This window comes from Excalfactoria chinensis, chromosome 19 (assembly GCF_039878825.1).
Source record: "Excalfactoria chinensis isolate bCotChi1 chromosome 19, bCotChi1.hap2, whole genome shotgun sequence".
NCBI lineage: Eukaryota > Metazoa > Chordata > Aves > Galliformes > Phasianidae > Excalfactoria > Excalfactoria chinensis.
In genome coordinates, this window is record NC_092843.1 from 1860394 (window position 1) to 2108572 (window position 248179).

The following is a 248179-nucleotide window of genomic DNA, read 5'->3' on the forward strand; positions in this document are numbered from 1 at the left end:
TTCTTCTATTTGTAAATAATCATTCTCCCTCTAACGCTTTAAATGTTTCCTGTAAAGCCGTAGATGTCACTTATCAACGCCTCCGTGTAGGTGAAGGATTCATAGCAGTGGCTGTAGCCATTGAACATTCAAGGATGTGGGCAAGCTTTGTCAGACTCTGGCTAAGTGAATGGTACAGATGGGATCTAGGAGGGGAGGTATTCTCCTCCCTGAGCCAGGTATGCAGATACAGTCTCTATTCCAGCTCTCCTATGGGGCTTTTGGGCTCTGAGGTGTTGGTGCATCACCAGAGGCTCATCCACACCTCTGCTGCCCCAGGAGCGTGCAATGCCTGACCTGCTCAGCCCACTTCACGCTGCAACAGTAAATTAAACATCTTCATTAGCTTATTTGATAGTTGAATAAAATGCTTTGAAACACTGGCACATTAACTGCAATCAAGTTTTGAAAGGTCTCTGGTTGCTGGAAGGAAATTAGCCTGATAAATCGCTCTTTTCAATTAAACAAATGGGTAATTTTTCACAAGCAAGCCCAGAAGCTATCATTTGGGAAGGGTGGTTTTGCGTTGTTTTTCTTCTTCTGTTTTTTCTTTTCTCTTTTCATATTTTACAAACCATTTTCTTTCTATAAGAACGGGTTTATTTAGGAACTAGTTGGCACCAGAGGTGTAAGGCAAGCAGCCTGTAAAGCCATCCTGCCCCTCTGCCCCACACAGCCCCGCGGGGGTCTCAGGGCAGAGCCTTCTGAATTGCTCTCCCAAAGTGATAACAGCTAATGGTGTGACCTTGGTTCTCTGCCTGCCTTTATGCTCCTCTGTTTATATGTTTGTGTAAGGAAGCATTACCCTCCCTGGGTCAAAAAGGCCTGTTTAACTGAAGCAAAAAGTCCCAGGATAATTATAGTTACTAAGTAACTTTCATCTCAGACTGAGCTGCTTAAGGCTGTTGAGGTGTGTGTTGGCTTCTCCTTTGGTCCAAACCAGTGTCGGACCTCAGTGTACCTCCAGTCCTTGACTATATGAAGACAGCCTGCATTCAAAAAGCACCCCTGGAGCTTAGAAGTCAGAACAGATTGTGTCCATTTTGTACTAAATCTAGAGGGGACCCCAGAAATGCACACACTGAGCCCAGTTTCAAACCAGAGCTATAGGATGTGCTAAGAACTTCATATGCTCCGTGGCAGAAAAGCAAATGTTAGTGTAAACAACAGTGGTTCTGGATTTATCTCGCCTTGGGCATATTTATCCAGGGCATTGCCATTACATCATTCACATTAAGACTTGTACTGTCGGCTGTTTCAGATCCTAGAAGCTGACACAAGCTCTAGTCCATAGGTCAAGATGCTGTCAGACTTCAGGTGATCCTGAAAGAATAACAGGACTCTGCCAACAGCGGGGTAATAGTGACTGCAGCAGTGCAATGCCAGACATATCGTGTGAGATTAGACACTGCGTGTTAAAACCCATCTGTAAAAGGCTACCACAGCTTCATCTCTGAGGACTGAATACGATAATTTGGGGCTTTTTATGGTGTCGGAAGAGACCACAAATGATACAAGAACTTCCTTCCACCAACGACATTAAAAAATAAAAGCAAAGATATCCTGCCGTACTTTGGAGTAGCTGCATAAAACATGATGATTCATGTGATTAGAAATTCTCCTTTATTTTCCCTCTGTGTACAGCGCTGCTCTTGGTGAACCGTTCATCACAGTGCGGAATTACATCCCTTTCACCTCAACTGTTTTTCCATTTCTTTTTCCTGAAACGCTGGTTGTTCTGGAGTGGCTCGGCGTGGCTGGAAGCAATCTGCACACAGAGGCTTTGCTGTTGGCTGCAGCGTGGCTTATGAGAGATTCAACACTTGGACAAAAGGCTGCCAAGATGTGGAGTCCCCCAGCGGTGTGATGGTACCCAGCTCTATGTGGTTGCTGCTAAGATAAAGGTTCGAGGCAAAAGTACAGTGTGTTCTTGAACTTGGGGTTATTGTACAGTATTGCTTTCCTTCTGAGGACCATTGTAGGCAAACCTTGTAGGTCAGCAGGAGGTGGCACTTGTCCTGCTCACAAGCGTGAAGCTCCGTGTCATCATAAGCAGAAGTGGAGGTGTCTGAGAACTGTTGGAGTGCAGCTTGAACTTCTATGGGGAAACCCACCCACCTCAGCCTCAGGGTTTCTGCAGTTAGGTTTCATTAGTGCTATCAGTGGAGCACTCATCTATTGGGATGGTCTGTCAAGGCTCTGCTCTTCCCTGAGCAGCAAGTGATCGCAGTGCCTAGTCGTCCTTGAATCATAGAATCATTAAGGTTGGAAAAGACCACTGAGGTCATCTAGTCCAAGCACCACCCCATCCCCACCACACCACTGACCATGTCCCTCAGTGCCACATCCCCATGGTTCTCAGACACCTTCAGGCACAGTGACTCCATCACCACCCTAGAACTGCTGTACCGATGCATCATCACCCCTTCTAAGGTGAAGTTCTCCCTAACACACGACCTGAACATCTCCTGGTGCAACTTCAGCTCCCCGAGCCCTGAATGAGGCCGTGCCTTTTATCTGAAACACAAAAATGGCATCTATCCAAACCCAGATCACAGGCTCACACTGAGGTTTGTTTTGCTGCTATCTCATCTTGCTGTTTGCTTGTCCGCTCTCCCCATCTCTTTGTTCTGTCTGCCCAGACTGTGCTGTGGTAACTGACATTGGGAGCCGTGTGGGCATGGAATGGGTTTTGTTTTTAATAGAAAGGAAGAAAAAAAACCCCAAAAGAAGCGTGCTTACATCATCTTGCACAACAGGTCCCCCGCTTTGTGGCTGGGCCAAGGGAGCCCATAAGAGCTGCAAAAATAGGAAAAAACTCAGAATGGCAATAATTAAATGATGTATGTAACAGCAATACGTCCTAGTCTGCTCCTCGCATGGAAACTCCCAGGTATACCTGGCAACAAGGGAGAGAGAGAGCAGAATGCTAATGACAAGCGGAGGAGGGGGCACCTAATTGCGCTATGGCTAATTGCCAGTTTGCTTGCTCTTGAACAGCCCACCCGTGCTGAGCTAGGCATATTTTTGGCGTGTAGAAAACAGGGCTGGGTGTTGATAGGGCTGCATGTTTTTCCTAAGGCTTCCTACAGTCGGTGGTGTGAAGGTCTGCGGAGCCACCAGGTCTGCAAGCAGTGGCCTTTAGGGTTTGGTAAACCTACAGCAGCAGGTCAGACCCAAGGAAAGGAACTGCAATTGTGGAGAGCAGCAGATGTCAGCTTACAGAATGGAGACGTATTTTTGTGTTTTGTGGGGTTTGAAGGGGATTTTTTTTGTTTTTTTTTTTTTGGTTGCTTGTTTGCTTGATTCTCCTTTTTTTTTAGCCAATCCAGATGACTGACTCAGGGCCTCTTTTCTCCTTCCCTGCAGGCAGAAGTCTCTGCTGATTTGCTTGTTGCAAAAAGGTCCCCGTTGACTTTACCTTTGGGTCTGTTCTACCATCTCTCATTGTTTCACGTAAGCATTTCTCTGGTAATTAGGCTGGTAATGACATAATCCCTGGTGGCCCTCCTGGAGCATCAGCCCTCTCTGGTTGAGAAAGCTCTGCTTGGGGGCAGCATATTTTGTCTCTAAGTGGGGAGGCTGAGAGTCAATAACTACAAACATTGCCCCGATTAGGATGGAAAACCTTTTAGAAGAGGGAAGTTTTGCTGCATTTCCTAGAAGTGATTCAGAATGCGTTTGGTTTCCTCTGGAAGCTCATAGCAACCTTGGAGGTGAATGTTTTGTCCCTGGCTGCTTCCTTCTGGACTCTGCAGTCTTCACTGTCCTGGAGGAGCACAGATAGCTGTGATTTGCAGCTGCAGGTGCAGGCACTTTTTGTGGCTGGGCACAGATACGTTCAGAGTTTTAAAGACCAAGACCTTGAACTAGCAGTGGAAGCAGATTAAAAACCCTCTTCAGCTTCCTAAGCTGCAACTGAACTTCTGCGATGAGGCGATGAAGGAAAACAACCCCCTGGTTTCCAAGGGCTTTTTAAAACGCAGCAGAGATTTGATGTTTTCTCTTTGTTGCCTTTTCCTCTAAATGATTTCAAACTACCCGTGGATACGAATGCCTCTAATTTCAAGGTTTTCCTTTTGGGATACAACAAAGTGGAGGCGGCCTCTCAGATGTTTGGCTGCAGGCAGGAGAAGAACAGACGTGTCCATGAGGGGATGCAGCCATCCACGGGAGCTGAAAGAATAGAGAGGAATGGGAAGTTCTGGTTTTTGAAGCCTCTAAAGCCCATCCGATCTCACTCCCAGCAATGCACAGGGGCACCCACAGCTCCATCAGATGCTCAGAGCCCCTCCAGCCTGATCTTGGGTGTCTCTAAGGATGGGGCATCCACTACACCATTGGGAAGCCCATGCCAATGCCTTACCATCCTTATTATAAAGAACTTTTTTCTTCTATCCAATCTAAATCTCCCCTCTTTTAGTTTGAAACCATTTCCCCTTGTCCTATTACAGCAGACCCTGCTAAGGAACCTGTCTTGTTCTTTGGAGAGAAACTGTGTATCAGAAGCACAGGAGAATGAACCGGATGAGAGGAGAATGTTTATTTGTTATGGGACTGTCTGAAGTTTTCCTTTCTGCTGGCTTTCGGGTGGAGAAGGAGCACCCTGCCCGCCACCCAGAGTCAAAGGGTAAGTGCAATGAAAATAGCAATCAAAGGAAAAGAAAAAGCAGCGAGGAAAAGGAAAGAAAGAGCGAAAGAAAAGAAAAGCAAAGAGTCAGCGTTAAAAGTAAAGACGGAAGATTAACAGTAAGAAGAAGAAGAAAAAGAAAGGTGAGGCTGGTTACAATAGGGCCGGCTGGTACGTTGAGTCCCGCCCGCTCCCGTCCCGCGGCGGCGCGGACTCCAAGGCCCGGCATGCGGCGGGGCGCTGCGCATGCGCTTTGCGGCGGGCTTGAGTGGCAAGTTGTTTGTTCAGCGAGCCCAGCTGCTCGCCCCGCGCCGCTGCTCTGCAACTTCGGCACCGCATCCCCACCCCAGGAACCGGGTAGGGGGGAGAAAGAGCCGGGGAGAGGGGAGGAAAAAAGGGGGGAAAAAAAGAAAGAGGGGAGGGGGAGAAAAAAACAACCCTACCAAAAACAACAACCAGCACCACCAACAAGGCAGCGACAATAACAGCCCCCCCCCCCCCCCCCTCCCCCTCCTCCCCATTCAAAAACACAACATAAACCCCGGGGATAGATGAACTACAAATGAGAAAGAGGAAAAGATGGAACTGCACATCTTAGAGCACAGGCTCAGAGTGGCCAGCATAGCCAAGGAGAGCATCCAGTTGTTTACCTATGGATTAATCAAACTTGCTTTCCTGTCCTCCAAGACGAGGTAGGTGCTGGGGATGGGGCACCGGGGGCTGCCTTGGTCGGGGGTCCTATTTGCTGTATGGGGCAGCGTGCTGGGCTGGGGGCAGCTCCGTCCTGCGGGGTGCGAGGGGGCAGGGGAGACCCTGCTGTATAAGGGTGGGGGGTGCTCGGCTTCCTGCAAGGGGTTGAGGGGTCACCCTCATTGAGATGGGGCGGGGGGCTGCGCTGGGGGTACCCCGCCTGTAAAAGGGGTGGGGGTGGGGAGTGAGGCAGCCGGCCGTGCGAGGAGGCAGGGGGGGCTTAAGGCAGGGGGCACCTTCTTTATACAGGGTCGGGTTTGGGGGGGGGGGGGGGGTGTCAGCAGCCCGCTGGGTGCTCCCCGCAGCGCTCCGTCCCCATCCCAACATCCCAACCCGGGGCTCAGAGCTGGAGTTGGGGTCCCGCAATCACGTCGGTTCGACTCCGCTGGGTCCCATTTGCTCGGCCCGGGCTGGGAACAGGTGGGGGCCGAACAACAAAGGACAACACGGCGGCAGCAGCGGGAGGAGCGGTGCTGCTTTTCTTTTTTTATCCCTTTTTTTTTTCCCTTTCCTTTCTCCCCCCCCCCCCCCCTCCCCTTTCGGGTTGTTGTTGCTTACAGCGCTTATTCCTAAAGCCTCGTTTGCCTTTACGAGGCGCTTCTTCGACGCTGCCAAATGGGTGGACGGGGGTGGTGGGATGGGAGGTGGGGGGTACGTGTGTGTGTATGTATGGGGGGGTTGGGAATGCCCACCTTGCACTTGGCCCTCTGTAAAAGCCGTGCTGTTGGGATAGCTTGCTGGAGAGAGGGAAGGGAAAGAAAAGCAAATGTAGTGGAAGGCACCGGGAGGAATTTTCCTTTCTTAGAGGGAAGGAAAAACCCATCGCTCTGCCCCTGTTCCTTGTGTGTATCTGAACGCCTGGGCCTTCCCCAGCAAAACAACTGGAATTGCAAACGCTTCTTCTCGTGGCTTCCCCTCGGCTGGTTGACTTTGTGGCTCTATTCAGTAAAGAGGAACGGCAATGTAAATAATACGGCCCGAACTCTTCTTGTTTTTCCTGCCTGGTAATTAGGATTTCAGCTTTCTCCTCAGATTGCATTCTTGTGACGAAGGTGGGAAATTTTCTTTGGCAGCGGGACAATAATAAATAGCTAATAAATTTCCTTTTTTATTCCTTGAAATTGTTTTATCCCGGGCTTGTAATTCAATCCTCTCCCTGCAATAAAGCTCACGGATGAATGGACCTATTTGTGGTGTAATTTGATTACGGTCCCTTATCTCCCAGCTAAACTTCATGCATTGAAATCTCACTCTGATTTGGGGCTCATCCCATTCGGGCTCGGTGCTGTGCAGTGTGTGCACATCAGCTCCTTGTTTACTGCCATCCCCGAGTGCTCCACGGGGTACCCAAGCCTCTTTCAGGCTGATATTGCTCTTTTTTCATGTGTTGTTTCATTACTAATTGAAAAGCAGTTGCTGACTGGGGTGTGTGTATGTGTGTGTGGGGGGGTGTGCTAATGCATAAAGTATCACTATTCAAGGAGACCTTTAAACCTGTCTCTATTGCACGGGCTGAGGCATCGGTGGGGTATTGACTTATTTGTGTATTTCGAGTTCCTGGCCATTCATCTTTTTTTGCTTGGTGTTAAATTCATCTCCGCTGTTGGGCAGGGCAGCAGGCAGTGTTGCTCCAGGTGTGCCAACCCCTCTTGCATGCAGCACTCAGATCAGAGCCGTGCCCGGCTGCTGCTCCTATGGGCTCTGACCCTTTCTGTGCATGCAGAGCACCACCAGCAAGCAGTTCCATGGGATCTGACTGGTCAAGAAAAGCAAACGGTCTGTGGAAAGGTTTTGCTTGGCTTGGGAAGCTTGTGTTTATTTTCCCTTCGGCTTGGTTGGTTATTTGGAGGTTTAGGAGAGAGGAAGGAAAGCTGGTGCTGCTGTTGGGACAGCGGGTTGTACCACAATGGCAGACAGGATGCCCACCCCATAGCCTGGTGGTGTGAGAAGGGTGCAGGTCTCCAGGAGGTGTATGTGCATCAGATCCCACTATTTCCCCCCACTGCTTTAAGAAGTACCCTGGGGATGGCGGCTTATTCATAGCAAGGCAAATATCCCCTCCTGAGCACCCTGCCTGAAAAGGGAGGGTGGGAAGGAAAAGAGGAGGATGCCCCATGTCCCTGCTGCTCTTTTCTGGTGAGCTTTCAAAGTTACCACCGATTCTTTTCCCGTTGAGACCTTAAACAGTGTTTTATCTGTGCTGCAAGGCTGCCCATAGGAAATAATGATCGGTGGGATGGATGCAGTCCAGAGAGGCGGCAATGACATCGCTGGTATCCTTGTGTTAGGAAACGCTTTGGTTTTACAGAGGCTCTTATCTGGGAGGAGTATTGGAATCTCTTTCACTTCCTTATACAAGAAGGAGAAGGGCTGGAAGAAATGGTGAAATCTTGAATGTTTTCCTTAATCCTCTCGGGAAGAAGCGGTAACAAATACCCCTCTCTTTAGTTGGCCTTTCACCACTTTGCCTGCCCCCGCTCATGTCACGAGCCTTTTAATTTAGCTTCTGTTACAACGGCGCTATTTTATTTTATTTTGGTGCGAAAAACAACCAATTTTGGAACAGTTCCGATGGCCAGAAGCAAGAAAGCAGTTAACGAGGTGAAGAGGTGAGAGCAGCAGTGAAAAAAGCAGCGGAGCTGCAGGAAAAACACATTGAATCATAACAACTTTGCATTTTATGCAAAGGTGCCTTAAGACAGATAGTCCAGTGGTAACCGATGGTGAAACTCCAGCTTAGTTGTGCTGCTAGTGCTCTGCTTGTGCAAATGAACACAGACCTATTGATTGTAGCTCTGCCGGGCACCCTAGTGGAGGATCAGCTCCATGTCGTTCGTTGTTGCATGCTGAAATTTGCATCTATCTCATCTTCTTTGCTCTTCCTTCTCTTTTGGGTTCATAAAAATATACATGGAGAGAGTCCTGGAGAATAAAGTGGGGTCGGGGTTCTTCCAGGCACTGTGTCTATATAATATAATTAGCCTTAGTAGGTAACACTGTGATGGACTGTTGAACATCAGGGGTCAATGAGTTACCAAACAGCCTGCCCTCTCTTGGTTCCAGTAACATAATGCTTCAGTGGTAACCAAGGAATTACAGTACCTGAGAGAGAAAGGTGTTACTTAAGTTCTAACAGTGATAAGTTACAGTTAGGATGAAGTTGAGTGCAGTGAGAAGTAAAGAGTGATAAATGTGCAGAGCAAACTGGATTTTCTTCTGTCTTTGAACAAGCAGTGGAGCCAGGTTTGTTATTCTTGCTGAGTTTGTGATAGTATTTTTTGGTGATCTGTCCCTTTTGCTTGGTAGTGTGTAAGAAACTGACACTGCTATTGAGAAACAACGTGGTGTTGCTGTTAATATGAGTGTTTGTCATTCCCTGATCGCTTTCTTGCTGCCCAGGTGCTTTGAAATCAGAAGTGCTGTAATAAAGGTCCACTTAGGGTTTCACTTTGGGGTGCAGAGCTTGCTGGTGGGCAGTCAGTGCTGTAAGAATCCAATGGATGAGAAGGACAGAATAGATGGTTTGTGTTGGAGCCTCACGAAGGGCATAAGATCTTGAATTTTATCTTTAGTTTGTGTTCTGGGCTGCTGGGTGTCCTCGCTGGGCTGTGAGGACATTCTGCACTATTTTAATACACGGAGCCTTGTAAAGAACAGGTTTCCTTCCTGGTGGTCTCTTATTGTTCGTCTTCAAATGCTGTTATTATTTCCCTTTCTTTCCCTCCCCTGGTGGTCAGGCTACCTGGTGGGGCCCTGCTTTGTTTTCCTCCTGCCCTGCCATCCATCCCAGGGAACCAGATGGGATTCCAAAGGCAGAACAGCAACTCTGGATCCAGCCACACTTGGCTGCTGTTGTAGTGGGGTGGTGGTTGTTCCTCATTTCCAATGCTAAGCTGTTTCCATCTTTTGCTAGAGATACTGCACAGACACAATGCATCATCTGAGGGTACAACTCATTAAAACCCCCTTCAGCTTTAGGATGGAAGTCGGTATTTAAATGCAAGATGTGGCTTTCCTGCATGGCTCCCTATGCCATCTTAGTGCTTCAGGTCTGTTAGGGCAAGTGTGACAGCTGGGCATTTGTCATCAGGAAGGAGCAGTCGAGTTGTTCATTAACACAATAGTTTGAATCCACAGGCAGTTCCTACCACTGAGTTCTAAGTTAAATTAGGCCCCGTTTGATGGCTGAATCTATTTGACAATGCCTTGCTTGTGCTCTATAAATATGTAAATCTTTCCACTTAATTCGACTTTTTGTTTTTAATCTGTTGAGCACACTACCTCATTTATCTAATACACAGCTCCTTAATCGTCCTGCGTGTTCTAATGCGTGTGGGCAAGGGCTACAATCCCTTTTTTCAGGGGGGAAAACAGTGCAGATTTGTTCTTTTGTTTACTGCCAACTCCAGAGTAAACTCCAGCTCTGATCTGCTGATAGCTGAGGACTGGTGAAGGAAGGATTATACAACAGGAATCTGAGGAAATAACTCCATTCATTGCAGCATCAACAGAGCAAAGCCTGTAAGTTGCAGTTACCGTCAGTGCTTGGACTGGATGGTCTCAGCCATCTTTCCAACCTCAATGATTCCATTAATGATACGTATAATGGTACATCAATGATACATCTCAATGATGTATAATAAACTTTTCGTATGGGTTGATAAGTTCTTGGGGGGGGGGGGGGGTTTATTTCACATCCAAAACAAGCAGTGAACACCTAAACTTCCTCACCAACCAACTCCTTGTGCTCTGGTTGGAGATTAAAATGGAGTATTTCTGCTTTGGAGGCCTCGCTGCAGTAGTGCTACTGAGTGCAAGGTTGGTGCAAGGAAAAGATGAGTGGTGAGGCTGTTTGGTGACAGCAAACCATTTGTTAAGGGGCTTCTGAGATACGCTTGCATGGGCATGGCTGCATGGCTTGGAGGCCAAGTGCTTGTTCTTCAGACCTTTCTGTTCCGGTTTAGTTTCATTAATGAGAAGGAACTGATGTTTTTAAGATGCACGTGCCATTCTTGTCTGGTTCTTGTGGGGAGGTGTGTGCTGTAGGAAAGTCCTCGACCCAAATACTTCCAGTACAAACAGTTGATTAAGTGGGAACCCAACCCTTTAAGAAGGGTGGATGCGTGGTTGATTGAGATATATCTATGAAAGTTCTCTTTCTTCATTGACATGTTAGCATCTCGGTCAGAGAGGATGCTGGAGATGTTGTAAGGAGTTGCAGGCTGCACAACATAAGGATAGAGCAAAATGCAACCTTAAGATGTTATATGAAGTATTAAAATATGTGAATTTAAAAAGGAAAGATGTTGGGGGCGTGGGGTTCTAAAGCTTAGAGGGGGAGATTTACAGGTTTTGGTATGGATTGAACAGTTAAAGTGAAGGTGTGACTTTCTTCCCATCCTTTTCTGTTTGGGCTTTATAGAAGCACTGTGTCAGAGAATCTGGGTAATGATACGCTTTGGTTTCGGTGATGCCTGAATACTTACCCTACTTCTGTGCTTAGCAGTTGTGCATTCAATGCTGTATTATGTCACAGAACGTATCCTGTCGTACAGAGGGACTTGGTTGCAGTTGGCTTAGAGACCTTGATGGCGATGGCTCATGTTAATCATCCTTAACACAAGTAGTTTCTATCCCTTCTCCTAAACAGAGATCGACTCTCCTGATAACCTCTGTGGCACTCCATTGCAAACAAATATAGTCTCAGCAAAAAGGAAATAGATTGTTCTTAACGATGAGAGATACTGCGTGCACCTAAGCAGCTGTATGCATTTACATAGACTTACTCAGTCTTTATGTTTTGAAAATGATGGATGACTTATTTATTACCTGATTAATCTTTCAGTTGTGATCTTTTCCGAGCAGCTTTTGGGTGGAAATTGAAACTCGAGTTTAATGGGGTAACAAACAAGCTTTTTCATTTGCTGTTTTAAGTAATAAACAAAGGCAAATGTGCTGAGCGCTTAGAAGACCTATTTAGTGTTTATGGCTAAGCAACTTAGTGTGATCTGGACTGAACAAACTGAACTGACAGTGACTTGAGACCACCTGTGTCAAGACGTGGGGCAGTTGGGTCTGCAGAGTGGGAGAGGGGGAGAAGCAAACAAACAAACACCGACCTGCATGCATTTTCAGTTCCTAATTTGTTTCTCAACCCGGAATGAACCTGTGATCGTTCTGAGCTAAACGGAGTAATTAAGCAATGAGAAAACATTCCCTTTGCAGAAGATGCTCTTGCTGTCAAAATCTGGCTTATTGCGTAAATGGACCGGTTCCAGTTGCCATGTCACCCATTCCTCCTCAATTGCCTTGTTTCGTGTGCTGTGTGGTTTAGGCAATGAATACACTTCCTTTGATAATTCTTAGTCTTACCCCTCAGAGTTTTCTGCACCTCTGTAGAGTTTTCTCTACGGTCTTTGTGCTCCTATTGGGTTTCTCTGTGTGTTTCTGCATGGCTCTCATCATTCCTGTTCTGCAGTCACTTGCCTAGCGTTGTGCCTCATCCCATTGCCCATCACCGAGCTGCAGCTCTGTGCATGATCCAAAGGGAGAGGCTTGTGCTGGGTTGCTGAGCTGTCCCGTGATAACTCTTGTGCTGTCATAGGCCAGAAATCCTTCCCTTTTGCACAGGAGTGTGAAATCAGCCTGGAATGATTAATATAAAAAGACTTTGTGCATCCTGGACCCATCTGAATGGCTTTGTTCGTTCAGATGGTGGCTGAATTGTAATCTCCGGCAATGATTTAAATATGAAATAGTCTCAGAACAATATGGTTATCTATTAGCTTCTGATGGGCTTGCAAAGCAGTGTATTTTCAGTGGGTGTCTCGTTGTAGAAGTGATAATGACCTACTTACTGAGGGAGGGGGAAAAAGTCAGCAGATAGCATGTATGTGTGAAATGTTTCGTGTCAGGTTGGTGTCCTTCTGCGATATACAAAGTGCAAGCTTTGTGTTCGTTTTCTTCTGTGTTCATAGTGTATCACGTTACGCACATCTGTGGCTGTTAATCCATGTCTGAGAGGCTTCCATGGCATGTTATTGCTGCTTGTCTCCTTTGGGGCTCTCACAGGCTACAGCAATCACTGTTGGACTTTTTAACCTTTATTACCTTTCTGATGGTTGGGTCGTCTTGTAGGGATTAAAATGAATACGTAAAGGTGTGAGTAATGTATTAATGGCTTTTCCAAACTCATAGGATATCCAGGCACAGCTTACACGTATTACTGGTATGCTTTGAATATTACATTTGCTCCTTTTGTGTTCTTAATTCCAACAGTAATGCTTTTTTTTTCCCCCTTTCACTTGTGTTTGAAAGAGCTCAGTGACAGGAATAGAACAGCTCCTGGTTTCAGAATAGAGCGGTGCTTTTCCCTTGGCTTGTTTAAACATACGACAGATGATGTATTCCTTCCAGGATCAGCACAGAGAAAAAGGATGAGCCTTCCATAAAGCAGTGTTTAAAACAGGTTGGAATCTTTTAAGCACTTGTGGGATGTACCCGGTGTCAAGTTTGCTTCCCTCTTAATGCTCACTTGATATCAAATCTAATGTGAGTGTTGCTGAGAGTTGGTTGGGGTAATCAGAATGGGAGTCCTTGCTTTTTGGTGGGAGAGGGGAAAGCTGTGCTTCCTCGTCTTGCTGCTCCTGCCTTCGTTTTTGCTTGCCTTTTCAAGCCCTGGTTTGTACAGGTCCATTAGTGAAAGCATGCGCTGTTGTCTTCACCTATATGTTGAGTTGAAAGGTGTCCATCTGAGCTGTTAATAACAGCGGGCTTCCTGAACGTCATAAAGGAAACAGGAATGTACTTGTATGCTTGTGTATGTGTGTGTTAAAGAAATGCACGTATACAAGTGTACATACATGATACATATGTACATATGTTATTCCAGAGGCAGAGCACCCTTTAAATGGGAATAGCCTCAACTAGAAATGAGAGGTTGCCTGTGCTGCCAAACAAAACCTCATGCTTTAGGGGGCTCTAATAGCTGTGCTTCGGGATGGAGGACGTCTCTCTTCCCGATCCCCTTCAGATGACAGCTGCCACCGTGGAGGCTGAATGTGAAGAATCCATTTTCAGGCGCTGGGCAGGCTGCAGAGCTCAGAACAATGGCAGAACGCGGAGCTGCCAGCAGGGAGTCTGAGTGGACAAGTATAATCATGCACCGCTCAGCTTTCAAGGAAATTACAGTTAGTGCACTGACTTGCTCATAATAGCGACGCATTGTTTAGCTTAATAACTTATCAGCTCTCCAGGAACCAGCCAGCCATCACTGTCATCACACCCTGCTAATCATTCTGTTCTCCGTCTGCCCCGCCGTGAACTGAGGACCTGTCACATCACCTATAAAACTGGCACATGGAGCACGCTGCAATTTTGTTTTCCCTTTGCTCAGGAGGAACGACGTCGCCCACCTTTTTTTGTTCTTCTTTTCTGTCTTGGGTGTGATCTCACGTTTAGGAGGAGGGGGGGGTTGTTTTAAGTGTGGGGTTAAAAGCCTGAGCTTGAAAGGACGTCGTCAGATCTTGTTGTGGATTCTTTGTTAAATTGCTCTTCTTTGTAGTAACTACTGGAGGAACCGAATCTGAAATCTGCTTTTCTTGATGAACATTGCTTTTCTGTAAAGCATTTGGGGGTGGAGGGGCAGTTTTCTGTCTGCAGTGCCTGGACCTCCTGTAATAGCAAAGAGTGATCATCCCTGCTACAAAAACACGGAGTTTAGGCACAGGAAGGTGAAGTGATTTACCCCCAGGCAGGCAGGGAGCTGTGGGAGAAGCAGGCTGGTGTGAGTCCTGCTCCCAGTAGGCTGTATATCCTCCCTGAGTGCATTGGCTCCTTGGCAGGGGGCTGTTTGTCAGCAGCCAGCACGGAAGGAGCTATTTCTGAGCATTTGTTCTAAAGGAACAGTGGCCACTGATACTCAAATACACTGGATAATACATCCACGTCTTTTCTTGAAGAGGTAATGCTTTAAATTCTTCTGGCTCTGCCTTTTATTGCTGCCACCGCTTGTTTTCTTACAGCCTGGCTGTGCTGTGCAGCTGAAGGACAGGGAAGGGGGGTCAGGGCAATGGAGTTTGGGGTTGTGCTTTGGTGTTGCCTGGATATGTGGCTGGGGATGGAAAGCAAAACTTCCTATCTGAAGATGTATCCACCCAGCAGTAACGTATCTATAGCTTTAGACTGCAGCTTGGGTAAATCTGGTGCTGTAACCAGCTCAGCACAGCCTGGGATGGGCTGGATGGCCAAATGTCAGCCCTGCTTTTAGGTTGGTTTTTGTAGTCCATGCAAACCTGTGCTGCTGTGGACACGAGAGCCTTTTGACAGCTGCAATGGCCAGAGACCAAATGAAAACCACTCTCGTGGAGCGCTGCAGAAGAGGCTCTATTTGCTCACCTTTAGGTGAACAGAACTTCCCATGTCAGAGCTATGGGGACCCCCACCCTCAGTCAGCAGTGTCACAGTGGGGGGTGGTCTCAATCCGGGTCCATCCTTGGGGCTGAAATGATGCATCTGAGAAAAGGGAAGGGGAAAACAGATGGATGTGCCCGAATGAAACAAGCCTCCTTGCTGCTCTGAGTAGCGCAGGCAGCTGTAGGGATAATATCCACTGAGCTCAGGGATTGTGCAAACAGTGGGGTGGGCTATTTTTATTAGGCCTAAATGAGTACGCTGGGATTTACATGAAATCCCGAGTATTTCAGTGCGTTGGGTTGTTTGGGCTGTTTGCTTTGGCTTCCCTTCTCTTCTGTCTGTTGTAGCTTGAGAAAGACAATTGTATCTCTCCGCTGGTGACGACCAGAATTAAAATAGGAAGGAGCCTTCTGCTGCAAGATTTATTGCCTGGCACATCTCCGTTGTCTGATGAAGTGTCATCTCTCGTTGTGTTTGGAGAAGATGCTGCCTGACTGCAATATCTCCGAACCATATGAGAAAGCAGTTGGCCGCATCTATTCTTGTCAATTATTGGAGATTTAGTTGGTGTGATAGAGGTCTTTGGGTGTAGTATTGAGGGATTGAAATCCAGCCTCTGCTAGTAGAAAAGATCAGGTTGTTGTGAAATGATGGTCCCTTTAGAGGCTTAGTTTTCTGCATGCTTCAAATGAATTCATGATTTCTGGCATCAAGAGGTGGGAAAAGTGCTGAGTAAATCTCTCTCATACCCAAGATCTGGTTTCATAGTAAGGAAATACCTGAACCTTACAGGTGTGTCTGTCTCTCCTATATGAAAGTTTCCCACTCAACCAGCAGTTTGCTGTCATCATCTGAAAACAAATGGCAGTTGTTCAGGTCGTTCCTACTGCAAACATGTCCTGTTTTGTTGCCTTTGGTTGCTGTAGGGCTAACAAATGGCACTTACCTCGCTACTTGCACTGAAAAACAGCTGTTTTTCAGGTTATGCTTGACCAGAGTTTTCTCACGCAGAAGCTGTTCTTTATTCCCTTCCTCATGCCTACAGGTACAAGAGTATAAATGTCAATATCCGAGCCAATTACTTTGTTATGGATCTGCCCTGTTAACCTAATTCTGCACCTGGCAAAGACAGCCAGTTTCTTTGCATTGATTGCAGCGAGCTGGAGCCCAGGCTGAAAAGCTGGTGTAAGAGGCTCCGTTCCTGTAGAACTTCTGTTGTCACAAATTGAACATCATCAGAATGGTTGAGGTTTCTGGGAAAACAAACCATTTTGCTCGATTAAGCATGCATTTATGGCTCTTGGATTAATTCATGCTATGTTAAAGCCAGCTCTTTGATGATCTCTGGGTGAATTATGTAAATGGAGAAGTTCCCATACCAGGATGGCAGAAACGCATCCAGGTTGGATCTGGGTGGGCAGGCTGAAAGCTGTGTGCTGTCTTCCTGGCATGGCATGGTCCGTTTCCCAGCTCAGGAAGCTTTGCATGCTGCAGGGTTGGTGACAGTTCTTCCCCACCAGCCCATTCCAGGCTCATTTGTATCATTTCTGCTGCTTAGTTTTATCTTGCCAAGGCTTTCCCAACCTGTTGTTCTGCACAACTGATGCTTACAGTGCTCCCATCCTATTGCTTAGCAGCTCTGCTGCAGTTTGAAGCCATTGCACCCTGTGCTGGGCTTGAAGATGCTGATAGAAACGCCTGCAACTTCAGTATCTTTCCCATAGATGTTTTCTTTCCAGCTCTCATCGCTGCTCAGGAGCAGTCTTGCACTGAGAATGGTCCACAATACTTCAGAGCATCTCAGACTGCTCAGCAGTGGCTGGATGCCACGCTGGGAGAAGTGAAATGAGTGAATTGTGGTTCAGTTCTTAGGATTGCCAGGATCCTTCGTCTCAGCCTGCCTTCATGGCATGCAAACAAAGTCAACGTCAGTACAGGTTGGAAGGAACAGCCTCTGTTAAGTACTATATTTTATTACCCATGGACCTGTTTAGCTAAGTGGCATCTCTTCCTGAAAGGTTTGTGTGTATGTATATGTACACAAATGTATATATGGTCTGGATTGCTGACACTTGAATAATGCCATCCTTTGCACCTTTCCTAAGCAGAGCGCTGCTCTTTGTGGGCACTTATCAGGGTTAGTTCTTTTTGGAGCCCGCTTTTGGCTTATAATAATAAACAAAAAGAAGGATTTTGGTCCCTCTGCTGACAGTTTGTCTTCAGCTTTGCTGCCTTTTGAATTCGTCTGCAAATCCTGCACTGGCAATCCGTCAATCTGTCGTCTGAGGCAAGGGATGAGTGACACTGCTTGTTTCAACATATCATAACTGTTGTGCTTGCTCCCGCTAGCCCTGTAAAGTCTTGTTATGTCAAGGCGTGTGGGAGGGGTTGTATTTATTTTCGTAGTTGGAGGGATCTCCTTTTGAATCCTTCATGTTAATACATCTCAGGCCTCAGAGGGGTTTGGTTCTGCCCAAACTGTGTTGTTATGAACAAGTGCCACTTGTGCTCGGCTGGCTGAAGCCTTTATTCTTTAGTTTCTAGCATGGGCCCATTGCACTGTAGCTGCTGGAAGACCGCTGAGCAAAGTGTCCTCGTGTTCCATGAGGGCCCAGTTCAGTGCCCCAGTGCTCAGTGCAGGTGGAGGCAGTGTTCTCAAACTGAGCATGGCAGAACAGAGCCCCACGGTCCTGTTTGTGTCACAGGTACAGAATTGCAATCTAGGATCCCAATGTTTATTCTTAGCTCGGTCACCAATTCATTGCAAAGCTTCTTGCACATCATTCAGATCTAATCCTGACTACACAGCAGCCCCTAACAAAGCCCTTTTGGTTATTCACTGGGGATATGAGACCAGCTTCTTACCTGCTGCTTTCCTCTCGTTTAGTAGGACCGGAGGAATGAAAATCATCCTCGTGCAGAAAGTGTGATAATCTGTTAATGTTTGTGGAGTGATAATGTGGGCATCACCGTGTGAGGCCTGGCATCCACGAACGGGACTGATTGATGGCAGTTATCAGCCGGGCCTTTGGAGCATGGGATTTTTGGCCTCTTTCATCAGAATACAGTTTTACATGATTATAGAGGATAATGCTGGAAATGCCTCTGCTCTGGGCTTGCCACATGTCCAGATGGCAAGGTCAGCACAGCGTGGACCTGGCTCGGTTGCTTTGTGTGCTGGGATAAGTGCTGCTGCTTTCCCTCTGTGAGCTTCTGGCTCAGCTAGAAAGCAGGCAGTTCTATGGCTATCAATACATCCAGAGAGCTGGAAATCATTATCTGCAGTGAACTCTGCTTTTATTGGCCTCCAATTAATTTCCCACCCCTTCTTCTAAATGTAGTTCTGAGCCCCCAGAGCTCGGCAGTGGATTTTTTCCTCTGCTGTTTAGGAAGCATTTGACAGTCTAGCAATGCTTCATGCTCTCGCCTGTGATGGGTCTGTTCTGTCTCTGTAAGCACCATCCCATTGCTTACACATATTTGGTTCACAGGGCCTTAACGTGGGCAGGTTATGTGGGTAACGTCAGGGGCAGAACTTTTTCATTTCACATTCATTTCCTTTTGCTGACATTGGAGTATCATATGATTTAGGGCTTTGTTTTCCAGCTTGATACGAGGGCTAATTACTTCCTTCTTGCATCCTCTCAGTATGAAAACACGGGACTTAATCTTTTACAAAAGAGAATGAGGAAGGGTGTTGGGTTTTTCTTTATTGAGGTCCGTGGAATTCTTTGGTAGACTTCAATTCATTTGTCATAGCACACACGACAACAAAACATCAGGAGCTGAGCTCCCGATGCAGAGCTCTGCATGGACGCAGATTTCTGTTCATTTTTGTATTCACTGGAGCTAATTATGCAGTTAAATCCAGCCTGCAATGAGTACTTTTAGTAATTAGGGCTAAACTGTGGATATTTGATGTTTATATAGAAGTCAGATTGTATTTGTCTTGTTTTCAACCCTGACTTGCTTTGATTACCCATCGCCTTGTAGGTAATTAAGCTGTACGCTTACTCCATGTCCTATTTTCTCATGCTTTCTCTTATTTGAGAAGAGAGGGGGGAAAAACTACAGCAGGAAACTTGGGAGTGTTAGGAAATAGTTTCAATGGGGATGTGTGGCAGTGTTGTACAGAGATGCAGATGTAAGGGAGGGCAGCCTGCTGGCTGGGCAGTTAGGCAAGAAAGAGGTCATTGCTTTAATGGTCCTCATCAGCTGTTACCTTAATAGAGCCATGGGAGCATCAGCTCTTGGGATCGCTTGTGTAGTGCAAGACTGGCAGGAATCGTTTCACCTCTGATCAAAGTAGCTGTTGTTCAGCTTTTATCTAAGACTTCTGCTAACAGTCCAGCCAGTTATCTGCATGGGCTGACTGAAGGCACGGCTTAGAAAATAGCTTTTTGGTAGGTGAGTTTCTTTTAGGGAATGATGGGATTCCACGATATGACAATAAATATCAGATATTTGGGTCGATACTTCTGTGAAAGCAACAGCATCAACAGCAGGGTGTGCTTGTTTTTTAACAGTAGCAATTAAAAGAAAGAAAGAAAGAAAGAAACGAGGCTGCCTTGCTTTGTATAAGGTGGGTTGTTTTTCTGCAAGGTCAATGTGCATAGCTCCCAGTATCCCGGGTTCATCAGGAGGCCTGCAGGCATGCCTCACTTCAAGCACATGAGTCACTCTGTTAAAATTTATTGCCTAGGTATGTGATTAAGTAACTTGATAAATGGGGAATGCAAGTTGGGAGCGGGGAGCTGTTCCCCAGTTCACTCTTCTGGGCCGGCCATAACCCTGTGTGTGGTGGTGTAATTGCAAGCTTCGTTTGCTTCCAAGCTTTACTCATTAACTTTTTCTTTTTCAAAGCTCGTAGCCTCCTTTTGGCAGGAGAAAAAGCTGGGTGGTACTTCTGGAGACAGTCCTGTGGGATTCCAAAGTGATAAAAGCAGAGGGCTGCTTTTGAAAGCAGCCGAGTTCTGTGGAGTGTCATTGAGGATAATGTTTTGTCCATGGCGGTCTGAGCCATCTAAAGCCATTGGTACAGAGGGATTGCAGTTCCTTGAATGCCTGTCAGAAATAGAAGCTTCCTGTAAGTGTTTGATATTCCTCAAGACTTCTTCAGCAAGATGCATGAAAGGTGTGTTAGGAAATTAAGGGATTCAGTGCACGAGCTTTGTAGCAAAGGGAGTTTGCACAACCTGCTCGTGCCTGTGGCCATTTTCATTGGAATCTGGAGTAAAAATGCAGGGTAGATGGCTTCAAATGTTCTCACACAGATCTGCTATACGTACACAGTCAAAACAATGACATTCATTTTAACATCATGATTTATTTTTAATAGGAATTGCATTATTCTTACTGATGTGCCAGTCTGAGCCTCTTTAGTTACACATGTATCAGGTTTACCTTTTTTTTTCCCCTCTTGTTCAGATGCCTAAAATACATAACTATGAGCTTCATGACATCTATTTTTATAATCTGGAGTTAAAAACAACCCAAACAACTCACATGATGGGGTCAATGACAGCAGAACAAGAAGACCGGCAACAGTGGATTTCTTTCTGAGTCAAATCCCAAACCTTTTGAGAATTAAAAGATAAGGTTGTGGTTGCACTTGATGATCTTCAAGGTCCCATCCCTGGAGGTGTTCAAGGCCAGGTTGGATGGGACCCTGGGCAACCCAGTGTAGTAAATGGGGAGGTTGGTGGCCCTGACTGGCAGGGGTTTGGACATTCATGATCCTTGAGGTCCATTCCAACCCGGGCCATTCTGTGATTAAGGTCCCTTCCAACCTGAGCTATTCTATGATTCTATAAGGAAATTGGAGTGGGTTTTTGTAGTTGTTACTGTTGTTTATTTTTCTGCTTTTTGTTTTTTAAACATAAGTGTGTAACAGTATCATCAGCTAAAGATAGGCACAGATCTTACCCAAATGAACGGACTCTGTTGTGAGCCTGTGTAGTGCTTCTCATATGACTCTCAGCCAAAGTTTGGGGGTTGAGGTTGTGCTTCTGAAGGAGAAGTCTGTACACTCCTCCCCAGTGAAGGGCCTCTTTGTCCAGCATTGCCTCTCATCACTACCAACTACATGGACTTCACAAATGTATTTGTAGCGTCTCAATTGTTGGAGGAGGCATTTAAATGTAGACTTGTACGTGGCGATCTGGTTGGTAAATGGTTTAATGTTTGGCCACCTCTTGCCATGAAGTGAACGTGCAGGCTGTAAAAGCGGGTTCATTCTTTTAAGCAGAAGAAGGGTAGAATGAGTAGGAAAAAAAACAAACCCAGCACAGCACGACGTGGACAAGTCCTGATGGCATCTGTTCAAACAGGCAGAGACTTGCCAGAGGCCAAATGGAAAGAATGCGATGCATTGGGCTTGTTGGAGTGGCTTCTCCAGGTTGCTACGGGAAATGATCCTTTTTTTTTGATTATTGCTGTATGGAATTTGAGCACTGAAGATGTGCAGACTGCGTGCTGGGCTCTGCTGCCTTCTGCTCAGTCGCTTCCAGCCTGGGTGTGCAAGGAGATGCTGTGCAGTGGCCATGTAGGTTCAAAGAAGGTGCTGCTTGGAGAGCTCTCATAGCTAGCAGATATTTTAGGAGCAGCATTACCACCAACCCTGAGTAGGAATAGCTGTCAGAGGACCAGCAGCATGTCATTAAGAGTGGTTAAGCCACAGAACACCTGTGTGAGGTAGGTGTGGGTTGGGCATGCCTTTCTCAGAAACAACATCCCCACGTATCCCAGAAGGTTGGGCCCCAGCAAATAGGAAGACTGCTTGAAAAGTTGAGATCTATTTAAATATATTCAGTATGTGTATATATATGTATTTTCTCTGATTAGTAGCCAGACTTTCAGTTTAGATTTATCTGCAAACAAGCCTGAAACTATTTATTTCTTCTGTTTGGTCTTGCACCATCATGTTATTCTGGGTAAAGATTTGAGGGGATGATGCTTGCTTTCTTAACCACTTAGCAATGAATGATGGCCCGGTGTTGTGCAGGAGGTAGGAGAGGTGAGTGGTGTGTTCCACAGCTGCAGTACCCCAGCAGTTCACTCTCTAGATTTGTGGAGATCATTCACTTGAATGTGATCCACTGCTTTTGCAGATGGTAATTCTCTCTCATCTCCAGCTGTGTCCTCTTCCCTGCTACCCAAAAGAACTTGGAATAAGCTCTGGGTGTGAATATATAAAGAGAAAACTGTTTGGGAGGCTTTGGAGGAGGGGGAGGACTGATAAATTGCCTTTGAGATAGGAATAATAAATACGTGGCTCTCATGATAGAGGCTTAAACTAAATACTTATGGCTGTATAAACGATCCTGCTCAGAAGTCTTATTTGACATCTGAACTTGAAGAGCTTTTATTTCTTGTCTCAAGCCAAGTTTTGACTAAGTCTGGAATTTCCTGCATGGGAAACTGCAGGGATGTGGTTTCTTGGTACTTGATCAACGTGTTTAGCCAAGGGCATCTATTGGCATCTCATCCTGGAAGAGTGGTTCCAGACCCTTTTGCCTTTGAAATAGCCACCGTTGCAAGTACTGAACCTGTGCAGTTAAAGGGTAATTAGTCCAACTGTATTACTTGTGCTCAGATGATATTTCCTCTTCCCCACATCCTTCAGTCTGAGGCAGCTTTGTGATGCCAGGCACTTGAAAAGTCCCTGTTTTTTTGACAGCGGGTATTGTTAAAGTCGTGCACAGGTTCAGAGAGCGTTTCCCTTTTCCCCAAAATAGGCTGCTTTTCACATGCCCTCTCAGCAGTCAAACCCTGCACAAAGCAGCCGTGGGCCTGTAGCAGTGAACTGGGATGTTTACTGCATTGTTACAGTGTTGAATCAGCTTTCTATTTTGATGAGTATTTCACTGGCTTGCGAGGTATCTGTTTTCCAGAGACTTGCACTTTGTGTGTTTTTGTCTGTACTGCCCTGGAGTGTGAGAAGGAGCTTTTCAGTAGGAGAAGGTGGTGCTAAGGGCTGGGTTCCTTCAGCCATTCCCCATCAGATGTGTCCTCCAGACCCATCACGGCTTTGTTGCCCTTCTTTGCACACACTCCAGAGCCTCAACATCTCTCTTGGAGCGAAGGACCCAAAAATGAAGACAGTAAATGCTTATATGTATAATTCTATATATTTTTATATTTTAACAATCATTCACGTGCATATAAATGTCTGTGAAAGCCCTTTAAAATATACCTGTGAGCCCCCAGCAGCTCAAGTCCTGCTCATGGGCCTGACTCAGCCCACCCGCCCTCCCGGACCAGAGAACTGGGGGGAATCTCTCATTACCCAGTAGAACTAATCGATTAATTAGCGGAGGACAAAGTGCACCAACCAATCTGTTATGCCAGATGGATGCTTCAGCATTAATTTGTGTTCTTGGAATAACTGGACATAGATAGGTTTAGCACTGCGGCCTAGATCCTGCTTCCGTTGCGCTCGGTGGTGAAAATGCAGTTGGGTTTGGCAATGTGAGTCCATAAATCTTCAGGAAAAAATGCATTTTGGCATCAAGTGGTAACAGTAGAAATGAAATGAGTAAAAGCTGTCCAAAGCAATGGACTTTACCACCTTAAAGCAGGCGTATTAGTGTGAAAACTGAAGTTATGCTTCTATCTCCCCAGAGCACTCCTACCACCGAGTGCCAAGAAATGAGTAATTTGTGCTTTTGTTGCTTTTTTTGTTCTTCTTAATAACTTTTAATGTGTTTTCTTAAGGAAGTTAATGGAAGCATAGTGCTGGAAAAGTTAAGATGATTTGTTCTGCTGTGGTCGTGTAGGGAGCCAGGTATCTAGTCCAGGTGTCATTTGTAGGGCTGGAGAAAAGGCAGACCAGACAGAAAGGAAGAAATCTGCAGTTGTCTTGGTTTGTTTGGTTGGGTTTTTTTCCTTGGAAATCCAAAATATTGATAATTACAGAATCATTAGAGTTGGAAGGGACCCTTTATGGTCATCTGGTCCAACTCGCTTCAATTAACAGGGATACCCCCAGCTCTATCAGGTGCTCAGGGACCATCCAACCTGACCTTGAATGTCTCCAAGGATGGGCCTTCCACCACCTCCGGTTCTGTCCATCTGGTTTTGGTTGGGTACTTACAGCATATACTTTATGACTTAAAAGCCAATTCAAATCACTTTTCTCTTTGCTCCATTAGGATGCTCGAAAAAGAAAGCATTTGGTATGCACAGAGCGAGCTCTCAGACTGCAGCTCTGTTTTCAGTGTTTAACCAAAGCGTTGAATTACTTTTACCTTTGTGATACTGCTAGGTTTATTTTTAATTAAGTGAAGTGTTTTAACATGCTCTAATTTGTTTTTCTGCAAATGTGTCTAGCACTTGATAGAGAGGGGCTGGTTCTGGGAACAAGACGTGCTCTGTCTTGCCTCATTTACCTGAGAGTTGGGTAAATACTCCTCGAGGACCTGGGAAGGAGAGGTTATTGATGAATTGCCTGCTATTACAGCCATGTGCAGACCCCGGAACACTTGTGTGTGGACTTTAGGGAGGAGGCAACGTGTCCAGGTTAAATGCTCTGATAGCGAGTTGTGTTATAGGAGCAACTTATTCCCTCAACAAACGGTGCAGAAAGCAGAGGTTGAATCTGAGCAAGTCATTAGCTCAACTCATTCATACTCCCTGATGTACTCTCAGCCTACTTTTAAGGTTATACTTGAGCTTGAATATATATCTCCCTGAGAAAAACATGCCATAAATAATAAAAAGTATTCCTTCAGCAATGCAACACTGCACAGGCAGTTCTGTATTTCTGAAAGCAAGGCAGCCGATGGGTGTGTGGGGGACAAACCCACTGCAGAGCAGCCCATGTGTAGCTCTTTCTGCCAAGCTTGTGGGTCTGGCATGGGCTGTACAGTGACCTCGTACACTAAGTGGGGCGGCATTCCAGCATAAGGATTTCAGAGCAGAAAAATAGGACTCAGCCCTTTCATTGCTGACTGTACATGAAGAGCGCATGCAATTCCATAGCATGGGGAAGAATTGTGGCCTCTGCATCTGGCCTTGGCTTGGCTGTAGAAGATGGGACAAAACTGCCAAATGACTTAACCTGAAGGTGTGAAGGTCCAGGGGAAAAAGAGGTTCACAACAATGGATAGAAGTATGGCATGAATCTGAGGAACTGAGACTGGATGTGTTAACATCTGTGTCACTGCAGGGGGATTCCCTTCCCTTTAGGGTGAGCGTGTCAGAATTCACAGAGCATTAAGGACTGGGGCAGAGCTGTGTCTCCTGGTGTTATGGCAGTAGGGTACGGGGCTGAGATGCTCCCACCATCCTGCCATCCCGTGCTTTCACTATGGATGAGCGAGGCTTCCTAAAATGGAGGCAGTGTGTGACGATGTTGTTTCTGAAATGGATGTCTTCAATATACAGTCTGACCACATATATTCAATATATAGTCTGACATTTTGGGAGAGGGAGTGAGGATGTGTCTGCAAAACAGGAACTGGTCATGTTGTTCTGCTCTGCTTCGGTAGCAAGTAGGAAGTTTACCCTGATTTGTTTAGTCTGCATTCAGGTGCCTCTCAGTATGGCTTTCTTTCTACCTCTGTGTTGGCCAAAGGTATTTAAGCAGAATATACAGCTAGGTAGTAATTTTATGCTTGGTAGCTTCCAAAAGCTCAGAGGGGCTAAAGAAAGTTTGTGTTTGTTGTTTGTTTTGGAGGGCAGGAAGAAGGGCAGATGGGAGATGTTGACCTTGTAAGCAGTGTTTAGAGAGGTAGGCTGGAATTCATGTTTATAGCTACCTAATGCCAACTTGATCAATAAAAACCCTGTTAGGTTTCCAAGAGTATCAGGAAACCCGAGGTAGTGTTGGGAGAGGGATGGGAAGCCAGCTGCTTTTTATAGATCAGGTTGCAAGAAAGCTTGGATTACCATGCGTTGTATTTATTGCCATAGTGGGGAGTGTTATGCACAAGTGCATGGATGTGTTGCACGTGGTAGCTGGAAGTCCTTGCTGGTATGTGACTGAATCAGTGAGTGGCAGCGAGGTCATATTAAGAAGTGAGTGCTTCCCTTTGCTACGTGGCTGCGTTCTGTCTTCCATCCCAAGCAGCCTGTGTTGCAAGCACGAACTTCTTGCAGCACTCCATGCACAAAGCTGCACAACAGCGTGCAGCCATTTGATCGGCTGCAATGCCAGACCTGTGGGCTGCTCCAGTGAAAGGCTGTCCTCAGGGTCATAAAGTGGGGTTTGGTGTCTCTCTCAGGGTATGCTGGAGTGCAGCTTCTGAAGTACTGCAATAAACACGAGTACCGTATTTGAGCTCTAATCACAGCTCTGTAGCAACACTGCTTAAATGTATAACAACACATCTATGGGGGGGAGGAGTGTAGAATTACACAGTTTATTCACTGCACAGGTAGAGGAAAAATTGCTCTCCTCGTGTGCCTCCTCTGTGGCTCAGCTGGGATTTATTGTCATTACTAAATAATGGCTACTTGCAACTACAGCATTTTCTCCCATTGTAAGTGGGATTTGGAGGTGGAGAGGCAGCTCCCAGCTCCCCACAGCCACTGTTCCATCCCAGCACAGCAGGCAGAGGCCCAGGTGTAGTTCTTCCTTCCAATTTACATCTCCTAATGGCAATAAACCTATTGGGAACTGGAGAGGTCTCCTGCAGCCTTCACTATGCAAGGAGGGAGTCAGCACTGCAAGTGCTGCTGTTCAGCTGTGGTGCCATCTTGCTTGATTGCTTTAAAGAGCATCTTTGGGCAGCAGAACCTTCCCTGAAGCCAAGCATTGGCATTTCTGGCCTTCATTTCTCCATCTTCCTTCCCTGTTGGCAAAGCAGGACGGATGTTCTTCCATCTCTAACCGTCATTGCTGTGTCTATCTAGGCAAGGGGGATTGCTTGCTGTGCAGTGGTAGCTTTGTAAAGGGGCACACGTGGGATGCATCCCATGTTGTCATCCTCCAGCACAGCTTTGGGATGCCACCAAGCACAAAACAACTGCAGGACCAGCATCTCTCAGTGCAGCCGTTGTCGCTCGGGCTGTTAGATTTGTTTGTGTGTTTTCCACTTCTTTCTAATTATGCTGATGTTTATGACTCAACAGCTGTAGTCTGGGAAGGGAAGCGGTGAGCAGCGGCTCTGCAGCTGACAACTGCCTGGTGCCTTGGCTGCTTGTCAGCAGAGGGCTGGGAGGGCTTTGCAGCCGCTGCCTTCAGTGGCTGAAGGCAGTTTTGAGATAGGTGATGCTCTCCTGCCCCCTGGTCCCGTCTCATCTGCTGTGTGTCAGTCTGAGGTTTGTTGTTTTCCCTTTGTATTCCCTGCTAAAACCTCTGAAGATGCTCCTGGAAATTCTTCTTGTGCACAGTCCTTCGCTGTGTGTTCCCTGCAGCCAGCCTTGCTGTGATGCTGACACTACAAGCGAGGGGTCTGGGTCAAGCAGTGGAATGGGGTTTTTTGGCTTTAAATGCTGCATTTCAGAGTTCACTAATGATTTGCCACTCGATTCTGCAGCAAGGCCTGCGTTATCTTTTAAAGCAGATTCACACTCTTGTGACTCTGTTTTCAGGGGTCGCTGCTCTAATTCAGGAGCTCTTAGATTTGCTTGCAAGCTGCTTCCTCTTTCCATTTCCAGCAGTGGGAATGCAGAGGGATGACAGGAGCAGATAGGGGGAGTGAAGGGACTGAGTGTCAGCTGTGCACAGAAGGGTGTCCACATTAACATTAGACGTGGTTCTGAGTTGGGCTCTGCAAGTGGACTTCGCTTTTGTGTCCATGCACAGAGATGAAAGTGATGATGTTAATGGCAATTTACACCTGATTGCTTCAAGGAGATGCGAAGTTTGTGTTTGTAAAGTACATCTGCAATGGATGCATGTCCCACATTGCCCATGTATCAGGCGGTAATGCAGAAGGGGCTGTTGGGAAGCCTGGTGAATGGTGCTGAGCAGGCTCCAGGCCCCATGTTTCCCTGGCAGCATTTCACACGAGTTCTCCCCTGCTCTGGTTGCTGTGGGCTGTGTGCCAGCACACGGCTTTATACCCAAAGCTCTGGGCCAGCATACAGTAATTGCTTGGTTTTTAATTTCTTCCCTTTCTTCAGAAAGGACTTCAAATGCTACAGCCTTGCCACGGGGGTATAATTACATAAAGCCATAGAAATGTGCTACAGTGACCAGTCAAATGACTTTGTTTTTGCCAGTAGTTTCAGCTTGCCATTTATTAAGCTGTTGAAGGAATATAATTGAAATTCATTGGGGAGTTTAATTTTATCAAGCCTGCTGTAACTGCATGCTTTCGCTTTGTGTCTGCGTGCATTTGGGTTGCCAATAAATGGCTTGTTTGCTTTCATAAAGGCGTTAGCACAAAAGTGCAGCTGCGTGAGGAAACAATCCCCCATCCCTGCCCCGTGCTGTTAGGGTGCAGAAATATTGACATAAACACGTGCAGAAACGGCCTCTGAGTGTTGTAGGTGGTTGAGAAGTTGTATATTTTTATGAGTTGTGCTGCAGTCCTTTGCCTCGCTCTGTTTCCCAGCATAAAAAGACACCGGAGGCCCAATGCCATGGAGGTTTAGTAGCTGCTCTGGGGACTCTCCCTGCGTTTTGCCCCTCTGCCCATGTGTAAGCACGCGGAAATGGGAAGGGAGGAGCCGAGGGACTTGCAGTGCTTTGGATGTGGCAGTGCTCCCGCTGGGATTTCTGTAACAGGCAGATCCGGGGAGGAGTTCAGGCATCGCTGTCTGATCTCAAGACATGAATCCGCAGGAACCTTCTCCCACCAGCTCCCACTCTGCACGCAGAGCTGCCTCCATGCTGAAGCCTGGATGGAACCTTGCGGTCTGTCGTTCCCGTGGCTCCTGGGTGTTGTGGCTCTTCTGCCATCGGGGGACTCGGTGCTGAGCATGTGTGCTGCCGTATCTTCCAGCTGCTAAACATGCAGTCACTGCTATCCCCATGGAAACGCAGGAACTTCTTTTTGCTGTGCATGGTAGCGCCTAGTCTGGATGGTGATGCTTTGGCAGTGTTGTTCCACTTAAAGCAGTGACCTTAGCTGGGAAAGGTGAGCATGTGGGCAATGCCCTTTACAGAGAGCTGGGCAGCAGCTCTTGCTTTGGGGTCTTCTGCTCAGGGGTTCATCAACCCATTCCCTTCATTCCCTGGCAGGTGGGAGGGTGGTGGGACGAGTGCTGGGGATGGGCTCAGTTCTGCCCCACAGACAGATGGGGACTGGGGAAGGGGGGCTCAGTACCACGCTAGGCTTTGGCTGAAGTTGGACTCTGGTCTGGGTGAATCGGCTCTAGCTGCTCTCCTTGTTTGCCTGGCATCCCTGCAGTTCTTCATGCTAAAAACCAAGCTGTTGGGGACTGTTAGCATGGGCTGAGCCAGCACTGCAGACCTGCTTTGTGTAGCTCAGTCTCTCTCTTTTCTTTTAATCAAACTTTGCAGGCTTCTAATTGCTTTCTAGTTGTTGTGCTCCACTCCGTCGACTCCATACTTGAAAGGGCTCCGTTTGCACCAGAGCTTCTGGGCTTGTTAGCCAAGATGTCACAGTGCCAGCCCTCCTCAGAGTTTGTTTGGGTTTTTGAGGTAGAAAGGGGCAAAATTACCCAGGAATCCTGTGAGGGTGCTGCAGGAGGCAGCTCTGAATTCTCAAATGTTATTTGTATGACACGGGGGGGGGGGGGGGAAACCCCAGCAAACAACATCAGTTCACAGTTCTATAAAGGTAAATGCATCAGAGACAGTTGGGAAAGTTGGGTATTAAGGTACTGATAGCATGTAAATGAACTGTGTTTCAGGCTTGGGGTTGCTGCTGTAATCTGAGATGTTGAGAAGGGCAGAATGAAATAGGAGGAAATGGGTGGAGAGAGGGAATCTTTGTGCTGCCTTTTGTTTTTGCATTGATTTTGGGAGGGATCTACTGTACTGTTTAGAGCAGTGCTGCAAGCACCAGCACAATTAGCAAATATGTTAATCTCTCCTTTCTGTTCTATGTATGCTTATAACCAAGGGGATCCAAGGCCCTTTTTGGTCAGCTTTGTGATGTCTCTGTGCTCTTTTGCCTTTACTTTCTGTGATGTTTAAGTTCAAGAAGTGCCCTAAGAGCAGCAGATGTGAACGCCAGCGGTGTTAACCCTGTAACAGCGATTCAGTGCTTGGGAGTGAAGCATGAGGCTGGCTCATAGCTGGTATTGCATTGATCTCATTTGATAGGATTGTTCCAGCCCAGTGAATCACAGGCTCTTGCCTCTGATTTCCTTCACCCCTGATGGCCTAATCCTCCACTCATTAAACTTGGTGGCAAAATTCCTGTTCCCTGGGAAGCTGCTGAAGATGCACCTTTTCCTGCCATGGTGTTGTCCTGCCAGGATTGGGCTGATGGAGTTGGCAATAGGGAGCAGGGAGAAACCCCAGCTCTTGTATCAGACAGGACTGATCTAACCCAGCATCTCTGATGCATTTAGCTGGTGGGAAACACTATAAAAAGAGCTATTTTTAATCAGGAGTGGTTCTGTTGTGGTCTCACAGGGGTATAATGCTTTTCCATTGATTCCCCAAATAAGAAATACACACAGAAAGGAGCAAAAGCTCCTCCCGATAAGACTGCCTTGATTATGCTCTGCTGGGGGGGGTCATTGTCCCAGCACAGGGGCAGATATTAGCAGGATGGAGCTACCATCTCAGGTTTTTGACAGCACTGCCTGCACCTAACAAGTCTTTCTTTTATCCGATAGCAGGAGGGAGCTCTAAGAGAGAAAGCGTAGAGATGAGCAGTTAATATAATAGGCTTTGTACTGAAGCAGCAGTGCCCTCAGAAGTGCCCTAGTGTGCACCTTGCTCCTGTTTCTCTGTACGCTGTGAGGTGAGGGCATCATCTCCAAGGAGGTGGAAGAGAAGTGGCTGAAGCCATGCTATCATTCAATGGGACCTGGGCAGGCTGAAGGTTGGGTGGAAGGAACCTTATGGGGTCCAACTACGGTCTGGCACTACATTGAAATGCATCGGAGTAAGAGTGTTTCTATGCAAGAATGTGCAATTGTTATGTTTTAAAGCCATAACTCGCTGTACTTTGAAACCCTTCCTCTGTCTATAGCCTCTTTCTCTTCACCCCCCTCCCACACCTTGTTTATTGTTTGCCATTTGTTCTCTTTTATGTGCATAGCTGCTTAATTCTCTCTGCAGACTTTTTCCAGTGTGTGCAGTGCTGTTGGTCTGGACATCAGATTTCTCTTAACTGGCGAAACAATTTGGCTCATACAGATCTGTTTCTTTCATCTATACAGTCCCCTCCTTCAAATGATCTCCGGGTCATTTAAAGGGAAAGTAGCATTTGTTCAAATCTCCACTGCCAAACCAATGCTTGCTTAGTTATCCTATGAAAGAAAATGAGTGCTCATTTGTTTCATGGTTCTGCTTTAACAAAATACCAAAGCTTTGGTTCTCCTGCCTCTATGCATGTGGAAATAGTCTGATGTCAGAAAGGAGCAGTTCATGTGCAGCCTTGCCTTTGATGTCATAACAAAAGGAGCTGACTTGGTTGGCCCAGTACTTGGTTCAAACTCTGGTCTTCTGTCCTGTCACACCTTTTAGTTTGTTCTTCCAGCGGTAAAAACAGCTGATACTTTCATTTGGTAATAATATGAAGCATGCCTAGAAACACTGGACAGCTTGCCTCGTTCCTTTGATAAGAAAAGCTTCAAGTGTATTAAATGGCAGAGCACGTTTAATCTTCCCACCCCACGCATTCGAGCCAGAATTCAGCATTTGTCATCAGCCGCGTCCCCGGCAGCATTCCTTAAAGCCGATTTGTCTTTGCCACAGCAGGTTGGTTTTTGCTTTCTCGGATGGACACAATGGGTTGTTTGTTCTCTCTCCTCGGGCAGCTGAATAAAATGTGCGCAAACCCACTTATTTCTGCGTGCTTCAGAATTCATGAAAATCAGCAAGTTGCACAGCGACCCATTTTGACAGTATGGTAGCGTGCTGTCAGTGCTAATATCCATTAATACGCCTTGGCAACTGCTTCTGTTTCGAAATGGAGTATTCTACAGTTCCCAGCAAAATGACAGATGAATGTAAAGAAGCTGCAGCTTGAGGGACAGGTATAAGAACACTGACTCAAGGTACATAAACACTTGCTGATTCCTTATCCCTGCCCCAGTCTTTGGCACTTCAGTGCACTTCAGTTTAATGAATTTTAAGGATGGCTGTAAACTTCATGAGAAATGGATTCGGGTCTTGAATAGCTGGGTTTTCATCACCTCCTGCCCAAGCAGCAGCGGCAGAAGGCATTATGTGTTACCCCAGTTGCACACATCTTATATCTGCTGGCTTTTCTCCATAGTTTTAATGATTTTTCACACTTATTGAACTATCATATAGAAGACAAAAGAATTGGCTCCTCACCCAAAACTCTGCGGTGAGTCCATGTTGGAGCCAGCAGCTGCACCTCAGAGCACCAAGTCCCAGTGCTTTCACTTCCATTAGATTTCTTCCTTGCTACTTGCAGGGAAAGATTAAGGATCCAAGCTCATACTGGCAGCTCAAATGGCTGCATACACTCACATATGTGGCTGGTCCAATTTTCACCAGCTTCCTTGGGCATGTTCTTTTTATCTAGGCAGAAACTGAAGGTAGCAATTTGCCCATTCCTGCGCTTAAGTGGAAAAAGCCTTTTCACTCATAGTCATAAAGAAAGCCAGGGAAGAATGCGGGAGTGAGTGCAGCATTCTTATTGAGCGGGTTAGGCTCGAGGAGCTGGCCTTTTCCCAAGGGAATGAGGCTGCCCTTCGTATTCATCTCTTGAAAACAAGAGCCCTCGCATACACTAAAACATCTCTAGAAGTGTCCCTTTTTGGCCTTCTTCACTACAACCAAATGACTTTGTTCCAGAGGACTCGGCACCTGTGTGTGCAGGTTTTTTTTCCCACACTCAAGGTTCTGGTTTGTGTGCAAATGTTGGACTTTGTGTCAAAATGTGTGGCTTGCATTTAGGACAAAGATCAGTCGGGACGATGCCTCCTTTTGGTCCTCAAGGCCTGTTTTCATAGGGCTGGCATTTGTGAAAGTGCTTTATGAGGACTGTTTTTGTCTTGGAGGTGCATTGCTGGGAAGGTGCAGCCGCTCTGAATAAAACCCAAAGCAAATCTGCTTGGTCGCAGCAAGTAGCAGAAGCAGATGCTGGCCCATGTTGACAAAGCAGGTAGATGAATCCAGCAGATGAGTCTTCTAGCTCCTCTGTAATGCATGGGACAAAGCATCTGCATTATGAAGTGAAAGCATTTTCTGTTGTTCCTATAGTTTCTTTGAGTGTTCCTTTTATTGTAGTGTCTTCCTATACAAATGGCTGTACCTCCCTCAGGCATTTGTGGCCTTCATCCCGTGAGGGTTGTCTTCCAAAATCCAACAGAGTAACAGGGTAAATGAGGAAGGCTGATGTGGCTTTAGTGGGCAGTGTTGGTGGTAGGTGGATAGTTGGGCTGGAGGATCTTAGAGGGCTTTTACAACCTCAGTGATTCTGTGGCTGATTCCTAGCATCAATAATTCCTGTTTCATTGAGTTGTGCTTCCCACAAGTGTTTATTAGGATGGTGTGTGCTATTGGGGATGGTGTTGTCTAGCATTTACTCATCTTAGCAAGGTCTTGGTTCCTTCTGTGGATCACAGCTCATCTACCATGCTGCATAGGAGCAAAAAACAGAATGGCAAAGAACTTCGTGGCAAATAAATGAATGGTAGCATCCTTCTGTTGGATTTATTCAATACACTGAGATATAAATATGTTCTTGATGACCAGAGAAATGGGCCATTCTGCATTAGGAAGCTTGATTGATGTTTTCAGCTGGCCTTTGTGAAGGGCTGTGTAAGTGGATCTTGAAATAACCTACAGGGAAAAATACAGCGCGGTGAAGTTCATTTAATACATGAGCACTCAATTATGTTTGTGTTGGTTTTGTTTGTGTTTCTACTTAAGGAAATTTGGATCATACAGATTTATAACCAGTACAGTTACTTCATCCCTTAAACACCCTCAGTGTGACATTAATCACCCCCAAACTAATGCAACTTCAGCCATGTCTGAGTTTTAATCAGTGCGCTGTTGTATTTCTAGCTGCTATCTCACCGTGACAGGATCAGATGGGTTTAATTATGGAACAAGACCCTGCTGTGCCTTACCAGGAGTGCTTGCCTCTGTGATGCTGTTCTTGAAGCTCAGGGCTTCTTGGGAGCATGGTCTGTGCAACTTGCTGTCCCCATGGGGGGGGGCTCAGCTCTCCAGCAGTGGGACAAAGGACATCAGCATGGGGCAGAACAGGCCAGCATTATGTGCTGAGATATCCCACGTTGAGCAAACAGTGAATGCTCTAGATTGGGACTGACGTACTGGAGTCTGAGGTCTTGTTTGTGATGGTGGAATAGATTAGTGCGATATCTTGAACTGGGATAACAAAGATCTCTTGGTCTGGAAACATCTCTGGAGAAGGCTGTTTTGTTCCTAACCTTCCAATGGGGTTTGAATCTTGGCACCCAGCGAAGAAAAGCTTGTGCAATAACCAATGGGTTTCCTAGCACCTTCTGTGTTGCTTCTCTCCTTGATTTATAGCAGCTCCTAAGATCAGAGGTTCGTTTATGATTGTTTTCTACTCTTTGAGCAGCATCCACCCCCTCACTCTTTGATCAGAAACCTCATGTTGTTTACTTACTGACACAGGTCAACGACAGCAGGGGGAAAAAATGGTGACTAAGCCAATTAATTGCAGCCAGAACAAAGCTTGCAGGCTCTCTCAAAGTGTGAGCTCAACAGTAAAGCCCAGGGCTCAGCAGAGCAGTAGATGTCCATACTGAACTGGAGATCTACCTCTCCCAGACCATCGTGTGCCCTTTTGAAGCCTTTACACCATTAGTTGGGCTGATCTGACAATGAAGACATCAGGGTGCTGCTAGTGCAGTGGGTCCGATCCCACTGTTGAACCCTGCTGTCCTCTGATCTCCTCGCTGCCTTCTCGCCCTGTAGCAAATGCAGACAGCAATACCTGGTGGTTCTGTTTCTTTCCGCTGTGAATAATGCGGAGTCCTGGCTTGAAAGCAAAGCTTTGTATATTGCCGAAGGCTGTGCTCACTTTATCCTCAGCATAGGTTTAAAATGCTCTTTAACTGTTAGGAAGCAGTTACCAGCGGGCTTGCTGGATGAGCACTGAATGTTCAGACCTGCCTGGGCTCTCTGAGGCTGGGGAGAATTACTGCTTTGTGCTTTGTCCTGCATAGATGCAATAAGAGCTGATATCGATGCTGACTTTCTTTAGCAAGTGCTTTGAGGTCTGTCTGTGAAAAGCAGCAAATAGGAGCCAAGTGGAATTGTGCTTTTCTAAGAGTCTTTTCTTCTCCTGTTTCTCAGCAGCAGTGATTTAGTGATTCCCTATCAGGTCCACTCATCGCCTAGCAATAAGCTGTGTTCTCTAGTTTTTATTCCAGCTGTGATTATTGTAGTTCAACATTGTACTTTGTTTGGTTCTGTTGTTTGTTCTTATTGTGTTTGTTTGTTTTAATCCTCTCTGTGACCTAAATACATTTTAAATACGTTTAACGTGAGGCCTCCCCTGGCTTCGAGTTGCACTGGAGGAACTTCAGGTCGGATATTAGGAGGAAACTTCTCTGATTGAGTGGTAGGACATTGAAATGTTGTGCCCAGGGGCCTCCTGGTGGCACTCAACACCATTGTGTGTTGGCCACGGAGAGCAAGAACTGTGTTGTGTAGGTGAGGCTGTAACTCGAGATATCTCGTGGATATCTTTGTGTTTTGAGTCATATCCGATACGTCTGGCAGAATGGGCTCTGGAGGGGGCTGAAGCCAGAAGTATTCCCAGGGATGGAGGTGATGCTGACACTGCACAGCCTTCCCTTGTTCTGCTCTGATGAACATCAGCACCAAACCAGGAAGAGCTGAGACTGTTCCTCATTACAGTCTCACACTTTGGAGGTCCTGCACTTGATTCATCAATGTTTTAAAGCAGAGAGGCAGGACATGGGCAGATCTGTGCCTGCGGCGCAGCATTTCCTTTCGCTTCCAGAATTCCTATCCGAGTGCAAAACAATTGGTAGTGGAAAGATGTTGTCTATGCCCTCAGGCTCTTACTTAGAACTACTCAAACTCCTTCCTACGTCTGCTTGTGGAAAGGCTTTCCCAACGCACTAAATGTGTTGTATTTGTTCCCATAGACTTTGAAGGCCCCTTTCAAACACACAGACTGCTGCCATTTAGGAGCTTTTTAATTCGCCTAAGATGACAGCTCGTACCCATCTCTGGTAGCTGAAAGCTCAGAACCGTTACTAAAATGCCAGCTTTCCTCCTGATACATTCTGTCTTATCCCTCTTCCCCAACACAGTTCATCTCACTTAATTTTGCATGAGTTTAATAACCTTGAGAGCTACGCCAGAAGAGGATCTGTCTGGATAATGGGTTTTACCTGGTGTCTGGCTGCTCTTTTACCCATCCTGAAGTATATGGGGTCGGAAGTTAGAATTTGGGAATCAGATGTTGAGCCTTGTGGCTGTCTCTAGGCTGAGGGCTGTGATTTATTTGCAGCAGAAACTTAACAGCAGAAGAATTGAACTGCTCAGTGCTGCCAGTTTTCTCCTCACCATCCTGATAGAGGAATGACAGACTGCTCCCAAGGTGGCAGCTCTGCATGAAGAACCCTTGTAGGATCCATGCCCAAAGGCAGGGAGGGCACGGGTCCCACTTTTGCATATTGTGAAACAATGAATAATAATTCTTTAATCACTTTGGCCATTAAACGTCTCCTGTAATCCCACACCGCACCATCGCTTCTTGCAGCTGGATCGCCCTCATCTGTTCAGTTTTCCACACCTTGGATCACCCTTGGGTCCCTTCTGTGTGTTTCTTCCAATTCAATTCCAGCTCATTTGGCAGCCTTGGGATAGCTGGGTCGTGGAGTACTTGGCAGCTGGGTGTCTGCATTGGGGTAATGAGATGTTCTTTGCTCCCTGCCTGGTTACCGGTGTGCTTTTGGCCTCTGAAAATGACTGAACCTTTTGGAGGACAGCCCATAGTGTCTCCAAGATCTCTTTCCTGAGTGGTAATAGCTCATTTAGAGCCTGTCATTCTTCACACAGAATTAAAATTATTTTCCCCCGGTATGCATTAATTTCCATGTATTGACTTTGCATTTCACCTGCTGTAGTCGGCAGGCGTTATAGGATCTTTAGGTGCAAGCCAAGTTTTAGAACCCTGTTTTCTCATCACCTGTTTAAAGCTGAACGACCTTAATTAAAAACAATACTCGTAATGCATGCTTTCCTATCACTTGGGTTAATGCTCCCTTGGAACGTCCCCAGGATAGTGGAAATCAGGAGGTGTTTCTGACCCAAACGCTGTGATGTCAGTGGACTTCACCTGTCCCAGGGCTCTGGCTCTTGGTTGGGGGTTGGTCTGATTGCTTGGTGTAAGGGGCAGCCTGCAGATAGAGCAGGATTCAGCCCAAATCCACGTCATGCTCGCTTGGTGAATAATGACTCAGTAGTTACTCATGTTTTCCTTGGGCATGGTGGGCCTGGGGAGAGTTGTGGTGCTGGCTCACCGTTCTACAGGTTCTTCCTTGGCAGCCTGAAGAGGCCGATATAGGGGAAAAAACACCATTTTGGAAGAGCATATTTAAAAATAATACTGGCTGACATTTCCAAAGCTGAAACCTTGTGGGTTGTCAATAGTGATTTATTTAGGGAAAAAAAAAGGATAAATAAAAGTTCTTGGAATACATTTTACCCCTTTGCTTGTGGGTGGTTTTATTTGTTGGTGCTCAACGACGGCTCTTAAATCATTGATGGACGTTCAGTTTGGGTTCGATGTGCAGACACAGTGTTTCCCCCCGTGGATGGGGTCATAGTGTTGGGTTCGGGACCTGCTCACAAATAGAAGCTCTTTGAAAACGATGAGGACTGTAACGTGTTCCTCCTGCAGCTCCGTTCGGATGGAGCCCGACTTGCTCTCCTCCCCCTCCAATCCCCCTGCCACACATGTTCTCAATTACTGCCTGCATCGAAGCTGCAAACATTTCTTGTGCGTCTCGCTTTCTATATTGAGCTCTGGAAATATATTTTAGTAATTTGTGGGTGAACTATTATGTCCCATGCTGGGAAAACTGTATTTATGGTTCCTGCAGGGAAACAAGTTCATCAATTCCAGTTCGCAGTGGCTTTGCTGTTTCTTCGTCCCTCCTTTGTGTTTTGGAGCAGCACTGTAAGAACCTCTTGCCCCTGTTGAGTCGAGCCCGGGGTTTCTCCTATCTTTGAAATAAAAAGCACATGCTCTGCTGTCTGTTTTTCAGTGTAGCCCACACAGTAATGGCTGGGTTTTGGCTGAACACAATGATTGCTGTTCCGTACCCCAGATATTTGGGTTTTGGATGTGCAGTAGCACTCCACTTACCAAAGAAATAGCGGTTCTGTTTTATTGCTGGTAGGATTTCAAAGTCAATATTCTGCAGCAGAGGGCAATGGAGGAGTAACATACAGGAGACCCAGTCTGGGCAGTGCTGGTGTGCAGTGCCTGGTTTGGAAGGGGCTCAGTTTTTGTTGGGTCTCAGCATTTGCATTGTCCTTGTAGGATAATCCTTCTGGATCCAATCAGTGAAATGCATTCACAAGCCCTTTTGTTGTACATTAAATCATGCCTTGTTTTCAACTGCAAACCTTGGGTCCCACACCCACATCTGTAACGCGTTTCTCAACTCGGTTACTGATGTGCAGAAGATATTTTTGTGGTTATTGAGGGCTCCTTGTTGCACTCCACCTCTCTTGGTAGGGCTGAAAGCGAGTTCAGCTCTGATAATGAAGGGCTGACCTGGGGATACTGTTGCTGCTGTAAAGGAAAAGCTTTTAAAGCGTACTTCTCTTCTGCTTAAATAAATGAGGGACTGTTTCCAGTGGAAAGAAGAGCTTGTGCATCTCCTGTGTAGATAAGTTGGGCTGTTAACAGTGCTGGCAGGCTGGAACAGCAGAGAGAGAAGAGGAAAAAGGTGTGTCTGGATCAATTGCTTAATTGTTAGATAATAAATGAATCCTTTTCCAATGCACACAAATGGAGCTTCCTTTCCATTTCATGCTCCGGCTTCCCTTCCAAGATCTCATTGCAGCATTCTGTCCCAAAACAAAGAGACCTTGCCATCTCAACGTCAACATTTGTTGATTCTCTGTGGAGACGTGAAAAACAACTTCCCTGTCATTAACAGTGAGAAAACAGTGATTGGTAAGGATGCTCTGGAGGGGAATCAAGGTACAAATTAACGCACTCGGATGAGAAGTGCCATCTTCCTAGGAAGTTAGTACAGGAAGCATTGTGCTGCACTTCAGGTGATGGTTTTTAACTCTGCAAGTAGCGTTATGATGTTTGAAAGTTTGAGGGTTCAAACATTTTGCTGCTGCTCTGTTGCCTTATTTCAGATGCTTGTTCAAAAAATGAAGCTGGAGGAAGAACAATAAAATACCAGCGAAGCGGTGCCTGAGGTGCTCATTTAATCCCTGTTAGCGCAGTAAACGAGAGGATGGTGAGCTTTGCTTTGTCTTTAAGTCACCAGATTTCTCAACAGGGATGCTTACAGACCTGCTTTTCAAATGGAAACTGAGTCCTGGCCCAGCCCATAGAAGCGAGGTGTTAGGTTAGAGCCTCTGGAGCCAGCATCACCAATAGGTTTTTCAAGCTCTGTTTTTATTGCTGGTGATGCTTTTTGGTTGTGGTGTAAATCTATAGGCTTACCTGTGGGGAACAGAGCATCCCCTGCTGCCCTGTAGGCTCAGGAGGTTGGTAGTGCTCAAGCAGGAGCTGCAGCCTGCTTTGTGCCTGGACTCACGTAGCTGGCAGGAGTAGCACTTTACTGAAGGGCTGCTTTATCTTCTGAATATTTCTGTTATCAGCTGCTCTCGTGTCTCTTGGCTGTGATGCTGCTGTTTGTGCTCTGAGGATCGTAATCCCTTCTCCCAGTTGTTCCTCATGAACTTTTAGGGGACAGAGCTACAGTCAAGTGCCCAGAGCCCACACTGGGCAGAATGAGATGGTCCTAATGGGGGTTTTGAGTGGTGCACAGGCACTGTGCTGCTGTTCCTTCAGGTAACACCATTAAAGGCAGATTCCTATAAAGAAAGGCGCCCTCTGCTTTTTCCCTTTGCCTGTTTTGTATTGAATGAAGCCAGTGTTGGGTCTGATGAAACTCAGAAGGGTTGGGAAGGGAGTGCAAACCGCGAACCGGGTTATGTTCAGTGGATTGCTCAGACAAAAAACACATTTCTGTGGCTTCCTCTTAAATCAGAAAACCATGTTAATAAGTCCTGGGCTTTTTTTTTCTTTGGTTCTATTTCTGTCAACGTTGAGAGCTGGTTGCTGCAGTTCTTGGTTTGATGTTGATGTTTTCCCTCCAGAATTAGGAATTTGCAACTCTCTCCCTGCAAGCTCCCTTTTCAGGCTGAGGTTCTGCAGCATGATGCGCAGCAATCAACAAGCCATGGCTGGAGGACAGCAGCTTTCCTAGCCATGTTTTCAGTGCTCAGAACGGAAAATCTGCTGTCTTTGCATGCTTTGTTGCTTGGGAGCTGCTGGCTTCCTCTGCCCCCATCATCCGCTGCACAGAGATGAATGAACATTTCCCAGGCTGAAGGCATTAAGCAGTGAAGGTTCTTTATGGATTCCTTAAGATTTAGTGACCACTGGTTACCAGTCCTGCCCACAGCAGGGAGGTTGTATCTCTATGGAGGTCCCTTCCAACCTGAGCCCTTCAGTGACTTGAGAGGTTAGTTATGGTTTCAACTTGAAGCCATAGGAAGGTGACTTCCTAGTTTTTACTCATCCAGAACTGATTCCCTCAATTCCTGTTGCACGTTTCTGGGAAGCGAGATGGGAGAGAAGAAAAGCGAATGATGAATGAGAAGTGAGAGGTGAGATAATCCCATTTTACATTACTATTATCTTCTTGTTTTTTACTTCAGGAAGATTGAAATGATGTTGCTGTGGTTGATGGTTAAACTCTTAATAGTTTTCAGGCCAAGAGCTGCTTCCTCTGTGGGCACCGAACAGGCTTTCAGACATGTCATATGAGCACCGCTATGCAGTGCCTATAAACACCCCATAAGAACAATAAAACCTGAAGAGTTAAGCTTGTGGTTGCACAAAGTGAGGTGGAGCATGGGTGCAGTCCTGCTGCAGACTCCTGCCCCTGTGCATTATAGCCCCATCCCTGGAGGTGCCCAAGACTATATAGGATGGGGCCCTGTGCAGCCTGATCTGATGGGGAGCAGCCAGCTGATGGGTTTGAAGCTCCATGATCTTTAAGGTCCCTTCCAAGCCATTCTGTGGGTCAGTGATTCATGGAGGGAGCTTCCATGGTGTTTTGCAAACTGGAGTCCCAAAGAGCAAATGAGCCACTGGATAACAATGAGTGACTGGGTAACTTTCTCAGCGTGTGGAAGGAAGGATTTCTGCCAAGCACCTGCCATTTGCATCATCTGAGCATCAGCCAGAGCAGCAAGGTTCAGATCCAGGCTTTTCATGCTGCCCTGTGTGCTAATATGGGTGGTGAGCGGTGACGTTTGAAGTAAAAACTGCACAGCAGAGCTTGTTAGAAGTAATTTATGACCCAGGAAGAAAAATCTGCACTAAGAATAACTTTTAATTACATCAGGTCAGTAAATTACTCTGCAGATCCATGCCTGGGATGAGCCTCGGGTGTAGGAGAGGTCTTAACTTTAGTATGTCTGCACCCAAAGTCCTATGAGAGTGGTGAGGTGCTGGAATAGCTGCCCAGGGAGGCTGTGGATGCCTCATCCACATGTTCCCAGTTGTCTTAACACCTAAACAAAGGCTTTAGATACCTTCCCCAGAGGAGATGGGTTAACTGGACACCCCCCCTTTTAATTGCAAGCAGTGTAATCTGTAGCTTGACCTGTTATTACTATTCTTAGGGATTAGACAAGACGGTCATGGTTGTCGTGCTGAAGGTTCTGGCACAGCACAGGCTGCAGGTTTTCCTAGAATTTATGTCTGTCCGTGCACACTTGCTTTCCTTGGCCACAAATCTGTTAGTTTTGCTCCGTGTTGCTTTTGAAAATGATTAACTTTCTGTAGCAACCCAAACTCCGCTATCACGGGGTCCCTGCAGGCGGCCCCTGGTTGTGTTTGCTAACGTCTGCATCGCGGCTCTGAGAGCAACTCGTGGCTGCAAGGAATGTGACCGCTGTCCTTTGACTGTGTCTAGCCGTGCTGTGACATCCTTTGTGTTTCCTATGTCTGTTAGGCAGCTCATATGAACTGCTTGAAGTTTCCAGCTCTATCTGACTGCATGGTCTGGTAATTAGATGGCGTAAAGTACTTGAAATATTACACAAATGCGTCAAAACGTTTTAAGGGCCCAGGTGCAATTTACTGCTGTCCTAAGTAGGTTTCACAACACACTGTACTAAAATCCACCTCTTGTCGTTACTTATCAAACTGCGCCGAAGTGAAGATCACCACGAATGAGGTGATTAGCATCAGCCTGTCTTTCCGCACTAAGAATGAGTATTACCATGATAATGGACAGAGTGAAGCATATAAATCCCTTCTCACCTAAAATGAGAAGGCAGCCCAGAGTAAAACCCAACAAATGGTGTATTTTCTGTATTTGCTCAGACCTCGTTGCTCACCAGAACTGCCTGAAAGAAGGTGGTAGTGAGTGGGGGTCGGTCCCTGCTCCCAGGTAACAGCAATAGGATGAGAGGTGATGGCCTCCAGTTGCACTGAGGGATATTCAGGTTGGCTCTTAGGAGAAATTCCTTCTCCAAAGGGTGATGATGCGTTGGTTGGCACAGCTGCCCAGGGAGGTGGTGGGGTCACCATCTGTTCAGGGGTTGTAGGGATGTGGCACTGAAGGTCAGTGGAACGGTGGGGGTGAGCTGGTGGTTGGACTTGCTGATCTTAGTGGTCTTTCCCAACCATAATGACTCTCTGTCTTGTGATCCACCATCTGATGTGGACTTTTCCCATGGTGGTGTTCACACAGACGTGCTTGGTGTAGGACCCCAAAGTGGGGACATCATATGGGCTCTTGGTGCTCAGGGGAGGCCTGAAGAGCAAACACCCCCCTCTTCACTGGCACACTTCCCTGCTTGCTTGCTTCTCCCACAGAGACTCATGTGCTGTTTGCAAACGGGAACGATGCTGTTGCTGCATCCTACACATGCTTTCTTGCACTGTGCAAGCTCGGGTATTGCTTCCATACACAGTGTAAGCATTGCAGTTTCAAAGATCTAATCTAATAATAGATTGGTCTACATTTGCTGCGTTGCCAGAAAAAGACATATGTTGTCAGGCAGTCGAAGTCAGCAGCAGTACTGAAATGCAAATGTGCTGAAACATGAAGAAGGCAGAAATCCAGAAGGATCTATCCGGGGTTTGGCTATTAGGGAACTAAAAATATTTTCTTGGTTACATATATGCTTTCCATAGATATACTGTTTGCCTAATGTCTCTATGTGATTAAATGGCATTTCCTTTCCTTTCTTGGCTTTGGCGTGAGAGTAAGGGATGCTGTTGACATTCAGCTTTTCTAGAGCTGGTGTGAGAGGAAAGAGATGGTTGGAAGAGGTTGAATGGGAGAGGAGCGTGTAGTATGGTGTAAGAGAAGAAATGCAGCACTGGGTTCCTTCTGGCATCGATGCTTTGAGGCAGTGTGCACAGGTCTTTGCATGGCCGACACTGGGCTTTAGGAGTGAGGATGTGGACATTGGTTGCATGCAATAATAACTTTCTATGCCTTATTTTATCACACCGTGTTTGCAGTTTCATTTTTAGCTTTTCTCCGGGGAAGAAAAAAGTGCCCGATTGGTTTGAACAAAGTGAATGTACACCCCAAGAACTGCTGGTCTTTTGTGGGCTGCTGGAAAGGCTTTGCTTTGGAATTTAGAGAGCTCTGTGCTGCTGACCTTTTGCAGAATTGCTGTGAGGTGGGGATTGGGCTCGGTGCTGGTGTATAAAGATGTCAGGTTTTGACACACTTTCCGAGCCAGCAATTAGGGGATTTCATCTGTACATATCCCTTAAATATCATCATTTTTAGACGTGCGCTAAGAAAATGGCATCTATCGATGCTAATACTTTTGCAGCTGGGTCAATGTGTGCACACAGACATGAATTACCATTCCGGAACAGAATTGCTCTACAAATATCATTGCAGATCAAAGGAAGGTAGTTTGGGGATTTGATGGGGATTCATTTTGTTTTTCAACATTAACATTTCTTCTTAGCTTTCCATTGGTCAGCATGCATGCGGCTAGACAGGTTGGTATTGCAAATCATTTCAATTCAGCAATGTGTCCAGGGAATTCACCCCCCGAAATAATCAATGCTGATCTCTCTGGGGACCCCACCTGGAGCAGAATGCCAGCAATCCCAGCTGGGGATGCATCCTCGTGCAGTTAAGCAGGAAGAATTAAAACAACAAAAAATGGGCTACCAGTGCTTTCTGCTTCTCTTGGCACTATTCCTGGAGCGGGTTGAGTTGGTAAATGTGGCTGTCACAGTAGCTATTACCGATGACACAAAATAATTAAGTTGTGGTTTCTGTTGCGGTGGGGCCCGCTGCTGTATTTTATAGTGATACATCTGTGCTAGGAGGGAGGATGTCATGCTTGATTGTCATGACGGATGCTTGTGAGGAAGCAGGATGAGTCTGTAAAAGGCAAGGTTGTGCAGTGTGTCCATTTAACGTGGCACCCTGCGGGCTGCGTGCAGGTCACTGATGGAGCTGTGTGTTGTTTCCCCTCTGAAGTGATAGAAAGGGTGGCAGCCATCTCATTTCTCTCCCTCTTGTTTTTGGAGGGGAAAAAAAGATCCTTCAGCTGTCTGTGATGTTAAGCCTTAAGGCTGAGGCTTTATTTGTGTCTGTAGTGGAAGAATCTCGTGTCACATTTGTTTTGTATCTGGTGGTAGGGGTGACATTGGGCGCAGTGCTGAAGGAGATGGAGAGGCTGCAATGCGTCTGGGTATTAGAAGATGAGCACAGAATAGGGGCAGCAAGGTATTTAGGCATTGTGCTTTAGTCTCAGGTTGGATATTAGGAAGAACTTCTCCGAAAGAGTGGTGATGCAGTGGTACAGCTGTTCAGGGAGATGCTGGGGTCACCATCTCTGGTGGTGTTCAAGAAGCACACAGATGTGGCACTAAGGGATGTGGCTAATGGGCAGTATTAGTGCTAGGTGGATAGTTGGGCAAGGTTATCTTAGAGGTCTTTTCCAACCTTTCTATTCCAACCCTTTCTATGCTCTTGTGCTTGAGAGACAGGCACCGACATTGGGAATCAAGGTGATTTGGCTGAGAGATCTGCCTCCAGACCTCGGTGTGTCAGGAAGCTGTGGGGACAGACAGGGGAGGTGCACGTGTGGCCCATGGGGAGGCTTTTGGAGGCATGGAGCAAGCAGACCTTAAGCAAAAAGCCTCTTGGTGCAACACAGCAGCTCCTGAGCTGTGACGGAACGCCTTAAGGGATGTGGTGATTAAGAAAAGTAACTAATAACTAAATCATAAAAATAATAAGTGTTTTACCAGCTCCGTTGTGCATAGGCAGGCAGCAGGGAATGTGGGTCACGCAGCGTGAACAGCTGAGCCAGGAATAAAATCTGTGCCTGTGAATGCCTTGGGCTGCTCTGTGCAGCCAGCCTGTGGCTCTTTCCCCAGTGCTGCCTGGGGTGGGACGTGGCCCCCATTTTAAATGGAAGACCAAGCCTTGCTCACCTCGGTACCTAATCACATTCTGCTGTTTGCCTCTGCCAGGTGCAAGTTCTTCAGCCTCACGGAAACCCCCGAGGACTACACCATCATTGTGGATGAAGAGGGCTTCCTAGGTGAGTACCAGCGTGTGCCTCTTCAGCATCCAGCCTGGGGCTGGAGGAGGAAAATGTCATTTCTTGCTGAGATTGTAAGGCAGAGTGTTTGTAAAACAGGGCTGTTTGTCAGTGCTGCTGGTACAGCTATGAAAGGTGCTTTGATCACTTAAGCACGCTGTCTGTGCTGCTGTGCTGTACAAGGTGTCTCGCACACAGAATATGAATGTATTTTAATGCCAAGAGAAGAACACACGCAAACCTCAATGAGAAGCCTAAAGATGTTTGAAAAAGCAAAGTTATTACCGTGTTAAAATAGTGTTTTGTGCCCAAACCTCTATAAGGACGCCGCATCTCTCGTCTCCAGCTCCTTCCTCCATTCTGCCTTTATAAGGAGCTCTGGAAGATGAGCTCTTTGCATCATCCCCACACTGTGGAGTTGTGAATCAGCTTCTTTGGTTCATCACTGGAAGCTGTGACTTCTCCCTGTTCTCACCTCCTCAACGTGCCATCGTTGCTTTGGGGTGAAGGTTGTGATCAGAGAGCCATGGTGAAGGTCACCACTCATGTCAATGATGGAGTTGGTTGGTTGGGTGTCAAGGAAGGTGGTTAATGTGTGCTTGGTGCTGTAGATATCCAGTGTCAGGGAAGTGCTGATGGAGAGAATAGCTTGGCTTGGCAGATGGAAATAGATTGTAATACTATTGAATAATATTTATTGGGGAGGTTTTGTTTGTAGCAGCGTTGTTGAGATGGTGGAATGAGGAAGTGTGCAATTATTGTTCTTTGCGTTCAATGGCTGCTTTCTGTGGTTGGAATTTAAAGTCTACACATGTTACCAGTTTGGAGAAAATTCATTAAAGTATGAAAGAGGAGGATTTCGTTCCTGGATAGGAATTAACTGTCAGTAGCTGCTTGTGACACTCTAACATTTAATGGCTTTGTCATATCCAGATCCTGAGGAGAAAATTAGAAACTATTTAGTATGGAGTCGAAGTTTTATAATCAGTGTCATTGCTGAATCGTTCCCCTTTCTGTTTCAGGAGTGCTCATAAACATTGAATAAACCGCTGCATTTTTGGAATACAATAATGGTGGATTGAACGTTTTCCTATAATAATCGCTATGTTGACAGTTGGTGAATGGATCTTTACAGCTACTGCTGTGAGTTGGGTGTTAGTAAGGTTTGCTTGTCCTGACTTTGTTCCCAAAAGAGGGGGTGACTTACGATCCTCTCTCCTTGTGCTTGTTCAGATGGCATATGCATGAACCTTTTGTTGCTGCTATTGATACTATCGGCTTTTCTATTACGGGGGGCAAATGGGGGAAATCAATTCAAATTTGGTTTCCCCATTCTAACAGGACACAAAGTGTTCCTCGAAGAGCTCGATAATAACAGAGAGGTCACCAAAGGAAGAGGGAAGTTGTTTGTTTTTCTTTTTCACTATATGGCAGAGCTTCTTTTCCCAGTTAACACAAAGTAGATCCCTCAATGCAGTCACCGGTCAGGCCTTGCACAGCCTCTGCCATTACCAGTCCATGCTGTTATTTCTCCCTCTGGAAATGATTGTCTTGAAACAAAGGTAAGCTCCAGCAGCAGTTTGCTCATTGGTGGTGAGGCTGTGTTGCTCTGTGTGTCAGTGGTTGTGCTTAGAGCAAATCCTGGAGCCAACCAGAGCCGTGTCCTTGTGGGGCTGTGTGTCCTGCTGCTGCCCTGGGTTATCTTTGGGAAGCAGACAGTGCTGCTGTAACTTCAGCCGTCCTCTCTGCTTGGACCCATCTGACTTTGTTACCTTGGCTGTCATATGCACATGAATTTACTGCTGATGCTTAGAGTATCCTTGGAGCTTCCGCTGGGCTGTGGTTTTGGCAGCGTGTCACATCCCTTTGGTCAGATGCGCAGCGTGCAGATGGGGTGTTAAAGCAGAGCTTTGCAGGAGCAAAGATCACCTTCCAGGCAGTGCAGGGGAAGGAGGGAGCACGCTTAGGCCAGTGAGCCAGGTGCACAACCCAGCACAGGCAGTACTGTCACAGGACAGCAGCTTCATCACCTTTTCTTTGCTGGGAAGTGTTGATGTGGTGGCAAGACTTGGGTTGTCTGCGCCCTGCTAACTCCCCTAACAGCCCCATTCCCACAGGGCCTGTGACCAGCCCAAAACCTTTCAGAAGTTCCAAGCTTCTTTCTCAGGGTCAGCCCTGCTGGGATCCTCGTTGTTGCTCCGTCCCCATTTCTCACGTCCACGTGCTGCAGTGTTTCACCATCCAGAGGAGATCAGGACCTTTCTCTCCCAAGCACCTCTATGAATTTTTGCAGTGGCAGCAGTGAGAGGATTGCCCTGCTAGCCAGTGCCTGCCAGGTTGGCCAGGCCCCCTGTCCTACATAGCACAAACAGCGCTGGAGGGAGAAGAAAGGGCTGGGGAAATGCTGGCACTCCCAGCAATCCTTGAGGTTAATGCTTCAAACACACTGATGTGCAGTAATCATTCTTAACTGTTTTGTCAAAAAATAATCCTCAGGCTTGTTTCCCTGCAAGAAGCGAGCGAGTTGGGCTGGCTACAGAGTCATTATTTCTCCTTCCCAGAAAACATCCACAGCAAAGCAAAGCCATAACCTGCTTAAGCATTCCTTGTGCTGGAAGGGAATGGCCACAGCCTCATTCTTTGCTTTTAAGTCCTTGGCGCTGAGGTGGGGGATTAGATCTGCACAGAACCTCATTTGTTCCAGTGGCCGTTTCTTGGACATTTGCCTGTTAATGGGGAAGAATTCTATGCAGCAAAATGACATGGGGACGGTGCACAGAAGTGTCCTTTCCTGGCTGCTGCTGGCATCTTCTATACCTAGACCCATAGGACCTTAGGGATCGGGGCAGTTTGGGTGCTTGGTTTGTTTTCCTCATCACGCTACTGGGACCTAAGGGAGAAGGAGTTCCTCTGTTGTACCACCTCTGGGGCATGAGTGACTTTACATCTCGAAGGCAGCAAGCTCTGCTTCCTCAGTTTCTGCCCTATTTATGACAGTCCCTTTTTGAGACCCCTGGAAAGGCTGGAGTTTGAAGGCTTCCTGGGAACACGCAGGGCCTGTTGCTGCACTAACTGAGCCTCATCCACGACCTTGGGCTCTCCATATCCCTACGATGGAGTTCATCTGCAAAGAGGAGGTAGCAGTCCTTCCTTTAACCTTCCTGGGCTGCCTCGAATGGACAGCAATTTCCTTAAGGCCAGAAGTCCGTGTATTTACACAGCATCCAAGAATGAAGAGGTTCCTAATCTCAGTTCACACCTCACAGTAAATTGCCCAGAACATTCAGAATAATGGAACTATTTGGGGGGGAAAAAAAATCTCAACTGGCTGAAGCGGCCGAGAGATTTTGTCAGAATTCATAAAGTGTTTCCCTCGTTCCAATAAAAAGAATGGATGGGAAGGAGAAAAGCCCTCCTGCTGGCAGCGCTGTGTTCTGATAACCATCATCCTCAGACAACCTGTTCCCTGTCTGACCTTGGCTTCAGGACCATCATATACTTTAGTACCACATTGAGTTCCCTTTTTCAATAACATCAAAATGGTAAATTGCTTTCAGCATCCTCTCTCTCATCCTGTATATAAAGTGGGCAAGAAATCAGCTTATAAATAAGTGCAAGCACGGAGCCCATCTAGCTGGGAGCAAACTGTAACTTCATTTAAAGACAGTGGGGGAAGCAAGCTATTAGATGCATCTGTTTGGTTTGTTTAATATTTCTCCTACAACAGTTCTTCCTTTAATTTTTTACTGCCCAGTGACTGGGCCTTTGTATCTCAGGCACGATGGCTTAATTTGCCTGCTGACATTTATAGCACTGAATTCCTTCCCCTGGCCCGCCAGGAGAGCCGGCTGGTTGCTAGGCAGAAGATGTTTTTCTCTATTAAACACGTGCACAGCCTCTCTCTTTCGGATCTCTGCATTGGCCAGGCTATACTCGGTGGTGTTCAGGTTGTTTGGGTGTTATTTCTTTTAAGTAATGTGGTATTAATGACCTAAATACAAATTAAAAGCACGGGGACTTGACTGGCTAATGAGAAATACGTGCTTGGTTGGGAAGGTTTTTACTGCAGTGCTGATGCAGATCAATATGCATGTTGGAGGGCTGTGATTATGTGGGATTTCTGCCCTCTCCTGAGAGGCTTTGAGGTTTGGTATTACAGTTTTTGGGGGAAGGGAGGGAAGGATGAGCAGCGTGTCATATTCCAAGGTCTGGTTTGTGTCACCAGGTAAAGGAGCATCACGAGTGAGTTTGCACATGTGCTGTTCCTTATGGTAACCTGCCACATAAAGACTTCTGGTCCAGTTTCTCTGCTTGTTCCTATTTAAAGAAATACTGCAAACATCATAAGATTTTTCACTGCTGCTTCCTGCAGATGGGTGTGTATCAGTCTCTGTTTTTGTTTCACAGCTCGTGGTGAGAATGCCCAGACATCTCTTCCTGCACCATGATTTCTTCCTTCAAATTTATTCCATCTTGGCTGCTTCCTTGCACTTTCCAAAGCCTGAGACAGATAGATACCTGTGGCTTGCCCTCATCAGCCCACTCTGGTGAATGCAGGGCCTTAAGAATGCTTTTCTGTCTGAAACGATGGAATTTTAGGGTTAGGTTTTAGGTTTGAAGTAGCAGCTCTGCTTATTTGTTTCCACTAGAGAGCATCTGGACATTTGCTTGCTGTTGCACTGGTGGATCTTTTAATGATTATGTTTTAAGCAAGACTTAAGGGTTGCTTGCCTGTATCTGAGCAACCTTCCCAAGAGGGATTGGTGATAGAGCAGCTTTCTGTCAGCCCTGGTATCAAATCTCCAGAGCTATTGATGGATCAGAAGTTGCTCTGATAATCTCAGTGCAATATGTTTACTTGTTTTGGTTTTTCTGTTACTGGAATCAATTGAATCCTTTGTTTCTTACCCTGGGAATGCAGAGGCTGCTGCACGGGTTTGACTGCAAGCCAGCAGCTCTTTTTTGAGGGGGATGTGAGGAGGCTTGATGGCTTGAGCTAGTTGTTGTGGAATTAAAGCAGATAAAGAGGGGATGTTGGCCAGCCATCATTTTGGGGATGTCGGCCTGGTGATCATCAGGTATCTGCAGGATAGGAAGGGCTCCGTGGGGAAACAAGCCTCTCTATTGCAGTCACAGGGAGAGGGGACAGAGAGTTGGAGCTCCCAGGTTTGCTGCAGGCTTTTCCCATTGACCTTGGACAAATCTCTCATTGTGTCTCAGTTTCCTCATCAGGAAAACAGGGATAATCCCATCAAATCACCTCGTAACAGGCCTTAGAAAGATTAATTAGTAAACATGTGGAAATGCTTTGATAACGTAACAGGCAAGGGCTGTGAGAAATAACTAACGGAGGTAGCTTCTGTCCCAAAGGATTCACAGAGCCTTTCACAACGGGAACGTTTGTGGACCTGCTGAATAAATCATCCCTCCAGTGGAACAGATTGGAGATTGCAGTGAAAAAAAACACCCTTCTGTGGAGAAGAAAAAGAAAAATTACATAATCTTTCTAAAAATCTCCTATCTTAGTACTTAATCTTGCTTGGGATTAAGTCACATAGCCTGGAGGTTACAGTCATACAACTGTTAGGAATGTGGTGGCTCCGTCTTCGAGCCTTGTTTGAAGTGTAATTATTTGCATTGCTCTTGTCAGCCCTGTGAAATATCGCCTGAAATGCAATCTACAAAATGCAGGGAAAAAGAAAAAAAAGCAATTCCTTATGCTGTTTTGTTTGAAAATAGTGAAAGAATTTAAAACATTGGTTGCCTTTTTTGTCATCTTTTCTTCGTGTTTTCGGTTTCTCTGCTGCGCTCTTCCCTTAACAGCAGTGCCTTGAGCCGCCGACCCTGGCTCCTATGAGCAAAGCTTTGCCAACGTGTTTTGAAACACGGGGAAAATTCTGTCAGGAAGTGGAAAATGTGCTGATTTCTGCAGGTCCTGTGGTCTGATTCTCGGAGCTATTGGTGCTTGCAGCCCACGGGCCCTGTAAGCCACCAATGGGGAGAAGAGGGACTTGTGAAACCATCGTGTAGGCCATGAGCAATGCTTGGGAGCAAATGGACCTTGGCAAGAGCCAGGCTCTTGGTCATGGCACAGAGAGAACTGGACATTGTTTGCCACTGCATTCCAAATATTCGAGTCCCTCTTCTGAGACACGAGTGTGAAAATGTGATTTCCTTGGATGAACCTCCTTAGTCGTCTGTAGGTCTGTTGCCGTCAGTCCGAGCTGTTGATGTAGGGAGCTGAGAGGGGAGGGCGCCATAAACCTATCTTCCGAGTGGACGATTTCACATGCTGATGCCAACCCCATTGGAAATGCACTTCCCCTTTGTGTTTAATTCTTAAAGACACACCGGAAAAGTGTAACCAGCTTAGATTTTAGATTTCTGTCCGTGTTTGAGGTTGCAACGATTGCAAGAGGAGAACATGATGGAAAAAGAGACGAAAGCGGGTTTTTTTTGTGTGTGTGTGAGCATTTCCTTTTATCAGCCCTTGATTGCTCTCTTAGTGAGCACTTGTACTGAAGGTCTTTCCTCAGGAGGTGCTGATTATTTAAGTGGAGGGAAGGCAGTGCCTGTGCATACATATAGGTTCCCAAGTTCCCCATCTCTAAATGCCTACGCGTCAGCCACTCAAGAAGGACTGAGGTCATGTTATCCCGTGGCTTGATAGGAAAGGATAGCTGCATGCCCCAGTTAGATGTTATAGTCCCTTGGAAAGCAGAGGAGCTATTTGTCAGAGTCAGGATTTCAGAGCTGGGCTATGTGTTTGTACAGCTTCATTTAATTCCAGCTTACCCTTGGGTTATTTAATTTCCTGACAGCTGCAAAAACAGTGTTCTCAGATAACAATGGCCTCTAATTAGGCAATGAGCCTAAAGTGGTAGAATGTTTTATTTGACCGTGGCACTAATATTTTGCATGCAGCTTACACATGAGAAAGTTGAGCAAGTTGCATTTCCAGCTTCCCTTGGCAGAAGCATTTCTATCTTGTGATACTCGGTGCATAATGCTAAAGGCATGCCTGCTCTTCTGCCCCTGTGGTTAAAACACTTCTCATCCTTTTGGACTGTGTCATCAGTAAATCTGTCTTTCAGCCGTAACCACCTTCCAGAAATATGTTTTATCATCAAGACTAACAGGACTTGCACAGCTGAGGATGCAGAGCATTTTAGAGACACGCGGGCAGCAAGAAAATATATGACATCTACCTGTGGTTGAAGGGTATAGCTTCTTGGGGGTTGTATTGCTGCACAGAGCTGCCCACGTGTTGCTTTTATGGCTGACGCACTCGGTACCCCATCAGGCAGTGATGGGGTGGAAATAAACATGCAAGTCAACTGTTCTTCCAGGTCTTTTATTCCATTTGGAAAGGGTGTTAAGGTCAGGTTATGTTCATCAGATCTTGACTCATGATGTGTGCTTACAGATGTGTGCTGAGCCATAGGAATCAGTGATTTCTGAGTTCCCTCCTGTGGCAGTGGTTGTTCAGGAATCTTTCCCCTCTTCTAACTCTTAAGCTTCTCTTGAAGTCTTGAATCCAGAAGAAAATGGATGTATGTCCATATATCTATGTATATCCATAGAAATATATATATATATTGCTACTTTATTCTAATCCAGTCCTGACCAATTCCCATACCAAGTCTTCCTCACCACTGCAGTTATTTAAGCTCTTAACTTTAAGTGCCATTTAAATAACCTTGGATGCAAAATTGCATTTCCTGATGTATTGGGTGCCTATTTAAAAGTCGTGCAGCTCTAATCAGCTGATTGCTAATCTGCAGTCAGAGCATTCAGTTGAGCAGTCTTACATGCGCACCCTCTGCTATGGACTCTACTTTGCATTTACTTTCAGTTACTTTTGGAGCACGTGAAATTGGAGGATTCCATAACACAAGAGGTGATGTTCTGCCTGTATGGCTCCTATACCCTTGAAGGGTCCCTGGCAACCTGGTTTCTTTCTTGCACGTTGCTGAGCAGATTGTAAGCACTAAATAGATGGCATTCTCCAGAGTCATGTTGGAGTAGCTGTGTCTGCACTGTACTCATTTCACACTTGTTTTTCCCTTCTGCTTCTCTGGGCTTGGGAAAGGTATTTGTTTACTGAATCCCTTTGTGCTGAACTTGTGTAATGAAGAGATGCCAGTTTCTATAATGGCTGCATGTGTGTACATGAGCATCTCTGTATTTGTGTATTTACACGTGTATATTTCTTCAGGGATAAAGAAAGGGATTAAGTGAAAGCATTTTAAGCTGTTCTTTTCCAGCAATCTCTCCTTAAACTGCAGCTTAAAACTGTGAAGTGTATTGGAATTTCAATGTACTGAGAGCATCAGCCAGGATTGAGAAGTCCAGGATCAAGCCTAAGTTTTTCTTATGTTGGAGAGACACCAACATTTGTAGCTGAGAACAGTCCAATAGGGCAGGGTACTCAGGAACTTGATAGTGGTTTGTGTCCCGGCCTCAAATAGCGCTCTTTAAACTGGCTGAATTGCGGGTGTTGTTTATTTACTTGTTTTTAAAGTTAGACCTGAGCCTTGGGAGGTGTGGGATGAGTATTTCGGTGGGTTCTGGTATGGATCACCCCCTGCTGGATTTCTGTTTGGGCATTTCAACCAGCAAAAAAAAAATAGCAGCCTCTCAAACAAGCTCTCTGCTGTTTGCAGCAAGAGGATGTTTACCAGGTCTCTTTATGCTCTAAACAGAGATCATTCTCCCCCCCAGACAAATTCGTTTTTAGAATTTGTGTAAACAAATTCTTGACCTGGATGAATATTCCAGCGTGCCACAATGTGCCTGGTTTAGCAGCTCGCATGTACCTTTACAAGGAAATGTATGTGTGTCCAAGGAGCGAGGACAATCCATGCCAGCTTCTCAGATTGCCTCCCAGTTGGATGAAAGGAAACCACTAAGTGAAACCAGTGTGCTGTCAGAAGCACAACCTGTGTCTCGTAAGCATGAGGTTCAAAGCAGCTGCAGAGCATGCCTCTCCAGCCCCAACAGAAAACACTGTTGAGAACAGGAGGTTTAATAGTGGTGCTCTTTGTGCGGCAGGGGCTGCATCTTTAAGGCATGTATGTGCACCTGCTTAATTTTAAGCACGTTCTGCCACTGGGGCTCAGAGGCTCATTCATGTGCTGAAGCTGAGTTTGACTTAAGTACCCAAAACATCAGGATCCCCTCATAGAATCATTAAGGCTGGAAAAGACCACTGAGATCATCTCGTGTGACCCTCAGCACATCACCACTGTGCCCACTAAGCCGTGTATGGTCCCATAGAAATGTACAGCTTGGGAGGGAGGGGAGCTGGAGGAGCCTGGCTCTTCACAGTGGGAAGGAGGAGGCATCAGCAAGGGTTAGAGGCTGTTTTGCATCCACTGTTCTCCCTAGCCTTTCCTACAGCACAAATAATAATAGTAATGTGGTCCAGCAAGCAAAAAGCTGGAAGGCTTTTCCAAGCAGCCATTGCAGCCAGAACATTCCGGGTGGTAAGGAAGCGTGAGATACCTGATTTCCAAGATGAGCACTCAGCAAACAGGATTAATGTGAAGAATTTCCCATGCAGAAAAATCCTGGTTAAATGAGCAGAACGTTCATGATGGAGCTGTGGGCGACCCTGTTGGTTGCAGGGGACTTGGACCAGACAGCCTTTAAGGGTCCCTCCTAACTCAAATGATTCTGTGTTAATGAGCAAACCATCTCTGTTCCTGGATAGCATCGATACATTTAATTTCTACAGCAGGTAACAATCTCATAACCTATTGTATTTTTTCTCCCAGCTTCCTTCTTCAATTCTTTAACAGCCAGGCTCCCAAGAGGAACTCATGGATCAGAGAATAAGATGGATTTGGCCTTTTTGCATTGAGGTGAAGCAGTGCAGGAGTTGCAGGAGTGGGGAGCACTTGATAAAGAGAAGGCCCTTGTACTCAGAAATGCCAGAGAGAAATTGTGTGGAAAATTCTTTCAACTAATGGCCTGAAAAATATTCTGCAAAGGCTATTTTCTACCCTTACTTCTAATTACATCTTAAACATTAATAGCCTGAGCGACTGGAGGATCACACACACTAATGTCACAGTTCACTTGGAGCAATTTGTTTTGTAAGATAATGAACTGTGTCAGCAAAAGTTGGAAACTTGTTCTAGGTGGAGCTGATAGTGCTGCTTGGTGTTAACTGTGCTCAGCGCTTCCTCAGCCTTTGGCCTGATTTCTCTGCTAGATTTGGTAACCTGGGATGAGTCTGTCCATGCAAGTGGACTTGGTTGTCTATGCACGGGGCTGCTGGGGAGGGCAAAGGAGGCAATAGGAAGCATAGCTGGGTCTGTGAGCAAGGAGAATGGGAGGAGGCAGAGCGGTCCTGGAGGGGAAATGGAGTGGGAAGGCTGGTGGTGTTGGGTTTGTGGATGAGCAGTGCCTCATCCCAGGCTGTCGTATCATTCTGGAGTAAACTGTGCATACAGACAGGGGATGACCAGCAAGAAAAGGGAGTAGCATTTCACATGACATAAATGTAGGAAGAGATGGGCCATGCTCTGCACTTTTGGACTTATTATAAACCAGGTAAGCATTAGGAGATGGCATAATATCCTGATCTTGGAGGCAGAGAGCTGAGATACAGAGAAATGCTCTGCTGGGCCCCTGTAGGGCCAGTTCTCAGCACCCAGGACTCTTGTTCTGGGCCCTAAATGAGCCTGTCTTTGGGGGAATTGATTTAAAGATGCATGTCTGTGGAAGATGGAGGATCAGCAGAGCAGGGTGGCTTTGAAATGAGTTTGGAGCATTGCTCCTGAAGAGCCATGAGTGCTTGTCTCTTTTGAGCTCGGTTTTGCTGTTTCCCAGTGCTGCAAGTGATCGGTTATTGTGCAGTCCCTTAATGGCTTTTACAGAGGTGAAGAAAACCATGAGAAATGCAAGCAAACCTACAGCTTTTGCTTGTTTTGATGCTTGTTTCTCTTAATATTTTCAGTCCTGAATGACAAATGGCTGTGTTCTTTGTACTTAGCGTGGACTACTTGCAAAGCACTGCAGAGCACAACTCCCATGCATTCATATCTGCAGAGCCCCAGCGTCTTCCAGAGGCAGCTCTCCCAGCAAATTACCTTTTTCTCAACTTGATTTTTCAGGATCCTCATATCTAGGTGTCAAAAGCCTGCCAAGCAGAGCAAGGCAGCATTCCTCGTGTAATAATATATCTTGATGCGTTGGGTAAGTTCTCGTCAGCTATTCCATCTTCTGCAAAGCGTAATATTTTAGCCCAAAGCCTAGTGCTGGTGTGCCAGCTTAACTCATTTTCCTCCCTTCTGCTTCCTCTTTGTCCTCCTGTTGGTTTTTCGTTCCTGTTTACACGAGCAGCCCTGCCAGGTTTTCCTTTTGCATGGGGCTGTGATTGCTGCCTTCAGATCTGCACTCAGTGCTGGGGTCTGCTCTGTGCCACGGCAGCTTTTAAAGCCAGAAAAACCTCTCTGCAAAGAGACTGAGCGTCCTGCAAGCAGCTGCATTTGTGGGGTTTTGTCCCCCCTCTCGTCTCTCTCAGGGCTTTTGTTCCTGTGTGACACCCAGTGATGTGCTCAGCACAGTGCCTTCCCAGCAAGGCAGCGCTGCTTTGGGTTATTTATAAAGCTCATGTTGGTGGTGTTGCTGGGTCTGGGGAGGTGGGATAGTGAGACAGCAGAGGGGAGCAGCTTGCTAGCAAGGGACTGTGTCAGATGATGTCTTTGCTCTTTCTGGAATCGCTTCATTTGTTTCAAAGAAGACCAGCCTGCAAAAAGCAGCATTACAGAGCGCTGTGTTTGTTAGAGAGGCTCTGTGCTGGGATGACAAACACAAAGCAAGCCCTCTCCTAAGCCTGCAGGGCACGGAGTGATGCTGGAGCTCGCCTTGTGCCACTGATCTGATTCTTCTTTTGTGGACTGTGGTGCTCTCCCCCTTTATTTTTGTCTTCCGAGCTATCATTGGTAAGAGATAAAAAATAATCTTCCAGTACTGAGAAATACAGCGTGTGCACAGAATCACAGCCTGCCCCTTTAAACTACAGATAAGCCTTAGTGGAATTTCTATTCTGGGAATAGTTAATTCTGTTTGAGGTTGGGTGAGAGCGAAGCGCACCCAGGCTCGGTAACGATATTGTTACTCCATTTGGTGAAGGATTTACCTCCTTCATTTGATGGAAAGTGCAGTTATCGATCAGTTTCCCACTCAGGGGAAGATGAAAAACAAAAGAAAAGGGGAGAGAGAGAAAAACAAACAAACAAAAAGCCCGAACGCGAGTATTTGTAGCTGTAGTGCTGTTATGTAATAGCCGTTATGTAATGCCTGTTGGTGCCAACTAAAAATACACTGGAAGATAACTTCCAATTCATTGAAGCATTTAACAAGCATCATCCCAGGGTTTCTTGTGCTGGATTCAGACCTCCTGCAGATGTTAAGTAGAGCTCATGGTTCCCCTCAACCTCACAGCAACCTGTTCTGCCTCTTATCCCTCATTCTTCAGTCTTGTTTTTCCCTTCCATCCAGTGTTTTAGCAGTGCTTAATGCCTTTGCCATCACCATTTTGGTTTACCCATCCCACTGCCTGTGCTATCGGCCTTTGCTGCCCCTTTCTAATGCTTTGTTCAGCTGAGCTTTAGGTGAGAGACCTGATCTGGTGGTTGGCAACCCATGACGTGGTGGTTGGAACTGGATGGTCCTCGAGGTCCCTTCCAGCCCCACCACCCTGTGATTATATGATGTCTATGGGGGACATTGTGTTTTCAGAAGGAGGTGTGGAAATCCCATTGCCATGCGATGGAATGGTGTTACCTGGCTGCATGCGGCCGCTTGTTTCTGGCAGCTGCTACCGAGAGCGATGTGAATGCTTACTCAGAACCACAATCAATTAGGTGAGTGATAATTATTTAGCACTATGGTATAAAGACTCAGGACTCTGTGCCTCAGGCCAGCGTGATTTGCTTTCTGTGGGGTAAGATTATTGTCTGCAGCTTGTAGCTTACTGCTTTATCGGTGTAAACAAGGAGATGGAGCCACGCAAAGCAGGTTTTGCTGTGTGTTACCAGAGGCCACTGTGAGTTAAATGCCAGGAGTGGAAAGGTGAACCATGAAAGATGTGGAAGAGCCAGTGGCTCTAATGCTGCCTTGACGGTGCGGCCGAGTGAGGCTCCAGCAATTACTGACTTTGTCTCCCATCCCTCACTGGCAAATGGAAATCGACCCCTGTGTTGACCTGTGAATCTTTAAGCCATTGGAATGAGTTCTACAAATTAGGCTTTTAGGATTAGTCATCGTAGATTTGCAGCATCATTGGTGCGTTGCCAAGGACCCCGGTTCTGTCACCATGACTACTGCCGTGGGTTACAAGAAGGAAAGTTTGTTAAACAAAAAATCCTGAACACCAAGAGGGTCCCTGCATGGCTGGGGGGAAGCTGGCTGATGGCTCCAGCAGTGCAGCTCTGAGCTCGGTGTCTGGAGAGGGGAAGATGCTATTTTGTGCCCAAGGAAAAGCCACTCGATGGGTTCCTTGTGCCTGTTAAATTAAGGCTGTGGTTTCAGAAGCTGTGGGAATGTGTGCTCAGCCCACAAAGTGCTCTCATCCTGTGGGGACTCTCCGCTCCTAGGAGAGGCTGTATCAACCCATGGGATGCACAGCTGTGGGGAGTATGGAGCGTCCGTGTTAATGCTGTCCCCTGGTGCTGTGTTGTGAGACCAGCGGGCACAAACAGTCACGTTTGGGGTTTGTTTTTATCTAAAGCTGAGCATTGAAAAACAGGATGCTGTGGTCTGTCTCCAGTGGGGAATGTCTAACCCAACTTCTTCTCTGCTTTCACCTCTTTGGATACATGCCTCGTCTCATGGCCTGCATCCACCTTTCTTCTAGACCTTCCAATATGGAAATAGGGCACTTAGAAATAGGGCTGCCAGACACTCTGAAGCACTCTCATATCATTTGAAAAGCCAGCCATATTTTTCTTTTCCCTCTTGGATGTCGTCTTGTAGGACTTTGAAAGCATGCACCCAACTGTGCTTAGAAGCTCATGAAGAGAATGATTGCATTTGGTAGCTTCAGCCTGGCATGGTTTTCTCCATGCTGTTAATGTGGCTCTCTCTGTCCTGCCTTTGGAAGCACTGATAGGCGCACACTGGTGTGTGCTTGTGCATGCACACAAACTCTTTATGTGTATACGTGCTAGCAGGCCACCACAGCCCCACTGCTTCCTCAGCTCAGAGGTTTCCCACTTAAACCATTCTGGTTTCCCTCGGATGTTTTGGTTTTACCTCTAATTTCCCACAAATGGGCAGTCAGGGAGTTCTCCTGCTGCTCTCCTGAAGGTTTCCTTCCCCTGAACTAAACTGCTTTTGCAGAGGATTTTCACTTATGCAGCAAAGTGCTTGTTAGAGGTCTGTGTGGGTGACTAAATGCTGTTTGCTTCCCAGAGTCGGTCCCGTTCCATATTTGTATTTGTCTTGAATGTTCCGGAGAAACAGAAGAAAATGATGTTTTAGCTTCAGACCCATCTCAGCACAAGTGAATTCTGCGCCTGTTTCTTCCAAGGCTGGCTGCATTGATCTCTCATGGTTAAAGGAGTGGAAATAAAAGAAGTAAAATCCTGAGCTATCCTAATCCTATTTGGGTGAACTGCCTGCCTCCAAAGCACGCAGCCCTGGAAAGCATCTCTCTGTTAATTACTCCTCGTGCTGCTGTTTTGGTGGCACTTAGTGCTGGATTAGCCCAAAGCCCGGCTGTCTCAGGAACACTGTAAGAAAGTGAGATTTGCACGTGCTCAGCAACTGTGCTTTGCTGCTTTCAGCCACAAGCAAGTGCTGCAAATGAGTGGAAAACAGCCAGACATCTCAGGAAAACCATGCATGCTGCTGTTTGCTTTCCCTTGCTGTGGGTTGGGGCAGGCTGGTCTTGCTTCTGCCCCGTATTGCAGGGATGGGCAAAGCACAGCTGCCCGTGGGTGCTCAGTGCTGTGCTGTATCTGGAAGGCTCCTTATCAGGGCTGGCTTTGTTTACTTGCATAATTCCCTGGGTGCCTTATCAGATTAGCATGATTTCGAAGTGTTAAGAGCATCGGTGCCTGAAAGAGTTTTGCACTGCGCTTGGCTGTGGTCTGGAGAGATAGAAATGCATTTGTGATAATAGAAACCCATTTAGATAGAGGTGGTTTTCCTTTCCTCCTGGATTAATAATAGAAGCGTGAGGACCTGTTAACAAGGAGCAAGGCTTATCATGTAGCTGCTTTAATCCTTGGTACCTGTCGTTTTGTGGGCTTGCATTGAGGAGTGCTGGAGGAACCCTGCATCTCACAGCAAAGGCCATGTCCCTGTGTGCACCTGGGTCCAGTAGTGATGTGCTCTATGCTGTGCCTGCAGGATCTGATGGTTTGGTCCATGCTGGGTTGGGGTGTGCAGTGATGTCATGCAGTGCTCTGAATGCAGGAGGCTGTGCAGGAATAAACTCATCCACAGCCATTTCTCTCCCCAGCTTGCAGGCACAGGTTTGGTTTATCTGTAGGGTTTGCTCTTGTGCCTCTCCATTAAAACTGGTGGTGACTTTGCTGGGAAGGGAGCAGGGCTGGGGCTGTAGTTATGGGCTAAGGGGCAAAGGGGAGCATGGGATCAGACTGGGGGGGCTGCACCTTGTACCCTCCATTGCCTCCCCAGCAAGGTGCAGAACGAACCTTGTGTCCCGTTCTGCAGGTGCTGTGTGTATATAAGGATTGTCTCAGGCTCATAGAACAGCTGAGGTTGGAAGGGATGTCAGTGGTTGGTGGGACACGTGGAGACTCCAGGCGTGGTTCCTGGCTCTGCCTACAGCACTGCAAAGTGCAGAGCTCAGCTCTCCATCACATCCACATGGAGATGTTAATTCTCTGCTGGAGTGTGGGGAAGCTGAGACTGGGAGGGATATTTGCAGGTTTGAGAGCAGATAGATCTGAAAGATCCCTCTGGTAAGGGGGACTTGCATTACAAAACACATTCTTTTCCCTCTGGGCAATCCTGGCCTTTCATTAGTGCGAAGTGATCCAGCTGTGTTGCAGATGCTGACTGAAGGAGTGTTCATTGTGGTTGTAGGCTGCAGCCTAGTAGAGGGGGAGAGCAACTGATTGGGTTGCTGCAGCTGTTACTGGGTTTTTTTGTGCTTCAGAGTGAAAGAGGAGGCCTGCAGACCCCTCACCTCCCAGTGCCATGGCACTGTGGTCACAAGTGGCTTTGGGAAACTGAATGGGAGGGAAATACCTGGAGACAAACACAGGGAGCTCGTGCCTGGGTGAGCAGCTGGCTGAGCTGCATCTCCTGCATGGCTGCTCCTGCTTGGTTATGGTGATGTGAGCTTTACAGGTTCTTTTCTAGGAAGAAACGTTGTTTTCTGTACCCGCTTTTGTAGATAGGAAACTGAGGCACAGGAACTCCCAGGTTTAATACATAAACTGTCAAGCTGTCATTTCCTCGCCGCAGTGTTGGAGTTTGTGAACCTGGCAATGTTCTTCTGACAGTTTTGTGAGTGGGATAATACCTAAATAGGAAAACGAGTCGGCAGGTTTCACAGCTTCCCCATTGAGGGGGCACGGGATAGAAGCCTCCACTTTGTGCCTCTGTTTTGTACTTTCTGGGTCCTCTCCAGAATAAAAGCTTCCCAAGAAGCTTTCTGAGCAGGGAGCTCCAGCTCAAACCTATACAGCATTTCAGACACCAGGAAAGCAGACTGGTGGTGCTGGAAGCCCATCCTGGCTCTCTGTGACCCTGCTGCTTCTCTGCCCATTGCCCACCCTTCTCAGCAGCACCGCCAGCCCTCCTTGCTGAGTGCACTGATGCAAGAAGTCAGGGAGATGGCTGGCCTTTTGGATCAGCCTTTGCCACCTGACTTAATCCCCTGCTTTGTGATAAGATGGGATTTGAACACACGCACAGCGACGAGCACCTTCTGCAGGGCAGTGGGGAGGAAGCCCTTTAATAAACGTAGAAATCATATTAACAAGATGTGGCCATAAACTGTGCTGGAGCTCCCCCCATTTATCATGAATTTTTGCAGCTGGCAGCACTTTTATTTTTAATGCCTGACCGTTGGAACCCTACAATTGCAGGAGCTTTTCCCTCTATCTCTTTAACATAAGCAAGACTCCAGCTGTCATTTTTTTGCAGAGGGAGGCTATAAAAGGTGAAGTATAAGGGATCTAAAGCCAAAAGGCTGCTAAAAAAAACCCCCAAAACCCCACCAAAAAAGGCACTTATTTTTAATTGCATTATCTTTAAGCATTCAGAGTTAGCTGTGGCTGCAAACGTTAGCCCTGTGCTGATGAACTCAATGAGCAATGGGTTCATTCAGAGCAGCAGAACAAATCAATGAGCAGCACGTCGCGTGGAGCGCTCTGCTGGGATGCAAAGACTTCTATGCTGAGTTGAAGGTAAGTGCTTAGGAGATGATCCAGCATATCACACCAGAGAAACGAGCCAGTTTAGCATCTTCATTTCCCTCCAAGCACAATAAATCCTTCCCATATCCGCCGTTTCATATGAGAGCTAATGGGTGTCCTCAAGTGCGTGTCTGATATACGTCAAGTTGGAATGAACTCTGCAGAGAATCCTGGGTTGGCTTTCCAGTATGGAACTGTTCCTTTCCCAGCCGTTGGTTTGGCTCTTTAATTTTAGCCTTTTTTTTTTAATTACTATTAGCTTTTAGATCTGAATGCATTTGTGTCATTCTAAAGGGATTTTTGAGTGCTTGACTGGGCCTGAACCCTTTGAGGGGTTGGAACTGGATGTGCATTGTGGGCCTTTGCAACCCAGGCCATTCTATGATTGTGTGATATGATTCTTGTCAGTCATTCCATGTGTGAAAAACGAATCTAAGTCATGTCTGAGCCTTATTGGGCTGGTGCTGCACCTTGGACAAATCTTTGCCTTGCTCTATATCTGTTACCTTCCTCTGCCTTAGCGAGACTGTGTTAACGTTGCATCTGGTGTATTCAGTTCTCCTTGCTGCTCTTACAAGCTTCCTGCACACAGCACCTTCCCACGTGGCTTATTTGATGCTATTCGGATGAATTTGTTGAGCTTCTAGACTGGGTTTGTTCCATCAGAATTCAGGCTGTACTTTTCCATCAAGCTGCCTGGTGGAAACAGCATCCAGAAGGTGATGTTTTCAGTCACTGTTGCAAGGTTAATTGATTTATGAGCAGGTTATTTAAGCAAACGGAGCGGCCTTGTCACACTTGCTAGGCCTGCAGGAACACAACCAGAAATGCCCAGCAGCTGCAGATGCCCCCAAGGAAGAGCTCGGTGAGGTTTGCCAGCGTGGATTGCCTCCATCCACTGCAAAATGCCAGATCTGCCATCACATCCCTGCCCCAAAATAGCTGACGGGATGCACTGAACTGCAGCCAGGTCACCCATGTAAGGCAGCAACGCCATCCGCTCCGCTTGCATGGAGGGAGATGAGCTGTGACGTCCTCTGCAGCATCACCACAGCCCGGGGTGTGCTGGGATGGCACTGCTGTGGCTCTGGGGACAGTTGTGCAGGGAGGAGCACTGTCTTCTGACCTTTCTGTGATTTAGGTGCCTGTCTGCCTTAATGGCTTTGGGATGCAGGAGGTGGAAGTGTAAATACCAATGCTGTGCTGCCAGGGAGCAAATAGGCATCCGATGAAGAAACACATCCTATTTTTTTCCCCAACCCTTTCTTATTTATCTCTCAGGCAAGGAGCAGAGGTGGCAATAAAGGGAGAAAGACGTCAGCTGCCTGATAGATCAGCAGCTGCTCTGAGCTCCTCCGTGCTGGTTGGTGGAATGAGCTGGATTTCGGGGGTGCTCGGCTGATGCAAAGGGCAAAGCCATCACCAAATGGCATTTGGGCTGCAGTAATTTCCCACGAGCAGCTCTCGGTGGTCTCTCGGAGGTGACGTGCTGGTGATTAATGCACAAACTTTACCCCCCCCCCCTCTCCCTGGTGCATAGTTTTTGTTCCGTGCAAGCTCTGATTATTCAGTTAAATAAATAAATAGGAACATCGGCCTATGAAGCCGAACATCAAAATGCAAAAGCAGAACTCTCAGCGTCCCCGCTGTTTGCAGTGCATTTGGCTCAGGGTTATTTTCATGCCACACACAATTGAGGTTATTGAGGAGAGCAAAACGAACGGTGTTTGTTATTCAGTTCATTTTGGGGCTTTCAGTGCCGTTGTTGTCTCATAGCGGCAGTGCCTGGAGACTGGGGGGGTGAGGGAATGGATTTATTACATGGAGCTGGACAGAAACAGCTCCCAGAGGCATCCCTGAAGGAGAAGGAAAGGATACAGGGTGGGGGATGCTGTGGGGTAGGGAACCTGGCTATGGGGACGTGGAGCAGCTGGTACAAGAGCAGCAATCCTTGGGTTTGTGTTTCCATCCTGCTGGGCTGTGTTGAACCTCAAAGCAAAGTGTGTAGGTTTCTGCTGGGAGCTCCGCCGTGTCTGTGCTGGCTGAGTCTGCAGCTGAGGTCAGGTTCCCAAAGCCAAGGAGGTTTTAACTGGGATTATGCATTTGTGAGGCTGGATCTGGCTCTGAGCTCTTCGCTTCTGTAATTTGCCAAACCGAAACCCAGAATCTTAGAGAAGATTGTGCCATCATTCCAGTGTCCCTGCCTGGTTTTACGGGCTGTTAATACATGAAGGTTTCTTTAAAATGCTGAAAGATCCCTATAAGGTGGTTTAAGTACAGATTTTGAACTGCTTAATGCCATTAGACTGGAAGCAGATGTAATGGCATTGGTGTTATTCAGAAGGAACCTCAAATGTCATCCGGTCCAACTCCCTTGCAATGAATAGGGATTCTGCTGTGGGGCTGCAGGCAGTGGAGACCTGATGTGCATCTTCCAGGTCTCGGGCTGGTGTCCAGGCTCCTCTGTCAGCCTCCACATCAAATGGCATTAGAGAAGGAAAGTAAAACCAGATGAGAAGAGCCGAGCTGTGAAGCAGTGTGGGATGCCAGGCAGGTTGCCTGGGCTCATCTCTTGCCTTGCACTGGCCACATGTGGACCAGGTGATGGAGCTGGCTCTTTGTTCCTCCATCTAACAAACCTCTCTGCTCCCTTTCTGTCCCTGCAGAGCTTCCTTCCTCGGAGCACCTGAGCGTGGCTGATGCCACATGGCTTGCCCTCAACGTGGTATCTGGCGGAGGCGGCTTCTCTGGCTCCCAGCCCATCGGTGTGACCAAAATTGCCAAGTCAGTCATTGCACCACTAGCTGACCAAAACATCTCGGTGTTCATGCTCTCCACCTATCAGACAGACTTCATCCTGGTAAGATGCATCAGGGGACTGGGCAGGGTCACCTGTCAGCGGGTGGCACTTAATGACACTTGGGTGACACTTGGGAGAATCAGTTGCTTGAGGAGCAGCAGCAACACCAGGGTTTGCTTTCCCCAGTGCTCTGTGCCTTGCCATTAGGCTCTCTGACATCTCAGGAGCTTCTCCATGGAACAGGGCACTTGTTGGTATGGGTTATGTGGCAGATACATGTATTTATACCCTACTTATGGTAGGTAACCTTACTGACATTTGCAGTAATAGCTCCACTGCAGCATTTTTGTCCTTCTGGCGCTCGCCATCATCACCAGCTCACCTTGTCACCCCCTCACCCCCAGGTACGTGAGCGAGACCTGCCCTTCGTCATGCACACGCTGGCTGCGGAGTTCACCATCCTCAGAGTAGTGAACGGGGAGACGGTGGCCGCCGATGACCTTGGGATAACAAATGGATTTGTCAAACCAAAACTGGGTAAGGAGCAGCCTGGACTCAGCCCTGTGGGACGCTGCTCTTCATGCTGCATGATGGGGGAGAGGGATTTGCTTAAACACGTGCCCATGTCTATCCCCGTTCACCAGGGACTGCAGTAGGTGCTTAACTTTGTTAGCAAGGCTGATGAGCTCTGTGGAATGTGAGCCTTTTCGTGCTGGTTTAATGCCTCTAGAACAGGCATGGCTTTTTGTAGGACAGGAGGTTAAAACGCAACTCGTTTCAGCTGCAAAAAGAAAACATTGTTTGTGGCTTATACTTCCATATTTGAAAACTGCAAAAGAAAATGGCTTCTCCGGAGGCTTGGTTAAGCATTGCAGTGTTTGATGCACAGAGGGTGTTGTTGTTCACCTTTCACACTTCAGTACCAGTCAGGATCAAGGCCACGGTGGGCCTGCAGCCATACAAAACCTTAGGGTGATCCCAGTCTGCAGGAACAAGCATCAAGCAAAGGGCAGAGTTGGGAAAAGCAACTACATAAATACGTCTGTTCCTCCACACCCAGGTGCAGTTGTGTGCCCACAGCCAAACAAAGCAGGAATCCTTTGTGAAGTGCCACTCATCGCTCAGTAACTGTAGGTCTCCTTCTTAAGAAAATGAGCCTTGTAGAAAAAGCAGGGCTGTCAATAAAATAAGCTTTGAGAAAGGAGGGATGAGAAGGCCTACTGCCAGCAGCCAGAGAAATGCCTCTAAATGGTGAGAGCATGAATTTATTTCAGCCTGGTAGCCCACAGGGTTTCAGTAAGGAGAAACTTCTTGCTTCTTCCTTCCCAGCACTGTTGGTTTTCTCTGTGGCTGCTGTGTGGCTGTCACACCTGGTGGGACGTGGCTTCATGGCTGTGTGTCTGTGTCTCTTGCAGTTCAGAGGCCTGTCATTCACCCCCTTTCCAGTCCGAGTAATATGTTCTGCGTCACCAGCCTGGACCCAGATACCCTTCCCACTGTTGCTACACTCCTCATGGATGTCATGTTTTACTCCAATGGGTAGGTCATGGCAGGGCACAAATTCACACTGCCTGGGGACCTGCTGCAGCTTTACAGTGCTGTGGTGCCTTGTAATTAGGGAGGGTGAGGATGGAGGATCAAGAGGGGTTTGTCCCAAGAGGTGGGAGCACCCAAAGGTGCACAGCCAATGTGCTGCTGTAATGGGATGTGCCCTAAATCAGTGTCTGAGCACCCGTGGTGTCAGTAGCTGTATCTTCTTTAAATACCCTCTTCTGGACACACTTAATGCTCTTCTGTTTCCTCAGAGTAAAGGACTCGGTGGTGGGCAATGAAGACTCGGGACACATTCGCTTTTTCTCCTTTTCTCTTATCGAGGGTTACATCTCCCTGGTCATGGATGTCCAGACACAGCAGAGGTGAGCTTTGCTCTTAGGGTCTCCCAGACTCTAAAATACCACCTGGGGTGTTTTCAGAGGAGCAGGAAGCAGTTTAAGCTCTGAGCCACATGTTAATTCTGGGGAGCTTCACTGCGTGGCTGTTATGTGCCTGTACACCTCATTACCTTACTGAGCATGGGCCAGGCCCAGAGTGAAACAGCAGCATCATGTGGGATCCCGAGAGCTGTCTCACTGTTGAACATTATAGCAAAATGGGGACTTCAGTGATGCTGTCCTCCCACTTTGCCTTCACACGTGGCTGGGCTCAGTGCAGGCTCCTGGTGATGGTAATGCAGTCATCCCTGTGCAGCCAGAGCTCAGCCCAGGGCTGAGCATCACAGCGGTCTCTGAGGTCCAGAGCCCAGACTGCACAGACAGCACGCTGCTCGAAGATGCCATGCGTAGATCTGCTTTTGACATGCAGTGCAGTGTTTGGTTTGATTCTTGGCTGCCCTAAGGACTTGTTCTGCAAACTATTAATTGCTCTTTTGGAAGTGTCTTAACCCTTAATTGGAGTAAAACTCTTTCTGCCTTCAAGAAAGGCCTGAGGCTTGGAGCAGCAGGCAGTGCTTTGGGAACCTGGGCAGCCACTCACTGCTGTTGGCCTCAGCAAGTTGCGTGGCCACTGGGCTTCCTTCTCTGCTACAAATCAGGGACCTACAGGGAGCCCAGGTACCTCCTTGGGATGGTGTGGGAAAAAGGCACTGATGGTGCTTGGGTACAGAAACAGTGGGCACCACTGCGTATCAAAGAGGATATAGATAGGGGAGCATGGAATCAGTGAGGTTGGAAAGACCACTAAGTCCAACAGTCTCCCCACCACCCCATGCCCACTGACGCTCAGTGCTGCATTTATTCAACCTCCACGGCTCTTGAACACCTGCCACTGTTGTTGGCCTCCAAGCAAGGACACAGGATGAGCAGCATCCCCGAGGCACCGCTGTGTTTTAATTGCTGTGTTGGGCATTCCTTTTCTTTTGCAGATTTCCTAATAATTTGTTGTTTACAAGTGCATCTGGTGAGCTCTGGAAGATGGTGCGGATTGGTGGGCAGCCCCTTGGCTTCGGTAGGTAAACATTTGGGCCCTCAGTTGGTTGCAGGGGGACTCGGTTGCCTCAGGGCCTTCAAAAGGGGATGGAAAAATCCATTTGTGTCTGAGGTTTTCTAAGTGCCAGCAGCTCAACATGACTTTGCAGGCTGAGGTTTCCCAATAGGTGACTCCTACTAATAAGTCAGGCTTCTAAATATACTTTGGAAAGTGCTGCATGCTTGACAGCTCCGCCTAAATTACATCCGTCTGCAGGACTTCAAAGGCAGATGCAACTGGGTCTGTATTTAAAGAGCAAAAATGGACAAAAAAGAGGTGGCACAGGATGCACTGCAGATTGCTGAAAGCAGTGATGTGCCAGCACAGCCTTTGGACACCTCTGGGGCTTTTGTATATTGAGTGTAGATCTATAGAAGTCCAAATGGGAGGACTGTTTTATGTTCAGTGCTGCAGACATTTTCTCTACTCAAAAGAACATCGAAGCTGAGAGCAAAGGACACCCTCCAGTCCCCTAAATGGGCAACATTTGAATGTGGTAGCTTAGAACCCGCTTGGATTCCAGCTTGGGGAATGGGCTGTGACTCATTTGTTTTTATCTCCCCAATAGATGAATGTGGAATTGTCGCTCAGATTTCTGAGCCTTTGGCCGCGGCCGACATCCCAGCCTACTACATCAGTACTTTTAAGTTTGATCACGCCTTGGTGAGTAGCCAAACTTGCTTCTTTGGGGTAGGGTTGGGCTTCCTGGGAGGCAAACCATGATGAGAACCCCAGTAGCTGTGCACTAACAAAGCTGACAGAGCTCTTTGTGCTCTTCGTTTTGCTTCCCCCCAAGTGCTGCATTGCCTCTTTTATCACTGCACCACTCACTGTCCAACCCAACCTGTGTGACCTTCAGAAGCTCCAAAGAGTCCAAGGGGTTTTTTGCACTGGGTTTTTCAGTTTGTTTCTTGGGTTTTTCACAGCTGGCACAAACCATTTGCAGCCCATAGGTCATGTGTGTAAAGAGTAAGAGTAAATATTATTCTAGATAGCAAAGGTCAGAGTGGTGTATGTGTTCGCCTTATTTTCTTGAATATTAACTGTGCTGATAAGATAAGCTAATAAAACACCATTTTAAGATCAATACTGTTAGCTTTGCCTCGCATTCCTACCTGCTGCCGTGGCCCCTGAGCATGCTGTGTGCACAGGGCACGGGGTGCAGAGTGCTGCTAATTGTCAGGCAGTATCAGGAGAGCTTAAAATAGATGCTTCACTTCAAACTCGTGCCGTGCAATTGTGATGACTCTGCAGCAGCTCCGCCTTTTAGAAGTGGCTGCATCCGACCCCGCAGCCTCCAAGCAGCTGGCAGGCTCTTGTTTAGGGCCACACATTGAGGTCTCTGGATCTTCCTAAGGCAGTCTATTGTCACTTGCTACTTGTTTATGTGTGCTTTTATGCACCTTTTCACTTGGACGGTGCCATTCTAGCACCAAGGCGTGCTGACTGTTGGTGCATTGCAAGCCCTCCTTTGCTTTGTTGGCCAAGACCCTCACCTAGGCTCTTTACTCTCCAAGTACTTTTACTTCCAGCAGCATCTCTCAAGGTCTAAGAGCATCTTGAACCTCTTCTCTCCACCCTCTCTTTGTTGTTTGAGGTCGCTCAGCGTTTGCTGTCAACAATTCAGAGTTCTCTATGAAAACTCATTCCCTTTGCCCTGTTCTTTTTATTCCCGTGCATCTTATAGTGGTTTTTGTTGCTTAGTTTTTCCTGGCTGTTAACACTCAGCTCTCCCAGCTGTTAGTGCTCTGGAAGTCATTCCCTTTCTGGGAGGCATTGCCAAGATGGGAACCATCAGCTCTCCATAGATGGGTCAGGTGGGGCTGGGCTGGAGGCAGCTTCCAGCTCCCTGCAGGGTATGTTTGGGGACAGCCAAACCTTTTCCAGGTGCTCTGCTCCCTTTGTCTCATATCTGGAGGTTCCTTGCTCTTCTTCCCCAGCATTCTGCACCTGTTGAGGCTGGAGCTTTGGTTGGGAAGCAGTTTGGAGCTTTGCTTTGGCTCTCCTTGTGGCTGTGTGATCTGCCCTTTGGCTGCCAGTGAGCATGTTGGACCGGTTGCTCTCTATAGGGATCTCAGAGGTTTCTTGCACAATTGGGATGATCAAAACTTTGCAGATCTGTCCTGGAGGGTTCTTCATTGTGTGACCGATAGTGCCTTGTTATTAAAGGAGCCGGGCAGCATTCAAAGTACAGAGAAAGACAAAGAGGTGGCAGAGCTTTGTGGTCCTATTTCATGCGATGGATGCCGCTCATCATGTGAGGGTCCCATAGCTGGATCCCCATCGCAGTGAGTTCAGGTTTCCAACAGCATTCCTGGCTCTTTGGGGCTGCTCTGCTCACCAACTCATTCTGCCTTTTGTCACCCAACCCAAGCTCTGGTAGAACCTGACCTTTCTTTTTCCTTCTCCTTGCAGGTACCTGAAGAAAATATAAACGGTGTGGTCAATGCACTCCAAGTCAGTCAAGCTGAAAAGCATTAAGAAATCTTCTGAGCTGGTTCCAGATGCTTTTTATTATTATTATAATTATTATTATTATTCTTTTTTTTTTTTTTCTCACAGTATTTTCTTGAAAAAGAAAAAAAAAAGAAAAAAAATCTGATTCCAGAGAGTGACGTGAAAAGAGACTGTGGAAAGTTGAGCAGAAACAGCTCCGAATAGCCTTTGTTTTAATTATTATTATTATTATTATTATTGTTATTTTATTAAATTTCTTTATGAATGAGGGGCAGGAAGAAGAGAGGTCAGGCTGTTTCCTGAGGCTCAGCTCAGGGTGAGATGGAGCTGCCCGGGAACTCCTATTGTTCCCCAGCACGGGGCATGGATGGACGGATGGACACGGATGGATGGATGGATGCGGGCGCTGCACCCTGAGCTGCACAGCACGGCATGGTCAGGTGGGCTGCTGGCTGCCAGAGCCTTGAGCCCCTTAAAAATGAAATGTGGAATTAAATAGAAAAGACGTCGCACGGTGCTGGCTCGTCTCCTCCCGTCAGGCTGTCTGAGGACCGTCCGTGGTTGCGTATGTTGGGTTGGGATGGGGTTGGGGTTCCGTTTCCCCTCTTAGGCGCTGGAGAAGGGGAAGATATCCTGTTGTCTGAACTGCCCCATTGGTCTTTATCCCTGCAGTCACAGCCTGGCTGCCTGCAGGGAGCCTATTGGGGGGGGGGCATTGCTCTGACCCTGCAGATCACACCACCTGGGTTTCTGTCTGCTTTCAGTCTGGCTTAGGTTTGTTTTCCATCTCCCCACCCCCAGTGTCCTCCCCTCGTGTCCCTGCTCCAGGACAGCTGCTGTCTCCTCACCCCCAGGACCAGCAGCAGAGATTCCTTCTCTCCCATCCCAGTTCTAGACATTTGTGGGGCACAAAGTGTTGTCCTGTGTCCTGATTGCTGCTCCTCTCCTACCCCACAGCCTGGGCCACCTCAGACAGATTGTCCTCACCAGGGTCAGGAGGTCCCCAATCCCCGCTGGGCCCTTCATGTGGCTTTTACCAGCTTCTTCCTCCCCAGAGTGGAAATATCTGCCATGTGGGGGCTGAACTCACAGGGGTTTTTCCATTGGCTTCAGATCTACGAAAGCTGAACTGTGCTGAAAACTCCCCCCCCCAAAAAAAACCCCATACAGCACAACCCAGAATCCAGAGCTGATGTCACCCAGGACAGGGAGAAGGAGAAGCCACCTGCACAGGGTCTGCCCTCACAGCCAGGAGCCCGAACATTTCTTGTGTTCCTATTCTTTCCCACCATGGAGAAATGGCACATTGAAACTGCAGTGAGCCCTTCCCAGCCTTGCTGAATGAAGAGCCTCTGGTGTGGTGGTTGTGAGGCTGCATCCTGCAGCTGCAAGGCAGGGGGTTGCAGCAATCTGCAGGGGGTACAAGGGCAGGCAGGAGGTGATGCTGCAGGCAGGAGGTGATGCTGCAGGTGTTTGTGCTGATATGCAGGACGTGCACCAGTTGGTGTTGCTTCCTGAGCAGCAGCAAGAGGAGAAGTACTTGAAACAAGCAACAATTCTACTGAGCCTTAAGAAAAAGTGAGAACAGTTGGGTTTTTACTTTCTTTGTACTTTCATTTTTGCACTCAGGATGATTTAGAGGCTGTTTTGGTTGTTCCACTTCTTCTTTCCTGGAGGGAAGTGGCCTTAAATTCCCCAAATCTGTGGCTGCAGAGCATCACCCAGGGCATTCCCACCCTGCAGACATGGGCCCAAAAATGCCACACGGGCTCTTTGTGCCCCCCTATCACCCTCAGCTTCACCTCCTCCAAGCCTTCCATTTCTCCACAGTCGGGGCTTTTTTCTCCCCTCCTTGCCTTTTTCATTCTTTCTTTTGGTCTTATTCTGCCTGGTTGGATTTCAGCTGCACTGTGTGTGTACATACATAGAAATGCCTGCCATCATTTGTGTTGGTGTGCCTGTACACAGCACAAGACACCTGAGCAATAGAGACTCGCACATGCTGTGTGCATCCATACTCACTGTACGTCCTTAATTGAAGTGTCTCAGCAATAGGAGTGCGTGGCCCTGCTTCCCTCTGCAGCTGGCTGCCTCAAGCACAGAGATGGGAGAGAAGCTTCTCCTTTTCCACTCGTCCTTTTCATTGCTGTGCTGACGTCGTGGCGGTGCCACTTGGAATCCAGCATCCCAAATCCCTCCACGAAAGATCAGTGACGCTGTGCACAAGGCAGCAGGTCCTGTTGTTGGTGCAGGGCACAAAACAGAGCCGTCGGTCCCTACCACCATTGCTGCTTTCTTTGCTTTGGGTTCAGCCCCAGCAATGTGGCGTTGCAGCCATCAGTGATGGATGCCATTTGGCAATGAGGAGTCCCTTTTCTTTCTGTCACTGCCACTCCTGTGTGCATCTCCAGCAGCAGCTGAAGGCATCTCACTTACTGCCCCCATCCTGACTGCAGATGTCGGACTGGATTAAACTTTTAGTACCTTCTAGAGAGCAAAACCCAGTAATCCTTTTGCCAAACAGTATTTACACTGTGTGGTGTGTGCTGGGCCGTGTTTACATTGGCCGAGGTGTGAGGTTCTGCCTGGCAGCTTCAGCTGCCTCCTCCTGTGAGTCTCTCCATCCATCCAGGGCTGTGTGCATCCCATGGATTGTGGGACTGAGCCTCATTCTCCTGCTCCTCCATCACTCAGCCCACGAAGCACAACACGGTGTAAGGCCAGCTGTCACCAGCACAGAAGGGCCATGTCCTGCAGCACAGCAGAGCGCACTCCTCAGGCTGCTCAGCAGATCCTGTAGCAGCAACTGCCCCTGCAGAGGCACCGCACAGCCCCTGGATCCTGGCAGGAGATTCTGAGAGGGGAATGAATGAAGTATGACAGTTTTAGGGTGTGAATGTGCAGAGAAACAGACCTCTTGGGAACCGAATAGCCAAGAAGTCCACCTTTTTTCCCAAAGAACTCCCACCAGCTTCTTTGTAACTTGAAACAACACTGTTTTCTGGGCATTGTGGCTTTGTGGGGATGCTGGGGAGCACGAGGTGCCCTGAGATGACGTGCATTGGGACCCCCTTCTCATGAAAGCCCGTCTCCACCTTCTCCTCTAATACAGCTGGTCTGTTGGCCCCAGGCTTGTCACTAAAATGAGGGGTGCAGTGGTCCTGCTGCCTACCTGCTGCTCGCTGGGCACCACAAGGGTCAGCGTGGGGGGGGCTTTATATGTAGGAGCCCCACCATCCCCCTCACTTAAGGCTGTAGTGTGGTTGCAGGGCTGCAATGCCCCAGTTGGCAGCACCTGGAAGGGGTACAGCTCTGCCCTAACACCATGCTGGAGTCCCACCTGGCTGGAGCAGAGCCCAGCAGATCCCTTCACCCATCTCTGCCCTTAGGAAGCCTGTATTTCCCCAAGGATGCTCACAGTGCTGCCCCCCATAAACTTCTAGTGAGCTGTCAGGAGAGCAGGGGCTGCCCCACTGCTGCAGCAGCTGTGTGGGGGTACACAGCCCTCTGGACCCTCACAAACCCTTCCCAGGAGCCTTTCCTTGGGGGGGGGATACAAATGATGCATTCTATTTTTCCCCTTTAACTCCCAGCCTAATGCAAACCATTGTGGGGCTCACCCAGACCAGCGTTGGGCTGTGCAGCTGAGAGCGGCCGCTTTGCATTCCCAGCGCGCTGCTTTCCTTCGCCAGTCTGCTGCTGCTGCTGCTGCAAAGCTGAGGTTTAATGTACTGTATGGGGGTGAAAAACACAGAACACACACAGGAAAATAAATCCTAATGTTCCGAAACAAATGACGGTATATTTTGTACTTTGTAAAAGCGTTAATTAAAACGGAAAAAAAGAAAGGAAAAGAAAAAAAAAATAAATAAAAAGGTGAAAAACCACTGTCTGCTTTTGTACTGATCAAACTGATGGCAATAAAGCAGAGCTTGGCACTGTCTTTCTAAGGGTGGAGTGTGTCACCTTCCCACCTGCAGGGCTTCACCCAGGTGCTCCCTGCCCCACATTACCCCACATTACCCCACATTACCCCACATTGGTGGCTTTTGTCCTTCACCCAAAGGCACAAATGCTGCAGGAGGTGCTGAGGGGCGGCTCCAACCCTGATGAAAAGACAAGAACTGGAGTCATGCATAATGTTATCCCAGCAGCCTTCTGAGAGCTCTGATTATTTGTCCTCTGAGTCATTTGTTTTTGAAGGCTCCTGGAGAGAAAAGAACTTGCAGGTGCCTAAAATATCGCTGGTTTGGGGGGTTCTGAGGCACCTTTTGCCCAGCTGCATGGGCACAGCCCTTCTCCAGGCCTTGTCCTGCAGTGCCTGGGGGTTATTTTAAGCCCCAGCTGACAACACAGTGGGGTTCTGGAAGGCAAATTGCTGTCGCTAATCAATGCAAAAATCAAGGAGGTTATGTTGGTGTTAATTGGAGCTGCACCCACGTGAGGACCCAGCTTGCACCCACCTCACTGCAGGGACCTCCAGGGCTCTCTCTGAAGGACAAAGTGCTGAACGTTGCTGCCCCGCTCCATGCTGCTGCTGGCTCCTCACCTTTCAGAGGGGTGAAGCTGCAGCTGTTAAGCCCTTTGGTAGAGCAGTGCAGCTCCCCATTGCTGTCAGGGTCTGGAGCAAACATCCATCATGACTTCAGAAAGGACCTGAGGAACCAACAGGCCTGGGCAGCCTCACCACCAGCCCCAGGGAGCTCATAGAGCTGAACATCCTAAAAGCCATTTTCAGCCGCCAGAAAAATCATCACTCACTTCCATTGCAAGTATTTCAATAAGTAGCAAATACAGCAGCAAGAGGCAAGAGGTCCTGGGTCTCTCAGCTCATCTTTGATCTTACAAGCAATTGCATAACATGCATGATGTAAATAATGAGGTGGCATGTGCCACATCCATTCTAACAGCACTGGGCAAGCTCTAGCCTGATGTCTGCATGTAATCACTTCAGCAGTGCCCACCATAACCAAAACAAAGGACAGTAGCATTTGACCACACCACCTACCATTAACCCCATGGCCACCAACCATCAGTGTGGCAGAAAGCAGCCACTGCAATGAAAGTACCACACAACACTTCTATTTTGGGTTAAAGACCTTGCTGGCATTTCATTAACATATGAAAAGCTCAAGAAAATCTCCATTCCTACCCATACAAAGACTTTATAATGGCTTTATTAAAAACCACTTGCTTGGATTTCCAAAAAAAATCATAGTTTACAAAGTAGAGGTATCTCCTAGAGAGACAAATGACACAACTCTGCCTGAGCTTTGGAGTATTTCACAGCAGTTTCCCAGTTCAGTGCCTACAAGTTCTGCATCCCATCTCCTTTAGCTGGTACCAAGAAACAAGGCTTTGCAATAACTCTGTTTCTTGCCCAGGACTCTCTCCTCTGACACGCACTGCAGAACTGCCAGGCTAATTCAAGCAGGATCTTTGCAACTGGGAACAATCATAGCCCCACAGACAAGAAAGACTGCAAGAACATCCAAAAGTCAAAGGCAGCAGTATGAAGACAAAGTGCAGACAAACAGTGAGTGCTGCTCATTTCCACTGCGTGCAGTCAGAAGGGAGCTTTGTTTGCAACCTATTTCCACTGTCCATCAATCTGTGTTTCCATAGCAGTGGTAGTGCAGTACTTTTCCCCCTGCAGACAAGTTTTCACTCTCCCAGTTTAACAAATGCGTTCCTTGGATGCAAAGTCTTCAGAGTTCAAGGCTGGTGGTGGATGCTGGGGACAGCTGTGCTGGACTCCAACCACCAGAATGAGTGTTTCTTCCACATAAAAAACACAGCAGCAAAAAAAAAGTTTTCTCTTGAGAAACAGCTTGGCTCAGTCCAACACTGATGTGCCAGAGAAAGCATCCACAAACGAATGTCCTGAGCTACAAATTTCATCTCCTGCCAGTCTTCCCTGAGGGAAATAGATGCTCCTCATCTTTACTCCCAGAGGGACTCACCAGCTGTGGGCTGGGTGTCAGACACTTTGGGAGCCTGCCACGAAGCTGCCAGAGCACTCCCTGTGTTTCCACTCTCTTTGGGGAATGTAGTTCCTTCCTGCAGCCAGGCTGGAGCGTTTCCACCATGCAGAGATGACAGCACACCCAGGCACTGTTACAGCTGTCTCTGCTCACAGTCACTTCTTGCCTGGTTCCTTGGAGTGAGTCTTCCATTCCAAACAGCTCTTCACCACGACTCTCATCTTCAAAGCACAGTGCCAGGGCTCAGCAATACTACATGAAAGATTTAACCATGCTTACCATATGATCAACTCCACATGCAACATCCACCACTTCACCGGGTATAGTCACCTGGATCAGACACACGAGAGCAGATTATTTCTCAAGATGAGATTTTGTACGTGGTATTTCCCATTTCTCGTTCCTCCCCTTCTGCTCAACATTCCAGTTGCTCGTGCAGGAAAACCCAGAGAATGCAAGACTCAGCACCAGAGATGCTTGTGCACTGAGCAGTGAAACATTCCCATTCTCCCCTCACAGAAGCACATATAGTTTTGGAAAGGCAGAAAGGGAGGCCTCACTAGCAGACAGCCAGGAGACTGCATCCTCTTCCCATCTGCACAGCAGCACAAAAACATGCCCAAACAGAGCGTAACCCAGACGACAGGACGAGGATCTGCCCAAGCACAAGGATTAGTCTCTTCTCTCATCAGCAAGGGCAGAAGAGATGTAAAAACTCAACTTTGCCTAAGGCAGTTTTTGCTCTGATGTTAAGCAGACCCAGCCCACCCGCTAGTACAGTTATGCCTCTTTCACTTGTAGTAGGCTTAAAGCTCAAGGAAAGCAGAGGCTACAAACAGCAAGATGCAAGCTTTTCCTTGGAGCTAAAGAAATGCAGAGATAGCTATGCTCTAGAGCAGGACATTAAAAAGAGAATGCTAACTGCTCTTGCATTGATAAAGTGATCTAGTAACATCCTGCAGGAGTTACTTGTTGGAGGGGGACATAACCCTCAAAGAAGACTCAAGAATACATCCACCCCTAGGGTAGGCTAGACAAGGATCTCTGGAAAAGAAAGCAGTCCTACAGTCATCTTATGTTTCCACTTCTGCCAAAATTACTTCACCAAATTATGCAGCAAATGATGTTTCTTGCCCTCATGATAACAAAGATGAGCTAAAAAAAATACACTCTTGGTCTTAACGTTACTGTCCTTACCCTCCATGGGAAATACTGGTCTTCTATTCTTCCAATTCCCAGGCACCCTCTTAGATTCTTGCCCCATACGAAGAGTTCTCCTCTGTCTATACAAAGAAAGAAGAATAAATTAAAAAAAATCAGGCAGAGTCATTAAAAAAACCTCTATTTGTGATGTTGGCAGCTGTGGCTGTGGTGCTGCTGGGAGTATAAAGAGTTACACACACAGCAAGAAAGCCCTCTATGTCACTGATAGAGATGCTGAAGAGCACTCACTGGTCCCAAGACAGACCTCTGGGGGACATCACTCGTGTCTGTCTCCACCTGGATGTAGAGCAGATCAGCTCCACGGAAGAGACAACCAAAACAGTCTAAAACAAGTACAGTTTAGTCAGGATGCAGTTTGCAATGCCTCCTGGATAACAGGGCAGACCAGTTGGAGGCACATCACTCCCCCAGCACTGACCAAGCACTCCTCATTGGCAAAGTACTGCTTTTGCTAAGCAAGCACATGGGTTTTCTGTGCTGCTGCCCTCTGCTGATCATTTTTAAGCAGCCTTCACATCCAAAGCTTCTTTTTAAGGCAGGTATCAAACACATGCATACATACCATGGTATCACATCCTAGCATAGTAACTAGACTGTGCTGACTCCTGCAAACATGTTGCCCCTTCTGCTGCATTCCAGCATGGTTTAAGTTTAAAGAGAAATGGTCTTGTCTGTTAGTTAAGCTGCAAATAGCATGGCTATATGACTTCTTCATGACAACAGGATTAGAAACTTACTTGTAAGTGCTGCAAAGTGGCTGAGTCCACAGCGAACACGAGTAACACGGACATCCGGACTGAAGTCTGACCATCCAAAAAGGCTTTGGGGAATCATCTCTGGCACTGCTGTTTCACTTAGGTTTGGTCCTTTCCCAAGAATTCCATATCCCCAGACGTACACACCACCTTCTTCTGCATTATAAGAAGACACTCTAATAAAGCCTGTGCTTGTGAAATTCATGCCGTGACCAACAGTTAATCAGATCCAAAGGGACATTTCTCCTTTCTCCCAGAGAGGTCTAATGCTTTCTGAATATTCAAAAGTAATTAACAATGTATTCCCATCCCGATGCCTTCATTTTTTCCTTAAGCTGTGCAGATTAATCAAGCTTCAACAGGCAAAAACTTTTATGGGGGAAAAACGCCAACATAGTGCAGGCTGGATAAAATACGTCAGCAAGAGACTGAATATTTTATTATCACTGCTTACTCCTTTGAGGCACAGCCAAACCAGGCAGGATAGCTGCCCTGCCTGCCATTCTCTCTTAAGCTGTGTGCCTGAGTAAGGCAGCAGCTGGACAACATAAGAAAGAATAAGATGATATGACTGCCAGCTTCCTTCATACTAGAAGCTCAAATGTCTTCACAGTAACTGCGTTGTAAATGGGAACCTCTTTGTCAAGAAAAAGCTTCCCTATAGGAGTACAACCCTTTCCCTCACTCTGTTATTCAGGAACTTCCTTCAAGCTGTGCTCCTCATACTGCTGGCAACCCCAAGAACATTCAGCAATAACTCTCAGGACTCTCTACTTTCTAGTCTACTTCATCAAGATTTATTGATAAGTCAGACTTATATCAAGTCTGACTTATCAAGGGCTGCTCCTCCTCTCAAGTGTTGCCTTACTTCTTTCCTACGTTCACCTTCATTATAGGCCACCCACGTGATCAGAAAAGAAGGGATCAGAAAGGATCTCTAGTTCATTCTTAAATCATAGTGTTCTCATCATCCAAGCTTCTGATACTGACAGCAACTCCCTGCTTCTAGGGGACAAGAAGCTGGTTTCAGTATGTTGTAATCCATCCACTGCATGGCCTTGCATTAAAGAGGCTGACTGCAAAAACCAACTCACCAGTTAGCACAATATTGCCAGTACCTCCACACGCAGCCTCCTTTACCTTCCCGATCTTGAATGGCAGATGTCTGGGAACATTCACCTGTGTGAGGTTGCAAGAGTTGTTTCAGACAAGGTAATAAACTGGAAACGACACCTACATTTTTAACACTTCCTATAGTTTTGGTTACGGGTAGTACCTGCTGTTCCTTAATTTACACGTTATCTATGTGATATGTAAACTCCAGCTTTAGCCAACGTGCCACTGAGCTATTCCAGACCCCTCCAAATTCAGCCATAAGCATCCAGTCAGGGAGCTACTACACTACTTCTAACAGTCATTGTCTTCAGGCCTCCCAAGCCTCACTAATTAGCCCTACATTAACGATAGATGAGGAGTAGCATAGGAAACAAAGTTACATATTTTACTAAGGCCGTGCTAATGTGATTGCTTGCTCTTAGCCTTCTGCCAAGAATAGCTGAGTATGAATGAATTCCCTGACTCCTTTTTCTACACTAACTCTAAGAGGAGACCATCTGTCTAATTACATCAGTACTACAACACTCAGTGTCAAGTCAGCACTATATCCTTTACCCACAGAAGTTTGCTCCAAAAAGCTTCTATGTGTGAAAAACTGGGACTTGTTTAGGGCCAACTCTAAACCTACTAAGGTAGCTGGTGTAAAAATCCAGGCCCATGGTACAGAGTTCAGCCTTTATTTCTTTCTACAGATCCTAAGATTGCCTCATTAAAGCATCCAGCACAAACACCCATTGGGTGCAAAAGCATTGCATCTCATTGGGTGCAAAAGCAACGGGCTGAGGAAAAGAATACAGAATACAGTGTGCTCTCCCCCCTGTAACAGACAAACAAACTGGGATGAGGTAACCCAAACCTCTGCCTATCAAATGCTGGGAAACATGCTGCCCTAAAGCTATACAGCCATTTCAGACACATTGGTTTCGTGAACATTGGGAAAATCAGCCCGCTAGTGGTGTTAGTTGATACTGATTTATACTGCTGTCAAAAAAATGCTGGGAGAAGCACTTAATTTTTAACTGCAGACTAACAGAAACACATGAAAACAAGGCCCCCAGGCCAACTGACCTGCGTTGTTTCTGTGACAGATGCCAACTGCAAGTATTCTGAATTTCCCCAACCAAAGAGGTCTCCCTCATCTGAAACAGCCAGACAAGAGTCCCCATAGGAAGAGACTTGGATAATGTTTACTCCTGCAATGTCACCACCTAGCTTCGTTGGAACACTGGTGATATCGTAATGTCCAAGACCTGAAAGGGGAAAAAAAAGATGATTAAGAATATTTTTTCCGGATGTACTTTAATTCCTACACAGATCCCACTTCAATGGACAAGCAGTTACAAACACCGGCTCTACTAGCCAAAGCTACTTCTCTATTAAATACAAAACAACTTTATACAGCCATACTCAGGAAACAGCACAGGCCCTGATCTCTCTTGTCTGCATGGACTGAAGTTTGAGAGCAGTGAACAAGCCAAGCAGGTATCCTGATGGAGGCAAAGCTCCACAGACCAGCAGCACTGTGTCTTCTGCAAAGAGCCACAAGTGACAGCACACCGCAATCATTTTAGACAGTGGTAGGTGAAGTGTCACGTGCTGGCTTCCCAGCATCTTTTGCCATGACAGCTGCTTGGACAGGAGACCAGAATGCAGACAGACCACAGTTTGCCTGCGTGAGAGAACCGCAGAAAGAACCTGGCTTCAGGAGCAGAAGGACTAAACAGCAGGAAAGGCTCAGAGAAAGTCCTCTGCCAGCAAAAGCCACCAGAACAAGGGCCTGGCCAAAGATCCCATGCTAAGACAGCAGCTGCAGCCAAAAATCCAAAACAGGAAGCAAAAGACCCTGAAATGAGAATCATGAAACAAAGTCCGCATGAAACCAGGGAGCCAACTTTCACATGCCACTTCCAGATTCCCTCCCCTTGAGTTTCAAACAGCAAACACATCCTCCTCAGACTACATGCTGGGATTGACAGCACGGTATCTGGAAAATGAACTGAACTGCTCTGTCTCAGTGTGGTTACATGAGAGTACTGAGAGCATCTGCACACAGCTGGAAACACACCAGCCCCTTTCCATCCACACATGCAAGAGAAATGTAGCTCTGAATTAAGAGTTTGCATTGCAGTAAATGGGTGAATATAGCAAGTTGAGCTGAGCTCCTACCTGTTTGTCCATCAGCTCCCCAACCGCATGCAAAGACATCACCTTTCTTGGTTCTAAACAGACTGTGGTCCTGCCCACACACAACCTGCACACAAACAGAAAGCCAGACCTGGTCAGGAAAGGTCATGTGTTCAGAACTGATTTAATGAAGCATTACTGGCAGACAAATTGAGCAGTGAACCTCTATAGTGCCCGCCAGCTCAGATTTTGACCTTTCTCTGCAAATGAAAATGCTCTTCAGGCAGGGAAGGCTACAAACAGTGTGACACAGCACAAGCAACAGCAGAGTTTTCTTTGTGGGAAGAGATGCTGCAGATCTTTTGTTCCCAGATCCAGAAACAAGGCTTAGTTACCAGAAAGCCAGATTCAGCAGTGCAACATAATAAGAGTAAATAAGAGATCTCCCTTCTCAGAATGCTACCACACAGCTCTCAATGCCAAATACAAACCGCTACCGATCCCTTGCCATGCAAATGCTCCAGGAACACATCTGTTCTCCAAATTAGGTTTACACTGAACTAGCAATCATGTCTGCCACAGGTTTGGCACAAATTAAACCCAGGCTCTTCAAAAATAGAGTCTAAAAATTTGCCAAACGTGAATTCACAATTGAAGGGATTGTCTCTGATCACCAAGCTCTGGGCTCAACCACCCAGCCGGTTTTCAACCCACCTTCAGAATTAGATTCAGAAGAACCTCTTACCTGGACAACTCTGCTGTCAAAATCATTCAGCTGATGAATTAAATGGCTTTCACTGGACACCATCAAATGGCAACCGAGAAGATAAAAGGCAAAGAGAGCATTTCAGAGCACTGCAACTGAAAAATATGAAGGTAGACCTCCCTTTACCAAAAGTCACTTTGCTGTTTGAAGAAGAGTCTTTTATGCTCTTATAGAATCAGAAAGCACAGTTCCACTGAACAAAAAAGGGAACTGATTTTGCATTCTCTTCTCCTAAAGAAGTGATGCTTTTAAAATATAACCTTTAATGTGAATTGGGGGGTGGAAGTCGTCAAACACATTCCCTAGCCTGGAAAGAACACTGACAATAGATAACACTGCAGCACCCGCATAAACCCTAACTTCTAACATATCCCCACTTCGATCACTACTCACTTGTAAAGCATCCTGAGAACGCACCTTGTGGCCCATAAACACCGTAAGGGAAATTAGTCCAGATTCAAAGGCAGTTACAGCACAGAGGTCCAACAAAAGGATGATTCTTTTATGATGAAATGGCATTTCTAAGACCCCCCAGAAAAGGCACTTGCACACCCTCTCCAAAAGGCTGAAGGAAAAAGGAAGGACTACTGATGAGGATTACCTCAAGGCTGCTTTTCCTCACTGTGTCCTGTGAAGAATGTCAGATATTGACTTTTTTCCCTGTTTTATGAACATGGTAAGAAGAACATCCAACCTAGCTTTACAGTCAGGCCCTTTATATGATGCCTGCAGCATAAAGGTCTGCTCAAGATTAAGAACAGTATCCTTATACCACCTACAAGCTTTATTGAAAGGTTCTTTTCATGCAACAACGCTTTTAACGTTAACAAAGTTCATATTATTTGGATTCTCACCTGTAAATTTCATCTTCAACAACTTTCCGACCACACTGTCCATAAGAATTGTTTCCCATGGTGAAGACTGAAAAACAATGATAAAACACACTAGTTTTGTTGCTGCCCAACCTCACAAAAGCTTCTCTGTAGGCACACAAAACATATTCGTGAAGCCCTCAGTTCAAACACAATACTTGACAAATGGGCTGTAGCCTTCTCCAAACCAAATCCACTTAAAGTCAAGCGACTGAATCCATTTTAGTCAACAATATCCAGGAGCATTGTTGCAGGCACAGCAGCAGTACCTGGAGCCCATTGGCTGTCCTGCAGTAATTGCACAGCCCATCCTGCTGTTGCCAAGGAGACTCAGGAATAGATCAGTGCTCCCACAGGAACATTACATCCACCATGCAGCTCACCCAGCGATAAGCAGCACTGAAGTTACTGCTACAGAGAATTACCAGAGAGGCAGAACACTGATTCACACACCAGACCTTCTGCACAGAAGCTGATTCATTCACTGTTTTTATAAATGCAGCACTTGGGCTCCACAGGGAAAGTAACACAGAACTATTGGCAAAGCCATCCAAAAATGAATTCAAAAACATATCTGCCCAAACAAGACAAATAGCCTGCACTTAAAGGAGGCCTGAGGCTAGATAAACAAACCACATTTTGCAATACTCGCAGTGAAAAAGCATCCAACACTTTTACAGCTTCAGCCAAACAGAATGCAGAGCACAGTATAATTATCAGCTCAGGCCTCTGCCTGCTGGGAGCAATCCCACAACGACCAACAGCTACCTGCATCACATCCACAGTGCAGGCAGTCCTTCTCGGGTCTAACTCTAGAGCACAGCATACACTCTTTCTCAAGCCCTTTAATGAAAGCACAGTCAGTCCCTCGTTACCAGCATGAGCAATACTATACCTCCTTCACTATCTGTTAGGATCAGGGAATGAGCTCTTCCACAGGACACCTGCAAGACTCGAGTCTTCTGTGGCTTTTCCAGTGGTAATGGAATTGGAGATGGTTCTAAGACATATTCATAGCCTTTAGCTTAAGGAATAGAGAGAAATAAAGAAGTCAGTTGGTTCTATAAAGCAAATTCATCATATGCTTGTTGATTATACTGTACATACACAAACAGATTATTTGTTACAAAAGCAAACTTATTTTTGAAAGATAGGATGCTAATCAAAGTAAAAAGGTAGGGGATATTAGAATCACAGAATCACTCAGGTTGGAAAAGAACTAAAGATCAAGTCCAACCACAACCTAACCATACTACCCTAATTTCAACAGCCCTCCACTAAATCATGTCCCTGAGCACCACATCCAAACAGTTTTAAACACATTCAGGGATGCTGATTTAACCACCTCCATGGGGAGCCTATTCCAGTGCCTCAAACCTTCTTGTAAAGAAGTGTTTCCACGTATCAAATCTAAACTTACCCTGGCACAATTTGAGGCCATTTCTGCTTATCCTGTCACCATATGCTCAATCATTTTGTTGAATACATCTAGATTACTAGAAAGCCTAACACTAAGCACAAACTAAAGTACTCTGTACAAGTGGGGATACTGCGAACAAGGTACAACAGCAGACACCACAAGAAGACAGCATGAAAGGCGAACGTAAAATCTTAGGACTTCATATTTAAAGAGCAGCAGATCAAAGACCCTTTCAGAAAATGGCATGCAAAGAAACAACAGCAAGCACAGCTCCATAAGGGATAAGAGATCTAAGGTTCAAGAAAGGAAGTGACAGGCTGTATTAAAAATATTTAGTAACTTAAAGAATACGTAACCATATGGTCAACTGGGAAAAAAAATGAACAGCAATTTTAATGAGTTAAGGGGAGATAAAAGCTGTGATTATCAAACACTATAACAGGACAAAGCAAATCCCAGAAGATTCAATACAGTATTCTGCTCACGTATAGCAGCATTTTAACTAGTTCTCACTGCCTCAATTAGAGAACATCTACACGTACTCTTTAAGTCAAACGCTACCATCAGCAATGCTGGTATCTGTCTAAAGAGACACGGACATCACAAAATACAATCCCTTTTTCCTCTCTCTGTTCCTTCTAGTTCAATCACCTTGATAAATTGTGCTCTTTCAGGGTATAAAGAGGAAAACCTGGTTAAAATCGTTTAAAGAACATTTTCAAACAAAAACCCTGTAAGTAAAGGAAGCTCAGAGTTTTTGATATCTTACTTCTGTCTCTTATGCTTCTCTGAAATCCAAGCTGGGAGTCCTTGTTCAGGCCCATGCCCCACACTTTGGTGATGTCGGTGGTGTTAGAGGACAGCAACGTGAATCCGTAACCGCAGGCAGCAGAGGTTATCTTTGAAGACAGAGAACAGCACGCAGTAATGAGCCAGCGCTCAGAAAAACGAACCATAGAACCACTAGGGTTGGAAAAAAAACAAACACTGAGATCACCAAGTCCAACCACCAGCCCATATTCCTCAGTACCACAACTCCACAGCTCGGGAACACTTCAGGGACAGTGACACCACCACGTCTCTATGCAGCTGTACCAACGCAACAGCACCCTTTGGGAGAACAAACGTTTCCTGATATCTAACCTGATATCTCCCCCTGGTACAACTTAAGGCCATCACCTTTCATCCTATCACTGTTACCTGCGAGGCCGACCCCCATCTCACACCTCCTTCCAGGCACTCGAGGAAGCCCAAAGTTGTGTATTTCCTGCATCAGCCCGGCCCTCCGCTCCCACCTTCTCCTCCGTTTCCAGCCGATACGGCGTCGCTTGGATCCGCCTCGGCTTCTTCCATCCCTCGTCCGGCTTCACGAAGCTGGGCACTCCCAGAGCGCCCGAATAGGAGAAACCCCAGACGAAGACGCGATCCTTCCGCTTAGCCGCCTTTCCCGCATACTGGAAGATCGGAGCGGCCTCGTCCGCTTCCCGCAGCTGCCGGGCGCTCGGAGGCCCCGCACGCTTGGCCAGGCCGCGGCGTGGAACCGGAGGAAGCCATGCTGCCCTCGGGACTCGCCACGCCGCCGCCATGTTGGTGACCTCTAACCTGCGCCGCCGGCCCCTTGAGCGCATGCGCCGTACAGAGCGCTTCTTCCGCACTCCTATCTTAAAGCGGCAATGCCGGCCATCTCAGAGGGTGGGCCCAATCAAACCGAGACCCCAACCTAAAGCCAGAACTTGGCCCAAACTCTGTGTCCTTCTGTGACAGACAACGGCCACCTGACAGCTCTCAACCTGCAAAGAGGCAGGATCAGCCATACAGAGCTCTTGGAGCTACCCTGCCCCATCCCACCACCATTTGGGTCAGCTTAGCCTCATGGCCTCCTCACATCATACCCGCCTCACTTCAGTGCCTCCTCACCTCGTGGCTGCCTCACCTCAAGCAACTTCACCTGCTGGCCAGTTGGCTTCATCGGCTCACTCCTCACACCTGCACCCTCAGCCCCATTTCCCCACTAGAGGGAGCACAGAAGAAAGCTTTCAGGAGAGAGCCGTCGCTATTGAACAGAATTGCTTCAGCATCTTGTTTATTGATCACGAGCACGAAAGCATTGAAATGCACATACAAAGAGCTACGCTGCTTTTTGTACACGTTATTTACATGATGGGGTTTTCTCACAGTGATTGAAGCCCTGGTTCAGAGCTCATGCAGAGCTCACAGCTGCTCTGGGTGACATGCAGGCACCCAGCCTGTCTCTGTGCCCCCATTGCATGAGAGATGGAGATAAAGCAGCTGCTCGCAGGGTTTGAGGGCCTCACATGATCTTCCTCCTGGTACTCTCTGTGCAGCGGTTCATGATGAGGTCTTTGCTGGGCCGGGGAGGAACAGCAGGTTGAGCCTTCGACTTGTTCTCTTCTTGCTCGTTTTTCTCAGCTGTGGGTGAAGCAGACGTAGAGATGGATCAGAACTCACACACAACCCCACGCCGCCGTGTGCTCCTCCAGCTCCTCCTGTGATGGGGCAGAGCTGGAGGCCATGCTGCCCTGTAAGGACAGCCCAAGCTTGGGGCCACAAAGTGCTAAGGCTTGGAGAGGAAACCCGGTGTGGCACAGAGATTGTGCCAGCAACCAGTGTTGGAGAGCATGAACCATGTCCTACAATCATAAAACAGCAATCCTGTGGGACTTCAGCCCACGTCTAAGTCAGGGACCCTGCTGAGACTTACAGATGATGTCCTTGTTCTGCAAATTGCTTCTCATGCGCCTCCGGTTCTGCATGTACTTCTTGCTGTTCCTCCTGTAGGTTTCCTGACTGATCTGCTTCCGTCCCTTGTTGTGGATACTCTTTGCGTTGCGGATGGTGGATCTGCAGCAAGGCCAAAATTAAACCTTCCATTTCCACAACCTCTCACTCACCCTGTTTCTCTCCAAAAATCCCCAGCCCCGTTTCTGCCAGCAGCTGCACACTGTGCTTCCTCCTCTGCCTTGCCTGAACACCCCTGCCTGCTTTTCATTTCCACTTGACAGAAGGCAGCAGGTGACTGCCAGCCCTGGGGGGTGAACTGCTGTTAGGAGGTATTGGAAGCATGTGCTGATGGGTGAAACCTGAAGCCTGGAAAGTGAAGGTGGGGATGGCAAGGTAGATCAGGCACAATGCTGACAAGGGCAGGAAAGGCAGGAGTTTTCCCCCAGAATTCAAGAAACTCCTGGAAGAGATGTACAACATTGCTTGCAGATGGGGGGATGGATGGATATATTGGCTGCAGTGCTGAGCTAGCTTCCCAGGTGGGATCTAGGCGCAGAGCCTGGGGCAGGTGCCCATGCAGCTGTCTGCTCAGTGCTGTGCCCGCAGCAGACACCACAGACAGAAGTGAAAGGCTGAGCTCTGGGCTATGCAGAGCCACACTGCTGTGGGAAAGCCCCAGCATGCAGGGCAGTCCCCAGGCAGGCAAACAGAGCCATTGCTTTGCTGTCATTACCAGGAGAGCAGCAGCTTTCACCACCCACGGCAACATCCTGATCTGCTGGAGGCACCTGCAGCCCTCTGCCTTCAGCCCCTGCCTAGTTGCAATGTGTGTCTCCATTTTGTAGCCAAGCTCTTCCCCACTGGGGTCTTTGCTTTGCACTTTGGGGAGCGCACTGAGCTCATATTCATGCAGTGGCCATTCCCTGGTAAGCACCGTGCCAGTTCCCATCTGCTTCTGCTGTGCATTGCCATCAGCAGCGCCACAGGGAGAGGTCACCGTCCTCACCACGTCACCTCCCCGAGGGAGCATCAGTAAGCATCAGTGCACTCAAATAAGCAGATTTGTACCATTTTGCCTCACCATCAACCTATGCTCCAGCAGAGCCGGATTTGGAGAGATTTTATAGAAGGCTGCCTTGTTCTCTTGTGGGGGAAGAAAAGATCCAGGCAAGCTCTGCCCTCCTTAGCCGTTGTCGTTGCATCAGAATTAATGAGCTATTATTGCTTTTTATCTTTTTAATCAAAATAAAATCCCTTCCATTAGCTCAAATCCTCCCGTCAGATTAGGCCATTTGGCAGCCCTGATTAGTCAAATCTCTCCCCGCTTCTCAGAGATTCACTGGATGCACTTAGAGGGGGAAAAAAAAAAAAAAGAAAAAATCTAATTTGAAAATGAAACGAGATTAGCCCAGAAAAGAAACTCTGCAGAAGGAGAAACGTGCCTGCCTGATCCTGCCTGATCTGGGCTGACTTTGCCTCAGTGCTGCAGGATCTGCTCCTGTTCTCTGTGCTCTGCTCACCTCTCTCTGCATTGCCAGGGTGAGCAGGGGACACCACACACTCAGCAGTTCCATATCACTCCCTCGAAGAAGAGCTTTTGCCCTCCTCCTTCCCTCAGCTCATTTCCTACCTCCGGGGAGGAATGTTGTGGTTCCTCAGCCCGCTCTTCTCAGAGATGTTCACCTCCCCGGATTTCTGCAGGTACATGGAGGGGTAATAACCCGTGGTTTCATCCTTCCTGCAACACAAAACAACGCTGCTTGTTCTCCAGAGCACAAATGCAGTTGGGGTTCCCCTGGGAAAGTCCAAGACTGCAGGGTAAGTTTAGGCTGGGATGAAAGCTGAGGTTTCACCAAACTGTGCCAGGATATTTAGAGGCAAGAAAAATAACATGCATTTTTGCCCCCCCCCCCCCGCTGCCTCCTTGGTGGCTGCACTTAGCAAAGCCAGCAGGCTACTAGAAGTCCTGCAAAAGAAAGCATTGGGCAGCGGCACCAAATGGTCCATAGATGTCACAGCCCTGATGTGGAGAACCTTGGGTCCATCCATTGCCTGCTTTCGTGGTGTTTCTCACCTGACGACCCACCAGCCATCAAGCAGCTTATGGATCACCTCGATGGTGTCACCCTCCTTGAGAGTCAGCTCGTCCTCCTCCACAGCCGTGTAGCTTTTCTGCACCACGTACAGCTCACCTGCACACACACACAATTGGGACATCACCCCCAACTGAGCAGAGGAAGCACCAGAGCATCAACCTGCAATTTTAGGCAAACCCAGTGTGTTCCAGGTCTGCAAGCCTGGACTGAGCTGGTGTCATAGCTCCTCTAGGTCCACCCAGCACTTCTGCAGGAGAAAGCTGGTGAGTGCACGTAGTGAAAGGACGACAATCTCGGCTGAAAAGCATGTTTGCAATTCGGGTGATTAAATGAGGAACAGGGAAGTGCTGTGCTAATAGAGTCTGTTGCAGTGTTTTGAAAACCACAAAGATGAAGCCCTGATAGCAATGAGCAGGAACCTGGAGGACCTCCCCCCCCCCCCCCCCAGTGCTCACAGCAGGGCAATAAGGGCAGTGCAGGAGCTCAGTGCAAGGGAAAACCTGTGCTGCTCCTACAGCATTTATCCCCATGCTCTGTCCTGCCTTGCAGTGAATTGTCCTGCAGATGGGTGATGCTCTTGGGAACGCTGTGCTTTTTCTGAGTGTTTTACCTGCATAGTTGGGCTCCTGCTCCTCTGATTCATCAGGACCGTCCATTGGCTCCAGATATGCAGCTGGCACCCAGCCCCGCTTGTTCTTTAACTGGCAAAACCACCAGCCTGCAAGGAGAGCAGGGTGAGCAAGAGCAGGGACAGCATGGAGGCTGCAGGAAAGGCCAGCAGCAGCAGCCGTGTTCTCCATCCCTTGTTCAGGAGTCCCCATGACACAGCCGGAAGGGCACTGGGGCCGTTCTCTGTTGTTGTGGTGGTGTAACTGGGGAGCCCAGCCACATCGTGCTGCTTCCTCATGGGCAGGAACCACCCCGGGCTCAAGCATGTGAGGAGGCTGCAGGGTTTTCTAGTATTGCCTCACAACCCAACCAAAACCAGCTGTCATGGGGCTCCATGTGAATGTGAATAGGGAAGCACTGAGAAGTTTGGCCTTTCCATCCGCAGCCCCTCACACAACCTTTAGTGCTGTAACTGACACCATAGAAACACAATGTTGGGGCATAAGACACAAAGGTTGTCCCCATCCCTGCTGAGATGGTGGCCAGGAACGGGGCTGGCCCATGGCAGCATGGACACCTACCTGTCTCACTCTTCTCCACGACATCCACCGCATCCCCAGCTTTCAGAGCCATCTCAGACTTGGAGCTCTTCTCATAGTCAGCGATGGCTCGGTACGTCTGCAGGACGATGGGGCCTGTGATGTCTGTGGGAGAGAAGAGAGTTGTTCCCTCCCTGCACAGAAATACCCTATTTCAGCCACACTAAAAGCAACTCCAGAACAACCTAATGCAAAACCTCAGCACCTTCTGGGACCCAACAGCTACATCCCAGACTCTTTTTCCCATAGGATGAGGTTTTCACTCAACAGCAGAGCTGCTTTTGCCCCCTGCTTTCCAGCCACAGCCCCTGCCATGGGGCAGCCTGCCCTTGCTCAGCCCCATCCACCCCCCCTGCTGCCCTCCCTGTGCATTTTGCTATGGCAGAGGCAGCCCCATGCAGCCTCCCTGGGCCTCTCACCACTGGCATTTTTCTTTGCATCCTTGGGCAGGAGGAACACCTCGGGCTTCCTGATCCTACATGGAGCAGAGCGGTGCATTAGTTAGATCCCAAGGGCTAATTGTTGCATGGTTAGTTGGTGTTGCACCACAGAGGTGCAGAACTGGCCCTGCTGCACTCACTGGCTGTCTGTGACGGGGTTCATGTCGTCAGGTCGGACCTCAAAGAAGCTGACCACATGCAGGCAGCGGGAGATCTTGTGTGGCAGGTTGACCAGCGTGTAGCAGTACTCGGCCAGCGTGCCCTGCCTGCTCTGCGTCGAGCGCTGCCCATCAAACCACTTTGGGGCTGGTGGAGAGGAGAAAGGAGTCAGAAAAAGCAGACAGAAAGCCACAGATTTACACCTTGGTGGAGCAGGATGCTCTGCACCTGAAAACGAGTGGCTTTGGCCCCGGGCTGTGAGTGTAGAGCTTGCACAGCCTGCCTTGAGGAGTCAGAGCCCAAAGGTGCTTCTCCCTCCCTGCCTTGTTTGAAGAAGGAAATTAAACGTAAAGGGGTATTTTCCTGAGCCGCACCTTGCTTAGTTTAGTACAGTGCCAGCTCATTACAGCAGTTTATTCCATCTCCTTGAACATAAATTGCATTGCTTCCCCTTCTACCCTCACCACTAGAGCACCAAAAGCCACCCTGTGGACTGTGTCACCAAAGAAAGGCCATGCTCAACTGCAGCTGCCCAGCACACCTCCCTTAAATCCACCCAGGACTGGAGCTGATGCTCTGAGATGAATCCCCACGGCGCCCAGCACCAAGCAGACCCTGCTGGGGACTTGATTTCCAGCCTCAAAAGAAGGAACGGAGATGCCAAACAACATCTGCACAGGGGCAGAGCAGCTTGGGGCGATTTCTCATGTGGCTGTGACTTCTGGTTCTGCTCTTACCTGGTAAGTGTGGGATGATCCGGTTCTCTGCATTGATGTCTCCAGACTCGATGGGGAACATCTCCTTCAGTGCTTTCTATGGAGCAGGGCCAGGCAGGGCTGTGAGAATGGCATGGGGACCCCTCCACAACACCCCCAGCTCACCCCTCCCAGCTGCACCCCGCAACCCAACACCAGGAGAAACCTCCCTTGGGGGCACTGGGTTCCCCATTCCTGGTGTGAAGGAGATGTGAACACGGAGACCCAGGAGCCTCCTTTGAGCCAGGTGTGTCTGGGGACAGTTCCAGCTCAAATCTGCTGTCTGCTTTTGCCCCCTTGCCCGACCCTGATGGGGGTGGTGTCCCCCTGGGTCTGCTCACATGGAACTCGTAGATCTCGGTGAACCGGCGGTAGATGAGCTTTTCAGAGAGGTCATTCCACTTGACCAGGAACATGTAGACCTGCGGGGCAGAGCAGAGTGCTACAGCTCAGCATGTGGCCAGAACCCCAAACCCCAGCAGGGCTTCAACAGGCTGCATCCAGCCCATGCCATCCCAAGATCCCCAGCTCCACAAAGGGATGCTCTTAAACCCTCAATCACAGCTATCTCAAGAAATGCATTGACCAGCTTTTGCCCCAGCCTTCCGCTGCTCACTGTGCACTTACATAGTGTTGGCTGGGGAAGAACCTCTTCTCATAGCCCAGCAGCTCGATGTGCCGGATGAAAGCGTCCCCCATAGCTGCTCCCACTCGGCTCTGTGCTGCTGCCTCCCTGCACTCTGCTCCCCTCTGCCTTCTCCTTGCGCCGTTTCACTGTTAAAAGCCCCAGGAAAAAGGAAGCTGTGCTGCAATCACGTCTGTTACTGTCCATCCGCTGTGGCTTGTATTGAGCTGGTATTTCCTGCTGCAGCCCAGCCCCAGCCCACCCCTTGCTGGAGACAGCACAGCCCCAGCAGCCAGGTGACACTGCCCTGGGATGGCACAGGAGCTGCAGTGCCCATATTGCAGCACCGAGGGCAGGACAAGCGCACTGATAAAGGCAATGGGAGTCTGTCCTTATGCAGAGCTGAATGCACTGCAAGAAGCGCTCGCTGTGCTCCCCGAGACCAGAAATAGTGCACATGTTTCTTTCTATTTCCCCATTTTTCATCTTGTAATGTGAGAAGTGAAATGGGGGTTTCAGGCCCTACTGCCAGCACTGGGTTAGTTTATAATGCAACGCGTAACTCAGCGTGATGCTCGGTATGATTAGTGCCCCCACTCATTGCCCAACAATTCCTAGATAGGAAGGAAGGTAATTTCAGAAGAAAAGCAATGACCCAGCTGAGACATGGAGCTGATTTATGGAGTTCATCATCGGATTCATGTTTATGGGTGTCTGGAAAGCAAGACTGGCACCTGAAGGCAGCACCTTATGACTGAGAGATGCTGCACCCCAGCACTATAATGAGATCCCCCATAGGGACGGACCCAATCCCAGCCTTCATCTCTCCCAGTAAAACCACTGTCATCAGTTTTCACTTTGTTTTTTTCAAGCTTTCATACACCCAGTGTGTGATGCACTTATAGGACATCTGTACCAGGCAGCAACCTGAACTATTTTTACAGTTCCTTCACTACGATGCCCCACTCAACTCACGTTAACACCAAGTCCATATGAGCAATACAGAGCCCCACTGGGCAGATGTGCAATGTAGCTACCCCTACAGGCACTGGTAATGAAAGAGGGATGGCCCAGCCCTCCCTTCTGCTTTTACTAAAAGGGAAGCTGAAAACCCATGAAAAGCTGCATGAACTCATTTCCCCACCCTAAAAAAACTTCTGGCAGCAATAGTGAAACTGGCCGCCATTCTGTAACAACCTATTTATGGAGGTTCACTGAAGTGTGATTTGAGCTGGGAGAGTGCGAGGCACCAGGTAAAGAAATCCAATGGGCTCAGTGACATGGGGCTGACACAGCAGCGTGCCAAGGCAGCATTGCATCCATCACCACCCGCTGTCAGCACTTCCAAAATGACTCAGCACAGAGCTCTCCCTGCCCCTGCTGCCCCCATGACGACATGCAGATACTTACAGTGCCTCCAAAGAACATAAAGCAGGAGCACCTAGACCTGCATGGAACAAAACACCCGCACATGAGCAACAACCCTCCCCTTGCCTTACAATGAGCACATGCTGCTCTGGACCTGGCTGCTGAGAGCTCCTCCTGCTGAGCGTTCCTTGGGACAGACACTACATCCAACTGCACACAAGTCTTCAGAATTGCCCTTGAGGATGCACCACTCAGCACTGCTTTCCACGTCCAAAGGCTGTGACAGGAACTCAAGTTCTTCACTGTACTATCCATCCTGTAGCATATTCTACCTGCCAACAAAGTTACTGCTAGAACATATAACATATAAACACATACATATGGAAAGTCACAAAAAACCATCTGAAATATCTTTATTTCTTAATGAGGGAATAAGGTTGAGCACTCGTGCATAACGCAGCCATCCCAACCTCGTGCCAAAAGAAACCTTTACAACAGTCTGTATCTTCTCTATAGAGGTGACCATACAGACAGAACTGTACAACTCTCAGCAGCTGTGAAACAAGAAATGAATATATGAGACTCTCACACGATGTGGGGCATAAACAGGACTACGGGGGATTTAAGTTTTGACACTCTAGGACTTAACAGCAGCTCATGTAGGTTGTTCTGGATGAACAGCCTGCAGGAGAAAAGCTCTCACTCACAGCCATAGAGTTGAGCCTAAATTGGAGCTGCCAGAGCAGCCCCATCATACAAATCCCACGTGGTACGATGATGAAACGTGCACTTATCACCTTCGATTGATGGAGCAAACCATCAAAGGGATACATTTAAATGGATTCCTAGTCCACAGACTGATATACCGCCCATCGCATTATTGCATACTAACAGTCAAGTGAACCAGTTGGCCTTTTATTTATGAAAAAACATGAGTTGCAGCAGATGTAGAAAAAATTAGTGCAAATATACACGTCCCATTGACCAACCGGCCATGAAAGGAGTAAGAACCATAAAAACCAAGTCAGTTATTTGTTTTCTCCAAAGTAAAACTAACAAACTGAACTCCACGCACTGTTTCTTCATTACAGAAGCTGGGATACATTCAGACACAGAGGAATTCAGCTCCATTGGGGAATGCAGATGGCCTCTATTAAGACCCCGTCCCTTTGAATCCTTGTCAGCTCCCCAGCATTGCTGCAACAAATTCAGTCCTTGTAATATATTCCGGAGTCAAACCAGCCATCCCATGTCTGCAGTCGCTCTTCCTGCTAAGTCAATTCACAGAACTGCTGAAAAAAAAGTAGACGTTTCTATCTCCAAGTACAAAAGGGTTTATATAGAAGATACTCCTCTTATACAGCTATATTACACTGCTCAGCACAGTCCCGGCAAGCTCTTCTCAGCTCTGGGTGCTTCTGGCTAAACAGAAGGAGAACAAAAGTGAGTTAGTTTCATTGCTGATCTATGTCGTACTGTAAATACTTGTAGGCTGAATTCCTTTGAGTTCTCCAGGCCTAGAATTAAAGACCACGTGGAAGATTAACACTGCTCTTCATTACATGACATGTGCTTGAGTGCTTCCTGTATCCATTTAGATGGAATATTTGCCATAAGACACATTCTTTAGCCAGTCAATGATTTATTAAACATAACAAGAAAAGCTACACTTGTTACTTGTCGGTATGAAACCGTCCATTGAGCAGGTCAGGGTTAGACGCTCTCATTCCTCACTCCTGTGCTCCAAAGACATCTTCCATTTGAGGGATTCTCTCAAGTTTTCCAAGTCAGGTTACCTTCCCTTCACAAAAAAGCACGTTTGCTCCAACTAGAAGCATTGCTCTCGTTTAGGAGAGGAGCTCTGAAGCTCCTTTACAAAGAAGTGTAAGTGCTTCATGGAGCTGATTTGTGCTTCGGTGCCCACAAAGCTTGTTTCATAGCCCAAGGCAAGTGGAAGAGCATCAGCAAGAGAACAAACCTACTTTCTCCAAGGTAAAACTTATCAACTGAGATTATATATACATATATATATAACCTTCAGGGGAGCATTAGAACTACCAACAACAGATGCATGACGTCAGTTAGGGTGCATCATTTCCTCCATCAGACAGTGTTCACGCTGCACTGACAGAGAGCAGCCCAGATCTCCCTTGGAACGACCCTCTCACAAACACTTCTCACTGTATTCTGGTAAGGTAGTGAAAACGTTCTACATAGAAGAGAACTAAGACAAAATAATGCAGGAGTCAAGTGAAGGACTGGCACCTTCTGGCTTTCAATCTTAGCCCTCTTCTCCCCATCCTACACTATAAGAGCGTTATTCCTTGACACATCCCAACTCCAAGAACCACAAAATCCTATTACCGCAGTACAGATGAGCTCTACCACGTTGGGTCTTGCTTTATTTGACAACTTTCTTCTGTTTCTGTAACATCTGTTGGAAAAGGAGAAATGCAATGAATGAATGAATGAACTGAATGGGCTTCCAAAGCCAGCAAACAACATCTGAGCACCCTTGTGCTCAAGTCATGCCTTCTGGTTAACAAATTAACATTCATTGCACAAGCTTGTTTTCACAGCACTGACCATTCCTCAGGTTTTATTTTCATCCAACTGCTGCTCTTCCCCAGCCACACACAGACCATTTCCAATGCATTCTAACATTGCAATCTATGCAATGGATTTTGACCTTAGCTGATTTTTCTTCTCCATTGCACAGTACCACACAGGAAGGCATTATTAGATGTTAAAAGAAAGAGAAAAGAGAAATTTCATCTCGTTGGCTGAAGCATTCATCAACTTTTCATACGATATTTTTCATTTCCAACAGACTTCATTAGAAAAAAATCTTTGCTCTTCTTGTTCGTAGGGATGCTGGGAGGTAAATCAAAGCAATCTCATGCCTTTATAGCACTGCCTGTATGTCCTGGAGCTTGATTTGGTTCTTTTTATAAACACATAGTGTGATGTTGAAAGGAAATTGGTTTTTTACTGAAGCTGTTTGCAAGGTTCAGGGCTAGAGTAATTCATCACAGCAAAGCTAAGCTGTCTCAGCACATGATGCTCGATCCCTCCCAGCCTAGTTCTGATGGGACTGCGTGCTCTTCAGCAGCGAAACACCTTCTCTCAACATCATTTCTCTGGTAGCCGGACCCGACTGTAGCTTTGGATGACAAATTCAAAGACACATTTGTCTATTTCTTCAAAAGAATCACTTTAAAAGAATCCCCCTGCACAAGGGATATTCAGCAGCATGAAGATGTTTGATGTTTCAGCTTTCAGAAACTACGAGCAATGGAAATTAGAAAGGACATCTCCCCATGAAAGGACGCAGAGGAACAGAAGTGCTGCAGTTTGTAGCTCTGTCTTTCTGAGAATCCAAGCAGGATTAGAGAACAAACTCAAGTTGTGAGCTCTAAGATGCAAAGCGGTGATGCACAGCCAGGTCCATCCCAGCACTGCTGGCCACGTGGCAGCACCACCCTCCACGCTTCTTTTCCTTCCAGACCTTCACAACTCCCCCCAACAAACCCTGAGAGTAAACTGAGGCCAATAGAGCATTCAAATTTCCTGATGATGGCAATCGTTCACTTAGATTAAACTGTCAAGATGACTGCATGGAATAAATATATGCTCGTTCAGGATATGAGCAATCCCTCAAAGTCTATATATAGTCATGATTCACCCACCAAAAACAGCAATTGATAAAACTCTTTTGTACAATTATCTGAATAATAACTTTTGCTGCAGAGTATCTTCCACGTGATGCAGCACGATATTAAAACAGATGGAAAAATGTCCTGGGAACCAACAGATGCCTCTTTTTGTTGTTTAAAGGAGGAAGTTTTTCACCCAGAGGGTGGTGACGCACTGGAACAGGTTGCCCAAGGAGGCTGTGGATGCCCCATCCCTGGAGACATTCAAGGCCAGGCTGGATGTGGCTCTGGGCAGCCTGGGCTGCTGGTTGGTGGCCCTGCACACAGCAGGGGGTTGGAACCAGGTGATCATTGTGGTCCTTTTCAACCCAGGCCATTCTATGATTCTATGACTTTAAGATATTTGTTGATACAGTTGAAGCCCAACACTCACCTCCTGCAGATACCTCTGCTTGCCTTGGTTCAGCTGGCTCTTAAATGGGGGGGAAAGAAAAGCCAAATGAATACACATGCCATTTCTACGGTGTGTCTCAGCACAAGGCAGGAAAATTAAGTTTTCCCTGAAATAAGAAAAAAGCCTCATTTTCCCCCCTGGGAACCTTCTGGGTTCTTACATGTTTTGCAGGCAAACTTAACTTGGCTGAACATGGATCAGGCACAGACACACACTTTGAGTTAAGCAGACATCACTAAACAGACGTGGAATTGCCTTTATATATTGCCCCTCCTGATCCTTTCAGCTGCAAAAATCAAATTAAGGAACACGCCAGTGACATAGCTTGAAGGAAGCAATGCTTCTTTCTATTAACCTGTTAATATTTAATAGCTATAAAAGTCATCATTGCACACCATCTGTCAAAATAAAACAGCTCACAGTGAGCAGTGCTTACGCAGGGCATGACTACTGATATCACCTGCCAATAGCATCTAGAACTACATACCCCACCCCTTCTGCAAGGACACGTGTCACACTGCATCACCTGGTAGAGCGGGTGCTGCTGCTGCTGGTGCTGTTGGTGGTGCTTCTGCTTCAGTTTTCTCCATCAGCTCTAAAATCAGACACGATCGTCATGAACTTCACAACAAAAATGGTCCCACATGTAACAGAAGGACAATTTTTACCTCTGATATCTGCAAATCCTGAAACTTGCTGCATTACCAGGTTGCTATTAGAGCCACAGTTCAGTACTTTTTGCTTCCCTATCTTGCCTGCAAGTACCTACAACTTCCTTGTAATTTCTCATTTGTTCCCCAGAGCAGCAATGTACCATATCTACAAGTAGACTCAGAGGCTAACAATAATTCACCTGTGGGACTCTGCAGCCGAAAAATACAACATGAGTGCCTTGCATTTTCTTATGGAAGTCAATGCCAATTTTAGGCACTGCTCTCGTGCTCATTTCACATGCATTTTTTCACCTGGAAATTTTAAAGACGCAGACAAAAGAGCTGCACACAGAGCTTAACCACAACGGAGCCTCCCACCACAAAGCCAAGGTGTAGGAAACTAATCCTGGCAAGTTACTAAGCTACATTTGCTATCAGTGTCACAGAAATTACTTACGGTTGTTCATCACAAGTCCTGGAAACGGCCTGTAAGCAAGAAACAAACAGGAAGAACACACCATGCTGATTCTGAAGTGCACTGGATCTCCCTCTTGAGGCATCCTCACCTCAAAGCTGTGAGCTCTGCTACCAACTGCTAACAGAAAGTGGAACAAAGCAGGAGGTACCATCATAGCACCTCCTGGGTGCTCAATGGTCGAGGGTTGAGAATGTAGACACCTTTAAGTGAAGTTATATGTGAAGTTATACTTAAGGAGTGTCTCTCTCTCTCTCCCTATAGAGCTTTCAGGTAGCTGTGGAGCAGAATGTCATTCCATGAGTTACACAAGCTTTAATCTTTGTTTCTAGTTCCTGAAGTCCTCCTGAGCGTGAATCCAGCATTTCACCTATTCTGCTTCATGCACACAAATAACACTTTGTACAGATGTGTGTGTACATACACATATCCATATACACACACATATGCATATAAAAATTCACTTATACTATAACTAAAAACTGTGTTTTAAAATACTCGGAAAAAAAAACCATCAAGAAAATTTACCTTCACTCAAGAATTGTGATACAATTTTCAAGGTCATTTAGAGGAATACAAGCACAAACACACTACCCACTGTCAGCAGGGAACTGTCTCCAAGCTTGATCTTATAAATGAGACAGAAAAACCCACAGCACTTTAGCACTGCAGTACATAAAACGAGTAAGACAGCATCTCAGAAGACAGCTTGCCTTAATAATCCACTCTTTGTCATACTGCTGCCAACATCTGAGCTTCATTTGATCTGACTCACTGCTATTCTAAAGAGCCATATCTTCCACTACTGAAAGAGGCACTGTAACTTCTCTTCTTGCAGTGTGAGTTTATACAGGGCTGTCCTCACATTCATGCAATCTAACCTGTGGCAGCTACGTACCGGATGACAGTAAATTTGATGAACTCTGATGATTCCAAGATCTTCCTCATGGAGCTGATCTCCAGATAACTGGGAGCTTTAAAGGACACGCCAGGAGGCATCCCATCCACCACCACACTGCCAGGGTTGATCGTGATTTTTCTGTACGGGACTTTCACAGGGAAATTCACACCGATGGCTTCACCTAAATGAGAGAGGTCATGTTTGTTTTCGAGTTCACCTTTTCATGATCACATTGAAGAAAGAAAACACAGATCATTAAAAAAACTAAAGGCAAATACAAGCTTTCAATTGCATCTGAAAATGAAAACCTACTTGGTGATTAAACCATTGGTGTTAGAAGTGGGTGTTCTGGATTGCACTCATGAATGTTGCTGCAAGATCATTAGTTTAAAACCCCGCTCTGACAGCTCCCACGTAAAGAACCCAGATTCCCTGTTTTCTAAGGAATAGATGGTGATATAAAACACATCCACCATAAAGGATGATTCAGTGACATGCACACAAGCATGACTTCCATTCACACCTATGTCAGAAGGGGAAGTAAGAAGCTCTTACCAAACTTCCTGCTGAAGAGATCATTCACTTGCTCTCTCAGTTGTCTGGCCTTCTCTACTTTTGAAAGTCGTTCGTTTTCATCATCTGAAATGAATTATTAGAAAAGTGTGAGAATTAAGCAGACTTTTCCCCCCATAGTTTGAAGGATACTTCTCAACTCGAGGGCTGGCTCAAGAATATTCAAGACACATCACCAAATAGATGCTCACATTCATAAAGGTTAGAAAGCATTTCACATCTTGGCAAAACAAGATGGTAAATGATGCTCTTTCTTGCCTGTACTTATGTTTCAGTAACTGCTCAGGCTGTATGAAAACATGAAACAAATACCATGAAGACTGCAATAGAAGGAGTACAAAATGTGAAATCAGGCTATGCACACCTAGCAAAGTCACTTGGATGATGTTAAGATCTTCAACTCCCGCTGCTGTGCTCACTGCTGTACTGGCTGTGGTGTTGGCTGTATTGGCTGCATTGGCTGGATTGATTTTTCCTGAAAGTAAGAGAGTTCATTTTAAAAACAACCAGCTGTAGAGAACCAAACATGTTGAATGTCAGATAAAAAGGAACTCTGGCAAAACAGCAGATATTTACAAAGCTTTCAAAGCACACTTTATCTTGCTTCCAAAATGCATTCACGGAATAATTCCCCTGCAGTTTTATTTTGAGCCACAGAGTCCAGATACAGAATAACAGTTAACAACGACTCAAAACATTTAACCCATGATCTGCCTCTACTGACACAGCTTTCTACCAGCTGTCTGCACACTAACTCCTCATTTAAAATGAGCTACATATCAGCAGCAATTAATTCAAGACCTGAATTACTTCCACAGATCATCTATCATTTGTTGTATTTTGATGAAAGGCAGTAAAACTCTATCAGACGTGAATATTTTATTGTGGATAACACAAAGTGTTAATATACCCTTGGCTAAAGCTATATGCCAAATAGTTTGGGAAGCAGAAAGAGCTGCTATGCGTGCAGGCCAGTGGTGCAGGACTTCAGGATGGGCCTCAAATTCAGTTTGGATAATAAATTCCCTGCATCTTAAGACCAATCACCAACCACATCATAGAGTGAATCTTTGAATCACCACGCAGCATTCAATCCTTGAAACAGACTTATCTGGGGCATTAAGCAGCTGCAAAACTCACTCTGGGGGCTTTTAGCAGAACTCTCCCTCACTGCCGCCTCGAACATCTCAGGCCTGCAAACAGATTAAACATTTCATGGGCAACAATACAATGACATTTATTCCAGGAACATTAGGGAAATGCCACATCCTAGTGAACTACACAGAATCATAGAATGGTTTGGGTTGGAAGGGACCTTTAAGATCACCTTGTTGAGTAATTCAGCAACTCGGCACCACAGAGTTTATCCTTCAGTGTACAATTCATTTCTAAAGGAGCGGATTACCAGAGACGGGTTGGACTCTTACTTTTTGATAATGAATTTTATCTTAGATTTGTTTCTCAGAATCTTCTCTAGCCTTGGAATTCCAAAAGTAGAAGGTCGTCGGAATGGCACTCCATCTGGTAGGCCTTCCACATAGAAAACGTCCGGGAAGGATTCGAACAATGCAAACGGTACCTTCACTGGCTCACTCAGCCCCAGTGCTTCCCCTGAAACACAACAGAGCCAACAATCCACCAGTTAGACAACTGCTGTGCTCATAGGAAGGAGAACGTCTCAGGTATACACAGGTTAGCACAGCTGGCACATACACACTAGGTTAAGTGGAAGCAGCAGGCTTTGCTGTTCTTGGTGATGGCCTTGAGGAGGCAAGAAGAAAAACAAACACCAACCCAACTCATCTTCGTGCAGTGAACCAGGTTATCAGCTGAAAACAGACAGTTTATGCCACTGCCTTGGCCTGCACATAAGGCTATTATTAGTTGTACTCCACTCTGTTTATACACAACATGTTTGTCTCTGGGTTTGCACCAATGGCAGACAACACTTGTACTCTTGTTCCAAAAAATGCACTTGCAGGAATAATGACCATCTATGTCCAATTATTGGAGGAGATGGTTCAATATATATGTGTGTATGTGTACCTAGTCAGCTTCTCACAATGACTTCAGAAGAAACAGTGGGAACTGATTGGGCATACAATCCTCTAGAACATACAGAATCATGCAGAGTCTCCAGTCAATACAAACTCCTATTCATAATCAGAGCAAGAAACACCTAAAAAGAGTGGCAGGATGTGGAATCACCATTTCTCCGGGTCATTAAAGAAGCAGTAATCAGACCACAACTTCTCCATTTCCAACCCCAAATAACTAGAGGAAATGTGACACAGAACTGCAATTACCCTGTGTGAGAACGAACTCAATTGAGAGACCGCTGACAGCAGGCAAGGAGCGTACGAGCTTGGGAGGAACTGTGTGAACAGATCTGTTGTACATCTAATGGTGTGTTCATTAGAAAGGCATCTCAGTGATAAGGAACCAACAAACTTACCGCATTTCTCATTAAAAAGGTTTTCAACCTTCTGCTTTAGGTCAGTAATTTTGGCATTCCACGCCTCTGTCGGGAGAAAATGGGAACGATTAAATCAAGGCTCACATGGTGAATCGACTCTTGAAGAATAACTTTAAGGCTGCCTAATAAATTGTTATGTTTGATAAATAATTTACTGCGACTTTCAAAAGAACAAAATGGCTTTTGTTCTGCAAATGGCCCTGAAATGTTCTGCTGCAGCCTAAACTCAAAGCCATCAGAATCCTCACTTTGCTAAAGCTTTGAAAAACACTGTTGCTACATAAATCAAATGCACTGAAATCAATGCAAGAGTGGTCCAAATTTACAATATCAGGCAAAGAATTACTCATCTGAGCCAACAGTCAAATAGTAGAAAGCTGCTGATGCATTCAGTGATACCTGCCCAACTGTGTCACTTCCAGGCTTGCCTCAACCTTACTGGTTTTATGGAATTGCTAGCACTGGAGAGGTCCAAAACAGAGATCTCACAAAAGCAGCTCTATTAGAGCATGGCTTACTATCCATAGTTCAGATCTGCCCTTCTCTTACATACCACTCACGTACATCTGCACAGAGAGGCTCAACACTTCAGGTTCACTGAGGGCTTATTAAGCTTATGCACAATGTAAGATCTCAGCTCTGTTAAAGCACTCTCATGGCACTGTGCACCAGACAGCAAATCCATCAAGTCTGCAGCACTGTGACATGACAGAGCAGCACAAGCCTCGAGGGTTTAATTCTGAAGGTTAATAAGATCTTAATGGACCTGTGATTCATGTGAACAGCATTCTCCAAACATCACCCAGGGTTTCTCTCATGCACGTTACTACTGATGACCGATAACCGAGATTATGTGAAAACAAGAAGTTTGTGAACGGATTCAAAGTCTCTCTGATATGAAAACCCCCAGAATTTTCAACACCAATGTGAATGGGATGCATCCATGCTAATTCCCATAATATTTACCAAAAGAAAAATCTCTTCCTCTTGGATTGAAACTCATATTAGACCCATTGGTTTGAGAGTTAGTTTGAACGTCTGCCATTTGTGCCTTATTAGGACCTGTCAAGAAAGACGTTACTTATATACATGCAGAGAGCAGAAGCATACGTCATACAGAGGAACAACATCCAACTTCATCACCAGAGAAAGCTTAACTTCTGAATCAAGACTGGAATTAAACAGAAAGAAAGCTTTCAGAATTTCTTTTAGGATCGTAATTAAGCATTTGACACAATTGCTCATATCTGTCATTTCTCTGCTCAGGACTACATCAGCTCCCACACCTCCGCTTGGAATGAAAGGCTCAAATAGTCAAACTCACACGTTTTACATAACCACCATCGCACAGAATCCAGCATTATTCAGAAACAAAAACTAAAACCTCTTCCATACTGAAACGTATCCACAGCCCTAAGATGATGCTGGGTTTGTTACAAGAGGTGCAGACAGAAATCAATTCCACTTAAAAGAACAGAGTAAAACAATTACAAGAACACGTAAGAATATTCGACTGCACTTCTTCCTTACCTTCAACAGTAACTTCTATCTCTGGGACCTGCAAATTGCTTGCAGGACTTTGTAGCCATTTTGAACTCTTTGGACTCGCTGTTAGGAATCAAGACATTATAAGCTGTAATGCACAAACACTCTGTGCTGTGCAGCTTGCACATTTTTCTTAATACTAGTAGATTCAGAGGCTACTCTGCTAGTTCACCTTAAGTCATGACTTTGTTTGCAACACATTTTCCTACCTTAAAGAACCCTGTCTGCTAAGGAAGCAGAAAGCAAGTGCTTATGAATCTATGGAAGTAAATAAAATACTTCACCTTTAGTGTTTATTTGACCAGCCAGTCTCGGTGGCAAATAAGAGGCGACAAGCTCAGGCCTAAAAATTGAACAGAACACAATTCAATTCCACATGCTGGAGAAATAATACAGCAAAATATCCCAAATTTCATGGAATTCTGTCAGATTCAGACGTATGCCCTCCATTTTCTGAGAAGGAAATAAAGCAACTTCAAAATCAGGAAGGAAAGTAACCGAATTCCAAACTTACTTCTTAACTACAAACTTGATTTTGCTGCTCCCACGGACAATTCTTTCCAGGCGTGGAATCCCAAACCAGGTGGGACTCCGGAAGGGAATTCCTTCTGGCAAGCCTTCGACATACAAGTAGTCAGGGTTTGATTCAAATACAGGATAGGGAACTTTCACTGCCTCTGAAAGCCCCAGAGCTAAAGCTGAAAATGAAGAGTAACAATAGTTTGTACACTTGAATGGGAGGTATTCTAACTCAAGCGACCTTCAGAAGCTTGGTGTCCAGAAGTTCTTCTACTCAGAGGCAACAAAAACAACCAAGAGAAATACATATGTTGATTTTCTATTACTTCATGCAGAATGCTGACCAATGGGGACTTTGTCCATTGTGCCACAGATAACTCTCTTATCTGAGCCCTCTCTTCTCTATTTGTATCTAATGTTTTCTTCTGGGTGCTTCTTACACCCAAAAGCTTTCTGTACACTTCTCCTCTCCATCATATAGTTGGAAAACCCAAGGGCTAGGATGTTGTCATAGTCATTAACGTAAGTTATTGGGATGAATCAGTGGATAGTATGTAAGAGAAGTCAACACTTCCATACATCCCAACGCATTCCTGATGTCTACATAAGTACAGTAACATTGAAAACACCTTTTACAGAACAGCTTTAAAACATGGCAGCTTTATAAAACAGTTTATTTAATATCTCACTTACCAAATTTCATATTAAATATCTCTTCTACTTGTTTTCTTAGCTTTGTGATCCTGGCATTCCAATCTTCTTTGCCTGAGAACAAGAAACAGAACATTATTCATGTCTGGATAAAGAGATATATTTGAACACATTTTTCTCAACCCAAAGAGTAGACAAGGACAAGCAGTAAGTAAGAACTACTAACAGAAGCTTAAATGATACATGGAATTCTCTTTATATAATGGGAAATTTCTTTAAATACAGTTATCAAAACTGTCCAAACTTGTTTTTCAGAGCAGGATAGAATTATTCTAGTGGGCTTCCAAAGATAGAATTAATTCCAGTCTATCACACCCTTTAGAACAGAAGACATGAACTTGAAGAGTGCTTTTCTGGATGTTTTTATTAGGTAAAAAACATCATCTTCAATCTTACTTGTTCTCTGTTCAAACCTCACAAAAAGCACATCATGGTACACGTCACAGAAAGATTACTCCTTGAAAAACATTATAATGATCCAGATTGGTTTCCATATCAACCCTCAGAGACTACACCAATGTCCCTTAGAGACAGCACCTGTCTTGCCTGGTGTGTTTGTCCCAGGTTGAGTAACTTCAGGTGAACTGAGAGTCAGCAGCTCTGGCCTGCAAACAGAAAGCAGATCATCTACCCCATTCATCATACAACATAACTAACACACGCGAGGGGTTGATGACATAAAATGGTGTTTGTTTGCCCTCCCTAAAAAATAAAAACGAGGAATTAAAACAATTTTTTATTTATTTTTTTTTTACCTTTTGATTACAAATTTTATTCTGTTGCCCACTTGAATTATTTTTTCGAGGCGAGGGATCCCATACCAGGATGGACTCCTAAAGGGAACATTCTCTGGCAGACCTTCAACATACAGGTCAGCAGAATGGACTTCAAATTTCTGGTACGGAACAGCTTTAGGCTCAGTGCTCCCCAAGGCCTCAGCTGTTAGAACAGAAGAAATCCATTAACTGGACAGCTTGATATCTCTCTCTGTTAAACAAGCATCACCCAAAGCTATAAAGCCTCCATATTACTGCAGGCATGACCTTAGAAGCTGGTAAATGCAGGGTATCTGAAACCAACAGACTCCAAGTCTTGGCACATCGAGAACAAACGTCTACCAAACAGCATTATGTTGATATTGGGCAGTCATATTGCCAGACATTATTAAGGGATTCTTCACTAGGGCATAATATGTTGGTTTTATCCAAAGTTTTAAACCTACTATAGAGCAACACGTCATATTTAACTCGTTGTGTACACAGTGGAGTAATACCACTTTTTTTCCCTCCAAGGATTATAAATAGTCAAAAGGTGCCACTTCTGAAGACATCGACACAAATGAACAATAGCAACCTGCAAGAAACACAAAGCCACGACAGAAAACAACAACGCTGCGCTCACCAAACTTCTTACAGAAGAGCTGATCGACCGCCTTCCTCAGTTTGTTGATTTTGGCATACCACTCTTCTTTCACTGTGTGTTAGAGTGACGCAAAGGGGAAGAAAAAGAGAAACATCCTTAATCACTTTGGTTATATTTTCAGTTGGATAACTGAAGAAGCATGCATTCAACTCTCAGCTGCAGTGCTCTTAATTCCTTCAATCCATAGATCCCATTTGGAGGTGAGCTCAGTTGTTTGTTTTGGTTTTTTACCCAGTTTAATCATCTCAAATGATTACCTTAACGCTATGCATACAGGACAAGAACTTGTTTTCAAGGAGTTTTCCTTAAGCACTGAGCATCCACGTGCAAGCTTCAAAGCTCACAAGCTTCACAAAGCTCAGCACATGGCTTATTTGGACAGTTAGAAAAAGCCCTGATTCAGCTGATTCAAAACAGGTGTCAGGATTGGCATATTTCTAAGAGAAGAAACTACTTGCAGGATCTGAAGACTTTATTGGTAAACTGCTGTCACTCTGTAGCTAAGACAATCCAGAACAGAAAGAATTACTTGCAATGTGTTATCAGTAAAAGCTGATGGTAAGCATCACTAAGACCAACAGACAAGGAGGAAACCATATGGCACTCAACTCACACATCTAAAGACCCACCTCCTGCAGCTGGTTTGTCCACTGGTTCATCTTCCTGTGTTGAATTCAAAAGCTCGTGCCTAGAAGATTTAAGATCCACGTTTCAAGAGTGATACAAACTGGGGTAACCCAGAAGTTACAGCTTTCAATGCATCTTACAGCTGCTGAGACTAAATATTACACAAATTGATCTGCCCATGATAAAAAGCCTCTAAGATTTAAGAGATCCATCCAGTTCTCAGCCAGCGCTGTGGTGTTCTGCTGATCTGATAAGCTGAATTTCTTATCTGAGCAAGCCTGAAATAAAAACTACTCATCAATACTGCGAAGCAGAAATCAGTGTAGAAAACCATAAAGATGAAATGAAGCAGAGCAGGCCAAGAGAAGAAAAAAAGAAGAAGAGGGGTAAGACAGGGACAAAATACACAGAATTCCTTACTTTTTAATCACAAACCGGATCCGTTCCTTTGCTACAAGAATCCTCTCAAGTCGAGGAATGCCGTACGTGGATGGCCTTCTGAAGGGAATGCCCTCTGGCAGGCCTTCCACATAGAGGTCTTCCATGTGCGACTGGAAGAGGGCGTACGGGACAGACACAGGGCCCTTTGCTTTTATAGCCTGAGCTTTAAGAGAGGAGAATGAAATCATTAGACCGGCTTGTGGCTCTGCTATTACTGGTTTACAAAAGTCAGTCGTGCCTTACTGGGGAAGGGAGGCAAACATCTGTTCTTCAGAGTGAATTCTTAAAGCTTTGGTGTACTTTAGAAACACAAGAAATCATTACAGAACTTAACAGTATAACGGTAACATCATCCAGAAAAGTTTCACCCTGCTAATGAAACCTTTGAAGCCAGTGGAAGAAACAAACACTCAATGGATTCTCATAGCACTGACAAATAACCTCAGCGTATCTCTTAAAGTCACAAGGACCAGATCACATGGATACACCTACCATCAAAGAACCACAGAATGGCCTGGGTTGAAAAGGACCACAAACGATCATCTCGTTCCAACCCCCTGCTACATGCAGGGTTGCCAAGCACCAGACCAGGCTGCCCAGAGCCACATCCAGCCTAGCTTTGAATGTCTCCAGGGATGGGGCATCCACAGCCTCCATTTTGCAACCTTAATTTTGCAGATCACGCACCAAGAATTCTCTACCAGCATCTGATTGGTCTGCAAATAGTTTGGAACATTCTGCTGTTTTTGCTATGGGCACCAGATGTAAGAAATTATGCAAGGAGAAAAATATTAACAGATCAAAGAGGTGCCCCCTTTGATAACGCAACCTGTTGAATGCAGTTACGTATCTGCTTGCAACACAAAACAACTCAAGGCACTTTTTCAAGCAATGGAAAACAGCATATTTGCAAGAGTATATTTGACTCCTTGGTGCATGCAGGTCTGCTTCAGAGCCAACAACATCAGTATGAGAACACTGTGATTTCCATTGCCAAAGGAACAGAAGCAGCTGTTTTAAAAGGAATGTGACACATACCATATTTTTTCTCAAACAGTTCTTCAACTTGCCTTCTCAAGTCTGTAATTCGCGCGTTCCACTTATCTGCAAGGACAAGAGGACACGTCAGACTGCAGGTGGAAACGAGAATCTCTTGTGAAACCCACGTTAGTACTAACAGAAACAGGCAGCGTGCTTTTACTGCTCATTTGCATACAGAGGGCTGGCAATTCTACACCTCAAAATACATGGATAAAATCAGAAAGAGGAAACAAAAAATAGCTTAAGATTACCTCCCAAACCAGCGCAGATATTAAATCAAGTTTCAGAACAAAAAAAGCCAAAACAAACCAACCATAAGAGGACAAAACCCAAGCTAAGACCCAAACTAGGTTTTCTTCCATGCCTCAGTCAGCAGTTCTGACCACCATCAGGTGAAAAGTCAGTCTGCAGCTGCCATTGATGGCCATCTGAATCCAGGGCCCGAACAGCCTGATAAAGCTTACAGCGAGTACATGAACCTGTATGGATTAACACCAAAACAACGACATGGATCAGGAAGCACCGTGCCTTCCTCTCCCTTAATCCAAGCCCTGATGTTGCAAGACATCCTCATAAATCCTACTTCCAAAGGAAGATGCAAGTTGCAAGACAGAATTTACCCAATTCCAGCTGCGTATTCCCTGGAAAATTGGATTAAATGCCACCATATTAACATCTTATTTTCTGCTTATGACAGTGAGCACGCAACAGCATTTTCTGTTGAACTGCAGGACAGTGGATTAACAGCAGCTCTATCCTAACAGCAGCTCTATCCTAACAGCCAAAAGGATACGAGTCAGAATGTATTGGGCTGCAGAGAAATCCCTGTTTCATTGCATAGAGGCACTGAACACATGGACAGCCTTGGGACAACAGTTTGTGCATCTGTGAGGATGAGAGCATGCTACTCAGCACAGAGTTACTGGTTGCCTTCACAACTCACAGTGTGTATCAAGGAAGACCATCTGGACACGTTCCTGATCTAATGCTTGTCATCATTCAGTTCAGTAGCACATTCAGTCTGATTTTCTCATGCAATAAGTCAACTGACAAAAGACTGACCAAGCACTGGGCATGCCTGATCCCAGCACTGTGAAACTGTCTGATACCTTCCTATAAAACCAACCACAGAGAAATAAGCCTTGAATTTTTTTTTTCCATCTTACCAAAATTGAACTCTCTTGCTTTTCTTCTCCCTGTGCTGACAGCTTCATTTGCTGTCTCAGTGTTCTTCGATCTCTTGTTAGGGGGCAAGTAGTCTTCATCATCTGAAAGAAACACGAAGATATCACTGCTTTACCATCCAGAGAACTGATGTGGAATTTCTCCTCTAACATCTAACTTAAGTCTCTCCTCTTTTACTTTAAAGCCATTCCCTCTTGTCCTATCACTATCTGCCCATGTACAAAGTTGCTTTCCTTCCTGGTTATAAACTCCTTTAAGCACTGGAAGGTTGCAATGACGTTTACCCACAGCCTTCTCTTCTCCATGCTGAACAAGCCCAGTTGTTTTAGGAAGTATAATATCACATATTAGGAAGTATAATATTACATACTGACCTAAAAGCCCTACAAACAGAAACAAAGGAACTGGGTAACTAACCTTCAAGAGTGACCTCGACCTCGGGATCCCCACGTGTTTCTGAAGGAGGATGTTGGGAGGAATCTGAAGAGGAGAAAAAAAACAACTTCTGAACAATGGATACAACCATTTTTAACCAAGCACTCCATGATTTTCTGCTTTAACTGATGCCTGTCAAGAAGCTCCCTGGCTCACTGAAATATTTTGCATTCACAGCATACAACAAGAAAAGGAGCACAGCTATCTTACCATAAGCCTTTAAGCAAGTCTAGGCAGGGGTAAGGAGGCAGGGATTATACATGCTAAATCACATGTACAGCAGCACAAAGAGTTGGCATTAATGACAGGAGGAAATTCCTTACTCTTGGCTTAATAGGATTAATAGAATCAGAAATATTTTTCTCTTAGTTATCAAGGATTACTAAAAACATAAACAAAGCCTGCATAGCCCTACAGATGATGCATTTCTTTATGATTTACACAGACTCTGAGCTGTTGCACCACAATGGTTTTCCACAACAGCCTCCAAAGGCCAACAGAGAAAATGAGAAATGCAGCTTCAGCTAACCTGGGACAGTAAGGAACTGCTTCCCCTAAGGACATGCTTTCTGTATACATTGTTCTGTGTGTGCTGTTCACATCATATCGAGCTAAATATATGTACATAGAGACCTACCTGTGTAACTTTTGGCAAGAGCAATTCTTTCATCCATCTCTGATGTTTCGGAAGGGCCTCCTTGAGAACAAAGAGAACGCTTTGTTAGTTGAGTCTTACAACACATCCATCTTCACCGCTCCATAGAGAAAGCTGACAAACAACCCAACTTAATGCACCATGGCAGAAAGTCTGAAATGAGCACAAGTCATCAGGGTTTGCTTCCTGCTTAAAAACATCTGTGGAAACAGCCTGCGTGCAGGAAAAAGAAACAAGCAAAAGAAGAGAAAGGAACTTTTCCTTTATGTCCCAAACATGCTCATATGGTTACCAGTATTATACTGAAGAATACCAAAAGATCAGAAGTACAACTCAATAGCAGCCAGCATGGAGATGCTGTATCATAAGAGCAGCAAGTAACTTTGTGTCTGACAACCACAAATAAGCAAAAAGAGAGGTACAGGGAGAGCAACTCTTTCATCAGCCAACCCACTGAGGAGATAAGCAGAAGTTACTATCACTACCTGGAATATTATATTGATAGTAATCAGGATCCTCTGGTTCTTCCTTCACTGTCACTGTTGACATTTCCAAAGAAATTCCTGTAGAAGCAATAAAAGAATCAAATAAGTAGATGAAAGATAATCAAGATAGGACAAGGGGGAATGGTTTCAAATTGAGACAGGGGAGGTTCATGCTGCTTTTACTGGATCTTCCTATCACCGTTTCAATACAGCCTTCTGAACTTGGTAACTCTTGGTTCAGTTGTTTGGCAAACAAGGACAGAACTCTGAACGTACCAGAATCCTCACTTGGTTCCGTTTTCACTTGAACAGGAGGGCAACTACAGAAGCAAACAGAATGAAGACAGTGAGAAAAACCTCTGGACAACAGAAAAAGCCCATTAAGATACACTACATGAAATTACATGAAAACACACTGTTGACACTGACATCAAATCACACAACAGAAGTAGATGAAATACTTAACATGCAAAAAAAGAAACGCCACATTATTCTAAACTCACCTTCCACCTGGAGGTGTAATTGATTGTGGAGGATCTGCCATGTGAGCTCCTGTAAGTTAGAAGACATCATCTGTATTTCCTGTAACACATTTACCTTAAATACAAATTGAAAAGCCAATTCAAGTATGGAACCCATGCACATGCGAAGGTACGAAGAAGAGCTATTAATTAAACTGGATTATTAAACTATCAAGTAACTCCAATATAAAACTGCTTCAAATGTGTCCATCAGTACACTTTGCACTGCTCTCTTTCCAGATTTAAAGTTGAAATGTTGGGAAACAAAGCTAAGCAAACTTTCCACCCAAACTCTGCTAAAACAATGGAGATGGTTACACTGAGATTCCAGTTTATCCCTAAATTCAAGTCTGAATAAGCAGGAACTTACCTAAATGTTTCTTGGGCTCTAGGAAAGGCCTGTGTGGGAATAAGGAAAAAAAACACCAAACCAAACAGCTTTAGCAAAATAAATATTTACTGTGTAGTACAAAACTATAAAGGCAAGACTTCTGTTTAATAGAAACAGGCTGCAGTGCAATTTAAGAACTGAAATTTGAAGCCCAAAAATAGATGAACGAGCAAACTAGAGAGCAATCAACCTTTTGATGATAAACGAGATCCCCGACTTGTTTTCCAAAATCCACTTCAGGGTTGAAACATCGTAATTTGCTGGATGCATGAATGCAAGCCCCTCGGGCAGGCCCTGAACCACCACAGCAGACTGGTCTCTCTGTATCTTCTCATAAGGCACCGGAACCACCGTGGACTTCCCCAAAGCTTTACCTAAAACCAAAAGGAGACTGTCACAAAGTCAGCAGCTGGCAAAAGGACACACGCTTCATAAATCCCATTACTTCGGAGAGAAAACAAGGCACAGATGCAAACGCCTGCAAGAAACCAAGCACCTCATGCACCAACATTCAGTGGAACCCACTGAGGCACTGATGCTTTGCTTAAAAGCAAAGGGGCCGTTCTGCACGACAGACTCAGACTAAATGCTGAAGCACCCACCATAGCAAAAGCAGAAGTAGTCCTCTACAGACTTCCTGAGAGCTTCCAGTTCCACAGCATCCACTGTCAGTCTGTTGGCAGGTAGTACACACTTTGTTTCCTGCAGGTCTGCAGCCCTCTCCCTTTTTACAACACCTAAAAATGAGACAAAAAAATCAAACAAGTTATTAAAACCCTCACAACCAAGCTCCTCTAGTTTAAACTACAGAGAGAATCCCTTCTCTCCTTAAACATTCTGTAGCTTCAGGAGCAGCAAAAGCCACGGAAGCCTCAGCTGACCACAAAATAGCTCAGGGCCAAAGAAAACGACTGTGGGAAACCAGTTTTCCCACTGGCACATCACCATCAAAGAAGAAGTGGCATTTTTCAGCTAGCTGCATTAGTGTCAAGGGATCGCCCTCCCAGCAACACAAAGATGTCAGCTGCTCACAGAGTGGTATCCTCACATTTGCCCTGGCACAAAGATGAAGTCTGCCCTTTAGATACTGTAACTAAGACAAATGGAATGCGATCAGGAGCAGTTAGAACCACAAGTAACCTCTCTTGTTAGAATAACACCAAAAAATGCATCCAGCTCTTTCCATATGTGTCAGGGGATGCAGTCTGCTCTTCAAGTCAGATACATTCTGCTTCCTGGCTGAAGAGCAAACCACCCCATTCAGAAGCTATTTCTGAATTCACACAGTTGTGACAAGCAAGAAATACATAGTAAGAATGTAATCAGAGGTGATCAGGATCATAAGGAAGCAGCAAGGCTGCTGTATTAATACTTAGTTTACACTCAGTTTTTTACTGAGAGCTCATAGATTGGGATAGTGAGCAATGAGTATTTGGGTTCACAGGGAAATCCTTTAACAGCAAGTCAGGTGAGGAGCTGAACTTCCTCCCGTTATTCAGCAAATCATGAACATCTCATCCTCAATTCCTCACTGAGGTCATCGCTCTGCATTTTGATCTCATGTTACAGTCCCACATGACAGTGGCTTTCTTAGAGTAAATACACTTACGCCTGCAGAAAGTCGCCATCCAACAGCACAGCAGTGTGCAAATCCAGAGTTTAACCACAGCTGAATTCTTCAGAGTTTTAGCCAACAGCAAAAGCATTTTTAGGAGCAGATCTTCCAGTTACAGATTAAACACGGTTGCACTGCACGCAGTGTGTAATTAGTCAAGCCAGAACATCTCACAGCTGTTGTTATAAAACTCCCCCAGACTGGTTGTCCTCTCACATCCTGCTCTTGACCTTCATCTTCTCCCTTCCCCCAGGCAGATAAAGGCACACTGCATTACTGGCTAAGCACTGAACATCAACAGCATTTTCCTGTACACGCATGTGAAACCTCCTCAAAGAATCACTGCACCTCTGAGAGCCCACTCTTAAAACACTGCCCTGTGCACAACGGATTGTGCTTCATAATCACACAAGTTCCACTATAAAAAATTAACAGAAACAAAAAAAATCACTCCCACAGATGTGAAGGAGTCCAAAAGCAATGCAGTTATGATTCTATTATAGTGTTACTTACAGAATGCAGCCATGATATACAGGATGCTGCTCTCAAGAGATACAAGTATTTTGCAATATACGTGAAGCAGCTGGAGTGAGATACAAAACTAAACAACCTTGAAACTTACAGTATTTCACGAAATCCTTCTGAAAATCTTTCCTGGAATCAACAAAGGCTCTTCCCCTCTCAGTTCCAACCACAAAGACATCTGTTTCATAGACAGCAATGCAGGCAACTTCTGCCTTGGACTTGGCAAGTTCTTTACACTATGAAAAGACAAACAGAAAAGCATTCATTATCCCTGTTAAACGTATACTGTAGAAAGATGTACGTGGAATCACTTAAAGCAGTTACTACTTCTGCTGCCAGCATCCACTCCTCAAAAGATATCATGAGTTATATAATGTCAGTCATTAGCAAAGGACAGTTTAGGTACCTGGAATTCTTTTGATGAGAAACCTTAAAAGCACTGTAGATGCATTAGTGAAATTAAGGTCACATCTAGACTGAGGAACTGAACTGCTTTTAATTAAAATGATTTATTAAGTCTATCCTTTGGAAATTATCACTTCAATTAGATTCCAATTAGGTAATCGTGTTGTCCTAGCTAGAATTAGTATGGGAGTTTTATCCTTCCGCAGCACACTTAACACAAATAGTGCTCTGTTTAGAGAACAGAGCTGGAAGCAGGAAGGCTTCCTGTACAGACACAAGAGCATACTCCAGCTCTCCAGAGGTAGGCAAGGTATTGCTCTAGCACTGCAGCCACTCACCATGGACTCCAGAGCTGAGACGAGGAAGGTGACCACCATCCTGCTTTCAGACGGGTCTTCCTCACGCATGGACGTTGCTGCTACTGTAGCTTGGGCCATTCTCCTCCTGGAAAATCAAATATAAAACCTGTTCAGATACAAGCAACAGAGCAGGAATATCTACCTATAGATACACATACTCAAAAACCCAGAATATCCTCATATGAACAAATATGCAGGTAAAGCAACAGAATAAATCGCTCACTGTTTTGTTCTTCCATACCTCCGGCTACTTGAAGGTTAAAATGCTGTGCCACGTCTAGACAAAACACCTAGAGAGATGCACATCAATTAAGTAGCTGCATTTACACTGACTTCTCTTTCTGTGCGTGTTTATATCTGCAATAGCCTAGAGAGGCACAGCAGAAGAAGACTGGTATTAACAGAACAACAAAACTGTTCTGACATCGGTGTTCGAGTGACATGCCCTGTAATTCTCAGTACAGGTTCATTAGGGGTTGCTCTTGCAGCTCTTCCTGCTGGAGCTGTCTGAGGCAGCACAAGCCAAATTCCTCAGCAGTCTCACACAGTGCCAAAGCAGCCAACACACCACAAACACTAAAACCACTCCTACTGCGCAGATGGAAAGGCTGGTAACCAAGAACCCCAAAACACAGCTGCTGCAAGCGTGCCTGCACTCAGCCTTGCACATTGCCAAAGATCTGCTGCTCTCAAGGGAAAACAGCCCAGCAGGGGCCTTCTATAACAAATGCCATTCTAACTGAGCACTTGTTGCCTTACCAAGCTGGAAGAAGAAGGAACATGGATTTACAATGAATGCTCTATCTGGAAGCCAGACTGCTGCCTGGCTGTTACCGGTCTCACCCCTTGGCTGCTCTGCCTTCAAGGCCAAGACATGTTTAATTCCACCCAAACATCAGCCTTCAGACCAAGGACAGAAAGTATCACAACAGCACAGATTAGAACTCACAGCTGGTTAAACACAAGCAAATCTTTTTAAAGATCCATGCTGGCTCTATTTTTCTTCCCCAGTTTGATTCAGAAAACGTTAATCTGATACATTTTAGCTAATGGAGCACAGAAACCCAGCTGGGACACAGGCACACCTGTGGTGCTCAGGAAGATGCAATGACCTTTTACCATTTAAGGCCATTTAAAGAGATGAAACAACCCCCAACATTAGGTACTTTAAGAGCATCTCTGATTCCTTTCATCCTCTAGTCTGCTAGCAAAGCGATATTTAATCCAAATCTCACTATTTCCGGACCAAAACAAGGCTGACATATACTCACAAAGCCTTGGATACAATGAAAAACCACATCCAACGCCGTTTCTCACAAGGCAGGCACACAAAACAAGTGCAGCAATGAAGCTGTCAGCACGGAGCTCCATCGCTGCACCGCAGTCGGACTCAGGAGCAGCTCCTGCTTTCAAGCTGCACACCGCTGCGAGCCCTTCACAGCCCACGTGGTGCTGTCGGCGATACAGCACGGTGCTCGCAATACGAGGAACTGAACCCACGCCACGAGGCCCGGCAGGTCGCCTTCATTACAATGAGCGGCCGGTGCCTGCAGCAGCCGGACCCACCCCCCGACCTATCCCAGGAGCCCACTAGGCCTCACCCCTAGCTTATTTGCATACAGGCCACGCCCCCCTCTCCTCCCTCATCCAATCGCGGCCGCTTCTCGCTATGCACGCCCACCCTCCAGCCAATAGGAGGAGGAGAAACCACAGATGTGCCCGCCCCCCGGGATCCAGCTGTAGGGGCGGAGGGGGTGAAGCTCCGCCTCCATCCCGGCTCAGAGGAGGAAGGGAAGCCCCCCCCAGCCCCACATCCAGCCCCGGGGTCTCTCCCAGCCCACAGCCCCCCCTGCGGCCCTCCCTCTCCTCACGTAGCCGGGGAGCGGCGGTTCGCTCCCGCTCTTCCATCCCCGCGTCGCACCCACGAGCTCCGATCCCACCTCACCGCAGGCTGTGGAAGCTGAGCGGGAAGGCGGCTGTTAGCAGCGGCCCTTTTCCCGCAGCCTCTCGGCGCTGGGATGGGCCCAAAGACCCGCCGCTCCCCTCGCGGTCTCGGGCTCAATACAGCGCCGCTCCGGGGGAGGTTTTTGTGTTCATTGATGCACCATCGCGCATGCGCGCTCTTCGCGAGGGCTGCTGGGATATGTAGTCCGCCCCCTTGCGGCCGCCACTCGACACAGCGCGCCGTGCGGGAAGCGGAGAACTACATCTCCCATCGTGCCCCGCGCGGGGCGGAGCGGCCGCAAAGCCAGCGGCGAGGGAGCGAGCGGGGCGGCAGTGCGGGCCTTGGAGGGGCGTCGTGCCTCAGGAGGGACGGCCGCCATCTTGTGCCCCGCTGCTCCGCGGAGCGGGGCTGAAGTTGCCATCAAAGCCAACGGAGTGCGCGCCTTTAGGGCTTCCCAGCACAGTGCCTGATCCCTTGGTGTCCATCCAACAGGACCAGCTTGGCTTCTACAAGACTCAGCAGCTCATGCTTCCAAGCTTCTCCTATGAGCCCATAGCGCTCTTTGGAGTTCGCTGTTTCCTGACCCTTGAGGAGGGAGCATCCATCCATCCATCCATCCATCCATCCATCCATCCATCCATCCATCCATCCATCCATCCATCCATCCGGTTTTGCCAATAGCAAAACAGCAAAGCCGTGGTGTGGGTCCAGAGGGAGCCACAAGGATGCTCAGAGGGCTGGAGCATCGCTCCTATGGAGCAAAGCTGTGGGCATCCAGCCTGGACGAGACTCACATCGCAGCCCCTTCCCCAGACATGCAGTGTTAACCCCTAACCCAGCCAACCAACTTAATATTTGCCTGCATTTTCTTTTCCCAAAGTGTTTTCTTGCAAATGGATTTGGGGCTGTGAATGCAGCGCAGATGCTGTTTATGCTGCTCTCTAGCATCTCCGTGCACTATATTTTTAAAAAAAAAAGATTGGAATCAAAGCGCTCATTCTTTAATTAAACTTCATTTAGCTGCCATCTGCCTGGGATCAAAATGGCTTCATGTTTTGCAACTCTTAATGAGGATTGTTATTGGATTTGTAAACACAGAGACGACAAGAAGCAGGAAAAAAACCAACACCCCACCGAACTCTATGGAAAGTAATAAATGAGGAACACGGCTCAAGTGTTAAGATCCCCATCTTCTAATTGTGACAGAGTGCATCCCATTCAGCAGAAAACCACATTGCACACAAAAACTGGGTATAAAAATACCCTGAGCTAAAGGACTAAGAAGCTGCAGAATTAGAGCAGAGGGAAAGCAGCAATAAAGGAAGATCTGGAGTTTAGGGGAGGAGGGTCAGAGGGGAATTTTATCCCCCCCCAGAAATTACAGCAGGAATTACTGCTCTTCAGTCCCCAAAACTGTAATGAGAGCATAGCATCTCCAAACCACTGCCTGGCGCCAGCTGCTTGCAGAGCTTGCAGGCACGGGGAGACCGAAACATTGAATGTCCATGTCCAGAGCAGGGGTTACTGAACCTGGATTTGGGTCCAGAATGACCTTCATGGAAATGAGGCAGCCAAGAGCAGGAGCAGCCCTGCTGGCTCCCCCTCACCTCCCTTTTTCTCCACTTCTCCAGCCCTCATGAATGCATTCAGCTCTGAACAGCCACGAGTCCCCAGTGCAGCTCAGTGCCCTGATTTGGCTTCATGCTGGGATCTCTTCCTGCCCGTTGCTGGGAACCTCGTTCATTACCCAGCCTCATTGCTGCCCTCAGTGTTCCAGAACCAGGCCTTTACACTGCAAAAAACTAAGAGAAGCCAGAATATAATGAAGGTGCCCTCCCAGGAGACACCTCCTCGGGGTGGTTTGATCTGTGAGCGAACCCCTTTCAGACATTTTAGAGGAGAGAAACTGTATTATTATTATTATTATTATTATTTTTTACCTCTGAAACATTTTTCTTTGTTTCCTAATTGGAGATGCCGTGGGGTTTCGGCACCAGGCAGAAACATGAAAGGCTTCAGATTCTGATGCCAACTGATCAGATGTCAAACTGCACGTCTAATTGGGGTCATGGGTACAGATCTTTGCCCTTCTTCCAGCTGCCAGCCTCGTGCCTTCTGCTACATTTGTTTAGGCTTTTATTATCTCGTGCCATCATTTGCATCCAACTCCACAGCAAGCTGAGAACAAGGAAATAAAATTGTGGCTGTTTGAAACCGCTCTGCCTGTGCTCAGAACCCTCTGCCAGCATGGAGACGGATTTGTGCACATCCTTAAAGCCAACAGAGCAGCGTGTTACACTCAGAAAAGCCACTGTGAGTGACTTTGATGCCTGTGACCAATGCCACCTCTGCCTGAAGGTGGCAGCTGCAAGCAGGAACGTGGGCACGGAAACCTTTCTGCTCATTGACCCTTACATCGCCATGCACTCGCTCCCATGGTGTCACTTGAGCACAGCTCTCAGCACCCAAAAACCCACATTAAATACCTGCAGGGGTGATAGTAGCAACTGGCTACACTTTTGCTTCCAATCTGAAGACATCAGTGGCAAATGAAGCCCCCAAATGAGCCGTACCTCTTGGTCACGAAGACTTTAACCAGCAGCCAAAGCACAAGGAGGTCTGACAGAGGTGTGTCCTCCTGCACCTTCTCCTTCCTACAGGTGCTATTTGTCAATAACGTACGTAATAAAATAAGTACTTTTAAGAGCAAGGCAACACTTTTTATTTTTATTTAAAAAGGCCTTGATGGCAGGAATATAGTGTAAAAATCATTGGAAAAACTAAAAGGCATTGATACATATTGGAATATACACTTTTTACATAAATTACATTTATTTATTTATTCTTTCATTTGAGGTTCTTATTCGGTATTGAGGTCTAATAGTTAATAGGTCCTGGGATCTGGACATTTAGACCACCATAGTCTAACATGTACATGTTCATGGGCCATTGCTGAAAGAGAGGGAGAGAAAAAGAAGGCAAAAGTCTCATTAGGACACAACACCAAACCATGCATGCATCAAATCTCTGACGTGCTCAGACCTGAGCAAGTTGCTCCCACTTTCCAAATAAGATAAAAGAACCAACCCAAAAGCAAAACTCCACCAGCAAACCCGATTTAAAAACAAAGCAACCCTTTTAAGACTATATTTCTCTCATGTATTCTTGGTACCATCCACAACTGAAGCCAAGCCCTGAGGGAGGACAGGCTGAATGCAGCTCCACTGCTTTCATTTCTGACATTGATAGTTTAGATGTGTGCTGGAGCTCAGCATTGCTCCTGGAATAGGGACTGAAGGGGGATGCTGGGTCCCACTATGAGGCACTATGGGGTCACTGGGGCCACCATCACCTCCATTTGGGCATGATGGAGCCCCACGGAGCATTGCTCCACTGATACAGCCAGCAAACCCAGCAGGGAAGGGCAGCCCCAAAGCTGCATCCCCGCCTTCACCAAGCCTGGCCATGCCTTTGAGCTTTATAGTGCTTGTCAGGCAGAGCACTGATGGTTAGAGAGCAAAGAGCAGCGTCCTGAAGCTGAAAAGCAGATAGGCAGTAAACCATTTAATATATGGAAGGCTTTACCACAAGCGAGATCTGATTTGTTGACGATGTAGACTCCATATTGGAAGAGGAGGAAGAGGAAGATGAGGAAGAGGAAGATACCGAGTTCCCTTCGGAGATCCTCTTCCTCTTCCGCTTGGGAACACCGCTGTCTTTTTCTGCAGAGAGAAAGGGAAGAAATGAGGTTGCTGTGCCCCACAAGGATGGACAAGGGGAGAACAGCCCAGGGAAGTGATGGGAGGTGGGGGTCACCATGCCTGGAGGTTTTTAAGAGCTGTGGAGATGTGGCACTGAAGGACGTGGTCAATGGGCATGGTGGGGGTAGGCTGATGGTTGGATGTGATGATCTTAGTGGTCTTTAATGATTCTATGATTATACAGAACTGTAAATGTGTATATATATACATACATATATGATATACCCATATATATATGTGATATCCTATATGATGTGCCCATATAAGTATCCTTATATTGCATATATGAAGTTTCTAATCTGTCTCATTCTGCATCAGCTCAAAATGCAAGGTTTGCCAGATCCCTCTCCTCTCCCTAGCCACCTATCTTCACAAAACAAAAAGGATCCTAATTATCTCTAGAGCTGCTAATTCTGACACATTTGATGAAATGAAATGTATTGGGGAGGATGGGACATAGAAAAAAAAACACGTTCAGAGGGATCACAGAAACCTTGTTTCCTTAGAAGCTCAATGGATAAAGGACAGATGAAATTAAGGGCTTCAACCAGTGCATAAATTGCTCATGGTGAATAAATTGCTAATGGGAAAAGGACTGTCAAATCCTCCAGAACAGACTGAAAATGAGTCTAAGAGCACAGGTCTCTTGCCAGCTTGTGGCAATACAATCACCGAAGGTCGGATCCTTCCCCTAGCCTTGGTGAGGGATACAGGAGAGACGAATGCCTCCTCCTCCCCACGGCCCCCATCTGTTTTGCTCATCTATTTTCTCTGCCACACAGCGAGGAAAGTCACAGACACGTTCCAGCCCTTACCTGTTGGTTTGGCCTCAGTGCAGATTTCGGAAAATGGCCTGTGTAAGAGACAGCATGGGGTCAGAGCCTGCAGACACCCCCCCCTTTGGAGAGAAGAAATCCCAAACAACTCATTGGTTCTCTGGGCCATCCCCAGATCCGACCCGTGGCAGCCCCTGGTGCCAATGCTATGCATATCCCAACAGTGTCAGCTCAAACTGTGTAAGAAAGAGGGGATTAATGGCTGAGCACCTCCTGTGGCACACACAGGCTCTCTATGGGACAGTCCCATGCTGGTGGCCCTATGGGGACATACCCAACTCACGGCTGGAGTAAAGGGGACAAAACCCAATTAGCAGCCACAGAGATGGGAGAACTTACTGGAGCTGGTTGATAATCACCATCCGGATGCTCTCCCGTGCCTTCAGGATCTTCTCCAGCCGGTGGATGTCATAAGTGTTAGGGTTTCGGAAAGGGATATCGTCCGGCAGGCCGGTGACCTCCACCGCATCGGGGCTGTCCCTGATGAGTTTATAGGGCACCATGATGGGTCGGTTCAAGCCCAGAGCTTCTCCTGTAAGGGCAGAGCAGAGAGCATGAGGTTTTGTCCAACAGGGCTTGGGACAACACCAACCTGAGGAGTGAGAGCCACAGAAGGAGCCACAGCTGCTGCGTTTAACAGTCCCAAGAGATCACAGTATCTGAATGGCTTCAGGAATCACTCCTTTCTTTTTTTAATTCCTTCATCTCTTTAGCATCCAATGGCAGTGAAATATGACCATTTAATCACACGCAGCACTAGAAGTACTTCCTGCTGTGCAGCTTAAACTCGCTGTCCATTTCTCTTTGTACCCCTTTAATTCCTGCACTGTACAGAACAGCGAGAATCCCTCCCTCCTATGCTGATCATGGATCTAAAAGCTTCTCTCACCTCCTCTTTGCCATCAGCTGGCTGTTTTCCATTCTCTCTCAATTACTTTTGGCTACTGGCTGCCCACAGATGCCACCAAACTGCTGCTGTGGGGCAGAGCAGCCACCAGGACTTGGGACTTAACCACTAAGCAATGGCAAGGAGCAGCAAGGGGACAGCCCATGGGCTGAGCTGGAGACACGCAGGGCTGTGCATCCACTTGCCAGCTCCTATTTCCCCCCAGTTCCAGTTGATATTCCTATTACATTCCTATCTCTTTACCCAACACCCAGTGGGAAGCACAGGGAGCCTGCAGAGGGCACTGAACAACTCCCTCCCCTACACCAACAGGAAGGTCACAGTCCCACCTGCAGGAACATCCCCAGGGCCAGTCTGCAGCAGGAAGAACCCCATGCTGCGGCAGGCTGCCATGTGCTCAGCCTATAAATAGAGCCCTTCAGCCTAATTAATTTTAACTACGGCTGCTGTCAGCAAAAACAAACTCTCCCTGCTCAGCGTGCAGGCGGGAGGCTCACCGTATTTTTCATTGAAAAGCTCTTTCACTTGCTCTCGGAGAATCACCTTCTCGCCGAGCCTGTTGGCGTCATCCTCATCTGCAAAGCAAAAAGGGCAGCCAATTAAATCTCCCCTTCCTTTCTGACCCACAGAGAACCCATCCTGCTGCCAGCACGCTGAGCTTGAGGTGCTCCCCTGTCCAAGCACCGCTGTTCTCTGCCTGCACCTTCTGTGCAAAGGAGCTATAAAACGTGGCCAGATCTGCATCTGCTGCACGCTTACACGGTTGAGAGCCTTTTACATTCACTTTGCAGTGCTGGAAATGACTGCAAAATATGCAAAGCAATGGAGACTCAGACCTCGAGTGCCACAAACGCTCCCCCAAGTGACATCAAGGAATATGATAGTGCTTTTATAGCGGGGCTCCTAAGTACAGCTTTGTTTTATAATACGCCATATAATCAGCTTGGCTTTACTAGCTTTTTTAATTACCCTCATCATGCCAACCGGTTTCTTCTCTGTCCTCCTGTTTTAAACACCATGCCTGCACCAGGAGACCTCTCACAGCTACATGGCAGCCTCAGGACAAAATGAATGCATTTGATTCCTGCCTGCTTTGGTGCTTTTCCATCCACAGACACCACAGAGTGACCAAATGGATTTCTCCCATATCTTGCCCTGGGCCGCCCACCCAGCCCTGGGATATGAAGCTCCTTCAATATGGGAATCACAGAGGCATCCCCACCAAGAACTGAGCTTGCCATGCAAAAGATAGGTACCTCTGCTCAGGGCCATGGTGAGCATTGGAAGCCATGGCACGGCTAGCAAGGACCTGAGCATCTTCTGCCCATACTCTGGGGCCGTTTCATTTGATTCTGAGCAATCACACAGCCTGAAAGTTTGCTTTATGGACACACACGTGTGAGTCCCTGCCTCCCTCAATGGAGCTGTGGCCCTTGTGGCACAAATCACTGCTGTGCTGTTGCAGGGCTGGGTGTGGGGCAGGAGCTCCATCCTTAAAGCTCTGTGCCCTGAGAAAAGCCTCCTCTTGAGCTGCTGAGCCTGAAACCAATGGTTTCTTATTCCCAATGCGTTTTCCCACAATTAGGAAAAAAGGGGAGAAGGAAGATCCAGGTCAAGTTGTGTTTCAGACCCAGAAACGACAACAAAGGGAGCTTGAAAGGAATGGAACAAAAAAGTAAATAAAATAGAAGAGACTAATAGAAGCATCCCCAAGGACCTCTGATTTCCAGACATGGGGCCACTGCTGCAAGGGGGCTGGCGGGGGGCAAACCCTGCGGGCTCCCTCTGTGACTTCCTTGTCATTTCTGCTCAGTTTCTGGGATGTATGCAGACACCCGAATGGCTGTATAGATGGTAGCAGACAAAGAAGCATCAAAGCGACGTGTTCTCACTTGTTTCATTTCCCTCCCTGTCTGACAAACTCAGAAGCTCTTTCCTCTAATACCCCCCCAAGAGACCTAATGGGCACGAACAGAATCCCAGGGTTTGTTTGGTGCCTTGTGCAATGGGCAGTGCTCCTTGATTCCCATCCAGGGAGATGTGAGTGCCATGGCAAAGCTGGAACTGAGCATGCTTAACAGAGAAGCCAGAGAGGAGGCTCCGTGCCGCAGCACCGCTCCCAGCATCCTATGATCCCATCACCCCAGGGCAGGACGGACCTCAGCCTGCCCTGCCATTCAGCCACCTGGCTTTGGAAAATAATCAATGCCACCGAGGCACTCCATAGAGCCACAGAACCATTCGGGTTGGAAAAGACCATTAAGAACACCAACCACCGACCCACCCCCATCAAACCACTGGACGTCTGCAGGGACGGTGCCCCACCACCTCCCAGTGCAGCTGTGCCATTGCAGCACTGCTCCTTCTGAGAAGAAACGTCTCCTAATAGCCAAGCTGAAAGCACAGTATCGTAGAACAGTTTGGGTTGGAAGGAAGGGAACTTACAGCCCACCCAGATCCAACCCCTGTGCCATGGGCTGGGTGCCCCCCATTAACTCAGGCTGCACAAGGCCCACCCATGAGCTGGGGCACCTCCAAGGGATGGGGCACCCGCAGGTTCTTCTCACTGCACCTCTGGATTAACACACTAACATCACTTCAGGCTGTTCCACAGTAACGTGGTCTTAAATGCAATCAGAAGCAGCTCCACCTACGTGTGTTTTCCAAGTGGGACTTGTGGGAGCAGGCACTAAGCATCCAGACATGTGGCCAGACGTGCAGAGAGGATTAATAACAACAACAGGATAGTGTTAACACACACTGCATTCATTCAGTTCTCAGCATCGCGGGGAAACAGAGGAAAAAAATACCTGAAATTTGGGAGTTTTACACGTTTTCATTCGCACGTTAAAATGCATTTCTTGTCTGCTACCATCTACGGTGCATCAACTGAGCTACGTACCATTCAAAGCAGCGTACGCTTTTTCCAATGACGTTATCCTTCTAGGGGCTACAGCACAAGTTAAAAGGAGAAAACAAAAAGAGAGAAAGAAAAAAGAGAGCAATGAGTGCCGCAGCTTGGTTTCTTGTTCACAAACAAAAGCAAAACCCAGGGCGATGCTCTCCCTATAGAATTCCTCTGGTCCCGAGGCCTTGTGGCACAAAGATGGTGGTGGAGGCTGAGTGCCACAGGCTGACTGGACTGTGCTCCGCACTGATTTATGGCATGCTCAATGTCTGAGCATCCCATGGGGTTACAATGTGGGAGCCCGAGAGATGCACGCCTTTGGGAGAGTGGGCAAACATCAGCGGAGCGGGAGGGAAAATGGGAGGTTGCAGCAGATGGAAAGCAGAGGGGAATTGGGTTAGTTCTGCAGCAATGGGGGGAAATGGAGAAAAGGGCTCCCTAAGGAGAGGCTGAGCCTCGCTGCTGATTTCGACACAACAAGCGACATCAAAAAGAAATGGATTTCCTGGGGAAGAACCCCAGCAGGGGGGGAAGGGGCTGAGCCAGAATGTGGAAGGGTTGGGCAAGCAGGGGAGCGCATCCCGGTGGGCTGAGCAGAGATAAGAGCAACACGAAGCATCTATCTCGGAATAGGCACAGACCACAGACATGGACATTGCAGGCAGGCTGGGGAACGCCGAGGTTGTGAAATTCTGGCCAATGTTTTTCAGTGAATACACAGTGCAAGGAGGAAGAGATGCAAGCAGGGCAAACCGGCACGGGAAAGGAAAACCTGGGACAGGGTGCTGGGATGGAGCTGAGCACAGACAGGAGGTGAAGGCAGCCACCGCTGTGATTAAAACATATTCAGTTGGCAATAAACCAATAAAATAAACCCAAACGTTTCCAGCAGGTGAAGATTTCGAAGTGCTGTTATAAAATCACGCTGATTAAGAAAGGTAATTTACTTCCTTGCCCTGCTAACCTACATGTGCTCAGCCAACCCCCAGGGTCACGAGGCTGCCCTTGGGCACAGAGCATGAAACGTGCCAGAGTGCAGCCATGACACAGCATGATCCCAGAAAACAGAGGTCTGGGGTGTCTGAAGGAGGATATGAGGCTAATGGGGAGCAAAGCAAGAGCAAAGCAAGCACGGGGCCAGGATTAGCTGGGTGATAGCACTGCCCTCACAATGCAAGGATGCTGTGTGAGTTAATGGGAAACGAGGAAATGAGAGGCAAAGTTCAAGGCAATCTGAAGCACGGAGGTGTTTAGATACAGGCTTGGAAGCTACAGAGTCATTTATCATAGAACCATATAGAATGGTTGGGTTGGAAGGGATCTCTAAGATCATACAAACATAGAATGGTTGGGTTGGAAGGGCCCCATCTGCCCCACCATAGGCTGGCTGGGGGTTCAGGCTGCACAGGGCCCATCCATGGACTGGGGCACCTGCAAGGATGGAGCACCTACAGCTCTGGGCAGCAGTGCCAGGGCCTCAGCACCCTCCGAGTGAAGAATTTCTTCCCAACACCTAAGGCAAATTTCCCCTTTTCATTTGAAGCCATTTACACCATCATCCACTTGGCACTCTACCCTCAGACTCACATCACTAACCAGCTCAGAGCTAAACAAGCCATCATCCACTGTGGCCAGAGGGAAGGCAGAGCAGAAGGAGCACACAGAGACTCTGGTAGGGGTTAAACACATGGGCAGCCCTGGGACTGGAGCCGTGCTCTGCCCCAACCACTGCACACAGAGGGCTTTGCTCTCCTTTATTTGTCATTAGGGCCTTCTAACACGAGGCACATCTCATCAAAGTCCTGCGGAGGACGGTGCTCTCGTGATTAAAAAGGAAAGAAAAAGGATGCCTGGATGTGTGGCTTTTTTTAATTAAAGAACACTGCCTGCCCTACTTTATTAATTGGAGTATGGGAAATAATCTATCAGGGTGGTAGGGAGTTTGGGGAATAGGACAGATGGAGCTGGTGTACATTTTCAATCAAAGCACATAAAAATTAACATACAGAATGCTTGATTCTCTATTTTTTTTTTCCAAAGGCTCAAATGAAGCCTGTTCTGGATCTCTGTGCCTCGGGAAAGAAGAAAAGAAAGGCGAAGTGCAGTGTTTGTAGCACTTCCACTTCTGTTCTAATGCTGAGAGATCACTCTGCTTTCCAAAAGCCTTTGTGAATTGGATACCAATTGGGGGGGGGGGAAGGAAACTGGAATAGAGGACACCCCATGGGACAGAGCCCCAGGGGGAGCCCAGCTGGGTTCTGGCTGCTTTGCACTGCAGCCCCCATCCCCACAGTGATGCTCATACAAGGAGAGCAGGCAGCTGGGTCAGCAGCACTGCAACCACGGCCGAGCCTCACAAAGCTGCTGTTAAGGAGTGCTGCAGGGCAGTGCTCACCTCATCGGGACAAAGGGGAGCACCCAGAAAATGGCCCATTCTCATGAACAGCCCATCTCGCTGAGCACAGAGCTCTGTGCACACACACAACAGCCCGTCTGATCCCTGCAGCTGAGACCCAGAGAGAGAGCACCTCGCAGAGCAACAGCAGGTAACGTGCAGGGAAAGAGCACCAGCACTTGGACTGGACTTACATCCATTCACCTGCTGCACTCAGAGAATGGGATCCCTACAGAGAACAACAAGGAACCCCGCAGCCCTGCGGGTATTTCTATGCAGGAGGTGCATCACATCTTTATAGCAAACAAAATATCACAACGCAGCTCAAAGGCAACCCCCATCTCAGCCCCGTGATTCAAGGGAAAAAAAGAAGTTAAATTTCCTCTCTCCCTTAAAACATCCATTTTTCACCTAACTTTTGGCAAGACAATCCTCAAAAACACAACCTCCCCTTAGAATTCATAAAGACATCTCCTGGGCTTTCTGTCTTTTCAAAGCCTTTGCAATGCCATTCTGTTTGGGAGTAACCATTGCTTTCATTTTAATGCTCCTCTGTGAAATAAAAGAGATTGCCATTGATTTTGTTGTAATGCCAAGCATGCACTTCTGCTGGTCTCAGTGCTACGTGGCGGGGCACCACTACAAGAGATGGAGGTGAAAGGAACACGACAGCCTCTCTTACATTTGAATTTCGTCTCATCTGTGGCCATTCATTTTGTTAAGACAGCTGAAAAGCAATCAATTTTAATGCGTGGAGACATACAACTGCGTTACCACCCTCCACTGAGGCATACGGTGATGGAGAAGCGGGAGAGAGGTTAATTGCTGTCAGTGGGGCTTTTAGGGGGCAGAGACGTTGTGAACTCCTCCTGAGCCCCCTCAGGTAAGGCAACACACAGCTAAAACATCTCGGGTTTTATGCTAACATGGGCAAACCCACAGAGCACACGTCCAGCTGGGAAAGGAGGAAGAAAAATACAGGGCATTGAAAATAAAATCCAATTTTTCTACACCTCTGTCTATCACACCGTGTTTCCAAGCCAGCTGGCAGGCTGAAATATTTGCCTTCTGATACGCTCCTTTGTTAATGGTGTGATTTGTGTCAGATCAGTGTCTCTTAACGTAATTATCCAGATTACGGCAGGGGAGCAGGGAGACAAGATGAGGATGGAGCAGTGGGTGCGTCCACAGCTCGTTCCCATCCACGTGATTCCACTGAAAACCAATTCCTGTCCCATTTAAGATCTGGCTGATGTCAGGTGTGACCTCCACGCTGAGCACCAAAAGATGGGAATCCTAACCCAAAACCTATGGGGCCTCAGGGCACCTCCCCATGGAGATGGCTGGGTGGGGAATGGGGACTGTGCACTGAATGTCAGACAGACTGCTGTTGTCGGAGCCATCCCTGCAGTCTAACACCTTCCTGCAGTTCCAATGAGGCCATATAAATGTTTTCCCCTCTGTCAGATTTTTCTTGCCTAAACTGTGCCATCTCCATGGAGGCTGGCCAAGAAAATGGAAAGCCATCAATAAAAGACGACAACACTTTTTGCACCCATCTGTGCTCTTCCTTTGGCTGTAATTACAGACACTGGAAACAAAGGCGGGTTGCTAAGTGCATTTCCAGCAGCAGTTCTCTCTTTCAAAGAGCAATGGAGCAGCCGCGGTGGGACACGGGAGTGGTGCAAGCCCACAGGTGAGCACACAGCACTTCCTTACTGCTGAACTTCCCACCTGATTGCAACAGATGTTGACTCTTTAAGACCATGCGCTTTGTTTAGTGCAGAAAGCAGATCCCTGCCCTAGATCAGCTCTATAAGAACGCTGGCATTTCAAGGGAATAGTAGCCATGCAGGTGGGTGAAGCTGAGCCTAGCTGTCCCGGTTAGGGGAACGTTATCAAATGCATCAAACCAAACACACACACACAAAGAAACAACAAAAAAGGAAATGGGAGCAAGCAAGGTCATAAGCAACCTTCCTCCTGCTGATCACATTAGTGTGCCATTCACATCTTGCAACTCCCTGACCAGCGATAAACAGAAAGGCAAAGCACTGCTCAGGCAAAAAGGCACCATCTCTTACCAGGCTTAGGGATGAGTCCTTGGAAAGGCCTGTAAAACAAAGAAGGCAAAATGAAGATTTCACAGGCAAAGCCTTGAGAATGCACCTGGGAGAACACTCAGCAATGGATGTGGAAGAAAAACCTGTTTTCCCCCCAAGCTCCTCAAGCTTCTCCCACCTTGGGTCTCCAAGAGAAGCAGCACAGATGTCTCTGCAGACTCACCCAGTGCTGTTTCATCCCACTGAGCTTTATGGGGGCTGCAGCCCTGCCAGCACCACCCTGAGCACCTCCACACCTCCTCCTTGGGCAGCAGATGGGAGAAAAGAGCCAAAGGAAGCCATGCTTTAAAGCCCACTCCAAACCACTCGCTGCCAACTGTCTATGGGGCTGGAGTTCTGTGCTGTATTTACCAGAGCGGTGCATTTAGGTATAGGCATGGTGACCCCTTCCCCTTTCCCCTCGGGGCTGTACCTCGTCACTGTGAACTTGATTTTATCAGCTACAGCCAATATCCTCTCCAGGTTCTGCGAGCCAAAGGTGCATGGCTTGCGGAAGGGGATGCCAGGGGGCAGTCCTTCGATGATCACCGAGCCCGGATTGCTCTTGATCCTCTTGTATGGCACTTGTACAGGGTATTTAATCCCCAAGGCTTCACCTGGAAGAGAAGCAAGAGGTAAGCATGTGGGATGGCGGTGATTTCAACAATGGCTCTGGGTCCATCCCAGTCCTCCCAATGGCCACTGTAGAGCCAGGTGAGCTGGGACAAGGAGCAGCACATGCAGCCTTAATCATGAGGGTAATGGGACCTGAGGGAGAGCCTGTGCCAATGTCTCACCACTCTTCCTAAGAAGCAATGGCTGCTAATATCCAACCCTGCTACACCCAGCACAACAACAGCAGCTCTGCATGGAGAGGGGAAGCTGAGTGAAAGCACCTGGGAAGGAGGTATTGGGATGAGATAGAGGGGAATGAAAGCAGTTCCCACCCTGATTTCTCACCGTATTTCTTATTGAACAGGTCCTGGACTTGTTCCCGCAGTGTGTTAGCAATGTCTATTCTGGAAAGCCTGGCATCATAATTTTCTGTAAAATAAAGAAACAATTACGGACTTCTGCTGTTAAATTAAAAGGCACTCTGTGACTTTTAAGTAATACGATTTTCTAATTATAGGAAAGTCCTTATCTTGCAATTAGCTAATCTCTGGAGTGGGCCATTCAAAGTCCTTAAAAATAATCTAAACAGAAATATGTGGGGTGTTTTTTTTCTTTTCCCCCCGCCTGTTTGCTAAGAATAAAAGCTGCATGAAATCAAAGATTCGGTGGTGATAATTACCGGCGTTAAAATAAAACACACTCAAAAGCCTGAAAAGCCAAAACCTTTTCAAGGCCTCCATCCCTGGGGCTGAGCAGTGAGGCAGAGCTCACCCATCCCAAACCATGGGATCCCCATTGCTGCCCCTTCCCCTGCACAGAGCTACCCCAACAGTTCCACCCCACTGGAGAGATGCACTGCGGATGGGAGCAGTGTTTATGTAACAAAAAAGAAGCCAAAAAACAGGCAAGATCCAAATCTTAGAAGACTTCATTACGTGTCTCACAAGGTCAGATGGTGAGATAAGCAAAGCTGCTTTATTAGGGCTCCATTCAGAGTCTGCTGTGTGGACCCATGGGACAGCCCACGGCTGTGTGCCTGCCCTCCATCTTCCCTTCAGCTCTCTCCCCATCTCCTTCTCTCCCACCCACCGAGCCCTGAAATCTCACAGCTCCTCCATTTCCACAGCTGCTCCCTTCAGAGCCCACCTTGGAAGCCCTGTCTCTTCACGGCGTCGTCCAGCAGTGCATCTCCACAGTCGCTGGCAGCTGGGGCAGGGGACAGAGAGCCATTAGCATCAGCAGTACCAAAGGGCTGCCCCACCATGGCTGCCTTAGCACAGGGCAAAAACGAGGTGGCACAAGACGTGCTGCAGGGATGTGCTCTCCCTCCCCCTATTCCCCATCACTAACAGGTCTCAAGCCCTACCTTTAGCTCCTGGGCTGTCCAAAGCCATCTCCTTAATGCCCTCTGCCAGCAGCTCCGGTCTGGATAACAGCAAGAAACAGACACAGTGCGATCAGATCCCCATCCAGCAAAGCCATCAACATTTTACTGCCCCATCTATCACCAAGGATAACGCTCCTACAGCAGCAAACCCACTAAACATATCTGGCTAATGCAATTTCAAAGCTCCTGTAATACAGCGGGGGAAACTTCAGAAGTAATTTCCATGCTGACAGCCTCTTTAGTGAGCCAATGTAACACTCCATGGGATAAGATTAAGGCTGCAACAGCTGAGTAGCTTAAATCAGCGCCTCCAAACTTGCATGAGATGTGGTCCCAACATTTCTTGGCAACAGGAAAAGCCTGCCTAACTGCTTTCAGTGTACAGAAAGTCATCCTTGTTTGGGTAAGAAATCTCTAGAAATACCCTGAAGTTTCAAGGCTTTGGCTGCTCCTAATCAAGCAAATTCATTGTAGGCAACCAAGTGATGGATGATGTCCAGGACACTGCATGGCTGCTGCATCCCCAGCAGTAAGATTTCCAACCTGCAGCACCTTCCCATGGGATGGCCGCTCCTCCTGCTCACCTTTTAATGACAAACTGGATGTTGTTGCTCGCTTGGAGGATCTTCTTCAGCTTTGCAATCCCAAAGCAGTTGGGACGCCGCAGCAGGATGCCCTCTGGCAAACCTACCACAAACAGATCCTCGGGGTACATCAGGAACTTGGAGTAAGGAACTTTGACCGGCTCTGATATTCCTATGGCTTTCGCTGCACGAGGAACAGATCTTGTTAGTTTGACATTGGCTTGGTGCAGCACAGATATGGTACATCAACACAAGTTGAAGAGGTCTTCAGAGAGTTTCTGGTTACCCTGTGCCCAGTAGGGATACCCCGTGATGTGAGTCATGGGATAAAACCAGGAGGTCACCAAGTGTTTGAACTGGGGACTCCATTCCCAGACCTCACGGATATCCTCCAGGCAGATGTGGAGATGGGGGACGTGGCTCCCAGCCCACCACTGGGAAAGCACTGTGCAAAGCCCATTGCTCCACTGGCAGCTTGATCTGCAGCTCTCCCCTGCCCCTCCCCAAGATCATTGTGGTCCTTCTCCTTTCCTCCCTTTACACACAGCCCAGGTTGGCTCTCACAGCTCCGTACTTTGGGGCTGGATGCACAGAGTTCAATTTTCTCTCCTCTTTTCTCTCCTGTCCCCAGCAGCAGCAAAACCCTTTTGCCAGTTCACCAAACTCACGTGTGACCTTGCTGATTTTTTCCCAAGTTAAGTAACCTGAATAAAAAGTAGCAGGAGGTAAAAGATACGTTTCCTCTGCACCTCCCAACGCCCTGCTAAACTTAATTAAGCTAGGAGACATCCTTAGGCACCAAAAGCAGGTAATAACCTGATTTTTGTTCATTATTAAAGAGCAGACCTCTCTGTCTTTCTTCATAAGGAAGAAGAAGCTGAAGGCATGGGATACGTGACCCCAAGGCAGGGCAGGCCATGTCCCTGCATCCCACCAGCCCTCTCAGCCACCACACAGTCCAAACAGAGGGAAAATCCCCTTGGATGTATTTCAAACCATTTCTGGGTGGATCCATCAGCCCCTACTTCAGTGGGAGGAAGGCTGAAGGTCACCATGGCAATTCCTGGGCTGTGCCAGCACGAAGGCACTGAGAAAGCCAAAGGGAAGAGCTGCAATAACGAGGCCCAGGGAGACTTCAAACGTGCTCACAAGCCCAGAGGACAGTAAATGAACAAATTACATTGCACCTTTACTCAGCAACTGGTTCGGAAATAGGAGGTGACATTTCATAGCAATTAGGATCTCCTCACGGCCGAAGCCAACACTTGGCATTACAAACGTGTTAATGACCAACTTACCGTATCTCGTGTTGAACAAAATTTCTACTTGTTTCCTCAAATGACTCAAAACGTCCCCTATACCATCTGCAAAAAAAGAGAAAGGGATGCTCTGAGAAATCAGCTGCCTCCAGCACAGCACTGATCTCCCCAAGGAGGCAAGAAATAGAAGCGAATCTGGGCAAAAGATGCTACCTATGCAAGACAGAAGGAGAGAGACCTCTACTCATGAGTGGAGTGGCACCAATGAGCCCCCACACCAGCCAGCAGTGCCCATAGGCTGAGCATCACGTCCCCAAAATACAGAGGTGCCTCTCTGCATGGAGGCTGAGTCCTTCACACATAACACAGGCAGCCCAGCAAACACAACTGGGTCCACCAAACCTCCCAAAGCCTTGCAGCTATTGGAGGTGCTCCAGGATCACCAGAATCTCACCTGATCCCTCCATCTGTTTCTCTTCGCTTCGTGGCTCCTCACCAGGCCCCTTCTCTGTCCCTGCTGAGGAAAAGAAGGGTTAGCAGTGGCCAGCACCTGCAAAATCAGACCATGTATCAGTAGGAACCCTCTGGGTCACCCACAGGCTGGGTCTGGTAGTGCCATGCTTTCCCCCAGGAGCTTGGTTCATACTATGGCAGCACCCAACGAGCACCACCTGCCTGAGCTCCAAACCAGACCCTGTGAGAAGGTCCTGACTCCATCACCTTGGCTTATCACCCATTGCATTGGATGACCAGTCTCCTGGATACGTAATTTCCATTACCTGCTACTGAATCCAGGATGTAGCTCGACTCCTCCGAGGCCATGTGCGTGCTCACCGGGTCATGCATCTCATCTGAACTGGGCGATCGGTCTGTGGACAAACACACCACGGGCAGCTTTTGTTTCAAGGGAGAAGGGCCCCGTCCCCCAAAGGAGGTTTCACAGGGAGGTGGCCCATCAGCGAGGGCAGGACGAAGAGCATCCTCAGCTTGGCTGGGAGCCCCGTGTGCCCCACAGCCTCCCAGAAATGCACCCCATCTCTCAGACCGAAGGGAAAAAAGTTTCATCTTAACCTCTACAGAAAGTGAAGAGCAAAAACAGCTCGAAATGATTTAATTGGCGTAACTCCATTTGGACACGCAGTTCTGACTTAAAAAGTTAATGCTGCTTGACTTAACTACTCCACCTTGGGAAGAGCATCCCACTAATGCTGCCTTCCTCCATGAAATGACACCTCCTGAAGTTTCCCTTATGTATATATGTATGCCCTCTCAATTTAAGCCTGCATCCCCTAACACCGGACTGCCCAACGCCCCCGACGAGCCATCCAAATTTAGTTTTAAATAAACCTTTAGCTACTTTAAATACTTCAATCCGGTCACTTTTTAATCATCTTCTCGCAGGACAAATAATCCCAATTTCATCAATTCCTTCTTGCACCTGAGCACTTTTCTATTAATCATCTTCACTGCCCTGAGCTGTACTCCCTTTGATTGAACTATATCTTCAAATAAGGTAATAAAAAGCGGACTCTGGACTTCAAGTGTGATCTACCCAGTGCTGGAGAAGTGATAACACCTCCTCCTCCCACACGCTGCCAGCTTGCCATGCATTAACTTTCTTCTCTTCCACTATCTGCCAAGTTGAAAATTAAAATGTTTGATCTACCGCCATGCTTTGCTCCTTTCCTCCCCCCTATGGTAACCACATGTTAAATCCATTCCACGATAATCCTGGTGAGACTCCCAGAATGCCCCTGTCTTCATGGGATTGGTGCACTTGGGTGCAATTGAGATTGCAGCAATTTGGGTGCAACAAGATAAGTGCAGATGCAGTTGGACAAGTCGGACAGGGCATCACTGCTGCCCCCAGCATCACTCACACTGGGGCTCACTGGGAGTCATGTTGCTGCCCTAATTCTGGTGAGATGATTAATTGATGTTTGTAAGGCACACTGACAATGCAAAGTGCTACCTATCCACTCGCTAAACCCTAAGGACAGCTCTACCATTTGGTGCACTACCCAGGTCTGGTAACTGCTCTAAGCACAGCTGCTTCTCCAAACAAAACGTGGAAACAGAAGCAGCAGGGAGCCCGGTGCCCACCTGGAACAGTGATCTGAATGATGTCCAGCTCATCCGGCTCGATTTTGATCTGTCTGATCCCACCCAGCTCTCCTGAGGTACCTATAGAGGAAAGACAACCAAAGACAATCTCCAATCTGAACCAGAGACACCTGCAGATCTTGGTGGGCAACTGCATCACCCGTGAGCCAGAGGTCAGCAGCTCATTGGGCACCTCCTATTTCCTGGGATGGCACAAAATCCCCCCCCCCAGCACCACAACTTTGCAAGAGAAAATGAATGATTCCTCACCTGGTTCACAGCTTTCAGGAACGCTGCATTTCTCTGACCTGGAAGGGAAAGGCAGATGAGAGGCGTTAATGGAGCAATCAAAGGGAAAGCTTTAAGCCCATGCGCGTGCGTTGGACCCATCCCAGGGGCTTTAACAGCCTCAGACCTTGCAGGCTCCATCACACTGCAGCACAGAGCAGTGCATAAAGCCTCATTACAATGTGGTTACTCACGGAGGAAAAGCAAATAGGGAGAAAGGAAAAAGTCAATTGATTTGGTAAATATTTATTCTGCCCAAAGCTTTTCTCCCCTGGATACTGGGCACTGTCCCAAACTTGTGTCTACAGTTAACTTCACGTGCTTAGAAATTTATGTAAGGTGTTCAGCATCCAAATTAGATTACTTTTCATTCTCAGGATGGATATTCTCTCTTTCTTAAACAACAACTGCTTTGGCAGGAAAGGACAGAAGGGATGGCACTGGAGAGCCACACCACTGGTCCTCCGAGGGAAAGGAGAGCCCTCCTGATGCTGCTTTGGGGCAGAGGGTGGTTTCAAAGCACTCCTCCCTCACCTCAACCCACTCAATGGCATCTGAGTTCAAGCAGTGCAATAAACTCGCCATGAGGACAGATCTTCACTGGGCAAAGAGGATGTCTGGGCCTGTAAGTACAGTGTGTGCCACACTGGAGCTGCAGGAAGGGTTTAAAACTCTCCCAGGTCAGATGAAAGGCAGCTTTTCCCCAGGGAAATTGCAGAGGATGCCTTCCCCAAGTGCAGTGCGTTACCCTTTGCCCCACAGCATCTGGCACTGCCCCAGACCTGGACTCTGACCTGGGTGGACCACAGGTATGGATACGCTGTGCTCCAACTGGGAACAGAGCTTTCCTCATTGGCAGGAAGAACAAAGCAGGATTTGATTATTTATCAAGTACACACATCGTTTGCCTGCAGGTACATGTTATCAAGGCACTGGGGGGGTTAATTTCTACCTGCAGGAGAGCAAAGCAAATTTTGCACCACCACCACAGCAAGGCACAATTTCCTTTGCAACCAAGAGCTAACCATGCAGCATGAGACAAGCAGGATATGTGGCCTCACTCAGCTTGCATCCATGCAACACAAATCGGGACCAACACACATCTATATACACACAACCAGGATAGATATGGCAGATTCTGAAGGGACCTCAGGGTGATCAGGTTTGCCCACCCCATGCAACCCCTGCCTGGCTCCAACAGCTGAGACGGGGCCGAAGCAGCATCAGCAAGGGTGGCACAAGGATGCTACTGCAACTCTTGCTTTGCTCAGCACCCTTCTGTCTCTCTGCCTGCTTGCTTTCGATCACACCAATTTAATTGCACGGTGAGATCTCCCGTGGCAAAAATTAAAGAGTGCCCTAATTGCAAACGTTAACAAATGAGAAGAAAAATGAGAAGCTTCAGGCCAGACTTCAGCCCTGCAGCATGCTTGGGGGAGATGTGCAGCACCAGTTTCCCCTGCTCACCCCCAAGGATGATGGGTGAGCTGAGGGTGCCCCTGTTCACTGCAGGGGGTCAGACCAGATGGCCTTTAAGACTCCCTTCCATCTCAAACCACACTGAGACTCTACGATCAGTGCTGCCCTCCAGGCTAAATGCTTCCAGCCCCAGAGCTGCGCGGAGCAGACGATGGCTCACATCGCTCCTGCAGATAACACAGCCCTGATTTCTCTGGTTTCACCCACAATCAACAACTCCAAACTTTGTTCTTCTGACAGCCGAGTGCCACTTACCTGCTGGCAGCCTGCGACGTCCCTGCCAGGTCCAGCACGGCCCCGCGATGCGGCTCGGGGGAGATCTCCCCAGGGGGACTGGAGGGTTCCAGCTTGGTTGGATCTTTGGTAAATTTACTTCCTGGTGCCAAACGTGAAGGGTGGGATTGGAATTAAAAGCAAAACCAGAATAAGCAACCAGAAAGATACAAGAGCAGCAGTGCTGCATCCCCACCTCCGTGCCCTTCCTCTCTAGTCCCAGAGCTAAGGTCGGGGAGAGGAATGGGTTTTTAAGAGCTGCCTGCTTGCAAAGAAGAGGATGCTGATTTAATTGGGTTCACAAAGGGAGAAAGGATGTGCTGCAGGGACACAAGAGGGGACAAAAAGATCGAGACACCACCAAACACCCCCTCTTCCCTTTCCCTGCCCCTCAGCAATGTGAAAGGAGCTGAAACGGAGCCTCAGCAGTGACCTTGGAGATGTAAAGGGTGATCTGATGACAGGGTAGGAAATGAGAACCAGGCAGGGAACATGAAGGAAGAGCTGAAGAATTGGTGCTGAGGGAAGGAGGGAATGGAATTACGCAGCCAGGCTTCAGAAACCATGTAGGTGTCCTCTGAAATAGCTGTAAAGGGCCTCTGGCTGGAATCAAAGTGCCACTGCAATATCCCCAACCTTCCAAAACACATCCTGCCCCATGGGAAAATGAAGATTTCTGGCTGTAGGCCCCAGCCTGGATGGAAGGGCAGGGCTCAGGCAACAGGACCAGCAGCAATAGAGAGCCTTAAAGATGCTGTTTATCTACTGACAGGCCTTTTAATTTCTACTTTCTATGGACCGAATCTTATTCTTGCAGCAACGAAGCTTGCCTTCAGCTGCTACCCAGGGGAGTAGCAAAAATAGGTTTCCTAGCAGTGGTGGGTATTTTAATTAAAGGGTGAGCAAAACTGCACGGGGAAGCTTTGGGCTGCTTTATAGTTGGCGAGTTAAAATACGGCTCCGCGCTGCAAAAAGTGCCTTTGCAAAAATGGCACCTCCTGACTCAGCAGATGCTTTTTTTTTTCTCTTTGCACAGTCAGATGTGCTGACATGAATCACAGTAAGGCAGGTTTAATGTATTTTGCTTCTGGTAGCCCTGCGGGGAGCAGGAGGAGAAGGAGGGGCTGTCACCCATAAGGATTTGCTTCCTCGTCTCCACGTTCCCATTTGTAGCTCCATGCCAAGTGACCCTGAGCTCCCAGCACTGAGCTTTCCTGCTGCAGCTCGCAGGTGTAGGCAGGCAAGAGCTGCTCCATCACCCCCCGTGTCTGGAACGCCTCCCCCAAGGCAAACTATGATGGATTTGCAAGGAAAATCCAAGCATCCGAGATGCAGTTCAGGGCTCCAAACCTTAGGGGTGGGTGACGAGCTTTAAAATCATTGTCTAGAGCAAGGAAATCATAAATGGGACTCCGGAACCACGGAGGTGGGATCTCCTCCAGGTTATGCTGGGACTCCCCCTGGGATCACCCTCAGGTTGTTAACTTGGCCTGTGGAGATGTCAGAGGTGTTGTCTGGGAAGCTGGTTGGCAGCTGGGAAGAAAGGAAAACCCCAAACACGTCTTTACTTGTGAGCCAAGCCCAGGAGCAGGGCTGGGTGATAAATATGGGAGCGCCTGGGTGCTGTTCCTGCAGTCCCTCCCCAAATCAGGGCACTGGGACATGGCAGCCTCCACAACTCCTGTCTTGCTTTATTCACTGGGAAGCACTGAATGTGGCCCAAGTAAAGCCAGCCTGGGTTTGGCACAGACCAGGTTTCTTCTCTCTGAGTGTCCTACACTTGGCTGTCTGCATTTCAGCCCCGCTTCTCTGGCTGATCTTTCAACTCACAGGCAATAAATCAAAAGACATGAAGAACGTACCTGTGAAAATTCTCTCATCAAACATCCTAGGAGGGAAGGGGAGGAAAAGGATTAGAAAGAGATGCTTCTAATGACTGAGTTTTAGGTTTTATTTATGAATAGGATTAAACTGAGTCAAAACAGCCAACTTATTCATTCCCCCACAAAAAAGGCTCTTAGCCTGTTGTGCAACCAAGCAATCTTACACCATATGCTTTTTAACTAAAGCACTTTTACATCTCCGTATAAGTCACTCTCTTCATTTCATTAACTTATTAAATGAGGCTCTACGAAGCTGGTCCCAAAAGATGATAGGACCAAAGCAGAAGCTTTCACTCCAGCAGGAAAGCAGCGCCCAGGACAAAGCGCCCAGCCTGCATGTGATACATCCAGCCAAACCAAGAGCCAAATGTGCTGCAGCTGCCCCGCTAATGTCAAACATACCGAGCTAACCCTGAGACACTTGACTCAGAGCAGCTCCCTCCTGCCAATGGCAGCTCCTGCAGAGGGCGGCCACCCACCTTTTGATGACAAAATGGATGTTGTGCCTCTCCTCCAGTATCCGCTTGAGTTTGGGGACGCCGTAGGTGCAAGGTCTTTTGAAGGGTATTTTATCAGGGATGCCAATGATTTCCACCGCCTCGGGGTCGCACGCGATCTTCCGGTATGGGACGGGGACCATGTGGTCTAACCCCAAGGCTTCAGCTGGAAGGTGAAAGGTTTTCACTCAAACACACACTTTTCCTTTGAGGAATGATACAAATGAAGGTGTTCTGTAAAGCAAAGCCTGTGTGTGCACAGCGTGTGTTGTCTCATCTTCTGCTTTTTCCCCCCAGCAGGTCATTGAGCTACGCAGCTCCTGAGTCACACAGCTCATATCTCAGTTATCAGTTCACAGCCCACATATTGCACCTGTGTAACTCCTGAGTTACACCTGAGGATGGCACAGGTAACAACCCACAGCCCACCCATGAGCCACATCCCATCCCTATGGAGACGTAACCCCAAAGCACCTTGCCATGGTCGGCACTGAAGATGCTCATAAGCAGCACAAACAGGGAAACAACAAAGCACTTGGAATAGCAACGATTTCCCTCTTTTCCTGCCACATTAATGCAATATGGCTGCACACCACTGCTCCCGTTTGCCTTCAGTGCTGGTAGGTGCTGACCTGGCCATGCCATGCTCCACACCAAGCCAATTTATGGCTGAGTTATAAGTTGCTCAACGGGGGAGGCTCCAAATGGAAATATTGACATAACCTTCAGCAGACACCCAGACTTGGAGCTGCTGGGCTAAATGTGTTAAGGAGAGAAGGGAGCTCTAGCATATGGCTCCTGCTGCTGTGTTAGGGAACAAAAATGATTGCTATATAATGATATGCAAACCACAAGCACTGCAGATGCATAATGGGATATTAACTCCTACTCACCATATCTGCTGTTAAACAGAATTTGCACGCACTCCCTAAGGGTGTTGATATCTTCAGTTTCTTTTATAAAACTGTCCCACTTATCTATCAAAACAAAATATAAGAAATAAGGAACTTCCATATGGTTCATACACAGCAGATGCACTTTTCTCGTGCAAAATGTTGAGAACCAGGAAAGAGACTTTGTTGCTTTAAAAAAAGAATGATTTCTCCCTTCCAGAATGGATTCTGCCAGGTTGGCAGATCAGGTCTGGGCTTCCCCATCCCCAGCCTGGAGCAAGTTCTGCTGCAGGAATGACCCTGTAAAACATTTCAGCCCCGAAAGGAAAGACCCTCCTGGACAGAGCTGGCTCCACCTGAAGCAAACCTCTGAAAAGCACAGCAGTTTCACTATAGAGCTTTTCCCATCCGTTCTCTTTCCCACTCCTACAGCACAGAGGTGAAGGTTTTGGTGCAAACACGTCAGCATTTCTAGGGCTGCACATCCCTGGGGTGGGGTTAGGTGTGGATGAGGCAGTCTCCTCCTCCCACCAATCCCCTCTGGGCACTACTGGCACAGTCAGATTGGGGTGAGAGGGTTCCAGTTGTTTCGAAACCACATTAAACTTTCAGCTCAGGAAAACGACCTCACCCGAGCCGTGCCCTGGTTCCCCATTAGGATTGGGACTGCCCGGTGTCACCTGTGTGGTGGCAGAACTGGTCCCTTCCAGGTGGGGAAACCCTGCAATGAACAGGGTCAGATAGATCAGGTGCTCAGAGACCCATCCAGCCTGACCTTGAGTGTCTCCAGGGATGGAGCATCCACCACCAACTCTGGGCAACCCGTGCCTGTGCTTCATTATATTCATTGTAAAAAGACCTCCATGGTGCGACACCAACCTGTCTTGTCGTGGACAATGGAGAAGAGGATGCGCTTGGATGAGTGCACGTTCTGGATGAGAGGACCCCCGGAGACAGCTGATTTCTGTCCTGGACACAAAGGAAGATGAGAAAGCAATGTTAAGAGCTCCATAAGAGAGCTGATGGCATCTCAGCAAGCTCCTGGGTGTCTGCTGTGACACCAGCCCGGGGCTCTGCAGCTGTGACACGTCCCTCACCCCAGCAGTTCTCCTTCACCCACCCTGCCTCTTCACCACCAACCCCCAATGTAAAATGCAAAGCACATCCATAGCAGCACCACAGTGGCACCCAAGGCAACTCTGGGGCAGCACTGCAGGGCCTCCCCATCTCTGTGAGGGCTGCACAGCCTCAGGGCCAATATAGTGCCCACCTTCCAGCCACAGCCAGCTGGCCCCATTACACCAAGCCCCACATGTTTCCCTCTCAGCTCCATGGGGCTTTGCACCAGGCCCTCGTCTGCGAGCAATCTCGAGGCTATTACCACAGCAGTCGCTGTACTCCTGTGAGGAAGGCACCTTCAGCTCTCCCGAGGGCCTGGGCAGCAGCACCTCACTGGCCATGGTCGCCCCGTGCAGACCGGAGGACACCTCCTGCTTTAGGTCCATGGCGATCTGCGTAGGCAGCGAGACACCATATAAGAAATTGGTCACGGCTACGGCGGGGGGAGCGTCCTGGCCCGAGGGTTTGGCCATGTGGCTGTTGGCACCAGGGTCTCGGCCGCCCTTGGGCACGAGGGAGGTACAAGTCAACTCTAGGCTAGGGTTCGGCTCTCTGCTGGGCTCATCCGTCGGCCTGAAGGGAAGAAAGGGAGAAAAAGAGGAGAAAACAGGTTCTGCTGGGTCCGCGGCACTGCCGGAGACCTGAGTGCTGAGCACCGTGGCCTGCATGTGCTGGGAGCTGTGCCTTGGAAGGGGAAAGATGCTCAAGGCAAGGGTGCACAGAGCTCGAAACTATGGGGCAGTGGCTCCAGGCAGTGAGTTGGGTGCCTATGGAAGTTGATCGCATCCTCTGCCAATGTTCAGGGTGGATGTGAGTAGGATAAATAAGCTGTATGAACAAAGATATGGGAGGGGAAAGGAGAGCCTACAAATGGGCCGTGCTGAGGAGGATGGAGGATGGGACCCCCTGCACTTCACTTCCTTTTTGCTCATGGTTTCATAAATGACAGCAGCCACCCAACCCTCTACAGCTTCTTTGGGAACCTGCACTATATTCTCCCCTAAGCAGAACAGGTTAGCTTATGGCAGTGCAAAATGCTTATGCCTTTGGCAAAGCCATCCAGCCCCATAGCCTGGTGTGTTTAGGAATCAAACAATCTGTGGGACTGTAACCAAGCATCTGAGCTGCCTTTCTCAGCACCTCACGGCACTCTCACCAGGGACCTCAATCAGCCCAAGGACGCGTTTCGTACCGAGGAAGTGCAGATGCTTCACATGAGACAGGCAGCCACGGCTTCACTAAACGGCTCAAATTCTGCGTGTCCTACTTTTAGCCATCTCAGCCTGATTTTCCAGAAGTGCTGAGCCTTCAAAGGAGGTATTTGTTAGTGCTCAGCATTTCTCTCAACGATCCAAGGTGCCTCAAGTCAGGCGAGCTCAGAGCATCCAAAACCAACAAGTCCCTTGTGAAAACACGGCCATGGCAGCCGGGGGGCTTCACCCCGTTGCTGTCCCCCATCTCCCTCATCCTCTGGCACAGAAACACATTTCAGCCTAGAAAGGAGCTTGCGACATTTACATTGGAAATCTCTTTGGAGACGAGAAAGCACTGAGCGTGCTGCAGCTGAGACGCTGGCAGAGTCACACAAAGCACTGCAGTTAACCTTGTGCACTGACACATGCTCATAGCAGCAGCTCCACAGCACAGCGGTGTTACCAGAGCCCCCTCCAGCCCCACCAGGATCCCCAGGGTTACCTTTTTAGCCTGAAGCGGATGCTGTGGCTGTGCTCTAAAATGGCCATCAGGGACTTCACGTCGTACTCCATGGGTTTCTTGAAGCTGATCCCCTCGGGCAAACCGGCCACTGCCAGCAGTCCCGGCTCCTTCAGGAAGCGTTCGTAGGGCAAAGGGACCACGCTGCTCTTCCCCACCGCTTCACCTGGGGAAGGGGCACAGTTACACAGAGCAGGGACCCCCAGCCCTCCAGGCAGAGCTTGAGGAGCAAACCCAAAGCAGGACTGCAGGCACCGCTGTGCAGAGCCCGATGGAGACACCGCAAGGAGAAAGCAGTCCGTGTGCTTAGCCTTTAAGGGCCTTCAAGCATTGAGGTCTTCGTGGAATCCTCAATTAGGGTCACTTGGTGTGAGCCCACCCCCCAGGGACCCCAGACCTGTGCCAGCAAGTGATCTGTGCTGACAAAGGAGATGTGTCATCCTCAGCTCGCGTGGGTTCCCATCTTATGTCTGCTGAAATATTCTGCATATCTTACTGTCAGTACTTTTTCTTTACCTCTTGGAGAAAAGGAAAGCACTCTGCTCCTCGCTGCTGTGAGGCAGCCTTCGCTCACAAGGAAAGAGAAGAAAATCCCCCAAAAGTTTCCCTCTGTTCCATGATTTGAAGGCAGAGTGAATGCAGACAGTTCTAACCACCCCTTTCCCTTCAGCAGCCCCACAGTCCCACGAGGTGCAGGGCTGGCTGGGTGACACAAGGCACCTCTGTACCTTCCATAACCAAACCTCCCCACACAGCCAGAAGCACAGCATTCCCCTTCCCTGGCAGCACAGCATGACTACACAGCATCACCGAGACCTGCTAAAAGGCCTGAAGAGGCCCCATGCCCACATCTGGGATGGCTGAGGCAGCACGAACCCCAGAGAAGATAGAAAACAAAGCAGTCTGGGCAAAGCAGAGCCCAGATGCAGAACATCTGGCTGCGTGGCATGGGTTCACTCCTCAGCTCCTGTCCCACAGGGTCTCCATCCACGTCCCAGCACTGTGCTCAGGAGCAGAGGACACTGTGAGACATTTAAATAGCGATTCTCCTTAAAAATCTTCTGGTTTTTCTCACTCTTTTAAACAACAACAACAAAAAAAAGACACACAACAGATCTGACAGAAACCCTGGAAATCCTATGGCACTGTCAGCAAGTCCTTATTAAAAGTGATTTCTTCAACATGTTCTTTGAAGCAACGCATGATAACTAATGATGTGTGACTCGCGCCAGCCATCAAGGTTCCTTATAGCTGGGCTGGATAATATTTTAATTAAGCCAATAACAGAAGTTTCAAACCAAACCTTTGAACCACAGCAGTGCAAGAAGGCTTTCTGCAGGCTCGGAAGGCACTGCTGCCTCGATACGCCGGCGTTTAGCAGCTTTCCACCTCCCACCATCTTTGCTATGGGGGGAGGACGATGCCCAAGTGGCCCCTTATCAACCCAGCACTCAGCAACTCCCCAAACACATCTTTATGGGGAGCGTGTTCCTGTCAAAGTGACCTTCACCAAGCCTTGCGCTGCCACGCAGAGGCTCACGGTTTAGCTAAAGAGAGACAATAATCATCATTAATGCCTGTTTAATAGAAGCTGGCGGTAATCAGTCATCCTGTTGGTGCGGAGATTACCCGGCTCTGGAGGGAATATGCCATCTTTTTGACTGAGCATTCTCTAAGATTTTTGTTTCCAATCCCTGTTGATGGGAAGCAACTGAAAGGATAAGAAGAAAGAGAGAGGAAAAAAAAGAAAGAAAAAGAGATAACTCCTAATTTCCTGCAGCCCTGTCAGTATTGGAAACAGAATCCCCCTGGGCCACCTCCTGCTTCTCTATGACCAACCAGGGACGGCTTTTTCCTGGGACCAGCCTGGGGATGCAGCTCATCACACTGGGAGCTCTTCTGCATCCTGCGTGTCAGGCGCTGCATTAAACCCAAACACGTCTTCCACACCGCAAACAGCATCTCCAGCCTTATCCTAATGCACGGGCCATCTAGTTCATCCAGCCCCATGCAAATGAGCCCCGGTAAAACTTACATAATCTAAATAGCTAATTATATAAAAGAATAATTCTCATATTCCCCATTGGCTTGACAGCCTGCAGCAGGAAAACGCAGCCTGCAGCTCTAACCCGAGCAGCCCCAGCTCTGTATTCCCTTCTCCTCGTGACTTGGGATGAGCTCTCAAAGGCAGCAAGAGGATTTGATTACCCCTTTTAATGGGAGTATCACATCCAAGCCCTTTAAGTGGTTTCAGAAAACCTCCACTTCCGATCCCGACTGCTCTGCCCAGGGGAAGTGCTGCTGTCTCCCCTCCAACTCCAAAGCCTGCGACGCGTGCTACAAACCAACAGCAGCAATGCTGTGTGCAGGTGGGAGTGGGCAATGGAACGTGGAGCTACACCACAACCAGAAGCCCTACAAGTGCTCCCCAATGAGGACCCGCAGGGGATGCTCTGAGAGCAGGAGCGCTGCCTCAGCTCCGGCATCCACAGCTTGGGCCCAGAGGGAGCTCTGCAACCCACCAGGCAACGTAGCAGCAGCCATATGGTCATCTACATTTTAATTGCAGGAGCTTTATTGCTGGGGATGATGCATGTGTTGGAATGGCACCAGCTTGTCTCTCAGAGCCGAGAAAATCATCTTTTTGCTTTTAAGCGGAGCTGCCATGGAAAGGGGAGAGTGCATTTGAGAACCCCACTTAGCCCACAGCAGAGGCTTCAGCTGGCCAGGGGGCTGCAAGGTGCTCCCCCTGAGCACAAAGTACTACCCATTTGGGGTACAGCCCCTTTCACAGCAAAGGGAGTGGCTGGACCTGCCCCCAGCACAGCACTGACCCCACACAGGAGCAGGGCCCGCTGTGCTGGGCACCAATAGTCCCAAAGCCACGAGGTGGGCTGGTGCTGGCAGTGCAGCAAGCCCCAGGGCCATCCAAATCCCCAGATGGAATCGTGAAGGTTCTTACTATAAAGCACATCAAACACTTCCTCTACCATCTTCCTGAGGAGGTACACGTCTGATCCCTGGTCCGGGGAGACCCTGAGCATGCTTCGCCCGCACTCCTTTGCCTTCTTCTGTGCCTCTGCATCCTGCTCCCTCCTCTGCTGGACTCCTGGAAGAGAACGGGAGATGCTGCAGTGGGAGAAGGTTCAGTGGACAATGCTGTCAGCATTGGATGAAGCGATGAAACCAGCCAACACCAACAGCTCATCACCACAGCCTGTCCATGCAAGACCGAGACCCACAGCTGCCAGACTCTGGTGTCAGCAAAGTCCTTTAAGATGAATGGGGAAAGGTGCAGGGACAGGCTGCACTGCCATGGTGCACCCCAGCGAGCCGTGGGCATGCTCAGCCCACATGTACCCCCCTCCACTCCTGTTTTACACACTCAGCTGCACTGACACCATTATGATTAATTGGCCAGCGCGTTTCTTTTCTCTGCTTTCAATCTGCTTAGCCTTCAATCTCTGCGAAAGAGAAAATCCGCCTTTCTCAGAGGCTTTTTTACCCTTCAGCGTCACATAACTTGGTAATACCAGCTATTTCCTGCTAATTTCCCCCATTAAACCTCAAATAAAGCATATCTTCAGCAACGACTTCCTCGCGTCTCTAAATGCACAGAAAATTAAACACTACAAGTGCATTATTGCCATTCCAGCTAAACCGATTCACCAGGGATTTTCAGTGGCAAAGGACTAATTCCTTCATCATCCTCGACAGGCTCCCACCAGCCATCCAACCTGGCTGCTGCTCACAGAGGGCTCAGCCATCCTTCTTGGTGCAGGGGGAAATGGGGACAGCAGTGGTAGGCCAGCACTGAGGGCAGGTGAGCTGGTACACGTCCAGTTTATACTGATACCCAGAAGGACAGACATAGAATAAATCATAAGAACTAAAAATGAAAGACCCTGCTCTGCCACTGCTGGATGGCTGCTAGGAGATTGCTGATGGCCTCTTGGTTAGGGCAGCACGAAGGATTTGGCGGCACCACGCTGCCTGTCCCCTTGCAGACCTGCTCCCTGAGGTGTCCCCATGTGAGTAGAGGACATGGGGGATGCAGCATCCCTGTGCCACCCCCTGTTGTCCCAACACTTGTTGACTTGAGTGGTGACCATGTCTGCTGCCCCAGAGCCTTTAACAGTTGTTTTGAAGGTGCTGGATTGGTGGTAAAGCCAGCACCAGGGAGGAGACTCCGAGTATCCTACAAGTGGTGAAATCCACTCCAACTCACACCCTTCTGAGACTCCCCCTCCCATCTGAGTGCACACTCCCCTCCATTAACATCCATCTTTATAACTGTCAAGTCCCGCCGTGCGTCAGGAAAGGCTGAGCCAGGGCTTCAGATAAACGAGAGCATCCAAGTGAGGTCTGTGCGCCCGGAGGAGCTCAGCTCGGCAGATAAGAGCCTTCTTACATCTCCCAGCGATGTCTGGTTTAGATTATTTCAGATCCTTTCTAAGGGGGCAGCTAGCCTATAAATCAGAGGCATTTCCAGGGATGCTTTACGATGCATGCCAGTTGTAAGAGCTTTATGTAGTAGAGCTGAGCCTCGGCCATTTATAATTCAAGACAGAGTTATCACGTTTCACCCTGTCTCGAGTATCAGCCGCTTTGTTACAAACCCCACCGTCAGAACCTCGTGCTTTGTACCAGATGTTACAGTTCCACTTCCACAAGGGTGTGTACATTAAACCAAAGGCGAGGGGAGCTTCGATTCGATGCCGATGGTAACTGGCCATAATCTATGCAGATATATCTCTGAAAGTGAGATGTGCATGCAGTCATCAGCTAATGGGAGCTGCAGGGCTTCACAGCTGGCATCTCATAGAATCATACGATCACGAAGGTTGGAAAAGACCTCTATGATCATCCAGTCCAACCACCAACCCGTCTCCACCACACAAAAAAAAACAACCCTGCCTACAAAATGAAACGCATCGAGATGGAGAATAACTGCAGATAGCTTTCCTAGCCCCAAACAGAGTGGAAGAAATGTCAGCCTCCCATCTGCAGCGCGATGGAGGAGTGGGGTCAGTAGGGCTGAGATGCTCGGGGATGCGGTGCTGCGAAGCCGAGTGCTGCAGGCGAGCCTTGCGCTTCACCCAGCACATGTGCAACGAATCAGCCAAGCAGACAGTGACCCTGGCAGCTTTACAGCACTCATGTTTTCACTACAATGAACCGTTCTTGAACAATTTCTCCAACGGATTAAGCACAAATATGGTTTCCATCAACACCAGGCCATACGTGCACGCATATGTGGGTTGTTGTCCCCACCACTGTCCCACCAGGTGTGGTGGCACTCCTGCAGATCGGCTCCGGGCCACCTTCCCCCCACCTTAGGGCTCATCAGCACCACCAAAACCCCATCTCTGTTCCTGCACGGAGCCAAGAGAAAGCTCCAGCTGTGTGGGAGGGATGAAGCCATCCCAAAATGCAAGTATGCAGGTTGGGGTGTGTTAATTGGTGGCACCTGGAACATGGCGGCTGTTGCTTGAGGTATCCCATGGCATGGGATATTCCTTGGAATAAAGATTCCTGTTGGCCTCAAAAAATCCAACCGGTGCTTCCAGCTCTCCAAATCTCCTCCTGTCATTCCAAAAGCCAATAAAAGCCTTGGCTCCAGGCTGATCCCTAGGAGAACTTAATTCTGCTAATTCCCTCAGACCTCCTCCTGCTCACAGATGGCCATGGCACAAACCCCACCGACCAAAGGATGCAAAGGAGTAAGGACACACAGTGCCCTCCATGGAAAAGGCTCCCATCTGCCCCGCCATCCCCACCCCCAGCATCTTCATGCAACTTTGGGCTAATGGTCAACTCATGAGCTAATAGAGCACCAAGTTCCATGCAGAGGAAATCCATTCAGGGGGGTTGGAATTGAATGATCTTTAACATCCTGACTAATTCAAGGCACTCTATGATTCTGTGATTCCATCAATCTACAATTCCACTCCGCCAAGCCCAACAAACACCGCACCACCTGCAACCTGCCCATCCGCAGCCACGCAAGGAACAAACCCGAGCACGTCATACAGGCAGACAAGCTCAAACCACCCAAGATACTCACGGCAGAACTTCTGGAAGTCAGCCTGCAGCTCCTTCCTGGCACTGAGGAAGACTCTGCCCTTCTCAGTGCCCAGCACAAAGGTGTTCTCGTCATGCACAGCAATGCAGGCCACCTCGGCGTTCAGCTTGGACAGAGCGGAGCACTGCGGAGATGTGAGTGGGTTAGAGCTCAAGCATTGCCTTGCATCAGCCACCCTTGGCCATCTCCCCACCATAAGCAATGTTATAGATCAGAATTCCATGGGTTTTACAGCACCCCCTGCACCACAAGTACCTCAACAACTTTACAGCTCCATAAAGGCTTAGATATGCAAAAAGAAGCTTGTTTTATTGGAAAACATTTGACTTCTATTCCACACGCACCCCCCCTTCCCCAAAATAACAATTCTGTACTATTTCTTTAAAAGAAAACATTCCTGCATAGAACAAAGAAACAACAATTTGTGGTTTTCCACCAGCCCTAATAAAATAAGGAGCACAAGAATCTTATTTCGGCTACAGAACACTAATATGGTCAAAGTCTGGATTAGTCGAGTGATTCTTCTTGTACAGTTATGCAAAACATTAAAGAGACGGAAAAGACTTCCTCCATTAATCCATTTTATGTAATATGCCCTTCCTGCTATGTATATGCATTTTCATTCTTATTTTTCATTGTAATTGTTACACAGTTCCTGCTGCCTGGGTCCCATTCCCACAGCCACAGTTCTGCCATCACACCATCCAAAGCTCGCAATGGAAATGGGGAGTTTCCCACTTTCATCCTTCAATGATGACAAACATTGGGCTCAGGTGATTCAAAGCACACCAGGTGAGCTGAGGATGGAGCAGGAGATCTGCTGCTCATGGACCAAACCCCATTGCAGCCACTGACTCCTTCCAGCTCCCCTGCACACGATTTTCATGTGGTTGGGCTTAAAGCAAACTGTTGGGTCATTCTCCCTCCTGCTGAGCTTCTTCGAGAAGGGAGTATTTAATTACATCACCAAAATATGTATTTTTTAAAGGCTTCCTTTCAAGAACCCGGCAACCATTTGGAGTATTTTGATCAAGAAACTCAACATGCGGAAAAGAAATACAAAACCTACTGTGAGAAGGGAAGTTCAGAGGCTGCGGAACAACGGGCATTCATTAAAAGAAGCCCAACTATGACAGCACGGTTTGCTGTAGATGATGGCACAGACACACATCAAAGCCATCGGGCTGTGTCAGCTATGGGGAACCTGCTCTTTAGTGGGGTGACGGTGGTCAAAAAGAAGGAAATTGCTATCTGGGGAAAAATGCCTTCCTGGTGGAGATGAAGATGCTTTCAAGATGAAAACATCCAAGACTTGGCTTGAAAAGGGAGGGCTGTTGAGCACATTGCTTTTCATTAGATATTTCTTGCTATACATGGCACCTTCCCTTCTTGATCGCATTCACAGTTAAAAATCAGATTAGCTCTGGTCCATGAGAATTAATCCCAACAGTTATCTTGTTTATGTAAGCACGCCTGACTTATGCAAGGCTTCCACTGGGAATTCTACGTCAAAAGATATGAAAGTTATTTTCTTTGTTCTGCCAGATAAAAGCCATTGTTCTCCTGTTGTGTAAAAGTGCACGGTAACATTGGTAAAACATCAAGTAAAAAACCCAACCAGCCTCTACATTCAGTTGATACCGACATAAATATTAATGGGGAACACTGCAGAGCTGATCCGAGCAGGGCTGTCAGAACGTGATGAACTCAACATCCCTCAGTGCAGCCCCTTTAACAGGAGCTCAATGAGTTGAGGGGTGGTTTTGTTGGGGGTATGGAGGCTTTCCCCACTTTGGGCTCTACTGCGAGACCTAATCAGGCTGTAGTAGTGCCCTCATAGCTGGAAATGGGCACAGGGATGGAGAGGGATGGGGGACCCTTACCATGGAGTCTAAGGCAGACACTAAGCTGGTGATGATTTCGTCTTTCTGGGGAAAAACCATATTCCACTGCTCAGGTCTGGAGCTGCCGAGGGTCACATCTAGAGGCCTCCCTGCCAGTGCCATATTCACCTGGAAATAAAGCAAACCACAATGCTGTTACTGATAGGAGCACAAGGGAATGATGAACCCCCCCCCAAAAAAAAACCCAAGAAATTGTCTTTTTAGCAAGCACTCAACACACCATCAGTGCTGCTGAGCCCCACCTGCACCACAGACAGTGCCACGGCACCCGGACCCAGTGCAGACAACCACGCACACGAGTGGGCAGAAGCAAGAGGAAAAGCAGAAAACCAAAGGCGTGTGGAAGACACCCACGTGTAAATCAACTCAGCCCTGCCAGGAGCAGAATAGATAACTGTGAGCGCTGCCAAGCTGTAAGCAAAGCCTGGCGCTGATGCCACGCATCCCAGCAGTGCCAGTGCGGGTGGGCACAATGGGGACGCATCCCTGGGCAGGTGCCATCCAGGTGGGACACCCCAAGCAGAATGGGCAGCAGCTGCGACACGTGGGAGAAGTGACACAGAGCAGCACTGGGTGACAGCTGTGTCCCCATGCTCCCCATCCCCATGGGCTCTCTTTATACTCAGGAGAGCTTCTGGCATGCAAAGGTGTCCTCGAGGCACGGGGTGATCTGCCTTCACTTTGGACAACACACAGGAGCTCAGTATGGGGAGAAAGCAAAAGGGAATTGAGCTTTTAAGGGTATTTTCCCTTTCTTTTTTTTAAATTGTCCTCCAAATCATCAGCTCCTCACCCAGGAGAAGCTTTGGGTTCCTGGGGGTGGAGGTGGGGGGAGCAGAACCTGCTCTGGAAGCTCCAAAATGGGAGAAAAAAGGGGAAAATAGGACTGGCTTGAGCCATATCACAGCACCCATCTGGTCAGACAGGTGGAGGAGACAAGCACCAAAACGCATTCCATCCTTCATTCCCAGCAATGTGATGTGGGGAAGGGGAGACACACAGAACTCATACAACACAGCACTGCCCAGCTTCCAACCTCCAAACAAAGGACAGCAAAGAAGATGGAACGATGGCCATCCAAGCTGGCTCATGAATCAAGTGCTGAAGCTGCGAGCAGATAAAAGGGGACAGGGAATTTCTAATGAGACAAGATTAGAGGGAGCCGGGCAGGGCGAGCCAAAGAATATGAATGAAGCCACGGGCACAGAATGAGATTTGCCGTGCAGACTCAAACCAGGGCCACCCCACAGGGTGCCAATGGGACCCACACCCAGGAGGACCCTGACAGGGGTTGGGGCCACACGGGTGTGTTTGGGCACAGGGTGGTGGATGAGGCTGCACCAGCACTTGTGCTGCGCCAACGCTGACCCAGAAAAATCCTCTGCTGAGCAGCTGACATTTCCGAGCAGCGCTGCCCGACCGAGCGGAGCTGACGGCTGAGTTTTCTCCCCAAGGATGATGCTGGCAATAGGGCTGGAGCGGGGAGGGGGGGAACCCAAAGGGGAGGAGGAGAACCCAAAGGCTCGTCAGCTTGCAAAATGAAGCAGGGCTGTGAGCATGTCCTGCAGGCAGCCCACCCTGTGCCACCTGCGAGCATCGGGCAGCGCTGCAGAGCCACCACGGGACGCGATGCCACGCAGCGATGCCGCACACCAGGCCTGGGCCATCCATCACCTGGAGGCTCCCACCGCTCAGCCCCCACAACCAGCATTCATGGAAAACAGCCTTACTTTGATGATGTGCATCTCTGAGTGCCCTAATTATCATTCCGCATTGCCACCGTTGTACGTTGGTTGTTGGTGCGGATGGCAGCGTTGCGGAGAGGACCCGGAGGATTGGGGTTGTGGCAGCCCTGCAGGGAGCACCAACTGCTGCAGCCTCGTCCCACTGCCTCCCAGGGACAGCAAGACACGACCCAAGTAATATGTCTGGGATTTCACGGGGGGGTGGGGGGAAGAAATATTCCTACAAAGCTTTTAATCATTTATGGTCACGCAGTGACAGCGGATTTAGGAAGGGGGGGGTTGGGGGGGAATAAACGGGAGGAAAAAAACTTCATGGCGAGCGATAGGCTTATTCAAATCAAATTAAGATGTACAGCTTGAAGTTGTTTGTCTAATCAGAGGGAAACTAAGCTCGAGGGAAACTGGGGTAAACCATTCTTACACCACTTAGGGCTGGCTGCAGGTGGGATGGGGGCACAGTACACGCGAGCAGGCCGGACCCATGAGCAAGGGGCCATCGTCCTGCAGGGATGGGGATGGTGTTCAGGTGCTCCCATGGGGATGGGGATAGGGCATCCCCATGCCAGCCCCATCCTGCCCCTATGCCACGGTCCCCAGCCTGCCCGTGCCGTGCACCCCTCCCAGAAATAAACATCCGCCTGCTGTGTCACCGTTTCCAAAGCGCCGGGAGCAAACAGAACAGCCAAACAAGTGAAACGAAGCTGGAACAACCCACCTCCCCCCCAGGGGAAATTTCCAAGCAGAAAATGGCGCTGTTGGAACTTTCAAATGATAAACGGGTTCCATTCATACAAAGCGAGGGGTGCATCGAAAGCTGAGTTCCACTGCAAGACGGGTGGGGGGAAAAAAAGGTATAAACCTCGTTATTTGGGTAATGACCCACCACAAAGCCCTGTGCTGGGCTGCGTGCACCAGGGTCAGCTATGCTATAGGATGGGAATGGCCACATGCACAGCAAAGAAATGGGTATGCACTAACAAGAGGGACTCATAGGGCATCCATCCCTCCTGGGCTGGGGAGAGACAGCCTGGGGCAGGCACTGGAGCTCTGCCGGGGGCAGGTCAGCCACACAGCATCAAAAGGATTTCTGACAATGGCATTTGGGCTCCTGAGTCACCCAGGAAGTATCACCCAAAGGGCTGGCGGCAGAGGGACGCGTGTGACGAGGACCCACAGGTAGCAATGAGACAGCGCTGATAGGGCTGTAATTGCTTTCTACTCTGGGAAGGCGCCTTTAAAGGGGATTTCTAAAAATCCCAGCAGCCCTGGAGGACACGCAAGTCATTAGCCCTCGCTATCATTAAACGTGCTTTAAAATTCATCATGAGCCGCCCCGATAGCAGCCAAAGGGACAATGAATGTCACTGCTGAGGCTCAGCAGCACACAGCCAGCATCCGCCCTCCTGCACAGGGACAGTCCCCACATCTCCCAGCTCTGACACATCCCTCACGGGGACGTGGGTTTGGGACAAGAGCCACAAGAAGGCAATAAGAAGGGGACGCCGACTGCAGGCGTTTTCCCACCCCAATACATCTCGGGGACTTCTGAGGTCAGCTTGTTGGTGGTTGGCTGGGAGCACCGTACACTTGACTCGCATTGACTTGATGCGCAGCTCATCATCACCGCAGTGCTGGGGATGTCTGCCCAGCACGGGCAGCTTTCTCACACACTGCCAAGCATTGGCTGTGCCCCGCCAAGGGGCTGACAAACGGCTCTGGATGCACAGCTTGCAGGAGATAAATGAATGCTCCGCGTGCCCTGGCGGCCCCGTAACCCGCTCAGATGTAATCCCCTACACCTAATTCAGCACAACCCTCCTGCCACAGCTCCATCGGCATCAATGCCAGCTCCAACACAGAACTGCGATAGCAGGCGTTCATGGAATGGCCATAAATAACCTCAAATGTCAAAAATACCTCCAAAAGCCCTAAAATCTCCAATCTTATCCTCATGCTGCAACACAGCCCTCCCAGGGCGCTGGTATTTGGGGTATCTGCGCTTCCCTGATAGCGTGCACACCAACCAAGGGCACACGTACATGCCTCAGCCCTACAACTATCCACCAACCCGTAACCACTGCCTCATCACAACATCTCTCCTCGCGCCCACAGATCCTTTTCTGCTCCTTTCTATCTGCGTTATCCCTTCATGTATTAAGGAAAACACTAAACAAACAAACAAAAACGGGGGGAAAAGACACGGAGCGTGGCAGGGAAGGGATGCTGCGCAGGGAGGAGCGCTTGGGATGCGTGCTGCCGTGCTGCTGGGGCTCAGGTTGCGTTTCCCAGAAGCGGGTGGCCCAGAGCTGCTAAAATTAGGTGAGGGCACGGGGAGCTCGCTCTGCTGCACCACTGCACCTGCCGGCTGTGAATAGATCCCCAAAGGAGAGCAAGCCTTTGGTAGAAAGATGAGACAAGGCCAGGATGAGCTGCTGGGGCTGGGGTTGGGGTTGCACATCAGTGCCGAAATGGGGCCGGTGGGCAGGAGGTGAGTGCTGGTAAATGAGCATCGTGGCCACGCCACAAGGCTGAGTGACAGCGGGTCAAACCCTGACCCACAGCCATACATCTGTGTGTGCCCCACACCGCTTGGCACCCCGTGGGCTTTTAAACCCAGGTGCAGCACCGCAAAGCACGGCTCCAGCCAAGCACGGAGCCAAGGGCGATGGGGAGCAGGGAGAGGACGGGATCCAGTTTCCAGAGTCTGCTTTCTTGGTATGTAAGCTAACACTCGTGTTATTTAAAGCTGGAGTTTTAGCAGCGTTCAGCTACTGTTTGCGTGATCAGGATAAAAAATCGCAATCCTAATTCCTGGCCCCCCGGTGCCTATGGCAACTGGTATCCGTCTCCTTGGAAACTAATCTCGTGGTATTTGAACAATGTACCAAGGGCCTTTAATCTCCCAAACACTGTAAATCTTTATTCTAGCCTGCTCTCCTCCTACCCCAAGAGCCAACATAAAAAGCCTGTTGTTTTCCGTGCACTTACAGAGATCCAAACTCAGATTTTATATCACACAGCAGCACGGATTTCTCTCTTCCCCTTTCCTTTTTCCCTCTAAATCAAAGAGGAATCCCACGTGCAGGTGGCAGCGATGCCTCATGCCTGTGGATGGAGAAGCAACACCCCAAACTGCAGCCCTTCACACAGGGTCCTGGCCACATTCTTTTAGGATGCTTCCCTATATCCCACACATCGGGAATGGAACACAGACCCCACACCCCCAGCTAACACAGGGCTGTGCAGAACGAAGCCCCCCAGCCACGCATCCTCATTGGGTTGGGTCAGTGCACCGAGGCGAGGTGTGTGCATTGGACACATCCTCAGTGCTGAGCCCAGCACTGTCCTCATCCCGACCCACGGCCATGCTCACAGTGTGCTCACTGCACTTCCCAGGTAATTATCTCTGCACAAGGAGGGTCTGATAGAAGAGCCACTGTTTAATCTCATTACAGTTTAATTTTATCGCTTGATATTTCAGCTCTCTGCTTATTGTTTCAGTAGCAAGTTTCCCCCCCCCCCCCCCTCCCCCCATTGCAGGACGTGCTGCTCGCCAGCCCCGTGCCTGGCTCCATGCTGCATCAATGAGCTCAATGATAAATAAAAAACATCAGCTTTCTGCAGAGATTAAAGGATGCTCAGAACCTGCAGCCACCAGCAACACGCAGGACACGGAAAAGCAAATCTGGGGTCTGAGTTAGCACCGACACATGGGAGCACACATCTCCTCCATCCTGCTACATCCTTCACCCCATTCTTTATTTAGGGGGTAGCTCTGATAGAACTGCTGCTGGCTCCCTCCCCAGCCCCAAAGTTGTGCCGAACTCACCCCAACTTGGCGTTACCAACCTCAGCATCACCACTGGCTCTCAGACACAAACAGCCCCAAGTCCTACAGCCCCCACAGGCAGCAAGACCAGCTGGGATGGGATATCTTCCCCAAACCCCAGCATCCAACAGAACCAACAGAGTCAGACTGGGACATCCCTGCTGGGGCCACTGGTCCTGCAGAGATTGGCTGGCGGCTAAATAGGGTTGAGGCGCACACCCCAATTTTATCACCGGGCGCCTGGTGGGAGCCATCCAGCTGTCTGCAAATGACTTGGGATGAGCAGACAGACAAACAGGGTCAGACACACACCCAGAGACAGTGATGACATCGCTCCCAAACGATCGGCGCCCAGGTGGAGCTGCTCCTCCTCAGGCTATGAGGAAGCCTTGCAAGGAGCTGGGAGCCCTGCAAGGGCTGCCCTGGGCTAAGACACAGCCAGGGACTCTCCCAGATGCTTCTGTGAGGAGTCACAGCCAGGACTTGAACTAGGTGACCCAAGTATGGCCACTAGCTCCTGCCTGGTCTCACATCAGAGGCACCAGCACTTCTGCATGCATCGAGCCATAGAACCATCTCAGTTCCCACAAGGAGCCGTCCCCATGTTATCCCTATCCATATAAACTTGGCAGGACAGCGGCCCCAAACCCACTCCCTGCCCTGTACCCCTCCCCCTGTAGGGCGTTTAACCCACTCACCCCACACACATCCCTTCTCATCCCATCTCCATCCTTCGCACCACCCTGGGCTGCTCTCATGGTAGGACACCACAGACAGAAAGGTTCCTAAGGCCAACACAAGCAGTGAGGGATTCCAAGAGAAAATGTGCAAGAGCTGATGAATGGGGAATGGAATTCCTGCACTGTTCTGTATGGGGTGGGGGTTCTGAGCATCACCAAAGCCACCCCCAAGCCTCCACGGAGCCTCAGCTCTGCTGCAAACACATGTAGCCTTGCTAACCTCCAGATTAATTCTAATTTCCATTGTGTTATGAAACACATTATCTGTTGAAACTAAGTCAACAGTTGTTTGCATTTACGTGTAAACACAGTGAATATTAGGAACGGGGCCAGCATTATATTTGCATACGAAATGCAGCCTGCACTGCCCTCTCTCCCTGGCTTTTTCCATCCCTGCATTTAAAGGCAGGGGATGCATGGAGATCACGCAACCTAAAACCAGAGCAGCCCACGAAGCACACGCCGCTTTCCCCCCTTCCTATTTCTATTTCTGTGCAGCAGGAAGAAAAACATCCTTTAAAACTACATACAGCACCAACACACACAAACACCCCTTAATCTTGTACCCAAAACTAAACCGCTTCAAATTCTCCCTGATGTGCATATCTTATCAGCCTGCTTTGCATACCGTATAAATATTTATTTGCTTTTAATCCTGCAAAAAAAAAAAAGAAAAAAAGCAAACCTGCCTTGTGGCACATTTCCCTTCCATGCAGCGCTGTGATGCTTTTAATCGGGTTTCCAGCGCTCAGAGAAGTGCAAAGCGAAGCGGCCGAATGCTGCGTGGGGATGGGGAGGAACTGGTGCTGAGTGGCTCAGCTCCCCAGATTCATTGCAGCTCCAAGCACGGACCTTCACCCCAACCCCCCCCATACCCACAAAGCACACAACTTATAACAACTGGAAAAATAAATAAGAATATTCCCCACACACACACACAATCATCCTGAGCATCCCTCTGTGCGCACACAGCTCTGCACACCAACAAAGGGCATCTCCAGGCTATTTTAGGGGGAAAAAAATCAGAGTAAAAGGGACAAGTTATACACGAACACCCCCAACTGCATCAGCACCAGCTGCTCTTACACTAATGCTGTCCATACCTGGATTCCCTGTCAGCAGATGGATGGCGAGCAGCACCTTTGCCCACATCCGTCCCTGCAGATCAAAGCACTGAAACGGGGCTCTGCGCCGCCTGAGATTGGGAATTAATTTCTTAATCGGTTCCCCTTAAATGGGCGGTGAGCAATTAAGGAATTGGCGCGGCCACCTCCGGAGCGGGACGTTGGAGAGCCCTATAAGCCGCCATGCACAGCGGAGCTGCTTTGTGATGGGAAGGCAAATATTGGAAGAGGTGATGCCCCGGTTGGGCTCTGCATTGAGAGCCACACGAGGAGAAACTGGCAATGATGCTGGTCCATGATAAAGCATCCAATCGAACGCAAGCTGGCTGCCCTGAGAAAGGCTTTCCCTAGAAGTTGGGCTGCTGAGCGGCTCTTGGTTGTCCCTGCCTTTGAACAGCCTTTCAATCCAAAAGAGAAGATCAAATAGGAGCTCAGCTCCTGGATTAGGACCCCAAGAGAGCCGCAAGATGCTCACCAAGCTGAGACATCTCTGAATGCCCAATCAGAGGCAAAGCTGACGCTACCTGGTCTCAAAGCATCTGGTGCTTTGGAGACCTTTCCCCGTGCACCCTTGCAGACCCCCCTCCAGGCATCTCCGGAGAACCCTCCACTCATCTCAGCAAACTACAGGAACCAAAGGACACCCATGGGTCCTGCCAAGCCCTTGCCCCTGCCACAGGCCCAGTCCCACAGCAAGCTCTTTGGGAGCAGCATTAGGGAGCACTCACCCCATGGATTTCTCCCTCAGCCTCCCATCCAACACCACAGTGCCCATATAAGACAAAACTCTGAGAAGAGTCAGCTCAGCTCTCCTTGTTCTCCTTCCAGCTCCTCAAAACACCAAGGGCAATAAAGAGAGATTGAAGCGGAAAGCAAAATCAATACAGAGAAGGAACGTTCTGGGCTTAAACGCCTTCTGTAACATCACTGGCTAAAAGCAGGTTAACACAAGGAAAAGGAAAATAAGAAAGAAAAACCTTTCTTCACAAACCGACAGTTTAAGAGGAGCTGCAATGGAAGGAGCCATCAGCACCCACATCCCAGCTTGATGTCACCACGCACCCGTTCCCCTCTGGGGACGTGCAGCAAGGCAACTATCATGGGGACACATGAGACAGCCATCCATTCATCCATCCATCCATCCATCCATCCGTCCATCCATCGTCTCTGACAGCACTGATTTCCCTCCCTGCTCATCTGGTCCAGCATCTCCCCCACCAGCAAAGGGCTCACTCCAACTGCTGCCAAGCACCTGCCCAGCAACCCCAGCACCCTCTCAGCACCTGGCCCAGCACAGCCAGCCTGCTCCTTCTTTTTTAATTATTGGGTTTAAAAACAAGAAAGGATGCCTACGTGCTCCCATGCATCAGCAGCAATGCGGTAAGATCCTGGCTGAGTTAAAAATAGTCCTTTGCCAGCAGCCGCCCACAGAAGCCCCTTTGCATTTGCTGTTCCACCCAATGGCTCCACTGTGCTGGGAGGTCATCAAGCAGGGAAACACTCATTTTGCCCCCATCAACGAGGAACCTAAAAATGGTCCCTATCCAACAGCAGAAGCAATAGCTCCGACACTAGTGGAGGAAGAAATCAGGAGTAAGCAACTCTGCCCATGGGAGGTGGCTTGGAAAGAGATGATCTTTAATGTCCCCTCCAAGCTAAGCCAGTCAATGACTCCATGAGTAAGAAAGCATAAGAGTGACGCACCCATAAAGCCAGCAGCTTGCTTGCAAAGAGCATCTCAGGAGTGGGGTCCTGCAGGTAACACAGGGAAAACTCTTGCAGGAGTCAGCTCTTATTGCAGAGCAGTGGGTGCACGGGGCTGTACTTATACAGGTGTAATTCCCACGGAGATAAAGACCTCGGTTTTCAATAAGAGGCAGCATCACACATAAATTACAACAGCAAACATCAGAAAACAAAGACATTTTCAAGAGAGCACGTAATCCTCGCAGCAGCAGCAGCTCAGGAAAACCCCAATGGAGGGATGAGGGGAGCTCACCCACGGCCCAGGATAATTCCAGCCCATCATAAAGGAAACACCTTTGGGCAGGTGGGGAAAATCACTGCCACAACCCCCTTCGCTCCAGCAAAGCGATGCTGGCTTCTGTACCCAGCCCAGTGCTGGGGATAGGCTGCACCACTGCGGCCATCTCAAGGGGCTGCAGCTCACGTTGAGCTTTGGGGCTGGTTTTGTGTGATGGTTTTGTGTTGTTGGTTGGTTTCTTTTCTTTTTTTTTTGGTGAAATAAAATAAATAAATGCAACCTGACACTAATCCTAATGGCTTTAATAAATGTTTAATGCCTTGCTAAAGGTCGCCCACTCTCACTGAGCATTTGTATTAATAGCGCATGGGCTGCTTGGCGTTAACCATGTTGTTTGGTGGGGCTTTGGGGCTGGGTGTGCTGCAGTACTATAGGAAGAGGCACAGGGCATCCTGGCTGGCAGGGAGCAGTGGCACAGGGCAGTCCCTAAAGCCCTCCAGCATCCCACAGTGAACCCAAATGACCCCCACGCAGGGCTCTCACACCGTTCCCATCCCCTCTGACTAAGCTTGATGTGGGGTATGGGGGTGTCTGAGTCTTGTTGCTGTGCTATAAATCAGGGTGAAGCGCCCCTTTTGAAGGCTGGGTGTCTGTAATATCATCCGGGGGCTTTCGAGGCATTTGTCCCCAGAAAGGCAAGATGAAATTACAGCGCTGTGATGCCCAGAAAGGGTGCAGAGCAATTTATTCTCGGCGATCCTCCTCTAATGACGCTAATTTATAACCTTGTCAGGAGGCACACGCAGGCTCCAAGCACCCATACGGCTCCCTGCCCCCCCCAGGCCACACATCCCCAACCCCAACAGGAACCCGGATGTTTACTTAAGACCCTAAAACCCCAAAGGCCCTTTAAACAAGCAGAGTTCCTGATGTATTTCACCAACCGGGAGCAAGCCTTGCCTATGGAGGTTGCAGGAGGGCTTCTGGCATCTGTATGGATATCACCCCAACCCCAGTGAGGGACACGGTGGGGATGGGTTGGTGGTCAGACTACATGACCCCAGTGGTCTTTCCAACCTTAACGAGCCTATGGAGCATGCAAATCCTTCACAGGCACCACACGGTGCACGTTTGCTCTCCAGCAACATCACCTGTCCCCAGCTAAGTAGGACACGCAACATCTGACAGCAACCAGACCAGAGCAGTGCAATAAACACTCCACAACCGAGTTATGAAGCTTCCTGCCCACAGGATTCTCACCTCTGTCACCTCCAGTGTGATTTATACCCCACAACCTGCTCCAGGCTCACGTCGGACGCTGCTCTCATACACAGCATTCGGGTGGTCCCTGCACCATCCCTTCCAGCTCAGGATATTCTCTGATCCTCCACAGCTCCCCACGTGGGTATTTTCTCCTTTTGATGTTACAGATTTAGAGCAAAATGAAGATGGAGGCACCTCGTAATTCAAGTGAGAGGTGGAGATTAGCTTTGAGGAAGAAAGTCCTGCTGAAGGATGATTAGATGGCTGCGAATTCGCAAAGGCAGAGCACTAGTCTTTGCTGGTCTCCTATTCGTTTAGTTGGAAGTTAATTCTCTTCTTAAAACAGCCATCATAGCACCGAGCACAGACAAAGCCACAAAAGCCAGCAAATTCAAACAGGAGCTGTTTGTATACACAGACGTCAATCCCACCAAGGTACAATCTGCTTTTAAGAAGGTGATTCTTGCACTGAGCGCTTTTCTTAATAACATTACACCAGCGGGGAAAGCTTTACTGATGCTGTAGGTAAGTCCCTTGGAAATCACCATCAAAGTATTTGAGAAGTGGCGATCGGCAGCAAATCTCAAGCTTAAGACCCATCTGGAAACATGAAACCATCATTCTTCCCTCCCATATCACACAGGGATACGACACAAAACCTCCCACAGCTCCTGAATGGGATTTTCTCAACCAAGTGCTCCCTGCTCCCCACACACACACCAAGTCCCACCTGCACCGTGGTGCTCAACACCCCAGCACATGGATGGATGAGGACCCAGCACAGGATCATGGCTCAGCAAGGCAGAGCTCCCACCCCCTCCAAATGGAACCATTTGGCATCTTTCTCATGGATCTCATCTGATCCATGGGGTTGTGCTAAAAAGAAAGCACTAAACCTTGCTCAATACAACAGAAACACCCCAAACCCACAACCTACAAGTCCACTTGAATCATGGCTGCTGCACAACCTGGAGTCTCCCACGGCCTCTGGCCAGACCATGGGCTCCAAAGCTCTTCTTGAAGACGATGTGTCATGAGATTTAAATTAAACAAACCGGGAAGTGAAAGGCAACACCTGGGCACAGCAAAGCCTCTGGTCTGCAACAACCCACTGCCTCCCCAGCTAAAAGGACCTGCTTTCTGCTCTGACGAGCAACCAGGTGGGTATTGAAGATACTGAGAGACCCCTCCCCGCTGCTTTCAGCTGGGAGCTTCCCAATGAATGACCTTAATAACACTGTTATCTCCTGGATGGATACCTCCGCCCTGAGCAGCAGCTTCCAGTAGGTCTTCTCTTCCCTCTTCTCAAGGGGAAGGCGAAGAGCCCCCACCACTCACACCTCTGCCATGACGAGCACCGCGCAGCTCCCATTTACAGCCCAAACTCCAGCAGCAAAGGGAACAATCCCATCCTCCAAGATGGGGCTCTGCTGCTCAGCTCGGGGACCGCTGGCACTGCCATGGGTGGCAGGAGACGAGCCCAGGCCCCGGCTGGGTCCATCCCTCTGCATTCCTACACCGAGCCTGACCGAGCCTGGGTGCAGCCAACCAAATTCCCAGAGGAAGTGCAGGGCATTGATAATTGCCTCAAAAAATCCCAGCTATTTCCTGTGGGAACAGCAGATGGGAATCCCCCATTAGCTCCGACAGCACGAGATGGCTCAAACCGCTGCGACGGGCTGGGTTTGGGGGGTTGGAGGGTATTTGCTTCATTCCAGTAGAGCATTGCTCAGGGATGATGTGATGCTGTTCACACAGGTGTGGGTGCAGAGTAGCCAGACATGTCTCGTAGGGCCGGGACACTCAAGGAGCCTGAAAATTGGCCCTTCTGCAGCACACAAGGTCTTGAAAGCCATCTCCCCATGCCAGGTTATCAGAGCAGCACGCAAGGGCAAGGCGTCCCTAACACCAGGCTTGGAGGGCAAGTTGCTAAATACGTCCCCAAGCAGGTTCCTTCCCTTCTCTCCAGCTTCTCATTAGCAAACCTAAATGAGCTGGGGACGTTCCTGCCTCTCCTCCCCTGCACGAGCGGCTGCAGCGGCACGGAAGCAGTGGCACAAACACAGGATTGCTTTGGGGAACAAAACCCAGACGCACAGGCAGGATGCGTGGCAGTGCTCAGATCCTCCTTAACCAGCCCAGTTTGTCTCATGGTTTTCTCCCCAAACCCAATCAACAGGCTGCAGGGTCAGGAAGGCACACAAGCATCCCCAGTGTTTTCCCTACGGTGGTTCCTAGAGGCCAGCAAGAGCACAGGGAAGCAAACAGCCCTGCAGAGCATCGCTAAGAACGTGCAAAAACCCGCTCCGGGAGGGACAGCGCAATAGGGCAGCGCGTCCCTATGGGCACACGTCCCCTTTTAGTCCCCCTCCCGGCTGTCCCCATAGCACCCAGGTGGCGTCTGCAGGGGAGCAGGGAGAGGAGCGGGGAGCTCCGAGCGATGCTGGCGCGGGGCAGCGCTTATCTGGGTGGCACACGCGGCCACGGCAGGGCTCGGAGCTCCGCCACGGGACTCGGGAGAAGCACCGAGCGGCTCCGACACCGCAGCAGGCGGAAGCTCAGGCTGCCTCATTGTGGGATCGAGCGCTGCGGCGATCGGCACAGAAGTAGGAAATTCCGCCGGCTCGGATGGTGGACGGGTCCCAGCGGCGGGGATCAGACCGAACTGCCCCTTCTCCCACCGCCGGGCACACACCGAGCGGCCGAACCGACAAAGCCATCCCCGCCCGCTCGGAGCTCACAGCGAACACAAACCGACCCCGCAAACCCCGCCGCTCCGCGGGGCGACCCCCGGCCGCGGTTACCTGCAACGAGCCGCCGGCTGCGGGGCTCACTCCGGCGTGACGCAGTGACGGGATCGCTCCGCTTTACAGCTTATCCCGGCCAGCCCCACGCGCTGGAAGGACAAGGACACCGGCTGCTCCCCGGGGACGAACTTTCTCCCCATCGCGTCCAGCGCCGGGTACCCCAACGTCTCCAACGCCGCGGCTACATGTGCCCGCAGGTGCGGGTCTCGATGCCGCCCGCCCCCGAGGTCGGTTCCCGCAGGGTCCCCAACACTGTCCCCGCGTTTGTCGCTCGGTCTGCGCCCCGAAACCGGCTCCGGTCTCCAGCCGGGAGACGCATCCAGGTGCCGCCCCCAGCCCCGCGCTGCGCTCCCGGCTCCACCACCGCTATATTGGGGGGGGGATCCCGGCACCCCCCGCCCCCCGTGAGCCGGTCCCGTATCCCCCGAGGCGCGCCGCCCCCCGCCCCCATTGTCCCCCCGGTGCCGCGGGAGGGGCCGAAACTTTCGCTTACCGCAGGGCGGCCCCGGCGGAGCGCGGCGCTGCCTCCCCGGCGGCTGCGAGCGGGAGCGGCGGGGGCGGGCGGCGGGGCCGGGCCGGGGCAGGACAGGGCCGGGCCGGGCCGGGCCACACCGCCTCCCGCCGCCGCCGCCGCCGCCGCCACCTCCTCCCCGCGAGGGCGGCGGGCGGGGCCGGTGCTGCCCGCCGGGCCGGGCCGAGGCCGAGGCCGGGCCGGGGCGGGCAGGGCGCCCTGCTCGGGAGCGGAGAGCTCTTTGTTCTGTAATCCCAGTAAGAGTGCCAGCCATTCGCCCCGCCGCTAATCCCAGCCCCGCGCAACAACAACATCCATTGGCTGCCATTTACATACAGGATTAACCAGCCCGCAGCCCGGCCGGGGGAGGGACCCGAGCCGTACCGAGCCGTGCCGAGCCCACCCGCGGGGCCGGGGGGGGCGGTGGGGACCCCCGAGGAAGGTACCGCAGCGCGGAGCGAGCGGCGGCGTTGGGGCCGTCCCCGGGCGCTTATCGCCACCTGTTGGTGTCGGCTCGGCCCGGCCCGGCAGCGCCCGACCCGGCTCGGGGCCGGGGAGCGACCCCTGGGCCGGGAGGATTGGCACGGGTTGGGGTTTGGGTCGGTACTGCGATGGGGCGTGCGATGCCCTGCGTGCCCACAGCGCATCCCAAACCCCAACAGGGATGAAGGAGGTGAGGTGGGGGTTGGCCTCAGCTCCCAGGTAACAGCGATAGGACGGCAGGTGATGGCCTCGAGTTGCAGCAGGAGGACATTAGGGACAAATCCCACCCAAATCCCATTGAGGATGGGGCTGCATCCTTATGGTGCGCAGCTGAGCGCCCAGGTGAGCATCCGCCATCCCTCAGCCCCACATCAGCCACACGTGGAGTGAAACAACCAGCTCGTCTTTCTGAATAATTAAATGGGAGATGTGAGAGGAAAGAAATCAGGGCATCATTTGGCTCATTATCTCGAAGCCAGAGCGACAACAACAACAAAAAGCGCACAAAGTTAATTTAATTGGGTCAAACAATAGCGTTGCCATGAAGCAGCTGCACGGAGCTCCTTGGTGCGCCTCGCTGGGACCTCGGCTCTGTGTCACTGCGTGGGAAACCTTGTGCCGGGGGAACACGGGGGGAAATGGGCTTTGTGGAGCCGTGTGAGCCTGTGGGACGCACTGTCCATGTTGTCCCGCAGTGCTGCAGCCTGGCTGTGCACTATGTGATAGGGAGGGGTTTGGGGAGCGTTGCAAAGGGAGAATCCCAAACCGGCCTGAAAAACAGAAAGAGGAGGCTGGGAATGCAGCATGGGCAGGGCTGGGGGCTCAAATGCAGGTGTCGGGGGGCACCTGGAGCTGCCCCATGTGGAGCATCCATGTGTGCTTTGGGGACATCCATCCATCCAGCTCCCATGGATCAGGGCGAAGCTTTGTGCATTCCAACACAGTTTTAACATCTGCAAAAGTCTCCGATGAAAGAAAAGCAAATCCGCCTCGATGGGATGAAAGCGGGTGGGCAAAACGTCTTATCTGGGGCTGAAACAATGGGCCGAACAAAAACAGCCAGTGAGCAGAACGCGCTCGGAGAGGGACGTTTTAATCTGATCTCGCTGCAGAAATAAAGCGCTTCCTTGTCACAGCGCTGACAAAAGGAGACAGAACACAATTCTATCTGCATCCAGAGATTTACGCTTCTTCTTTTTCTTCCTTTTTTTTTTTCTAATTATTTTTAATTTGTTAATTAGCGGCCGCTGGGCACGACGAGGATCGTTGTTTTCTCTGATGTGCTGATTTCTTCCTTCTCCCAATGGAACAGGAGAGCGCAGACACATCAAATAAGGCACTTCTTTAGGGTGGGGGATAGGGGGAAAGTTGCAGAAAGGTCAGGAGAGATGAAATAGGAGGAAGGAGTCTGAGTTCTCCTCTCCTATTGGGGCACCGTGTTGGTGCGTTTCGGGTGAGAACAGGCAAAACAAAATGGCTTTTGAATTAGAGATGAAGAGCGCAGCCAATGGGCAACCCCAATGGAGAGCAATTGGGAGAGCAGATGTGGGATGCAGGAGGGGGCAGAGAGCAAAACCTGGGGCAGGGAATGCAGGGGAGAGTTCCTCAGCGACATCTGTGCACTACTGAGCAATGCTGGCAAGGACTCTGCGCCATCAGAGCCGGTATCTGTCGGTCCCAAACGCATCCATAGAAAGATCAAAACAAAGAAATCACAGCCCCTCCATTCCCTGCCTGCTGGGGCAGCGAGGAAGGCTGGCATGGAATATTTACTCTCTCTATCTGCCTTTAACATATCTATCTGTGCTGCCAGCTGTCTGCATTTGTGCGGCTCTTTGAACGCCGCGCTGCAAAAAATAGCTTGCTCCGGAGCAACAGATAAAATGGTTTTCCAGTTGTCTCGCCTTCACTCCTGAATTATTTCCATGCTAATGAGAGCCCTGCAGAGGCACTTCCAGACAGCAACATGGGGAGCTGAGCGGTGACACCGCCACTTCCCAACCCGGGGAGCTGCTTTGCAATATACGGCCCCAGCATCCATCCTTAACACAAGAAGCAGAAAGGAGTGGCGGGCAGAAAGCTGGGGAGGCAGGATTGTGACAGGGGGGATGCTGATGCCTCGGGGGGCTCCAACAACCCGACCACCCTCGTGGCCCCAAGGTCCACATTTCAGCATCCAGGTGGGGCTGGGATGAGACCTCAGTGCGGCTCTGCAGCACGGCTTTGGGTTTGCCCACCAGCTCCATCCCATTGGGCTGCCCCTCACTCTACCCAATCTACTTTCAGCCCTTAATTGCACTTTCCCAGCTTGCTGCCCACCAAAGCCAACCTCCCCAGAGGACCCACATCCTCCCAGTCTATACTGGGAATGACCCCAGGGACCCCAACCCATCGGTACCAGCGTCCCATTGATGTTCTGCCCCATGCAGTCCCAGTGCTGGTCAAGGCACCTTCCACTCATGGCCTTGCAGCACCAACACCAAGAGCAGGAGGCATTGGCTTCTGCACTGCTCAAAAGTAAACGATGCTGTCCACCAAACTGATCATTAATACCCTGGATGCTTCTTATTGGAACAAGTGAGGGCCAGGACATGCAGGGCATTTTAATGAGGGGCTTTGATGGGGAGCTACGAGCCTGGAAGGGGTTTGGGGACTCAACAGGGGTTGGGATCAGCCCTGGGTGCCTCCTACCCCACAGAGTGCCCTGGGCTGCTCCCAGCCCCATTCCCACCTTGCCAGCAGCCAGGTGCCCACTTGCCCTCTCTGCTTGGAGCCGAGTGCTGCGTCCCACCAGCTCTTTTAGATAAGATGCTCCCGTGATACTTCAATATTAGAGATGGAGCGCTTTCCCAAGCTCTCCCAGGCAGGACCCACTGCCCTCCAGCTCCCCGATGGCAATGGGGGCTCAGGCACAGGCCCTCACACCCGATTTTCTCTAAAATGCCTCTATCTGCAGTTGATCCCGCTGCTATTTTTAATACGGATGCCTTATTGAGATTCAAATGAACGTTTCAAATCCTCTCTCCTTTGCATAATTCTTTTTAATTAACACTTCAAAAGGTTGGAACACCAGATCCGTGCTATTTCCCCAACGATGTTGCCCCAACCTCCTTTCCCCCAAAGCTCCCCTGCCACGGTTCTGGGGGCAAAAGCTGTGGACAGAGCTGTCCCCAGGCAGAAGGCAATGGTGTCAGACTCAGGAACATCAGCTGAAAGGGAGAAAGAGGTGAATAATCACCACTAGTCCATCAGCACAACAGCCTGGCTTTGGCATAGAGCTGGTGATGGCTGAAGTAAATGGGTTTCGGGTCACTGCTCTGCCACCCTCCTCCCCAGTATCAGCTGCTGTCATACAGCATTGCCTCCAGAATGGAGCAAAACATCCCCAAAATGCAAGAGGTCGAGCTTCCCAACAGCCTGAACCTGAGTGCTGGGAATAACCCACAGCCCTAAGGATACATCATGGGCACAGGATGAAGGGAAGGCTGTCCCCACAGCCATAGGTCCCCACTCATCGGGATGAACCCTCCTTCACCCAGAAGATAAAAGCTGTGCAGCAAAGCAGCAGTGAGGTTTTGGGTTTTAATTTCTGCAAAGTGCAGAAGTGATTAGACACAACAAAACCGTCTAATTAGGATTTAATACGAGACCGTCCCAGACATGCAAAAGAAGTAGGTTAGACAGTGGCCTTTTTGTTCGGCTACAAAAGACGCTAATTTGCAAATACTCTCAATATTCGTTTCTTTCCTTTTTGTTATTTAGACTGATTTTTTTTTGGAAAACCTCCGATAAAACCAGAAATCTGGACTGAGCGTCCCAGCTGCATTTCCAAGTGCAGGAATCCAGCTTTGATGTTCCCCTTGATAACATCTTTGTAGAGCCTTGGCTGCATCGAATTAAATGCTGATTACTCTGATAGCGCATCACGGCTTCCGAATGTATTCAGGTGACTTTTTGTTCTGGAAGAGAATAAGCTGTTTTGACAGGGATGTTTGTTAGACAGGAGGAAGGTGGGGAAAGAGAAACCCTTGTGATGGAAGAAGTTTGTTCCTGGAGCTGGTCAGCACCAAGACACTGCCCTGATGCACAACTGTGGATGGGCCTTTCTTACACATGGTTCATCCATCCCTTCTCAAAGAGACAACACACAGGGACATGGCAAGTCACATCTTTTGGGCTGCATCCACATAGAGAAGCCCTTTCCATGTGTCCCCATATAGGGGTCACTGACTGCCCTTCTCTTCCCCCTCCCAGCCACATCACCACCCCATCCTGCTGTGCTCTTGTGGTTCTCCGCTCCTTGGCTCCATGGGAGGAGGAAAATAAAGCGCAAATATTATTGTTGGCAGAGATTAGCAGCTCCCCACTGTGATTTAGGCATCTTTAGACTTCATGTTTTATTAATCTTCGCTGAACGATTACCGGCGCTGAAATGTTATGTCTGCAAACAAAGGCACGTGCTGCGGTGTTATCTCCAAGAGATAACAGGGCTTTGGGCACCTGATTGCAGAGTCAATGATGAACTGCATGGCAGGGCTACATGAGAGCAAAGCCCTAAGCAAGGCCTGCGTGCCCAGAGCAGAGCTGAGAGCAGCAGCCCATAAAGGCCAAACGCGTGGCAAACACAGCCAGGTTTGGGGTGCCATCCTGACAGTGGCACCCAGATGGACACCCAGCAAGGGACAGCAAGAGACCCTACAGCCCAAATCCACCTCTTAAGGAAGACACCAACAGTTCATGGGTAAGGACACTGGGAAGGAACAAAGCCTCGGGGCCCTGGGCTGCTGGGGCAGGGATGGCAGCACCCAACTTCAGCCACAGAGTTTATTGTTTAGTAACGAGCTCACCAACAGCAGCAAGCCAGGATGGGGATGGGGTTGTACATGGATACAGATGGGGAGGAGTTACACAGACTGAGATTTGTACAGCTTTTGTACAGAAGAAATAAAAGGAATCAAATAACAAAATAGACATTAGCAGTCCAACCTTTTCTGGTTTTTTTGTCTTTTTTTTTTTATATATATATATAGATATATATATAGATATATATATAATCATACTAACAAAATCTGATAGCCAAAAAAGGACTAATCTACAAAATTGTCATACATACTGTACGGGTAAAAGGATATCATCCATTTATACATCTAGTAACATCTTTATTCTGGTAACTTACATGAGGCCTACGGGATCTTAGTGTATTAATCATTCCCTACGAGATAGTGCTGAGCTGCTAAAGCTGCAGAACATAGTGGAGTTTCTGTTAAGACTTCTACAGTGCCAGCTGCATCTTTTGTTATAACAAAACCCTCATGCATCTCTACTGCAAGGCAGACAGGGGAGGCGATGGCACAGAGCCTCAGCACCCATCCCTCAGCTCGGGTACTGCAGGAGGGATAAAGCTGAACTCACCCAACACTGATTTACCCCATTTTTCCCTTTGGTTGAGAGGGTTAAAGAGAAGGAATCACCAAACAGAGCTGTGGTGTACCTGACAGCGTCTCAGCCTTCAGCAGAAGCCCATCACTCAGCAGGGTGGGAGCGAGGTGGGATGCAGCACCTCCCTCAGGGCTGGAGATGGAGTAAAGGCACAAACTGAGCCGGTCCCTGGCCACCAACCAACAAGGGATGGGTGCGTCCGTGCTGCGATGCCCTTGGACATCTCCCCCCAAAGAACGAAGCCAGTAAGACCGAATATTGTGAAATACTTTATACACCACCACATATAGGCAAAAAATAGCAATTAAACTTACAAATAAATAGAGGGGCTGGGGAACGTCCTCCTTGCCCTTTCCCAGCGTGTCCACGGTTTGGGTTCTGCCTGCCCCCGGAGGTCCCAGCAGAGGTCCCACCTTGGCCCCAGCCACCTCTCAGCACTGAGGTGGAACCCAGATGTGTGACAGCACGTCCTGTGCCCAGCGAGCAGCTCCCACAGACCTGCACACAAGGACCAAGTTACACCCATGTCAGCATGGCAACACTGCAGGGCCCGGGAGAGCTCCTGGCTGGGTTGCATGGAACAGCACAGCTACATACAGCCAGGGAAGACCAGCAGCTTTCACTTTAGACCACTTCTGCCCTACCTGCTGCTGCCTTGGAGAAGCTGCAGCAGCAACGAATGGATGGAGCGTGCTCCTCATAACCACTCCTGGGGATCCTGCCCTGTGCACAGCAAGAGTTCACCGGGGGAAGAGGAAAACTCAAGCCATCTTTCACCTAGAGAGTCACTAAAAAACCCATCAAGGAAAATGTAAGTAAGAAAAGAATGGAGGCTCGTCCACCTGCACCAGGAGATGCTGTGGGGACTTCAGGAGAACTTTGGGGAGCACCAACCCTGAATTCTCAGGAACAGCACTGAGGTGTTGGCTGCTGCAAACTGGAACAAGGAAAGCTGGGATTTTCCTGAGCAACGAAATACACCAACCAGGATTTTGGTCCCCTGGAAAGTCCCGGTGCAAGCAGGTTGGTGACAATCTTCCTGGTGGCAAGTCTGAACTGATTAAATGATTCCACCAGGCAGGATGAGATACCAACAGCATCGTTTCCAGTCAATGGATCCCATGCCCTTCCTTAAGCCAGATGTAGCTGTGTCTGCTGACCTGCTGTGTTCCCTGAAGTCACCTCCTCCTCCTCCTCCTCCTCTCCTGCTCCCTTTGAACAGAAGGAGAACTCATCAACCCTGCAACCAGTGAGCAGGGCCCAGCATTACATCAATCTGGCAGCCCGCTAACAAGAATTGCACAATTTCATAGGAAATGAGGGCAAAAAGGAATGAAGTTGACATGCACTGACGTTCATCTGCCCATGGCCTGGCTCAGATCTCTCCCAGTGCCCTTTTCTATCTTGTCCTCTTTCACAGGAACCCCATTGTACCTGGAGAACTTCTGAGAACTGGAGGGTTCAGGCACCAGGGGAAGCCTGGGAAAAGGCTGCTGTTGTTTTCCCCTGTTTTTGCTGTGGCAACCAACAGCGAATCTGAACTGGATGTTCATAGGGTGCTGCCTCACAGCTTTAAGAGCATGTTCTCCCCTTAATGCACACATCCTGATGTCCCTGGGAGCTCTGGAGCAAAGATGGAGAGAAGAGCAAAGCCTCCAGCAGAAGGAACAACCAACCAAGCAAACTGTGCTTCCTTCCTTTGCCAGCCAGCACCAGAGCCACAGCAGAAGGACACAGCAGCACCCACCTGCTGCTCTGAGCACTCAGGATTCCAGATGCAAATTTGAGTGCTTTCCTGAGCCTGCATTGCTGTGCACAGACATGAGAGCTGTGTGGGCTCTCACCTTGGATTCCTTCTGCTCCAATTGCTTCTGTTCATGTCACACACAGGATTTCTGTAGCCATCAAATGCAGACAGCCCCTACTGCATGAGCGCTCCCAGCAGTGAGCTGCTGTCTGGATCTGGTGCTCCAAATCTCCCCCATACAGATGCAATGGATCAGAAGAGCATCCCTGCCTGGTGCTCTGCAGGGACACACCATCACTCCTTCCCCAAACTGCAGCAGGTGAGAAACAAAATAAATAACCCCTCTGAAATCAGACCATCTCTCATGACACGCTACGATACAAGTACCAAGTGAAGCCTCCACGCTGCAGAACCAGATATGTCTTCTACAAGGCAAGGAAGGAAACACACATACACACCCCATCTCCCTCAGCCTACACGTCCCAGTGAGCCACCAGCCCAGCAGGTTTCATTGTGCAGGTCTTTGGGGTGAGTGGGAGGGAAGGGAAAGACCATGTGGGCAGCATGCAGCCTCAGGATGTGCTTTGGTGTTCAACACCGTGAGCAAATCCTTTTGAAGCTACTGTGGGGCTGCTGGGACTCACTGACACCTCAGCTACCATAGGGTGCAGCCAGCATTCAGACTGCTGGTGGGACAAGGGCAGCTCAAGCAACACAAATTCCACAGTCAAAACCAATACAGGTAAGAAACCAAACCCAGAGAGATCTTCCTGCTCCCTCCTGGAACAACAGCTATCTTGGAAAACTGGGCTCCAGGATTGTCCAGATTACATCCGTTAGTACATAATAAACACTGTCCTTCTTTAAAGTGAAAATACTGTGTCTAGTCTTTTGGAGGTGCTAAAGCCAGATGTGGTTTTGTTTATCCTGACTGTGCACAGGAGCTGATACCGGCATGAAATGATCCTCTTCACCTCTTCTCTATCAGAGCTTCTCCTGGAAGAAAAGAGACCTGATTAGCAAAAACGAGGGCAAGCACAGAGGTTTTTTGACAGAAAGGGAAATGGAGCTGCAGCGTGGGGTGCCAGGACTGGTAATCCAGACTCTCTGTGTCCTGACCCACTGCACTGCCCAGCAAGCCATAGTGCTGTTTCCTCAGGGTGCTCTGAGGTGAAGTCTGAGGCTTCAGACCTTATCCTGCATCATGAATAGCAGGTGAGAGCGGGATGGCCTGGCCCAGGAATGCCACTCTGTGAAGGGGATGGCAGATCTGAGACTGAGCAGGTTCTGGCTCATCCTGCCATAAGTCACACAGGCACTGACCCAGGAGACAGAAGACAAACTCCCAGCTGCTTCCCCCTAGAGCAAGTGCCTGCTGCTGGTAGGAGGCAGACCAAGAAGCATCCCCTGGTGACTTCCAGGGATCTTAATGGCACAGCGTTCTCTCCACACATGGGAAACACTGGTGCAACTTGCTCTGCTGCCAATGCTGCCTCAGTCCAAATTCTGCCCCCAGCAAAGCAGGCAAGAAAGCACAGTCACCATTCTAAACAACATTCTGCTCATACCTTACCTCTTGCTTGTGAGATTTATCCTGCTGGTGAATCCCATTAGCAGACCCAGAATTTCCAACAGGCTGCAATAGAGAACAGACAGTACTTACTGAAGAGGGACACCGGTGCTTGCCTGCAAAGACTGAGGTAGGTTTGCCTTCTCCCTTGGCAGCCCAACACTCAGTGGCTGCTCCACGCAAGGACAGAGGAAAGCAAAAACATCGCATCATTTTTGGCAAGAAACTTCCTGATCCCCGCATTCTGGCCCAGTCCCCACATTAGGGATTACATCCTTCCCAGCTATAAAACATCCCCTGAGCTCCTACGTGGACGCAGTGCAACTCTTCACTTCTGACCCTTAAATCCTGGTAAACAAACTGTGAGCCAAAGGCAGCGTTAGCTGCAGACATGGCAGCACAGGGAACATCACTGCAGCAAGAAGGACATCGCCATTCCCCATTTCCCATCCCCGGGGACAAGCCTGGCAGCCAGGACAGGCTATTCTATCTTTAGAAAGCACAAGAACTTTAAACATTTATAATGTTGCTTCAGCTGGGATAATGCAGAACCCTTCAGCTTCCAAGTGACAGCACGACCTGCACAAACAAGAGGAGAGAGCTGCAGCCTGAAGTCACGGCAAGCCACACGTCAGTTGTTTGGGTCTCAGTAATCAGATTCACTTTTGTTGGTAGGCTGTTGGTAACAGCAAAGCCAGAAGTTATGGGGAAATGAGACAAGACTGCCAGGCTTAAATGCATCACTTAGGAACCCCACTGAATGTCCTTCCTGAGTCCTGCCTGGATGGATGGAGGAATAACGCCACTGTGCTGACTCAGCCCTGGGCTGTTGCACCCACGGCCATAGCAATGCAGGTGTTGTGCATGCCTGCATCTCCTACCTGGCTGAAGAACGCCCATCTGCACACAGAGCAGCTGGGGTGCCAGGAATCAGGTTGGAAATTTGGTTGGCCTCGGTGCATGCTCACAATAACAAACACAAAGTGGTGTAATTCACTTGAAATTAAACAGACTCCCAGAGCAATCACTGCACGTATTCCAAGGAAAGGTCTCAGTGCCAAATCCTTGTCATTTCCTGCAAAGCTGGGAGATCAGGGTCCCCCAAGACAGAAAGACCCTCTTCCTCTATTATAAGACAAATACTTTGCAGCTGCACACAGAAACAGTGAGGCAGCAATTACAAGACAACAAGACAAAGACATACAGTGCCATTATGCTCCCCCAGCTCCTGAGTCTCCTCGCCTAATAGCAAGGCCAGCCATGCACATCAAGGGCTGCAGAGCACAGGGGCTGACTAAGCCTGCAAAGGGAGAGCAGCAGCAGCTTGTGGTAATTAGAGATTTCCTCCTCAAGCACACTGTGAAGGCTCTGCAGACAAAGGGAGAGCAATGCCAAGCCAGATCCCTGGGCAGCAGCTGCTGTCAGAGAGGAGACAGGAGGTCAGAAGGCACTGCAGAATGGGTTGCAGAGGAAACGTGTCTCCTTGAGAAGCATTACTGATTCCAGAAGTATTGCACCTGGATCTCTTTAGGCCAGCAATGTCCTCTGGCTCAGCCCAAAATCCCCGTTAACAGCTCCCCTTCATAGGCAAAAGGACGAGCAGACATCACGCTGAAACCTGAGAGCTTTGATCCAGACTTCCTTGTAACTTGGGCACTTCATAAACCTGACATCAGTGGAAGTGTGAAGCCCAATCCCCTCCATAATCCTCTCCCTGTCTCTCAATACTGCAGTCTGTAGTTGAAGGCATAATGCTATCCTGTCGTATCTCAAGGATTACCTTAGCATGAAGGTATCACAGTAATGCCAAGGATAGATTAGCTGACCTCATGAAGTCCATTCCAATTCACTTTAAGGTTATTTTCTACAGCTGGGGAAGAAATAATCACCACCTGCACCACCTCTGGAGCCAGAAAGGTCAAAAGGAGGATTTCCTGCTCCCAGGGGACTTAGCATTAAAGCAAGCAGAATAACTTTCCCCACCCCTCCCATAGATTACAACAGACAAGGCTGTCACATGTACCATTTTCATTTGACACACAGCAATTAACAGCGGGAGCAGAGGTCACTCTGGAAGTCTTGACAGTGTTATGGCACGTCCTGGACTGCCACAAACTTGTCATCACCACAGCAGAAAGGCTCAACTTTCACACTGCAAAAATGATTCTAAAGGACATTATAAATGAGTTTGGAATTATCCCGCTCTACCTGTGTTTTCTCCGAGGAAAGCCTCATGGCTTCCATGAGCTTCTCCATCTGGTGGCCTTGCTCCAATGCATTACGCAGCACATCCTCAGTGCTGACCAGGCGGTGCTGCAGCCGGATCACCTCCGACTCTGATGAGGGGTCGATCAGGGAGTACCGCCTCTGGTCTGTCACTGACTTCTCCTTGTCCTTGAGTAATAGAGAGGAAACGGGGATGTGGTGCATTAGAACCAATACTTAAAGAGTATAAAGCTGCAGTAACTCAATAGAACCGTGTTTTGGTTTCAACAGTAGATGGGGTCAGAGCACAGCTCTGTGCTATCAAACACAGCCAGCACTGCTCCAATCTGATCCCAACAGCACAAACGTTATTCACATTTTAACCACTGGAGGACACTGAAGTAACACAGGAATTAGAGGATGCTGTTTTATGCATCTTCTGATCTAGGAATAAGCAGCGAGGGGGACTGATGGACCTTCAGTTTCTCCCAGTAGTGTTAGCCCTATAGCCGTGGATCTAAGCACTGAACCCCCCAACCTCATGGCCAAGGAAGGGCTCTGAGGCTCTCACCAGCACAACCAGCTTCTCTCTCAGCCCCTTGATGTCATCTTTGAGCTTCTGCTCCTTCAGCCGCCACTCAGCCTTGTGCACCTCCCGGCTCAGGTCACGCTCAGGCCCAGGTGAGTGCCGGTTCGCCTCCAGCAGCAGCGCTCTGAGTTCATTCAGGCTCCTGGAAGCAGCAGCAAGAAGAGGTGAGGGCATTCCAGCTGAGGCTAATGCTGGTTACAGCACTCTGAGCACACACAGTACACAGTCCTGCACACTGACCTTTCCTTCTTGAGGAGCTCCTGGCTGATCAGGACCAGCTGCCCTGATGCATCGTGTGTTTTCTTGGTCAAGGCTTCCAGCTCCCCTTCCAGCCTCTTCTTTTCTTTTAACACCGAATCTGCCTTCTTTTCCGCGGTTTTGCACTTGTTTTCCAAAGCTAGGAGAAACAGAGGACACAAGGGGGAAGAAAAGTTGCTTAGTCTTTCACTTACTTTTACTTTTCCCTTTCCCAGTTCTCAGTCTTACATACACAGGGCTGGTAAACTCTGGATCTGGCCCCATTTAAGGGGATATTTCAGAAACATCACGCCAAACTCCATTTGTTTCTCTGTTTCTTCCAGTGAGCCCAAACCCCTCCTTGCTCATGCAAATGGCTTCTGCAGAAGAGAAGGCTCTGGGGAGACCTCATTGCAGCCTTCCTGTACTTGAAGGGAGCTTACAAGCAGGAGGGGGACCAACTTTTTACAGAGTGATAGAGACGGGACAATGGGGAATGGCTTTAAACTAAAAGATGGGAGATTTTGGTTAGATGTTAGGAGGAAATGTTTTACTCAGAGGGCTGCAAGGTGCTGGCAGAGGTTGCCCAGAAAGGCTGTGGGTTCCTCATCCCTGAAGCCATTCAAGGACAGGTTGGATGGGGCCTGGCAAAAAGTCCATGCAGGGTGTTGGAAGCAGATGATCTTTAAGGTCCCCTCCAACCTAATCCATTCTATGATTCTATCATTTGTGTTCTCTTGGACTAGAGCTCTCAAATTTTTACCAGCAACACCCACTAACAGTGCCATGTTTTATGCCTGTTTTTGAGCACCTGGCTCTTATTCAACAGAAAGATGAAGGATGAGCAGAGAAGCACCTTGTTCCCACCTGCACTGGATTAGGGAAACTTACCACTTACTTGGGCCCTTAGGGCTTCAGTCTGGGACACCAGCGAGGACACCTCATTGTCTCTTTTACTCAGTTTATCTTGAAGGTCTTCAGTAGGATGAAAATAAAAGACAAGGATTAGAAGCCTAGAAACCCTTCTGTGTAATAGAAATATCTACCATTAACAGTGCCCTTACAGAAGCACAGTACACTCAGTGACCGTGTTTTACCTCTGTAAATGGGATGGAGTGAGCCCATTTCCCCAGGTCTGTCCCCAACCTGCACCACCTACATGGTGAGTGCAATACAAGAAATGAAAACCTCCACCTCTGCATTGGCTCATTAGAGGGGGCAGACAGCAAATGCTATTAGCAAAAAAAACCCCAAAGAAATGACTTCTTAAGCTCCCTTCATGTAGCTGCGCCTGCAAGAGCAGAATGGCTGAGGAAGGGATGGAACGTGAGTTGCTGGAACGTGTTGCTTCATGACATACCTTCCATGTTCTGCTTCATCCTTATCTTCTCTTCTGAAATGTCATTAGTTTCAATCATCTGAAATAAACGTAGAACACGAGATATAAAACAGCCCTTAACTCAAAGCAAAACTAACAACAACAAAACCCCATCCAAGCAGCAGAAGTGGGACTGGCACCCAAGTTTGGATGCTTTATGGTCGTCCCAGAGGGAAATAGACTTTTGTGGTGCTGCTTTTCCACTTGGGTACTACTGGAGGTCTCCTGATCCAGCACCCCTCCTTAAAGCTGTCACCCTTTGGGATGACTGTTCATGTGTTCTCATCAACACTTCAAGACTGCCCCTGTTTAGAAAAATGTACAAGGATCTCCATCTCATCTGCAACCTCACGAGGCTTAGACAATGGCAAACACTTCCCTTGGGTGCAGATGCACTTTCTGAAGATGACAACTTGGAATAACACAGCACACAAGGACACAACGTTCAGGCTGACCAATTGCTGCAGCCACCGCTGCTGAAAGCCCCAGGGTCAGCCCCAGCAGCTCATGCACTCTACAGGAGTCAGCCTGAACAGAAGCAGGAGCTCACCTGAAGGGGAATCACATTGCCTGATGTATTTCTGGCACAGAAAACTATTTCACTGCTCTGTTCTCACTGTCAGACATAGGAAAGACGGCACGTTCACAGTCACGAGACATTTGTTTGCTCAAAATATTTGGATAGCTAATACTACAGTCACATTAAATTAACTAAGATGTTTTAAGATAGAATTTATTCTATGACACTCAAAGGCTTCCATCAGTGCATTCCTTCCCAAGTTTTCCTGATTTTAATCGACACACACTTAAAAAATAATTACTTCAAGACTCCCTGGTTCTAATCCAATACCAATAAAACTCCCCAGAGCCCTCTCATTTGTTTAAATGGCTCTGGAACAAGCCTCAAGTTTCTTTTGCATTCATTCTTGTTTAAATTTTGGCTATAATATGCGATGCACTGTAATAACAACTCGCTTTTCCCAGGGCCACAGCTGTACTTATTGCTCATGACCATCTTTACTAGAGGAAACATGTTGAGTGAGCCTTGAAGCACCATTAATGCTGCAGATCCCTCCTCAGGCTTTTTTCCTCCTCTTCAGTGGAGGATGTCTTTCTGCAGGCATGAAGCTCTGACTTGGCCAGTGCTAATTCATTGGCTTCACTTTGTTGCCTAGTGGTACAAATGATTTCACTGGGGTTGTTCACGCTGGCAAATTAAAAACAGACATTATATCCACTTCATTGGCACCTCCGTCTGGAACAGACTACGTCTCCTGGTAATAGATTTCAAATGAATGTTCTCAAAACGTGCACATTTCATGGCTTATTTTCCTTTTCCTCATCCCCACGTGGACAAGATCAAGTTGGCTGCTAGCTCATTTCTCATGCCAAAGCCAAACACAAGCAGAGGTCCTGCTCTAGGGCCATGGGTGGCATCCTCCCTGCTTTACTCTAGTGCAAAGCCTGTGAGTGAGCCACATGCTTCACAATACCAATGCTTTTATCCCCGCCTTCCTGGGGAGGCTCAGGACTCTCATTCAAACAGGCATTTTATTTTCCTGGCCTGAAGCCATTCTGACCCCTGCTAGCAGCTCTCCCACTATAATCCCAATAAATCACAGCATTTCCTACATCTCCCAAATATGCCATGAGGCCATGCTGCTTCTCTTCCACCCGCCACACCAGCTCAACCCTCCTGAGGCTCTCAAACCATACTCCACGTCCTCCCTTAGCACACACAATGCTTCTTTCACACTATCCTCCACCTTCCCCTAAAGGACATTGCTCCTGCAGCCTGTTGCAGCTCCTCAGAGGACAGCAGATGCACAGCAGAAACGATGCCTTTTCAGCTAATAGTGCTGCTTTCTCAGAATGAGCACCCCTCCCTGTCAAACCACGACAGCCCTGTTCTGCTATCACAACACTAACATCACTTCAAACCCAAGTGTGGCCCACCTGCTTTTGACTCTCACTTTCTATACCAGCTTTTGTGGATGGAAAGCCCCCAGAATGGAGTTGTAGCACAGAAACAGCATCATCAACAGAAAGTAAAACCACAGAAGCCTCAGCAAGCTGCACAAGACAGCAGCTGAATGCTACTCCTAGGAACAGTTATGAACAGTGATAACAACTAAGCAAAGTGACCCAAAAGTCATACATTTGCATGCTGAGAAGGATGTAAGGCTTCCATGGACTGCAGCTTGTTCTCTAAGACAAGCACTTTTTCCTGCAATCTGTGGATCTCCTGTTTGCTCTGGGCTTCTGTTTTCTGTAGCGTTTCATAGTCCAACATCTTCTTCTCAGCTAAAGAAATCTGCTCTTTCAAGAAAGCTATTGCTTGTGTCTGATCTTTGTATTCGCTGTGAAGTTTCTCCAGTTCATGCACCCTCAGCTCAGCATCCCGACACTTGTCCTTCACATCTTGGAGCTCGAGAAGGTGCTGATTGCTTTTGGTTTCCAGTTGCATTTTCCAGTTGCTGTTACTTTTTTCCACTTCATCCACAGCCTCCTGCAGCTTCAGCTTGAGGCTCTCTTTCTCCTTTATGTGAACAGCTGTCTCAATGTCATGCTTTGCCTTCAGGTTCTCCAGCTCAAGCTGGTGTTCCATCTTGATGCTCTCTACCACCGCCTTCAGCTCCACGATCTCCTTGTGCTGGGTGTCAGGGCCTGTGTTCAGTGTGGCTTTAAGGTCCTCCAGAGACTTCTGGTGGTCAGAAGCTAACGTGTCCAGCTTGGATTTCCAGTTGTCCATCAGCCCCATATTCTCATTGGTGGCCTGTTGAACCTTATGCTTTAAGTCAACAATTTCTTGCGAATACTTCTCATTGACGGCTTTCAGCTTCTCCATCTCCTGCTGGTACTTCTTTAACGTCTTCTCATACTTCTCTTTCAGCTGGCTGCTCTCCTTCTGGTGCTCCTTGTTGGCAGACAGCAGCTGATCCCGCAGACGAAGTGCCTCAGACTGCAAGCCAAGGCTGTGCTCGGGGGTCTCTGCCTGGTGTGAGCTCCGTAAGCACTGCCGCAGCTCATCCACCTCACTGCGCCTCAGGCTCAGCTCCTCCTCCAGCTGCAGGATCCGGGACTGCTCAGCCACCGTAGTGAGCTGCAAAGTGACAGAGGAGACAAAGTCAGCACCCACTGCTCATCGCTGCACCCATCCCTTTAGGGAATAGGGCTCGGAGGACGTAGATCCAAAGTACATTAGTCAAAACTCAAAGAAAAGGGGAAGGAAACCCAGCACCCTCCAACCTGAGCATAGTTTTGCACCAGGGTAATTGTCACCAATAACTGATAGCTACATCTTTGGGCCAATCACAGTTTGCTTTTCTAACACGAGCCACTTATTTTCAAGACAGAAATACATACCTTTGACAAAACCCTTCAAAATTTGCAAGAGAGCAGCAACCAGCAGTTTATGAAACAATAATGTCCTGAAAGGCCATTATATTTCCAGGCCAGGCACCTTGCCAGATGATGCACAGAGGAAATGTGACTGCACATGCGGGAAGACCACAAGCATTGAAACCAGCATTGAGCACACCATGTTTCCATTCTTGCTCAGCAAAACCTTGGCCTACAGACCCCACCTCTGCTTGTCATTTGTTTACCCTGGTGTAAAAAGGAAAAGGGTTTTTATGCGTGAGTTCTTGTTAGAGTTTGTCAGGAAAGCAAAAGTAAGGTAGAAGGCTAGAGGATGTGGGACAACAGATCTAACAGGGAGCATAAGGCCTATGGATCAGTGCCATACAACATGAACACAACCAAACGGGGCAGAAGTGCCTGCTGACCACAGGGAGTTGGGTGTGCTCTGGCAATTGATGTAGAAGAGGAGATCGGACCAGCTGAAATATTAGGAAAAAGCAGAAGAAACAAGGAAACCAACTGAATCTTCCAGTGTCAGAACAACTCCATTTCATCCACTGTATCCCCCCAACCGCCAGCCCAAAAGGACTGGGTAGTTTTGCTTTTAGTTGGCCAAAGGGACACTCAAACCACTTAGAAACCATTTGGAAAACCTCGCAGTTGTGCTTTCAGCTCTAACTAAGCCATTGCTGAGAAGCAGGCTCACTGCAGTGAGTTGGCCACTTCCCACACCACGCAACAGCAAGAAAAAGATCTTTCCACATCTGGCAGCTGTCAGGTTGGATATTGGGAAGAAATTCTCCTCGGAAGGAGTGGTTAGGCATTGGAACATGTTGCTGGGAGGTGGTGGAGTCACCATCCCTGGAGGTGTTTTAGGAAAGGGATGTGGGTTACTAGGCAGTGTTGGTGGACAGTTGGATGAGACGATCTTAGAGATCTTTTCCAACCTTAATATGATTCTTTCAGGACTGGGTGCGTGGTTCACATGGGAAGTACATACATACGTTGCTGGCCAAGGATTGGAGCTGTCCCATTTGGCCTCACCACCGCTCTTTCATTTCAAACTACAGCTCCCACAGCTGGAACGGGGACAAAGGGAATGCTGATTGCAATGTTATTTCCTATTACAGCCTCTGGGCAGCATGAATTGTGCAGGGTTGCAGGTATTATTCGAGCATGTTAATTGAATGATGAGTTGTGAAGAGCTCATGGTCAAATGGTGGCATGGGGCAGAGAAGCAAGCTCAATCTGGGAAACAAGTCCTCCCCGCAAGAAGCCAAGCTAGAAATCAGACAGTGCTACCATTTCCAGGGGGGAGAGAGCAAAGAAAAACCAAACAAAAATTGGGGATGCCTACATTCAAGCCAAAACCAATCAACCACATAAACCAAAATGAAACCCAAAGCAGTATCACGAGCATCAAGGTGGGGGCAAGCGCTGTTCTGCAGGCAGGGTAAGTGGGAGTGGATTACCCTGGTGTCCTCTAATTCTCTGAGGAGTTTCTCAGCCTGTGCCTTCTCAAACAGCAGGCTCTGCTCGAGCTCCCGTATTCGGGCATGCTCCAACTGCGTCTGAGTCTGGTCACACAGGGGGGAAAGGAACAGTAGAGATGGGGAAAGGGAGGGGAAAGAGAAGGAGAGAGAGGGAAAGAGAAGGCTGCAACATCATCTCTGGCATACAGGATAAGGAAAGGTAGTTCATAACAGGAGGAGAATAAAGATCCAAACAAGCAGGAAAAATCCAACCAAACAGAAAATGGTCACTGTAGGATTTTACATGGTACTCATAGCAGCTATTCACAACAAAATGCAACCCAATAGGAAAACAGCCCTCTGCATTAAGAGTATGCTGAAGGTAATCCCTAAACAGAAGTCCAACTGCTGCAGACCACCAGTACAAGACTCTCCAAGGTGGTCTGCAGCACTACAAAAAGCTTTTCTGCCAAGTTTGTTTTCCCTGCCATTGCCTTCCATCTCCCAAAGCACTACAACATCAGCAATGCCAACCAGGACCAAAAGAGGATTGAAATCATGACCATGCTTCAAGGCTAAATGCACAAATCCTCCCACTTTATTGAATGTCCAGATATTGGATCCATAGCTCCGGGTGTTAAAAAAAAACACCTCCAAGCTGTCCAGCAGGGCAAATTCTAGAGCCAAAAAACACAAGGAAAGGGGGAATCACTTCTGAGCATCACACCTGGTGCTCATCCCAAAGGGACTGATGGATCATTGACCCTTCTCTAAAGCACTGGGAGGAAAGCAATCAGCTCAGCCCAGGACCAAACCCACTTCATTCCCCACTCACTAGGGAAGGAACTGCACTTTGCTGTCCTTTGGCAGAGGTCTGCCATCAGGGCACTGGGGATTTACATTCCATCAAACATTATTCTGCTTATCTTTTGGAAAAAGAGAAGCTTATACCAAGACAGTCACACCCACAGCAACACACTCCATCACCTACTTTTCACATTTTCCTGTCCCTTTGTTGATAGAATTGAAGCAGGTCCTTCAATTTTCCTGGCTGTTACCAAGCTAGCACCATAGCTAAAGATGAAGAAAGCCCCATAGTTAACACACACACAGAGCAGAGTCTCACTTTCACAGATATATTTCCTCCTGCTTCTTTGCACATACTCAGGATAAGCTCCTAACATCATTTCCAGTTTATTGATTGCAGCAAATTTTAACACATCTCGACAACTCATGGCAAAATCTAAAGCCAGGCTGGCTGGACATGAGCAATTCTAGGCAGCTCCTACTGTTATCAGTGATGGGACCACAGACCAAAGATCAGTCATCACACTTCACACCAAAGTGTTTGTAGCACATCCACAGCCACCAGTAAAGAGAATGCATTGCTCAGAGTCAGGTAGGAATTACCACATTCTCAGTTCCCAGTTTGGCCCCCACATCTCAGTGAGGGCGGTGGGAATTACCTCCAAATCCCCCTTGGTAATGGATTCTTCTTCCACGCGGAACTGCAAGTCCTCCACTTTCCTGTGGGAGGGGAGAAGAGACAAAGTGCAATCAGTAACACTCAGATTAGCACCCTACAAGCAGCCGCTGCACATGGGCCATCCTTGCACAGTAAAAAGATGAGGAAAATAAGGAACTTTGCATAAAAAGTGCAGAGGTTGTACTGATCCACCGTGCATAAATACACATAAAGCCACATACACAAACTGGAAGTGCCTGGGACTCTTCTGCAAAGTCTGAACATAAAAATCTCATAACAACACACAGTAATTTAATCTTCTGCTGAACTCAGTCCTCTTTGTTCTCTTTACTGATGTAATGAAGATACTACGCTGGTAGCCAGATGTAAGGGCTCTGATTCAGTTACAGAGACAAAAATAGCTGTGAGAGTACATATCTAACTTCATAAACAAGCTTCCTTGTCTAAACCTCCCTTAATTAGAGGAGGCATCTGTTGATATTTAGGAAATAGCTCAGCTGTCGTGGGTTAAAGGGCCTCCTGGAGCTGGGAAAATGAGCTGCCTGCCCAGAGAGCATGAATGAACAACTCTCCAGGAGGAGCACCTTCCCACTGAAACCAGCACCATTTCCAGCTTTCTCAGTTAACACACAGAAATGTCTTCATTCCCACTGGAGGGTTCAGTTCTATGTATGGAGCAATTGGCCTCCAAGAATGACAAACAGATCTTTCCTCTCATCCAGAAAGGAAATGCATGCATCATCATATGGGGCCCCTGGGACATGGGGAATCACACACCAGTTTGACTTCCATTTCTCAGAACCTCCACAAGATAACCACACATCACAAAGAGATATGTATGTTGCTTCTCCATGTTCAGTATCAGGAACCAAAAAAAGAGGGAAGATGGTTGGAAGCCCCCAACAGCTTCATAGCCCAGCAGGAGACCAAGGCTGTTTGGCCATCAGCTGGCAGTGGCAGAGGAACTGATGCCCACATTGCACTATTTGGGCAATATCTGCCATTGTCAGCCTGAGAAGTTTTACCGTGGTCCTCACAGGTGTGCCAGCAGTTTGGGGTCCCCATCAGGAACAGAAGTGCTTTTTGTCTGAAGAGCTGCCTGTATTTGGCAAGAATACAGGTCCAACTGCACAACAGGCAGTCTGCAGTAGCCAAGATGGGAGCACAGCACATTTGAAATACAAGGAGACATCCCAGGATGACTCTCGAGTCACTTTGTTGTCCTTACATCCGACCGTGACATTCACAACTAAGGGCTTCATCCCCCCTACGGTTTCACCTCCTCCACGCCCATTCACTCCTGTTTTACCTCTTCTCCTCTTCTAGTTGGTTCAGCAGTTCAATCTTCTCCTTCTGCATCCCATCCACCAGTGCTCGTGCTCGCTGGAGATTCCCCTCTGCCTCTGTGACATACTGCAGCAACAAAAAGAGCCTGACTCACAAAAGCTGGCAATGTTTGAGGTATAGAGAATAGAATCATTTCAGGCTCGCATTAATTCATTACTGATAATGACCAGAAAATATCTTTCCAGAAGGAAGATGTCAGCTTGCAGTTGATTTACCATTTTTAAGCAGGGACTTACACCAACCAAGCTGGTGTTCTCAGCAGCATCTGATAGTATCAAAGAACGCTGCAGTGCAGCCACAGCCAAGGCCAGAGAGGGTGGCTCAGGGCACTGTGCTTGCTTCCCACTGCATTTCTGCACTCAGATGCATCAACCCACCAAACAAACTACCTTCTGTCCTTGGTTTGGCATAGCCCTGTTTCTGCTCCTTCCTTGGAAAAGGGAGAGAGCACGTGATAGTGGCAGGAACGGAGAAAGCCTGCTGTGTGGGAAGCTGCCTCCATACGAAAGGCAGAAAATTAGAGCCTAGTTTGCATGTTAGGTATCATGGAACAGCTTGGGTTGGAAGGGACCTCACAGCCCATTCAGTTCCAACCCCCTGCTTTGGGCTGGGTGCCCCCCCACAAGCTCATGCTGCCCAGGGCTCACCCACAGCTTTGGGCACCTTCAGGGATGGGGTACACACAATCTCTTTGGGCAGCAGTGCCGGGGCCTCAGTGCCCTCTGGGCCATCCCTTCTCCTACCTGCTCATGTTGGGCCTTCATGATGGCAATCTCCTTCTCCACCTCACAGATGTGGCTGGTGGCTTTGGCCACCTCAGCCCGCTCCAGGTCACGCTCTGCCAGCAGCTGCTCGATGTGCTGCTGCTTCTCCTTCAGAGCCTCCTGGAGAGCCGTGGTGCCAGAGATTTTACGGGCGTAACGAGAGGAGGTCTCCGTCAGCTGGAGAAGAGTTAAAGAGAGACAGAATAAAGCCGTGTTCTGTCCAGTCTAGAACAGCTTGAAGTCCAGGTTTACTGGACCCTCTGGGACCCACAGGTCAGATTAATGAGTCTGCAAAAGACTATGCTACAATGGAAGAACTACTACCCAAACAACATAACATGGGGTGGGAATTGGGTTAAGAAAGATTAGCATGTACTGTACTGCCTGCCTTTTAAAATATGTTTTATTGATGCCCAGCATTGCTGCAGTCCCAAAGCGAGCTCAGTTAGGAGCATCGATCTCAAAAGGAGAGTGGTGTTGTTTGGCTGGATCCTCTCCCAGTGATGGATACTGCACCCTTGTCCCCAGCCAAGAGGACTGCAGGTGCTATGCAGCACTCACTACGTCAGAGCTTTTAATAATATTTCTGCTGCTCTGGTGTCTGCCTTCTTGAGCATCTTCCAAAGCACAAGGCATGTGATCCAGCAGAGTGTCAGCCCTAGGAGCTAAAATGCGGTCACCGCAGGGCTGGAAGGGAGAGCTGCTTAACAGCACACTGCTACACAACAACATGAGCAGGAAGCAATGGCTTTTTGTTCAGGGATCTTGTAACAAAACTTGCACTTGACAGCAGAGCTGAGGTGCAGCCTATTGCGAATAGCACTTTGGACACCAATGGTCACAATTGCTCCGTGTCTGGTTACAACTCTCACATCCGTGGAAGGAGTCCAATTTGTAAGGTCGGAATCCGTATCCCAAACTCCACTTTCCTCATCTCACTGACAGGGAAGGAGCAGCTGTCTCACTGCAGCTGCTGAAACTGAACTCCAGCCCTCCCACCTCGTAGAGCCGAGTCCCACCACCAGCAAATGGAGAGTGGAAAAAGCCACTTACCAACCCACTGCGGCTGGGTCTGCCCCCAACAGATGAAGCCACGGAGCTGACGGAGCTGATGGAGGAGCTGCTGGGGCTGTGGGTTAGGGCAGACACTCCCATGGCCATCCGCTTACTCTTCTTTGCCTTGGCAGGGCTGGTTGATGGAAACCCAATCCGAATCACCTTGTGGATGGGAGCAAAGAGACCGAACTTGGGAGGGCACTGAAAATACCTGCAACAGGAGAAATGCACTGTGTCAGAAGGGCAATAGCATCCACCTCACCCAAGCCCTTCAGAAGGGCATTGCCATGCACTAATTGCTACACGTTTTGATGAGCTGCCAGTAAAGACCCACACAGCTGCTCAGACAGGATCCCAATACACATACACAATGAGAGCACACACACTCCTCCTTCCTTCCAGAAGCAAACCAGACATCCCCAAACCAGCATCTGGGTGTTCTCCACCCCACCTGCAAGAAAGTCACGTAGCAAAGTGTATCCACAAATCATACAGCTCTGTACCATGTTCTACCAGTAAATCTGTCCTTCCAGAGCACAAGGAATAGCAGCTTTCAGCTCATGCTCTGCCCAGCACAAGTCCTCCTTCTCCAGATGTGAGCAGCTGCTTCCCAACTGCATTATACTTGGAAGCAGTCACAGGGCTGTGTCACAGAGCTCTGTGTGCTTGGGAGCCGGAGAACAGCCTGATCCCCATCCAGATGAGAGCAATTTGTTTTCAAACACCTGCTCAACTCCATTTCCTCCCCTTCCCCCCTTCCCCAAAAAAATAATCCTTAAAAAAAGACCCTATGATCCAAAACTGCTTAGCCCACTGTTTGCTGCTAATATGGCTCTTGGGTTTGGAAAATCGATATAGAATTAATCTAGAATGAGGAAAAAAAAGCAGGAAAATCTGCATGGTCTACATGTTTTAAGCACAAGCCAATACTTGGGTATTTACAGCATGGCCTCTCACAGCCTCCAGCAGCTCTCTGCAAATTAGAACCTGCATCACACTGCATCTACCCACCTACTTTTAGTCCAGATTGGAAGTGGTTGCAATTAACCTTTATATATTTCATAAACAGAAACTGTGTCCAGAACACTTGGCTGCAGAAACATCTGCTAGAAAACCTTCTTCAGCTTGAGGAGAATCAGTAAATTCAGTTATCTACCATCAGCTCACCCACAGGGCTCAGCACAGCAAGGATGGAGATGAAATCCTTTGCTCACTCATTTACCCCTCATTACCTTCCCTACCTTAGAACAGCTGTAGCAGCCAGATACTGCAGCACAGAGCCTTGGGCAGCCAGGCCAAGCATGCTCACTAGATGGCAACAAGCACCAAAGCAGAGCCCTTGGCAATTTCTTCCCAGACTGATTCTGGCAGGATGAACTCAAAGCAGTATCAGGAACACGGAGCGGCCATGGAAAACATTGGGAAGGCAGTCTAAGGGGTGCCTGCATACCCTGAGGGAGTTAGGTTTATTAAGAGGGCTTTCCTCCAAAAGCCTGCTGATGAAATCAGCGCATGTTGGCAGCTGCCAGCGAGGCATTTTTCACTGCTGTAAAACCAGAAGGTCAGATGAAAGCTCAAGGGATGAGCATGGGAATGTGTTCGATATGCTAGGAGATGTACATCATTGGCAGGGATGCATGGGGTGGGGGTGCCTTACAGATCCCCCTCAATTTCCCCTCTTTAATCAGAAGCTCTGAATTCACTCCAATTCCCTGACCCTGCCATGGAATCAAGAGCAGGAAGGAAGCATGAAGTGCAAGACAAGAGACATCTTGCAAACATGATACACAACACAGCAAAATAAAACCATGACAAAGCAGTTCCAGAAGAATGATGGCCTTCAAAAACTGGGCTTTCCAAACCCAGAAATAGAGGTGCAAGGACAAGAAGCAGAGAGCACCCTGACCAACTCACATCTGCCTTCCACACATCCCCTACGCACAAAGACAATAAATCATTTCCTGACAACCTGAAGATTAAGCTTAGAGATAATTTATTTTGCATGATAAAGAAAGCAGGGCCTTGGATCTACTCCATCACATTGATTCTTTTCATTTGAGAATAGGCTGGAACTCAGCCATCTGCTGCCAATCATCCACTGCTTTCTTGTCCTGCCATTGAACAAGGCAGCGTTTCTCTCATTTTAAATGAGAACATATGACTGCTGATTCAACACAAGAAACCTTTATTACAGAACCTGAGGTCTAACAGCAGAGGAACTCACAGTTCCTGAGCTGTTTCAAAGTTAAAGCTCACTTTTAATGTGAGATTCCCTTAAGAAGCTTTGAGAAATCAACTATATTTCCCCTGAAAGGGGCTCATGAAGGACAGGAAATCAGTTCCACCTGCATTGGATGAGGGTCAAAGCACTGATATGTAACTCAGATCTGAACATCACCAAACTCAGGATGTAATGCTGGGGGCACTCCCTTATCTAATTTCCACATGAACAGAAACAACACTTCTTGGGAAGCTTGCTGGGTGTCCCTGCCTGGTTATCTATATACAATAAGGGCTTTTATGAAACAAAAAATAGTGGAAGAGTCCATGGAGGCAGAGGTGGTGAGATCCATCTGCAAACAGCTCTCATTGTATCAGGAAAAATTTCTTCTTGGAACGAGTGGTAGCACAGCTGCCCAAGGAAGTGGAGGGGTCACCATCCCTGGAGGTGTTCCAGGGCCACGCAGATGTGGCACTGAGGGATCTTAGTGGACTTGTCCAACCCTAGTGATTTCATGATTTATGCTACAGAATTAATACAAGAACAGATGATAACCAAAAAGCAAGAACTGGATTCTTCCTCCCACCCCACCATATCCAGCCAAGCATCCCCAGCCATTCCTCCCAGCCCCGAATGGTGTTTGGTGCTATCACCTAAGAGATGGTGGGACCCCACATGCCCAGGCTGGGTTTGGGGTGCTCAGTACCTTGTCCCAGCCACAGCCCCATCATTCTTCCCCAGGGGCTCATCCAGCTCCACGCCACACCACTCTCCTTTGGCAAAATCTGTCTCTCCCACGTAGCGCACAACTCCTGTCTTCGTCCCACCGACCTGTTGGGGATAAACACCAAGGGTTAGAGGCAAACATTGGCTTTACTTTGGTCAGCTAAAGCTGGGGTAGCTACAGAGAGAGAAAGAGGAAAAAATAAAATCTATCAGACTTTCCAGTGTAGATGTCATGAAACCAGAACAGATAGTTTTCATACCAAAGTCTCCTGGCACTAAAGATATCTCTCCCAACTACAAGCAAATCTCCCACTTTCTGACATGCCTATCTGAGAGATGTCAGGACAAATACAACAAGAACATCAACTAATTGCATACCGTCGCTTGTCAGGCCTTGAAGGAGTTCAGCCCTCCAAGCACAGCCTTTTGCAAAGGACAAACATCCACACTAATGGGGTTTCAGCTCTCTGCTCTTTCAGTTGGCAGCTCTGGGACAGGATTTCAAAGGGATAATCTGAGCAGCAAAGCACTTGCACTGCTTGTCAGCTCATCCCCACGTAGGGTTTGCTAACACAGCCAACAGCCCTTCCAGCAAACCTCTCAAAATAAAGATATTTTGTTCAGAAAGAGCTCTGCTTTTACCTACGCACTCCACATCAGTTCCCTGAGTTAGAATGCCACGTGAAACAGGGTCTCATTGTACTGAGGCTGCCACCTGGTTTTCCACCCCCACCACTGAGAAATAAGAATAAATCACACCTTTTGCTCCCATATGTACACTTAAGACTTTCAATGTGCAGAGCAGACCCCGGCACAGAGCAGGTCAGGAATGCACAAAGCCATGTTTTGATCGCTGCAATGAGAGCACGTCTCACTGAGCAGCAGCTCCACCAGCTGCCACTATCTTTACACCTATGAGTTTCATTCGATATTTGTGCTGAGACAAGAAAGATGGAGAAGTAGGAGGGATGTTCTAAGGACTCGAGTGAATCAGCACAGACTTTAAACCTTTCTGGGCCTTTGCTAAGCATGTGTTCAAGGAAGAAAGCTTAATAATCTTGAAATTAAAGCTACAGCCTTAAAAAGCACAGCTCTGCAGGATGGGTCCTACCCTATTCTGTTATATTCGCACAGCAGTCCACGTTGAACCTCCCAACTTCTGGCAAACACACACAGGCTCTCACGGATGGGGAGCCTCGATAGAATTCACCCAACGCAGACACACTGATTTATTCAGCCCTGATAATCTGTTAACACTGCTAAAACAAACAACCCGCTTCGGAAAAAGCCAGCTGGCAGGTTACATCAGCACATACAGCAAATGGGCTCATCAAAACAGAAGCGTTCGTTTCTATTATACCCTTCAAAAAACCTGAAGCATCACCTTGGGAGGAAGATAGAAGCAGTTTCTCAATTAAAAAAACAACTGTCTGTAACTGCCTGCCTGGCACAGCACTCAGGGCCACAAACACACCTGCAGCACCAAGTGTATGGAGCTCCCTTTCCACGCCTCTCTCCAGAGATCTGCTTTTTGACCTCCTTAACAAGATCTCTCCAGTAGTCTCAAAGTCTTGAGCTTGACCTTCAGAACAATGAGAAGCCACAGATACAAAATGGTTCTGTATCCTTCAGAGTGCACGAGAAAAGCACTGTGCAGTCATCAGAGAGGTCCACCCACCTTCCTGCAATCTGTAGTAACGCTGACATCCCATTTTACTATAGCTTTCTCATCAGAATGACAAAAATTGGATTCAGACCAGTATCCCAGGGCTGGAAAGGCAATGATGCTGATCCTCCCAGACACTGTCTTCATCAGAGCTGCTAATGCATCATTTAAACAATTTGCCCAATTAGCACCAGGCCATGTTTTGATCTGGCTGCTGCAGGTCCAGCTCCTGTTGCCTGCATTTGCTCTTTTCCCTTACAGGCTGCTTTTGCTCTCAGCAAGAACCTCAACCCAGGGCCTGTGAGTGATGCACTGTTTGCAACTCGCTGCAATACTGCTCAGGGAGAGGAGGAAAAAAGACCAAAAAACACTAATTCAGATCAACAGGGACTGTTTTCCAGTGTCACCCAATCATCTTGGGACTGTCAGCTACTTCTAATGAACAGCACATGAGCTGTTGTTACTTTACACTGATGCTGGACGATACCAACAAGAACTGGAGCCCACCTTTATGGAGCAGTGCTTCTTGCTCCTGTTTGAGGGGCAGGTTTTACCCAGCATTAAGCTGAAGCAGCCATCCTTTCCCTCAGACAGGAATTTGCTTTTTCCTCATGCTCATCTCAGGAGCGTATTTCTGCTGAGCAGAGTGCTAAAAGCTGCTTCCCAGCTCCTTGCCATTTAGCTCTTCCAAGCACCGGTGGCAGAATATTATCACACGAGACTTGACTTAAAGAGAATGCCTTTAGCAGAAGCACAGCAATTTGCGTCCAGACTCTTCAAATCATGGGAAATAACCACCTGTAAGTACTGGGGAATGAACACACACCAATGGCAAGTGCATGTTAGCACTTACAGGGGTATATCCCAGTCAACAGCTGAGGACAGCACTCCACCATTCAGGGTAAGGTGGAGATCTGGCTCATCTTCAGGTTGCAGCTCCTGACAAAGGGATTTTTATAGCCTTTTTTAACCCAAACACTTCTGGGGCTCACCCATCCCCGCAGCACAGCACTGCTGACACAAGGCATCCATACACATTTATCTTTCAGGCAGCAGTGTGAGAATAATGCCCACGGGATGCAGCATAAGGGGAAAGCCTGCAATTACAGCATCCCTTCCTGAGGCTGCCTTTGATACCAAGTCCACCCACGTTAATAATAGTTTGCCCTGCCATGAACCACTCACAACTCTTATTTAATGACAAATATAGCAAACAGAAGACAAGCATTGGCCAGTGCATTGGCCTAAATGAATGGTTAGGAGGGTGTGTGCATGCACAAAAAGCCTCCAAGGGTTAACCCAGCAGCAGGGCAAGGCAGCAGCTTTTTATTTACGTGCTGTTATCTCTTAGTTTCACTAAGTTCCTCAGTTCCTTCCTAATGCCCCACATGCCTTCACAGCAGCAAGACTTCAGTCCCAGGGCTGACACAGCTCAAAGCAAGCTGCCAGCAGAGCTTGTGGCTGTCTGTGCCCAAGGAGAGAGGCAAAGGCTGCAGTTCCCCTCGCTGGGAGCTGCTGATGGCAAGGATTTCTCACTCAGCTGCTTAAAGGCTTTCTGCAGCTCTGGGCTGGCAGATCAAGGCTGGTGCATAGCTTTGCATTGGGGTGCTAAAGAAGAGGACATGATTAGTTTACTCATGAGAATCTCCTGCCATTTGCCAAGAGCCAGAGGTGACAATACACTGCCAGCAAAATCCACTCTGCAGTGCACAGAGGAGAAAGCAGTTCCTACCATGTGCCTGGGGTGAGCCCAGAGCAGCTTCCCATCAGCTGAAGCAGCCTGCCACCAAGGCAAGGCTTCATCATATCCCACCTCCAGTGCTGTCTATTGCAGCAGCAACTGCAGCTTCAGCCATCTCCAAGTTCTGGCAACATCATAACCACAGAATCCATCTGAGGAGTATCTGGGGCAGCACTCTGCAGGAATACAGTCAATTAGGAAACATCACAGCCCTTAGGTAGCCGTGTTTGTTACTACATTTCAGTATAGAATTGTGCATCCTCAGTTAGGGAACATAAGGATGGCTAAGGGACAGAACATCTCTATGAAAAGGATATTCTTTATTTAGACTTGCTTATTGAGAAGTCACCTCCTTCCCACTGTTCTTAAGCAAGCTCTTTAGGGTGGAATCAGTTCAGCTGCTGAGCTGCCTCCCCCTCAACGCATGTAAAAAGCATTTTCTTAGGGGAATCAAAAACATAGCGGAGATTCCTCTCAAGCAGAAAGTGCTCAAGTGCTCCATCTCCTTTTCCATCCATTCTGTCCCTGGAGAAAGGCAACAAGGCAGACTTGCATTAACGGCAGCACTCGGGCAATTGGCACACTTTGGGAAGCTCCCTTCTTACTAAAGCAAACGTTAATTGTTCCACATTCACCTGCCAGACCTCAAGAAATGAGTTCCACAGCATCACCATGGAGGGTTTTTTTTCACCTCTTTAATGTAATTTTTGCATCTCTGGGAAAAAGTCTGAGCTCAAAAGTGCCAAAGGCAAACATTACCTAATTCTTCTAGTGGAAAACTCCACTGGATCACTTCTAGAAACTGCTACAGTTGGAAAGGCTCTAAGCTCAGAGCCATAGAAAGGCAAAAATGGCTCAGATCCAGCTGATGGCTGGACTTGGTGATCTTAGTGTCTTCCCCAACCCCAATGGTTCTATGATTTCATCTGTTCTTCTCCCAGACATGCAAACAGCTCCTGATATTTCTCTAAGCTGAGAGCTTCTGCTGGTTTCGGATCTGTTCTTTTGAAGTTATTCATTACAGTAACAAAGAACAGCACAACTTCTCTCTCACAACATCTCCCATTCATTTGTAAACAAACAGAAACAACAACAAGAACAAAATGTAAACAAAGAAACAAAAAACAGAAGTCCAGGGAGAAAACCGCTTTACAACACGTTGAAGTCAAAGTCTGTATATTTTGCTGCTGCTAAAAGAGGCAGTCCTCACTTGACCACTGTCCCTCCAAGAATTAAAGGACAAGAGGGGAGCAGACAAACCAATCCACAAGACACAGCATCCCAAATAACAATTAATGCAGGAGTTCAAAGCCTCCTTGGCTGAGGCACCCTCTTTCCAATGCCACATTCTGTCTCACACGTCACCTCCACCCCCATCATCCTTCCCTCGCCCCAAACGTAACCAGAAGCACCCAGGGATGGAACAAATCCCTATCCTTCCCCTTTTGAAGGTTACTCCACCATCAACTCACCAGCACGCGGTCTCCAAGCCTCAGGTCCTTCTCCCCTTTCTTCACAGACCCACTGTCCGACAGGTTGGATCCCGACTCGTTGCCCGTCTTCATGGCGCTGTTGAGGACACTCTCCCGCAGGGGGATGACACGAGTGGAGAGCGGCGGCGTGGCCGTCCCTGAATGCAGGGACAAGTTCTGAGCTGTAAGTGAATCCACGGAGGGGACGTCGCTCCCCGAGCCCTCAGCCACGGGCTGCCGCGTCAGCTTGGATGGTCGTGTGAAAATCCCCTGCAGTGGTTGGCACTCGAAGTAGCGCACGCCTCCAACAGAGCCATCATTCTTACCCACGGGGTCATCCAGCACGACCCCCGCCCATTGGCCCGGAGCAAATTGTGTCTCCCCAAGATACTGGATCACTCCTGGCTTCACTCCGTTCACCCAGACGCGTTCGCCCACCACAAAATCTCCCAGGAAGTCATCGCCCACCTCGGCAGCCTTCGACCCCGACTTCTCAGCGCTGGAAGTGGAGGTGGCACTTTGCTTGTGAAGAGGGGAACCTGTGAACCAAGAGGAAAGGGGTTGGTATGAGAAGGAATCCTACATCATAGAATCATTAGCAATGGAAAGACCATTAAGATCATCTAGTCCAAACATCAGTCCATGCCTGTGACCACTCCAGACACACCTTTCTTTCCTGGAGCACCTCCAGAGACATTGACTCCCCCACCTCCCTGTATCAATGCATCACCACTCTCCCTGAGAATGGCCATCACCTCTCATCCTATTGCTGTCACCTGGGAAAAGAGGCCAACCCCCCCCACCTTACCACAGCCTCCTTTCAGGGAGCTGTCGGGAGGCAGCTGAAACACCAGCAAAGGGCATTTACAGAAAGGAAACATCTGGGAGCACAGCTCAGGTTGCACATCTACATCAGGCAAGGGTTAGAAACTCAGCAGCCCCATTAACTATAACTCTTCCTCGGCAGAAAGGCAGTTTGAACTGAAATCTCTACGCGCTGCCCAGTTTCTTTATCTCACATAAAATAAAGGACAAACTCCATGTCATCATCCCCCTTTACAATATGCATTTATTCCCAGTTCCATTACAGCACTGAAGGATACTTCACATGGCAGCGTGAATAAGCTCAGCAGAACAGGAGTGTTGGGAGGTGCTTAAAAAGGGGAGCCAAGAACAATTCCGAAGTCACCTTTTTATCCTAAAACAAAAGTGGGCGCTGATGTTTTAGTGAACTCTCCAGAACCAGAGGTCTGTATACAGTTAACCCAAGCACTGAGTGTCCCTCTGGAGGACGTTAATAGCTCCCATGGGATCTGACAGCAGCCTTTGCAAATTACTTGCTTTTCCCAGCTGCTGCCATGCCCTTTGCAGAGCAGAAGCCAGCAGTAAGCAGACACCTGGGGTATGTTTAATATAAGCAGAGCATCTATAAACAGGAAGCATCGATAAACTCCTGCTAGCACAGCTCCTCCAGGGCAACATTCAGTGTGCAGAAGTCAGACCTGCAATAGGGAATGCTCTTATTTACATCAGCTGCTCAAGCTGAAGTCAGAACTCCAGCTATGCTTTACTGGGAGAAGGAAAGCTGCAGATGATGATGGAAATTCACCATCCCCAGTAGTCATAACCAGCTTATCTGGGGATGGCCAAACTTTCTGTAATATGATTACAGAATCATTAAGGTTGGAAAAGATCATCCAGGTCATCTAGTCCAACCATCAACCCATCACCACTGAGCCCAATAAACCATAACCCTTAAGTATGTGGCTGTACCTGAAGCAGCAACAACTCCAGCAAACAAGCTAGCAGTGACCCTACACTTGCTGACCCAAGTGACAAAATCTACTGCAAACATTGTCCTTTCAGCCTAGATCCCAGAGGAACTAAAATAAAGAGCATATGGACTTCATTAAAGCTTCCCCAAGTCAAAATAGGGGGGTGGGCAACAGCTGTTGGACAGGACAGGCAAAGAAAGTCTAACAGAGACGATACAAATGTGAATGCTTATCTGAACTGTGAAATTCATCCAGCCTCAGCCATCACTACAGCTCAGCCAGCACCACTTCCACAGCTCTTGCCCAAGTAATGGGTCTGACAGATCAGCTCAGCTCCTGCACAGCCCAGCAAACACAAAGCTCTCAACCCAAAGTAATTTGAGCTGTGCTGGAGGTCTGATTGCAGAGGAAAGAACAGAGCACCGGCACCTCAGAGTTGGTATAAAAGTCTTTCAGTTTAATACCTAGATATGGCTGCAGCATTTTATCACCACAGCCCTTCAGAATCACAGAAAGGAAGATTCAGCTGCCCCAGGGCTGAACAAACACTGCAGCACAACTTAATCTGCATCCAGAACCACCCATTGGAGCAAATACCTCCAAAAATCATCTCGGACAGAAAAAAGCAAAGTGGGAGTTTCCATTGGACTCCTGGTCCCACACAGCATTCCAATAAAGGAAATAAAGCCAATGTTTTAGTGGGACTCCCATAGACTTTGTTCATTTGAGTTGCCTGCCAAACTGCAGCAATTACAGCATCTTGGGAAAAGCGTCTAATTACAGGTTTCTGAGGAGAGCTTGCACTCAGAAGCATTATGATCCAATAGCACAAGGCTATTTCAGGAGACCCCACAGATTTTGAGTACCTTCTGCTCCAACCCTCCCACCAGCAGTTACCTTATGGTGGTAGAGAAGAAATTCCTCCTTCTTCGCCCCCAAGGGTCACTGCCTCCCTCTCTGCTGCTCCATCCAACACCAACCTCAGGACAGACAGCAGCTCCTGCCTCTCTCTGCTCTTAGCAGGCTCTGAGACACAGCACACTGTGTGGGATCTCCTCTGCTCCAGCTTTCCAGCCCTATTGTGCTCATTAGTCAAGCTCATTCTTTTCAATTTAAATGGTCTTCCTGTAGGTCACAGCTTTCAGGGCTGAACAACAACTTAGAAATCAAAGTCAGACGCAGCTCTGCTGAACGCACATCTTATCCAACTCTAAATCTCAGTTTTCCCTTTTGCTTTTGTAAGGCTAATGCAGCCCTGCAGCAGCCCTTTCTGTAAGCTCCTCCCGTGTCAGGGCTGATGCTGACCGGACACCCAGTGCTGGTTCAGGCACAGGAGCCAGACAGACTCCTCTGAGCTCAGCAAAGGCAAGGTTAAAGGTTTGGATCTGTAGTTTCAGCCTGCTCACATGGCTCTCATTACTGTGCCAATGAAAGCCATGTGCCTGAAATCCCCAGAGCACTGTACAGGAGCAAGAAACCCATTTCAAACAAGCTCTGCTCCTTGCTTTCTGTTTCAGCTTTCCATCTCCCTCCAGCATCAGCAGGAATAACCTTTGCAGCAAGATCCCAATGACATATACAGCTTCGTGCTATGAGTGCCATCCATACCCAACAGAGCCACACACCCCCCAACCCATCCATGTCTTCTGACACTCATTCCTTATCACTGGCTAACTGAAACAAAGAGAAGGGAAACTTGTTTCGAAAGGGGAGGAGGGAGAGGAAAAGAAAAGTAGTTGAGCATGAGAAGCGGCACACAGTGAGCATTTACCCACATATTTCCTACTCCCTGCAGAACTCTTTTGTCATCTCATGGCTCCCGCGATGCATGCCAGGCACCTCGACTGCCAACAGCACCAGAAACTCAACAGCCTATTGTGTTGCCATGGGAATCAGGAGACAGGCAGCTAATTGATAAAATGGAGGCACATTCGGTTTAAAAGAGGGAAAAAAAAAAAAAGAAAGAAGAAATCCCAGCGTAGTGTCTTGTGCCAGGAAGGGAGGGAAAAAGGGGAAAATGCACCATATTTACAGCAGAGCTATAAAGTGCCCCAGAGAGGGCTTTCCTTCAATATTTTACTTGCCAGGGTTCTCGTTGTTGCTTTTGGGTTTGATTGTTGTTAACCACCAGGCAAGCGAACGGCTCTGTACCTAACACAACAGCTTAACCTCATAAACCATACAGCATCCCAAGTGGGAAGGGTCCCATAAGAATCACTGAATCCAACTCCTGGCTCCACACAGGACCACCCAAAAATCATCCCATGTTTCTGAGAGCTATAGATAGGCTATAGGGTGATGGGCAGCTTGCCCTGTGGCTGGTGAGCACCACCAGGCACAATGAGCCATCAATTCCCCAACCAATGGTCACAGCTCAGATCATGGGTGCCCATCCTTTTGGTTTGCCTGGGCCACACTGAGTGGAGAGGAATTGTCTTGGGCTGCATATATGTAGGTTCATTGCTAAAATGCACCACCTCACTGGTGGCAGACTGCTGGCCACGGCTTGGGCATGGCTGGCTTAGAGCTTCCATACAGGTATGGATCAAAGGGCAGTCCAGAGCACCAGTTTTCAGAGACAAGCCTCAGTCCCCGCTGAATACACTGTATGCTCTACCAGGCAAGAAACAAGGGGTCCAACCTGCTGCACATCCCAGAGCCGCCATCTGCACAGCTTCCTTTGGCTCACCGTGGCTCTCCAGGTTCCCACAGAGGGATCAGAGCAGCTTGGATGACACAGAAGTGATATTGTTGGCAGCCAAGTGAATCCCAGCCCACACCGCTCTACCCAAATTCCAATTATTGAGCACGGCGACGAAGCAGCTGTTTCCTGCAAGATTTATCACGGCCTTTTCAAGCTGTGGGATAATGAAGAAAGAAAGAAGGAAGAGATGGCTGCAATGCTTTACAGGGAACGGCCGAGTGCCTGGCAGCGCACTGTGGGAGGAAGCAGCCCTAGAGATTTATGGCTGACTGGGAAACAAGGACTGAAAGCTTTCCAAGTTCAAAGCTGAAAAGTTGGGTCTGTAATGGCCTATCTCACGGGACACGAATGTAAGGGCTGGCATGGAGATGAACTCTGCATCTGGCACCCTGGAAATCTGTCATCCCTGCTGTTCCCTGGAATAAGCCCCACTGGGCACATATCAAGATCTGATGCAACTTCATCATCACCAGCAATAATACCTAGGAAAAAGTCTGCAATGAGGAGGAAAGGAAGGAGGAAAATAAGAAACCAATTGGGAACTATGAATGAGCAAGCAACAGCAAATGGGAGCCGCTGCAAAGTGCCTTTGCACTGAATGCAAGGAGGTGCCCATTGAGGCTGATATTTGTCTTTGGGAGGCAGCTGGGAGGGCACTGAACCTCAGACAGACAGACTGAACAAAGGATTCACATAAAGGTCTCATTCAGGAGGTGGCTGGTACGAAAGCTGCTCTGCCACGGGCAAGACGAGCACTCTTGGTGCCCACTGGAGACAGCAGGGATGGAATTCTGAGTTCATAACAGCTACACTGGATCAGATAACACCAGGCTGGCTGTTCTTAAACTGGGAGAAGGTATTTGTTATACGCCCAGATATTCTTTTTAGTATAAACAATGGTATTGAAGAAAATACATGTGTCAGACCGTTCTTGGCAGCACAGGGCACAAGGGAAGTGACTAGCAAAACATGCCCAAGATTTCTTTCACTGAGTGGTAATTAGCTTGCAGCATATGGAAGGATCTATTCATCCAGATTAGAGTGTTATTTTTTACATAATTATTATTTTTAAAACCGTAAGTATATTCTTTCAACATTCGTGCTTCAATCTGCTACGTGATATTTTCCAGCCTGAAAACACAGCCCATCTATCACATCCCTTTGCAACAGCACCCTGCTTTCCTGGGAAAGAACGCAAACAAAAATCCCATAATATTAAGGGTGGTTTAGGTTTGACAGAATCACAGAGTCATTAACACTGGAAAAAGACCTCTAAGATCACCCAGACCAACCATCACCTACCACCAATACTGCCCACATCCCTCAGTGCCACATCTCCACAGCTCCCATACACCTCCAGCTACCCAACCACTCTTTCAGAAGGAACAGAGCACCCACGCCTCCCTCCCCAGCCTCCAGAAATAAACCACAGACCCATTTGATAACCTAGGGCTGAAGTAATGCACGGCATACTGAATCACACAGGCTTCATTCTTTCCTAAATACATAACAAAAATCACTTTATCGACTACAGCTGATCCTAACAGAAAATACAGTTTGCTATTTAGAAAAAGCACTTGGCTGTAAAGATTCAACACTCCCCATCCCCAAACCCCTCAGAGCAGTCATCTTACCCAGATCCCTGGGACTCAAACTGTTAAGAACTAAGCATTGGGAGAGTCAGAAAGCAGCCAGAAAGCACAGAGCCACGATATCCCACGAGAGCAGCGTGGTGGATGCACTTACATGAGATGAACTTGCAGGGGGTTCCTGATGGGGGACAGCTCGAGCAACACACAGCGAGACCACCGTCCCCAAATCACCGCTGTGCACACTGCTCTGCCCAGTGGCACAGCTGCAAGCTCAGCTTCCAGCGCAAGCGTGGCTTCCTAGAGACTTTCCTTTTCATATGAGCATACAAAAGCTCCGGACTGAGCTCAGCACAATGCCTGCAGGCCCTGCACATGTGTCCATGCAGTTGTCTGCGATTTCCTCGGCTGTGGGAATCTGTAAGGCAGGAGGGCAGTTCGGGGGGTGCTGCTGCAGAAGCGCAGACAGCTGCTCTCAGCGAGCTGATCCGATGGCAAAAAGCAGGGAGAGAGGCAGACACGGGTCTGTAATGAGACATTTATAAATGATTTCCCAGGCACAGCTCTGTCGGCTGCACAGAGAGAGGAGTGGTCTCAGGACACCTTCAGAACTGCAGACATTTATCTTCAGTACCAAACACTGCTAAGAGTGGCCAAGCGATCTAGCAGCAGTTTTGAACTCAGTTGGAGATTTCACAGCCTTCAAGTGTAGGATTTCTGTTCAGGCACTGTTCCCACGTTAAACCCATTCAAATGGGCTTTGCTGCTGTTCCTACAGCAAGTGGGAGAAGAGCAGCCAAGCAGCACATTGCTCAAGCAGGTGTGTGCAGAAGGGCCATGGGCTCATTCACTCAAAAGTGATGGAATTAGCTCATTGCCAATGAACTCCAGAAGAGAAAGTACCAGAAAATAGCCTAGCTTGTTCCATCAAGAGCAATAACTACTTGACAGTCAGACTGGATCCAGACAGAGGATCAAGAGCTGATGGTGCAAAGAACATAATGAAGATGCTGCGTGTGTACAGCTTGGGATGCTGACTCACAGGACACAACCTGAGCTGCCACACAGAGTGCCCCTACTGCCAACAACTGAATCAAACCATCATTAAGGCTGGAGAAGACCATGAAGCTCATTGAATCCTTCCCAGCTGGGGAAAGAAAGGTTAAATCACAGGGACTGGGAGAGCCTCATTCAGCTCCAGCTTTGGCATAGACTCTGAGCACAGGTCTTTCTCCAGATACATAATGCACATTGCCTGCTCTTACATCATTCCAATGCTCAAATGATCCATTAAAGCAAAAAAGCTGAATGGGATTTGGTTCATTATAGCCAAACCCCCACAGGCTGGACACCTGTGGGAAGCAGATTTCCCTTTCATGGTGTCCTGCAAGGAGCTGCTGATGGAGAGCAGGAGGACAACCAACCTCTGTATGCCTTCAGCGTGTGCTCACATCTCATTCTGCAGTGAGCGTGCTGAACGTTTAAGGATTAACTACATCAAATCCCACTAAGAGCATCTCATGGTTAAGACAATTAAAATCAGACTCCCAGTCATCTGTAGATGTCATCTGCAAAGCTGATTAAACCAAGATAGATTCGGTGCCCTTTTGTATTGCTTGGCATTCACCAAATCACCTCCTTGGGAAAGGAGCTCCCAGGGTCCCTCCCCTGTTCAAGAGAAAAAGCAGAATGGGAGCAGGGGGTAGCATACTGCAAGGCATCAACCCCTCCTGCATCACCAGTGTCCGTATACTGACTGCTGATCTAACCTGGGGAACATCCATTCACACTTGCAGCATGGATTTAATTGAGGGCTAAACCAAAGTAGCAAAGCCAAATGTTTGCCCCATCCCTGCAGGCATCCAAGGCCAGGCTGGATGCAGCTCTGGGCAGTCTGGTCCGGTGGTTGGCAACCCTGAACTTAGCAGAGGGGTTGAAACGAGATAATCATTGTAGTCCTTTTTAACCCAGGCCATTCTGTGATTCTACCATAATAGCAGGCTCAGCCCCATGGTGTGGGGTCATTTATCTCCATTTACCACTCACGACACCCTAAGCTTAATATTAATCAAGAACCACAAGGCTTTGAATATAGACAAGTTGCAGCTCCCTCTGTCCATGCTGGTCAATCAGCTGCTTGGGGCACCACAACCCCATTGACTGTTTCAGACAAAACAGTAGTTTGTGTTTTTCAAAGTGACAATTAATAAATTGGTGAGCGAGAAAAAACATCCCTCCTTCTTACAGCTTAATCAATAGCCTAAACTAAAACAGTGACAAATCCTGCTGGAAATGAACAAAAAACACCAAACAAATTTCTCAACAAGGAATGGTAACAACGGCTCTAAAAGACCCCCAAACCTCTGATCACACAGCCCAGAGCAAGCACTGTGTCTTCATCCAACTCCATCACAGCTAGCAACAAAGCACAGCTCATCCACACCAGGCTCAGACTGGATGCACTTCAGTCTAGCAGGCAGTGACACTGGTGTGAGTTTTTCTGCCTCTAGCAGAAGTGCCCCATTCTTGCCTAGTGCCGTCTACATATAATGGTTTCCTTTTTTTCCACCTCCCTTCTGCCAACATTCTTTGACTGAGGAAGAGATTTAAGAACCCCACAAAAGCACTCAGAGCAGCAGTACGGCAGCTTGGTTGGAGAGGAAAGCCTTTCCCATCAGAGGGCTTTTCCCATCAGCTGGCTCCAGCCTTCCCTTCACCTGTTCCACCAGCTGGGAGGCTGTGTGGGCCCATTCATCACAGCTTCCATTCTCTCTCCATTTCGCAGCTCCAGGCAAAAGCAGACTTTTCCCAGGAGGGCACGGGATAGAAAATAAGATGCATGAGCTTTTTAAGGAAAAGAAATCCAAATGATATATTGAGCCCTTTAGAGTGTCCCACACCTTTTGCTTTGTTTACAGGCAGGAATGTTCTTTAGTTGAAGCACAGAGAATAGGCCAGCACACGTGTGGGAAATCCAGTCCTCACACAGCTAGAGATGGATTTTCTGTCTGGTTTTAAGCAAAACAGTCACCAGAACAAAGTAAAACTTAATTTTTCCATTGTTTCAGCTTTATGGAAGAGAATGGGAGGGGGAAGAGTCAGCATGGACACCACTCATGAGGCAGATGTTTTCCAAGAGCCCAAGCCAGGTGCCTCTCTCCTGCTGACTTTCAGTGGAAATACCCATTTAGCTCCAATTTAAACAGACCACAAAAAGCCCTCAGACCTCCCCAAGCATCAGATCAGGCAGGAGGTGCAGTAAATGTCCACAATGCTAAAGTTCAATAACAAAGAGGTGGTAAGAAACCACAGGACCAGAGTAAGAGCATCCAGGGCAAAACTGAGATAATGCCATGTCCATTTTTCCTCCCCTGCTATGACTATGTTATATGGGGTCCTCACAAAGATACAAAGCCATGAACTGTGAATAGATACACACACACATCTCACATTTCTATCAATCATATTTTCTGCTATATAAGATGTGAGTTGTCAGGAGTACATAGAAGCACTCAACAAGGTGCATCTCTACTGCCTGGAAAAGGAAGAGATGAGAGATGGATGAGAGACTCTTGACTTTCTACAGAAGAATGTGAATGTAATAGTAGCAAAAGCAGCAATCAAAGCACCTCTGCATATTTCAGGCTAAGAAAAGACAGCATATTTCCTACCAGTTTTGCAGACAGGAAGGCATGAGGAAGAAAAGTTGAAGCTTCCCAACATATATTTGCATCAAATGGTTTTCTAACAACTCTCAGGTGCAACTGAAGAACAAACACCTTCTCTTCATCGTCTATTTGGAAGACTCAGTCCACATATAGGGTCTTCCTGAGCCAGCCCCAGGTTACTGAAGGCAGGAGGCAGCTCAGAGCCAACAGACTGTACACCACTGCATTTTAACCCTGAATCTGTGGTTCTCTTTTGCAATTGCATTTCAAGCTTTGGAGACTTCTTTTTTCCCCCCATTACTGCCTGCACTGTGGCTGGGCCCTGCCACTCAGCGATGACTCTGTCCCTGGCTTCGCTGAGCATCCCATGCTGGCCAAGTGCTGTAGCTGAACAAGGCACAAAGGCTGCAGCAAACAAGAGCTGCATTCAGCATAGCAGTCCCATCAGCCCCCAGCGCTGCTCTCTGCAATGACTCCTTCATCCTGCAACACACGTGCTGTGTTTGCTGGGATGCTGCTGTGCAAAACCTCAGAGGGAAGAGAAAGGTCTGGGGTCTGCCCCCTCAGCTTTTCTTAGGATAAAACCCAACTGAAAGCAGCTCCACACCAAACACAACTATCGATTCTCCGTGCCTTGAGAGACTCACAGCCACTGGTAGTCAGTCACTTTGAGTCCTAGGAGTTCATTTCTCAGCCACAGGCATGCAGCAAGGAGAAAAAATGGGGGAAATACAGAAATGGATCTGGGGAACAACTTCAGAATAAACACATAAGGATTATGCTAAGAATTTCCTTCATCAACCTGAGTGTCCCTCTAGCACAGATAAGGAGGCTTTTATTGACTTTGATTTGGATGCTAAATTGAGAAATGACTCTAATATTAAGAACCAGCAGAGTCAAGTCTCCAGCTGAGAAACAACAGTGATGCTACATTCCCTAGTGTTGTACTATTCAGCCCATAATCTCATGTGGTCACCAGCCCCTCAAACAACACCTTGCACATGTGCCAAAGATGAGCTGAAACTGACAATATTGTTCAAAGAAAGAACAGCAGAGATGATGTATGCCCATGAGCAGAGCACAGCTCCTGCCACATGACCACAAAACACGGCCACGTTTGCTCAACACCGAGCAGAGGCATTCCATGCAAAGACTCCACATACCTCACAAAGCAAAACAAAAACCACAGCAGTCAAAACAGCCAGAAAAAAATGCTAAACAACACGCAAACCCTTTTGAAGTATAACTTATACAACAGTCTTTATAGCTTGTGTATACTGTGGGCATAGATAAATGGACAGTATGACATGTACATGAGTCTGGATAAATCACCGTTGATATCCCAGTGCTTCCAATGATTCCACTGAAACAAAGGCACTAATTTGAGATAACTAGCATGGGACAAAATACCTTCAGTGCCTGGCTTTCACTAAAACAAGATGAGCAATTTCTCACCCTACTGAGCACCACCAGGTCTTTGCCTTTAAGCCTGGTCACCACTTGGCTCAGCTCAAGCCCCCATTGATGGAGTTCTTACCTTCCTTTGTACCAGTGGTGACAGTCGCTGCTGCTGTCCCCGATGCCCGTCCCACTGGGCTGGAGTGCTTCCCTGCCCTGCCGGGGATTTTAAGTCCACTTGGCTTCAGCATGGTTGCTGCCTCTGTATCTCAGGTTGGTGCTACCAGTGTCTCCAAGTGCTGTCCTGCTTTCAGTGCTCAGGCACCTTGATGGTGGGTCTCTTCTTCCATCGCCACAGACCTAAGGGGGAAGAGCACAAGGAAGTCAGAGAGCTGAGAAGTAAGACAGAGAACGGGTGAGAGAGCATGAGCAGGCTTGCAGAATGCTGTGCCCTGCTCTCATGTCACACCCCCACAAGGGTCAAGTAGGTGATGCGATCTTTCTTCTCTGCACCCCCACGGCACTAGACCTCATTGCATGATCCCCACGTTCACACTACTTCAGGGCAGCTTCTCCAAACCAACACAAGCAGGAAGGAAAGAGGTCAGTGTTCACGACTGGGCTTTTGGCTCCTTCTATTAATGATAAATCTCCAATCTTGGTACAGAAAACTAGGCTTACCCCATGCCTTACTGGTAGGCAAAGGGAATAAGACATCTAAATACAACTATGCAGCATTAAGCACAGAACTTTTAAAGCAAGAAGCTTGATGGCATTGAAAACAGAAAAGAAAAACAAAGGAAATGACTCAGTTGCAGGAAAAAAACCTGCAAAAACATTCTGAATGGGTAAAAAAAAAAAAAACAATCAAAAAATGGAGACTATCAGCAAAAAGGAAGCTACGGTTGGCTGACTGAGCAGGGATGTGGGCAGAAGGAGGTGGCAGCAGAGCGAGACAGGGACAGTGGGAACAAACTGCAAAGGGAACAGCAGCACAGCCAGGAGCTGAGGACACCCAGGTCTGGGCTATGGGATGAGACAGCCTCATGTGTGCATCATTTGAGAGAACTGACGTAGTGAAGTCTTACAGATGCTGCGAGGGGAGAAGTGCAACGGCCGGGATGGGAAGTGATTAAAGAGTGAGTAAGGATCCCAGCACAGAGTGAGGGGAGGGCTGGCAACTCTCCAGGGAGAGCCACAGGCAGACACAGATGGGAAAAGAAAACCAAAGGAAAAGATTCCAGAACTGTTCCCGAAATCTCCTGGAATGCTGAGACACCAAAGAGTGTTTCAGCAATAAGTCAGCCATCCCACACCGGGTTAGAGATAAGGGAATAACAAGAGGAGATCAGGGAGGGTGGGAGCAGAGAGGGATCTGGGTGTCCTAGAGGCCAACACAGTGACTATGAGCCAGCAGGGTGCCATTGACCCATGAAGGTCAATGGTACTTGGGGTGCAAATGCAAGGGAGGTGATCCTCCTGCCCTGCCTTGGAGAGGGCACATCTGGAGTGCTGTGTGCAGTTCTGGGCTCCTTGGTTCAAGGCAGATGGAACTGCTGGAGAGAGTGCAAAGATGGTGGGGGCCTGGAGCATCTCCTGTATGGGGAAAGGCTGAGAGACTTGGGGCTGTTTGCCTGGAGAAGGCAGGGAGGGGATCTGATCAGTGTTTATCAATATCCAAGGGACAGGAATTGAGTGGATGGGGCCAGGCTCTTCTCAGTGGTGCCCAGTGACAGAACAAGGGGCAATGAGCACAAACTGGAACACAGGAATCTGAACATGAGGAAAATCTCTTTGCTGTGAGGGTGACAGACAGGAATGAGCTGCCCAGAAGCCACCAAAAAATATACATCTAAAAATATCTGCCCCTATAAACACTCAGGGGCCAATTCAGCTTATTTTGTTTTCCTTCTTCAAAGATGATGCAGATTACAAAGGTCTTCAAGATCTCCACTGGATTCTTCCTGCAGTTTTCTCATACCAGGATGAATGGCTTTATGTGTTCCCACAACAAAAAACCATCCCAGGAATGCACAACACAAAAGCTGCTCCAAATGACCAAAACATTCTGTTCTCCATCTTTCCATCAGGAAAGGGGACGGCCAAATCTGAGTCACCCGGGCTCAGATTCAGGGAGATTCATTTAGCTCTCTAAATGCAGATGTACACTCAAACAGTACCTCTCACCAGGAGTGACAGAACTGGATACATGAAGGATCTGCAAGAAGGGCCAGGCATCGTAGCAGCATACATCAAAAACATAGAAACAGCAGTGCTGAGAGCTCAGATATTTCTCAAATAGGGCAGAGAAGTTGGAAATGAAACCTGTTTTGCCAAGGCTGGAAAAGGTTCATCTTCAGGTTTCTCTGCTTTATCTATCCCTCGTGCCCTCAGGTAGGTACATGGATACCTATTCACCACATGCAACACCATTCCATTCTAGATGGCCACACCAACAGAGCAGATCCTCAAACCCAGCATGCTCCATAGAAGGAAACTCTCATGAGTATAGAACAGGATCTGTTCACCTCCACATACTGAACAAAACAGCCACGCAACATGGGAACAGGCTTCTAGACAGCCTGAGTTGGCCCAAGTCCCATCCTGTGGCTGGTGCTGCCTTCTGGATGGATCTGGATGTAAGAAGTATTTACCCAACACAGCACTCTGGGCAAGGCACAGGGACTCAATGCTAAACACAGATTGCCCTATGGGAGCACACATACAAGCAGAAGGAACACAAAGAGAGTTCCAGCTGTTTTCAGGGCTGCTATAGAATGATGCAGTCGCGTGGCTGTGTTCAGACATTCTTACATTCACAATAAAGGCAAAGCCTGGGAAGTCCAGGAATTCCACCTTCAGCTGCTGACGATGTAATAACAGCGACTCCATATGGAGAACTGGAAGGAAAGAGAAACAACCTCCCATGATGCCAAACAACACACAGCTGAGCTGAGCAGCACCTGGGTTTGGACACATCCCCTGCATGCACATCCAGGAGAGTTAAGCATAAATGCAGGTACCAAACGTTCTACCTGCATTCTGTTGTATCTCAGAACCTTCAGCAGGTTTCTGGGTTTGCCCTTAACATTCCTGGTTGCAGGAACTGCCAGCACCAGTCAGTGCCAATGCTGCAAACTGAACTCAGTGCATCCCTGAAACCCAATGGCTCCAAAAGGAGGGGGTTCACCTGAAGGAGCTCTTCACCACTTCAATAAGCACAGAAGATAAAGGCTAAAAGCTTTCAGTGTTGTATTCATTTATTAGGCCTTATACAAAACCATCACTGGCCTGAAGGAAGTAGTATCTATTAAAATTATGTAAAGTTTCATTCCTTGTTTCTGGGCATTTGTGCTGCATTCACTTCATGCTTTCAAGCTTTTCTGCACTCCACTCTGCCCAGAAAATTGAGAAGCTCATGTAATAAAGCTCAAGCTCAGAGTCATTACATTGCTGCCCACTTCCCTGCACGCCACAGGCAAGCACAGGTTAAGATTTGGTGCCCTAGGCTCACAGCAATGTGTTGAAAAGATGGGGAAGGAGGTTTAAGAGAAGAATTTTTGCCTTGAAAGTAAAACCCCAAGGACCGAATGGTTTGAGTCTGGTCTGCAAAAGGGACAGGAAACAAATCCAGTACACATAAACACCATGATCTGATAAAGCCAAACTGCAGCTCTGCTAGAAGGGAAAAGCTCATGCTGAGAAGAAAGGGGGGGGGGGGGGGGGGGGGTTATCTTTTAATTCCTTCTGATGCCCCATCTGATCCCAGGCAATCATCCCATCCCTTCTCACTTCTCTGATTAGTTACTGCTTCCAACAAGCAATCAGAAACCTATTTCTGCAGCACGTGTCAGATTAGGATGAAATCCTTCCATTCCGTTGAAGCATAGAGGAAATAAGAAACTCTCATCCTTAATTAAGGTCAGAGTCCTCTCCCAAGAAAACATTTCCTCCTCCCATAGAGAAGCAGGCAGGAATGAAAGCCCTGTATTGCCATCAGATATGGGGAAAAGCCACGGCATCCCCTGCCATCTGCTCCCATACTGCTGCTGCAGAACTCACCAGCATCCTCAGCCAGAAAGTTCCATGGTTACCATCAGTTTCCTTACATCTCCCAGAGGTGATTAACATCTAAGACAACCCTGCCTCGAGTTTACTTCCTCGCTTAAGATTTGTAACAACTGGCACAGAATGCAAAGGGAAAGCCTGCAGGCCCTTCATTTAAAGCCTTCACACCTTTTAAAACTACTTCTAAGCACTCTGATAGACTCATCCTTCTGAGACTCAGTGGTAAAACAAAGGGTACTAAAGGAGGAACGTACAAAAGCCTCCCACTGCATTCTATAACTGATAACCACAAAGCGAGACCTGAGGCGAATGACACCATTGGAGTCCTTCTGGGTTTGCAGGTGTTGCAGGAGTTCCTGCTAACGGGGGTGTGAGAGCAACACAGCGCTGCTCACGTGGGAAAGGAATGACACACATGGAGATGTTCCTGCAGGGACAGAGCTGATAACGCAGCAATTCAGACTGGACCCAATGAGCGCTGCCATAACTCAGCCCTGCCACAAGCCCTGCAGAAGGAGCTGAACTCATGGAATCTCCCCGCTGCTGAGTCCTTGATTTAATACAGCATTAAAGTTCACCCCGACACCTTATTTGTTATTCACTGGAACTCAGGTTTACACCCAGAATTCCATCCCTGTGCTGGCAGCATTGGGGCAGTGCAGGAAGCATTCCTCGCAGCACCCTTCTCCTCCCTGCCCTTATCCCCTTATCCTTATCACAGCTGTGATTTCCTAAGCAGACCAACATATAACCTAGCCAAGCATAGAGGGGGTAACAGGCAACGGCCTGAGCACATTATAATGCAGAGTAATTGCTCAACATCTCTAATCCAGTCTGGTCCTGTTTCACCCCAAAAGGGAGAGTAAAAACCAAGTTGTTACCTCTTCTAGAAAAGGCACTCTCTTCATTTTTGGCACCCCAAGGCAGAACATATCATAGCATTCCATAAACCTGAACCATACAATCACCCACCCAAGGGCACCCACTGGGCTGACATTTCCATACCTGTGTGCTGGAAGTAAAAACAAACAACCTTATTCCTGATTTAGATGCTCCTAACAGCAGATGTTACTATGCCTCCCAACAGCAAACAAACTGCCACAACACGGCTGTTTAATCTCGTGGATTGAGACATCTCCTCTTTCACAATCTTGGCCAATGGGATTCCCATAGTGCTTCAGAGGGAGCACCTGAGCAGCACAGCTGTAAAGCTCCAACATCAGGCACTTGGGCTCTGGGGAGTTCTGACAGCAGGTGATTAAGCAGGTTGAGCTTAGCAGAAGTCACAACCAAGCACAAAAAGGCAAAAACCCCTCTAATCCCAGGTTTGTGCCATGTTGTCCATCATTAAACCTCCATTAGTAACAGCTGGTGGATTGATCACCAACATTCCATGTTGACAAGCTTGGAGAAGTCCAGATAAATAGGAGTACTTATTCAAGGCTGCAAGCTGACCTACTCCAGTTTGCACAGACCTCAGTGTTATAAAACAAATAGCTATCAGCTAAATATAGCTAGGAGCACTTCCACCACCAGGATGGGCTTCGTGCAGGGGGCTGAGGAGAGGCAGCATCACAAACACTGCACAGCAGGCCAACACAAAGCTAAAAAGCCCATTAAACATCTCAGGGCACAGCTGCCTCTCTGTATCTTCCAGGAGAAGCCTCCTTTCCCAGGGCTTGTCCCAACACCCAGGACAGTTTCTGCTGCAGGGATACAACTGCAGGTTGTGAACGGGAGCATTTGCAGGGCTGGGAAAGCACTGCTTGCTGCAACAAGCGGCTGCTGTCAGCCTGGCAGCACTGCTGAAAAGTTTCCAGCACTAATTGGCGGACACAAGCGTTCCCAAAGCATGATGCAACAAATAACAGGGGGGGAATTTGTCAGTGGAAGAACAGATCAGCCAGGGAAAGGGACCCGGGACAGACAGATGGCTCAGATCAACCCGTGGGGCTTTCACCATGTTTTGGTGTATTCCTTCTGGAATTCCAATACCCACGTATGCTTCCCCTGCACTACACAAGTTATTCAGTAAAATCCAACTGGATTACCATCGACCAAGAGCTGTGGGATAAGCAATAGATTTTTACCTGCATTCTCTTCCTTAAAGAAACTGCATAGGGGAGCATGGGAGAAGGATTAAAAGCACCTCAACCCAGAGGTCTGGATGTCCAACACCCATGGTCTCATCCTCAGACCTCAAAGCAGTGAGAGCCACAACATTGTGTACCTGGGAGGAGCTGATAGAGAGATGGGAAGGATTTTCCCAAGATCACACAGCAGGGATGAACCATTCCCCACCTCCATCAGCACACGAAAGTCCTGGGAAATCATTCTGATTGATGATAGACCGAATATAAACTCTTCTTAAACATAACCAGTTGGCTGTCCCAGGCACAGATGGAGCCACCGAGGTAGTCAGTGTTAGAGCTGAGAACATGAACCCCCAGAATAAACAAACAAGCCGCCCAATTCGAGTCAGCATCACGTTCGATCCCATCGCACCAAAACTGACAGCGAAACACAACAACGCTCAGTGCTATTTCTTCACACGCACTTCTTGGCTTAGGCTCTGTCTGAAGCAGCCACAGCTATTTTATGGACACCATTTCACTCATTCACTAAACGAAGAACAGTGCCACGTCATGGGAATCGTCTCCATACAGCCTGATGAAGGAATCCTGCTTTCTTTTTTTTTTGTTAAAGTGAGGTTTCTTTGGTTTCTTTTTGTTCAGGAATAGCACTAAGTATTACATGGAGGTGCCAGACTCGGTCACATGCAGTGAAGTCATTTTTCCACTGCTAGCTACAGCAGTGCGAGAGTCAGAAGTTAAACCCAAACATGAATAAAGTGAACTGGATTTGCCCCATTTTGCACCACAGCTCAACCAAGTGTTCATTCTGGGCAGTTTGCCCCCTTTATCAGCAGCTCTGATTTAAGTGTTAGAAGGCCAAGTGTGCTACAAGGCCCCAGTCCTGCTGGACTCCACGTCCCCAGTCACACCAAGCAGAGATACGAGAACAACAGGAAGGCATCTCTGGCCATCTAACACAGCAGCAAAAAGCATTTGCTTGCCCCTTATCAGCAGCTTCCATGGCTGTTCTTGTGCTCCCCTGGGAGACAGAGGGGAAAACAGGTCACAAGGCATTACTAAGATCTGTTTTTTTTTTCAGAAATGCCTGTCTCTGAGCTAAGCCCACACCAGTGTCTGATGTAGGTGAGCAACAAGTCATGCTCAGGTCCCAGTGTCTGTACTTGGGCTCTCCCAGAGCTTTGCAGCTCACTGTACCAATGCTGCCATGCACTCTGCAATACAGTACCGACAGCATGCATCTAGAGCCTGCTTTATAGACCGCCTCTTGTTCTCATCAGGATCATGACAGGAACATGAGATATACTCATTCCCTCTCAACTTTCATGGATAGAGAAAGCATTTGCAAAGTAAAACCCGCAACCTTGGGAGGTGAAACCCTGCCCTTCCCCATATCACCAGCCAGAGATGCGCATGGTACGAACCCTTACACATCCCTCTGCACTGGGAAACACCTCCAAGTTCTTCAAGAGGAAGAGCATCAGGAATGCTCCTTGCTGGACTAAATTATGGCACCTCCAGGGCTACGAGCAGCAGGAGGCCAAAGAAGGACAGCAGCCCTTGGCCTCAGCAGGCAACCCAGGCTATGCTTACCCTAAAAGAACTCTGGAACATTCATGTTTTCCCTTAACTGAAGGCATGCCATGTCCACACGTGTCCCTGAAACAAACTGGTTGCAGCACAGCCTCTGCCATACTGCAGCAGTTGGTGGCAGCGCTTTGAGGCAGCGCTGTGCTTTGAAGCCCTGGGATTGCTGGCACCTTTCTGCCAGCACGCAGCTCCTCCTACATCCCAAACGGCTCCAGCAGCAGGTAGGTCATTTCTTAAAATGACCCCAGTTAAGCCCAAGGTAAGGGACTGTGTTATGTTGAAAGCATCCCCTCCCCAGCAGGGCAGGGGGTTGAAGAGGCCCGGAAGCACCACTGAATGGGAGAACACTGCCCAGCAGGGGTAGGCAAAGGGACAAGGCTGACAAATCTGGCCACATGTATGCAAGTACATCCACCCTGAACATCCATGGCCATGCACCGACCCATTCTCCAAACATAAGGTACTCCCAATTCCCCCCCGTGATGAAACTTGCCATCCACTCCAGCAGGATGCTCTGCTCCCAAGCTGGTCCTTGCAGCCCTTTGAGGCTGACACAGGGCAGCAGCAACAGCACTGACAGCGCTTTGTCTCCCAGCTCTCCTCTACTGCAGCTGCATACCCCGAGACAGCACCACGCCTCTGCCCCGAGCTCCCCAGCTCGATGCTACGGGCCAGGAGGCAAAGGCAGCCAAGGAGCCGCTCGGTCCGTCCGAGATCAGCGCTGCCATCCCCCAGCAGCACGCAGGAGCACATCATCTCCTTGCTGCAAACAAAAATAATCCCACCGCAGCCACTCCTATAGCCCACGTCGATAGCTGGGTTATAGCAGAACAAAAAGGCAGCGGGGAGACCCAGCCCAGCCGGCAGCCGGAGACAAAAGACAAACAGTCCTCCCGCTGCAAAGCTCGAACTCGCTCGGCGCTCGATGCTGACGCCCACCCCGATCTCCATCGCTCAGCACCGGAGCTGCGCAGGGCCACGGGGCCGCCGCCCCACCGCTCTGCTCGGGCCGTTCCCAGGTGGGCACATAGAGGGGGCTCAGCACGGCAATACGGCCCCACCCGGATAGCGCAGCACAGCCCCTGGCATACAGAGCGTAACGAGGACGGTGTCTTTCCCTCCCCGATCCAAGGACAATGCTACAACGCGACAGATCCTTCTGCCGCGATCCGTGCTGACACCGCCCAGCCCCGGCGGTGAGCTGAGCCCCATCCATCCATCCATCCATCCATCCATCCATCCATCCATCCATCCATCCATCCATCCTTTGTTGGGGCTGCCCCATCCCCAGCCCGCGGTTCCCCCTTACCTCCCGCAGCCCTGCCGGGCGGCCGCCGTGCCACTCCCTGCGCGCCGGAGGGAGCTGCGATGATTGGAAGAGGGGGAGGAAGAAGAAGGAGGAGGAGGAGGAGGAGGAAGGAGGATGCCGGGCGCTGCGGGCACAGTCCGGCCCCACCGCCCCACGAACAAAGGGGCGGCTCCGGGGCCGCCCCGCACCGAAATGCCGCTGGTTGTCGGGCCCCGGCCGCGGCGGAAGCGAAGCGGGAGGGTGGAAGGGAGGAGGGCACGCTCCGCCTAGCGGCTGTCCTGGGGAGCGGGAGGAGCGGCTGCCTGCGAGTCGGAGCGCCTTTCCTTAAAGAGCGGGGAGAAAAAACACCGACCGTGGTTCTCACCTTCTGCTCGGCACAGATACGGCTCTGGGTTGGGACTTTGGAAGGGAGGGGCTCCCTTAAGTCACGTTCTAGCAGCTGTCACTGGTGCAAGAGGAACAAGAGGAGCTGGAGGTACTTCCTGGGAAAAACAAAGGAGGAAGCCCTAATTGCAAAGGGACTGGAGGCGGGGTGAATTGAAGGCACCTGCAGCCTGTGGGAGCTCCTTCACTCACGGGCAGGAAGGGAGGGCTGAGCTGATGGCTGTTGCTTGGCCTTCACCACCCGTCTGCTGGTAATCCCAGAGCTGGAGATGTTGGATGGAAGCACACGGTGCTGGGACATGGAGTTATGGAATCAGGAGGGCTGGAAAAGGACACTAAGATCACCCTGTCCAGCCATCAGCCCAGCCCCACCGTGCCCACTAACCCACATCTCTCAGTGTCACACCTCCATGGTTCTTGGACACCTCTGAGGATGGTGGCTCCCCCATGCCTTGTGCCTGCCTCCAGACTCAAATCCACGCCTTGGACAGCAATGAAAGTGCTTTTCACAAGGGCTGCAGCTCCATTCACTGCAGAGCAGAACACAGCACAATTCAACAAAGCACCATCCACTGACAGCCCTGCCCTCAGCAGAGCCATCCACCCGCTAGCAGCCTTAATTTCCCATCTTGCAGATGGGAAAGCTGAATCAAAAAGAAATGGTTGGTCCAAGTCAAAAATAGAACCCGACGCACCCGACACCAACGCCTCTGCTTCAACTGCCAGCTTGCTACGCTTCCTGATATCTTCCCTGCATCCAAACCCAAGTCGGTGTTTGCGGGTGTGGATGCAACATGTTTGGTCTCTTCTCATAGTTGCCTATGGAGACAGCGTGTCACCAGGAGGGAGCTGGGAGAGGAGGTGCCCCAGATGAAGCTAGAAACATCTCCCAGCTCTTCAGTCACCTCCTCAGACCCTCTTGGCAAGCCTGCCTGCCTGACTAAACATCCTCAAGGGAACCTTAAAGAGAGAAGGAAAGATCATCCGGGGCCAGAGCGCTCTCTGTGCTGTGCTGACGTCTGCTACCCTCCTGGTTGAAGTGACATGATGTTTATTTTGTTTTGAAAAGCTGCTTCTCACCAACAGCCATAAGTGTCCCTGCTTGGCAGATCCATTGCTTTGCTTTGATTTGGTGACTGTTTCCATCAGCTGCTGGGATCGCTAAAAACCTTCCCAGCCTTTTTCATGTCAGTTAGCCTGGCATGTTGAAACATCGTGCAGCCAAAGCAATGTGAGAGGGAATAAACACACATGCACCCAGCTGGGTACAGTACTAAAGGTACCAGACTGTTGTTATTATGATGTTGTGTTTCTACTCTGTTTATATGTCTCTGTCTTATACACATTCAAGTCAGAAGTAAGCCTAGCAGATCTCCCAGCACAACATCCTATACTGAAACCACTGCATGAAGCTGCAGTCTACTTTGCAAAGCCTCTGGTAATTGTCTGTATACCTCTGTGTAGCTCAATGCATCCACAGGAAAATAAAAGGAGGCAAAATCAGTCATAATATGGCAACTCTAGCTTATTCCAGTTGCCAAACCATCATGTTTGCATGCAACAACGCCATTAGTTTGCAAACCATCCAAACCATCTCTGGGAGAATGCACTGTGATGGTTAAAATGAATATTGTTTTTCACACCATGCCCCAGATGGCTTCATTCTGTGACCAGAAATTGCTGCAGTGATTGCTAGGAGGAAAGGGCAGTCCCAAAAAACCCAGCCTTACTAAAATGGGTACAGAAGGGTTGAAGAAGCCTGGTCATCTGCCAGGTGTTGGCTTTGATTTTAGAATACTTATTACAGAAAAGCCCTTACAATGTGGATTTTATCAGCCAGATGCCATGATATAACCCAAATCCAGGAACTTATGCGTGAGTCTTTAGTTTCCTGCCAATTTAGTCTTATTAATTGCTCTGCACCAATTGTATTATATATCCCAATGAGGAACAAATCTCCCAGTATCGCCTTTCTACTGAATGCAGCACTGCGATACATGAAAATTGCACTCCAATCTATTTTCTAGTTTTATTGCCACCATAAAATGGAAGCTCCCTTCATCTCAGCTGTCTTTACTAGCAGTGAAAGAGGAACAATTTCACTGAACTAATCAGTAAAGTGCTTGGAGCTGACCAGAATAAATGTGGTCGCCACACATTAAAACAGCTCCTGGTGCCTGCTTTAGTATTTGTCTCCATCCTAAATCCTCACAGGTGAGCCCAATGAAAGCCGCAGCTTCTCAGTCACACCAGAACTGATGACTGAGCCCTGACCTGCTGGGTGCACTACAACCACTGACCTGCCAGTCCTCACAGCTCTCATAAAGTACACACATGCTCCATTTCACAACAGAAGGCACAGACACACAAGAATGATGTTTAGAAACAGGAGACACAGTAATTATGCCTGATATTCCTGAATAGAACTGCATTACACTGCACTTGGCACAAGAAGCACATTTTCTTTCCCTCAAAGATGGTAACAGAGTAAAAGCACTAAGCACCACTGTTCAGAGTAGGGTGACCCGCTGCATGCACAAACAGACTGAGTAATGCTTGGCCTGTTTTTCTTTTTTTCCTTCTCTGCAAATGTCAGGGCTTGGCCAAGCCAGCATGCATTGCAGTCATAACTTCAGACAATGCAAATGCACAGTATGCACTTCAGATCGGGCCAGTGGGAAATGCCAGCTTGTTAGTTGTGAAGACAAAAAAGAATGAAGGAAAAGAGGCAAACTGTGTTACCATCTTTAGAAGCTGGAGAAATCTGAGGAGCTAAGAAGTGGAAAAATACAATTCAAGTAAATTAACCTGTGGAAGACAAAGCCAGAACACATTAGAGGTCATTAAGGTAATCATATTGCAGCTGTAGCTATGTTAATTCTATTTAGGAAAAACAAATAGTACGAGACAGCCCTCAACTCTCAACTGAAAAGAAACTTATCTGAACAAACTCAATAGCTGATACGGCATTTCAGGGCTGCTTCTCTTTCCATTGAGCCCATGATAACATATGGGGTTGCTCTGAAGGGATATTTGCTTGAAGAGCCTTCTGGTCTCTTCCAGTAGGCACTCTGCTGGTTCCAGTTCTAATAAACCATGATATAATCTACAATGCTGCCTAATGTGCATCAAGCAAATCACTCTCTGTAGCACCTTTACCAGCAGGTTACTTACAATAAGTAACAATGTTTCCACTTTACTAAGCACAGCTCCCTGTGTTATAATGAAACAACAAGAGACGTTCACAGCATTTTGCTGTGTTCTATTTGCACTGTGTTAAACCTTCACACACAGTGAACGTTCATCCCAATAAGTGGCTGATAACTGTGCAAACACACCAGCTCATGCAGCCACTATGCAAATTTCACAACAGAGCTTGTGTATAGCTGTGCTTAATAACATGCAGAAAACCTGCACAAATATAATTGTGTGAGTCATATAAGAATTGAGTGGATATAATGGGCAAAGGCCACACTGTAGGACAAAACTCTCTCCCTCTTGGAGAAAACATCACACTTTCCTGTTTCAGCTTTGCCATCTACATATTGGCAATATCAGGTTGTTTTGGGGTTTGTTTCCAGCAAGTGTGTTGCCTGGATAAATGAAGTTTTCAGCTATTCAGTTAAAGATTCTATCAAAATATTATCAGTAAGCCAAGTTTCAAGCTAAATCTGAGAGTAAGCTTGGAAACTATCACTTAAAAATATATCTAGGAAACTGCCCTGTTCTCAGCTGATACAAGTACTGAAATAGGAACTATTTTAAGAGAATGATCAAGAAAGGGGAGCAGTAACAGCGCAGGAATCAGCCTCTGTTCTCAGCTTTGGTGGCAGCTCATAGTTGAAAGCAATCCTTACATGAAATGCTTAGCAGCCTGGAAATATCTGGGACAAATGATGTTTAGGGAAGAGACAGTTGCCAAAGCTCAGTAAGCACGCACTGAATGTAACACTATGCATTGTTACTAACTCATATGGGAAAGAACATGGTATTCAATGTCACATCTCTTCATCTGTAAGGCTGTCTCCCAAACAAGAGAGCACAGGAATGGTCACCAAGAGGTCAAATGCTTTCCTGTATGGTTAATATTTTCATAGAATATCTGGTAAATCTGAACAACATACCAAGTTGGGAGGAGCTGGAAGAAAAGTAGAAAAGCAAAGCAAAAGTAAAATGTTTTTGATAAACTGTAGAAGCAGCTGAAAACAAATGAGAAGTGATTCGTTGGGAGAAGTGGATGCAGAACTACATTCGTCTGGACAAGCGTAAAAAAAGAGAAAAAGGGGAACACCAGGCTGGTTATCACAGTGAAAACTGAACATCAGCCAGTGATACGCTCTGAACTGAAATGATTCACAGTTTATTTTTGCTCAAACCGAGATATTTAAGTTAGTCTGTTATGGGCTGTTTGAAATGAAGCAGCGTGCAGTGAGCTGTGCCTCTGTGTGAGCTGCAGGCTGCACGTTCATACTGGGTGCAGTAACCAGGCTAAAGCCTGGGGTTGTTTCCTCTTCCCTCTCTGCACTGGAGGGAGGAGGCATCAGCAACCACAGCAATAAAAGCAGTGGCCACTCCAGCTGCCAATGCTTTCCTCCCTTCATGGCTCCAGGAGTATGGCTCATATTTTATTCATGAAAAATGAGGCCTCTGGGGGTCTGAGGAAGAAGAAAAAGAAGAAAAAAAACAAAAAACAAAACCAACCACCCAACAGGAAGTAAATACTTCTTGGGGGCAATTGCTTGCAATCTGGCTAGTGTCCAAGGCATCCTGAATGAGAAGTGGGGGTGGAGAAGGGAAGCCTGAAGCCTCCCTTTCTAACAGCCCTCCTGTGACTGGAGGAAGGGGGACCACAACGAGTGAGCTGCACCCTGGAGGTCACTGTGGTGACTCAGTGCAGCAGGGAATGAAGTGGGTCCCACAGGGAGGTGCCCCCAGCCAAGGCTTAATATCAATAAAAAAAATCTCCTTCAATCCTTTGTTTTCCTGAGAAGAAAACACAAATCCAATGTCATCTGCCTACCACTAATTGTAGACAGTGTCATGTGAACTCTAATTGTAGAGGCATAGCCATCATTTTCCCTCACAGTTCAGTCCTAACACTGACACAACAGCGACTGTTCCTAATTTCATAATCCTTTCCATCAGGGATGACTGTTTCTGAACTAATCATTTTGCACAGGACCCTGAAGCTCTTTCTGAGAAGCCTGAAATTCTTGGAGATCTCTGGAATCCACATGGAAAGAAGGAAGCAGTCTATTACTTTCTGACAGATGTTCTTGAAAAGAACACCTGCAAGAAAAGGTTTATCTCTAGACAGTTACAAAAGATTGTGGCATTTTACATTAACATCCACTTTTCATTGTCTTAATCACCACCTAACAAACATTAGCCCTCAGAATATCACCCCTACAGGGCTGAGCAAATGAGAAACAAGCCACAGTGCTTCAGTCAGAATGAAGGGAAGGGAAAAACAAGACTAAAAGATCAGAAGAAGCAGAGGAATGCACCCTGGAAGAGGTAGCCAATATTCATTTAATAATGCCAACATTTTGTATGAGAAGCTTTCCTTGGTGGCTGTAAAGCATATGGATTAATACCGGCATGTAGTGGAGTTAGATTAAAAATAAATCACTATTTAAGGTGCTCTTTATGGGATGGGGGAATAAGGATATGGTTCACCACCAGTACCGAGTTTGCATCGTTAACATAAAGAAGTTGAACACAGACAACTTTTATTGAAGATTTGTTTGTTCCATTCAGCCAAAAAAAGGCTGTGAACAAGCATTGCTCAGCATTTAAAAGACAATACACAACAGAACAGGACTGCCTCATGTCATGCAGTGCCAGTGAGGGGCAGTCAGTGGAGAATATTGCCAGAGTGTTGATATAAGGAACCAACACAAAAGAAATACAGATGCCGGATGCAGAACAGGGTAACCATGCTGCATCACGGCTACAGAATGTCTGAGCAAAAGTCAAGCAATATTGTAACTTAAAATAAAAACCATTCCACTTTGCATTAACTCCATTGCACAGTTCCTTCAAAGTTTCTGACAGACATTAATCAGATGGCAGCAGGCACTGCCTTTATCATGGGACAACCAGTGCCACGAGATCTAGCGTTATGTCAAAAACAAAGACCAAGTGGCTTGTTGTCGGAAGAGCAGGTGAACCCAGTCCGCCTGTTTCTGTTCTAACTATCCAATGTTACCACCCAGCAAAGCTTTAACAGGCTCTGCCTCCCTCTTCTGCTTTTGCAACAGTTCATGGCTTAACCTTAAAGCAGACCGCTCACAGATCACAGCGTTAGTAGCCCACCGCTGCCTTTTAGCCTCCAGGAAAGTGTTCACTTAAGGGAGTTACCTCTCCTGCAGACAAAAGAGGAATCAGGGCAGAGCCGGCTCTCTCAGCTGTCACACGTGGCCCTGCGTGGCACTGTATTCAGGTGTCTGTACTCCCTCTGCCGACTGAAGCCGAAACCACACGTCTGGTTTTGTCCCCTCGTAGTCCTCTCTCAGGCTCTTCAATCAAAAATAAGTGTTTTTAGATGCTTATATGAAATAGCTTTACATATGCGTTTATTTTTAATAACATGAGAGTATTCTGATGGCAACAACCTCCAGTCTTTCCAGCTACTTTTTCTTTGCTGTCTGTGACTTCCCTCACTTCCAGCAGCACGAATTGCTTAGGCTCAGATTGAGACAGCATGCTGCTTATAATTGCATGTGACAACATATAAAAAAGCCACACAGCAGGGGAAGGTACTTCACAAAAATGTAAAGAGCAATTAGATTTAGTAAATAAAAGCATCCAGCTAACAGAGCAGGCAGCTGTCAGGCCATGTTTACCCAGGCTGCACTTGCTTGCTCTGCAGCTAGTGGAGGTGCTAACAAGAGAGGAAGGATGAGGCAGAGGATAAGGAAATAAACTCAGAGATGAGTTCCGGCAGGGAACTTAGCCATAGTATTTAGGAACAAGTTTTAAGTGGTACATATCCTCTCCCAGTTATATTCTATCACTTTTTTTCACTCCTGGTATTTGTAGAGCTTTTCTTTATGCTTTCAGCCTCAGTGAGCACAAGATAAAACGGTTGGTAGCATCAGAATTCATTCCCCTCTCTCCATACTAACAGTATGAAAAGGAGAGAGCAGGGGGAAGAGCCTCAAAGGGGACTGCAGACTCCACATTTTGCTGGCAGCAAGACCATCTGTGCTACGTGACCTACTTGTGGCTGCTGAACAACAGCACGCTGCAATAGGAGGTGACAGCTTAAACTGGGTCTGCAGGGCTGGTGTGGATGGGGAACAGCCAAAGGGAGTCGGCATTTTTCTTAACACTGTAATTTAAGGTCTCAGCCCCCAGTTTCAGATCTGCTGAATAACAAAACAGTGGCAAACTGAGCTTATAGTTTGTTGCTTGTTTGGGTTCTTTTTTTTCCCACCCAAAGCAAAATCACCTGAATGTTCTACATTTCTCCCCACCCTCCTCAAAGAATTACACGTAACTTTTTGTGACTTACCTGTAACAAATATGCAGAACACATATACTTTGTTGATAATGATTGCCTGAGGTTGCGTTTGATTATTGCTCTTGCCTCGTGGGTTTGACACCTCACACCCCCCTTCATCATTCCATCTCTGTAGCTCTTCACTGTTTTCAACTACCGCCTCACTTTGGGTGACTTCACTGGTTTCAGCTTCTTGCTCAAACTCAAAACAAAACTACTTTGCTTGCCACCAGCCATAGCATGCAAAACGGCAATTCTTTCCCCACAACTTCTGCATTTTATCAACTCCCTGACAAAACCTCTTGCACTGAGGTTTGGTTTCCCTGCAGAGATTAGAGTACGAGTTTCTGACTGCAGATGAGATGAGGAGTTGCAACTCAATTTATCCTGAATGTATCCTGTGATCTCAGGCTTACGGTACCAACAGTTCACAATCTGGGACAGGTGGTTGTCAAAGCTTTCAGCTGAGGTATGCCTATCCACATACTGTACTAATATAATCGTAATAACAATAAATACCTGTGCTATAAGCTGCAGAATCACTGCGGATACGTGAGGAGTCACTGCCTACGCAGAGAGTGCAGTGCTTTGGAAGGCTGCTCTGCAGAGAAACACATCACAAAATCTGTCATCAGGCACTCTGCACCAATTCTCACAAACAGTCTTTCAACCAGCCCTTTGGGCGCTTATCAGCAGTAACCCTGCATGTATAGTGGGAGAATTAACACTGGCCAGGAAAATTATATCTTATCCAGTGGCTGGTACTTCCTAAGAGCATAACAACTGTTTAATTTGGCAAGAAATCAAAGCATGACTCGTGTGCTGTACTGACAGGCTTTTATGACCAGTAGTGTTATATGCAGCTACATTTTACTGCCTCACGTTGGCTCCTGCTGAACACTGCAAGTTAAATCTAAAGGAAAAGAGCAACGTGGTGAGCCTGAACGTTACACAGCGATGCATTCATGCAGTATTTGTGTAACAATCAGTCTGAAAGCTTCGGAAATAAAGCCAATAACCATGTCCTACCATATCACATAATTACGATTTTACTTCATTTCCTGCAATAAGGAAGATGAGGTCAATCCATCTCAGGCAGCCGTGTAAAACCTGCTGACCACTCACAGCTCCACTCTCAAACCCACCGCTCCCGGAACAGGCCTCGCCCTCCGGCCTGCTCCCTCCGCCCCTTGAGGCGGGCCCACAGCGCGGCCGCCCCTCACGGAGGCGGTAGGAAAACGAGGCCTGTCCTGCAGCCGCCGGAATGGAGGAGGAAGTGGAGGTCGTGGAGGACGAGAAGGCCGGACCCGCTGCTGCTGAGAAGCGGGGGCCTACCGACACGCTGGGATCCGCTCCTACTGCCAGCAGCCATTACGAGCTGCCCTGGTGAGAGCCGCGGGCCGAACCGCTTCCTCAGGAGAGAACGCGGGCCGGCCGCGCAGTGCGGAGGGAAATGGATCCGGGGGCGGGAAGAAAGGCCGAGCGATGCGGCCATTGGTGCGGAGTGCGATGGGGGGCGGGGCTTGGCGGAACTTGGCCTATGGCGTGAGAGAGTGGGCGGGGCGTGCCGTTGGCGGGAAGGTGTGTGCGTTCCCTCAGGAACCACCATTTCCTTCTGTATAACAGCGACAATAAAATAACTTTAAGGCCATTAGAGCCGCTCTTGGCAACCCTGCAGTGTTTACATCAAAGACACCTCATGTTATCTTCGTCCCACGTTGTCTTAATGCTCCATATAATCTCCTTTTCCAGCAGCGTAAGGCACTATGACAGTTTATGTTTCTAGGTCTCAGTGTTTGGGTTTTATTTCCACAGGGTGGAAAAATACAGACCCCTGAAACTATGTGAAGTAGTTGGGAATGAAGATACAGTGAGCAGGCTGGAGGTGTGTGGCTGCTTATTTGTTCATGGGTGAGATAAGAGGTGCCATTTTGCATCCATATCCAGAGCAGAAACAGCACTTCTGCATTTCCACATCGGTCTCTGGATATTTGGATAAGAAACTTCCTGATTTCCTTCAGAAGTTACAAGTTTTAGGACAAATCTGATCAGCATTCAAAATAAATGCGCCTTCTGCACTTGGGGTGCTGTGCAAATTGGCCCCAGTAGAAATACAACTCGGGTGCTGTGCAAATCCCAGCTTAAATACAACTCAAAAAGGTGGTAATTTGTAGTAATTTTGGGACTTGTTAACTGGAAAAGTGCATGAAAGCAGCAAGATTGGGAAAAAAGAAATGAAAACAGGAGGGAAGAAAAGAAATGGCAGCTCTTTCTCAAGGTTAAAATGGAATAGGATTGCAAACTTTGTTCCCACTGTTTTCTTACGTAGGTGTTTTGTTGTTGCTCTTATTCTTTCTTAGGTCTTTGCAAAAGAAGGGAACGTCCCAAATATTATCATTGCGGTGAGTATTGCTGTGGCTTTTTGCTGTGTCAGTCCCAGTCCGGTGATCCAGGCATGACCAGGATAGATTTGCACTGTGGTTCCACTGAAGGAGATGTTATGGTTACAGGGCAGTATCTTCAGCAAAAGGCAAAGCAAGCAAACAACCTTCTGTTACTGAAATACTGAAAACTAACTGCCCTTGGGTGCCTATTGAAGCATGTCTAGTGCTCTGCTGCTGGAGCAGGATCCTGAGCTCAGGTCACTTCTATTTTACACGAGTGGGGATTGTTGTATAGAGTACAGGTTAGGAAATGGCATTGCACTCATCAGCAATTGTATTTCCAGGGTCCCCCTGGAACGGGAAAAACCACCAGCATCCTCTGCTTGGCTCGTGCTCTGCTTGGCCCTGCGTTAAAGGATGCTGTTTTGGAGCTGAATGCCTCAAATGACAGGTGAGAAGCAATAAGCCTTATCAAGCTTAATGAAGAAGCAAGTATCCGTTCTTATTTTCGGTTGAATTCAGGCCAGCTCAATAATGTTATAGTAAGGCCCCTACTACTTTAATAGAGTTTTTATAGCAGCCTTTTTAATTCTATAGCTCTTCTACAGATCATAGTATAGCATGCATTTTCTAAACAGAACAACAACAGAAAATCGTTTCTTTTTAAAGGTAAGTCTTTGCTGGGACTCTGTCTAAGAAGGGATTCATGTTGTGCTAGCACAGCTTCACAGTAACTGTCCTAGCATAGCTGACTGCTTAGTTTGGAATGGAAACAAATAGTGCAAGAGCAGGGAGCACAGAAGCACTGCAGCCACTGTGGCTGCTGAATGAAAGCCATTATGGAATATCACCCAACTGAACATTAACGACTTCAATGATTGTTCCAGAGGCATTGATGTTGTGAGGAACAAAATCAAAATGTTTGCTCAGCAAAAGGTCACGCTTCCAAAAGGTCGGCACAAAATCATCATCCTCGATGAAGCAGACAGGTACGTTGCTTTTTTTCTTGACCCCAGCTGCTGTGTGAGATGTTTTCTGTCTATCCTGCTGTCATAGACAGTATGAGATGATTTGAGCAGGCCATCCAAAATGATTTGAGAGGAAATAAATGTGTATTAAACAGTACTCTTACAAGATTCCTCATACTAAGTTGCGATCATGGATTCAAAGGAAACGCTTAATATTGGGGTGAAGCACTTTGGGATTCAGCTCGATGTAACCTTACCATCTTCCAGTTTACTGGCTGTTTTTCTTTGAAAAGAATCTAGCTAATGTAGACACTTAATTTCACTGGATAAAAACTGGACACTCTTTTCCTCCTGCATATAAATAGTAGTATTCTTAACAGTACTCTTAATACCATCGGTGATTTGATTTTATGTGTTAACTTTATGCATAACTCGATTACTGGCTCTACTATGAGGTGATGTGCCAGCCAAAATCTGAGGCTTGCCAATCAAAAATACCAGGTAATTTACAAAGCACCGTCTAATATCAGTAAACTCTAAAGCTTGAATACAAATAGTCACTAGGCTGCAGCTTTAAGTCAGTGATGGATAAAATCTGTCCTAACTCCTTTTCTTTCTCAGCATGACAGATGGAGCACAGCAAGCTCTGAGAAGAACAATGGAAATCTATTCCAAAACGACACGCTTCGCACTCGCATGCAATGCCTCTGATAAAATCATAGGTAAAGCTCTGTTAGACCTTGGGTGTTCTGGTCATATGCTCCCCATGCTGCTGGGTAACCTTCAGAGCAGTACTCAGAAACACTTGGGGCCTGCTCATTGTAAGAAGCCATGGTATTTAAGAAGAACCAAACCACCCAAACATCCAGCTAATGAAGAGCACGTTTGCATAGCTGATGAACCTCCTGAACAGCTGTTTTTCATGAAAAGTGCTATGCATGACTGCAGAGCAGATTTCTTCAGGCTTAATCACCATCCAGCTCTGCTACAGCTTGTTAAGTGCATTGTTAACTGGATGTTGAACCCCTTTTGTTGTCCTGCCTTCTGAAGCGTAATCTTGAAGTTTGCCTGTAGGGGAACACATTGTAGAGCTTCAGACTGTTCTTGTTTAGCAGTTAAAGTAGCACGATAAACATCTACATCCCAGGAACACCAGGAGAATGAAACAAATTGTCCTTGATATACATACATATATATATATATATATATATATATATATATATATATATATATATATAACAGACTTGGGGTCAAATGAAGGACTATAGGAATTACACATGCTTAAGCAGATGCTCTGTTCACTCTGGAGTTAACACATTCTTTTTCTTAAAACAGAGTGACAAATTAAGAGCCATTAAGAGCTTGGAAACTGACTTATTTTCTCCCCATATGAAACGTTTTTATGTTTGCTATTAAGAAAAAGAGGGAAATGCTCACTGTGCATCTCTGTTCTCAGAGCCTATTCAGTCTCGGTGTGCAGTGCTGCGTTACACCAAACTGACAGACTCACAGATCCTCGCGAGGCTACTGAAGATAGTTGAAAAAGAGGACGTACCATACACTGATGATGGATTAGAAGCCATTATCTTCACAGCTCAAGGAGATATGAGACAGGTAAAAGAGGGAAGGCAGTGAAACGAAGCCTTCTGTTCAAACAGCTTTGAATTGTGGCTCTTGGGGATTCATCGCTTGGGAGAAAAAGCAAAGGGGATGTGACATAGAGCACAAGAATAACAAAACGGCTTGGTTTTGTAAAGCTTTAAAGTGGATCTTCTCCTTAATGCATTTACAGTTTAGTCTGCTGGCTAATTGAAAACTGCCTATATGGTGTCATTTCCTAAGAAGTGTATTTCATCCGGAGGGTTGCAGTCAGAGCACTTCACAAAATAACTGAAGTCTTTGGTTTTCCTTTTTGCAGGCCCTGAACAACTTACAGTCCACGTATTCTGGATTTGGTTTTATAAACAGTGAAAACGTCTTTAAGGTTAGTAGTGCTGTGAAACAGTTCAGGTAGAAACTTAACACTGTAACTGCATGAGACCTTTCTTTAGATATATACTCTTTGATACTGCTTTGCCCCCCTGCAGACACTGCGATGGATGTAGCAGTGATGGCATTAGTCAAAGAAGCATGTATGGCTTTTGAAAGGCAGGAAGTGCTTGCAGTCCCTAACAGCATGTCTGAGACTTTCTGCCTTCCCTGCTCTTTCAAAGCACGCGAGTCACAGAACTGCTGGGAAATCGCAGTGAGAACTTTTTGAGTCTATTACTTGAGTGCTCTCATGCAGTGCTATGGAGTCTACCACAGTAGGATGGTTATGTTATCAAAAGTGTCAAATAGCTTAAAATGTAATTAGTCTGTATTGTAAGACATTCTGATTCAGTAGTTAAACTGTATAAAAGCTTGGCGAGAACACTTGGGAGTTCAATTATGGGATGTTCCAGTATTTTGAAGTGTGATATTTGTTTGATACAGGTATGTGACGAGCCTCACCCTCTGCTTGTGAAAGAAATGATACAACACTGCATCAATGCAAATATCGATGAGGCGTACAAGGTGGGTTTCAGTGTGTTCTGTGTACAGACACACCTGCCTCAAAAATGAATATACTCGACTCAAATGATCAGTTCTGCAGATGAATGTGGGATTGTTTTTTGTTTTTGCCCATACAGATCCTTGCCCACCTATGGAAACTTGGATACTCTCCAGAAGACGTGATTGGCAACATCTTCCGTGTGTGTAAAACCTTTCAAATGCCAGAATATCTGAAGCTGGAATTTATCAAGGTAAGCATCAAGCTAGTTTCTTAGGAGTAAGGGATGTGTTCTTAGTGGAGCATCATCGGTCTGAAAGTACGCAGACTGCGGGAACAAAACAGAAGGTTTGGCATTGTTTTTCTCACCAGGAAATTGGCTACACACATATGAAGATAGCAGAAGGCGTGAACTCACTGCTGCAAATGGCTGGACTGCTTGCCAGGCTGTGTCAGAAGACTGCAGCTCCTGCAGCAAGTTAGAAACCTGACTGAGCTGATGAAACCTGTGTTCTGGAAGGTGAAGGCCTGGTGTGTTTGTCCTGAATTCCATCAGTCTGGTTTTGCTAAATCCCAGAACCAGGCTCTATTGTAAAATTAACTTGGATTCTTTTAAAATTTAGACCAATAAAGCTTTAAAAATGTATTTTAACTCGAGCGCTCTTACCTGTTGTGTAACTGGGACAGACAGTTCAGGAAGGAGGAGCAATAATGTCTATTACAATGAAGGCATTCTGAGCAGGTGCTGTTTTTGTGCTATGGTAAGGAAGGTATTTCCACCAAACAAGTACAGGAGAACAGTGCCCATTTCTTACCCGTTTCCCAGCTAATTGTTTAGGATATTGACAGCTGTTACAGATGTTATAAATATAATACTTTAAAAAAATAGGGAAGTTCAGGGGTGCTCTGCATTTGTGTTCCATTCTCTTTTCTCGATTGTCCAGATGAAATAATGTCATTTTACCCTAGTTTCAGTATACCAAAAAAACCTACAGCATCATGGTTTCCTCTCTGCCTGGTTTTGGAAACCACCTTGCAAGTTCAGAGGAGCAATAAAGTGTGAAATGCAGAGTGAAAACAAATATCAATCTAATGTGACCACCTCTGTATTTGCTGTTAGATACGCATCTCTAAGCAGAGCTGCCTCAAAGTAACTAAATACATTCTGCTTCTAGCAGTGGAACAAAGCATGGCGGAGGTACAACTTACTGGTACCTGCTCTCCACCCCACCCCTTCTGTTGAACATGACCACCCCCAGCATCCCATTGCCCACACCACGTTGTTTCATTGCCAAACTAATCTTTACTTGCAGTGTCAGCCCGGAGACCGGCCCCTTGCACTGAAGCCACAGCTGGTTACACCCTTCGTTTCTCTGATTCAGCCACAGGGGTGGATGAGCTTTAGCAGCAAAGAGGCAGCATTCTGAATGGCACCCTCAAGGCTTCCTGCAGCTCCTCTGGCAGAGCTCTGAGACAAAGGGAATCGAGATAATTGACAGTTAGAGCACCGACACTTGAGTTTGCTCCTGAATGAAATAAAGGCAACAGCTCTTATGGATACAGTGCTCACAACAGCACAGTTTCCTTTCACTGGATATTAATCAGATTGTGCTAAGTTTGATTTGCTGACAGGGATTTGTCACTACCAGCACAAACACTGTTAGATGTGTGACTTACAGTGTCGTATTCAGGTGCTTAAGCTACAGGGTCCTTTACAGACACAGCATCACAGCTTTTGTCCACAAGAGCTGAAATAAATAAGGCACATTATTCACTGATATCCCCTTGTCTGAGCAGTTTGCTCTGATGGAACCACTGCAGGAGTGACAAGCTCAGAGGATCGCGGGTGCTGCTCCTGTCTGGTGAGCAGCTTTCTTCTTCAGCACATTCCCTGGGTGCCTTTAGGCTCCACTTTAAAGCCAGTTCACTTACAAGTTAATGTTCCCCAGCACTGGGAGGATTTAGTTACACTCACCCTCAGTGAGAAGAGGAACAGCATCAGCCTGAGGCCATCAGCCTCCTGTGCCAAACCTGGTTGCTTACTGGGGGCAGAGCTGCTGCTTTCTGGTAGTCAGGTAAAGCTTCCCAGCTCCATTAGCCATACTGGCAGGGCCAAAACTGCCTTGCTGATGTGCCTTCTAGATTGAAAGCAGGAAGCAAATTGCTCACTTGGCTGTCTCCCTGATGTGAGGAAAAAGAGCTTGGTGTACCCAAGGGAGATGTCAGCGCCCTCTGAATGGCCGTCAGGCAGCACCACGATCTGACAACTCTGGTTTAGCAGCAGAAATCCTGACATACCTGAAAACGAGTTCTGAAAGGACGGTCAACGAGTGAACACGTGTGTGTGCTCAAAGGGAAAGCTCACGTTTCCAGAACAAGGCTGTAAAAAAAACATTGATGAAGTTTTCCCTCAGCAGTACCTGGACATCATCCAGCTCAATGAGATCATTGGCTGAAAAGCACTTCAGGAGCTTTGCAACACTAAGGAAGGATTTGCTGCTCTGGAGATTGGAAGGAGGGCAATTTGCTCGGACTCCCACTAAGGCAAGAGAATGTGCTCCAAATCCAGCTACTGCTCTGCCTGCTTACGCTCTGCAGCTTCCAGATACTGGCAACCTCATTGATGGAAAATGCAATTGCTCTAATCTGCTTAGCAAAGGGGAGCAGTAGATCCTGTGTTTTAATCTTATGGCTGCACGCTCACCTATCAGGTAGAACACCCCGGGAGGTCTTGGGATCTACCACTGCATGCCAAGAATCAGCTCTTAACTGCAGCAACTGCTCCCAAGTCAGCCTGTCTCACTCCATGACAGAAGCAACGCGCACCTTACAGCAATCCACAACAGAAACAATGAGCACCTTAACAGCAATCAATCCACAACAGAAAAAAAACTGGATTTTTCCTTGGGGGCTTTTCAATTTTAATAAATAAGTGCTGGGATGGTGCCAGACCTATGCACGAGGCCCCATGAGACAAGGGACACATTACAGGAGTGATGTTCCAAATCTCAAACAGTGCTGCAGTCTCTGAGGCTGACGGCGGTGGATCGAACCTCATCGGTCGTTGCAGTCTTTGTATCGTTATAAAGCTGATAGGGAAACACAAGGAGGGCTGCCACAGACACCGTGAATTACAAGCTGCAGATGAGGGCTTAATCCTCTTTAGTCCTTAGCTCTTGTAACGGTCTGGTATCTCATTGAGCTCCAGAGAAGCGCTGCTGCTGTAGAAGCAACCTCTGCCATGCCAGTTCCTCTCCTGTAGGAAACAGCTTCTGGAGGAGAGCGTAGGAACTCAATCCAAACCTAATCCCTGCCTTTGAACGCTGCCATGCATGACTCAGCCTGACAAATTAAGCAGCTGGCTGCGCTGCTGCTCGGCAATTTAAAGAATCATTTCATGCTTGGCAGGAGGCAGCACTGCACAGAGCAGCCGTGCTCCCTCCAGCAGGCAGGCTGGGAATGGGGACAGGACCAGGAGCTGTGGGTGCTGCTGTGCAGAGCTCTTCCTCCGGTTGCATGGTTGCTGTTGGATGTCAGGGCTTCAAGCAGAGTATCTCTTCCTTGCAGTGACACCCACTGATGTGATGTGAGTCCCATGTGATCCCGGGCATAATCTGTGGAAATGATGTGGCTGAGGGATGGAAAACTCCTCTTTCTTGATGTAGTTGCTGGCTGGGTGGGTTGTGCAGCTCAGCTTCTTCACGCTTCATGCAGAACACTTGAAATCAGGAGGGAAACGGTGAGTCTTGTAGCTCCTGCAGACAGCAGGGAGGTAAGCAAAAAGCAAACGTAACATGCTGTAACTAACACAGAAATGGAATCCCTGACATTTCCCATAGAGGAGAAATGAATGCCGGATTGCCCATAGAAGTGAGTGCTGCAGCATTTAGTTCAAGGGTGACCTGGCTTCCCTCCCTCCAGATACCTCAAGTTTGAAACAAGTGCTGCAACGAGGAGAGTGGGGTGGCTGTGCTTTGGGTGCTGGGGGCAAACCTGAAATGCTCTGTATGGCATCAGAAAGATCCCATCTGGGGCTCTGCCTGCAGTGCGTAGCTTGAAGTTGATCTGAAGCAGTTCTGGGCTACCGCAAGTTCCCCAAGGAGAAAATACAATCCTTGCCCTCAATAAGTGTGTCAAACATTTACTCCCATTTACCTTCACTTGGACAGCAGGACGGCATCTATCGTTGGGTCTGTGTTAACATAGTCTGGCTCCTCATCCGGGCTCTCTGCATACAGGGTGGCTATCAGGGATGGAAAGCAGCCGTCAGCAATGGGGATGGTCTTAAAACACTCCCACCACACACACTGTGTGCTTTGGCCCAGCAAATTCCCAGATATTCCACCAGCAGGTAATGGATTGATGGACTGATGGACTGATGGACTGATGGACTGATGGACTGATGGACTGATGGACTGATGGACTGCCCACCCCACCATGAGCAGCTGCTGAGGACGAACCTTTTGCTTGCTGCACCTTCCAGACTCCTATTGCTTCGCTGTTCTCGTAGTCTTCTGCATCATCTACAAGTAAGAAGAGTTTGGATGGGATGATGCTGAGCAGAAAATAAGGCAAAAATAGACCTTTGAGCTCAACCTCAATAAGGCTCAGTACAAAACACGACAGCAGCACTTACCCAGCTCAGAGCTGCAAGGATCCCTAATGACGACGTTCTGGTAGGAATGTGAGTCCTCATCTTTGGCAGAGAGAGAAAAAGGGAACGAGGGAAGTGTGAGCGACCCAGGGGAGCCTCGGAACCTGCAGAGCTTTGTGCTTTTGGCAGCTGCCTGCAGGAGAGGCTGTTTGCCCATTGCACGCTGTGCTGGCTGTTGGAGAAGGGAGAGCACTGAAGATCTTACCCTTGGGTGGGGAGAAGAACCTGTTGTGGCTGTAGTAACCCAGCGGGACAGGCTCCCTGTGGAAGGAAAGCTGTGCTCAGCCTCTGCTGCACTGATACACCCTGCCCTAGGGAGAGCAGCAGGCTGGGACAGCAGCTGTATGGCCTCCAGACCCCATAAAGCATCACCCACAGCGGTGATAAGGGCCTGCAGTGCCACAGCCCTGTGTGGGGTGACACAGGAGCTGTCAAAGGAGATGGAAAGCGCACCGACAGCACTTACACGTAGGCAGCATCGCCGTGCAGGCAGCCCTCTGCAAACAGAAATGGATTCCCATTAACACACCACACTGCAGCACCAACAAGAAGCACCCAAATTCTCCTGAGCACAGGCACAGTGGTCAGCCCTGCTGGCAGCAAGCCCCAGAGCCACTAAGGCAGCACTAAGTGGGGCTGGGAGCCTTGAGCAGACCAGGACAGACCCTGCAAAACAGCGGGGAGATTGGGAACTACCCCCTATTTTGAGAAGCAGAGCGCAGCTCCATGCAGCAATAGCTCTCACTGGGTTGGTGCCAGCTCCAGGAGGGAGCGAGGAGCTGCTGCAAGCATTCTGCCCACTCTGCTCAGCTCAGCTTAAATGCAATGAGTCAAAGCTTGCAGGGCCAGCTCCCATCACGAGGCCATTGAGAGCTGCCCAAAGCTGCCCACAGGGCACGTACCTGTCAGGAAGTTCTGGTAGCGGGGCTCAGCGCTGCTCTCTGGGACAAAGCACAGGGATGTTAGAGGGCTATGAGGGCTGGGGGACAGCCAGCACCCACAGCACAGAGATGGGGAATGGCTGGGGTGGGCTGCAGGTTGTTCACCCCTATTGCTCTAAGTCAGCCTGGTGAGCTGCAGCAAAGCAGCTTGGATCCCAGCAGCCGCCCCTGTGCAGCCCACCACAAGCCCCATACAGGACTGCCAACAACCTCTGCACCACCCAACTTGTTTGCAGCACAGCTCAGGGTGCTGGCACTGAGCCTCTGTTTTTCCCCCCCCAACCAGTGGGAGCTCCCAGCTACGGAAACTGGAAGAGTTGCAACACCAGCATGTTTTGCAAGTGGATTTTGTCACATCACTGCGCACGGATTTGCAGCTGATCTGTGGGTGCTGATGCTCACCAAATCCAATGTGGCAGGAGGTGCTGAGCTCCTCGGGGGCTTTCCTGAAAGAAAGAGCTCCCTTTGTAGCAGCTGGGGCTTGCAGGAAAAGAGGGGTAAAGCCTCAGCTCTGCAGCAGGAAAAGCTCTGCCTGGGAAACACACTGAGCAATGGGAGTGGATGGGTTTGTGGTGGGGATGGCCATGCGGCAGTTATCGGTGCAGGGTGTTCTCTGAGTGTGCTGATGGGGGATTGCTCAGGTTAGACAAAGCGGGTGCTTCTACAGCTAGGATGTACCTGGTGCTTCCCATTACCTCGCCAAGTTTTTGGGTTCCTTGATCCGTTCTGGCCTTCGGGTCACAGCTGGTAGCAAGAACAAAACGAGATGGCAGTGAGCACAGAGCATCCAGCACTGTGGGCTCCCCAACATTGCAAAACAGCTTCCAGACTATTCCTCAAACGCGTACCGGGGCCAAAACAGGAAACGAGCAGTGAGAAACACACTGTGTGCGCGTCAGACGGAACCACAATCCCAGTTGCTGCCTTATTTCCTATTCTCCCCCAGATTCACTCAGCCCGGCAGACTTTGGCACACTCAGCACCACTTGCGAGGTGCATTGCTGGGTTACAAGCTTGGCTCAGCTGAAGCAAAGACTTTTTGGGGCAGGGCAGGGAGCAGCATTGGAGGCTGGGGATGGTGATATTTGCTGCAGACCAACAGCACACTGGCCAGGGCAGAAATCAAAAGGTCAGCGTGCAGCAAGCAGGAAGCAGAGAGAGGTGATGGCAGATGAGTCACTGCGCTCACCCACAGCATGAGCAGAAGCCTTCCAGAGCCCACAGTGACTCTCCCATGGTGCTGCTTTAATGACTCATTCCCCAAGGGAGCTGGGATTTTGGTGGGAGCACCCAGAGCTGCCTTCCAACATGGCTATGGGACCACCCCTCCCTGCAGGGCTCTACTCACCAGAGTAGGACCGGATCACTTCAAACCGCTGCGGGTGTTCCAGCCTGGAAGAAACAAGAGGCACCACATCAGCTGTATTTAGGGCATATAACATGGAAACCAGAGTGAGGGCTGCAGATGGCCTCAACAAAGACCATGGGGATGCTCCTCCTCACAGCCTCCCTTTGAGGCTCCTCCTGGCCTCCATGGCTGAGGGGTGGGCTCAGGGTGACAAACCCTGCCCTGACACTTCATGCACCAAAACATCACATCCACATGGGACTAAATGAGTGCTCTGCCATGGGGAGGCCTCATGTTCTGCCTGTGAGCCCAGTGCTGGGCAGCCTCACCTCCTTCATAGCACACTTGCACCTTGATCAAGGGTTAAGAACACTTGGTTGTTGCTGCTCATAATATCATTTAAGCTGTGGTTTGTCTGTTAGTGAAGGAAATCAGGGGGCGTGCGTGTGCACGGTGGTATTTCCTTCACTGCTCATGCTGCAGCTGCGGGGCTCTGCTGTGCGGCCCCACCGGCACCGGGCAGCACTTTGCTCATGGAGCACGTGGGACCAGGCAGTGATTTGCCCTCACTGCTTTTCCAGAGTGTTACTGACTCACGGGCCTCGTGGTCACTGTTTCATTTGGGATTATTCCTTGTGATGCTGTTCCCCTTTACCGGGATGCATCGCCTCGCACACTGCCAGCAGCAGGGCTGGGGTACAGGTGTATATTTATGAATGCATTTTGTATATATCCATATATGCATGCTGTTATTTGACACCATGTCTGTCCTGGCTGGATGATGTGCAGCTCATGCACCAGGTCCAGCTCTGACTTCTGTCTCCCAAGCAGGTTTTGGGGTGAAGCGCAATGACAAAAGGAACTTACTGACTGCTCTGGTTGCCGTCCTTCTTTCCTCGCTTTGCAGCTGAAAGAAAAGGGGAAAAAAAAACCAAAAGCTTGATGCAAAAATGCGATACAGGCATTTGAGACAAGAAAGTGAGAGCCCAGCTCCCATCTCTCTGTCCCTTTCCATTTTCCCTTCCCATTTGTTGGGGGCTGGGGGACCTGCAGGCCTACAGCCCCCCCCATCATGGACATCGATTGATCTAGACAGCTCCGTGACACAAGGCTGACCCTGGGGGTCTGCAGGGATGGGCACCTCCACCTCCTCCTTATAGTCTCGATCTCCCCTCTTTCAGCCTGAACCCATTTCCCCTCATTAAATCCCAACAACCCCTGCTAGAGATTCTGTCCCCTCCTTTCTTACAGCCCTTTAGATACCAGAAGGTGACTCTCAGCCCTCCTTGGAGTCTCCTCCAGCAACACACCCTGCACAGATGGGACACTCCATGAGGAAAGCAGCCACCCTCTGCAACCCAGGGGGTCCCTGTGCCCATGGCAGAGCCTTACCATAGAGCTGGCACCTGACACAGGCACTCACAGCCACCCCAAGCAGCATCAGCGCAGCAACCGCCCACAGCAGCTCCGGCTGCGCCATGGCCCAGCAACATCCAGCCTGGAACACAGCAGGAAGAAATGCCGTCAGTTCTACCCAGAACCAGCCCTGCCGTCCCTTCAGTGCTGTGCAGCCACAGCCGTGCAGCCCATTATCACACAGACCCCAGCCCAAGCAGTGGGAGGTTTGTGGTCTCACACCAGCACTGATGGCCGCATTGCTGTGCTGCTGCAGTAAAAGCAGTTTTGGGGGGTGTTTTGGTTTTGGGGTTGTTTGTTTTCAGCTGTGCAGAGCTGAAAGAGGAGGACAGCACTGACCTACTGTGTGCCTCTGTAGGGCATCCCCCTTCCAAATGTGGCTTTATTTCTAGTCAGGAACAGCAAAAAGGGGCATTTCCCAAACCCCTCTCTGTGATCCAGGTCTGTCTGATGGGGCACTGCGCTTCTGCTCCCCATCACAAGCACCACAGCAGCCTGAAGGACGCTATTTGCATGCAAGCCAATTAAGATCTATTTGTTGTTGCTGTTACAAAACCTCCTAAGAGGCAAGATCTCATTTCTGCTGTATCAAATGCTCCCACATGTTTAGGCTCACGAAGCCGGCAGCACACAGCCATCCGTCTGCAAGGACACCCCAGAAGGCAGAAGTATTCCCTCCCTTCCTTAAAGTTAACTTTGTGGCCTGCAATTTGCAACGAATGGAGGCTCGTTCAGGTTGACTGGGTGAGTCATTGGCATGGGACTCTATAAAGAGAAGAGCTTATATAAAAGGCTGCTGTATGGAATTTAGCAGCTGGGCTTATGGAACAGATGCAATATTCCGCTTGGCTCAGCGTGTCTCTAAGAAAAGAAACAGTGATTTCTGCCTGCCTCCGTCGCACAGAGTCCCACAGAACCAGCTCAGAAATGGAAATCTCCCACCAAAGGGAGCTCCTGTGGTTGGCAGCGCCGAGCCTTCAGACGAGCTCTGTGCACAGCTCTGCAGGCCACATCTCCTACCAGATTTGATGCCGTAAATGACCTCAGGAAAGCTGCTGTGGTTATAGATACAGTCTGCTTTGTGCAGCTACTCATGCAGAACGTGCTTTGTTTTATACAGAAGGCACAGCTCAGTAGAACATGGGACAAGAGGGCTCTTCCTCGTTGCTGGGGGTGATGCCAGAATAGGAACTGAGGGTATAAGCAACTTGTATGTAGGAAGGTGCTCCCGTGTCACAAGTAACCTCATCTGCTCCAAAGCTCCAATGAACACGAGCCAATATTGCACCAGATTATCCCATAATTACCCCAGTTCTGCTGCCTGTGTTGCCCTGAACGACTGGAGAAAAGCAGTGCAAAGACACAGCTCTTCTTTCTCACTAAGACTGGCGACTCCAAGCACACACAGTAAAGTAGGAAGCTCACACGTTCATAAGATGCCGTTAAGTCCCAAACCAGATGGAAAACCCAATGGGCACAGTGGAATTCAACGACTGGGCTTCGGAATGGAAAGCACAGCAGAAGCAAGAGCCAAAAATGGGGGTGGGGGCAGCTCAGCAAGAAGGACCCCAAAATACATTCAGTTCCTGAGAAGAAAGTGCAGAAAAAGCGTAATTAAAAGAAGCAAGCTGTGCCGCCGTGTGGAGATGGGGTCAGGAGATACAGAACGTAGCGCCGTAGGACAGGCAAAGCAGATCACAGAGACTCATCTTTGGTTCCAGGGGGGTCTCGGTGCTGCTGAGGAGCTGCTATTGGTAACTTACGTACCTTGGAGCTCAGCAGACGATGGTTGTGAGCAGCAACAGAGAGCAGCATCCAGCACCGAGCTCTTGGGAAACAGTTTGCAGGGATGACTTCGAACCCTCATCAAAGCAGCCACTGAGATCCAGCCTGGGATCTGTGAGCTCACCACCACCGGGGGGGGATGGGGGTGGGGGGGAGGAAACCTGCCTGTCCCCACACAGCTCCCAGCCCGGCCCATCTTACCCGCAGCCTCAGCCGGCCGCCCCCTTCTGTCCCATCTCCTCGTGTGGGTGCTGCTGGAGACGGCTCCTCCGGGGATTGCTGCCAGCTGCTGGTTTCCTGCCCCCATCTGAATCATTAACCCCAACATCCGCCGGTCAGCCCCTCTCCGGCTCGCATGAGCTCACCTCCCACAGAAGCAGAAGCAGTTTGTTTTTATCGGCTGCAGGCAGAGGAAGAGGCTCCCATCGCAAGAACCGCGCGGCAACAGCCACGCTCAGCTCTGCAGCCCTCAATGACCACGTTGGGCTGATACCTCCCAAGCATCCCACGCCAGCAATGAACCATCTCAGCCAAACGCCTTGGGATCGCTGCTGTTGTGCTGGGTGCAGCGAGGAGACCACAGTGAGCAGCCAAGCTGAGGGCCAACCAAGGGCCGTTCCCATCCAACGCTGTAAGAACAAACCCACCTCTATTGCTCCATCAGTGTACAAACAGCTGGCACCATCCCATCGCACTCCTAACAGAACACAAACCAACCCCAAAGTGCAGCTTCTGATTCATTATCTCCTTTTTATTTTGTTTGGGTCATTTTTTTTTTTGCACTTGAAACTAATAAGGAGGACGAGATTCACAGATAACCCCACTGGCTCCAAACCCCATCTCAGCACAGGACAGTAGGATGAACACACAGCAGCCCCGTTATTTACAGCCACCAGAGCACAGCAGCCAGCACAGCACACATCCCACGACTGCAAACAGAACCGTGCAGCTGCACCAGGCCCTCCACACGCACAGATGATTCAGTACAGGGAAATGCTGTTGCATTGAGGTTAGTTGGGCACGATGCTGCAACCTGTGAGCTGCATCCAGCTCGCTCCTACCCGGATGGTGACTCTTCTATCATGAGAATGATAAAACAACCATCTGTCTTGTAAATCATCTGTAGCTGCATCTCTGGGATGGGAAACTTCGTTATCGGGCTTTCAGAGGAAACCTTGCCTTGTCGAGATAGCCGGCTGCTGCACGACTCTACTTTGTTCTGATTCACAGAGGTGCAAAAAATAAACCCTGCGTGTGCCATCCCGAACAGCTCCCAGGAGAAACCCAGGCCTGGAGAGCCAACACAGAACCAGCACTGAAGCAGAGAGCAAGAGAGCAAGGCCCAGCCCTGCATCACTTGTTTGGCTTACGGCCGTGCAATGGATGCGATGTAATGGGAACAGCCCTTCTGCCTGCCAGTGCAGCTGCTGCACAACTGGCATTGCCAGCAGAGCCCTCTGCTATGAGGCAGCTGACGAGGTGTTTGCAAGCAGCTTTTTCTCTGTTTGAGCATAAGCCGACAACAAGCATAAAAACCCCCCTGCTTATAGCAGAGTCGTTGCTCTGAACGCACTGGAGGCGATTGCAGTTCCTCCTTTTCACATCAGGAGCTTTATTTGGAACCGTTTACCCACTTACCATCCCCTGACCTGTCCCTCTGCTTCAGAGATGACTCTGCCTTGGTGTGGACATCCCCACACACCTCAGTGTGGACATCCCCATCCTCCCTGGGCAGAGGGACGCCCTCTGAAGACATCAGTCCTATTGCAGTGCTGCTCTCTTGCCCATTTCTATGTCCTTCCTGCCCTAACACAGCCAGCTTCCATCCCCTTTACCCATTGCAATGAATGACATGAAATGCCATTCTACAGCTCCATCTTTCTCTGTCCTTATCCAAAGCCTGACCATTTCAGCATCCCTCCTCCTCCTGTGAGCCAACACCTTACACTTACCTTCAGTCTGCTTCACCAACTCAGCCAAACCCTCTTCTCTCTTCTCCTTTTTCATACGTAGCCAACCAGCTGTAGAAAGACCTTGGGCCCCAGAGAGGCTGCGGGAAGGCAGTTTTTAGCCTCCCCAACTTACCCATTGCCCTCGGGGCGGCCGCCAGCAGCTCTGATGGAGGTGGGCTCTGATCACAGACAAGCCGCCTCTGCTTGAGCTAATGGCTAATAGTGAATGGGGAAATGATTAGGAACCACAGCAAGATCCAAACGCCACCATCCTGCAGCAACAAACAAACCCCACCATCCTGCAGCAACAAACAAACCCCACCATCCTGCAGCAACGCGTCCCGTGCTGCAAACCCTGAGCAAAGTCCAACAAGCCCTTTGCCAACATTTGGTGAGCAAAGAGCTCCCAACGCAGTGAGGGATCAGCACTGAAATGAAATCCACCTCTCGGGAGGAAGCTCTGGGACCAGAGCAGGAACGTGCCTCGTTTTAACCACGAGGTTCAGCCTTATTTTCACGGCAGCTTTTAACGAACATCACAACCCAGAGATGTTTTCTGCCCCGCTAAAGCAGCACGAGAGCGTTTTTGTGAAGGACAAGAACCAGCTTTTCCTCTAAGCTGCAATTAAAGGAGCGTTTCCTTCTGCTCAAGGGGAAGTGCCGCCTCCCACCGTGCCCCAGCGGCAGATCCGATCTCACCACGCTGAAACCGAAAGCAGCTCCGTGACAGCCACAGATACGAGCTGCTACCACCCAGCGGAAAGGAAGCTCACAGCTCCAAGCTACACTAAAACCTGCCCAAGCGAGACTTGCAAAGCTTAACCCTGCAACAACCCTGCGGTGCTTTAAAGCTTCCTCTTGTTCTTATCCTGCTCGGTTCATCCCTGGAGACAAAACAAGTCTTGCATTCGAACACAGAACCTAGAAGGTTTGAATGCTTTTATTGGAGTTTTGTACAGCGATACAAAGTTGACAGGTTCATTACAGTACAGGTTTTGCAGGGGGTTCATCATAGAGGTACTCAGTGAGTTTTTTGGTTTGTTCAAAAGGAAGAGGCAGATTTTGGGGGAGCACGGTGACAAAACAGAACAACGTCATGGGGGGAAGGAAATCCCTGCCACCAGGAACAGCAACACGGCTGAAACCTACAGGGCAACAAGGTGGCGACCAGCAACGTTCCCAGCAACGACACCAACCCCGGGGGGTGCTGCAGAGCTTTGCACAGCAGTGCGTGGACCTGCAGGTAAGCAGCGTTTCTGTGAGGTCCTTAAAGCCCTTGGGGACACTTTGCTGCAAAGGGGACAGAAATGAGGGAAGCTGACGTTGCAATCAGCCTGCAAAATCAAAGTCATTCAACGATGGGAAAAGCTATGGAACATGAAACCCTACGATGCTTTCCATCGAGGAACCCCAACAGCTACAGTAACACGAGGAACGTGATCTAAGACCTAATAACAGTGAATGCATTCCATAACACTGCATGTGCGGCCACAGCCTGATCTTGTGTCCATCTCAGCAGACACCAGCAGGGCTCCTGCACAGCCCCTGAGGAGCAGAAGAGCTGCAAGCTGCACACGTGGAGCTTCAATAGCTCATTTCTCCAGTCGGCCCACAACACCATCAGGGTATTGCTGTTACTAATGTGCACCAGGCTGGGGGGTCACTACAGGATCAAACCACTTCAGAAAGCAAAGTCGATGATCAAACTACAGGCAGCAGCGCTCCCAGCAGGATACGTGCTAAGGGTGGTATTGAAAGCAGAAGAGAACTCACAGGTTGTAAAAATATCAGCACTACTCAAAAATGGCCCCAGGACTTCGAGGTCTGGGCTGAAACTCAACCACAGGCAGCTGCAGCGCACCCAGCACCGCTCCAGTGTCAGCACCGCAGGCTCCTCAGTCACACCAGCATATCCACCACCTCCCTGACACAAAGCCAGTCAGCCCTGAGGGCACAGCTCCACCAGCAGCTCATCAGCAACGGCCACCAGACCAGCACTCATGACCACAAGGCAGCACCCAGCGGGGCGCTGTTAGGTTAGCAGGTGGTGGTTTAGCACTCAGGACCACCCCCAGGTATGGGAGCTGTGCTTATCTGCTGCTGGTGCTTGACAGTACAGCTCTGCAGCACACCAGATACACACCGCAGCAACCTCCTCAACCTGCAGCCAACCAGGAGGAATGCAAAGCTCTCTACAAACAGCAGAGCTGTTTCATTCCATTTCAGTACCAAAACTACCTACCGCGTTCCTGACTACAGTTCTCTTTAAGTTCAAGCTGGGAAAAGAAACCAACAACTCTACACTGCTACTAGAAATTACTTGGTGAGAACACGAACAGCCACAGAGTGAATTACCCATCTGCTACCAGTGCAGTAACCTCCTGCTCCAGGCTTTGCCATGCCAGGTTAAGCCTTGAGGTGAAATGAAGCACTACAGCTCGAGCTGCATTTTGCTGCTGGGATTCGTCTTGTTTCCTCTTACAAACTTAAACAACCCGATCACATGGAAATTAAACAGCTTTTCCAACTGCTGACATAAGGTAGAACAACCCAAAGGAAAACAGGCAATGACAATTTATGTATCTGAACGATTAAGAAGAGACTATTTGGGGACCAGGCTGCTTTCACTAGTAGAAAACTCTCGAGTGAAAGGATGGTGGGTAGAGAAAATCCAATGAGATGAGCTTCGTTCCTCCCCTCACAAATCAGTGTCGCTTCTACAATAACAACCACGCACAGTAATGAAATTATTGCCACTATAATCATGTTTGAAAGACCAACAAGCCTTATGGAAGCAGCTGAAGGATGCCATCTCCAACCAATTAGCCCTTCTGCATCTGAGATCAGCCACGTGGGACAGCCAGTGCTTGTGCAGCCTGCCTCAGCAAGTCACTCCTGAGAGGGATTCAGATCCTCTGCTCACACTGTCAGGATGGCAAGTTTGAGGATACAGAGCTGACGGAATAGCTGGAAGACAAACACTTCCCATCATTTCATACCATGGAAAGCAGTAAAACCAGTAGGAAGGTCAAAGCTCATTGCTTCAATTAAGAACTAACCACATGGCTTTTAACTTACCCTGCAGTATGCATCTACTTGAAAACACAGGG

At 48.2% G+C, this 248179-nt stretch overlaps 8 protein-coding genes and 1 long non-coding RNA gene across 26 annotated transcripts; 2 read left to right on the plus strand and 7 right to left on the minus strand.

The window, feature by feature from the left end:
* The first annotated feature begins 4915 nt into the window (after window positions 1-4915).
* CASTOR2 (cytosolic arginine sensor for mTORC1 subunit 2) lies at window positions 4916-72530 on the plus strand. The gene is made up of 9 exons (XM_072353331.1): window positions 4916-5361; window positions 45616-45686; window positions 65764-65957; window positions 66302-66434; window positions 67313-67436; window positions 67703-67813; window positions 68818-68900; window positions 69490-69584; window positions 71337-72530. The coding sequence occupies exons 1-9, from the start codon at window positions 5249-5251 to the stop codon at window positions 71400-71402; spliced, it is 990 nt and encodes a 329-aa protein (XP_072209432.1). The 5' UTR covers window positions 4916-5248; the 3' UTR covers window positions 71403-72530.
* A 2618-nt stretch (window positions 72531-75148) lies between these two features.
* RCC1L (RCC1 like) lies at window positions 75149-87240 on the minus strand. The gene is made up of 11 exons (XM_072353330.1): window positions 86935-87240; window positions 86409-86538; window positions 85115-85243; window positions 84202-84268; window positions 83327-83378; window positions 82624-82708; window positions 81526-81707; window positions 80436-80520; window positions 79324-79497; window positions 78560-78645; window positions 75149-77692 (listed from the first exon to the last, which is right to left on the minus strand). Exons 1-11 carry the CDS (start codon window positions 87223-87225, stop codon window positions 77615-77617), a joined length of 1359 nt encoding a protein of 452 aa, XP_072209431.1. The 5' UTR covers window positions 87226-87240; the 3' UTR covers window positions 75149-77614.
* Window positions 87241-87697: 457 nt separating this feature from the next.
* On the minus strand, window positions 87698-93903 carry NCF1 (neutrophil cytosolic factor 1). Its single transcript, XM_072353684.1, has 11 exons — window positions 93667-93903; window positions 93381-93461; window positions 93022-93097; window positions 92266-92431; window positions 92105-92160; window positions 91668-91790; window positions 91088-91195; window positions 90456-90573; window positions 90012-90119; window positions 88362-88501; window positions 87698-88069 (listed from the first exon to the last, which is right to left on the minus strand). Exons 1-11 carry the CDS (start codon window positions 93736-93738, stop codon window positions 87951-87953), a joined length of 1167 nt encoding a protein of 388 aa, XP_072209785.1. The 5' UTR covers window positions 93739-93903; the 3' UTR covers window positions 87698-87950.
* Window positions 93904-95413: 1510 nt separating this feature from the next.
* GTF2I (general transcription factor IIi) lies at window positions 95414-119217 on the minus strand. 3 transcript variants are annotated; one of them, XM_072353228.1, is made up of 34 exons: window positions 119048-119217; window positions 117082-117187; window positions 116436-116574; window positions 114801-114935; window positions 114389-114572; window positions 114178-114206; window positions 113790-113838; window positions 113563-113606; window positions 113287-113364; window positions 112784-112843; window positions 112129-112191; window positions 111693-111794; window positions 110524-110589; window positions 109465-109648; window positions 109047-109105; window positions 108397-108468; window positions 107751-107934; window positions 107533-107600; window positions 106978-107049; window positions 106280-106463; window positions 106050-106108; window positions 105751-105828; window positions 105187-105282; window positions 104200-104265; window positions 103172-103355; window positions 102885-102937; window positions 102109-102219; window positions 101727-101810; window positions 101169-101352; window positions 100253-100281; window positions 99669-99737; window positions 99122-99160; window positions 97397-97466; window positions 95414-96454 (listed from the first exon to the last, which is right to left on the minus strand). In XM_072353228.1, the coding sequence occupies exons 2-33, from the start codon at window positions 117178-117180 to the stop codon at window positions 97414-97416; spliced, it is 2976 nt and encodes a 991-aa protein (XP_072209329.1). In that variant the 5' UTR covers window positions 117181-117187; window positions 119048-119217; the 3' UTR covers window positions 95414-96454; window positions 97397-97413. The 3 variants fall into 3 exon arrangements, with proteins under 3 accessions (XP_072209329.1, XP_072209328.1, XP_072209327.1); XM_072353227.1 differs by having other exon boundaries at window positions 118974-119197; XM_072353226.1 differs by lacking the exon at window positions 119048-119217 and adding an exon at window positions 118374-118705.
* A 2531-nt stretch (window positions 119218-121748) lies between these two features.
* GTF2IRD1 (GTF2I repeat domain containing 1) lies at window positions 121749-168433 on the minus strand. 12 transcript variants are annotated; one of them, XM_072353313.1, is made up of 29 exons: window positions 168024-168051; window positions 167528-167619; window positions 154018-154146; window positions 152117-152258; window positions 149012-149158; window positions 146032-146215; window positions 144599-144909; window positions 144097-144186; window positions 143218-143301; window positions 142307-142490; window positions 141807-141832; window positions 139927-140047; window positions 138175-138212; window positions 137905-137985; window positions 136581-136670; window positions 136256-136318; window positions 135841-135906; window positions 134543-134726; window positions 133938-133996; window positions 133718-133777; window positions 132917-133000; window positions 132390-132573; window positions 131939-131967; window positions 127454-127501; window positions 125049-125126; window positions 123984-124176; window positions 123624-123661; window positions 122633-122769; window positions 121749-121999 (listed from the first exon to the last, which is right to left on the minus strand). In XM_072353313.1, the coding sequence occupies exons 3-29, from the start codon at window positions 154138-154140 to the stop codon at window positions 121925-121927; spliced, it is 2919 nt and encodes a 972-aa protein (XP_072209414.1). In that variant the 5' UTR covers window positions 154141-154146; window positions 167528-167619; window positions 168024-168051; the 3' UTR covers window positions 121749-121924. The 12 variants fall into 12 exon arrangements, with proteins under 12 accessions (XP_072209414.1, XP_072209416.1, XP_072209413.1 ...); XM_072353315.1 differs by lacking the exons at window positions 167528-167619; window positions 168024-168051 and adding an exon at window positions 168426-168433; XM_072353312.1 differs by lacking the exon at window positions 167528-167619 and having other exon boundaries at window positions 168024-168101.
* Window positions 168434-173667: 5234 nt separating this feature from the next.
* On the minus strand, window positions 173668-219624 carry CLIP2 (CAP-Gly domain containing linker protein 2). Of its 3 annotated transcripts, none has more exons than XM_072353223.1 (17): window positions 219198-219456; window positions 210277-210497; window positions 199004-199542; window positions 194105-194229; window positions 191175-191388; window positions 190101-190298; window positions 189320-189423; window positions 187991-188051; window positions 186525-186629; window positions 183848-184792; window positions 181672-181729; window positions 181203-181286; window positions 180315-180471; window positions 180057-180216; window positions 179489-179674; window positions 177284-177346; window positions 173668-176706 (listed from the first exon to the last, which is right to left on the minus strand). In XM_072353223.1, the coding sequence occupies exons 2-17, from the start codon at window positions 210386-210388 to the stop codon at window positions 176695-176697; spliced, it is 3123 nt and encodes a 1040-aa protein (XP_072209324.1). In that variant the 5' UTR covers window positions 210389-210497; window positions 219198-219456; the 3' UTR covers window positions 173668-176694. The 3 variants fall into 3 exon arrangements, with proteins under 3 accessions (XP_072209324.1, XP_072209325.1, XP_072209326.1); XM_072353224.1 differs by lacking the exon at window positions 219198-219456 and adding an exon at window positions 219562-219624 and having other exon boundaries at window positions 174221-176706; XM_072353225.1 differs by lacking the exon at window positions 186525-186629 and having other exon boundaries at window positions 174221-176706; window positions 219198-219337.
* A 5668-nt stretch (window positions 219625-225292) lies between these two features.
* On the minus strand, window positions 225293-228519 carry LOC140260791 (uncharacterized). Of its 2 annotated transcripts, none has more exons than XR_011905611.1 (3): window positions 228424-228519; window positions 227608-227689; window positions 225293-226102 (listed from the first exon to the last, which is right to left on the minus strand). It is a non-coding gene; the product is annotated as an uncharacterized lncRNA (long non-coding RNA). The 2 variants fall into 2 exon arrangements; XR_011905612.1 differs by having other exon boundaries at window positions 227101-227689.
* On the plus strand, window positions 228241-234543 carry RFC2 (replication factor C subunit 2). 2 transcript variants are annotated; one of them, XM_072353467.1, is made up of 12 exons: window positions 228241-228474; window positions 228904-228973; window positions 229449-229490; window positions 229817-229923; window positions 230360-230461; window positions 231062-231162; window positions 231897-232054; window positions 232359-232424; window positions 232916-232996; window positions 233113-233226; window positions 233346-233493; window positions 234287-234543. In XM_072353467.1, exons 1-11 carry the CDS (start codon window positions 228353-228355, stop codon window positions 233454-233456), a joined length of 1074 nt encoding a protein of 357 aa, XP_072209568.1. In that variant the 5' UTR covers window positions 228241-228352; the 3' UTR covers window positions 233457-233493; window positions 234287-234543. The 2 variants fall into 2 exon arrangements, with proteins under 2 accessions (XP_072209568.1, XP_072209567.1); XM_072353466.1 differs by lacking the exon at window positions 234287-234543 and having other exon boundaries at window positions 233346-234045.
* Window positions 234544-235893: 1350 nt separating this feature from the next.
* LAT2 (linker for activation of T cells family member 2) lies at window positions 235894-243421 on the minus strand. Its single transcript, XM_072353666.1, has 13 exons — window positions 243319-243421; window positions 241309-241414; window positions 240784-240823; window positions 239917-239960; window positions 239264-239312; window positions 238971-239014; window positions 238530-238568; window positions 238094-238124; window positions 237833-237888; window positions 237610-237669; window positions 237434-237496; window positions 237129-237216; window positions 235894-236728 (listed from the first exon to the last, which is right to left on the minus strand). The coding sequence occupies exons 2-12, from the start codon at window positions 241394-241396 to the stop codon at window positions 237131-237133; spliced, it is 600 nt and encodes a 199-aa protein (XP_072209767.1). The 5' UTR covers window positions 241397-241414; window positions 243319-243421; the 3' UTR covers window positions 235894-236728; window positions 237129-237130.
* Between the last annotated feature and the right edge of the window lie 4758 nt (window positions 243422-248179).

Bases quoted from the DNA above. Each gene is read 5' to 3' on its own strand.
- CASTOR2 (XM_072353331.1), top strand. From the start codon at position 5,249: ATGGAACTGCACATCTTAGAGCACAGGCTCAGAGTGGCCAGCATAGCC. The intron at 65,958-66,301 runs GTAAGATGCATC...CCTCACCCCCAG, and splicing joins ATCAGACAGACTTCATCCTG to GTACGTGAGCGAGACCTGCC. The intron at 67,437-67,702 runs GTAGGTCATGGC...CTGTTTCCTCAG, and splicing joins GTCATGTTTTACTCCAATGG to AGTAAAGGACTCGGTGGTGG.
- RCC1L (XM_072353330.1), bottom strand. From the start codon at position 87,225: ATGGCGGCGGCGTGGCGAGTCCCGAGGGCAGCATGGCTTCCTCCGGTT. The intron at 86,539-86,934 runs GTGGGAGCGGAG...CTGTCTTCAAAG, and splicing joins GGCTGGAAACGGAGGAGAAG to ATAACCTCTGCTGCCTGCGG. The intron at 84,269-85,114 runs GTATAGTATTGC...ATTGTTTTTCAG, and splicing joins CCTAACAGATAGTGAAGGAG to TCTTCACCATGGGAAACAAT.
- NCF1 (XM_072353684.1), bottom strand. From the start codon at position 93,738: ATGGGGGACGCTTTCATCCGGCACATCGAGCTGCTGGGCTATGAGAAG. The intron at 92,161-92,265 runs GTGAGTGCAGCA...TGCTCCATGTAG, and splicing joins AACCCCGTCACAGACAGCCA to GATCAGGAAGCCCGAGGTGT. The intron at 90,574-91,087 runs GTAAAACACTCA...GTGTGTGTGCAG, and splicing joins GCAGGAGCCCAACTATGCAG to GTGAGCTGTACGTGGTGCAG.
- GTF2I (XM_072353226.1), bottom strand. From the start codon at position 118,402: ATGTGGTTTTTCATTGTATCCAAGGCTTT. The intron at 108,469-109,046 runs GTGGGTCTTTAG...TCTAACACACAG, and splicing joins GGACAAACCAGCTGCAGGAG to TGAAAGAAGAGTGGTATGCC. The intron at 101,353-101,726 runs GTAAGAGCTTCT...TCTCTCATTTAG, and splicing joins TCTCTTCAGCAGGAAGTTTG to GTGAAGCCATCGGTGTGAAT.
- GTF2IRD1 (XM_072353305.1), bottom strand. From the start codon at position 165,723: ATGGTCTGGCCAGAGGCCGTGGGAGACTCCAGGTTGTGCAGCAGCCAT. The intron at 138,213-139,926 runs GTAAGTGGCACT...TTTCCCTTCCAG, and splicing joins ACGTCGCAGGCTGCCAGCAG to GTCAGAGAAATGCAGCGTTC. The intron at 136,319-136,580 runs GTAATGGAAATT...TCTTTTCCTCAG, and splicing joins CATCCTGGATTCAGTAGCAG to CAGGGACAGAGAAGGGGCCT.
- CLIP2 (XM_072353223.1), bottom strand. From the start codon at position 210,388: ATGCTGAAGCCAAGTGGACTTAAAATCCCCGGCAGGGCAGGGAAGCAC. The intron at 199,543-210,276 runs GTAAGAACTCCA...CTTGGTTCACAG, and splicing joins CACCACTGGTACAAAGGAAG to GTTCCCCTCTTCACAAGCAA. The intron at 177,347-179,488 runs GTAGAGCGGGAT...TCTCTATTGCAG, and splicing joins TTTCCTCGGAGAAAACACAG to CCTGTTGGAAATTCTGGGTC.
- RFC2 (XM_072353467.1), top strand. From the start codon at position 228,353: ATGGAGGAGGAAGTGGAGGTCGTGGAGGACGAGAAGGCCGGACCCGCT. The intron at 229,924-230,359 runs GTGAGAAGCAAT...TGATTGTTCCAG, and splicing joins CTGAATGCCTCAAATGACAG to AGGCATTGATGTTGTGAGGA. The intron at 230,462-231,061 runs GTACGTTGCTTT...TTTCTTTCTCAG, and splicing joins ATCCTCGATGAAGCAGACAG to CATGACAGATGGAGCACAGC.
- LAT2 (XM_072353666.1), bottom strand. From the start codon at position 241,396: ATGGCGCAGCCGGAGCTGCTGTGGGCGGTTGCTGCGCTGATGCTGCTT. The intron at 239,961-240,783 runs GTAAGTTCCTTT...TGTTTCTTCCAG, and splicing joins GACGGCAACCAGAGCAGTCA to GCTGGAACACCCGCAGCGGT. The intron at 237,889-238,093 runs GTAAGTGCTGTC...TTCCTTCCACAG, and splicing joins CACGGCGATGCTGCCTACGT to GGAGCCTGTCCCGCTGGGTT.